General features: G+C 45.7%; 2 protein-coding genes across 2 annotated transcripts; both read left to right on the forward strand.

The window, feature by feature from the left end:
- The first annotated feature begins 308 nt into the window (after positions 1-308).
- LOC132827473 (solute carrier family 2, facilitated glucose transporter member 11-like) lies at positions 309-59,960 on the forward strand. Its single transcript, XM_060844161.1, has 15 exons — positions 309-411; positions 758-879; positions 1,327-1,439; positions 17,473-17,533; positions 19,343-19,441; positions 19,547-19,707; positions 20,579-20,703; positions 23,650-23,779; positions 27,090-27,238; positions 29,834-30,021; positions 32,439-32,549; positions 46,418-46,519; positions 47,344-47,419; positions 56,361-56,488; positions 59,787-59,960. The coding sequence occupies exons 1-15, from the start codon at positions 309-311 to the stop codon at positions 59,958-59,960; spliced, it is 1,842 nt and encodes a 613-aa protein (XP_060700144.1).
- An 8,111-nt stretch (positions 59,961-68,071) lies between these two features.
- Positions 68,072-158,316, forward strand: LOC132827386 (solute carrier family 2, facilitated glucose transporter member 11-like). The gene is made up of 12 exons (XM_060844049.1): positions 68,072-68,112; positions 80,362-80,460; positions 80,570-80,730; positions 93,825-93,949; positions 95,405-95,534; positions 126,436-126,584; positions 136,906-137,093; positions 143,328-143,438; positions 147,385-147,486; positions 152,031-152,106; positions 153,365-153,492; positions 157,242-158,316. Exons 1-12 carry the CDS (start codon positions 68,080-68,082, stop codon positions 157,410-157,412), a joined length of 1,473 nt encoding a protein of 490 aa, XP_060700032.1. The 5' UTR covers positions 68,072-68,079; the 3' UTR covers positions 157,413-158,316.
- The last annotated feature ends 51,458 nt before the right edge of the window (positions 158,317-209,774 follow it).

Genomic DNA, 209,774 nt, shown 5'->3' on the forward strand with positions numbered 1-209,774 from the left:
CCTGTGCTGCAAGGTGGGGCACATTAGAAAAAACTGCCCCATCCAGAAAGCTGCCCAACCCACACAAACGGCTGAGGGTGGCACCACCGCACCCACTCCCCCTCCCCCAAAGTCAACATCACAAACCCTGGCACCGGGGGCAAAGCCGGAGGCTCCCAATGCCTCAGCCTCTGGCAGGGAGGGGGGTGAGCGTCCAACGGGCCAGAAGGTGCTCAGGAAGATGCAACATGTCAGACCTGCCCACGGGGAGACCACTCTATCCCCATCCCCAACACCTAGCCCATGACCTGCCCTGCCCCTGCACGACAATGCCCCTGCGGCCGTGCCAGTGTCATCCTGGCGCGGGAACCCTGACCCCAAAACCCCCAAACCCATACCTGATCCTGGCCCCACTGACCCCACACCCAACAGGTCTGCTCCCACCGCTGTGACCAAGGGCCTGCCTAGGACTTGCCCGAGGCCTGCCCCCACCACTGAGGCCTGCCTCCATCACCGCTGCCTGGGACTCGCCTTGAGCCCCTCCCCACAACCTCCACCATTGCTACTGCTGGAGGCCCACCTCCACTGCTGCTGCCTGGGACTTGCCTTGGAGACCCTCCCCACAACCTCCACCACTGCTACTGCTGGAGGCCCACCTTCACTGCTGCTGCCTGGGACTTGCCTTGGACCGGTCTGCTCCCACCGCTGCGACCAAGGGACTCGCCCGAGGCCTGCCTCCACCATTGCTGCCTGGGACTCGCTTTGGGCACCTCCCCAGGTCCTCCGCTGCTGCTGCTGCCAGAGGCCCACCTCCACCGCTGCCGCCTGGGGCCTACCAACATCCAGCAGCAGAGGATGGCGAGCCCGAAGGTTGCAGGGCCCAGCCACACCTACGCCGGAGTATCTGCTGCCTTAGGCTTGGCAGTCCCAACCCCGGCCACAACCGCAACCCCCTTCAGGCACCTGACTAAACGCCTGGGATCAAGGCCTATCCCCATCCCAACATGACCAGAGGCCTGCAGTAAGGCCATGGCTGGTGTGGTTGGCCCACTGGCCATCATTGCTGCGGCCCAGATGTACGGGAAGGCCGTCTTTTTCCTGAAGACCGAGCAGGCGGTCCACCTGGCTGTGGAGAGGGGGCTCACTGTGGGCGGGACACATCTGCCCGTCGACCCTTTGGAAGTCACGGCCCAGAGGATTGTAATCTCCAACGTCACGCCCTTCATTGCCAGTGAGCTCCTTCTCCCCCACCTCAACACCTTGGGGGAGATCCGGTCAGGTGTCCAACCGCTCCTGCTCGGTCTTAAGGACCCTGCCCTCCGGCACATATACTCCTTCCGATGCCAGGTGTTCATTTACCTGGCCCGGGAGGAGGTCACGGAGTGCTCTTTCACTGTCCTACACGAGGGCGTAGCCTACCGTGTCTTCTGGATGGCATGCAGTGCCACCTGTGCTGCAAGGTGGGGTACATTCGAAAAAACTGCCCCATCCAGAAAGCTGCCCAGCCCACACAAATGGCTGAGGGTGGCGCCACCGCACCCACTCCCCCCTCCCCCAAAATCAACACCACAAACCCTGGCACCGGGTGCTAAGCCGGAAGCTCCCAATGCCTCAGCCTCTGGCAGGGAGGGGGGTGAGTGTCCAACGGGCCAGAAGGTGCTCAGGAAGATGCAACGCGTCAGGCCCGCCCACGGGGAGACCACCCTATCCCCATCTCCTTCCCCTTCCCCTTCCCCTATACCTACACTTAGCCCATGACCTGCCCCACCCCAGCATGACAATGTGCCAGTGTCACCCTGGCGCAGGAACCCTGAACCACCTGGCTCCTGGAGTGGTGAGGGGGGGGTCTACATGAGTCACCTCACCCGCAGATCTGGCAGGGTGGCTATTTTGTTGGCCCCGCATTTTCAGCCAGAGATCTTGGGGGTCAGGGAGCCAGTGCCAGGCTGTTTGCTTCATCTGACAGTTCGGCTGGGGGGCGCGGTGCTTCACTTGGTGAACGTCTACGCTCCCCTGGCCGGGCCGAGGCAAGCGAGCTTCTTCGAAGAAGTGTCCGCTCACCTTGCTTCCATCGACGAGAACCAGTGCGTCGTCCTCGGGGGAGATTTTAACTGCGTCCTCGAGGACAGTGACCACGGCGGTGCCCGCACGAGTTCGGCGTCGGGGAGGAGGCTGGGGGACTTGATCAAGTCCTTCGACCTGGTGGACGTCTGGCGGAATCTCCATCCTGACTCCATCGCCTTCACCTTCGTGAGGCCTGGGTTGGAGCGTCCAGAATCGACCGCCTGAACGTTTCACGGGCGTACGCCTCCTGTTTTCCGAAGGCCTCCACGCGGCAGGTGTCGTGCACGGACCATCACCTGGTGTGGGCGGAACTCCTTCCGTTCGGCGCCAGGTTGGGCTCCGCGTACTGGCACTTTAACAGCCTGCTGCTGGAGGACGAGCGGTTCCGGGACTCGTTTCGTCGTTTCTGGGCCGGCTGGAGAAGGAAGCGGGGAAGCTTCCCCTCCCTGAGGCTATGGTGGGACGTGGGTAAGGTTCACGTCCGCGTCTTCTGTCAGGAGTACGCGAGGGGGTCGACGAAGAGGCGGAAATCCAGGATCGGGGAGTTGGAGAGGGAGATGCTCGACCTGGAGTCACGCCTCGGTCAGCCCGACGCGGACCCGGCCCTGCGCGGGGTGGACGAAGAGAAGAAGGCCGCGCTCCGGGACCTGCAGCTCGTCGGGGCTCGGGGCGCGTACGTGAGGTCGCGGCTCCAGCTCCTCCAGGACCTGGACCACGGCTCCTCCTCCTTGTACTCACTGGAAAAAAGGTGTGACACCCGTCAGCAGCTCCTTGTGCTGCTCACCGACGACGGGTCCCTCGTCTCGGATCCGGAGGGTATCAGGGCCCACGTCCGATCCTATTACACGGCCCTGTTCTCTCCGGATCCGTCCAGCGAGGACGCTCGCAGAGTTCTGTGGGAGGACCTGCCGCAGCTCGGCCCGGAGTACGCCGGAAGGCTCGACGCTCCCGTCACTTTAGAGGAGCTGACCGACGCCCTCGACCGGCTCTCGAGGGGCAAATCCCCGGGGCTGGACGGGCTGACTGTGGAGTTCTTCAGGGCGTTCTGGGACGTCCTGGGGAGCGACTACGCACAGGTCCTGGGGGAGTGTCTAAATGCCGGAGAGCTGTCCCTTTCTTGGCGCAGGGCGGTCATCGTCCTGCTGCCAAAGAAGGGGGACCTTCGTTCCCTGAAGAACTGGCGTCCGGTCTCCCTCCTCAGCACGGACTACAAAATCTTTGCCAGGGTGTTGTCTTCTCACCTGGCTTCCGTGCTGGCCCACATGATTCACCCGGACCAGTCCTACATGGTCCCGGGCCGGAGGATACACGACAACGTCCATCTGGTCCGGGACCTGATCCATTTCTGTCAACGGGCTGGTCTGCCGAGCGCCTTCCTGTCTCTCGACCAGGAGAAGGCGTTCGACAGGGTCGATCACGAGTACCTGCTCGGGACTCTGCGGGCGTTCGGGTTCGGGACACAGTTCGTCGCCCGGATCCGACTTTTGTACGCTGCCGCAGAGTGTCTGGTTAAAGTTAACGGGTCCCTGACGGCGCCCCTTCGCTTCGGGAGAGGAGTGCGTCAAGGCTGCCCCCTGTCCGGCCAGCTGTATTCCCTGTGCGTGGAGCCTTTCCTGCGCCTCTTGCGGAGGAGGTTGTCGGGGCTGGTTCTGCGCGGAGCGGGCACAGGGGTGGTCCTCTCAGCCTACGCCGACGACGTGCTCCTCACTTTCACCAACCCGGCTGACCTGGGGAGGATGCGCGAGTGCCAGGCCGTGTACTCGGCAGCGTCTTCCGCCAGGATCAACTGGGCCAAATGTTCCGGGCTACTGGTGGGTCCGTGGTGGGTGGACTCCCTGCCGGAGGAGTTTCAGGGGTTCAGCTGGAGTACCACCCATCTCCTCTACCTGGGGGTCTACCTCAGCCCGACCGAGGAATCCTGGCCAGCCAACTGGCAGGAGCTGGATGCCAAAGTCTCGGCTCGCCTAGGCCGCTGGACAGGACTGCTCCGAGTGCTATCTTACAGGAGCCAAGTGTTGGTCATAAACCAGCTGGTGGCCGCCATGCTGTGGTACCGGCTGGTCACTTCGGTCCCTCCTCCTGGCTTTGTCGCTGACATCCAGAGAACATTGGTCGACTTCTTCTGGGACAAAAAGATGCACTGGGTCGCTGCGCAGGTTCTGAGTCTCCCTATTGAGGAGGGCGGTCAGTCACTGGTGTGCGTCCGCACCCAGGTTGCGACCTTCCGCCTTCAGACCTTGCAGCGATATCTTTACGTCGAGCCTCCTCCTAGGTGGTGCGCCCTGGCGACGTATTTTTTCCGCCAGGTGCGTAACCTCAACTACGACACACAGCTCCTGTTCATTGACCGTGACAGTTTGGAGGTCGCCCTCAAGGTGCTGCCTGTCTTTTACCAGGACCTGATCACTGTCTGGAACATGGTCGAATCGCGTCACGCCTACCCTCCGGCAGGAGTAGCGGCTGTCGTCAGGGAGCCGTTGCTCAGGAATCCGCACCTCCGTGCTCGCGGGTTCGAGTGGCTGTCGGAGGGTGGGCCGTGGCGGCGAGGGTGACCAGGGTCGGGGACGTGCTGGGTGCCGGGGCCTGGGCTGGACGCTGCCACAGGACATAGCGAGCAGGGCAGCAGTAGACGTCCGATACGTGGCCACCGCCATCTGACCCCTTAAAACGGCGGTGCTCAGACCCGACGTAGTGCACCAGTTGGAGGACGCTCGGGTGTGCGGTGGGATCCCGTCCACGCTCACCCCAATCCGGACGGAATTTCAAATCGGCCCCAAGGTCCCGTACTTCCCGCGGGAGCCTGTGCCCCACAACCTGAGCCGCCTCCGGAATTTTAATTTTGTTCCCTTTCAGGGGGTAAAAAGGCGGGCCCTGTATCGACTGCTGCTGCACACCGTCCACCTCTTCTCCCTCATCCACCGTCTGGACACGCCTTGGCGTGCTCATTTGCCACCGGGCGGTGGGGATCCCCAGTGGAGGGCTCTCTATGCGGGAGTCCTCCCCCTTTCTCTCGGGGATCTGGGGTGGAGGGTGCTGCATGCAGCAGTCCCCTGCAACCACAGATTGCGGTGGTTCACGGACTCCCAGCCCAACTGCTTGTTCTGTGGTGCTGTGGAGTCCGTGGACCATGTGTATGTTGGGTGTGGGCGTTTGCATTCCCTCTTTGATTTTTCTCAAAAGCCTCCTCCTCTGCTTTTGGTTGCACTTCAGTCCCACGCTCCTGATCTTCGGGCACCCGGTGCGGAGGAGGGAGGGCAGGTCTGAAGACCTCCTCGTGGGTCTGCTCCTGGGCCTGGCCAAACTGGCCATAAACAGGTCCAGGCAGCGGGCCGTGGAGGGGGTTGTTAGGGCCGACTGCCTGCCCCTCTTCCGCGGTTAAATTAGAGCCCAGGTATCACTGAAGAAGGAGCACGCGGTGTCCACCTACACCCTGGAGTTGTTCAGGGAGAGTTGGGCGCCGCAGGGAGTGGAGTGGAGTGCATTATTTCCCCCTCCATCTCTATTTTGATTTAATCCCTGCCCTCCCCTTCACTGTTTGATCACACAGCATTGTCCTTTGATGTGAAGGGCACTGCTTGTCACTGGCCACTCGGGTGTTTCCTATCTTCCTGGTGGTGGACACCAAATAAAGATTCGTACACCTTGTGTCTCTCACTGTGTCTCACACCTGCACACACACACAACATGGGTGCTGGGGAAAAATAAGCACTACTGCAGTTAGGCGGTAGTGTGGGGGTTAATAAAAAAAAAACAGGATGTCTGACACTCCTGTTCTTATCTGTCAGCTCCCTGTTTAAATCAGATTAACAGCCCCAATCAGAGAACTCATATTTTATGAAGTCCATGGCTGACCTCATTACAATCACTACAATCATCATCTAGTGTCACTTTGGAGGAGTCTATGAAACCCCTAATGTTGCATCAGTGTTATCCAGTGCTTCCTAATCAGCTGGTACTCCTGTTCTACTATCTTCATCATGGTTGGAAACCAGTTCTCTCCTTTAGATTTCCACTGACATGTCTTGTACCCTCCCTTGATTTGTCAGGACTGTCATCTGACATCACTGTGGTATTTATATCTACGAGATTTATATCTATTTGTCTTCTTCCTAGCTAAACACCTGCATCCATTTCACAGTGACTACACTGATCTCTCCATGCTGAACCTGCTTCCTTTAGTTTTGTTTGATTACTTCTGTAATATTTGCAACGTGATTGTAATCTTTCTGCTGGTCCTTCTGCGGATGCTTCCTACTTTTCTCCACATTGTTTCACTGGAAAGGTCTTGGTAGCTTTGCTACATAATGGATAGCTCTGAGCTGCTTATCCAAATAGTGCGCAGGTCTGGGGCTCCTTCTTCACATTCTGAACATACATGTCTGTCCTCCTGTATATGTGTTCTAGCTGTTGATTTACAGGCTCACAGTTTCTGCACTTGGTTATTACTTCTTTGAGAGTTAGTTTCTTAGCGGTTGCACTCTCAGAGTAGGATCTCATATGCTAAAGATAATTCTAACTTTGATTAGATCATTTTCAGGTGTCTGAGTGCACCTGAAGTCTCTGAGCTTTGCCTGCAACGGTAGTAGATTCGCCAAATTTAAGTGCATTTAAGTCGTCATTGGACAGGCAAATGGACGTACACAGAATAGTGTAGGTGGGATGGGCTTCAGATTAGTATGAGAGGATGGCACAACATCGAGGGCCGAAGGGCCTGTACTGCGCTGTAATGTTCTATGTTCAATGTAGTCACATATCTATCAATATGCCTTGTTTTACCTTGAGCTCTGATGTTAAATATATGCCACTTACATGTTAGCTTCACTTTACATTCAAAATGTACCTTTAAGAATTAGAATCCCTACTGTGTGGAAACAGGCCCTTCAGCCCAACAACCCCACACTGACCTTCTGAAGAGTATCCCACCCAGACCCATTCCCCTACATCTACCCTGACTCTTGCACCTAACATACACAACCCTGAACACTACGGGCAATTTAGTATGGCCAATTTACCTAACCTGCACATCTTTGGACTGTGGGAGGAAACCAGAGCACCCGGAGGAAAGCCACGCAGACACGGGGAGAATGTGCAAACTCCATACAGTCAGTCGCCCGAGACTGGAACTGAACCAGGGTGCCTAACACTGTGAGGCAGCAGTGCTAACCACTGAACCACCTTGCCGCCAAAATTTGGTTGTATTGTGGGCTTCGTGGGAAAATTTGTTCTGGGACAAATGGAAATGTTAAGAGTGGGATTTGAACCCACACCTCTAGGAAGGGACCAGGCTTTTGAAATTTCTGCAATTTGTTTTCTGTTCTTTGGGAAGAATTAGGTGGAATACATTTTGTAATTCCATCTGTGATAAAGTGTAAATACTTGTAGTTGCTCTTGTTTGTTCGTTTTATAAGATTTCTTCACTGACAAGAATATGTTTGTGGCATGGACTGGAATATTGAGGCTTCAAACAGGAAATGAGGGGAAGAATCTTAAAGAGGAGTAATATTTGGAAGTCACTGTTAAAAATGGTTGAAATTTTTTTGTATTTTCCCTTAGTTAATTGAATTTTATTCCATGACTTGGTTTTATCAAGTAATAATTTTGCATATTCTTGTTTTTTTTCCCTGCCAACATTTACCCTCCCCATTAGAGCTGGACAAAGAGACAAAAAATGCAAGTTAACATTTTGCTGCATCATTGTACTGAATCAGGTAATTTCAAGTAAGGGAGCTTGATTTGCCTCATTTTCTCTCCTACTCCTTTCAACCTTGGGACTTGATCCTAAGGTCCTCATTGAAAACATTTGTAGATGGTTGCATACTGTTACTAGTAGAGTTTTCCGTAAATAACTGACAGCAGGAATGGAAGAATGCGACAGTCCCTATCAATAAATGACATTAAAATAACAAGCTTTCACATTTATAGGAGAAGTGGGAAGTGGGAAGTATGCATAAAGGTAATTTGCAATATTTGTTGTTTAAAAACCCTTGAATCATTACAGACCGCAGATTCTTCTGCTGTGTATTTCACACGCTCTCTCTGAGCTATCCATTATTCATTCTTTAGCATTTGAAAAGAATCCGAAAAAGAGTTTTTGATCAGCTATTGAGCTACTGTCTCCATGTAGACACACGGTTAACCGTAGCTGCTTTTATGATCTGAGGATCATTTGCAGTTTGCCTTCTGCATTATAGGTTCATCTTTGTGGCTCAAATATCCCATCTTAACATGGTGCTGCACCAAATTTAGGTTAATACATCAGAGGATGTATTTCCATTGTAATCACTGACTACTCCTTTCACTAGATGGGTTGGTCACTGAGGAACAAGGTCGCAGGTATCAGGCTGACTCCTCTGGCCTGCACTTGCAGGCTAGGCCGGGGCTCTGGGTTTACAGTTGGGCCTGGGTGCCTGAAGGAGGAGAGTTGACGGTCTGAGCACGGTGTGGTGGTCTCCTGTTGTGGCTGCCTTGTTGTGGCGTGGCGGTGTTATCTTGGCATAGAGGCCTCCTCCCCATGTGAAGGCCTTCTTCATGTTTGTCTTCCAGGTACTCCAGCAGTAGTGGTGACAATCCCTCATGGCAGTCTTCTTTGGCGGAGGCTTCTAGGAGAGTGTTCCAGCAGCCCAGGGGTGGGAGTCTTGTCTCACCTGCATCTTCAGGGTATTCCATCATTTCTTAATTGGCTTTCCCCAAGCCCAGGAGCCATTAACTGAACTGTGATGAGCTTTGTCTTAATTTTTCTTTATTTTGTTATTACATATGATTTCTGTCATTGATATAGGTGCCACAGTGGGCCAACTTATCAAATTTCACTTTGTTCTTCACTTAAAAGTACACATGGCAAAAAAAATTTGCATCTATTCGATTCTATATTCAAATATTACAGATCTTTTATTTTTGGCTTTTGCTGCTTAGGACTTTTCTTGTAATGCCAGCCCAGGACAGAATCTGCAGAGAGAAGCACAGTCAATAACCCCTGGTTAACATTGCAGCACTCCTCTGACTAGATGTAAATAGGTAACTGTGTTTAGTGTCACCGCACATATGAAGTGAATGAAAAATCATTCATGAGTCAACCACTTGTGAAGTAAACAAACGATCAAACCATCCATTTAACTGGGATTTTATCATGTGATCCTGGAAAGTGCAGATGCATACCATTTAATACAATACTAACTGAATAGATTGGCCAGTATCAATGACCACTTAAGTAACTGAGGGCTGAAGACTCCAAAAGCAGTGATGCTGAGGAAGTTGGTGAGGGTTTAAATGTGCTTTTCTTCAGTTGAAACAGTAAAATTGATAAAAGGTTTTTAATTGAATCGGCAACATTTCTTCTGGAAAATGCTCTCCAAATGATTCCAGCAAATGTACCTTTTCAGTGGTGGATGATTAATTTATTGTGATATTATTAAGTCAAGAAGGGGAACTGAATACGTGCAGATTAAGTGAAAGTTGTTTCCTTTTGAATAATGTTTCCAATTTCTATCAAGGTTTCACATAACGTGTTAAATTTATTCTGGTAAGTGCACTTTCAAAATGCTTTTGTTAAGAACTCGTATAACTTGAAGTTTCATGGATAATGTCTGCGATGGATATTTAATGTGCTGTGTCACAATGTGCAAATATCCAGGGTCAGAAAGAAACAAGTGTAAACAAAGTAAAGCAACAGGACAGTTGAAAGACAAATTCCTACACAGGATTTGTCAATGACAGAGTCAGCATGTATTGCCCATTTCTAAATACTCTGAAGAAGCTGGTGGTGAGCTGTTATCTCTACAGGACTCCCAAAGTACAGTTAGGTAGGGAATTCTAGAATTTTGACTCGGCAATGATGAAGGAGCAACAATCTATTTTTGAGTCAGGATGGTGTCTAATTTTGAGTGAATTTGAAAGTATTGTTTCTGTCTTCTAACTTGTAGTTATTGCATGCTTAGAAGGTGTTGTTAGTGCACCTGTGATAAATTAATGCAGTATATCCTGTGGATGGTTTTTGGAGCAGCCAGGGTGTTGGTGGGAGTGAGTATGTGGATGGGGTGCCAATTAAATGCATTGCTTTACTCAGGATGATGCTGAGCTTCTATTGGGGTTGCACAAATCTAGAGTTCCACCCTCTTCCAAATGTGTGTCTTGTAGGTGCTGGAAATGTCTTGGGGATTTGGGAGGTGAGTTACCTGCAACAGAATACTGTTACAATGGTGATATTTGTAAGATTATATTTTAGGACTATATATTTTGATCAGTAAGAGGGTTATACTTTGGGAGTGTACTTTTAAATTCAGGGCAAATGAGAGGGTCATGCGTGTCTGAGCTGAAGTCTACCTGACCGTAAAAGCTGGCTGGTAATTTATGAGAATTAAATGGAAAATGCATATTGCACAACTGAAAAGGGACGTTAAGCATCTTTACATTTGAAGGCAATTACAGCTGTGGCTATGTCCACAACTGAAAGTCTCCTGAAAGCCATCCAGACATTACCAGGATGCTGTTCTGAAACCTAGCATTTTGTTTCTCAGATGAAAGGCTATTTGGGAAAAACTTCTGGCTGTAACAGCTGCTCCTTTTTTTTTGAGGTATTTTCGGTGTTGGAGGTGATTTTCTCGAATTCCATGAGCAGCAATTATTGTTTTATATGCTGTTGCATTGTTTTGGAACTTTAGAAAAAACGTCAAAACAACAGCAGTTTTAAAAGGGAGAAGAACAGAAAAAGGAAGCACATGGTGAGGACAGTGCAGGGGGGGGAGAGAGAGAGAGAACCTGCACAGTTACTGCCTTCGTTGTTTTGAATTCATGTATCACTGGACATCGGAGTGCCTCTGGGAAAATTAACAAACAGTAAAATTCACAACTAATCTTGGAGGAACCTGTTTGGGTGAAGTTCACAACACAGAAACAGATAAGTTAATCGTTGTTTTAAGTATGTCCAATAGAAAGGCTGCAGTAGTCAGTAGAGTGGGTTCTTTCCTGATTGTATGTTTTTGGAGATATGTCTCTTGATTAAACTTAAAATATAAGCCATAACTATTAATTTAACCTGGGACAGTGTTTTGTAAAGGAACAAAATGGTTTTATTTTCTGGGTCTGTAGATTGTGAAGGAGCAAAAATGGCCTTTAGTACAGTGATATGTACATCTTGTCAGATGTGGGAGTTTAAAGAGAGTTTAAGGGTTCCTGCGGATTATATCTGCCATAAATACTGTTGGATGCGAATCTTGTCAGATCGAGTGGATCGGTTGGAGAGGCAGTTAGAAGCATTGAGGAATTTGCAACAGCAACAATATGGGATGGATGGCAGTTATAGGAAGGGGGGAAAGTTTCAGATATAGTCACATAGATGGGTTAACTCCAGGAAAAGTAAGAGAGGCAGCTAGTGCAGGAGTCTTTTGTGGATACACCCATTTCAAACAGGTATGCTTTTTGAAAAATGTAGGGGGTGATGGATTCTCAGGGGAACGTAGCACAAACAGCCAAGTTTCTGGTATTGAGAGTGGCTGTAATGCAATGAGGGGTACGTCGGCTTCTAAGCAATCAATTGTGTTAGGGGATTCTGTAGTCCGAGGTACAGACAGATGTTTCTGCTGCCAGCAACGAGAAATCAGAATTTGTGTTGCTTCCCTGGTGCTAGGATCAAGGATGTCTCAGAGGGTGCAGAATGTTCTCATGGGGGAGAGGGGCCAGCAAGAGGTAATTGTCCACATTGGAACCAACGACATAGGAAACGAAAAGGTTGAGATTCTGAAAGGAGATTACAGAGAATTAGGCAGAAATTTAAAAAGGAGGTCCTCGAGAGTAGTAATATCTGGATTATTCCCGGTCTACGAGCTAGTGAGAGCAGGAATAGGATAGAGCAGATGAATGCATGGCTGAGGGGCTGGTATATGGGAGAGGGATTCACATTTTTGGATCATTGGAATTTTTTTGGGGTAGAAGTGACCGGTACAAGAAGGAAGCATTGCACCTAAATTGGAAGGGGATTAATATACTGGCAGGGAGATTTGCTAGAGCTGCTCGGGAGGACTTAAACTAGTAAGGTGGAGGGGTGGAACCCAGGGAGATAGTGAGGGAAGAGATCAATCTGAGACTGGTACAGTCGAGAACAGAAGCGAGTCAAACAGTCAGGGCAGGCAGGGACAAGGTAGGACTAATAAATTAAACTGCATTTATTTCAATGCAAGGGGCCTAACAGGGAAGGCAGATGAACTCAGGACATGGTTAGGAACATGGGACTGGGATATCATAGCAATATCATAGCAATGACTCAGGGATGGGCAGAATAGGCAGCTTAATGTTCCAGGATACAAATGCTACAGGAAGGATAGAAAAGGAGGCAAGAGAGGAGGGGGGAGTCGCATTTTTGATAAGGGATAGCATTACAGCTGTGCTGAGGGAGGATATTCCTGGAAATACATCCAGGGAAGTTATTTGGGTGGAACTGAGAAATAAGAAAGGGATGATCACCTTATTGGGATTGTATTATAGACCCCACAATAGTCAGAGGGAAATTGAGAAACAAACTTTTAAGGAGATCTCCGCTATCTGTAAGATAATAGGGTAGTTATGGTAGGGGATTTTAACTTTCCAAACATCGACTGGGACTGCCATAGTGGTAAAGGTTTAGGTGGAGAGGAATTTGTTAAGTGCATACATGACAATTTTCTGATTCAATATGTGGATGCACTACTAGAGAAGGTGCAAACCTTGACCTACTCTTGGGAAACTGGGCAGATGAGTGAGGTGTCAGTGGGGGAGAACTTTGGGGCCAGCGACTATAATTGGAGTCATAGAGTCATAGAGATATACAGCATGGAAACAGACCCTTTGGTCCAACCAGTCCATGCTGACCAGATATCCCAACCCAATCTAGTCCCCCCCTGCCAGCACCCGGTACCATATCCCTCCAAACCCTTCCTATTCATATACCCATCCAAATGCCTTTTAAATGTTGCAATTGTACCAGCCTTCACCACTTCCTCTGGCAGCTCATTCCATACACATAACACTCTATGTGAAAATGTTGCCCTTTAGGTTTCTTTTGTATCTTTCCCCTCTCACCCTAAACCTATGCCCTCTAGCTCTGGACTCCCCGACCCCAGGGAAAAGACTTTGTCTATTTATCCTATCCATGCCCCTCATAATTTTGTAAACCTCTATAAAGTCACTCCTCAGCTTCCGATGCTCCAGGGAGAACAGCCCCAGCCTGTTCAGCCTCTCCCTATAGCTCAAATCCTCTAACCCTGGCAACATCCTTGTAAATTTTTTCTGAACCCTTTCAAGTTTCACAACATCTTTCCAATAGGAAGGAGACCAGAATTACACGCAATATTCCAACAGTGGCCTAACCAATATCCTGTACAGCCTCAACATGACCTCCCAACTCCTGTACTCAATACTCTGACCAATAAAGGAAAGCATACCAAATGCCTTCTTCACTATCCTATCTACCTGTGACTCCACTTTCAAGGAGCTACGAACCTGCACTCCAAGGTCTCTTTGTTCAGCAACAATCCTGAGGACCTTTCCATTAAGTGTATAAGTCCTGCTAAGAGTTCCTTTCCCAAAATGCAGCACCTCGCAATAATCAGAATTAAACTCCATCTGTCACTTCTCAGCCCATTGGCCCATCTGGTCAAGATCCTGTTGTAATCTGAGGTAATCTTCTTCACTGTCCACTACACCTCCAATTTTGGTGTCATCTGCAAACTTACTAATTGTACCTCTTATGCTCGCATCCAAAGCATCTATGTAAATGACAAAAAGTCGAGGACCCAGCACTGATCCTTGTGGCACTCCACTGGTCACAGGCCTCCAGTCTGAAAAACAACCCTCCCCCACCATCCTCTGTTCTGTATCCAAATGGCTAGTTCTCCCTGTATTATGTGAGATCTAACCTTGCTAACCAGTCTCCCATGGGGAACCTTGTCGAATGCCTTACTGAAGTCCATATAGATCACATCTACTGCTCTGCCCTCATCAATCCTCTTTGTTACTTCCTCAAAAAACTCAATAAAGTTTGTGAGACATGATTTCCCATGCACAAAGCCATGGTAACTATCCCTAATCAGTCCTTGCCTTTCCAAATACATGTACATCCTGTCCCTCAGGATTCCCTCCAACAACTTGCCCACCACCGACGTCAGGCTCACTGGTCTATAGTTCCCTGGCTTTCCTTACCAGCCTTCTTAAACAGTGGCACCACGTTTGCCAACCTCCAGTCTTCCAGCACTTCACCTGTGACTATTGATGATGCAAATATCTCAGCAAGAGACCCAGCAATCACTTCTCTAGCTTCCCACAGAGTTCTAGGGTACACCTGATCAGGGTCCTGGGGATTTATCCACCTTTATGTGTTTCAAGACATCCAGCACTTCCTCCTCTGTAACATGGACATTTTGCAAGATGTCACTATCTATTTCCCTACAGTCTATATCTTCCATATCCTTTTCCACAGTAAATACTGATGCAAAATATTCATTTAGTATCTCTCCCATTTTCTGCAGCTCCACACAAAGGCTGCCTTGCTGATCTTTGAGGGGCACTATTCTCTACCTAGTTACCCTTTTGTCCTTAATATATTTGTAAAAACCCTTTGGATTCTCTTTAATTCTATTTGCCAAAGCTATCTCATGTCCCCTTTTTGCCCTCCTGATTTCCCTCTTAAGTATACTTCTACTTCCTTTACATTCTTCTAAGGGTTCACTTGATCTATCCTGTCTATACCCGACATTTGCTTCCTTCTTTTTCTTAACCAAACCCTTAATTTCTTTAGTCATCCAGCATTCCCTATATCTACCAGCCTTTCCTTTCACCCCAACAGGAATATACTTTTTTTGGACTCTCGTTATCTCATTTCTGAAGACTTCCCATTTTCCAAACGTCCCTTTTCCTGTGAACATCTGCCCCCAATCAGTTTTCGCAAGTTCTTGCCTTATACCTTCAAAATTGGCCTTTCTCCAATTTAGAACTTCAACTTTTAGATCTGGTCTATCCTTTTCCATCATTATTTTAAATCTAATAGAATTATGGTCGCTGGCCCCAAAGTGCTCCCCCACAGACACCTCAGTCACCTGCCCTGCCTTATTTCCCAAGAGTAGGTCAAGTTTTGCACCTTCTCTAGTAGGTACATAAAAATACTGAATCAGAAAATTTTCTTGTGCACGATGGCAGTCCCAATCTATAATTCTATTAGGATTAAAATAGTGAAAGAAAAGGGTAGACCAGATCTAAAAGTTGAAGTTCTAAATTGGAGAAAGGCCAATTTTGATGGTATTAGGCAAGAACTTTTGAAAGCTGATTGAGGGCAGATGTTCTCAGGTCAAGGGACGGCTGGAAAGCTGAGGGGGAGCCTGCCCAAGTAAACAAATGGCTGCCTTTCAGTCGTTTATTGATCAATTGGACTTTAATGGGGTGTAAGTGGGATTTACACCCATCTGGAGCAGGAAGTCCCACTTCAGAGAGACACTGGCCAATTGGGTGACTGGCAGCTCTGTTGTCCTATGTGTGCCAGGCTGTAATGGTGATCACTGCTGGCACTACAGTCAGACCCCAATGGAAATATCAACGGAGCTGAACCCTAATTGTGTCAATTTCACCAGGGTGAGGCTGGACCCAGTGAGAAGGGTGATGAGCCAGTTTAAATTGAGCATATGTAGATATGGGGTGGGCATTGGGAGAAAGGGAGGTGTTGGGTAAAGGGGAAGTTGTGAAATTGGGGGTTTAGTCTAATTGGTACAGGGGACTCCCATTTATCTCCACATCTTGGCTGGCACCAATGAAAGCTCCTGTGCTTCCTCCATGCTATGGATCTCCCCTGCTACAGGTATAAAACACTGGAGACTATTAATTGGCCACTTAAGGGCCTCAATAAACCCAAGGTGGCAAGCCACTTGACATTTGCACTGTCTCCAGTAAAGTTTCATCCGAGTTGAGGCTGGGTGGGTAGGCAGTGGGAAGGCCACATGCTGGATTTTACAAACACTCACCCATCAGTGGGATGTCTAAACTCCAGCCACATAGAACCTGAACAGAACAATAAAAATTGTACTGGGAAGAACTAAAGAAGGCTGACATTGAACTTGGCAGTGGGGAATGTTAATTCTCATCTATGAGACCAAGCCTGACTATTGTTCAGATCTCACTGCACTCAGTGTGGATTGCTTCATGGGGGTCAAATGCTCTCTTGATGTCAAAGGCTGTATTCTCACATCTCTGAGAAATCCGAAAACCAGGTGTTTTGTAAAACTAATGGGGAGAAAGTGAGGACTGCAGCTGCTGGAGATCAGAGTCGAGAGTGTGTTGCTGGGAAAGCGCAGCAGGACAGGCAGCTTCCGAGGAGCAGGAGAATCGATGTTTTGGGCATAAGCCATTCATCACCAAAACCAATGTGGGAACAGGTCCAGCTACTGACACAGGACTTACATTGAAAGCACTTTTTAAATGCAAACAAAGAGGATTAATAAGGCCCTCGGGAGTGAACAAAGAGACCTTAGAGTGCAGTTTTGTAGCTCCTTGAAAGTGAAGTCGCACGTAGATAGGATAGTGAAGAAGGTGTTTGATATGCTTTCCTTTACTGGTGGAGGCTAGTACAGTTACAAATTTAAATAGGTATTTGGATGGACATCTGATCAGGAAGGATATGGGCCAAATGTTGACAAATGGGACTAGATTAATTTGGGATATCTGGTTGGCATGGACAAGATGGATGAAAGGGTCTGTTTCCATCCTGTATATCTCTATGATTCTAAGTGCTTACTGTTTATTCTGCTTACGTTGTATGTTTTGTTAGGTTTCAGCTTCAGAGAGTAGTCACATCTTTGCTAGCTGAGATGTTCAATACTGTGTTTGAAGTCTGACAGGAAGGACAGGATTTTTTTTATTCACTCATAGGATCTGGGTGTCTCTGCCTAGACCAGCATTTATTTCCCCATCCCTAATTGCCCAGAGGACAGTTAAGAGACACCCACATTGCCGTGAGTCTGGAATCACATACAGACCAGGTCAGGTAAGGATGGCAGATTCCCTTCTCTGAAGGACATTTGGGAACCAGATGGGCTTTTCTGATAATTGGTCATCATTAGACCCTTAATCCAGACTCTATATCGAATTAAATTCCACCACCTGCAATAACAGGATTTGAACCTAGGTCCCCAGAACATTAGCTGAGTTTTTGGATTAATAGTCTAGCAATAATACCACAAGGCCATTGCCTCCCCTAATGGTCTCAACTGTGACTGAACAGTAACTTTAACCATAGCTTCCCATCTCTGGACTGTTAAGGCCAGTTTTGTGATCCCAGCAAAACCTGAGCCTGAATGTTAACTTACTCTCTAAGCCAGAAGGATGGGTGTGATGAGATGACTTGTCACCATGTTTATGAAGTTAGTTTAACTGAATAATTTGTGAAAGCCCTCAGCACAGTTTTTGGCTTTGCGCTAGAAACAGACCAAAAAGAGCCGGCAAACCTTGCCAGAAACTCAAAAGAAAATGTATGCTTAAGGTAAGTGGCTACATACAGAGGAAAGAACAAAATGCCAGGCAGGCTGAAGTGAAAGGAAATACAAATTGGACGCATGAAATGGATTCTCTGGAAGGAGATGTTGTGACAATAAATATTTAGCGAGATATCCATATTCCTGTACCAGTTAGGCGCAAGGAAGTTTGTATTGCTTGTCATTTCAGGGCACCACCTACAATGATCTAAATTAACTTAGTCTGTCAGAGGTGAAGCCAGGCTCAACAACCTGTTCAGTATTTAAACTTCTTAGGAACTGTGATATGTGGGAGTGTTTTGTTGAGTTGTTGACTCCTTTACACAGGATAAGTAATGTCATATTGGGGTTCTTCTCTTTTCATGTTGGAAGTTCAGTTGAAAATTGTGATTTATGCCATTTCCCTGCCAGTACTGCCAATTTGTCATCTTTTTTCTGAACCAAGGGATCTGGATTTGATTCCACCCTTGGGCAACTGTGTTGGGTTTACACATTCTCCCCGTGTCTGCATGGATTTCCTCCCGGTGCTCTCGTTTCCATCCACAGTCCAAAGATGTGCAGATTAGGTGGATTGGCCATGCTAACTTGCCCATAGTGTCCAGGGATGTGCAGACTAGCTGGATTAGCCATGGGAAATGCTGGGTTATAGAGATAGGTCTGGGCAGGATGCTGTTTGGAGGGAAGTTATGGACTCAATGGGTCAAATGGCCTGCTTTTACACTGTAGGGATTCTATGATATAGTGGGAGACTTGGAGAGAATCTCTGTGAAATATCTGCAAATGAGACTTCTTTGTCATATTTTATACATTGAAGGACTGTAGACTGATTTTGTATCAAGTCATTGGGACTACTTGTATTTTGTAAAGGCTTCATATCATTGTGACCTTCATACTGCTTCTAAGCAAGTGCATTACGAAGTGACAGAGTATAAAACAAGAGAAGGCTACTCTGATGTGAGCAGAAGGAATTATTTGGCCAAGTATATGAATCCTGGGGGTGAAGACAAGATTTTTTAAAAAAAAAACTTGACTCCCTATGGTGTGGGAACAGGCCATTCGGCCCAACAAGTTCACATTGACTCTCTGAGTCTTAACCCATCTAGACCCATTCCCCTAACTAATGCACCTAACACTATGGGCAATTTAGCATGTCCAATTCACCTGATCTGCACATCTTTGGAGTGTGGGAGGAAACCCACACAGACACAGGGAGAATGTGCAAACTCACACAGAAAGTGATCCAAGGGAGGAATCAAACCTGGGTCCCTGATGTTGTGAGGCAACAGTGCTCACCACTGAGCCACTGTGCCGCCCTGTGTTTCCATACTGTTTGAGGAACAGTAACTCTTGCCTTAAGTCCTCTCAAGAAATGTTCTTCAGCCTCTGAATCCAGGCCAGCAATTGGAATATTGGAACCTCCACCCCACTCGCTCAAAGGCTTTTCCGTCCTGCCCATTTGGGTGTCTGAAACAAAACAGCAACCATAAGGCAGACTGCTGAAATAAACTGAGTTGAAAATAAGTTGGAATGAAAGCAAACTCAGCATGATCACTGCCACGGAACAGAACCAAAAACAACATACTCCTAATAAAAACAAGTGATCTTTGTTGTAACCAAGGTCAGAGCCCAGTGTACAAACTGCTGCACCTCTTGCATCAAAAGATTGAATGACTTCCAAAGAAATGGATCTGAAATACTTTGGGACACACTGAGATTGTGATGTGCTCTGTATAAGTGCAAACTCATTTTAAAGCATTTTGAGACAGATAGACGTTGCAGAAGAGTAACCGTTTCTATTTCCTTTTGTGTTCCTGTAGCTGCAGATCAGATATCTCCTCCTGACCATCTTCGCTGCTTGTATTGGTGGCACCTTCCAATATGGGTTTAACCTGACAATCATCAACGCACCGACAACTGTGAGTCCAGAGCAATGGTCAACTCAAGAAGGTTAGCTGCCTCCATATTGGTCAAGGCACAATTAAAACTAAATTTGTATTTTCTTTCTATCATCAAAATGACAGTTTATCCAAAATTTTATCAATGAGACTTGGATTGAGCGCTATGGCACAAAACTGGAGAGCTGGGTCATCACACTGCTCTGGACCTTCATTGTGGCTGGTTATTCCATTGGAGGACTGGTCGGGGCACTTATTGCAGGACCCATGGCCGTAAGGTTTGGAAGGTATGAACTAACACCAGGAAATGTTTGGTGTAAACCAATATTGGCTATTACGTCAAGAGGTGTATCAGAACTCACATAAATCACAGTTAATAAAATCTCAACAAGTCTGCCTAAGATTAGAGACAATGAGTTGACACTTTCTCACACATTAATTCCCATTCTTCTAGGTGATGAAAACTGCTTCTGAGTCAAGCTAGCTGCATGGTTAAATGTACAACTGCCTCCATGATTTGCAGATGTCCTAAATACCCTCCTATCTCATCATCCACCCCCCCCCTCCAATGAAAAAGGTTGGGGACTGGTGTGGGGATGGGACTTCCCAAAAAAGATGACCAGAGCTGAAATATCTGCAGGGAGGATTTTTTTTTTTTAGATTACTTACAGTGTGGAAACAGGCCCTTCGGCCCAACAAGTCCACACCGACCCGCCGAAGTGAAACCCACCCATACCCCTACATTTACCCCTTACCTAACACTACGGGCAATTTAGCATGGCCAATTCACCTGACCCGCACATCTTTGGACAGTGGGAGGAAACCGGAGCACCCGGAGGAAACCCACGCAGACACGGGGAGAACGTGCAAACTCCACACAGTCAGTCGCCTGAGTCGGGAATTGAACCCGGGTCTCAAGCGCTGTGAGGCAGCAGTGCTAACCACTGTGCCACCGTGCCGCCCATTATGCTGCCACATTAATCATTTATAGGAATTATGGATAGTTAGGAAAAGTACAACTCTTTTTTTTTGCTATGACTGGGAACATTCTTGTGAAAAGTCTTGCGGGAGAAAATTAGAATGGCCGTAATTGCCATGACATGGGGGCACTCCCAGCACATTTAATTGACAAACTTTCTTCGTTGTGTTTTCTTTCAGGAGAAATTCACTTTTGCTAAGCAATATTTTCATACTCATTGGGGCTTTACTAATGGTTCTGAGCAGAACCGCAACATGCTTTGAGTTGATTATAGTCGGGAGATTCTTTTATGGAATAAACTCAGGTAACAGTTTTAATGAATTCAGAGGCAGAATTTGGTTTTGAGGAGGGCACTAAATGGAAGATATAGAATTGGCTGCCTAGTTTATTCCTGCCTGGAATACCTGCTACCAAAATGCACCCTAACAGATGCACACCCTGTCTGATATACACACTGCCCAATATAGAGCACTAATATATTTTCTTCCTGATGTACATCCCACCTGATATACTTCATGCCCACTCTCCTAGAAGTGTTATGCTGCAGAAGGAGGCCATTTGGCCCATTTTGTCTGCCCTGGCTCTGCGAATGAGCATCATGGCTTAGTGCCATTCCCTTATTTCTGGTGTTTCTCAGTTTATTACAAGCATAGCTATTTCTTTAAGAAGATACACTTCTCTAATTTACAGCAATTATAGAAGAATACCTAATACAGTTTCAACCAATGAACCTATTGAGAAAAAGTGAAAAGGGAAGCTACTTCCTCCCCACCATTCTCCAAGCTCCTGAGTTAGCACACTTTACTTGTGGCAGTAAACCTGAGTGAAATCACCTTTTCCCCCCACTGCATTGAATTCTCTAATTTAATCAAATTCTAGATGTACCCACTTGGTCTCTGATTCTCTCAGGTGAAGTTTCTTTCACACTGGCTGTGTACCCTTACTACTTACCTGACCTGTAACCCATCCCCTGTCTTATATACAGCCACCCATTACACATCATGCCTCATATACATGCTGCCCAGTATACATCCCATCTGACATACTCCATGCCCAATATATAAACTGACCAACATACACTTTTCTCAATATCCACTCTGACTGATAAGCACACTGCCCAATACACACAATGCCTAATGCATTCCCTGCCCCATATGCATCCTGCTCAATATATACCCTAGTGTAAAAAGTGAGGTCTGCAGATGCTGGAGATCAGAGCTGAAAATGTGTTGCTGGTTAAAGCACAGCAGGTCAGGCAGCATCCAAGGAACAGGAAATTCGACTTTTCGGACATAAGCCCTTCATCAGGAATGAGGAGAGTGTGCCAAGCAGGCTAAGATAAAAGGTAGGGAGGAGGGATTTGGGGGAGGGGCGATGGAGATGTGATAGGTGGAAGGAGGTCAAGGTGAGGGTGATAGGCCGGAGTGGGGTGGGGGCGGAGAGGTCCGGAAGAAGATTGCAAGTTAGGAGGGCGGTGCTGAGTTGAGGGAACCGACTGAGACAAGGTGGGGGGAGGGGAAATGAGGAAACTGGAATATATACCCTACTCAAAATTCACTTTACCTACTGAACTCCCTACCCAGTATACTTCCCATTTATTATATACCTGACCTGATATACAGGTATATAATAAATGGGAAGTGTACACGTGCCCAATATATACCCGCTTGATATACACAAAGGCCATATACATCTGCTCGATATATTCTCTGCCTGATATAGACATTGCCCAATATGCATCCAACCTAATATGTTCCCTGACCAATATAGATGCTGACTTATGTACATCCTTTCTGTATTCCCTGTTCAATATGCATCCTGGCAAATATACATCCTGTTCAATTATGCTGTGCCCAATACTGTCCCCACCTGATAGGCTCACTGTCCAAAATAATTCTGATATACTCTCCCAACCACTATACTCCCCTAGCACAGTCCCACCAACTGTACTCCCCCAACCAATGTTCCTTCCATCTAATATACTCCTAATTTGATGTTCTTTTTAACTAAACCTTTAGTATTCTGGTGTAAAACCATTTTTATAGGGCTCCTTGTCAAGTTTGGCTTAATAATGCTCTTGGAAAGCAGGTTATGTTTAATTACATTAAAGATATTGTACAAATTCCACTCGTTGCTGTTGCAGTGCATTGATTGTGCTGTGACTGCCACACTGCGAGATCCAAGTGCAACAGTCATAGCAATGTCGAGTGTGTGAGGTTGAGGTGAGTCAAGGAGTGGGGCTGCTTAGCTAGGACGGTGAGGTGGTGAGTGAAACAGGTATGGTGAATGGAGAAAGGTGTGACACAAGTGGTTCACTTATAAGGACATGTATGGTAAAAATGAGCTTGACTGGTTGTGTGAGGTAATTGAACTACTTTGCAGCACTGGATTCAATCGCTGTTTAAGCTCTTGTTTAAGATCCTTGTTTGCTATGACCTGCCTGTATGGCTTGCAAAACAAAGCGTTTCACTGTATTTAGGTTTATGTGACTATGATAAACCAAATCAAATGAAAAAAAAAGACTGTTTGGCATTAACAGTGAAGAGTATCTCTGTAAGGTCTGTCTGAAAGTTCACTGGCCACCTTACAGTCGGGAACCTCTCTCTTTCTGTCGGCCTCTTGCACCAACCTTTCCAGCGCAGCACTGGAGCGCCTAGGGTCACACTGTCTGGATTATTGCTGCAGTTCCAATTCTTCCATCTGCTTATAAACTCCTCAGGCAGTTCCAGCTGCTTCTGCAGCAACAGCATGACCACATGGAAGAAATGCAGACTAACTTTAAGGACAACACACTTGCTTTAAATGAAATAAAAACACAAGCTACTTGAGATACTTAATAGATCTGGGGAGAGACAAACGGTCAACGTCTTAGATTGATGATCTTTCATTGGAAATATTGGTGTGAGTCTAAAACAAGATTGGATGCCGTGCTGACATATCCATGCTATGTCTTTAAGTAAGAAGGCAGCACAGATTGCTATTCCAGATCATGGGCCAATCATACCCAATATAGTCACCATACCAGGCTACCCACTCAATCCAATTTCCTGGGCTGTGATTCTCCATTGTTAGATTCACATATAGCTTGGAAATTGTCATAAAGTACCTTGAAAGCAAACATACAGGTTAAATCAATGTTGCATGTATCAATGCATTGAATCACTGCGGTGTTGCATGTATTCAATGAGTACAGATTAGAAAAGAATGGTTGATCTGTAACGGTGTGATGTATTTTTCCTTTTGCTCTAAGGTGTGGGATTGAACATTAACCCCATGTATCTTGGTGAGAGTGCACCAAAGGAAATCCGGGGCATGGTGGCCTTGTCATTCGCTCCGTTCACTGCAGCTGGATTAGTGCTGGGCCAAACCATTGGACTCAGGTGAGTGCTGTGTTTCACAATAGCTCTACAGTGCCCGTGAGTCAAGGCACGGAAATAATTCTCATCGTGGGCTCATCTTAAGGTTTCTCCAGGGTACTTCTCTAATTTCTGGGGCCTACCTTTCAGTTTTCAGGAGCTCCTTTTTCATTCTCTCTCATTCCTTCATTGCATGATGCAGTCACATAATATATTGACCTTCTGTAGTTGTGTTGATGGGTGGATTATTTGGACTCACACATAAAACTGATTGGAAGAAATTATCAATATCCTAAATAATTATCATTGCTCAATTAAAAATGAAAACATAATGCTGAAAGAAAGCATTGATTTCCTAGATGCCACAGTGCTCCTTGTAGTCTCTAACTCCTCCTTTTGGTTTTCCTTTCATTCCTATCTACCGTCTTGCTGTCATTCTCTCTCCCATATTCCCTGTTAATCTCCCTTTCTCTCCTACTACCTTCCCTTGTAGCTGTCTTCTCCCACTCTCTCTCACACATATACTCCCCCTTTATAGATTCCCTGTCATACCTCACCTCTCTAATGGCCTCCCTTTTATATCCCCACTCTGTAGCAGTCTCCCTCCACCTCCCTTACAGCCTCCCTCCACCCTCCGAACACCCGCTGAAAATTAAAGTTTCTTCCTCCCACCTCTCTGCCATTGAGCCCTTACAGTGAAATTGACCATGACCCGTTCCCATATATCATTCTATGGTCAGGGAGGCAATGGCCTAGTGGCATTATTGCTAGACTATTAATCCTAAAATGTCTGGGGTCATGTGTTCAAATTCTGCCATGGCAGATGGTGGAATTTAAATTCCATAAAGAATGTGGAATTGGGTGTCCAAAGATGACTGTGAGATCATTATTGTATTGTTGGGAAAAAACCCAGCTGGATCACCAATGTCCTGTAGGGAAGGAAATCTGCCTTCCTTGTCTGGTCTGCTTTTCCATGTGACTCCAGACCCACAGTGATGCAGTTGAGTCTTATCTGCCCTCTGGGCAATAAATGCTGGCCTAGCCAGTGTTGCTCCCATCCCATGAATGTATTAATAAAAAGCAGGGGAAGGCGAAATGACTGAGTCATACGGTTTGGTTGAAAATGTGTTGCTGGTTAAAGCACAGCAGGTTAGGCAGCATCTCAGGAATAGGGAATTCGACGTTTCGAGCATAAGCCCTTCATCAGGAAGATGCTCGAAACGTCGAATTCCCTATTCCTGAGATGCTGCCTAACCTGCTGTGCTTTAACCAGCAACACATTTTCAGCTGTGATCTCCAGCATCTGCAGACCTCATTTTTTACTCATACGGTTTGGTGTAGAGCTAAGACGGTTGTAAGTATCTTCCTTTTTCTAGCTGCAGGTTAAGCCATGTTCTGGATGGTATCTAGAAGAACACTGCTTGTGCATATAAGCAATTCAAAAAAAGGAGAAACGGTTATTAACATTCTCTCATGCCGCCACAAAATTGTAATTTAGAACACGGCAGATTTTTACGTTACGTATGCATTCTTCCTATTACTAGACTATCATTTGGTGCATCTTGGGGGCAGTTGTAACTCTGTCTCGGTAGAGCGTTACGTGCTGAGGACAAGGACAATGGTGGCTCTTGGCTTCTGAACCGGTCAACCTCAGAAAAGATTTTCTGCAGATTGTGTCACCGCTGCAATTGCATGGGTGGCATTCTCCGGCAAGTAAGACTCCATGAGTCTACCAGATTGTTGTAAAAGATTCTCTGGTTCACTAATATCCTTTAGGCAAGGCCACCTGCCGTGTTTACTTGATCTGGTCTACATGTGACTGCAGGGCTACAGCAATCTGGTTGATTATAAGCCCCAGTTTAGTAGGAGACGGTTATGTTACTGAGCTAGCAATCCAGACGCCTGGACCAGCACTTTGAATATGTATCCCATCACAGAAATCTGAAATCATTTAAATTTGGACTAAATAACAAAACACCAATTTTGGTGATCATGAAATGACACAAAATCCACCTGGTTCATTAATTAAGCAAATTCACTGACCGTAACAGGCCTGGTCTATATGTGACTCTACAAATACAGCTGTGGGCTTGATTCTCGACAGTCTTTTGAAATTGCCCAACCATCCGTTCAGTTGTATTAAGTCACTGCAATAACATCTAAAGAGTATAAAATCTGATGGACAACACAACATCCAGCTAAGCATCAGATGCAACAAATCCCTCGGTCTAGCTAACTTTGACTTCATCTTCACCAACATCTTGGAGACTTATGATAATATTGAGAGATCTCTCCAATAGACTACTTAAATAATAACGTGGCAGTTATTCTTGCTAAATAATCCCTAACATCACAGGCTCCTCCTCCACAATCCCTGAGTATTCCCTGGCCCATTGGCTGGACAGACCCACCTGATGGTGGTGGCACTGCTGATAGGGTGTGGTACTATTGCTGAAAATGTGTTGCTGGAAAAGCGCAGCAGGTCAGGCAGCATCCAAGGAACAGGAGAATCGACGTTTCTTAAGGGCATAACGGCTTATGCCCGAAATGTCGATTCTCCTGTTCCTTGGATGCTGCCTGACCTGCTGCGCTTTTCCAGCAACACATTTTCAGCTCTGATCTCCAGCATCTGCAGTCCTCACTTTCTCCTGTGGTACTACTGCACCACACTGAATGAAGCACTTCAAGGTCGCAGCTTAAACCTCATCAAGGGCAAATAGGGGTAAGTAATAAATGCCAGCCGTGCCCATATTTCATGAACAAAAAGAAAATCTCTGATTATATCACAGGAGCTGGATCTGATGGACTGTCCTCTGTACTTCTTCAAAGCCTTTGCTCACCCAATACCCACTTCCTTGAAAGTGGGGGCTTGTTAGCTAGTTATTGAATTCTGCAAACCTACCTTCCCCAGTGTCAAATTCACTTCTGTCATTGTCTGAGTAATGCATGAAGGAGAGTCAGGCATTCGAGAAAAGATAAACTGTAATAGATATTTTCCCTGGCTTGCTCTCTCAAGGTTGTTTATACGGCAAATAATTTCTAGTTTGCAGATTAACAATTTTGATGCAAATAAACCTATCAATAAATCTTAGTTAATAACTGGGAAATGTTCAGTCTGTATATATTTTTGTATATATGTGACATGTATACATTCTACTCTAAAATAATTCTTTAGAATGTGAACATCACTGGCAGGAGAGATATATCAACATTTTCCCTTCACAGATCTCCATTCACTGCTAATCCTTTGCCTGCTGTACGAATGTATTGTTTGTGTTGCTAATGCAATGTGTATTGATAAGGAGATGAAACAATTTCACAACACTAATTGCAGGGAGATCTTGGGCAGTGAAGACTTGTGGCCTCTACTGCTGGCATCCAGTGCAGCTCCAGCTCTAATCCAACTCATGACTCTGCCATGGTGTCCAGAAAGCCCCAGGTACTTGCTGATTGACAGGGAGGACAAGAACATGTGCATGAAGGGTAAGTGGTTGGGAGAGGGGAAGATAAATTCATTTGTCCATTGGTTCACGGATTGTGGGGATAGCTCTAACAGAAGTTACACCAAGTTGCTCTGTTCCTCCATTAGCACACTCTTCACATCATAGTGACACAGCCTTATTTATTTTTATAATTGTGGTTTATGAAGAGATTTTTATTTTGTTTATCTGCCTGCAATAGATAATGAAGATGATGCTTGCTTTCCAGTAATTGAGAGGAAAGAAAATCAATCACTTCATTGTCTGAATACGCCGGCAGCATAGTGGCACAGTGACTAGCCCTGCTGCCTCAGAGCACCAGAGACGTGGGTTCAATTCCTGCCTGAGGCAACTCTCTGTGGAGATTGCACATTCTCCCCGTGTCTGTGTGGGTTTGCTCCAGTTTCCTCCTACAATCTGAAAATGTGCAGGTTAGGTGAATTGGCCACGCTAAATTACCTGTAATGTTATATGAAGGGGTAAATGTAGGGGGTGGGTTGTGGGCCAAAGGGCCTGTTTTTACACTGTAAGTAATCTAATTTAAAGCCTCTGTGGGAATCTTTATGAAAATAAATCACTTCATTCTCTGAATACACCTCTGTGGGAATCTTTCAGAATTTCTTCACTGAAAATATCCTGTCCATTTCTATTCCTCCTGTCACAGAACGACCTCCAAATCTTCATGATAAACCACATTGGATATCTGCTCATCCAACTAACATAGTGGGGACAATCAGCTAATGGGGACAATAAGAAATCTGAAATGTTTTATCCAAGCTTAAATTAATATTATTTTCTCAATCAATTAGTTAGGTAGAAATATATTTACAAGGATGTTGCCAGGGTTAGAGGGTTTGAGCTATAGGGAGAGGCTCCTGGGCCTGTTTTCCCTGGAGCATCGGAGGCTGAGGGGTGACCTTATAGGTTTACAAAATTATGAGGGGCATGGATAGGATAAATAGACCAAGTCTTTTCCCTGGGGTTAGGGAGTCCAGAACTAGAGGGCATAGGTTTAGGGTGAGAGGGGAAAGATATAAGAGACCTAAGGGCAACTTTTTCACTCAGAGGGTGGTACGTGTACAGAATGAGCTGCCAGAGGAAGTGGTAGAGGCTAGTACAATTGCAGCATTTAAAAGGCATTTGGATGGGTATATGAGTAGGAAGGGTTTGGAGGGATATGGCCTGGGTGCTGGCAGATGGGACTAGATTGGGTTGGAATATCTGGTCAGCATGGACAGGTTGGTCTGAAGGGTCTGTTTCTGTGCTGTACATCTCTATGATTCTATAAATCATAGATATCCCAATGCTGTTTGGAGCAGGATCAGCTCCTCACGTCTGCTCTACAATTCCAGATCTACCTCATGCCGTTTTGCAATGCCATCACCTTATCACTTAGTGTCCATAATACCTAGCAGTCTACTGGACATACTCAATAAGTGAGCTTGCGCAGTTCTTTGATATAGAAAATGCCAAAAATTCATTACCCTCTGGCTGAAGATATTCCTCCTTATCTCAGTTTGAAATGGCTTGCCCTTTGTTTTGAGACTGTATTCTAGACCCTTCAGCAGGGGGGACATCCTGTCAGGATCTGCTGTGTTTACCTCTTTAGACTTTTTTACGTTTAAATGAGATCAACTCACATTCTTCTTAACGTTAGATTAATCCAACTCTTAACCTAAAATAATACCATAACAATGATTCAGTTGCTTTTTAGATAGTTGGCGGGTTTGAACTACAGGGAGAGACTGAATAGACTGGGGCTGTTTTCCCTGAGTGTCGGAGGCTGAAGGGTGACCTTTATAGAGGTTTATAAAATCACAAGAGACATGGATGGGGTGAACAGGCAAGGGCGTTTTTCAAAACAAAAGGCAAAGGTTTAAGGTGAATGGAGAAAGATTGAAAATGGACCTAAGGGACAATGCTTTCACGCAGAGGGTGGTGTGTATATAGAATGAGCTGCTAGAGGAAGTGGTGGAGGCTGGTACAATCACAACATTTAAAAGGCATCTGGAATAAGAAGTGTTTAGAGCCCACCCCCCTCGCATTTATCTCTCCACCCCGGAGGCTCCCTGCCTTCATTCCTGATGAAGGGCTTTTGCCTGAAATGTCCATTTTCCTGCTCCTCAGATGCTGCCTGACCTGCTGTGCTTTTCCAGCACCACTCTAATCTAGACTCTGATCTCCAGAATCTGCAGTCCTCACTTTTGCCTAGTGTTTAGAGGGGTATGAGCCACATGCTGGCAATTGGGATGACATTCATTTAGGATATCTGGTTGGCATGGATGGGTTGGACCGAAGGTTCTGATTCCATGCTGTACATCTCTATGACTCTATGACTTGAAGGAGGAAGCAAGTAACCGAATTCATCTACAGGTATTTTGGATGAATGCTCCAATGCCTTTAATTGGTAGCTTTGTGACCTTCCAGATATGTAAATATGCTTGATTCCAGTCACGACCTCATCAGCCAACCTCTTTCAAATCCTTTCACGGTTGAACAGGAGCATTCTAAGAAAGGTTATCTATTCTAATTAGAGTGGAATAATAAGGTCTCATTGACCCTCTGCTAACCCCAAACATTGACCTTTCCATTTCTTTAGCATTGAGGAAATTACGTGGAGAGATCAATTTCAATACCGAAATGGATGAAATGCTAGAGGAGCAAAAAGCGCTCGAAGGTCAAAGGTCAAAGAAATTGTGGGATCTGTTCCGAGACCGCTCTGTCCAACGGCAATTGATCATCACGTTTGTGCTGGGTAGTGCCATGCAGTTATGTGGGAATGATGCTGTAAGTAAGACTGAGGTCCACTGGAGAATTACCTAAAATGGCCCCATTTTAAATTATTTCTTTAATTGTGAATCAAAACGTAAAAACAAAGGCCTGTTTTATAACCAAGGCCTGTGGAAAGAATTGCTGCACTTTTGAAATCAAGTTATTGGAACTTATTTGAGTTTTGTATGCACTGCTGCTTTGCAAGATGTCAGGAAGGTCAGGTAGATTGTAGTGGCACCAGAATGTGTGTGCTGTGAGATTTGGCCAGCAACGGGTTGCTGATTGGTTTGTCCAATTGTGACCAGCTGTGAATGCCAAAGGTCATCAGTCTGGTAACAGCTCTCTGATTGGCGTGAAGGAACAGTATAGAGGCAGAGGTTTCCAGACTGGAAGAAGCGGGAATGTTTCTATATTTCCGCAATAAAAGTACCTAAGACATTTATTTTCTCCCATCAAAACCTGCTGGCTTTAACCAGTAACTCAAAGACTTTATAATTAGTATGTCTCCTGCAAAGGAGCTGAAGATCAGAAAACAGAAGGTCATGGTAAGCAAAAACATTGATTCCTGAGGATTCACATTTTGAAGTGTGTTTCCCCAGTACTATTTTTCTCCACCCATAACACCAATGCCTGGGTGTTAGAGGGGTTTTAAAAAGGGGACAGAGTTCCAACTGGTAGAGTTTTATGTTGAAAGTTCATAGCTTTGTTTGTTTGTGGCCAGGATTTATTTATTTGGTTATAACTAATAGTTCTTGTTAGGTTCAGGAGCCTGGCCAATGTTTTCTGTTAACCTGATTCCAGTAAACAGGCAAATTGAGGACATTGCATAATACAATTAAATCATTATCTTTTCTGGCAACACCAGTACTGGGGATTAGCAAACAGAGAAATTTCCCAAATTTCCCATAATAATGAAACACTACCTCACTGTACTAGTGTACACCTCCACCTGAATATGCTCATCACTTGGGGTTTTCTGAATGCTGAAAGACTATGTTGTGTTTTTGCCTTGTCTCTGCATTCTATCATCAGATGCTCATTGTCCATCCAACAGTTGGTCATGGTGAAAAACAAATGTTGCACAAAAGCTAGTAGGAATTACTAGATTCCTGTGTTTATTTAATAATATGCATAACTATGCAGACCCTGTCTGTAACAAAATGATCATAAAAGTGCTCTTTCTTTCAAATGTTCTTGCCATTACTCCCTCACTGCTTTCATTGAACTGTAGAATCCATACAGGTCATTTGATCCATTGTGTCTGCACTGACTCTCTGATGAGCATTGTCGTATCCCTGTAATCCCCCATTTACCATTGTTAACGCACCAAGCCTACACACGAGCCAATTTAGCATGGCGAATCCACCAAACCTACATATCTTTGGATTCTAAGAGGAAACCCACACAGACAGTGGGAGGATGTGCGAACTCCACACACAGTTATCCAAGGCTGGAATTGAACCCATGTACCTGGCACTGTGAGGCAGCAGTGCTAGCCGCTGGGCCACCCTTTCTTGGAGTTCCTGCTGACCTCTTGCTAACTTCACCCATAAGTTGTTCTCCGGTGTCAAGTTCCCAGCCTAAATGTTAACTCTGTGCAGAATCGAGTTCAAGCAATGCCAGGCATGAGGGGGGTGGTGGTGGTTGGGGGTGGGGTGAGGTGTGGGAGGTGGAAGGTCTCCTCCCCCACAGATTGGAAGGCTAATGAGAGCTCCAAGCAGCTTTTCTCTGGGTGGCCTGGCTTTCTGGAGTCAGGAAAGTGGAACAGCGGGGGGGGGCCTGAAACAGAGCCGGGCCTTAAGTTTCCACAGTACCCAAAGCTGAGTCAGTTAATTAAGCACTGACTACCTGTGGATGAGCCAGCAGCCCACTGGTAGACTTTTGGGAGGCATTGTAGACTTGGGGAAATAATGAATGCAAAAGGTATTTTTAAATGTCAGTGGATTCGAGGAGAATGTGTTTTGAATGACTCATTAATATGTCTAATCAACTTCCTGCTGTCAGCTGTGTAGAGTTCCTGTGTTGAGCCCTTCCTGTGCCAACACTAAATATAAAACAATTTATTTACTTATGAAAATTAGATGGAGATATTCCCACACACTAATGGCCACCATGCCTGCTCTGGTGAGCTCCATTAAATTCCTCCCTCGGTGCATCTAAGCACATTTGCAGAATAGCTTTACCTTTTTAAGCCTTGTTAGAAGTAGGCAATTGGGTATGCACTATTTCAATATGTAGAAGCAACCACCACATTGTAGGAAAAGCTGATTCTGTACAGAATAAGATATTTAATTAATGTATGCATGTGAGTTCATCGTTAGGCTCCAAATTTTATTTACACTTTATCTACTTATTACAAATTTTCTGTATTAACAAAGCCTTGCTATATTTTGTTGGACACAAGAAATTTTGACACCTTTTCTTTCCACCAGACATATACATATGCTGTGTATATATTTAATGCTGCTGGAATTCCTAAAGAAAAGATTCAATATGCCACTATTGGAACTGGGTGCTGTGAGTTTACCACTTCACTAACAAGTGTACGTATTGTTTTAATCCTATTGCGCTCCATAGTGAAGCAATTTCTGTCTAATTTCTTCATTTTGTTTAGTTGGGTATCATTCACTTATTTTCAATGTCTGAGGTTCCCTTTTCTCCCCACCAGAATCAAACGTATTGATCTGTGTTCAGCTTCTTTGATTTTGACTCATGATCAGTTGGTGCATCTAATACTGTGAAACTTAGAATTATTCGAGTCTCCTGTCCCTTCTCAGAGTCTAAAGGGTAATACACAATTGAAAACATGTTATCTTACGGATAATGTGCAAGGTAATGTGGTGGTTCTCAAACTAGAGTCTGGTGATTTGAGAATCTGTAGAGGTTCTATGGACCTTGTAAAGAGACTGTGATCAAGTGCGGTCACCACATGAGCAACAGTGTGATTCACCTAGGAGAAACGCACAGAAGGAGAGACAGATAGTGCAGTGAGAAACAGACACACCTATCCCACTGATTTATGCATGTAAATAACCATTTTTCTAAATTCATTATTCAACATTGTTTATATGCAGCACTTTCATACTATAATATAGTGTCATAATTTAGATGGCACTACTGATCAATTTGAATTCCATTTTAACCAGATAAAGTTTGAGAGTCTCTACCTATAGCTCAAACCCTCCAACCCTGGCAGCATTCTTGTGAATCTTTTGTGAATCCTTTCAAGTTTAACAACATCTTTCCTATAGCAGGGAGACCAGAATTGAACACAGTATTCCAGAAGTGGCCTAACTAATGTCCTGTACAGTGTTATGACACGGGGTAGACTCTCCTGCTTAATTTAAACTAGCAACACAGAAAAGATCTATCTCATGCAGTAGTCTGTGAAAATTCGATAGGCCAAGAACTAGTTAAAGTAAAAGTTAACAAGGTTAATTCTTAAAGTATAACAGAGAATACTTAACTAACAACTATTAACAAGTCCTTACTCTAACCTATCTTTTACCTTCCCTTATATACTAGTCCGATAAAACTCCAAATGACAATTTACAAAATAAAACTTCTTACCTCAATACCAGGCAGCTTTCAGTTCTTCTATTTGGATCTTCCTGTGTCTTATTTTCTTCTTCTTAGGGATTCTGCTTCACAGGTTACTGATCGATAAAGGGACTTTTAAGAGAGCTGTTTTTTAGGCAGTCTTTTTACATGCTGGTAGTTTGGCAGTTCTCCTATCAACTGTTCAATTTTCCCCAGTCTAGTACCCCCAAAGCATCAGATTGTCAATTTACTAAATTCAAACTGGATTGGAGTTTGGTATTTTTAGGGGTATAATTTAAACAAAATTGATTAGCCTAATTCAAATCTGTTTTGTCGTTTCCAGGCAACCAGCTACCCTAGCTACCCCAGTAGCTGGAGTTCATGTTACATTGTATCTTATTGAGAACACTTGGTGCTGTCACTGCGAGCTTTTAAGTCTCTTAAAGGTACAGTACACCCACATCTTCATAATAACAGCCACAACATGACATCCCAACTCTTATACAGTTCTCTGTTAACTGACAAATGAAGGCAAGCATACCAAATACCTTCTTCACCAATACTTGTGACTCTACACTCAAGGAACTATCCACCAGCACTCCAAGGTCTCTTTGTTCAGCACAATCCCAGGGCCTACCATTAAGTGTATAAGTCCTGCCCTGATTTGCCCTTCCAAAATGCAGTGCCTCACATTTATCTAAATTAAACTCCATTTGCCATTCCTCAGCCCAGTGGCTCATCTGATTTAAGATCTCGTTGGACTCTGAGGTAACCTTCTTCACTGTCCACTACACCTCCAATTTTGGTGTCATCTGCAAAAACACTAACCATTTCTCCTATAGTCACATCAAATCCTTTACATAAATGACAAAAAGCAGTGGGCCCAGCACAAATCCTTGTGGCACACAGTTGGTCACAGGCAGGGCATGATTGGCAGGGGTACTGGAAGAATTCTGAGCAATTGGACTTATACATTTTATGGTAAGGTCTCGGAGAGTGTTGCTGAACAAAGAGACCTTGGAGTACAGGTTCGTAGCTCCTTGAAAGTGGAGTCACAGGTAGATCAGATAGTGAAGAAAGCATTTGGTATGCTTTCCTTTATTGGTCAGAGCACTGAGTATAGGCATTGGGAGGTCATGTTGCAGCTGTACAGGACATTGGCTAGGCCACTTTTGGAATAATGTGTGCAATTCTGGTCTCCTTGTTTTGGGAAGGATGTTGTGAAACTTGAAAATGCTCAGAAAAGATTTACAAGGATGTTGCCAGGGTTGGAAAATTTGAGCTATAGGGAGAGGCTGAATAGGCTGAGGTTGTTTTCCCTGGAGCAACGGAGGCTGAGGGGTGACCTTATAGAGATTTATAAAATCATGAGGGGCATGGATAGGATAAATAGACCAAGTCTTTTCCCTGGGGTAGGGAAGTCTAGGGTATAGGTTTAGGATGAGGGGGAAAATATTTAAAAGGAATCTAAGGGGCAACTTTTTCACACAGAGGGTGGTGGAATGAGCTGTCAGAAAATGTGGTGGAGGCTGGTACAATTACAGCATTCAAAAGGCATCTGGAGGGACATATGAATATGAAGGGTTTAGAGGGATATGGGCCAACTGCTGGCAATTGGGACTAGATTAACTTAGGATATCTGGTCGGCATGGATGAGTTGGACTGAATATAAGAAAATAAGAGTGAAGAGTAAGGTTAAAGGTGGCCATGTGGATCAGAATGGGTGTAGTGGAAAGAACAGGAATATGAAGGAAGATTGTGTAAGAGCCAATCGTCACAGGTGGGTACTGAAGAATGGAAGGGAGTTCCAGATGAAAGAGGAATGCCATCCACATTGATGGTGGAAACGGTGGAGAGAAGGAGGGTAGAGAGCAGCCAAGTTAAATGACTACTTCTCTCTGAATTCACAAAACAAGACTTCATGGAGAATGTACAGTTCATATGAGAGGGGTCCAAAATGTGTTTGCACATGTTCCTGCACAGCACAAAACATCCAACTTAGCAAAATGAAACAGTAATTGAAAAATATTGTTGCACAAGCACTCAGGTCTAAGCACTGAAGGGATCCACTCACTGAACAACAATAGTGAATAAGCTCTAAAACCTAACATCAACATCCCAGCCATTCATTGAACTGCAGAGGGTATCTAAGACTCACCAACCATCATGATGGTGGTAGGGGAGGTGGTTATCCTACATGTAGCTCTGCAGTAGCATTCCTAACCCATGTATCTGAGCATTAAAAAATGGGGGGATGAAACTATTATGCAGGCTGTTGATTCTAAGTTGGTAGGTCTGCATTGCAAGGGATAACAGTGGACACCAAGAGTCAGATTGAGCTAATTGTAGCATGCATGGAAAGTAAAGAGGTCTTGCACATGACAGAATGAGGAAAAGGAAGTCGTGCGTCATGGAGGATGCACCTCCCCCTGAAGAGATGGGTGCAAGCTTTTGCCAAACGCATGTGCAGCCTGAGAGAGACCCAAAAGGCATCACGACTGTGTCAAGATCTCAAATGGAAAGCAACTATCTCATTCCTGCTGTCTCTTTACAGATTAACACTTTCATGATAGATCTTTGACTAATTAACTGGAGCAGCTGCACTGGCATTACTGAGGTTAAGGAGGGTGGGGAGAGGTAGGAGGAATGGCCAGTGCCAATAGAACCCGAGACATGAAGCTCAGCAAGGGCCGTTGTGGGTGAGCATGCAGTGCCTGGAAACAGGAACCACTGTCTTCAGTACAGCTGATCAATGTACTGAGGCAGGATAGGTGTTGTCGCTACCTATAGATGATTAAAACTTAGTGCTGAGACCTATTTGCATGACTAAGGATGCTGTCACTTATATCTGTTGCTTTGTACAGGCAGATCTGTGGGTGACTGGCTTCGGACACAACCCGTGGCACTAAAGATCACAGCAGCTTTAAACTGCCTTGCCCTTGGTCCCTCTCAAACTTCATCGAGGGCATCTCTCAATTAGTAGCCCAAAAGAGAGTTCACCATCACACTTTACAAGAAAGCAATCCCCTTTGTCCAGTTCACCGTGGACCCAGAGAGCCAAGGTGCCCAGGTCTGCAGATGTTGCAGCTGTCTCTGGGTTCTCTCAGGTGTAAGGAGCCATCGATTGCCGTGAACTCAGAACTCCAAGGCATCATCCAGCTAGATGCTTGAACAGAAAGAGACTTTACTCCCTCAATGCCCAGTTTGTTTGTGACCCCCACAGACATCAATTCCTGGAAGTATATGCTTTCTATCCATTTTGCACAACTCCCAGGTTCCTCAACTATTGCTATCTTCACCATATTGTTATGACACAGAGGTTGAACCTCTCTGCCAATTAAAACCAAACACCCAGAAAAGTTTACCTCGCTTTGTAATCTGTTAAAATCTGAGTGAGTAACAGAGAACTCCTAAGTTCCACTATTTAAAGAAAAAAATATTTTCCTAACTCTAATAGTGAACACTAAACAAAAGCTATTCACAAATCCAAGCCCCGTTTTCTTTATTATTTACTGTCAGACCTCAATTGTATAAAAATGCTGTTCCAATTATCAACCATTACATTGACTTAATCTCAAGTCCATACTGTCTCTGTCTTCTCCGCCATCTTCAATCTTCTGTCTGCTGATCTCCCAGGTTGTCTTCTTCTTACTGCAAGTATGTTTTACAGGAAAAGGTACCTTTTTGATAGAGAGTGTCTTCTAATTTCTTTGAGAGCAAGATATTACATGTGCAGTTAGCTCTCCGGCTCTAAGGCAGCTCTCTTCTGATCGGTGGCAGTTGCTCTCTCACCAAATTTTCACAATGCTTCGGTTTTATACCCCAACATCATTATTTTCATTGGTCCGATATTGTCAAAACCATAAACTTAACCTTGATTGGGATTTAGTGTCATGAGCATAATTTAAAGTAATTGGTTAAATTTGAATTATTGTCAAAATAGCAACCTAAACTCGGGGTATTCATTTAACAGCCAACTGTTACATGTATTTATTTTGGAACAACCCGTCTCCCAGCCTTTCCATTTGGGCAGATGAGCCTGCATTTAAAGTTTACTTCAACGTTCAGAAAACGCTCTCTATTTTAAAGTGAACATACACTCATTCGACTTTGTGACTGTATCATCTCCATGGCTGTGTCATGGAGAACCAAAAGGTATAGTGCACAAAACTCGGACAGAGGCTGATTAAAATAAAATCGGGGGATGTCAGCTCATCCCTAACTGACCTGAAGAAGGTGATGGTGCTGATTATACATTCATGGGAGCCATCATTGAACAGAGAATTGACCTTCTGAAACTGTGCTTCTGTTGCCTGGACTGCACACCTGGAACACTTCAGTTCTTGGCTGGACAAGGCCTTCAAATTAGTGACTGTTCAGTGCACAACTTAGCTCTATGATGGGGTGAGAATTTAAAAGATGGGGAGATGGACCAGCCACCTGATTCTACAGATGAGAAGAAAGGGGAAATCTGACAGTGATGCTGAGAGAGAGACAACACCGATGTTGAGGATGCTGAAGAAGCCCGTACAATAGTGAGACAAGACCGATATGTCCAAGAAACCCTGATAGTGGCTAGATTTGAGGGTGATTAGCTTTGCATTAACGTGTGAGCAATCAGCACTAGAAGCCAATTAGGGCACAGAGATGTTCCTGCCATCAAGGAATTGCTCGCTTTAAATCTAAATGTGAAGATATTTTATTTGCAATTAATTGAAACTTTATGCATTCCCTTGACACCAATAACCTCCTGTTCAATTTCCCAGACAGAATTTGTTTGGAATAATTACAGTGTATGCGCTTCTAAGACTCAAACCTCAGTGAGTTACAGGCATTCTTCCATGAGACAGCATGAATGGTTAGAAGCTTTCAGAGATCGTAAGTGACCACAGGACTGTCATACAACATGTTATAATTGTGTCAAATGTCTCGCTGTGCAGAAAGTTGAAACCCAGGTGCTCAAAGTGATATCAGAGTTGTTTAATCTTTCTTTTCATACTGCCATTTCCTGGTGCCATCTCGGCAGTAAAACTTGAGGGCATTGTAGCACAGTGGTAGTGTCCCCACCTTTAAGTCGTAAGGCCTGGATTCAAGAGTTACTTACTCCAGAGTTGTGTGATAACATCACTGAAGGATTGATTGGAAAATATAAAAAAATTGTAGAATGGGTATATAATTGGCTAATGAAGTTCAGCACAGATCAAAGTAAGGGAGTACAGTTCGGTCGGAAGAATAGTGAGGTCAGTTATTACTTGGAAAAGTCCGAGATGAAGTGAGGTAGGAAATAAAAGTCATTGGAGTACAAAAAGCACTAATTATAGAAAGTTGCATCACAGGTTAGTAAAGTTACAAACCAAGTTTGATGCCAGGCTTTATTTCTAGTGGGACAAAACTAAAAAGTCAGGAAGTTGTCCCAAACCTGCAGCCAATCTTATAACAACTTAAGTGTTGCTCTAATTGTAATATCATAAAAAAAGCATGTTGAACCACTGGAGAGGGTGCAGTGGAGATCGACAGGAATGGTACTAAAAATGTGTGGGTATACACTTCAACAGAAGATTGAGATGCTGGCTGTCTTTATTCTTGATAAAAAGAAGGCTGCAGGGTGAATCAATAGAGGTACTTAAAATCATGAGAGGTTTGGATAACATGGATATAGAAATAAGTTTTCCTGTTGGGGGAAACAGCATAAGTAGAGACCATCAATATAATCAAATGCACTGAATGGTATGTGTATACTTTAGTGTATATGCATATTTATTCTGTGGTTGTACCATCCTATATAAAAAAAGGCCACCTTTTCGTTCTTTTGATTCTATCTTATGCCCATCCATGATGTTTTGATGACTGATACAGCTGCTCAATTGTTCCATTGTTTTCCAATTTCATGATTTAGTTAGTATCATATTCTGTCCATTGAAATTGAGAAACTATCATATTCGTACGCATTGAAATCTATTTGCCTCAGTTTTGCGCTTTCACTTAACCAATATTTCTTTGTAAAGTTATGCTTCAATGTATTGCTTACAAGGTTACCGATCTTTGAGTCATTGATTAATATGAAGCTTCCTATTCCATCATGGGCCAATGATGGCCCACCACAGATTGCTGCAGGAAGGCGCCAGTAATGACCAGTCAATTAGATTACCTGAACATCATCCTTACTCTTTGTCTCCAGATGATCAGCCAATTATTGAATGGAACAGGTCAACAATTTCTTGCAATACTTTCAACTTCAACAATAGCTAACAGTCGCTTTCAATACACTTTATCCAGTACCTGCTGTTTAAATGCTACCCAGGGACATTCCACTGTCCAGCTTTATGAAACCTCATTCAAAAATGTAATCTTCAGTAATCCATGCCAGTTCCTTCTAATTAATTAAGGGGATGGCTTAGTGGATTTATCGCTGGACCAATCAATCCAGTGATTCCAGTAATGACCGGAGGTCCCAGGTTCAAATTCTGCGATGGAAAAACTCAATAATTCAATTGAACTGAATTCAACAACAATCTGGAATTAAGAATGTAATGATAACTAAGAAACCATTGTCAGAGGAAAAACCCATCTGGTTCACTAATGCCCTTTACAAAAGGAAACTGCCATCCTTATCTGGTCAGGTTTACATATGACTTCATACTCACAATTTGGTCAACTCTGAACAGCCCTCTGGGCAATCAGGGCTAATCATGAATAAAAAAACTATACTGAAACTGTCAATGATTTAATATTGAGCAAGTGGCCCAAATAAATTATGAATCACATTAAGTTTCAGAATCATAACTCAACCGTATGATGATGTTTTATGAAGTTTAGAATAGATTGCACATTGAAGTCTGTGTTCTGCTATTATCTGACTGGTGTAAGAGTTTTGAAAAAATATATTTTTATTGAAAATAAAGAAAATTCTTTGGCTATTAGAACAAATACTAAGCAAAACAATTCGAAACAATACAAAGAAACCCACTAATTACATAAGTAAATAATAGCTAATAACTAACTAATAAATCATGACAGTAATAATAATAATAATGCCACTCAATAAAACAAAGTAAAAGCCCATGACCATATATATATATCCATGTGTTTGTAGTTCCGTCTGTCTGGATACCAGATTCATTAAACAGAATCATCATGGCCACGTAAAGGCCCCTATTAGTATGGCAGACACATCTGTACCCAAGTAGTCCAGAAAGGGCCATCATGTCTTACAAAAATTCTCAGTTTTATGGTGCACCATACTTGTGAGAAAGCCCAAAGAGATGTGTTCCATGACTAGCTTATGCCATCCCGACAGTCCTGGGGATTTTTCAGACACCTACCCTAACTGAATGTTCTTGTCCAAAACGTGAGGATACTGAAAAGCCTTTTTTAATGCATGATTAATGGAAGTAGATTATCCAGGCCAAGAAGAAGAGTCACCGGGTCCATCTCCACCTCTATCCCCAAGATCCCCTCTATTTCACCTACCACAGCTCTCCAGTATACCCACAGTCTGTGGCAGGACCAGAGACGATGAGTGAACACATTCACACTCCTCTTGCATTTAGGACATATTGGAGATGCTCCCGCTTTAAATTTTGAAGGCGCTCTGGAGCCAAGTGGATCCTCTGGAGAATCTTCAATTGCTAAACATGGGTCCTGTTACAAATGGAGATCCTCCTGGCATTTTCCCAGATATCCTCCCATACTTCAGAAGAGATCTCAACGTCAAACTCTCTTTCCCATATCTTACAGAGCTATTCGGTCTTGTCCGGGGGGCCCTCTCCCAATGGGTGATAGACATCGCATTCAGAAAGTGTGTTCTCAGCACTCTGCAACCACTTCTCCATGTCAGATCTATAGGAATCAGTTCGGCACGGTGGCACAGTGGTTAGCACTGCTGCCTCAGAGCGCTAGAGACCTGGGTTCAATTCCTGCCTCAGGCGACTCTCTGTGTGGAGTTTGCACATTCTCCCTGTGTCTGTGTGGGTTTCCTCCCACAGAGGTTAGGTGAATTGGCCATGTTAAATTGCCTGTAGTGTTAGGGGAATGGGTCTGGGTGGGTTGCATTTCAGCGGGTCGGTGTGGACTTGTTGGGCCGAAGGGCCTGTTTCCACACTGTAGGTAATCTAAAAAAAAAGAAATGTGGCCTCTTTTTGTATGAAATTCCTAATTTGAAAAAAACGGAAGAGGTCCCTACTGGACAATTTGTATTTCCTAGCCAACTGGTCAAAAGACAGCACTATATCCCCCTCGAATAAGTCACCCAGGCAAGACACACCCCTAGTTGTCCATAGTTTAAACCAGAGTCCATCATCCCCGGCTGAAAACCCGGCATACCAACTATGGGTGTAAGAAAAGACGTTTTGGCGATATTGCCCTCAGTCTGATACGTTGCCCTCCATGGTTTAACAGTATTAATAACTATTAGGCTCTGGCAATATTCCTTAACTCTCCTCATTTTGTCCAAGAATAGCTTGCCTAAGTTGCTTTGATGTCCAACTATAGTAAGTGAGGGTCCCCCTGGGCCCAATCATTCACGTAATATAGCGACGGGCTTAACTGTTAGCTTTTGTTATCAGGGAGGTCCACTCCTCCCAGTCTGTGGAGTAGCTGCAGTTTAGTTAGTTTAATAAGGGATCGCTTGTGATACCAGATAAAGGAACTGAACTAGCCGTTCAGTCTTCTAATTGTTTGCTTCGTAAAATGCAGAGGAAGCATTCATATAGGATACATCAGGCGGGGGAGAATGTTCATTTTAATGAGGGCTGTCCGACCTAACCAAGAGATTGGAAGCGCCTCCCATCTTTTGAAGGTCTTGTTTGACTCTGTTGAATAAATGGGCCAAATTGGTTTAATTAGCTGAACGAAGACTGGAGTAATTAGATTACTTACAGTGTGGAAACAGGCCCTTCGGCCCAACAAGTCCACACCGACCCGCCGAAGCGCAACCCACCCATACCCCTACATATACCCCTTACCTAACACTACGGGCAATTTAGCATGGCCAATTCACCTGACCCACACATCTTTGGACTGTGGGAGGAAACCGGAGCACCCGGAGGAAACCCACGCAGACACGGGGAGAACGTGCAAACTCCACACAGTCAGTCGCCTGAGGCAGGAATCGAACCCAGGTCCCTGGCGCTGTGAGGCAACAGTGCTAACCACTGTGCCACCGTGCCGCCCTAATGAATATACCTAAGTAGAGAAAGCCCTCCGGTGACCATTTAAAGGGAAATTGAGATTCGTCCTCAGGGCCAGGTATTTTCAGGAGACCACCAGGCCCCTGATTTCACAAAGTTGATCCTGTAACCTGAAAAGCTGCCAAACAAATTAATGTATTGTATCAGATGAGGCACCGAAACTGTTGGGGTTTGATAAAAAGACAAGAATGTCGTCATCTGTATACAATGCAATCTTATGTGAGTTTGTTTCCACTCCTGGAGCAGATATGTTGGGATCCATATGTATTGCCTCCACCAGCCGTTCAATCACCAATGTAAATTGCAGTGGTGATAAGGGACAGCCCTGTCAACAGCCCCTAAGGATATTGAAATTGCTTGATCACACACCATCAGTGAGAACTGCGGCAAGAGGGTCACTATACAAAACCTTTACCCACCTGATAAAGACCCCTTTAAAGTATAAAAAAGGTATGGCCACTTGACTCAGTCAAATGCCTTCTCTGAGTCTGGAGAGATCACTAATCTCTGTAGCGATGGTTATTGACATACCTGGATCATATTAAGTGACCCATTGACATTATTCAACAATCTGTGACCTTTTCTAAAACCCACCTAATCCTCCTTAATGATGGAGGGCAACACAGTTTTTGGTCTTAGTGCAAGAGACATTCATAAGTGAGATGGGCCTATAGGAAACTCAATCCTCTGTGGCCCTCCCTTTTTAAGAATAACAGAAATGTTTGCCTCTCTTAAAGATGTGAATCATTAAACATACTAAGCATTGGTCCTGACACTATATTTATAAATTCCTTATAAAACTCACTGGGAAGTCCATTAGGACGAAGCGCCTTCCTATTCTGAAGCTGCCTCACAGCCTTCTGCACCTCTTGCACTGTGACAGTGAGACCTTTTAAGGAGCAGTCACTCCTGGGAGGTCCAAATTCTTAAAAGAAAAACTCCATCTCATCCTGCCCATCCTCTCAACTTTCAAACTGGTAAAGTTCAGAATAAAATTGCTGATTTGCCACATTAACCCTTTTAGAATCCATGTGTTAAATTTCCAATGTCTTCCTTGATCGAGGTAATGGCTTGGGGAGCACTCCCTTCATCTCATCAGATATGCTAAGTACTTGCCCAGCTTATGCCCATGCTCAAACATCCTTTGATTTGTAAATGTAGGCTGTCTGTATGAGTGTGGAGCTCAGTGTGGACCGAAGCGCTGTGATTCTCTGCAGTTTAGTCAGCGAGGGCCTATCACAGTCTGCCATTTCAGCTGCCTTCAGACATGTTTCGAGCAAGTGTTGCTGCTCACCCTTCTGCTGTTTCTTACTGGCAGAATAGGGAATAACTAACTCCCAAGCAAAGGCTTTAGCAGTTTCCCAGAGAATGGATGGATTACTGGCAGAGTCTGAATTAATGTCTAAAAAAAGCCCTGAATTCAGTAGAAAAGAGTTCAGTAAACTTGCTATCCTTAAGGATGAAGGGATTCAGTTGCCAGTGCCTCAAACCTACCATAGTATCCTCGTTATTGACCATTAGACACACTGGAGCGTGATCAGAAACAGTGATATTGGTAATTGTACATGACATCACTGAGCCCAGATGCACTGTGGGCGTCCAAAAGAGATCAACCCTGGTAAGGCATTTGTGTGGATTCGAGAAAAATGTAAAATCCCTGCCAGTAAGGTGAAGGTGCTGACAAACATTTAACAGTCCTAGTTCAACACACATCCCTTAATTGCTTACATCGTGAAGAAGATATTGGGGGGGAGGGGGGGGCCTTTGGGCAATCTGTCTGCCGTAGGATCTATTAGACAATTAACCCCCCCCCCCCCCCCAACGATAATACGCTGAGATGCAAGGTTAACCAGTTTAGAAAGTGCATCCATCAAGAACTTGAGAGGGTGGGCTGGGGGACAATAAACATTTAAGATTCCATAGTCTTCCCCATTTATCAAAGTTTTAAGGATTACAAATCTCCCATGTGTGTCTTTAATACACTCTACCAACTTAAATGGGAGATTCTTCCAAACAAGTATGTCCAGCCACCACTCCTAGTATTGAAAGATGAGAAATAAAGTCGGTCATACCTGCATCATCTGGGTGCGTTTCTTGCAATAAGGCAACATCCACCCTCTCCCTTTTAAGCTTGGAGAGACTCCCCATAATGTTCCAGGTACACCACTTGAACACATCCTTAGCCATAACCCTCAATAGCACCATTTAGACTCCTGACAGGGAGAGCTTGAACTCCGAATCGCTGAGCTTCAGTACAAGAAAGTCCACAAAACACAAAAATGACATAAACTTAAAACAGATACAACCCACAAACCTACAAAACTTGCAAAAACTATGTACACCAAAAACGGAAAAACAAAAAAAAACACCAAAGGCACTGATTAGAAGAATTTACAAGATTAGTAATATACACAAGTAAGTTAAAAGTAAATATGTCACCCATCCCTTGGTATAACTTAACTTAGAAATTAAAGGTAAATACTCTATCCATCTCAAGCATAATTTAACGTAACTTATCACAAACAGAAGGAGACTCCACTATGTCCTCTCTAAAGAAGGACAAATCTGAACACCAACTCTGTTATCTGTTCCTTTTCAATCATTCGACTTAAGTCAGCGTGTCCACAAAGTTCCTCACTTTCCCTGGCGAGCCCAATAAATGTATAGTTCCATTATGATTAATCCGAAGCACTGCTAGATATCTTAGAGAGGACTGGATCCCAAGCTCTCGCAGTTTCTACTTGATGTTGTCATAGGACTTTCTTTTCTGAATCACTGTCACTGAAAGTCTTGGAAAAACGTGACCCTGGAGCCCTCGCACACCAATGCCCTCAGATCCTTCCCTTGGGTTCTGGAAGCTTCCATGACTCTCTATTTGTCTTTATAATGATGGAACCGTACCAGGACAGGGTGAGGTCACTGGTCCATTCCTGGCCTTCGTGCCGTGACCTGGTGGGCTCTCCCGATCTTTATCCTTCCCCTTTCAGCCTCCAAACTAAGGAATTCCGGGAACCACTTCTCAAAGAATTCCACTGACCGCTCACCTTCTGTCTCCTCTGGCATGCCAACAACACGAAGATTCTTTCTTCTGTCCCTGTTCTCAAGGACATCCACCGGATCTAGCAAACCATGGACCTGTAGTTTCCCGGGCATTAATCTGACTCTTGGATGAATCAGCCTCTGCCTCCACCCCTGTGGCCCAGTGTTCGAGCTCATCAGTCCTTTCCCCCAGGTCTTGCAGCATAGCAGAGACCGGGGCCAGCTTTACCTCTTTTTTTTTCTTCAATCTGCTTCCCCAGGAGCCCCTCAACCAAGGCCTGGTGAGTAAGCAAGCCCACCGCCTCAGTGGATTGAGTCGCGGCCCTGACCCTGGACGAACTCCCTCCTTTTTTGGCATTTACCCGCAGCAAAAAGGAAAGTAAGTGAAATTTGCAGGTTCTGTAGCTCTTTTACTGCTTTTTTACTCACAGTAACATGGACAGGTTCTAACTCTGACCTACCGATTTGGGCCTTGGAGCCCAGCAAACGTGATCCTCCGAGGTCACCGCCATCTTGGATCCCCTGGTGTAGGGGTTTAACAGATTTGCAGTTCACTGCGCCACTGCTCGTTGGTTCCAATGAAAGAGTATATTGAAGGAGGTGCGAACAGCTGACCTATTCTAACAGCGACTTTCCTTCATTAGAACCTGTTCATTGATCGGCTTGGGCGCAGAAAACTGCTCATGGGAGGCTACAGTTTGATGGTTGGTTCGGGAATATTGTTCACCATCTCACTGACTCTCCAGGTAAGTTACAATCCCCTCTCTCACAGTTCAAAGAAAGGAGCCAGTTGCAATGAGTGTACTTTTCAGGAACTGTGTAAGTTATGTTTGTGTTGAGGTTTTCAAATGAAGGACAGTGACATGTTTGAGACCCTGGGGAAGCAGAGTATTGTCCTAATTCCCTGCTGTACTCTGCGGTTGCACATTCAGGTGTTGTCCAGAGCATGTGACTCATCTGAAATAACATGGGATTAGTGCACCCTTTTATTGCAACAGCTGCATTTCTGACACTCCTCCCCGGGATGTCACAAGGTCTGGAATAGTTGGCTCTGGCCCAGCCTCCACTGGCTTTGTTCTTCTGACCCCACATCCTCCAGCGTGTAGCTTACTCACACACCTTCTCGTTACTCCTCCAACCAGAGGCCACTGCTCTCTGTGTCTGACCGGCAGCTTACTGAGGTTCCTGCATCGTCAATTAAAGATCTCAATTAAGAGCCACAGGCTATTGACTACCTCAATAATAGTCCAATTTGCATCTAATCTCCTCAAACTGGAGAGGACCATATTGGGATGGTTTCCATAATTCTGAATTTACTCCTGGCCATCAATTAAAATCTACTTCAACAAACACTTTGATTTTGATGAGAGTGATAGCAGCAGTCCAGCAGAACCACCACCAGCTTTCTCATCTTGCCCTGAAGTGGTGCTCAAAGCACAGTCTCCTCACTCAGATAAATGTAACTTCCTGAGCCTTGCCAACACAGCCAGTTAGTTGTAACTAATAAACGGAAAAAGGAAGGGCTAAACTCTGCATGTTTTACTGACACTCTCTGTATGTGTTGACCCAGGACAAGATTAGCTGGATGCCATTCTTGAGCATGGCTTGCATCTTTGCGTCTATTCTAAGCTTTGGAATTGGGCCAGGTAGGTTGTCAACTATGAATCGATATTATAACACCGAAAGAAATAGCTCCTCATTAGGAAGTACCTTGTGTGAAATGCCCTGGCTACAAGAGTTAGTGGGCTTGACTTACAATTACAACATTTAAAAGGCATCTGGATGGGTATATGCGTAGGAAGGTTTTGGAGGGATATGGGCCAAGTGCTGGCAAATGGGACTAGATTAAGTTGGGATATCTGGTTGACATGGATGGGTTGGACTAAAGGGTTTGTTTCCGTGCTGTACATCTCTGTACCTCTATGACTTCTCACCCACACATTGTGACTGTATGAGGGTCACATCTAGGATTAGCCAGATTGAAGTAGATTCACACTGAATTCTTTTTCCCAAGTGTTCCACTGGCAAACACTGGGTGCTTCACACACAAACATGCATTGGCATCATGAGGTGGCTAATATAGGATTTCCTTGAGTGATGGCCTCCACCTTAATTAGCACCTTCCAGCAGGATGTCAGATCCAGAGGGCAGCAGCTGGTGAGTCATGAAGTACTGGGCAGGAAATGACAGCAATTTCCAGGCACAGAGACCACAACAAAGGCAGGGTTGTATCACCACCGAATATAGCTTTGTGTAAATTGACAACAACTTCTATTGTAAAGTGCAGAGACATAGAGTCATAGAGTTATACAGCATGGAAGCAGACCCTTCGATCCAACTCATCCATGCCTATCAGATATCTTAAATTAATGTAGTCCCCCTTGCCAGCATTTGACCCATACCCCTATAAACCATTCCTATTCATGTACCCTTCTTTATCCTCTCACCTTTAATCCTATGCCCACTAGTTTTGGACTCCCTTCCCATGGGGAAAAGATATAGTGAATGAACAAAGAACAAAGAACAAAGAAAAGGTACAGTCCAGGAACAGGCCCTTCGGCCCTCCAAGCCTGAGCCGATCCAAGTCTACTCTCTAAACCTGTCGCCCAATTCCTAAGCATCTGTACCCCTCTGCTCCCCACCCACTCATGCATCTGTCCAGATGGATCTTAAATGAATCTACCATGCCTGAATAGGCTGTGGCTATTTTCCCTGGAACATCAGAGGCTTGAGGGGGTGACCTTACAGAGGTTTACAAAATCAGGAGGGGCATGGATAGGATACATAGACAAAGTCTTTAACTCAGGGTAGGGGAGTCCAAAGCAAGACAGCATTGGTTTAAGGTGAGAGGGTAAAGGTTTGAAAAGGATCTAAGGAACAACCTGTTCACACAGAGGATGATGCATGTATGGAATGAGCTGCCAGAGGAAGTGGTAGAGGCTGGTATGATTAAAAGGCATCTGGATAGGTATATGGATATGAAGGGTTTAGAGGAATATGGGCTGAATGGTGGAAAATGGGACTAGATTGATTTAGGATATCTGGTTTGCATGGACAAATTGAACTGAAGGGTCTGTTTCCACGTTGTACAACTCTGCCTCTCTGTAACTCCTAGTGTAAAGTGCAGATTCATTTACTTTTTCACCAAAATAGTATAGGAAGAAGGTATACAGAGTGGGAATCTGGTATAAACTCAGTGACAATCAAAGGAAAATGATAAACAATATCTATTTTATGCAAAAGTGTTGCCTGGGCCAACAGCATTACTTATGGGCATGTTATGCTTTAAACATTAAATATGGGAAAAGCTCTACTTACAAATTCAATGGTAGGAATCAGTTATAAAATATTTCTCGTTCAATAAAATAATGTGATGCAAAAATTTATAAATTTCTTCACATAAAATGTCAATGAAAGGGAACTGGATACACAAGCTTTTTATTTTCCCACAGGCTGTGAGATTTCTTTCTGATAACCAGTAAATAACCACAACCAAAGGGGTAGCACTGATATTCCATCAGAGATTATTCAACATAATGTGACGTGAAGCAATTGATTCCACACAGTTACTATGTTATTTGTTGATATTGGCAAAATACATACAAACACAAAGTTTGCTCAAACTAACTTGGAATTTCCGAGCATTATTCGGAGATGCCGGTGTTGGACCGCGGTGTACAAAGTTAAAAAATCACCAACACCAGGTTATAGTCCAACAGGTTTAATTGGAAGCACTATCTTTTGGAACACCACTCCTGCATAGGTGGTTGTGAATCCACCTGAAGGAGCGACGCTCCGAAAGCTAGTGTGCCTCCAATTAAACCTGTTGGACTATAACCTGGTGTTGTGTGATTTTTAACTTTCTGGACATTGTAATGGAATTGTTTTCATCCATCTACCATTTTCAGTTGTTTGAAATCTATGGAGGGTGACTGAACAACTTCCTACAGTCAATTTTAAATGATATTTGAAAGGATTGCTATCTTCTTAGATGGGAATGTGTGATTTAATTTGATATAATTTGTCACATGCACTGGGATACAGCAAAACGTGTTGTTTTGCATACTCTACAAGTTGATTGTGCACACAAAGTGCATCAGGGTAACAAAACAGAATGCAGAATACAGTGTTACAGCCACAAAGAAGGCGCAGAGAGATTAACATTAACATTTGAGAGGTCTGTTCAAAAGTCTGATAACCCTGGGGAAGAAGCTGTTTTTGAATCTATTTGTACATGTATTCAAACTTTTATGTCTTCTGCCTAATGGAAGAGGGTGGGACGAGAGTATAACGGGAGTGTAGGGGGATTTGGGGGGGGGTGGTCTTTCACTGTGTGGGTTGCTTTCCTGAGGCTGCAGGAAGTCTAGATGGAGTCAATGAATGGAAGCTGGTTTGGGTGATGGACTGTGCTGTGTTCACGACTCTCTGTAGTTTCTTGCGATCCTGAGCAGAGCAGTTCCCCCCAGATAGGATGCTTTCTACGGTACATCTATAAAAATTGTCCTTGTGAACATGCTGAATTTCCTTAGCCTCCTAGGGAAGTAGCGGCATAGTTGTGCTTTCATGATCGTCACGTGGTGTGGGTGGACCTGTACAGATTGTTGGTGATCATTGCTCCCAGGAACTTGATGCTGCCAACCATCTCCATCTCAGCTCCATTGATGCAGACTGAAGCGTGCCCTCTGCTCCACTCTCTGATGTCAACGACCAGCTCCTTCATTTAGCTGACATTGATGAAAAGCTTATTGTCTTTAGACCACGCTGCTAAGCACTCTATCTCTTTCTTGTACTCTGTCTTGTCGTTATTTGAGATCCAACCTACAATGGTAGTGGTGTCAACAAACTTGTAAATGGAGTTGGGGTGGAATTTGGCCATGCAGTCATGAGTGCATCAGAAGTACAGTAGGGGGCTGAGTACAATGCCTTGTGGGATACTGGTGTTGAGGATTATCATGGAGGAGGTGTTGTTGCCTATTCTTACTGAATTAAGTTTATTTTTAGACTGTATTGATGCTGGTAAAAACAATGACTGCAGATGCTGGAAACCAGATTCTGGATCAGTGGTGCTGGAAGAGCACAGCAGTTCAGGCAGCATCCAAAATGCGGCGAAATCGACGTTTCAGGCAAAAGCCCTTCATCAGGAATAACGCAGGGCCGGATGGATTCTATTCGAGGATTCTCTGGGAAGCTAGGGGAGGAGATAGCAGAGCCTTTGGCTTTGATATTTGAGTCGTCACTGTCCATCGGTTTAGTACCAGAGGACTGGAGGATTGCAAATGTTGTGTCCTTGTTCAAGAAGGGCAGTAGAGATGACCAAGGTAATTATAGACCAGTGAGCCTTACTTCTGTTGTAGGAAAGGTTTTAGACAGGAATGAATTTTGAGGTAAATGCCCTTCTCAATAGACATAAATGACATGAAATTAGACGGGGGGGGGGGGGGGGCATTTAATTAAAAATTACACCTGGCCCAATAATGAGAATAATTAATCACAAAGAAGAGTGGAATTGGTTTGAGGAGTACAGAGGTTGGTAAATTGGGTAGATAACTGTGAAATCCGGTTCAGAGAGAGGAGTACAAGGGCTTTTACCTCAGGTCCAGAAGGCCTGGGATTCAACTCTTGCCTTCTCCAGCCATGTGTAATAACACAGCTCATTACAAACAAAACAAGTATTGCCAGAGGAACTCACCAGATCTGTGGAGAGAAAGCAGAATTAATGTTTTGGTTCATTGACCCTTCTTCAGAACTTTAGCTGATTAATAATATCAATAGCAGAGGACACAAACATGAAATGGTGACATTTAGAAGATTAGAGCAGCGGGAAATCCATAAATCTTTGAAGTGGGAGACACAAAGGGTCTGTTTCTGTGCTGTACAAGTCTATGACTCTATGACTCTAAGTTGATAAAGTTGTGGAGTAAAATGTGTAAGAAGCTCAATTTTATGAAAAATCATTGAATACAAAAGGAACTGTGAGCAAAGGAAATGTGAAATAGGGAGGGGTCGTCTAGTGATAGACCGGTAAACCAGAGTTCTAGACTAATGTTCTAGGGAAATGAGCTTGAATCCCACATTTGAATTCAATAAAAAGGCTGGAATCACAAGATTATTCAATGATGATTATGCAGCCATTGTCGTAAACGGTCCATCTGACTCATGAGTGTCCTTTAGGGAAAGAAATCTGCCAGTTTTACCTGCTCTGATTTATCTATGCTGTTTGACCCATAGCAATATGGTTGAGACTTAAATGCCCTCTGAAATGCTGGAAAAGCGCAACTGGATAGGCAGCATCCGAGGAGCAGGAGGGTTGACATATCAAACATAAGCTCTTCGTCAGAATTGTCATTCCTGCTGAAGAACGTATGTTCGAAACATTGATTCTCCTGCTCCTCGGATACTGCCTGACCGGCTGTGCTTTTCCAGCACCACACTTTTTGACTCTGATCTCCAGCATCTGCAGTCCTCACTTTCTCCAACCCTCTGAAATGGCCTATTAAGCCATTCAGTTCAAGAACAATTAGAAATAGGCAATAATAAATACTGACTCAGATAGTAACGCCTCCATTCAATGAAGAAATAATAACAAAAAGTGTATGCAGGGTTTAGTGACGCACTATCTGAATTCCACTGTGAAATGGACGAAATGACAAGACCATTAGGAGTTCCTTCAGGTTTCAACATCATAAAAGGCAACTAAATATGAACAAAAGACGATTGTGGTTTTGCATGTTTAACAAAAGCTTGCTGTGAATAATCAGCAGTGATACACATACACTGTTGCTGACTGATAGCAAACACAGCGTTTTACTGCTGAAGACTGCCAAATACAAAGGGACAACTCTCCACAATTTAATCTTTTGGTAAGCCAGATATTGAGCCAAAGGGGAGAAAAACAATCTTACATCAGGGGTTGAGGGGCGACCTTATAGAGGTTTATAAAATCATGAGGGGCATGTATAGGGTAAATAGACAAGGTCCTTTCTCTGGGGTCGGGGAGTCCAGAAGTAGAGGGTATAGGTTTAGGGTGAGGGGGAAAAGATATAAAAGGGACCTAAGGGGCAACTTTTCCACACAGAGGGTGGTGAGTGTATGGAATGAGCTGCCAGAGAGACTGTTACAAACTGGCTCCTCAGTTTCCTGACCCACAGACCACCATCAGTGAAGACTGGGGACAATATTTCATCCTCGCTAACACCCAGCCCCCTACTGTACTTGCTGTATACCCATGACTGCATTGCCAAATACCAGACAAATGCCATTTGCAAGTTCGCTGATGACACCAAATCTCAGATGGCGATGAAACAGACTACAGACAGGAGGTGAAAATCCTGGAAAAAATGGTACACTGAGAACAACCTAGCTCTCAATGCCGGCAAAACCAAGGAACTCATTATTGACTTTCGGCGGGATGTTACTCATGCCCTTCTACACAGAGGTGGAACGAGTGGAGAGTGTCAAGGTCCTGGGAGTGGTCATCCACAACAAGCTTTCTTGGACTCTTCATGTGGACACACTGGTTACAAAGGCCAACAACGTCTCTTCGTCCTCAGGCAGCTGAGGGAATTTGGCCTGATGGCAAATACCCTTGTCAACTTTTATAGGTGTGCCATCGAGAGCATTCTGTCTGGATGTATCACTACCTGGTATGGCATCTGTACCATTCAGGATCGGAGGCGGTTACAGAGAGTGGTGAACTCAGCCCAGACAATCACAAAGGCCAACCTCCCATCTACAGAATCCATCTACCAGGCCCACTGTCAAGGAAAGGCCACCAGCATTCTCAAAGATCCATTCCACCCTGGCAATGCTTTTCTACAACCTCTACCATCGGGGAGAAGGTACAGAAGCTTGTACACATGCACCAGCCGGTTTTGTAACAGTTTCTACCCGACTGTTGTTAGAATACTGAATGGACTCACAAACTCTTAACATTGGCCTGTCCCTGTGTTTTTGTTTTTGTCCCTTTTTATCTATTATTTACTTATCTATGCTATTTAACTCTGATCTGCTTGTATTACTCACAAGACAAAGCTTATCACTGTGCCTCAGTACACGTGACAATAAATTCAATTCAATTACACCATTTAAAAGGCACCTGGATAGGTATATGAATTGGAAGGGTTTAGAAGGATATGGGCCGAGTGCTGGCAAATGGGACTAGATTAGGTTAGGATATCTGGTCGGCATGGGTGGGTTGGATTGAAGAGTCTGTTTCTGTGCTGTACACCCCTATGACTCTGCTATCCCCTATGAGCTGACTGTGGGATCCACAGTCCTGGATTAGATTGTCGAGATGGAAGTGGTGCTTTTGAAAATATGGTAATCCTCTATATATGTTCAACTTGAAACATTATGTTCCTCAACCACAGATGCTGTCAGACCTGCTGGCTACTTCTAAAACATTTTGTTTCATGATGACAGAGAATTATAAAGCATTTATTGCACTGACAGGCCGTACAAATCAACTGATCTGTGCAGCTAGTTATGTTCCACACAAGCCCTCTCCTACACTCCTTCATCTGGCCCAATCAGCAAAAAAATCCCTCAAGTGCTTATCTATCTTACCTTCAATAAATCTTTGGTATTTCTCTCAGGTATTCTAAATGATACCAGGTTTCACATACCAACCAGTCTCTCGGTTTTGTCTGAATTCCTTTTCAGAATCATTACAAACTATCTCTTATTTATGGCCTCAATTTACCAACGCTCTACAAAGGGAGGTACTTTTTCTGTGTTTACCCTATCGAAACTTTCCGTAATTTCGAAGATCTCTCTCAGGTCACCGCTGGTCTGCTCTTTTTTGGTATTTTGCCCTAGCCTATTGAGACTTATTGTTTTTCTCAGTTCTGGTGTCAATCTTTTGAATCTTGAAATGTCATTGGACTCTTCACAAGGTGAAACATCGACTCTTTCACTGAAAGAAATCCTCCATACATTTAAAGATCACTCAACTCCCATTCCGGCAGAGGGGAGTGACTGTGCTCTCATTCCATCAATGGGTTGATTTCTTTGATACCTCACCTACATTTCTCATTTGGAGACTCCCTTCCATTTACATTTCTCCCCTCTGTATATTTTTCCTTCTTCCTTTGGGCCTTCCAGCTCTTGCTCCTGAGCATTTCACCCAACTGGAGGGGGATTTTCATCTTGATTCTAGCCTCACTGTGCTCAGAAATGGTAACTCGGTTTGTGACTTCTCTCCACCTCTGAGCTGACAGCAAATAAAGACGATAAAAATCAACCCCCCTGGGGCTCGGGGCTTCATGTATAGAATGAACAGTGATCCAGAGGTAGTACATGAAGAATCACACCATTGAAGATGTGGGCCACAGAGCACCACTGTGGGCGTCCGCACACTGAGAGGATTGCAACACAGTCCATTACCAGTTTCTCAGGGGCAACAGGGAGAGGCAACAGTGAAGCCCATATCCCTGAGCTAATAAAAATGAAAGTGTTGTACAGCTGTCATTCTAACCTAAGTCGGAGGTAGGAGGATCCTGTGATTTCTATATTTATGATTAGAATCCCTGCAGTGTGGAGACAGGCCCTACAGCCCAACAACTCCACACTGACCCTCCGAAGAGTAACCCACCCAGACCCATTTCCCTCTGATGAATGCACCTAACACTTTGGGCAATTTAGCATGGCCAATTCACCTGACCTGCACGTCTTTAGCTTGTGGGAGGAACCCAGAGCACCCAGAGGAAACCCACACAGACACGGGGAGAATGTGCAAACTCCACACAGGCAGTCGCCCGAGGCTGGAATCGAACCTGGGTCCCTGGTGCTGTGAGGCAGCAGTGCTAACCACTGAGCCACCGTGCTGCTCCATGTGTCCCCATTTATCTTGAAGGGATGGGCCCTTTATGTGAAAAATGATGAGGATGAATGGTGGAGCAATTCCAACTGGGCACTCCTGGACCTGACTACTTACCTGTAAATGACATTTCTCGGGCTGTTGTGGTAAGGTCCTGAAACCAGTAGGTCACATGTAGGACTCACTAGTGAATGTGAAAAGCTCTTGATACCACTGCTGTTCCTATCTACGTGAGAATAATCTGGATTGGCCCCTTTGTAAGGATTGAGAGTGTGGTGCTGGAAAAGCACAGCAGGTCAGGCAACTTCCGAGGAGCAGGAGAGTCGACGTTTCGGGCATAAGCCCTTCATCATTTGCAAGGGCCCAATCAGAGCAGTTTCAGAATGGGTATGGTTGTGGCCTAGTGAAACCACCCCATCCCCACCAATCCCTATCCCCTTCTGCTACAGGAAGGTGTTCAGGTTTGTCAGCATTTGGGGCTACTGGTTACCAAATACGTACATGAAATGGTTTTTGCAACCAGCTGCCCCATGTCATACAGGAGACTTTCCAGTAACTGCAGATTCTGGCCGAGATCAGTGTTGGAGAAATCATTGCTCCGGATTGCAGTCTATGGAAGTTCACTGTGAGATTTCCATTTCATTCGGTATCACTCCCTACACCGATGCTCTCTGTTACAATGACTATATTGTGTGAACATTGTTTGTGTTCTTGTTGAATATTGTTTTAATGCTCCCTACCAAGTTTGTTGATTCCCTCTTTGCTCTTAGCTGGAGTGACCGGAGTCATACCAATGGAGATCTTTGACCAAACTGCAAGGCCTGCGGCCTACATGATCAATGGCTCTCTGCTCTGGATAAACCTTACTATTGTTGGCATGCTTTTCCCATTCATTGTTGTAAGTATCTCACACGCAGACTAAATTTAACTTCCCTTTGTTGTCCAGTGAACCTGTTCTGGATTCCTCCTTTTAATGCTTATAATAAATTTCCCCTGTTTAAAACAGATTCTTCTGCTTCCCTCGCTCCCTTCCTGAGATCTATGTTTAGAAGTCTCTGCTCTTCAATCAGCTGCTGGGTATTGGTAGATATTGGTGTCCAACTGATTTGCCGTTGATGCCAGCAGGGATTTGATTCAGCCCTCCTGGGCAGTTCTGTGACCTGTGGTCCAACCCCATGAAACCTGTGAGCGCACGGCAGCACTGATACAGGTCGTTCTGCTGTGTTACTGTTCAGAAAGCTACAACCCTTTAAAATGGGGTTGCATTCCAGATTAGATCAGCTTGCTGAACCAGAAAAGGGGTTCTGCGTGTCTCCAGGGATCTAAAATCAGGGGTAAACCATTTAAGACCAAGATGAGGAGGAGTTTCTTCACTTGGAGGTAGGTGAATCCTTGAAAGGGATTGTGGAATGCAGTCATTGAATTTAATCAAGACAGAGATTGACAGATTTCTAGATAGTGACGATATCATGGGAAACTGGGGTAGAGGTGCAGCCTTCATCTAGTTACACAGTGGAGCAGCCTCAAAGGGCTGCACTCCTATCCGCTATGTTCCTGTATCGCCTGGTTCTTTTACCCATTATATTTAATCTTCATCCTTTTGTTATTGACTCTCCTGCCAATTGAACCAGTTTGTTTTCCACCAGCAAACTGAAAACTCCTTCAGAACTTTGAATACCCCGATTAATTCCATCCTTTACCTTCTCTCGATGGTCCTTCTTAAATAAACACCTTCTTGGGGGAATAGCCAGTTTCTAATGCATTCCACATTGCAATGCCTTGACCAATAACGACCCTGACCAATCATGCAGTATGTTCTTCCCATGCAATATATTCCCTTTGAGATTTGGTCATTTTTGTGATTGTGTCCTGATCAATGCAAGACAGCATTCCCTATTTTCAGCAATAATCAGCTATTTCAGGAGCACCATCATTGAACTCAAAGTGCCCAGCTAATGTATTTCAATTTGAATTTGTGCCTCTATCATTAGCTGAGGTCTCCAGATTACCAGTCCATGCTGCAGTTTTCTATATTCAAGTTCATGACTGTGATAAAGGTTTATGAGGTATATTGTCATTGTAGAATCTAAATGTTCAAGTAGAGGTAAAGGAGATTCGTGGCTTTGATTCTGACAAGATGACCTATTTTTCAAAACAGAAATTAATTTGGACCAGTGACTAAATACAATATTTCCAAGAAAGTGTATGACTTAGGATAAGAGCCTAGTGAGATACCTGTGAAGTTAATTTACAAAGAGTTTACTTTGCTAAGTTACATGTCATTCCACAAAGTGATGAGGGGCCACTTATAGTTTTGTGTTCAGGAGTATCAGGTTTCAGTTCAGAAGGACAGTTCCATCCGGATGTTTTGGTTTAGAGAAAATCTAGGAATCTCTTGGTAGAAGTCTTCTGGCAGGCAGGCTAAGGAAAGGAATCTAGGTCCCCGGAACTGGAAAGAAGTCTTTAATTTAACAACTGTTAGGAGTCAGTTTACTAAAAAATTCAAGAGTTAAGTTTAGAGTGATACTTCACTAGGATTGAATATCTGTAAAGGATATTGCAGGGAAAACAGTTGAATCTTCATCTTTGTTCTGTACGTTAAGATCTTTCTAAACTGTTTTACGTATAAGGAAGTGTTTATTCCTTTAGTTAAAGAATACCTACAGCCTCTGTCAATATGATCAGTAACTCACCACCACAGAAACCAAACTGCAAAAATAAAACTTATGATCTATCAAGCTAGGTTTCTCTCTGGAAGCTAGCATCTAGTAGTACCATCAGCTGTGGTCATAATGTGACCTTTCCAAAGAATAATACAATGTTATTACATGGATCCGCAGCCTACAAAGGGCCCTATGATCTCACCTTTAGAACAAAGTTATGTGTAGTTTGAGGCTAATCACTCCACAACTGTGGAGCATGGTGAGGAGACATATCTCCATTCACTCCTGCACCCAGTGTCAGGGACTGAACCTGCACTGGTCGCTTTATTCAGTTCTACACTATGGTCAACGAGCTAACGAAACTTAACTGACCATCCCGAGAACTTTAAGGTATGTGCCCAGAAACCCAATGGGGAATTCAGAAGAAACTTCTTTACCAAAAGAGTGGTGAGAATGTGGAACTCACTAGCACAGGGAGTGAGTGGTTAAAGCAAGTACTATTGATACACTTAAGGGAATGTTTGACAAAAATATGAGGAATAAATTGGAAGATGATGGCTGATTTAAATAAGGAAAAATGGGAGGAGTTGCTTGTTCACACTGTGGATTGGTTGATCTGTAAGGCCAAATTCTTTGCTGTATATCGTATGTAAAATTGGAAGGGTCAGATATGTAGCTGGTTTAGAATGATTGTAGAGAAAGGAAAAGAAGAGAGAGGACAATATATGTGGAGGTTGAGGAATTAAACCTCAACATGGTCAGACAGTGAGGAGAGGCCTTTTATCTGATCAAATGGCCACTGACAGATCAGAAGCACCTGAACTTCAACCTAATTCTATTTACCAGCACTTAGCCCACAGCCGTGGATGTTACAACATGCCAAGTGTTCATCCAGCTAGTTTTGAAAGGATGAGAGGCAACTTGCCTCTCCCACCCTCCCTATTGAATCCCTACAGTACAGAAGCAGGTTATTTGCCCCGTCGGGTCTACACCCACCCTCCGAACAGCATTCATCCCATTCACACTCCCCCCTACCTAAGCCCTGTAACCCTACATTTCCCATGGCTAACCCACCTAACCTGCACATCTTTGGGCTGCGGGAGGAAACCGGAGCACCCCAAGGAAACCCACGCAGACACGGGGAGAATGTGCAAACTCCACACAGACGATATTCTGAGGGTGAAATCGAACCCAGGTCCCTGGTGCTGCGGGGCAGCCGTGCTAACCACTGAGCCATTGTGCCGCCCCTGGGTAACAATGATTTTGCTCACATCCCTTCAAACCTCCTGCCCCTCACCTTGAACCCATGTCCCCTCACGATTGACCCTTCAACTCAGATGCTCCTTGTCCACTCTGTCCATGCCCCCCATTACATTGTACACTTCCATCAGATAATAATATAAAGCAAAGCAGTAATGACATGAAAAAAAAGTCTGAAAATGGTTTTGGAGAAAGTGTGAAAGGCAGGAACAGAATCATTGCTACATTCCAAGCGTGTTCCATTTGTACTCACTCTGCTGTTCCCTCTTTCAGGAAGGACTGGGCAGTTTCTGTTACGTCCCATTTCTTTCCATCAGCTTCCTCGCTGCTTTGTTCATTGGATTCTTTCTGCCAGAAACGAAAGGAAAGACTCTTCTGGAAATTTCTCAGGAGTTTCACAAATGCAATTTCAAGACTCAGCTGGAACAGACCGAAACAAAGTTGTGAAAGGATTGATAAACCCGTTCTCAAAGCTTGTTTGTTTCTGTGGCATCATACGTTTGCTTTTTTCTGATGACAGGTCTTGGATTTCTCTTTATTTAGTGACTGGTTGCCGACGTTCAGAACTTAAGGGAAGTGTAGTTTATGTCGGCTGTCTGTAGAAGGTGGCACTGGATAAGGCATTGGATAAAAAAATAGGAAATGATGAATTCCTATTGATGATGCCTTCTGCCGGGTGGGATTTATGGGAAAATAGCACCTGCCAGTGTGTCGCTGCTCCATTTGGGAATTTCTCTCCATCTGCGTGCTCTTCTAATCTCTCCCTCTCTTCCTGTCTCTCCCTCTCTTCCTGTCTCTCTCTGTCTCCTTAAATAGCTATGGGGTGGCCTTTCAATCACATCTATATGCCCATTATCATCAAATCCCAGCACAGCCAGCAGGAAGCTGATAATGTGCATCTGAAATCATAGAATCTATACAGTGTGGAAACAGGCCATTCGGCCCAACGAGTCCACACCGACTCTCCATTGCCCTACCCAATTACTCTACATTTAATTATCTAATTTGCAAGGAATTAGGTGATGCGGGGAGAGTGCGGGTAAGTGGCGTTGAAATGCCTGTCAGTCATGATTGAACGGCAGAGCGGACTTGATGGGCCAGATGGCCTTACTTCCACTCCTATTTCTTATGGCCTTATCTACCCTTTACTAACGCACCTAACCTCCACATCCCTGATGGGCACTATGGACAATTTAGCATGGCCAATTCACCTGACCTGCACATCTTTGGACCATGGGAGGAAACTGGAGCATCCAGAGGAAACCCACGGGGAGAATGTGCAAACTCCACACAGGCTGAGGTTGGAATTGAACCCAGGTCTCTGTCGCTGTGAGGCAGCAGTGCTAACCGCTGAGCCACCAGGCCGTCCTCAGTAGCTACATGGGCTCTTTGGGGGAGCTGGGGGCTGGGGGGTCCCAATGGAGGGTTGAGGGGTCTCCTCTTCCTTCTTTTCACTCTGGGACATGCTGATTAGAATCATCACTGTCAGCACAGACTTATAATGGTTGGGCATTTCTCATACTGAACCTGCTTATTTCCCTTTCGTGTAACAAAGTGTTCAGGAGCAAAAGTTATTAACTCAGATTGTAGATATCTACTGAAGTTTCAACCATGAGGTTTACAACCACCTTGGAGGCTCACAACTGTGACATTTCAATAACTTTATCAGAGAAAGCAAAAGAGGTTTCTAAAATCATGAGGAGCAGAGGTGAGTGACCAGGATCTTTTCCCTAGGGTGGGGGATTTCAAAACTAGGGGGCAACTTTTTTAAGGTGAGAGGAGAAAGATTTAAAAAGGACAAGGGGAAGCTTTTTAACACAGATAATGATTTGTCTGTGGAATGAACTGCCAAAGGAAGTGGTGGCTGCAGTAAAGTTAGAACATTTAAAAGATGTCTGGATGGTTATATGAACAGGAAATGTTTGGAAGGATATGGGCCAAATGGACTGGTTTAGTTTGGGAATATGGCCACCGAGTTGGACCAAAGGGTCTGTTTCCGTGTCGTTATGAATCTACAGAACATCCCATAATTTCTTAATGACTCAAATAGTATAATGGTTCAAATTTCGAGGATTCTTAAGAAAATATATTTTTTCTTTACAGTCAAAACAGCAAATTTCAAGAATTGAATGAGAAAATAAAACCATTGGACTCGATGCACACTGTACATCACTTGGACAATTTGGTGACACGCGCACATCACATGTCATGATTCCAGCCAATGTTATTACTGCACAGGTCAGATCCCAGACAGGTTCCTGGATTGACAGATCATATTTTGATTTGTGTTGGTTTTAAGAAAGTGATCTCTTGCTGAAACACAATGCTGCAGATTTTCCTTTAACAGTAAAACTGAAGTCTATTAACAAAAGAAATGAAGATAAAAAAGAATGAACTAAGCCATATCCTTACAACAACAAAAACAAAGATTTTAAACTCACGATAAAAGCATTAAGCCCAATCTCAAAACACTCATAGATTGAAAATCAAAATAGCTTTTGTGCAGTACCCAAATGCACCCCTGGTACACAACCTGAAACCCCACAAACAATACTCACACCAGAGTCCCTGGATCTTCCTCGGAGACATCTTGTAGTGATTGCATCGAGATCAGCCAGATGGCCCTCACAGAATCTGAGTTCCCTGACTGGGGCTGTTAATCTGGTTCAATCAGAGAGCCCTGGCTGACAAATCAAAACAGGAGTGTCAGAGGTTCTGCTCACTCAGAGCTGGCCCTGAAGGAGCTGGGTCAGTGTCAAGGACTCTTCATAAAGGGGCACTTGGGGGCAGGATACTGGCCTCTGTGAAGATTGAGAGTCATACAGTCATTGAGATGTACAGCACAGAAACAGACCCTTCGGTCCAACTCATCCATGCCAACTAGACATCCCAACCTAATCTAATCCCATTTACCAGCACCGTGTCCATATCCCTCCAAACCCTTCCTATTCATATACCCATCCAGATGCCTTTTAAATGCTGTAATTGTACCAGCCTCCACTACTTCCTCTGACAGCTCTTCCATACTCATACCATCCTCTGTGTGAAAAGGTTGCCCTTAGGTCTCTTTTATAAATTTCCCCTCTCACTCTAAACCTATGCCCTCTAATTCTGGATTCCCTCACCCCAGGGAAAAGTCTGTTTATCCTATCCATGTCCCTCATGACTTTATATACCTCTATAAGGTCACCCCTCAGCCTCCAACGCTCCAGGAAAAACAGCCTCTCCCTATGGCTCAAATCCTCCAACCCTGGCAACATCCTTGTATATCTTTTCTGAACCCATTCAAGTTTCACAACATCTTTCCGATAGGAAGGAGACCAGAATTGCATGCAATCTTCCAACAGTGGCCTAACCCAACACCTGTACTCAATAGTCTGACCAATAAAGGAAAGCATACCAAATGCCTTCTTCACTATCCTATCTACCTGCAACTCTATTTTCAAGGAGCTATGAACTTTCACTCCAAGGTGTCTTTGTTCAGCAACACTCCCTACCACCTTACCATTAAGTGTATAAGCCCTGCTCTGATTTATTTTCCCGAAATGCAGCCCCTCGCATTTATCTGAATTAAACTCCATCTGACATTCCTCAGCCCATTGGCCCATCTGATCAAGACCCTGTTGTAATCTGAGGTAACCCTCTTTGCTGTCCACTACACCTCCAATGTTGGTGTCATCTGCAAATCTACTAACTGTACCTCTTATGCTCGCATCCAAATCATTTATGTAAATGATAAAAGTAGTGGACCCAGCACCGATCCTTTGGCACTCCACTGGTCACAGGCCTCCAGTCTGAAAAACAACCTCCACCACCACCCTCTGTCTTCTACCTTTGAGCCACTTCTATATCTAAATGGCTAATTCTCCCTGTATTCCATGAGATCTAACCTTGCTAACCAGTGTCCCATGGGGAACCTTGTCAAATGCCTTACTGAAGTCCATATAGATCACATCTACTGCTCTGCCCTCATCAATCCTCTTTGTTACTTTTTCAGAAACCTCAATCAAGTTTGTGAGACATGATTTCCCATGCACAAAGCCATGTGGACTATCCCTAATCAGTCCTTGCCTTTCCAAATACACGTATGTCCTATCTCTCAGGACTTCCTCCAACAACTTGCCCACCACTGACTTTAGGCTCACTGGTCTATAGTTCCCTGGCTTGTCCTTACCACCCTTCTTAAACAGTGGCACCACGTTAGCCAACCTCCAGTCTTCTGGCACTTCACCTGTGACTATTGATGAAACAAATATCTCAGCAAGAGGCCCAGCAATCACTTCTCTAGCTTCCCACAGAGTTCTAGGGTACACCTGATTAGGTCCTGGGGACTTATTCATTTTTATGCGTTTCAAGACATCCAGCACTTCCTCCTCTGTAATATGGACATTTTTTCAAGATGTCACCATCTATTTCCCTACAGTCTACATCTTCCATATCCTTTTCCACAGTAAATACTGATGCAAAATACTCGTTTAGTATCTCCCCCATCTCCTTCGGCTCCACACAAAGGCCACCTTGCTGATATTTGAGGGGCCCTATTTTCTCCCTCATTACCCTTTTGTCCTTAATGTATTTATTAAACCCTTTAGATTCTCCTTAACCCTGTTTGCCAAAACTATCTCATGTCCCCGTTTTGCCTTCCTGATTTCTCTCTTAAGTATACTCCTACTGCCTTTATACTCTTCTTAGGATTCACTCGATCTATCCTGTCTATACCTGACATAAGCTTCCTTCGTTTTCTTAACCAAACCCTCAATTTCTTTAGTCATCCAGCATTCCCTATACCTACCAGCCTTCCCTTTCACCCTGGCAGCAATATACTTTCTCTTGATTCTTGTTATCTCATTTCTGAAGGCTTCCCATTTCCCAGCCGTCCCTTTACCTGTGAACATCTGCCTCCAATCAGCTTTTGAAAGTTCTTGCCTAATACCATCAAAATTGGCCTTTCTCCAAATTAGAACTTCAACTTTTAGTTCCATCATTGCTTTAAAACTAATAGAATTATGGTCGCTGGCCCCAAAGTGCTCCCCCACTCACACCTCAGTCACCTGCCCTGCCTTATTTTCCAAGAGTAGGTCAAGTTTTGCACCTTCTCTAGTAGGTACATCCACAGACTGAATCAGAAAATTGTCTTGTACACACTTAACAAATTCCTCTCCATCTAAACCCTTAACACTATGGCAGTCCCAGTCTATATTTGGAAAGTTAAAATCCCCTACCATAACCACCCTATTATTCTTACAGTTAACTGAACTTTCCTTACAAATTTGTTTCTCACTTTCCCGTTGACTATTGGGGTGTCTGTAATACAGTCCAAATAACGTGACCATCTCTTTCTTACTTCTCAGCTCTACCCAAATAACTTCCCTGGATGTATTTCTGGGAATATCCTCCCTCAGCACAGCTGCAATGCTATCCCTTATCGAAAATGCCACTCCCCCTCCTCTCTTGCCTCCCTTTCTGTCTTTCCTGTAGCATTTGTATCCTGGAACATTAAGCTGCCAGTCCTGTCCAGCCCTGAGCCATGTTTCTGTAATTGCTATGATATCCCAGTCCCAAGTTCCTAATCATGCCCTGAGTTCATCTCCCTTTCCTGTTAAGCCTCTTGCATTGAAATAAATGCAGTTTAATTTACCTTGTTCTCTGCTTTGTCCCTGCCTGCCCTGTTTGACTCGCTTCTATTCTCAGCTGTACCAGTCTCAGATTGATCTCTTTCCTCACTATCACCCCCTACATTTTCCAAAGCAGCATACTTGTTTGAAATGGGGATAGCCACAGAAGACTCCTCTACTACCTGCCTCCCTCTCCTACCTTCCTTGGAGTTAACCCATCTTCCTGAATGTATCTGTAGTTTTTCTCCCTTCCTATAACTACCATCCGTCACATCCTCTTGCTCTTGTCAATTCCTCATCGCCTCTACCCCTCCAATCAATCCATTCGATCTGAGAGGATTCATAACCAACAACATTAATTGCAGATATAATCCTCAGTCACCCTTAAACTCTCCCCAATCTCCCACATCCGACAAGACGAGCATATCACTCTATTAAAGGCCATTTTCCTTCTTCCAATCTACAGGCCCAGAAAATAGCACCATCTTATTGCTCTACAAAACACAGCTCCAGGCTAACTACTTTGGCATATCTGTGGAATTTTCTGTCATTGAGTAGGAGATTGACAGCTTGATAGATTTCCGGATATTGGAGATATCAAGGAATATAGAGTCATAGACTCATAGAGATGTACAGCACGGAAACAGACCCTTTGGTCCAACTCGTCCATGCCGACCAGATAGCCCAACCTAATCTAGTCCCACTTGCCAGCACCCAGCCCATATCGCTCCAAACCCTTCCTATTCATAAACCAATCCAAATGCCTTTTAAATGCTGTAATCATCTCAGCCTCCATCACTTCCTCTGACACCTCATTCCATACATATAGCATCCTCTGCGTGAAACATTTGTCTCTCAGGTCTCTTTTATATCTTTCCCCTCTCACCCTAAACCTATGCCCTCTAGTTCTGGACTCTCCCACCCCAGGGAAAAGACTTTGTCTATTTACCTATCCATGCCCCTCATGATTTTATAAACCTCTATAAGGTCACCCCCTCAGTCTTCAACGCTCCAGGAAAAACAGCCCCAACCTATTCAGCTTCTCCCTAAAGCTCAAATCCTCCAACCCTGGCAACATCCTTGTAAGAATTCTCTGAACCATTTCAAGTTTCACAACATTCTTCTGATAGGATGCAATATTCCAAAAGTGGCCAAACCAACGTCCTGTACAGCTGCAACATGACCTCCTGAATGGTGTGTGAAAATTGTGGTAGGGGTAAGCAATGATCTAGTTGAATATTGGAGCTGACTCAAAGGATGAATGGCCAAATCATGCCCCTACAATATTTCCTATGTTCCTATCTGGGTTCTTTGAATTTTTGATCAACTTGAGAGTGCACCCTTCTCCGCCTGTGCCAGGATATTCAACAGCGTCACTCTCCTTATGCGTGAGAGACTTGCAGCTCCACAAGAGATATCACTCGAGTGTTATCTGAACCCTTACAATGTCGTAGACTCAAAGAACCCACCAACAGGCCCTTCAGCCCATCTCATCCATGTTGAATAAAATGTCCCCACTGAATCATCCTTGCAGCTCTAGTTATGGTTGTTCATTAGCCAAATGCAGGTTGAGTATCTCCACCATTGACAGGGTAGTTGACAAATTCCTACAAGATGTGGTAGAAAATTTGGTGCAAATTAAAAGATAATTCAAATTTGAACTTGCTCCCCCATGTTGACATTTAACTGCATTGAGTTGTGGTAAATGAAGCATCTTATTAAAGACCTTTGTGAGGCATTTTCAGTAATGTGTAAAGAACTTTCACACTTTAGAGACTGTAAGCCATTTATAAGCTTTAAAATCTCTGGTTCCTGGGATCTTCAGCCCTTTCTGTCTCCAATTGTCAATCTCCATTGGTTTATGTTTGATTAAAAGACAGAAAGTTTAATTTTTAAATCTGTACAGCTCTGCACAATTGACAACATTCTCGTTTCTTTGCCGCCACAATTTCCCAGTTTCACCGCCCCCTGCTGCCCGCAGGGGCTCAGTGCATGGGGGGGGTGTGGGAAACGGGAGTAATTATCGCCGCCTGCTGTCCGGAGGAGCTCAGTGTAGTGGGTGAAGAGGGTAATTACCGCCCCCTGCTGCCCGGAGGGGCTCAGTGCCGGGGGGAAGAGGGAGTAATTATCGCCGCCTGCTGCCCGGAGGAGCTCAGTGCAGTGGGCGATAGGGGTAGTCAGCGCCGCCTGCTGCGCGGAGGAGCTCAGTGCAGTGGGTGATAGGGGTAGTCAGCGCCCCCTGCTATCCGGAGGGGCTCAGTGCAGTGGGGGATAGGCGTAGTCACTGCCCCCTGCTGCCCGGAGGGGCTCAGTGCAGTGGGGGATAGGCGTAGTCACTGACCCCTGCTGCCCGGAGGGGCTCAGTGCTGTGGGGGATAGGCGTAGTCACTGCCTCCTGCTGCCCGCAGGGGCTCAGTGCCGGGGGGAACGGGAGGAGTTATCGCCGCCTGCTGCCCGGAGGAGTTCAGTGCAGTGGGTGAAGAGGGTTATTACCGCCCCCTGCTGCCCGGAGGGGCTCAGTGCAGTGGGTGATAGGGGTAGTCAGCGCCCCCTGCTGCCCGGAGGGGCTCAGTGCAGTGGGGGATAGGCGTAGTCACTGCCCCCTGCTGCCCGGAGGGGCTCAGTGCAGTGGGGGATAGGCGTAGTCACTGCCCCCTGCTGCCCGGAGGAGTTCAGTGCAGTGGGTGAAGAGGGTTATTACCGCCCCCTGCTGCTCGGAGGGGCTCAGTGCAGTGGGTGAAGAGGGTTATTACCGCCCCCTGCTGCCCGGAGGGGCTCAGTGCAGTGGGTGAAGAGGGTTATTACCGCCCCCTGCTGCCCGGAGGACTGAGCTAGCGCCAGGCCGGCGACAGGACTGCACCATCGCCGGCGGGGGGTGCGGAACCGGTTAATGTGGAGAGGGAGGAGGGTGGGGCTGTTAGTAATCACTGGGAGTGTTCTCTGGTTTGCTGATGATGGAGCTGGAGCTGGAGGAGCAGCAGCAGGTAGGGAGAGAGTGGGGACCGAGCCGGGGAGGGGGGAGCCATCTCTCCCCCACCCCTCCGTCAAGGTGCAGAGGGTCGTTCCGGGGTATTCCGCCGGGCGCGATGGGGAGGGGGAGGGGTGTGATTTGGGGGAAGGGTGTGAGGGGGGAGGGGTGTGATGTGGGGGGAGGGGTGTGTGAGGGGGAGGGGTATGAGGTGGGGGAGGGGTATGAGGTGGGGGAGGGGTATGAGGTGGGGGAGGGGTGTGAGGGGGAGGAGTGTGAGGGGGAGGGGTGTGAGAGGGGAGGGGTGTGAGGTGGGGGAGGGGTGTGAGGGGGAGGGGTGTGAGGGGGAGGAGTGTGAGGGGGAGGGGTGTGAGAGGGGAGGGGTATGAGGTGGGGGAGGGGTGTGAGGGGGAGGGGTGTGAGAGGGGAGGGGTGTGAGGTGGGGGAGGGGTGTGAGGGGGGAGGGAGAATGAGGGTGATGGAGGAGGAGGGGGTAGAGTTCCAGATCGCCGCCACCCTCTGGGTGAAGAGGTTTTCTTCCTCCCTCCCTCACATCCCTCTGTAAACCTCCTGCCCCTTCCCTTCCATCCTCACCCCCTGGTCATTGATCCCTCCATCAAGGGGGAAAAAACCTCCTTCCTCCCTTCCCCTCAGAATTTTATACATCTCAATCATGTTGCCTCTCAAGGGAACAATCCTAGTCTGTCCAATCTCTCAAGGAGAAAGTGAGGACTGCAGATGCTGGAGATCAGAGCTGAAAATGTGTTGCTGGAAAAGCGCAGCAGGTCAGGCAGCATCCAAGGAGCAGGAGAATCAACATTTCGGGCATAAGCCAATCTCTCTCCATGATTGAAACTCACCAGCCCAGGCACCATCCTGGTAAATCTCTCTGTACCCTCTCCAGTGCAGTCACCTCCCTGCTCTTAAACACTATGACCTGGCCAATAAAAGCAAGTATCCCTTATGACTTCTTCACCACTTTATCTCCTTGTCCTATTACCTTCGGACACTGGTGGACATATACACCAAGGTTCATCGCATTCCTAGTGCTTTCCAGGGACCTACCCATTTGTCATGTCTATCTTTAGCTTTTTAGCTCAGTTGGCTGGAAGGCTGACTTGTGAATACAGTGTGGGAATTGAACCCACATTGAACTCTGAGTAAAGTTCCCTACTCCTTAACTTCACATGAGACATGGTGACCATCAGGTTAAACCATCACAAACTATATCTAACGTCAAAGCAACCCTAGAGTCCTCTGGAACTCTGACAACTTGACTTTTACTTTTGCCCTGGACAAAGGAACTGAGAGTATTGTTGCTAAGTTTGTAGATGACACAAATACATGTGCAGGGATGGGTAGTGTTGAGGAAACAGGGAGGGTGCTGAAGGACGTTGACAGGCTGGGAGAGTGGGCAAAGAAGGGACAGATAGAAATGCAATGTTAGCGTTCGTTTCAAGAGTGCTATAATACAAGAGTAGGGATGTGTTACTGGGTCTGCATAAGTCTCTGGTTAGACAGCATTTGGAACATTGTGAGCAGTTTTGTCCCCTATATCTATGGAAGAATATGCTGGCCTTGGAGGGGGTCCAGAGAAGGTTTACAAAGACGATTCTGTGGATGAAAGGCTTGTCATGTGAGGAGCGGTTGAGGACTTTGGTTCTGTATGCGATGGAGTTTAGAAGGATGGGAGGGAATCTGGTTGAAACGTACAGAATCCTGTTAGGCCTGGATATGAAGAAGATGTTTCCACTAGTAGGAGAGACAAGGGCACAGCCTCAGAGTATTCTATTGTTACTAAGGTTGGTGGCTATTGTGTGAACAATGCATCTAGCTTTCTGACTCTGAGACGTGAACTTGATAGTACTGAGATCTCACTGAGAGTAGGAATCTCTGGATTCCACCTGGTGCCACATACCAGTGATAATAGGGATAGGAGAACAGGACAGATGGAATGCATGGCTGAGGGGTGAATGCAGGGAGCAGGAATTCAGATTTTTCGATCATGGAGATCTCTCTTCTGGCATAAATGACCTGAATGAGAAGGAAGGGTTGCATCTGAACTGGAGGGGGAGCCATATCCTGGGAGGGAAGATTTGCAAGAGCTGCTCAGGAGGGTTTAGACTTGTCTGGCGTGAAGTGGTGGGACCCTAAAAGGTAGTGAGGCAAGAGAGAAGATTGAGGCTGGTACAGAAGTTAGAGAGCAGGTTAAATAGACAAGGCAGGCAAGAGCATGGCAGAGAACGAAGGAAGACTGATAATTAAACTGCATCAATTTTAATGCTAGGGGCCTGACAGGTAAGGCAGATGAACTCAGTGGAAGGAGGGGAACATGGGACTGGGATATCATGGCTATTACAGAAACACAGCTGAGGGAGGGACAGAACCAGCAATCCAATGTTCTGGGGTACAGATACCACAGGGAGGATAGAAAGGAGGGGGAGTGGAGTTTTTGATTAGGGAAAACATTACATCAGTACTTAGATAGGATATTCCTGGGTAATTATCCAGTGAAGCTACATGGGTGGAACTGAGAAATAAGAAGGGGGGGGGGGGGGGTGGCGGTGATCACTTTGGAATTGTCCTATAATTCCTCCCCCAAATAATCAGCAGAAAAATGAACAGCAAATATGTAGGGAGATTGCAGATAGCTGTGAGAATAATAGGGTTATAATAGTAGGGGATTTTAACTTTTCAAACATTGACTGGGGCTGCTTGGAAGAGGAGGAATTTGTTAAGTGTGTTCGAGAAAATTTTCTCAGTCTGTAGATGACCCTACTAGAGAAGGGGCAAAACTCAGACTCCTCTTGGGAACTAAAGCAGGGCAAGTAACTGAGGTGTTCGTGGAGAAGCACATTGGCACCACTGACCGTAATTATATTAGATTTGAAATAGTTACGGAAAAGGACAGGCCTGGTCCACAAGTTAAAGTTCCAAATTGGGGCAAGGCCAATTTTGATGGTATTGGATAGGAACTTTCAAAAATTGAGTGGGGGTGGAGTGGGGGGGGGGGGGGGGGGGTGGTGGTGGTGGGCGTGTGCTGTTTGCAGGTAAAGGGACGTCTGGCAAATGGGAGGCTTTCAAGAGTGGGCTAACGAGAGTTCAGTCAATGCATGTTTCTGTTAGTGTGAAGGGCAAGGCTAGCAGGAGTAGGGAAATCTGAATGACTAGAGATATTGAGGCTCTGATTAAGAAAAAGACTGAGGTAAATGGCAATTATCCATGGCTGGAATCAAGTGATACCTTTGAGGAGTAAAGGTATTGTAGATGTACTCTTAAGAGGGAAATCAGGAGGGCATAAAGGGTTCATGAGATAGCTTTGGTAGATAAGGTTAAGGAGAATCTAAAGAGATTCTACAAGTGTATTCAGGGCAAAAGTGTAACTGGAAAGGGAATAGGGCCTCTTAAAGATCAACAGACACTGGTGATGTGTCAGAAGACGAGGGTGGCTAATGTTGTGCCATTATTTAAGAAAGGCTGGAAGGAAATGCCAGGAAATTACATACTGGTCAGCCAGATGTCAGGTGTGGGTAAGTTGTTGGAGGGGATTCTGAGAACTAGGATTGACGTGCATTGGAATGGCAAGGACTGATTTAGGATAGTCAACATGGCTTTGTGTGTGGGAAATCCTGTCTTAAAAACTTGATTGAGTTTTTTGAAGAGGTGACCAAGAAGGTGGATGAAGACAGAACGGTACACGCTGTCTACATGGACTTTAGTAAGACATTTGACAAGGTTCTGCACAGTGAACTGGCTAGTAAGGTTAGATCACATGGGAATAAAGGATGATCTAGCCAATTGGACACAAAATTGGCTTGGCAGTAGGAGACAGAGGGTGGTGGTAGAGGATTGTTGTTCAGACTGGGGCCTGTGACCAGTGATGTGTCGCAAGGATCACTGCTGGATCCACTGATTCTCATCCAAATCATTTATATAAATGATGAAAATGTAGGAGGCATGGTTAGTAAGTTTGCAGATGACACCAAATTGGTGATATAGTGGACAGGGCAGAAGGTTACCTCCAGAGTGCAAATTTTAATCAATTGTGCCAATGGAAGAAATTTAATTTAGATTATTGCAAAGCGTTGCATTTTGGTAAGATAAATCATAGGAGGACTTATAGAGTTAATGATAGGACCCTGGATAATATAGCTGAACAGAGAGACCGAGAGGTTCAGGTTCATAGTTCCTTGAAAGTGGAGTCACAGGTAGACAAGGTGGTGAAGAAGGCATTTGGTAAGCTTGCCTTTATTGGTCAGAGCATTGAGTACAGGAGTTGAGCTGTCATGTTAGGGTTGTATGAGACATTGGTAAGGCCACATTTGGAATATTGCACACAATGCTGTCATAGGAAGGATGTTGCTGAAAATGTGTTGCTGGTCAAAGCACAGCAGGCCAGGCAGCATCTCAGGAATAGAGAATTCGACGTTTCGAGCATAAGCCCTTCATCAGGAATGAGAGAGAGTAGCCAAGCAGGCTAAGATAAATGGTAGGGAGGAGGGACTTGGGGGAGGGGCGATGGAGGTGGGATAGGTGGAAGGAGGTCAAGGTGAGGGTGATAGGCCGGAGTGGGGTGGGGGCGGAGAGGTTAGGAAGAAGATTGCAGGTTAGGAGGGCGGTGCTGAGTTGAGGGAACCGACTGAGACAAGGTGGGGGGAGGGGAAATGAGGAAACTGGAGAAATCTGAATTCATACCTTGTGGTTGGAGGGTTCCCAGGCGGAAGGTGAGGCGCTCCTCCTCCAGCCGTCGTGTTGTTATGTTCTGCCGGTGGAGGAGTCCAAGGACCTGCATGTCCTCGGTGGAGTGGGAGGGAGAGTTAAAGTGTTGAGCCACGGGGTGGTTGGGTTGGTTGGTCCGGGCGTCCCTGAGGAAGGATGTTATTAAACAGTAAAGATTTAAAAGGATGTTGCTGAGACTGGAGAGTTTGAGTTACAAGACCCAGCTGGATAGGCTGGGACTTTTTTCCCCTGGAGTGCAGGTAGCTGAGGAGTGATCTTATAGAGGTTTATAAGATCATGAAGGACATGGATAAGGTGAACAGCTAAGGTCTTTTCCCCAGGATAGAGGGCGTAAGTTCAAGGAGAGAGAGGAAAGATTTAAAAGGGACCTGATGGGGCAACTTTTTCACACATAGGATGGTGTGTATATGGAGCGAGCTGCCATTGGAAGTAGTAGAGGCGAGTACAACATTGAAAGAAATTTGGACAGGCAAATGGATAGGAAAGGTTTAGAGGGTTATGTGCCAAATGCAGACAAATGGGACTAGTTTAATTTCAGAAACCTGGTCGACGTGGACGAGTTGGGCTGAAGGGTCTGTTTCTGTGCTGTATGACTCTATCTGGTGAGCCTCCCCTGTCAGTTTGAGAGCTCTCTTCTCGTCTATATCCATCTCTTTTTGCCATTTCCATGGAAGTGATCTCATCCTTCCGTGTTAGCTTATTGCATTTGCATAAACACTTGCCCTCCATTTTATTGTTCTTGAGACCTCGCATGAATTTTTCTCTGAAGGTGTCAGTTTTTAAGTTTGTGCCAAACCCACAGCGATGAAAAGGTTTCTTTATTTTAAGATTGTAATCTACAACTAGTTCCATTGGTGAAAGGCAGTGCAATATGTCGTGCTGACTTTCTCCCAATTACGTCCTTAGTTTTGTGATAAAACAAGTCCCAGAATCTTATTCATTTCAGGACAATCCATTGTGGTGTGATCTGGTGGCAATGATGGTTAGACTGCAGCTCGAAATCATGTGACCCATCACGGTTTGGAAAACATTTACTTTATTCTCATACTGTTCACTCTCAGCCAAGTGTTTGCAATCACACCAGCACCATACTGACTCAGCGTGCACATTATCTCAGCATAAGGTGCAGTCAATTTCAAATGCTCAAATGTCTTCAGAACCAACATTTATGAGTTCAAAAATATGACACAATGTGCTTGACTTCTCAAAATAAGTGTAAAACGATCTGTCCCAATCTTGATAATTTTCTGTTGTATGTTTCACTTGGGTCTCAAGATCAATTGCATGCAGCTATTATTGCTCCATTTTTAATATAGCCTTCTTGAACACAGAGAGTTGTACACTATGTTAATGACACCCATCTTGACCTCAACACCATTTCTCCTGACCTCTTCACTCTGGGAAAGTTAAGGCCACCCTATCAAATCAATCATGGTCTAGTGCAGTTAACTTGAGGGGCTGAATGGCTTACTTCTATTGTATTTTGGATCAATCTGTTCAGACATGATGTCAGATATTTCTGGCTTAGTTGGGTCTTGAACTCAGACTTTCTGGCCCTTCCACAATGCCGGAAGAGCCCCTTACCTATATTTGTACTCCTATGTTAAAAACATAACAGGCTGGTCCAAGGAGATGTTGTTTTACTTCTGAAAACCTTTTCCTAAGAGCAAAGCAATTAAAAAAAAACTAGGAGGAGAGAGTGAGGACTGCAGATGCTGGAGATCAGAACTCAAAATGTGTTACTGGAAAAGCACAGCAGGTCAGGCAGCATCCAAGGTTGAAGGGTTCCTAAGCGGAAGATGAGGCACTCTTCCTCCAGCCATGTTGCTATGGTCTGGTGATGGAGGAATCCAAGGACCTGCATGTCCTTGATGGAGTGGAAACGGGAGTTGAAGTGTTGAGCCACGGGGTGGTTGGGTTGGTTGGTCCGGGGTTGCTGCCTTGGATGCTGCCTGACTTGCTGCGCATTTTCAGCTATAAAAAAACTAACCTACTAATTTTCGTAATTTTCCTGTCCAGAGATGTTATGCCACACTTCTGGAGCAGATGGGTTTTGAACCCAAGTTTTCCTCAGTTCAGGGCTGGGAACACTTACCACTGTACCATGAGGGCCCCAGCAAAGTGATTGTTAATGCTGCGATAATAATGAGTAAGACTGCTGAGTACTTAAGGAGGCACATTATACATTGTTGAATAAATGGAGGGTTTATTGAATTTCAGATGCCCCCAATTGTATGCTTAAGGAAGGGGAAACATTATGGTGCTCACGTTCCATAATACATTCCAAACTAAGGAAAGGAATCAAAATTGTAAAAAGCAATTCCAATAACATATTAGTGATTACTTAGTAACATTATTAAAACCTTGTCAGTGATTGAAAACAAGCATAAGATTTGGCATTAATAGGCAGAAGTGAATGAGATATAGTCTATTTGAATTACCTCTGGTGCCATATGAATACTTGTATATTCAGCCCTCTCTGTCACTGGTTAAGTCGTCATCAGTGCTTTGCTAAGTGGGTGCACTTGATCACCCATTCTCACGAGAATGCTTCTCTTGTTCTCTCTTTGGCAAGTGAACAAAGTGGAGAAAAGTGATTCAATAGCATTTGATCTTTTGAGTTTTAAAACTACACAATAGTTTCCACAAAATGTGCCGAAATGTTTTAGAAATATCTTTTGAACAAAGGGACAGGGTTGTAATTGAGTTTCTTCTGCTATAAAGGCACGTAGATATTACAAAATGACCATTTGTTGTTTTGTCTTTATACAACAGGGAATTCTCCCCCTGTATGAGGAAGTTTGATTATCTCAACTTCTTTCCTGCTTTTTTCAAACTTGGTGCTGTCCTGTCCCTGGATCTGACCATTCACCTAACCTTCTCACTGTAAAAGTTCACAAATGGAACTGGTAAGTTATACTGGTCAAGCTTTGTGCATCTGACAATGGAGATGTTTGAAGTGAATGGCTCCCGTCTCTTTCTCTTTGTCTATTCCCCCTCTCTCTTTCTCTCTTTCACACTCTCTCACACTCTTTGATTTATAAAAAGGCATGTGAATAAAATAAAATAAGTATGTAGAAAGATAATTTAAAAATAAGGTACTGAATAAAATAAATATAAGATACGAAAAGCACTTTGCAGCATTGCTCGGGTAGTGGGATTGTGATTCCTGACTTGACTACTCCAGTTCCAGTGGAAGTGAGGAGAACACAAATCTGGGGCTGCCTCCTCACTAACTTGATTAGAGCTAAGGGCTGAGTGTCTGCTGCACTACTGCTGCCTCTGTGCTTAGCAAGGAGTTGAGCAGCTTTCACTGAAAACGCATGATGATGCCTCTTCTTAAAGACAGTCTGTCTCTCTTAATGATGAGAGGCTGGCGCTGAATACCATTCCTTTGAGTTGCAGCCATTGAGTGAACAGAACACCCATCCCACTGCTCCCCGGTGAGAATGCAGCAACACTATCTTTCAAATTCAGGCACTCCATAACCAAACCTCAGTCTTTTCAGACAGTTTACCACGGCAGGTGTCTTCAAGTTCACTTTAGCTGTAAGTTGGGTGCATAACAAGAATACAAAAGAACCATACTTCACACTTCAAATTTGCCAGGTTTGTTGAATAGGTCCGTGTAATCCAAATTTGACTAGGAGCTGAGATAACATTACACACACTAAGCACCACTTCCCTTTATTTCCTATTTTTTTTTCTTTTTCCTCTGATTTGCCAGTCAGACACAGTTAAATATGAAATCCTGTGCATTTGGAAATGCCAGACATTGAAGTTATTTCTTCAGAGCATTACTTCAGAACTCAACTTAGTTCTGAAGAAATAACTGTCATAACACCTCAATATCTGGAGTTTCCAAATGCACAGGATTTCATATTTAACTGTGTCTGACTGGCAAATCGGGGGAAAAAAACTAGGAAATACAGGGAAGTGTTGCTTAGTGTGTGTAATGTTATCTCAGGTCTGAGTCACTGTAGACACTAGAGAACACAACAATCTACCCTCTAAGTGGCATTAATTTGTCAACCTCACTTAGTGGAGAAGTGTTATTGACATTGGACAAGATGACCTATATCTATGAGACAGTAATGTAATGGTAATGTTACTGCTCAAGGGGCCCAGTCAATAAATCTGACATTGGAAAGCTAGTCTCACTAAATGAAAGTGAAACTAACATCCATTGTCATATAAATTCACCTGTTTCACTGATTTCCTTCAGGGAAGGAGATCTGCTGTCTTTACCAGTCTGACTGTAGAGCAACGGCAATGTGGTTCACTCTTTACATCCTTTTGAAATTGCCCTACTTGGCTATGGCAGCTCAGCATGAGAAACAACCTTGTCAGAAAGCCCACAACTCACTGGGGAAGTAAGGAATTTTAAAAAATGATTTGGAGATGCCGGTGTTGGATTGGGGTGTACAAAGTTTAAAATCACACAACACCAGGTTATAGTCCAACAGTTTCTTTTTGGAAGCACTAGCTTTCGACCACCTGATGAAGGAGCAGCGCTTCGAAAGCTAATGCTTCCAAATAAACCCGTTGGACTATAACCTGGTGTTGTGTGATTTTAAAAAAATGATACAACACCTTTCAGAATGGAAGGAACTGCTAAAAGCTTTTTACAGCTGATGGAAAACTTTTCAGGTATAGTCATTGTTTTATGCAGTAACATGTCGTGACCAGTCCCCCTCCTGCAGGCAAAGATGTGTCAATAACCAGATAATCTGTGTCGTTGATAGGCCAAGGTTATGGGCAAAATGACTGCTGTTTGAAACCATGTTCTAAGAAAAGAGAGGGGGGGGGGCTCAATGTCACCTCTCCAGATTGGTACCTCTGACCATGCAGCATTCCCTCAGTACCGAATCTAAAGTGTTAGTCTGAAGTGATCTGGAGTCTTTGAAGTTGGATTGCCCTCAGCCTCAGAGACAAGGGTGCTAATGCTGGCACACAGAGTAGGGTTCCACTTTTACAGTGTACTGTCAAATGCAGTTGATATCAAACTTGTAACTGTGTCTCCCTGTGCACGAGTGTGCGTGCTCGCTTGCTGTTCTTTTGCTACTGGGTGGAATTGAGGCCAGACTGAAAGGTTGAAACTCTTTCTTCTCCTTGTTATAATTTTCCGAAGATCTTAAATGAAAAGTAAGTTTTAAAATGTAAGGAATTGGAAATGTCCATATTTTCATTGTGTTGTTTAGCATATTATGGGTTATATTTAGGTTCTGCAATTATTTTCATTTGTTTGTGGAATGTGGGTGTCACTAGTTGGCAGCTTTTATTACCCATTCAGGTTGTTCTAGAAAAGATGGTGGAGAGCTGCTTGAACCATTGCAGTCTTTGGAATGTAGGAGTACCTTCGGTGCTGCTCGGAAGTGAGTTCCGGCATTTAGATCCAGGGACTATGGAAGAATGGTGATTCAGGTCAAGAAAGGGTGGAAAAGAAGGTAACTTATAGGTGCTTCTAGGTAGTAGGAGTCACAGGTTTGGAAGGTGCTGTCAGAGGAGCCTTGGAAAGTAATTCATCTTGTAAATGGTACGCTCTGTTGTGATTGTGCACCAGTTTTGAAGGGAGTGAATGTTGAAAAGTGGTGGATGGGGTGCCAATCAATTGGGTGTCAAGCCTCTTGAATTTTGTCCGACCTGCACTCCTCCAGGAATTTATTATTCCATCACAGACTTGACTGCTGTCTTGGTGGACAGACATTGTGAGTCAGGAGATTAGTTAATCTCAGAATTCCTAGTTTGATGTTATAACCACTGGATTCATAAGCCTGGCCCAATTCATTATCTGGTCTCTGGTGACTCCCAGGATGTTAATAGTATGGGATTCACTGGTAGTAATGTGGTTGAATGTCAAATAGCGATGGTCAGATTCTGTTTGGTTTGAGATGGTCTTCTGTGTTACCTCTGAAAGTATTTTTCCTGTTAGCAGTATTTATGATTGTTGTCCGGTTATGTCTGAGATTTGGGTTGATGCAGAGTGCAGGAGGAGATCTCATTATCAGTAAACATTACGTTTCATTGAACATTGTTTTCTAACTATGTGCAGGACCAGACTTTAGATGCCATTGTTGCCAGTAGGTTTGGTTGTCTGTGATCTTTCATCGCTGATGATGTAAGACTACTTAATTTGTGCATTAACATTAACCCTCACACTACAGTGTTACCTGAGCTGACATATTAGTGCAGCCCTCACTAATCAGCGTGCTGCTTTGCCTTTGGTGACGTGTCTTTGGTCTGTTTAGGTGGGTATAATGTTCAACTTCCTAGAATGCTCGCAGAGAGTAACCAGCTCATCACAAATGAAAACATCTTATACAGTCATTTCCTCGGTATGGGATTTTGCTGTACATTAGTGGGCAGCACGGTGGCACAGTGGTTAGCACTGCTGCCTCACAGCACCAGAGACCCGGGTTCAATTCCCGTCTCAGGTGACTGACTGTGTGGAGTTTACACATTGTCCCCGTGTCTGCGTGGGTTTCCTCCGGGTGCTCCGGTTTCCTCCCACAGTCCAAAAATGTGCAGGTTAGGTGAATTGGCCACGCTAAATTGCCTGTAGTGTTAGGGGCAGGGGTAAATGTAGGGGAATGGGTCTGGGTGGGTTGCGCTTTGGCAGGTCGGTGTGGACTTGTTGGGCCGAAGGGCCCGTTTTCACACTGTAAGTAATCTAACAATTGGCTGATGTCTTTGCCATAACAACAACAAGAACACTTGTAGATTATTTCCTGACCTTCTGTGGACTTGAAATGTCCTGTATCAATGAAAGATTTATCTCACATCTAACACTTTGACCCAAATACCTAATGCAACTGTTTAACTGTATCATATTCTTGAGAACTTGAATCCATTCATGGGATTGTGCACTTTGCGGGCTGTACCAGCATTGATTGCCCAGAGGGCAGTTCAGAGTCAACTCCATTGCTGTGGGTATGGAGTCACATATAGGCCAGACCAGGTTAGGACGGCAGTTTCCCTCCTTAGAGGACATCATTGATCCAGATGGGATTTTTCGACAAAGACAATTGCTTTGTGGTCATTGCTAGACTCTTAATTCTAGATTTTTATTGATTTCACATTCCACCATCAGACATGGCGGGATTCGAACTAGATCCCCACAGCATTGTCTGGGTCTCTGCATTAATATTCTCGTGGTAATGCCGCTAGGCCATTGCTTCCCTTTAATCATTTAAAAAGAACAAACGTAATTGCAATTGCCAATAACTCAAAAATAAATTGTTTTTCAAAATCAGGTTTTGATATGGCCGACAATCACTTGTAAAGGTGCACTAGCAGTTATCATCATTTCTGAAAGCAATGCTGGAACTCCGAAATAAAATGGAAAATGCTTGAAGGTCTGATTATCTCCAGTATTTTCTGTTGATTGTTTGAAAATGTAGTGTGGTTCCTCAGATTTTAAGCATGGAGAAGATATCATCCACTATGTTGTGTGGTATTTATAAGTGTTTGTGAACATTCTTGGGTAGGTGTGATTACATAAGCCTATTTGTTTTGATGCCCTGCAGTTGCAGATCAGATGCCTCCTCCTGACCATCTTTGCTGCCAGTATTGGTGGTACTTTCCAGTATGGATATAACCTGTCAATCATCAATGCACCGACAATCGTAAGTCTAGAGCATTGGTCAACTTAAAAAGGTCAGCTGTTTCCATATTTGGCAAAATTAGAGGCTAAATTAACACTAAATCTGTATTTTCTTTACTTCACATTGACAGTTCATCCAAAATTTTATCAATGAGACTTGGATTGAGCGCCACAGCACTCAGCTGGAGAATCAGGTCATCACACTGCTCTGGACCTTTATTGTGGCGAGCTATTCTGTTGGAGGATTGGTCGGGGCACTTATTGCTGGACCTATGGCTATAAGGTTTGGAAGGTATGAACTACACCAGAGAATGTTAAGGCTAAATGCCAACTATCAGATGACTCACTGCCTCTAAATATCTTCCTTTGTGTGCTATGTGTGGGATGTGAAAACTCCACTTCATAAATGAGAGTGCAGCGTAGAGTGAAAGTGTGACCAACTCGATGAGAAGGAAGTTCAGAATAAGAGGGATGGCCTGATCAATGCTTGTTTATTATTCTTTCTGATAAAATGAATAATGTGTCTTTTCTTTTGAGTTTGATACTAACTTTGACTCTTTTAGTGAACCACACATGATGGGTTTGTCCCTTAGAATGTTTCTTATTTGTTAGAATGCATCTATTCAGCACTATCTGGAATATCTCCTTATATGTTTGCCATTGCTTGCCTATTGACCAATCCTTTTGAGTTGCCAGTTCATTCTTGCTAGCTGTGCGTTAATGCTTTTAATAGTAGCCTTTGACCCACACTTCGCTCCCATAAACTGCATTTAATATTCACTTGTATTATGGTCACTGCTACTCAGGGGAGGTTTCATTATGAGATCAGTAATTAAGTCTATCTCATTGATCAAAGCCAGGTCTAGTATTGCCTGATCTCTGGTGCCATAACACTGGATAAAAACAAATTACTGCGGATGCTGGAATCTGAAACCAAAAGAGAAAATGCAGGAAAATCTCAGCAGGATTGGCAGCATCTGTAAGGAGAGAAAATAGCCAACGCTTCGAGCCTAACTGACCTTTGTCAAAACTGACTCGAAACGTCAGCTCTTTTCTCTCCTTACAGATGCTGCCAGACCTGCTGAGATTTTCCAGCATTTTCTCTTTTGGTGCCATAACATGTTGGTCTATGAAATTGTCTCAAAAACATTCTACACTACTTTTTCTCATCTGATTTTTTTGGTCTAAACATACCCCATGATAATTCCTGTGCCCCTTTTGACAAGCTCCCATTATTTGTTCCTCAATACCCTGTCATACCACGCAGTTACTGTTTAGGGGTCTGTACGCAACCCTGCCAAGTGACTTATTGCCTTTATCATTCCTCATCTCCACCCAGACTGCATCTGCATATGGTTTCCTGATTAACATCACCCATGTCCATTATGTTAATATTTAGAATGCTACGTGTATTCAAATAAACAAATGCCTTAAATTTTGCCTTTTTATTATTTGTATAACCTCCATATATTTATTAATATATTTTGTTTTGCAAATAATTTCAAGTTATGCATTGTGCTGCTAACATATGTACAATATTTTAACTGGCATATTAGTTTTCTGGGCAAGAAATGTTGGGTGGGGGTTCTTGCCCAGAACTCCACTAACTTAACATTGTTTCACATAAAGTTGCAATTTGGAACACAACCACAATTTTAAGTGAGGACTTCCTGTAATGCCAAGAGATGCCACTTGAGAGGGCAGAAGGTATTTCAGTTAATTCCTCAACCAAAAGATTAGATTACTTACAGTGTGGAAACAGGCTCTTCGGCCCAACAAGTCCACACCGACCCACCGAAGCGCAACCCACCCATACCCCTACATTTACCCCTTACCTAACACTACGGGCAATTTAGCATGGCCAATTCACCTGACCCACACATCTTTGGACTGTGGGAAGAATCCGGAGCACCCGGAGGAAACCCACTCAGACACGGGGAGAACGTGCAAACTCCACACAGTCTGTCGCCTGAGTCGGGAATTGAACCCGGGTCTCAGGCGCTGTGAGGCAGCAGTGCTAACCACTGTGCCACCGTGCTGCCCACCGATGCCTCCCCTGACAGTGCAGCACTCCCTCAATACTCTATATATAAATTCAAATCGAAGCATCAGCTGGTATTGTCAACTGGAGCCCCTGGAATGGGATTTGAATCCACAATTCTGGATGGATTGCAATAAATGCAGCCAATTTCAGCGGGAAACACGGTGGCTGGGCCCTCCTAATTACAGGAGAGGCCCTGCATCACTCTCCCAATTGGGAAAACATTCTCTTAAGCCAGAGGGCCGGAGGTCTGAGCTGGGATTTCCAAAGTGGATGTCAATTAAGTTCATCAACGACCCTGTGACAGGCATTATCCCTGATCCTCTACCATTTGATAGTGACTCAGGAATTAAATAGCAACTGCATGGTTTTTCCATGTCTCCTGAAGGCCGTCTAGTAAATTCTGTCAGGATGAGCAAACTGACCAGAGCACCGTGGTACAGAGAGCCATTCCAGAGAGGGGGAGAAAAGAGAAATGTAATTGTAATCAGGACAGTACAGTCAGGGGAACAGATACTGTCCTCTGTAGTCAGGATCCAGAGTCCCAAAGACTGTGTTGCTTGCCTAAATTTAGGATATATCATCTGGGCTGCATTGAAACTTGGAGAGGGAGGGGGAACATCCAGTTGTCATGGTCCATGTACCAATAATATAGAAGGAAAGAGGCTCGAGTGAGGGAATGGGGCAGGGAAATTAAAAAACAGAACTATAAAGGTAATAGCCTCTGGATTACCACCTGAGCCATGAGCCAATCAGCATAGGGTCAACAAGATTAAAGAGATCAACATGTGGCTCAAAGATTGGTTTGGGAGAAATAGGTTTGTATTCTTGGGACATTGGCATCAGTACTGGGGAATGAGGGAGCTGTTCCAATGGGATGGGCTCTACATGAATCATGTTGGGACCAGAGTCCTGGTGAATCACATTAATTAGGATGTGGGTAGAGATTTAAACTATTGGGGAGGGTATCAGAATTGAACATAAAGGGGAAAGTAGGATTGCTGGTTAGTGATTAGTTGTAAACAGAAATTTGAAAAAAAGTTACAGAATGTGTAACTATCATATTGTACAGAGGAACTATAAAAGTGCAGGAAAACTCAATAATAGAACCAACATAAAGGCTTTGTATGTTAATGCATGAAACATTTGGAATAAAGTAGACAAGCTGATGGTGTAAATTGAGGTTCAAAAAGATTTTAAACTGATAAAGGAGGGCAGGGCTCAGGAGAGGTTATTAAAGTTTTCAGAGCAAGACAGTATGGAAAGGGTGAGGAATCTAACTTCAGACACTGCAGACGAGGGGACAAATATGAGGAGGGGGTCAGTCAATGCAGGACTGAGGGTGTTGTACTTAAATGCACATAGTATACGAAACAAGGTAAATGGGGTTGTAGTGCAGATTGAAATTGGCAGGGACAATACTGTGGGTATCAGAGACGTGGCTGCAAGGGGATCAGGGCTGGGTATTAAATACCCAAGGATACATCTCCTGTTGAGAGGACAGGCAGAGGGTGCAGGGTTAGTAAGAAATGAGGTGAAATTGATAGACAGAAGTGATATAGGGTTGGAAGGTGTAGAATCTGAATGGCTGGACACGAGGAACCGCAATGAGAACAAAGAGAATTCTGCACAGGCCTGCTCTCAGTAGTCAGGTTGTGGGGCAGAAGATAAATCAGGAGATAGAAAGGCATGTAAGAAAGGCACTATTGTAATAATCATGGGGGACTTCAATATGTAGATGGCTGGGAAAATCAGGTTGGCAGCAAATCCCAAGAAAAGAAATTCGTGCAATGTCGACAAGATAGTTTCCTTTTGGAGCAGGTTGTAGTAGAGCCCAATAGGAAACAGTGGATTTAGTGATGTGTAATGAGTCAGACTTGATTAGGAAGCTTAAGGTAAAAGAACCCCTAGGGGGCAATAACTATGATATGATAGAATTCACCCTGCAGTTTGAGATGCGGCAATTGGAATCAAATGGAATGGTATTACAGTTGAGTAAAGATAACTACAAAGACATGAGGGAGGAGCTGGCCAGAGTTGGTTGGAAGGGGAGCTGAGCAGGGACGTGATGGAATAGCAATGGCAGGGGTTTCTAGGGATAATTCAGGAGGCACAGCAGAAATTCATCCCAAGGAAGAAGCAGCATACTAAGGGGAGGGTGTGGCAACCATGGCTGACCAAGGGAAATCGGGGACAGTATAAAAGCAAAAGAGAAAGCATAAAATGTAGTGAAGATTAGTGGGAAGTTAGGGGATTGGGCACTGTTTCAAAACCAGAAAAGAATAATTTTTTTAAAAAAGCAGTAAGGAGGGAGAAGATGAATTAGGAGGGTGAGCTGGCTAGTAATATAAAAGAAGATTGTAAGAGTTTATTTTTAGTTGTATAAAAGGTAAGCGAGAGGCAAGAGTGGAATAACTGGATAATGAGACTAAAGAAGTTGTACTGAGAGTAAAGAAATGCCAGAGGAGCTGAATATGTACTTTGCCTCAGTCTTTACCGTGGAAGACACCAGTAGTGCACCAGAACTTAGAGAGTTCGGGGACAGAGGTGAGTGTTGTGGCTGTCGCTAAGGAAGGTGTTGGGGAAGGTAAATCGCCCGGACTGACTGGATTATACCACAGTGTTCTGAAGCTGAGGAGATTTTAGAGGTGATCTTTGGTGTTCATTCAGGAGTCTGTGAATTCATCGAGGGTCCCAGAGGACTGGAAAATGGCTAATGTAATGTACTGTTGAAGAAGGGAGGGAGAACACTCAGCAAGATGGTGACAATGCAGTAGAGCTGCTGTGGACGGCTCTGCCTAACAGCCAAGGCGTATTGGTGTTTTTTACATCCCAGGCCAACTTATATGGAAGAATTGTTAATTTAAAAACTTGAAGAATACATATTCGTTGATCATTTGGGAGTGGGAAGGATGCCAAAAGGAAGAGGAGCAAGCAAACAGCAACAGGAAGGACAGTCCCCCGCAGCACCGGGCACACCTTTTCCAAACCCCCTGGGAACATGACGGATTCACAGGAATTAGCAGTGGTGAAGGCGAGACTTACCAGGAAGGTTGAGGCTGAGATCGAGGAGATCCGTGCCCAGATCCGACCCATCGTGTCCATGCTACAGAAGCATGAATGGGAGCTCCAGGGCCTTGGGGAGCGGATGGAGGAGGTGGAGGGTCGAACCATGGCCTCTGAAGCGATGATCGAGTCAGCATCTTGATAGATCCAAATCCTGGAACAGCAAGTATAGGCCTTATGAGATCGGGTTGATGACCTCGAAAATTGAGGTTGGAGGATGAATCTTTGGATTGCCAGGCACCTGGAGGGTGAAGAACGTGGGCAACCTGTCAGCTTCTCTGAAAACTGGCTATCACAGTTTCTGAACCTTCAAATCAAGTCCAGCCCGCTGCATTTTGAAAGGGCCTATCGGGTGGTGGTGCGCACGTCCAGGCCAGTACAGCACCCCCGCCTGGTCCTAGTGCAATTCCTCACATACAGCAACATGCAAAAAGTGATAGATGTCTCCAGATCACTGGGGAAAGATCCACAGGCACTGCTGCACAAGGGGTCAAAAAACATGTTTTACCAGGATTTCTCGGCTGCTGTAATTCCAAAGTGAACGTCCTTCAATGAAGTTAAAAAGAGGTTGAGGAACTTAGGCATCCAGTACTCCATGAGATACCCCACGGTGCTCCATTTCAGCCAAGAGGATTCGGTTTATACATTTGACTCAGTGGATAAAGCCAAGAATTTTGTAGACACTTTGAAATAGACCGATTGATCTGAAGAAAACGGTTAATGTTCATCCTCTCTTCCTTCTTTCCCTGTATTTTTCCTTTTCTTCTCTTTCCCTAATAATTATTTTGTTCCTGTTATATTTTTATAATTGCATTTGATCATGGGAAATTTTGTGGGTGCCCTTTGTTGTTTTCCCTTTTTTTTGTTTGTTTTCTCTTTTAGTCACAAGTAGGGGTGACATGGAGCCGGGGTTGGCTGAGTGCTTATCCTGACTTTTATTGACTTAAGGATCATCTCCTTGTTTATTTACTTTTTTTTGCCTAAGGCTGAGACACATCCGGGCCTAAAGGAGCTATGCAGGAGAGGATGGATGGGGTGAGTGCCCCCTATGGGCAGAGGGGAGAGTCTCCTATTCAAGGTTTTAAAGTTGGTTTTCTTTGTAGTTTTTTTGGGAGTAATAGTTGTTTGTAGTTATGATAGAGTAGTTTTTGTGTACACAAGTCTGTGACCCTATGAGTCTTCATTTACCTGTGCTCGGAGCATTGCAAGTAAGGTTCTCGCTCCTGGGTGTTCAAGGGTCTCTGAAAGGGGATATGGCTAAGTGTCTTGTTAATTGGTGCCCCTGGACCATCAAGGGAAGTCATTCGCCTGCTAAAAGGAAAAAGGTGCTTTCTAGCCTTAAAAGGGAAAGGGTTGATATCGCTCTGTTGCAGGAAACCCATCTTGACGATGATGAACACCTTTACTGCTGAAAGTAGGGGAGTGGCTGTACTTAGCCAGAAAAATCTTCCACTCACATTATTAGAGCAGGTGAAAAGTGAGCAGGGATGGTTTGTAATACTTAAGGCCCAGATACATGAGGAGAAATATGGCATTTTAAATGTCTACTTTGCTCCATCGCATCCTCCCAAATTTTTGATTAGTGCCTTTTCTAAGTTGAGTGCCTTTGGGACATGGCATATTATTATTGGGGGGGGGGGGGATTTTAATTGCCTTTTAGATCCGACAGTGGACAGAATGCCTTGTGGGCCCCCAACTATTTCTTTGCAGGCCAAGCAGGTGGCTGACTTATGCGAGGAGTTGGGGCTGATGGACGTTTGGAGATGTTTTCAGCCTACTGGCAGGGGCTTCACGTTTTTTTCAAACCTACATAAATGTCACACGAATATTTTTTTTTTGGGTCCCTTGACCCTTCTGGATTTGATTATGGGTTATAAAATTGGGAATATAGCTATCTCTGATTACGCAGCGCTATATTTAGAGGGTAAGGCCAAGGGTGAGGGGATAGGTTTGTGGCACTGCTGTCTGGATCCTTTTCTCCTTAAGGATTCCAAATTTGTGGAATATGTTTTGAGGGAGTTTCAAGGGTTTTTGACTATCAACCCAGGCATGGTTAGTAGTCCGTCCATGCTATGGGAAACTGCTAAGGCCTTTGCTAGGGGATTAGCTATTTCCTATTTGGCTAGCCGGCAATGACAGAAGGAGGAACAGTAGCGTCTACTTGAGACACAGCTGAAAGTTGCTGAGGCTGCACATTTTGTGAGGCCTTCGGTGACTAAGCTACAGTGGATCACGGCTCTCCGGTCTGCCCTGAATTCAGTACTTACACAAACCGCAAAGTAAGAACTTGCTTTTGCTAGACGAAGGCTGTTCGACTGTGGGGAATAGGCCAGGGAAGTATTTAGCATGTCTGACTAGGAAAAAGCGTGCTCCCCAATCCATTACTGCAGTTAGGGATATCTCCGAGGTGCTTACATACAATGCCAAAAGGACTAAAGAGGCTTTCGGAGTTTTTACTCTGAATTGTATCAGTCTGAAGGTTGCAAGGATTGGAGGGCTAAGATGGAGGCCTTTTGTGGAACAGGCCTCTCTCCTGGCCCTGATGGTCTCCCAAGTGAGTTTTATAAGGAGTTTATATAGATTTTGTCAGGGCTGATGCTGGAAATGTACAATCACTCCTATCTTTGAGAGAGCTAATATCTCCTTCATTCTTAAGAAGGGGAAGGTTCCTGAGGATTGTGCCTCATACAGGCCCATCTCTCTATTAAATTCAGATTTTAAGATTCTGTCTAAGATTTTGGTGCTGAGATTGGAGAAGGTGTTGCCCTATATTGTCAAAGAGGACCAGACAGGCTTTATAAAGGGCCGTAGGTCCTCTAATAATAATAGAAGGTTGCTGAATATGATTCGAGCACATCAGCAACAATCGATTCAGGGGTTGGTGATTTCCTTAGATGCAGAGAAAGCATTTGACCGGGTGGAATGGCCGTATCTCTTTTATGTCTTAGAACGGTTTGAGTTGGGTGGGGCCAGTGTTGTTTACGTTGGTGATAGAGCTGCTGGCAGAGGCCATTCGTCAGAATGTCCACATAACTGCTCTGGAAGAAGAATCGAGGATACACAAGATTACACTGTATGTGGATGATGTCCTTCTGTTTTTATCAGACACGATGACCTCTGTACCCCATTTGATACAATGTATTAATTCATTTGGGGCTATTTCAGGATATAATATCAACTTTGCAAAATCAGAGGCTATGCCTTTGGGAGACCTCAAGGAAGTGCCAGAGGTTGAAGTGGCCCTAAGTTCCCCTTTAGGTGGTCAGGGGCGGGTTTCCAATACCTAGGGATCTTTATTACCCCCATGTTTGATCAGTTGTTTCGGACTAACTGCTCACCTGCTTGACAATATTAGCCGCGATCTCCAGAGATGGGAGGCTCTTCCAATTTCAGGGTTGGGCCAAATAGCCCTTATTAAGATGAATGTCCTTTAAAGTCTGGTTGAAGATTTGTAGCTCGGGTGTCCGTTGTTGTGGTTCTGTTCGCCGAGCTGGAAGTTTTTGCTGCAAACGTTTCGTTCCCTGGCTAGGGAACATCATCAGTGCTATTGGAGCCTCCTGTGAAGCGCTGCTTTGATGTTTCTTCCGGTATTTATACTGTATTAATGTCCTTCTTTGTTTGCTTTATCCCATGCATATGCTCCCTATAATGTTTCCCAGGCCAACGCTGTAGAAACGTATGGGTTGGTTTAGTTCCTTCATGGGCGGCCCCTTATCAAACTTACTAAATTGCAGTTGCCTCAATGAGGGGAAGGAGATGATTTCCCAGATATCAGGAGGTATCTGTTGAGCTCCCTGCTGTCCTTTGTGTGTGATTGGACAGGTAACAATCTAAACTCAATATGGCTGAATATCGAGGCCTCTCAGGCAAAGTGCCCATTTACTAACCCGTTGTTCATGGATAAGATGAGGACAGTTAGGGACCTTATTATTAACGTGGTCAAGGCTTGGAGGCAATGCATCAGAGTGAGGGTTGCTTATCCAAGACTTCATCACTCACCCCCATAGTTGGTATGCTGGGGTTCCGACCAGAGACAATGGACTCGGGGTTCAAACTATGGGCAGCGAGAAGAGTTGTTTAGGAGACTTGTTTGAGGGGGCGGTTGTGATGTCTTTTGAGCAACTGAGCCCAGCAGAGACCTTTTCCGTTTTTTAGGGATTTCATCACTTCTCACTAAGCCCTATAAGCCTGATACAGAGAGGTTGTTGCTATGTTCCACAAGCATCCTTTCGGTTAGTGCCCTCTGTCGCCTACTGGGTGGTAGGGCCTGGCAGGATATTAACCGGTTATGTGAGGTCTGGGAGCAAGGGCTAGGAGTGGAGATCTCTTCTGAAAAGTGGGAGAACATATAGGAGAATACTCAAAAGATCTCAGTCTGTAATAGGACATGCATTATCCAGTTAAAACTTCTGCACAGGGTTCATTTGGCACCGGATCGTTTGGCGAAGTTTAAAAAGGGGGCATCTTCAATATGCCCCAAATGTAAAATAAGTGTAGGTACTCTTACCCATTGCTTCTGGACATGCCACAGGCTCCGTGTTTACTGGAGCGCTGAGGCGGGAGAGATAGGGAGGGTATTGAGAACTGAGGTCAAAGTAGACCCGATATCTCTCCTTCTATGTCTACCGAATTTATCATCTTTAGGAAGAAACTATTTAAAATTCTTACTTACTGTGCACAGAAGAATATTCTGATGAACTGGGTATCTGAGAACCTGCTGGGCTTGCTGGGATGGCAGAAATTAATTATGGAGCACATTCCCTTGGACTTTTTTACAAACATGGTGCACCACACAACAGACCATAACTATAAAACATGGCAACCCTACTTGAGTTATTTGGATACAAACCTGTCTGCTATCTTAACTAAGATGTTTGTTTAACCAGGATGGTTAGGTTTGCTGAGCCCTGGGCCCTGGCGGGAGGACTCCTGAGTTAATACGTGTATATACAATGCTCCCGTTCTTTTGTTTGGGAGCTTTGCACCGAGCATTGTTATTTTGTGTTCTTTTGTTGTTTTGTTTTTGTTTTATTAGTCACTTACTTATTTATCGGTCTTGTTTTGTTTTTGGGGGTTGGTTAGTAGTTAATAGACAGTAGTTGTATTGTAATTTATGTTTTTCTTGTTATTATACTGGTATTTGTTATATTTTCAATAAATTTATATTTTGTAAAGTCAAAAAAAGTTTTTTTTGCTAATAAATATATTTACAAAAAAGAATGGCATTTCAAGTGGATGTTTTCATTGTTAACCAGGTTGTAATGTCGGAAAGGATGCAAATTTTGGAGTCTGGGAATAACCAATTGACATCTAAGTATATACTTCAACAATGAATAAATTCCAACTTTGACACTGATGCTTTATTTCCATTACAGTTAACAAGGATTTTGCTATTATTGCCATTGTGTAAACTGCTCTCAGACCAGTCACACGATATATTTTATTGCAATTCTTCATCTTCAAACTAAGTTAACCATATTGATGATGTATAAATCTGATTGCAGACACCAGAGTTCAGGTCTCTGCGATGTATGAAATATTGACAAGATGTCTTGAAATAACAATTTCCTGAGTGATATTGGAATGTTAACCATGTTGCTGCACCTTATCTTTATATTTTCTGTCATTATATTAGTTGTTACATAACTGCAAAATCTATTGTAGTTTCTTTTCTTAGAATCGCTGTTTTATTTTTAGACTTGATAACATAAAGTTCCTCTTGTAGATGCAGCATGCAAATTAAAACATTACAAGTGATCGGGTCACCTAAGACTCATCCCCTGTAAATCTGGCTCAAAGCTTTCTCATCCCGAAGGCAATTGATTTAAAAAAATATATTTTTCATAGTGATAATATTATGTCTAGACTTGACAGTTACTGTGCTTACAATCTAAGGTTTTTCAGGTTGAGAGAATGAATTCTCCTTTATACTGTATACAAATTGTGTTGTAGTCAACAGAAAGGCGAAAATTGAAGTCCAAATTTCATAGTTTTTGTATATATCCAATAAAACTTGCTTGACCTGGATTGATTTTTTTTCATGTACTTAAAAAAATTCCTTTAAATAGTAGTTGAAATGCTTGGTTTTTATACCGTTTTTGAAGGTGCTTTGTAGTGTAAATGCAATTGGTTCTATTTTACACTGTTCCTCCAAAATAAAGTTATCTTCTTGTGCCATACAAAAAAAAAACACAAGGGAGGAAGGCAAAGGAAAGGAAACTAAATGCCAGTTAGCTTGATCTCAGTTGTTGGTAAGTTTTTAATAACCTTCTGTTATTAAAGGTGAGATTGCGGAGTATTTGGAAGTGCATGGTAAAATAGAGCTGAGTCAGCACAGCTTCATCAAGGGGTTGTCTTACCCAGCAAATCTGTTAGAATTCCTTGAGGAGGTAATGAGCGAGTTAGACAAATGAAATCCAGTTGATTTGATCTATTTGGACTTCCCCAAGGCCTTTGACAAGGTATTGCACAGGAGGATGCTAAACGAGATAAGATCCCATGGTGTTAGGTGCAGAATACTGCCATGAACAGAGGATTGGCTGACTAGCGGACGGCAAACAGTGGGGATGAAAAGATCTTTTCCAGGATTAGTGGAGGTCCGCAGGTATCGGTGTTAGGACCACAAATATTCACGATACTCATTAACAATCTGGCCAAAGGAATTGAGGAGATTGCAGCTACATTTGAAGATGACGCAAAGATAGGTGGAGCAACAGATGCAGAAGGACTTGGACAAGTTAGGAGAGTCAGCAAAGAGGTGGCAGATGTAAACCTTTGTGGAATGTGTGTAGTGATACAGTTTGGTAGTAGGAGTAGAGGTGTATGCTATTTCCTAACTGGGGAAAGGCTGAAGCATAAAGGGAGTTAGGTGTGCTAGTTTAGGGTTTTCTTAAAGTTATCAGACTGGTTGAATCGGCAATTAGGACAACACATGCAATGTTAGCATTCAACTTGAGAAGGCTAGAATACAAGAGCAGAGATGTACTGCTGCGTCTGTATAAGGCTCTGGTCAGACCACATTTGGAATAGTTTTGGGCTCTGTATCTAAAGAAGGATGTGCCAGTGTTGGTGGGGGTCCAGGGAGGTTTGCAATAACGGTCGTGGGGATGAAGGGCTTCTCGTATGGGGAACAGTTGAGAACTCTGGATCTATAACTAATAGAGTTAATAAGGCTGAAGGGGATCTCATTAAACTTAGAGAATACTGAGAGGTCTGAATAGAGCGAACGTGGAGAAGACTAGGACCTGAGGGCACAGCTTCAGAGTGAATGAACAACCCTTTAGAACTGAGATGAGGAGGAATCTCTTCAGCCAGATGGTGGTTGAATCTGTGGAATTCATTGCTGCAGATAGCTGTGGAGGCAAAGTCATTCATGTGTATTTAAGATAGAAATCGATAGGCTCTTGATTGACAAAGGAATCAAGGGTTATGGGGAGAAGGCAGGAGAATGGGTTTGCGAATTGTATTAGCCATGATCGAATGCTGAAGCAGTATTTATGGACGGATTGGCTTAATTTTGCTCCAATAACATGGTTTCACGGAGCCGCTGGGATGAGTGTGGTTGGGGGGTGGGTGGGGATAGTTGGCTGTGTGGACGGGATAGAGTTTTCCCTCATGGTGAAAGTACTCTGTGCCTGATCAAGCACCTGGCATTGGGAAGGAGGTTTGAGATGCAGATACCCAAAACCCCTCTACTTTTGTCTGACTCCCCCAATCCTCTTCCATGATTCTCAACTCTCCATCCCCATCCTGTCTTCACTCTCCTTTGGTCTAGGATATCATGATGATCTTGGGCCCTCTGGTGGCTGCCAGCTACCACTGCTCCCATTGGAGGATTGAGGAGCTGCTGGCCTCTGATTAGCTGGCAGCTCCCAGCAGGCTGGACTTTGGCCATCGAAGGTCTTGATTGTGTGAAGGGCCCCTGCGGTGGCTAATTCAGTGCCTGAAAGGCGCATGTTTCTATTGGACATAACTTCCCCCTAAACAGAGCTGATGGGGCTTGCCTGCTGAGGGTGTCACCACTGGTGCCAGCCGTACAGAATCCTGTCTAGAAAGTGCAGTCACCAAATCAACACAGACTACAGATTGGATCTCTGATCTTCCTCAGCACCACAAGGGGAATGAGTCAGGGATAGCCCCTAAGTTCCATTTAAATAATTGTGATAATTGGAGTGTGAATTTCGATTCCTACACAGAATTTATCGCTGTTGTGATTATGACAATGTGGAGGCACTTTCATCAGATTTTACCAACCGACTTCAATTGCTTTTTATTTTCAGGAGAAATTTGCTGCTGCTAAGCAATGCTTTCATCCTGGTTGGTGCTTTGTTAATGGGGTTAAGCAAAACACTCAAATCCTTTGAGATGATTTTAATTGGGAGACTCTTTACTGGAATAAATGCAGGTAACTTTTGTCTAATAATTTAAGATTGTCTTCACACTCTTTCATGCAAGGAAATCATACAGGCATCAATGAGATATCCCAGAGTGAAATGGAGATGGAAATTTCTCCAAGACATTGTTTAGATTAGATTACTTACAGTGTGGAAACAGGCCCTTATTCTACAATTAATTTAAAATTCAGCATTGAAGGTTTGACGCGTCTTAATTAAGCGTAAATTTTTTGATTTAGTCTGTTTGGAAGTATTCCTCCAACTTGATCAAACTTGTACTTCAGTTCAGTTGAGAATTATCTTTACATAATGACTATTAACAGAGTCGTCTGCAATTGTGAAGCATTGTCGTCTGTTAATCAGGTGTGGGACAATGAAACTATCACACACAGAATTTAGTCTGGTACTTGCCAGATTTTGGGTTATAGGTACTTACAACAGTTAGTGTAGTGTTAGGTGGAGAGTAGCATCATTTTGGTGTTTGCCCCAGTGCTCACCATCCTCTGACCCTCTGAACTAGCATGTCTGGATGGTGACCTGCAAACACCTTCCCCTCCCCAGAGTTAGACGGTCTGTAATTCAGGATGTTCACGCTCACACTCCAAAAACAGGTAGTATTTAAAATTGAGCTCCTTCAGTAATTTCAAGACAACTGTGGAAAAATGAAGGCAGGGGTATAAAAAGTAAGACTTCATAGAATCCCCACAATGTGGAAACAGGCCCTTTGGCCCAACAAGTCCATACTGACCCTCCGAAGAGTGTGCCACCCAAACCCATTCCCCTACCCTATTACGATACATTTAACCTTGACTAATGCATCTAACCTACATACCCCTGAACACTATGGGCAATTTAGCTTGGCCAATTCACCCTAACCTGCACATTAAATTAGATTAGATTCCCTACAGTATAGAAACAGGCCCTTTGGCCCAACAGTCCACACAGACCCTCTGAAGAGTAACCCACCCCCAGACCCATTTCCCTCTGACTAATGCACTTAACACTATGGACAGTTTAGGATGGCCAATTCACCTGGCCTGCACATCTTTGGATTGTGGGAGGAAATCGGAGCGCCCAGAGAAAACCCATGCAGACACAGGGAGAATGTGCAAACTCCACACAGACAGTTGCCTGAGAGTGGAATCGAAGTTGGGTCCCTGGTGCTAACCACTGAGCCAACGTGCCGCCCCCTTGTTATTTAACACAAGGTAATGCCCAAGCTGTAATCCAGTGCATTGTGAGTCAGGGTTATAGGCTACATTAATGCACTGTTATAGACAAAAATAGATAAAAATGTCCATTTTCTTTATTGTTTCTTGGAGTGAGATTGTCGCAGGCAAGGTCACCATTTGTCCATCTCTAATATGGTGGTGAGCTGCATTTTGCATCTGTGATGTGCATAGCTGCAGATTTGTATATCCCTTTAAACTTGACTCACACAAATTCCTTTTTCTTTTTGCTCTGAGGTGTGGGAATGAACATTAACCCCATGTATCTTGGTGAGAGTGCACCAAAGGAAATCCGGGGCATGGTGGCCTTGTCATTTGCTCCATTCACTGCAGCTGGGATAGTGCTGGGACAAACCATCGGACTTGAGTAAGTCATGTTTCCTCCTCAATTAAGATAATTGTGCATTCTAGAGATTTAAGACTTTAGTGTACATCTGTTTCATTATCATCTGTTCCCACAGGAAGCTGGTTGTGGATATAATGAAACCTGACCTTACATCTTGTGTATATTTCCAATAGATAAATGATACCTTTGCATTCTTTGAATTTACAGCGTCGCGTAAGGATTTTCTTACACCTCTTGACATTCTCCATCTAGTGCTTTGATTCATTTTTGCAATGAAGTGGTCTAATGTACTCCCTTCCTTCAATGTGCCATTTGAGAAAACTGTGATTGGGTTTTCCACACTGTCTACCATGATTCTATACTCACCTGTTAGTAAGCATTTGTACCTCCATGTGCAATAGGATTAGCCTGGTCAGTAATCTTATAAGTCAGGCCTGAGCCATTTGCTAATGTGGTAAGGTTGATAAAGAAATGGAATATACCAAAGCAATCCTGCAGGACAATGTTTGTAGGAAATTAAGGAATTTTGCAAATTGGCAAAGCCCACCACAGTCAGACCTGAAAAGTGCCTGGTCAAGTAATTCGGGAAAGGCAAAGCTCTGTAAATTAAATATTGAACATGTTAAGGTAGCCATTTTATGCTGCTGTTATGTAGTGGCTACAGGAGTGGCACTGACAGGATACTATTATCAGTCCAGAAAGACTTTCTACCTACAACACAATTAAGGAATTTTGTGTATGAATTTCATTGCTGGCGGCACACCAGGTATGTAGGCCATTTATTGTTTCGTCTGTTGTTCGTAACTGGTAAGTGAAGGTTGTACTGAAGTAGTCCGTGCTTGCAAAATGTAGCACCAAACATCCACTGTTGGGTGTGATTCTGCGATTCAACAGCCCTTGGCTAACAATTCTAAGTTAATAACTACATTATCAATTTAGAATAATCATTAAAATCCATAACGAGGCTCACTTACTTTTGCTAGGCACAGCCCATGTTCATGCACTGGGTCCTATTCTCCATAAACAAAAACAGTATGTTCAAGGATTATGTCTCTTTTGAATTATTTGGGATTTTTGCACCACAAAATCTTGGCCAGTCAGATTCACATCAGATTTTTGGGGAGGCAGTGACATAATGCTAACGTCACTGGACTTGTAATCTGGAACTCCAGCCTGCAGTTCTGAGTTTATATATTCAAAACCCACCATGGCAAATGGTGAAATCTGAATGCAATAAAAATCTATAATTAACTAGTCTGATGGCACTTGTGGAACCACTGTCTATTGTTGTTAAAAACTGATTTGATGTTCACTAGTGAAGGAAATTTGCCATCTTTACCTGACCTGGTCTACATATGACTCCAGATCCACAACAATATGATTGGCTTTTACTTGACCTCTGGGCAGATTAACAATAAATGCTGCTCCAGGCAATGACACCAGCATCCCAGGAATGAGAAAAAAATTCGACATGTCTTTCGATCAGCATCTTTTTCTCCTGCAATGTAACTTACTGTGATTGTTTGAAATTTGGCATTCTTGTGTTTGTCCTAAAGACGCAAGGCTTTGATAACTTGCCTGTATTTTAATCTGTTATTAATTGCGTCAGGCAAAATAACGTTCATTATTTGAAAATCCTATTTAAAGGTAATGGTGTCGCTGAATATGAAAGATCCTGTTGTTTTGTGCATTCACCTCTGATTGAGAAATGACACAGAGTGGTAGCTGCACCGAGCAGCCACTCAGATACAGGGGATTGCATTCATTCCCACACCTGGGAACAAATGGAAAAGAGAAATTCCACAAGTTGCAGTTAAAAAGCCAGACAGATTTGGACATTCTTTCTTTACATTGGCCTGTAATTCATTTCTGGGTAGCTGTTATACTCTTGATAATCTATTTGAACTTTGTTTAGATCCAAGTCTCTAATCCACCATCAGGTTCTTACTATTCTAACACCAAAACCACCGGAACCTTGTTTTAATGCTGCATATTAACTATAATCCATTGTAGGATATATATTGTTTCTGTTTGATTTATAATGTGCATTTTTAGTATATTCTTGTTATTGCAATGATATGCAGTTATTCCTGGTCTTATTGTCAGTGACTGTCAGCATAGGTGACAACTACATATCTATCTCTACAATGTTAAAAATGTTGCACAGAAAAATTTTCTCGATATTGTTGCATGATATTTGTAACATCTCTGTTTGGTTATTTCTAATTGATTGGTATAATTGTAAATGTGATGCAACTATCGCTGTGAGTCAGTTCTTAGAGGTGAATGCTTTCTGGGAATTGAAAGCAAGAGGATCTTTTGTTGCCTTCACATTCAATGACAAACCTGACAGTAAATAATTGCACAGAGGCTGGTATCCCGTCACCACAGCATACTTTATTTACAAGTGCATCATTACTGTGACCAGCCAGCTCAGAGTCAGTCCCTGAGGTGAGGAGATTCTGAATCCCCTGTTTGTATTTATTTTTAGTTTCTCAAACTGTACAGAATGCAAACAAGCAGTTAACAATGAACAGCAGTTTGCAAGAAACATCGTTTTACAGGGGCAAGGGGCAGCAAGGCCAGAGCCTGAATCCCACCATCCAACCAGTTCGCAGGGAATTGAGGACAGACCTCAAATCCCACCTTCTCAAAAAGGAAACAGTAAACACAAGTCCATGCAAAACAGTCTAATAAACTGAACAATAAAACTGTGCAGATATCACAGAGACTCCAGCAACCCAGCACCACCCTCCCCTCCCACCTTCCAGCCTCAAAGTAGCCCACCCCTACACATCCCCTGTTTATATATTTTTTTTCTTTTCGTTTTTTTTGCTAAACTGAGGAGGTTCTAAATCTCCTGGTTATATATATATATATATATATTTTTTTTTTTCTCTTTATCCCCACGGTAGTGCTTATATTTTCCCCAGCACCCATGTTGTGTGTGTGCAGGTGTGGGACGCAGTAAAGAACAACAGGTGTACAAACCTTTATTTGTATTCCACCACCAGGAAGAAAGGAAACACCCGAGTGGCCAGTGACAAGCAGTGCCCTTCACATCAAAGGGCAATGCTGCGTGATCAAACAGTGAAGGAAAGGGCAGGGACTAAATCAAAATAGAGTTGGAGGGCGAAATAATGCACTCCACTCCCTGTGGCACCCACCTCTCCCTGAATGGCTCAAGGGTGTTGGTGAACACCGCATGCTCCTTCTCCAGAGACACTTGGGCTCGAACGTAATCCCCTGTTTATTTTTTTTCTGTTTTTTTGTTTTCTTTATTTGCACACACTCACACTGATCCAACTCTTGACAGGGAAAACACCCGAGTGGTCCAGTGACGAGCAGTGCCTTCACATCAAAGGGCAATGCGTCTCCTGTTTATTTTTTATTTTTTCTTCTTTTTTTTGTGTGTGTGCAGGTGTGAGACACAGTGAGAGACACAAGGTGCACGAATCTCTATTCAGTTTCCACCACCAGGAAGATAGGAAAACACCCGGGTGGCCAGTGACAAGCCGTGCCCTTCACATCAAAGGGCAATGCTGTGTGATCAAAACAGTGAAGGGGAGGGCAGGGACTAAATCAAAATAGAGTTGGAGGGGGAAAAGATGCACTCCACTCCACTCCCTGCGGCGCCCACCTCTCCCTGAATGGCTCAAGGGTGTTGGTGGACACTGCATGCTCCTTATCCAGAGACACTTGGACTCGGACGTAATCCTCTGTTTATATTTTCTTTTTATTTCTTTTTCTTCTTCCTTTTTTTCCACCACCAGGAAGATAGGAAAACACCCGGGTGGCCAGTGACAAGCAGTGCCCTTCTTCGAGGGTAAATCCCCTTTTTATTTAAAAAAAAAATTTTTTTTTGTTTTCTTGCTGTGTGATCATTCCCTTTTTTTTCTTCTTTCCCCCACACTACTGCCTAACTGCGGTAGTGCTTATTTTTCCCCCAGCACCCATGTTGTGTGTGTGCAGGTGTGAGACACAGTGAGAGACCCAAGGTGTACAAATCTTTATTCAATTTCCACCACCAGGAAGAAAGGAAAACACCCGAGTGGCCAGTGACAAGCAGTGCTTTTCACGTCAAAGAGCAATGCTGTGTGATCAAACAGTGAAGGGGAGGGCAAGGACTAAATCAAAGTAGAGTTGGAGGGGGAAATAATGCACTCCACTCCCTGTGGCGCCCACCTCTCCCTGAATGGCTCAAGGGTGTTGGTGGACACTGCGTGCTCCTTCTCCAGAGACACTTGGACTCGGACGTAATCCCCAGTTTATTTTTTTTTCTTTTATTTTCTTTAAGATCTTCTGAATCTCCCGATTATTTTATTTTATTAAACAAATTACAAAACAGTTAATCTCCTGATTTTTGTTTTAGCTGTGTGATCAAAGATTGCCAGATTATATTTTTTTCTTCTTTTTTTTCGTTTTCCCTTCACACTTCTGTTTTTTTTCTCTTTTTTTTTCTTAACCCCCACACTACCACCTTACTGTGGTAGAGCTTATTTTTTCCCCCAGCACCCATGTTGTGTGTGTGCAGGTGTGAGACACAGTGAGAGACACAAAGTGCACAAATCTTTATTCAGTTTCCACCACCAGGAAGATAGGAAAACACCCGAGTGGCCAGTGACAAGCAGTGCCCTTCACATCAAAGGGCAATGCTGTGTGAACAAACAGTGAAGGGGAGGGCAGGGACTAAATCAAAATAGAGTTGGAGGGGGAAAAGATACACTCCACTCCACTCCCTGCGGCACCCACCTCTCCCTGAATGGCTCAAGGGTGTTGGTGGACACTGCATGCTCCTTATCCAGAGACACTTGGACTCGGACGTAATCCCCAGTTTATTTTTTTTTACTACCGCCTAACTGCGGTAGTGCTTATTATTTTTAACCCCAGCACCCATGGTGTGTGTGTGCAGCTGTGAGACACAGTGAGAGACATAAAGTGCACAAATCTTTATTTAATTTCCACCACCAGGAAAAGTAGGAAAACACCCGAGTGGCCTGTGACGAGCAGTGCCCTTCACATCAAAGGGCAATGCTGTGTGATCAAAACAGTGAAGGGGAGGGCAGGGACTAAATCAAAATAGAGTTGGAGGGGGAAATGATGCACTCCACTCCCTGCGGCGCCCACCTCTCCCTGAACAACTCCAGGGTGTTGGTGGACACCGCGTGCTCCTTCTCCAAGGACACCCGGGCCCTAACGTAACCGCGGAAGAGGGGCAGGCAGTCGGCCCTAACGACCCCCTCCACGGCCCGCTGCCTGGACCTGTTTATGGCCAGTTTGGCCAGGCCCAGGAGCAGACCCACGAGGAGGTCTTCAGACCTGCCCTCCCTCCTCCGCACCGGGTGCCCGAAGATCAGGAGCGTGGGACTGAAGTGCAACCAAACGCAGAGGAGAAGGTTTTTCAGAAAATCAAAAAGGGAGTGCAAACGCCCACACCCAACATACACATGGTCCACGGACTCCACAGAACAAGCAGTTGGGCTGGGAGTCCGTGAACCACCGCAATCTGCGGTTGCAGGGGACTGCTGCGTGCAACACCCTCCACCCCAGATCCCCGAGAGAAAGGGGGAGGACTCCTGCGTAGAGGGCCCTCCACTGGGGATCCCCACCGCCCGGTGGCAAATGGGCACGCCAGGGCGTGTCCGGGCGGTGGATGAGGGAGAAGAGGTGGACGGTGTGCAGCAGCAGTCGATATAGGACACACCTTTTAACGTCCTTGAACGGGACAAAGTTAAAATTTCGGAGGCGGCTCAGGTTGTGGGGCACAGGCTCCCGCGGGAAGTACGGGACCTTGGGGCCGATGTGAAATTCCGTCCGGGCAGGGGTGAGCGCGGACGGGATCCCACCGCACACCTGAGCGTCCTCCAACTGGTGCACTACGTCGGGTCCGAGCACCGCCGTTTTAAGGCGTCGGATGCCGGTGGCCACGTACCGGACGTCTACCGCTGCTCTGCTTGCTATGTCTTGCGGCAACGTCCAGCCCAGGCCCCCGGCACCCAGCACGTCCCCGACCCTGGTCACCCTCGCCGCCACGGCCCTCCCCTCCGACAGCCACTCGAACCCGCGAGCACGGAGGCGCGGATTCCTGAGCAACGGCTCCCTGACGACAGCCGCTACTCCTGCCGGAGGGTAGGCGCGACGCGATTCGACCGTGTTCCAGACAGTGATCAGGTCCTGGTAAAAGACAGGCAGCACCTTGAGGGCGACCTCCAAACCGTCACGGTCGATGAACAAGAGCTGCGTGTCGTAGTTGAGGTTACGCACCTGGCGGAAAAAATACGTCGCCAGGGCGCATCACCTAGGAGGAGGCTCGACGTAAAGGTATCGCTGCAAGGTCTGAAGGCGGAAGGTCGCGACCTGGGTGCGGACGCACACCAGCGACTGACCGCCCTTCTCAATGGGGAGACTCAGAACCTGCGCAGCGACCCAGTGCATCTTTTTGTCCCAGAAGAAGTCGACCAACGTTCTCTGGATGTCAGCGACAAAGCCAGGAGGAGGGACCAAAGTGACCAGCCGGTACCACAGCATGGCGGCCACCAGCTGGTTTATGACCAGCACTCGGCTCCTGTAAGATAGCACTCGGAGCAGTCCTGTCCAGCGGCCTAGGCGAGCCGAGACTTTGGCCTCCAGCTCCTGCCAGTTGGCCGGCCAGGATTCCTCGGTCGGGCTGAGGTAGACCCCCAGGTAGAGGAGATGGGTGGTACTCCAGCTGAACCCCCGAAACTCCTCCGGCAGGGAGTCCACCCGCCACGGACCCACCAGTAGCCCGGAACATTTGGCCCAGTTGATCCTGGCGGAAGACGCCGCCGAGTACACGGCCTGGCACTCGCGCATCCTCCCCAGGTCAGCCGGGTCGGTGAAAGTGAGGAGCACGTCGTCGGCGTAGGCCGAGAGGACCACCCCCGCGCCCGCGCCGCGCAGAACCAGCCCCGACAACCTCCTCCGCAAGAGGCGCAGGAAAGGCTCCACGCACAGGGAATACAGCTGGCCGGACAGGGGGCAGCCTTGACGCACTCCTCTCCCGAAGCGAAGGGGCGCCGTCAGGGACCCGTTAACTTTAACCAGACACTCTGCGGCGGCGTACAAAAGTCGGATCCGGGCGACGAACTGCGTCCCGAACCCGAACGCCCGCAGAGTCCCGAGCAGGTACTCGTGATCGACCCTGTCGAACGCCTTCTCCTGGTCGAGAGACAGGAAGGCGCTCGGCAGACCAGCCCGTCGACAGAAATGGATCAGGTCCCGGACCAGATGGACGTTGTCTTGTATCCTCCGGCCCGGGACCGTGTAGGACTGGTCCGGGTGAATCATGTGGGCCAGCACGGAAGCCAGGCGAGAAGACAACACCCTGGCAAAAATTTTGTAGTCCGTGCCGAAGAGGGAGACCGGACGCCAGTTCTTCAAGGAACGAAGGTCCCCCTTCGGCAGCAGGACGATGACCGCCCTGCGCCAAGAAAGGGGCAGCTCTCCGGCATTTAGACACTCCCCCAGGACCTGTGCGTAGTCGCTCCCCAGGACGTCCCAGAACGCCCTGAAGAACTCCACAGTCAGCCCGTCCAGCCCCGGGGATTTGCCCCTCGAGAGCCGGTCGAGGGCGCCGGTCAGCTCCTCTAAGTTGACGGGAGCGTCGAGCCTTCCGGCGTCCTCCGGGCTGAGCTGCGGCAGGTCCTCCCACAGAACTCTGCGAGCATCCTCGCTGGACGGATCCGGAGAGAACAGGGCCGTGTAATAGGACCGGACGTGGGCCCTGATACCCTCCGGATCCGAGACGAGGGACCCGTCGTCGGCCAGCAGCACAAGGAGCTGCTGACGGGTGCCACGCCTTTTTTCCAGCGAGTAGAAGAAGGGGGAGCCGCGGTCCAGGTCCTGGAGGAGCTGGAGCCGCGACCTCACGTACGCGCCCCGAGCCCCGACGAGCTGCAGGTCCCGGAGCGCGGCCTTCTTCTCTTCGTCCACCCCGCGCAGGGCCGGGTCCGCGTCGGGCTGACCGAGGCGTGACTCCAGGTCGAGCATCTCCCTCTCCAACTCCCCGATCCTGGATTTCCGCCTCTTCGTCGACCCCCTCGCGTACTCCTGACAGAGGATGCAGACGTGAGCCTTGCCCACGTCCCACCATAGCCTCAGGGAGGGGAAGCTTCCCCGCTTCCTTCTCCAGCCGGCCCAGAAACGACGAAACGAGTCCCGGAACCGCTCGTCCTCCAGCAGCAGGTTGTTAAAGTGCCAGTACGCGGAGCCCAACCTGGCGCCGAACGGAAGGAGTTCCGCCCACACCAGGTGATGGTCCGTGCACGACACCTGCCGCGTGGAGGCCTTCGGAAAGCAGGAGGCGTACGCCCGCGAAACGTACAGGCGGTCGATTCTGGACGCTCCGACCCCAGGCCTCACGAAGGTGAAGGCGATGGAGTCAGGATGGAGATTCCGCCAGACGTCCACCAGGTCCAAGGACTTGACCAAGTCCCCCAGCCTCCTCCCCGACGCCGAACTCGTGCGCGCACCGCCGTGGTCCCTGTCCTCGAGGACGCAGTTAAAATCTCCCCCGAGGACGACGCACTGGTTCTCGTCGATGGAAGCGAGATGAGCGGACACTTCTTCGAAGAAGCTCGCTTGCCTCGGCCCGGCCAGGGGAGCGTAGACGTTCACCAAGTGAAGCACCGCGCCCCCCAGCCGAACCGTCAGGTGAAGCAAACGGCCTGGCACTGGCTCCCTGACCCCCAAGATCTCCGGCTGAAAATGCGGGGCCAACAAGATAGCCACCCCGCCAGATCTGCGGGTGAGGTGACTCATGTAGACCCCCCCTCGCCACTCCAGGAGCCAGGTGGCTTCGTCTCCCGGGGTAGTGTGGGTTTCTTGCAGGAAGCACACCGCATACCTCCCGTCCCGAAGGACCGAGAGGGTCTGGAATCTGCGCTGTGACTCCCTGCTGCCGTTGATGTTGAGGCTGGCTATAGTTGTCTCCATGTCGAAAGTATAGTGCAACCACCACCAGTAAACAGTTAAACTATATACATATTTACTGGGAGGACGAGAGAGGGGCACAGAAGTCCCTCGCCCTCACCAGGAGTGCTCCCAGGAAGTTCCTGACTCGCTTTCGCTCATTGACGTCAAGCCCGGGCGCCTGGCGCGCAGCGTGTGCCGACCAGTAGATTCTTTCGAAGGAGCTCCAGCGGTCGAGCGCCAGTTGGGCTCTATCCCGGCGACTCCGAGTTTCCTCGACAAATTCCCGGAGTTCCTCGAGGGGGATGAGGGGGAGATCGGTGGGGGGCACCTGGGACTCGAAAATGTCGCTGGAGACGGACTCCGCGTCGTCCCCGGTGTCCGCCACCGATCCAGAACCCTCCTCCGGGAGGTCGCCTTCGGTCACCGACCCCTCCCCCACCGAGAGGATGGGGGCTGGTCCGGCACGGCCAACTGGCCTCAAACCTCCAGTGACCCCACCCCCAGGGTCACCTTCAGTCCCTTCCTCGGCGCACCCCTTCCCGGAACGCCCCGAGTTCGGGTCGCCGGGCGGCAGAGGCTCGGGGCCCCGCTCCTCTCCCGACACCGGGAAGCCCGGCTCCTCGGGGAAAAGGTCCTCCCCCAGGGCCAAGGCCCCCGGAAAAACAGTCTGGGAGGGAGGAGCGAGGATAACACCTTCCTCGCCTCCACCGCTCGACGACCCAGCAGTGAATAAAAATCTGTCGCCTGCACCATGGCCCGTGTTGTTATTAAAATCCTCCCCAGGGGCTGGAGGAGTTATGGCGGTGGAAGGCCCGGCTATCGCCCCTGGGGGTCTGGGCAGGTCAGGCCATGGTGCAGGACCGTGGGGGGGCACCGTCGGCTCATCCCCTGGAGAGGGGCAGCGCCGCCGGCGCGCTGATGGGATTTCTCCCCCCTCCAAGGGCCAGTGCCTCTTCCCCAGAGAGACAGGGGGGAGTTTATGAGCCTTCTCCTCCCCGCCCGCCTTGGTGGTCATGGGGCCCGAGGTCCCTCCCCCCAGCCTTTCCCGGAATATGATTGGCTGGGGGAATGCAGGGGGCGTGGCCAGGGTGGGGAGGGTCAGCTGTGTCACTTCCTGCCCCGCCCCTGGTATATCAGGTGATGGCGGGCGGGGCAGGGGCCCAGTTCCCTCTCCGGGGCCCAGAGACACGGTCGCTGCAGGAAGTGGAGCAGCGATGGTTCCCCCCAGGTTAGTGCCAGGGGGTGGCTGGGTGGGGCGGGGCTCAGTTTCCGGACGAGGGGTTGAAGCCCCAGGAGTTTCCGTAGCGAGGTGGGGGTGGGGGTTGGGGTTGGGGTTGGGGTCGGGGTCAGTGGGGCCGGGATCAGGTACGTGTTTGGGGGTTCGGGGGTCAGGGTTCCCGCGCCGGGGTGACGCTGGCACGGCCGCAGGGGCATTGTCGTGCCGGGGCGGGGCAGATCGTGGGTTATGTGGAGGGGAAGGGGAAGGGGATGGGGATAGGGTGGTCTCCCCGTGGGCGGGCTTGACGCGTAGCGTCTTTCTGGGCACCTTCTGTCCGGTCGGACGCTCACCCCCCTCCCTGCCAGAGGCTGGCTTTGGGGGAGGGGGAATGGGTGCGGCGGCACCACCCGCAGCCGTTGGTGTGGGCTGGGCAGCTTTCTGGGTGGGGCAGTTTTTTCTAATATGCCCCACCTCGCGGCACAGGTGGCACCGCACGCCGTCCGCCGTCCAGAAGGCGCGGTATGCCGCGCCCTCGTGGAGGATGGTGAATGAGCCCTCCGTGACCTCCTCCCGGGCCAGGCAAATGAATACCTGGCGTCGGAAGGAGTATACATGGCGGAGGGTGGGGTCCTTAAGACCGAGCAGGAGCGGTTGAACACCTGACCGGATCTCCCCCAAGGTGTTGAGGTGGGGAAGAAGGAGCTCGCTGGCAATGAAGGGCGGGACGTTGGAGATCACGACTCTCTGGGCCGTGACCTCCAAAGGGTCGACTGGCAAATATGTCCCGCCCACAGTGAGCCCCCTCTCCACGGCCAGGTGGACCGCCTGCTCGGTCTTAAGGAAGAAGACGGCCTTCCCGTACATGCGGGCCGCAGCGACGATGGCCAGTGGGCCGACCACACCAGCCATGGCCTTACTGCAGGCCTCGATGGTCATGTTGGGATGGGGATAGGCCTTGACCCCCAGGCGTTTGGTCAGGTGCCTGAAGGGGGATGCGGTTGCGGCCGGGGTTGGGCCAGCCGAGCCCAAGGCAGCGGCTACCCCGGCGTAGGTCCGGCTGGGCCCTGCGACCTTCGGGCTCGCCATACTCCGTCGGCCCCTGGCAGCAGCGGTGGGGTGGGCCTCTGGCAGTAGTAGTAATGGAGTCCTTGGGGAGGTGCCCGAGGCCAGTCACCCAAGGCGAGTCCTAGGCAGCGGTGGTGGAGGCAGGCCTCAGGCAAGTCCTCGGCAGGCCCTCAATTGCAGTGTTGGGGGCAGGCCTGTTGGGGGGGTCCCCAAGACAAGTCCCAGGCAGCCCCAAAATTAAGTCCTGGGCAGCAGCGGTGGAGGTGGGCCACAGGTCGCAGCTGTGGGGAGTGGCCTCAGGCGAGTCCCAGGCTGCAGCGGTGGAGGCAGGCCTCTGGCGAGTCCCAGGCAGGCCCTCAGTTGGGGAGGGACTCCCAGGCAAGTCCCGGGCAGTGGTGGTGGAGGCAGGCCTCTGGCAGCAGCAGCAGTTGAGGCAGGCCTCTGGCAAATCCCAGGCTGGCCCTTTGTCCCAGCAGTGGAGGCAGACCTGTTGGGGAGGGACTCCCAGGCAAGTCCCAGGCAGCACTGGTGGAGGCAGGCCCAGGCGGGGTCCCAGAGACCAGCAGTGGGAGTGGACCCCACTGCAGCTCCAAAGCTAGGCCCAGAACACAAAGCCTTCTTCCTTCTTTCTTCTCTTCCTTCTCCTTCTTTCTTCACAGGCACACACTGCCACTGGTCCAACTCCTGACAGGGGAAAACACCCGAGTGGCCAGTGACAAGCAGTGCCCTTCACATCAAAGGGCAATGCTGCGTGATCAAACAGTGAAGGGGAGGGCAGGGACTAAATCAAAATAGAGTTGGAGGGCGAAATAATGCACTCCACTCCCTGCGGCACCCACCTCTCCCTGAATGGCTCAAGGGTGTTGGTGAACACCGCATGCTCCTTCTCCAGAGACACTTGGGCTCGAACGTAATCCCCTGTTTATTTTTTTTTCTGTTTTTTTGTTTTCTTTATTTGCACACACTCACACTGATCCAACTCTTGACAGGGAAAACACCCGAGTGGTCCAGTGACGAGCAGTGCCTTCACATCAAAGGGCAATGCGTCTCCTGTTTATTTTTTATTTTTTCTTCTTTTTTTTGTGTGTGTGCAGGTGTGAGACACAGTGAGAGACACAAGGTGCACGAATCTCTATTCAGTTTCCACCACCAGGAAGATAGGAAAACACCCGGGTGGCCAGTGACAAGCCGTGCCCTTCACATCAAAGGGCAATGCTGTGTGATCAAAACAGTGAAGGGGAGGGCAGGGACTAAATCAAAATAGAGTTGGAGGGGGAAAAGATGCACTCCACTCCACTCCCTGCGGCGCCCACCTCTCCCTGAATGGCTCAAGGGTGTTGGTGGACACTGCATGCTCCTTATCCAGAGACACTTGGACTCGGACGTAATCCTCTGTTTATATTTTCTTTTTATTTCTTTTTCTTCTTTTTTTTCTTCCTTTTTTTCCACCACCAGGAAGATAGGAAAACACCCGGGTGGCCAGTGACAAGCAGTGCCCTTCTTCGAGGGTAAATCCCCTTTTTATTTTAAAAAAAATTTTTTTTTTGTTTTCTTGCTGTGTGATCATTCCCTTTTTTTTCTTCTTTCCCCCACACTACTGCCTAACTGCGGTAGTGCTTATTTTTCCCCCAGCACCCATGTTGTGTGTGTGCAGGTGTGAGACACAGTGAGAGACCCAAGGTGTACAAATCTTTATTCAATTTCCACCACCAGGAAGAAAGGAAAACACCCGAGTGGCCAGTGACAAGCAGTGCTTTTCACGTCAAAGAGCAATGCTGTGTGATCAAACAGTGAAGGGGAGGGCAAGGACTAAATCAAAGTAGAGTTGGAGGGGGAAATAATGCACTCCACTCCCTGTGGCGCCCACCTCTCCCTGAATGGCTCAAGGGTGTTGGTGGACACTGCGTGCTCCTTCTCCAGAGACACTTGGACTCGGACGTAATCCCCAGTTTATTTTTTTTTCTTTTATTTTCTTTAAGATCTTCTGAATCTCCCGATTATTTTATTTTATTAAACAAATTACAAAACAGTTAATCTCCTGATTTTTGTTTTAGCTGTGTGATCAAAGATTGCCAGATTATATTTTTTTCTTCTTTTTTTTCGTTTTCCCTTCACACTTCTGTTTTTTTTCTCTTTTTTTTTCTTAACCCCCACACTACCGCCTTACTGTGGTAGAGCTTATTTTTTCCCCCAGCACCCATGTTGTGTGTGTGCAGGTGTGAGACACAGTGAGAGACACAAAGTGCACAAATCTTTATTCAGTTTCCACCACCAGGAAGATAGGAAAACACCCGAGTGGCCAGTGACAAGCAGTGCCCTTCACATCAAAGGGCAATGCTGTGTGAACAAACAGTGAAGGGGAGGGCAGGGACTAAATCAAAATAGAGTTGGAGGGGGAAAAGATACACTCCACTCCACTCCCTGCGGCACCCACCTCTCCCTGAATGGCTCAAGGGTGTTGGTGGACACTGCATGCTCCTTATCCAGAGACACTTGGACTCGGATGTAATCCCCAGTTTATTTTTTTTTTCTCGTGTTTTTTTTTCTTTAAGCAGTGTCCTTCTGTTTATTTTTTTTTCTTTTTAAAGGCCTTTTTTTTCTTTTTTTTTATTAACCCCCGCACTACCACCTAACTGCGGTAGTGCTTATTATTTTTAACCCCAGCACCCATGGTGTGTGTGCGCAGGTGTGAGACACAGTGAGAGACAAGGTGTACAAATCTTTATTCAATTTCCACCACCAGGAAAAGTAGGAAAACACCCGAGTGGCCTGTGACGAGCAGTGCCCTTCACATCAAAGGGCAATGCTGTGTGATCAAAACAGTGAAGGGGAGGGCAGGGACTAAATCAAAATAGAGTTGGAGGGGGAATAGATACACTCCACTCCACTCCCTGCGGCACCCACCTCTCCCTGAATGGCTCAAGGGTGTTGGTGGACACTGCATGCTCCTTATCCAGAGACACTTGGACTCGGACGTAATCCCCAGTTTATTTTTTTTTCTAGGAAAAACACCCGAGTGGCCAGTGACAAAGCAGTGGCCTTCACATCAAAAGGCAATGCTATGTGATCAAAACAGTGAAGAGACACCTGTTTATTTTTTTTTCTTTTCTTTTCTTTCTTTTTTTTTTTTTTTTATTAACCCCACACTACCGCCTAACTGCGGTAGTGCTTATTTTCCCCAGCACCCATGGTGTGTGTGCGTGTGTGTAGTTGTGAGACATAGTGAGAGACGCAAAGTGCACAAATCTTTATTCAATATCCACCACCAGGAAAAGTAGGAAAACACCCAAGTGGTCTGTGACAAGCAGTGCCCTTCACGTCAAAGGGCAATGCTGTGTGATCAAAACAGTGAAGGGGAGGGCAGGGACTAAATCAAAATAGAGTTGGAGGGGGAAAAGATACACTCCACTCCACTCCCTGCGGCACCCACCTCTCCCTGAATGGCTCAAGGGTGTTGGTGGACACTGCATGCTCCTTATCCAGAGACACTTGGACTCGGACGTAATCCCCAGTTAATTTTTTTTTTTATTTTTTTTTTGACAAGCAGTGCCCTTCACATCAAAACACTCCTGTTTATTTTTTTTTTCTTTTTTTTTCTATTTTTTTAAATTAACCCCCACACTACCGCCTAACTGCGGTAGTGCTTATTTTTTTCCCAGCACCCATGGTGTGTGTGTGTGTGTGTGTGTGCAGCTGTGAGACACAGTGAGAGACAAGGTGTACAAATCTTTATTCAATTTCCACCACCAGGAAAAGTAGGAAAACACCCGAGTGGCCTGTGACGAGCAGTGCCCTTCACGTCAAAGGGCAATGCTGTGTGATCAAAACAGTGAAGGGGAGGGCAGGGACTAAATCAAAATAGAGTTGGAGGGGGAAAAGATACACTCCACTCCACTCCCTGCGGCACCCACCTCTCCCTGAATGGCTCAAGGGTGTTGGTGGACACTGCATGCTCCTTATCCAGAGACACTTGGACTCGGACGTAATCCCCAGTTTATATTTTTTTCTTTTTTTTTACCCCCACAATACCGCCTAACTGCGGTAGTGTTTATTATTTTTAACCCCAGCACCCATGGTGTGTGTGTGTGCAGCTGTGAGACACAGTGAGAGACATAAAGTGCACAAATCTTTATTTAATTTCCACCACCAGGAAAAGTAGGAAAACACCCGAGTGGCCTGTGACGAGCAGTGCCCTTCACATCAAAGGGCAATGCTGTGTGATCAAAACAGTGAAGGGGAGGGCAGGGACTAAATCAAAATAGAGTTGGAGGGGGAAATGATGCACTCCACTCCCTGCGGCGCCCACCTCTCCCTGAACAACTCCAGGGTGTTGGTGGACACCGCGTGCTCCTTCTCCAAGGACACCCGGGCCCTAACGTAACCGCGGAAGAGGGGCAGGCAGTCGGCCCTAACGACCCCCTCCACGGCCCGCTGCCTGGACCTGTTTATGGCCAGTTTGGCCAGGCCCAGGAGCAGACCCACGAGGAGGTCTTCAGACCTGCCCTCCCTCCTCCGCACCGGGTGCCCGAAGATCAGGAGCGTGGGACTGAAGTGCAACCAAAAGCAGAGGAGAAGGTTTTTCAGAAAATCAAAAAGGGAGTGCAAACGCCCACACCCAACATACACATGGTCCACGGACTCCACAGCGCCACAGAACAAGCAGTTGGGCTGGGAGTCCGTGAACCACCGCAATCTGCGGTTGCAGGGGACTGCTGCGTGCAACACCCTCCACCCCAGATCCCCGAGAGAAAGGGGGAGGACTCCTGCGTAGAGGGCCCTCCACTGGGGATCCCCACCGCCCGGTGGCAAATGGGCACGCCAGGGCGTGTCCGGGCGGTGGATGAGGGAGAAGAGGTGGACGGTGTGCAGCAGCAGTCGATATAGGACACACCTTTTAACGTCCTTGAACGGGACAAAGTTAAAATTTCGGAGGCGGCTCAGGTTGTGGGGCACAGGCTCCCGCGGGAAGTACGGGACCCTGGGGCCAATGTGAAATTCCGTCCGGGCAGGGGTGAGCGCGGACGGGATCCCACCGCACACCTGAGCGTCCTCCAACTGGTGCACTACGTCGGGTCCGAGCACCGCCGTTTTAAGGCGTCGGATGCCGGTGGCCACGTACCGGACGTCTACCGCTGCCCTGCTCGCTATGTCTTGCGGCAACGTCCAGCCCAGGCCCCCGGCACCCAGCACGTCCCCGACCCTGGTCACCCTCGCCGCCACGGCCCTCCCCTCCGACAGCCACTCGAACCCGCGAGCACGGAGGTGCGGATTCCTGAGCAACGGCTCCCTGACGACAGCCGCTACTCCTGCCGGAGGGTAGGCGCGACGCGATTCGACCATGTTCCAGACAGTGATCAGGTCCTGGTAAAAGACAGGCAGCACCTTGAGGGCGACCTCCAAACCGTCACGGTCGACGAACAGGAGCTGCGTGTCGTAGTTGAGGTTACGCACCTGGCGGAAAAAATACGTCGCCAGGGCGCACCACCTAGGAGGAGGCTCGACGTAAAGGTATCGCTGCAAGGTCTGAAGGCGGAAGGTCGCGACCTGGGTGCGGACGCACACCAGCGACTGACCGCCCTCCTCAATGGGGAGACTCAGAACCTGCGCAGCGACCCAGTGCATCTTTTTGTCCCAGAAGAAGTCGACCAACGTTCTCTGGATGTCAGCGACAAAGCCAGGAGGAGGGACCAAAGTGACCAGCCGGTACCACAGCATGGCGGCCACCAGCTGGTTTATGACCAGCACTCGGCTCCTGTAAGATAGCACTCGGAGCAGTCCTGTCCAGCGGCCTAGGCGAGCCGAGACTTTGGCCTCCAGCTCCTGCCAGTTGGCCGGCCAGGATTCCTCGGTCGGGCTGAGGTAGACCCCCAGGTAGAGGAGATGGGTGGTACTCCAGCAGAACCCCCGAAACTCCTCCGGCAGGGAGTCCACCCGCCACGGACCCACCAGTAGCCCGGAACATTTGGCCCAGTTGATCCTGGCGGAAGACGCCGCCGAGTACACGGCCTGGCACTCGCGCATCCTCCCCAGGTCAGCCGGGTCGGTGAAAGTGAGGAGCACGTCGTCGGCGTAGGCCGAGAGGACCACCCCCGCGCCGGCGCCGCGCAGAACCAGCCCCGACAACCTCCTCCGCAAGAGGCGCAGGAAAGGCTCCACGCACAGGGAATACAGTTGGCCGGACAGGGGGCAGCCTTGACGCACTCCTCTCCCGAAGCGAAGGGGCGCCGTCAGGGACCCGTTAACTTTAACCAGACACTCTGCGGCGGCGTACAAAAGTCGGATCCGGGCGACGAACTGCGTCCCGAACCCGAACGCCCGCAGAGTCCCGAGCAGGTACTCGTGATCGACCCTGTCAAACGCCTTCTCCTGGTCGAGAGACAGGAAGGCGCTCGGCAGACCAGCCCGTCGACAGAAATGGATCAGGTCCCGGACCAGATGGACGTTGTCTTGTATCCTCCGGCCCGGGACCGTGTAGGACTGGTCCGGGTGAATCATGTGGGCCAGCACGGAAGCCAGGCGAGAAGACAACACCCTGGCAAAGATTTTGTAGTCCGTGCTGAGGAGGGAGACCGGACGCCAGTTCTTCAAAGAACGAAGGTCCCCCTTCTTTGGCAGCAGGACGATGACCGCCCTGCGCCAAGAAAGGGGCAGCTCTCCGGCATTTAGACACTCCCCCAGGACCTGTGCGTAGTCGCTCCCCAGGACGTCCCAGAACGCCCTGAAGAACTCCACAGTCAGCCCATCCAGCCCCGGGGATTTGCCCCTCGAGAGCCGGTCGAGGGCGCCGGTCAGCTCCTCTAAGGTGACAGGAGCGTCGAGCCTTCCGGCGTCCTCCGGGCTGAGCTGCGGCGGGTCCTCCCACAGAACTCTGCGAGCGTCCTCGCTGGACGGATCCGGAGAGAACAGGGCCGTGTAATAGGATCGGACGTGGGCCCTGATACCCTCCGGATCCGAGACGAGGGACCCGTCGTCGGCCAGCAGCACAAGGAGCTGCTGACGGGTGCCACGCCTTTTTTCCAGCGAGTAGAAGAAGGGGGAGCCGCGGTCCAGGTCCTGGAGGAGCTGGAGCCGCGACCTCACGTACGCGCCCCGAGCCCCGACGAGCTGCAGGTCCCGGAGCGCGGCCTTCTTCTCTTCGTACACCCCGCGCAGGGCCGGGTCCGCGTCGGGCTGACCGAGGCGTGACTCCAGGTCGAGCATCTCCCTCTCCAACTCCCCGGTCCTGGATTTCCGCCTCTTCGTCGACCCCCTCGCGTACTCCTGACAGAAGACGCGGGCGTGAGCCTTGCCCACGTCCCACCATAGCCTCAGGGAGGGGAAGCTTCCCCGCTTCCTTCTCCAGCCGGCCCAGAAACGACGAAACGAGTCCCGGAACCGCTCGTCCTCCAGCAGCAGGTTGTTAAAGTGCCAGTACGCGGAGCCCAACCTGGCGCCGAACGGAAGGAGTTCCGCCCACACCAGGTGATGGTCCGTGCACGACACCTGCCGCGTGGAGGCCTTCGGAAAGCAGGAGGCGTACGCCCGCGAAACGTACAGGCGGTCGATTCTGGACGCTCCGACCCCAGGCCTCACGAAGGTGAAGGCGATGGAGTCAGGATGGAGATTCCGCCAGACGTCCACCAGGTCCAAGGACTTGACCAAGTCCCCCAACCTCCTCCCCGACGTCGAACTCGTGCGGGCACCGCCGTGGTCCCTGTCCTCGAGGACGCAGTTAAAATCTCCCCCGAGGACGACGCACTGGTTCTCGTCGATGGAAGCGAGATGAGCGGACACTTCTTCAAAGAAGCTCGCTTGCCTCGGCCCGGCCAGGGGAGCGTAGACGTTCACCAAGTGAAGCACCGCGCCCCCCAGCCGAACCGTCAGGTGAAGCAAACGGCCTGGCACTGGCTCCCTGACCCCCAAGATCTCCGGCTGAAAATGCGGGGCCAACAAGATAGCCACCCCGCCAGATCTGCGGGTGAGGTGACTCATGTAGACCCCCCCTCGCCACTCCAGGAGCCAGGTGGCTTCGTCTCCCGGGGTAGTGTGGGTTTCTTGCAGGAAGCACACCGCATACCTCCCGTCCCGAAGGACCGAGAGGGTCTGGAATCTGCGCTGTGACTCCCTGCTGCCGTTGATGTTGAGGCTGGCTATAGTTGTCTCCATGTCGGAAGTATAGTGCAACCACCACCAGTACACACAGTTAAACTACGTACATATTTACTGGGAGGACGAGAGAGGGGCACAGAAGTCCCTCGCCCTCACCAGGAGTGCTCCCAGGAAGTTCCTGACTCGCTTTCGCTCATTGACGTCAAGCCCGGGCGCCTGGCGCGCAGCGTGGGCCGACCAGTAGACTCTTTCGAAGGAGCTCCAGCGGTCGAGCGCCAGTTGGGCTCTATCCCGGCGACTCCGAGTTTCCTCGACAAATTCCCGGAGTTCCTCGAGGGGGATGAGGGGGAGATCGGTGGGGGGCACCTGGGACTCGAAAATGTCGCTGGAGACGGACTCCGCGTCGTCCCCGGTGTCCGCCACCGATCCAGAACCCCCCTCCGGGAGGTCGCCTTCGGTCACCGACCCCTCCCCCACCGAGAGGATGGGGGCTGGTCCGGCACCGCCAACTGGCCTCAAACCTCCAGTGACCCCACCCCCAGGGTCACCTTCCGTATCTTCCTCGGCGCACCCCTTCCCGGAACGCCCCGAGTTCGGGTCGCCGGGCGGCAGAGGCTCGGGGCCCCGCTCCTCTCCCGACACCGGGACGCCCGGCTCCTCGGGGAAAAGGTCCTCCCCCAGGGCCAAGGCCCCCGGAAAAACAGTCTGGGAGGGAGGAGCGAGGATAACACCTTCCTCCCCTCCACCGCTCGACGACCCAGCAGTGAATAAAAGTCTGTCGACTGCACCATGGCCCGTGTTGTTAATAAAATCCTCCCCAGGGGCTGGAGGAGTTATGGCGGTGGAAGGCCCGGCTATCGCCCCTGGGGGTTTGGGCAGGTCGGGCCATGGTGCAGGACAGTGGGGGGGCACCGTCGGCTCATCCCCTGGAGAGGGGCAGCGCCGCCGGCGCGCTGATGGGATTTCTCCCCCCTCCAAGGGCCGGCGCCTCTTCCCCAGAGAGACCGGGGGGGATTTATGGGTCTTCCCCTCCCCGCCCGCCTTGGTGGTCATGGGGCCCGAGGTCCCTCCCCCCCGCCTTTCCCGGAATACGATTGGCTGGGGGAAGGCAGGGGGCGTGGCCAGGGTGGGGAGGGTCAGCCGTGTCACTTCCTGCCCCGCCCCTGGTATATCAGGTGATGGCGGGCGGGGCAGGGGCCCAGTTCCCTCTCCGGGGCCCAGAGACACGGTCGCTGCAGGAAGTGGAGCAGCGATGGTTCCCCCCAGGTTAGTGCCAGGGGGTGGCTGGGTGGGGCGGGGCTCAGTTTCTGGAGGGGGGGTTGAAGCCCCAGGAGTTTCCTTAACGAGGTGGGGGTCGGTGTTGGGGTCGGGGTCAGTGGGACCGGGATCAGGTACGGGTTTGGGGGTTCGGGGGTCAGGGTTCCCGCGCCGGGGCGACGCTGGCACGGCCGCAGGGGCATTGTCGTGCCGGGGCGGGGCAGGTCGTGGGCTACGTGGAGGGGAAGGGGATGGGGATAGGGTGGTCTCCCCGTGGGCGGGCTTGACGCGTTGCGTCTTCCTGAGCGCCTTCCGTTCGGTCGGACGCTCACCCCCCTCCCTGCCAGAGGCTGAGGCATTGGGAGCCTCTGGCTTAGCCCCCGGTGCCGGGGCTTGTGGTGTTGACTTTGGGGGAGGGGGAGTGGGTGCAGCGGCACCACCCGCAGCCGTTGGTGTGGGCTGGGCAGCCTTCTGGGTGGGGCAGTTTTTTCTAATATGCCCCACCTCGCGGCACAGGTGGCACCGCACGCCGTCCGCCGTCCAGAAGGCGCGGTAGGCCGCGCCCTCGTGGAGGATGGTGAAGGATCCCTCCGTGACCTCCTCCCGGGCCAGGCAAATAAACACCTGGCGTCGGAAGGAGTATACATGGCGGAGGGTGGGGTCCTTAAGACCGAGCAGGAGCGGTTGAACACCTGACCGGATCTCCCCCAAGGTGTTGAGGTGGGGAAGAAGGAGCTCGCTGGCAATGAAGGGCGGGACGTTGGAGATCACGACTCTCTGGGCCGTGACCTCCAAGGGGTCGACTGGCAAATATGTCCCGCCCACAGTGAGCCCCCTCTCCACGGCCAGGTGGACCGCCTGCTCGGTCTTAAGGAAGAAGACGGCCTTCCCGTACATGCGGGCCGCAGCGACGATGGCCAGTGGGCCGACCACACCAGCCATGGCCTTACTGCAGGCCTCGATGGTCATGTTGGGATGGGGATAGGCCTTGACCCCCAGGCGTTTGGTCAGGTGCCTGAAGGGGGATGTGGTTGCGGCCGGGGTTGGGCCAGCCGAGCCCAAGGCAGCGGCTACCCCGGCGTAGGTCCGGCTGGGCCCTGCGACCTTCGGGCTCGCCATACTCCGTCGGCCCCCGGCAGCAGCGGTGGAGGTGGGCCTCTGGCAGTATTAGCGATGAAGTCCTTGGGGAGGTGCCCGAGGCCAGTCACCCGAGGCGAGTCCTAGGCAGCGGTGGTGGAGGCACCTCAGGCAAGTCCTCGGCAGGCCCTCAATTGCAGTGTTGGGGGCAGGCCTGTTGGGGGGGCCCCAAGACAAGTCCCAGGCAGCCCCAAAATTAAGTCCTGGGCAGCAGCGGTGGAGGTGGGCCTCGGGTCGCAGCAGTGGTGGAGGTTGTGGGGAGTGGCCTCAGGCGAGTCCCAGGCTGCGGTGATGGAGGCAGGCCCAGGCGGGGTCCCAGGGACCAGCAGTGGGAGTGGGCCCCAGGTCAGCTCAAACACAGGGCCCAGAACACAAAGCTCTCACCTCCTTCTTCCACCTCCTCCTTGTTCTTCTCCTTTTTCTTCCACCTTCTTCTTCTTCTTCTTCTTCTTTTTTCTTCTCCTTGTCTCTTCAGCACAACACTGCCACTGGTCCAACTCTTAACAGGCGAAACACCCGAGTGGTCCAGTGACAAGCAGTGCCCTTCACATCAAAGGGCAATGCTGTGTGATCAAAACAGTGAAGGGGAGGGCAGGAACTAAATCAAAATAGAGTTGGAGGGGGAAAAGATACACTCCACTCCACTCCCTGCGGCACCCACCTCTCCCTGAATGGCTCAAGGGTGTTGGTGGACACTGCATGCTCCTTATCCAGAGACACTTGGACTCGGACGTAATCGCCAGTTTTTTGTTTTTTTTAATTGTTTTTTTTCTTTATTTTTCTTTTTTTATTTTTTTTTTTGTTTTTCTGTATATTTTTTTTCCCCACACTACCGCCTAATTGCGGTAGTGCTTATTTTCCCCAGCACCCATGGTGTGTGTGTGCAGGTGTGAGAGACATAGTGAGAGACACAAAGTGCACAAATCTTTATTTAATTTCCACCACCAGGAAAAGTAGGAAAACACCCGAGTGGCCTGTGACGAGCAGTGCCCTTCACATCAAAGGGCAATGCTGTGTGATCAAAACAGTGAAGGGGAGGGCAGGGACTAAATCAAAATAGAGTTGGAGGGGGAAATGATGCACTCCACTCCCTGCGGCGCCCACTTCTCCCTGAACAACTCCAGGGTGTTGGTGGACACCGCGTGCTCCTTCTCCAAGGACACCCGGGCCCTAACGTAACCGCGGAAGAGGGGCAGGCAGTCGGCCCTAACGACCCCCTCCACGGCCCGCTGCCTGGACCTGTTTATGGCCAGTTTGGCCAGGCCCAGGAGCAGACCCACGAGGAGGTCTTCAGACCTGCCCTCCCTCCTCCGCACCGGGTGCCCGAAGATCAGGAGCGTGGGACTAAAGTGCAACCAAAAGCAGAGGAGAAGGTTTTTCAGAAAATCAAAAAGGGAGTGCAAACGCCCACACCCAACATACACATGGTCCACGGACTCCACAGCGCCACAGAACAAGCAGTTGGGCTGGGAGTCCGTGAACCACCGCAATCTGCGGTTGCAGGGGACTGCTGCGTGCAGCACCCTCCACCCCAGATCCCCGAGAGAAAGGGGGGAGGACTCCTGCGTAGAGAGCCCTCCACTGGGGATCCCCACCGCCCGGTGGCAAATGGGCACGCCAGGGCGTGTCCGGGCGGTGGATGAGGGAGAAGAGGTGGACGGTGTGCAGCAGCAGTCGATATAGGACACACCTTTTAACGTCCTTGAACGGGACAAAGTTAAAATTTCGGAGGCGGCTCAGGTTGTGGGGCACAGGCTCCCGCGGGAAGTACGGGACCCTGGGGCCAATGTGAAATTCCGTCCGGGCAGGGGTGAGCGCGGACGGGATCCCACCGCACACCTGAGCGTCCTCCAACTGGTGCACTACGTCGGGTCCGAGCACCGCCGTTTTAAGGCGTCGGATGCCGGTGGCCACGTACCGGACGTCTACCGCTGCCCTGCTCGCTATGTCTTGCGGCAACGTCCAGCCCAGGCCCCCGGCACCCAGCACGTCCCCGACCCTGGTCACCCTCGCCGCCACGGCCCTCCCCTCCGACAGCCACTCGAACCCGCGAGCACGGAGGTGCGGATTCCTGAGCAACGGCTCCCTGACGACAGCCGCTACTCCTGCCGGAGGGTAGGCGCGACGCGATTCGACCATGCTCCAGACAGTGATCAGGTCCTGGTACAAGACAGGCAGCACCTTGAGGGCGACCTCCAAACCGTCACGGTCGACGAACAGGAGCTGCGTGTCGTAGTTGAGGTTACGCACCTGGCGGAAAAAATACGTCGCCAGGGCGCACCACCTAGGAGGAGGCTCGACGTAAAGGTATCGCTGCAAGGTCTGAAGGCGGAAGGTCGCGACCTGGGTGCGGACGCACACCAGCGACTGACCGCCCTCCTCAATGGGGAGACTCAGAACCTGCGCAGCGACCCAGTGCATCTTTTTGTCCCAGAAGAAGTCGACCAACGTTCTCTGGATGTCAGCGACAAAGCCAGGAGGAGGGACCAAAGTGACCAGCCGGTACCACAGCATGGCGGCCACCAGCTGGTTTATGACCAGCACTCGGCTCCTGTAAGATAGCACTCGGAGCAGTCCTGTCCAGCGGCCTAGGCGAGCCGAGACTTTGGCCTCCAGCTCCTGCCAGTTGGCCGGCCAGGATTCCTCGGTCGGGCTGAGGTAGACCCCCAGGTAGAGGAGATGGGTGGTACTCCAGCTGAACCCCCGAAACTCCTCCGGCAGGGAGTCCACCCGCCACGGACCCACCAGTAGCCCGGAACATTTGGCCCAGTTGATCCTGGCGGAAGACGCCGCCGAGTACACGGCCTGGCACTCGCGCATCCTCCCCAGGTCAGCCGGGTCGGTGAAAGTGAGGAGCACGTCGTCGGCGTAGGCCGAGAGGACCACCCCCGCGCCCGCGCCGCGCAGAACCAGCCCCGACAACCTCCTCCGCAAGAGGCGCAGGAAAGGCTCCACGCACAGGGAATACAGCTGGCCGGACAGGGGGCAGCCTTGACGCACTCCTCTCCCGAAGCGAAGGGGCGCCGTCAGGGACCCGTTAACTTTAACCAGACACTCTGCGGCGGCGTACAAAAGTCGGATCCGGGCGACGAACTGCGTCCCGAACCCGAACGCCCGCAGAGTCCCGAGCAGGTACTCGTGATCGACCCTGTCGAACGCCTTCTCCTGGTCGAGAGACAGGAAGGCGCTCGGCAGACCAGCCCGTCGACAGAAATGGATCAGGTCCCGGACCAGATGGACGTTGTCTTGTATCCTCCGGCCCGGGACCGTGTAGGACTGGTCCGGGTGAATCATGTGGGCCAGCACGGAAGCCAGGCGAGAAGACAACACCCTGGCAAAGATTTTGTAGTCCGTGCTGAGGAGGGAGACCGGACGCCAGTTCTTCAAAGAACGAAGGTCCCCCTTCTTTGGCAGCAGGACGATGACCGCCCTGCGCCAAGAAAGGGGCAGCTCTCCGGCATTTAGACACTCCCCCAGGACCTGTGCGTAGTCGCTCCCCAGGACGTCCCAGAACGCCCTGAAGAACTCCACAGTCAGCCCGTCCAGCCCCGGGGATTTGCCCCGCGAGAGCCGGTCGAGGGCGCCGGTCAGCTCCTCTAAGGTGACGGGAGCGTCGAGCCTTCCGGCGTCCTCCGGGCTGAGCTGCGGCAGGTCCTCCCACAGAACTCTGCGAGCGTCCTCGCTGGACGGATCCGGAGAGAACAGGGCCGTGTAATAGGATCGGACGTGGGCCCTGATACCCTCCGGATCCGAGACGAGGGACCCGTCGTCGGCCAGCAGCACAAGGAGCTGCTGACGGGTGCCACGCCTTTTTTCCAGCGAGTAGAAGAAGGGGGAGCCGCGGTCCAGGTCCTGGAGGAGCTGGAGCCGCGACCTCACGTACGCGCCCCGAGCCCCGACGAGCTGCAGGTCCCGGAGCGCGGCCTTCTTCTCTTCGTACACCCCGCGCAGGGCCGGGTCCGCGTCGGGCTGACCGAGGCGTGACTCCAGGTCGAGCATCTCCCTCTCCAACTCCCCGATCCTGGATTTCCGCCTCTTCGTCGACCCCCTCGCGTACTCCTGACAGAAGACGCGGACGTGAGCCTTGCCCACGTCCCACCATAGCCTCAGGGAGGGGAAGCTTCCCCGCTTCCTTCTCCAGCCGGCCCAGAAACGACGAAACGAGTCCCGGAACCGCTCGTCCTCCAGCAGCAGGTTGTTAAAGTGCCAGTACGCGGAGCCCAACCTGGCGCCGAACGGAAGGAGTTCCGCCCACACCAGGTGATGGTCCGTGCACGACACCTGCCGCGTGGAGGCCTTCGGAAAACAGGAGGCGTACGCCCGCGAAACGTACAGGCGGTCGATTCTGGACGCTCCGACCCCAGGCCTCACGAAGGTGAAGGCGATGGAGTCAGGATGGAGATTCCGCCAGACGTCCACCAGGTCCAAGGACTTGACCAAGTCCCCCAACCTCCTCCCCGACGTCGAACTCGTGCGGGCACCGCCGTGGTCCCTGTCCTCGAGGACGCAGTTAAAATCTCCCCCGAGGACAACGCACTGGTTCTCGTCGATGGAAGCGAGATGAGCGGACACTTCTTCGAAGAAGCTCGCTTGCCTCGGCCCGGCCAGGGGAGCGTAGACGTTCACCAAGTGAAGCACCGCGCCCCCCAGCCGAACCGTCAGGTGAAGCAAACGGCCTGGCACTGGCTCCCTGACCCCCAAGATCTCCGGCTGAAAATGCGGGGCCAACAAGATAGCCACCCCGCCAGATCTGCGGGTGAGGTGACTCATGTAGACCCCCCCTCGCCACTCCAGGAGCCAGGTGGCTTCGTCTCCCGGGGTAGTGTGGGTTTCTTGCAGGAAGCACACCGCATACCTCCCGTCCCGAAGGACCGAGAGGGTCTGGAATCTGCGCTGTGACTCCCTGCTGCCGTTGATGTTGAGGCTAGCTATAGTTGTCTCCATGTCGGAAGTATAGTGCAACCACCACCAGTAAACAGTTAACAAAAGCTATGTACATATTTACTGGGAGGACGAGAGAGGGGTACAGAAGTCCCTCGCCCTCACCAGGAGTGCTCCCAGGAAGTTCCTGACTCGCTTTCGCTCGTTAACGTCAAGCCCGGGCGCCTGGCGCGCAGCGTGGGCCGACCAGTAGACTCTTTCGAAGGAGCTCCAGCGGTCGAGCGCCAGTTGGGCTCTATCCCGGCGACTCCGAGTTTCCTCGACAAATTCCCGGAGTTCCTCGAGGGGGATGAGGGGGAGATCGGTGGGGGGCACCTGGGACTCGAAAATCTCGCTGGAGACGGACTCCGCGTCGTCCCCGGTGTCCGCCACCGATCCAGAACCCTCCTCCGGGAGGTCGCCTTCGGTCACCGACCCTTCCCCCACCGAGAGGATGGGGGCTGGTCCGGCACCGCCAACTGGCCTCAAACCTCCAGTGACCCCACCCCCAGGGTCACCTTCCGTATCTTCCTCGGCGCACCCCTTCCCGGAACGCCCCGAGTTCGGGTCGCCGGGCGGCAGAGGCTCGGGGCCCCGCTCCTCTCCCGACACCGGGACGCCCGGCTCCTCGGGGAAAAGGTCCTCCCCCAGGGCCAAGGCCCCCGGAAAAACAGTCTGGGAGGGAGGAGCGAGGATAACACCTTCCTCGCCTCCACCGCTCGACGACCCAATGGTAAAAAGAACACGGCCGCCTGCACCATGGCCCGTGACGGTATTAAAATCCTCCCCAGGGGCTGGAGGAGTTATGGCGGTGGAAGGCCCGGCTGTCGCCCCTGGGGGTTTGGGCAGGTCAGGCCATGGTGCAGGACAGTGGGGAGACACCGTCGGCTCATCCCCTGGAGAGGGGCAGCGCCGCCGGCGCGCTGATGGGATTTCTCCCCCCTCCAAGGGCCGGCGCCTCTTCCCCAGAGAGACAGGGGGGGATTTATGGGTCTTCCCCTCCCCGCCCGCCTTGGTGGTCGTGGGGCCCGAGGTCCCTCCCCCCCGCCTTTCCCGGAATATGATTGGCTGGGGGAATGCAGGGGGCGTGGCCAGGGTGGAGAGGGTCAGCCGTGTCACTTCCTGCCCCGCCCCTGGTATATCAGGTGATGGCGGGCGGGGCAGGGGCCCAGTTCCCTCTCCAGGGCTAGGAGAATCAGTCTCTGGAGGTGGTAGGGCAGCGGTGGTTCCCCTCAGGTTAGTGTCAGGGGGCGTATGGGTGGGGCGGGGCTCGGTCTCCGGACGAGGGGTTGAAGCCCCAGGAGTTTCCGTGGCGAGGTGGGGGTTGGAGTCAGTGAGGCCAGGATCAGGTACGGGTTTGGGGGTTCGGGGGTCAGGGTTCCCGCGCCGGGGTGACGCTGGCACGGCCGCAGGGGCATTGTCGTGCCGGGGCGGGGCAGGTCGTGGGTTATGTGGAGGGGAAGGGGAAGGGGATGGGGATAGGGTGGTCTCCCCGTGGGCGGGCTTGACGCGTAGCGCCTTTCTGGGCACCTTCTGTCCGGTCGGACGCTCACCCCCCTCCCTGCCAGAGGCTGAGGTATTAGGAGCCTCCGGCTTAGCCCCCGGAGCCGGGGCTTGTGGTGTTGGCTTTGGGGGAGGGGGAATGGGTGCGGCGGCACCACCCGCAGCCGTTGGTGTGGGCTGGGCAGCTTTCTGGGTGGGGCAGTTTTTTCTAACATGCCCCACCTCGCGGCACAGGTGGCACCGCACGCCGTCCGCCGTCCAGAAGGCGCGGTATGCCGCGCCCTCGTGGAGGACAGTGAAGGAGCCCTCCGTGACCTCCTCCCGGGCCAGGCAAATAAACACCTGGCGTCGGAAGGAGTACACGTGACGGAGGGTGGGGTCCTTAAGACCGAGCAGGAGCGGTTGAACACCTGACCGGATCTCCCCCAAGGTGTTGAGGTGGGGAAGAAGGAGCTCGCTGGCAATGAAGGGCGGGACGTTGGAGATCACGACTCTCTGGGCCGTGACCTCCAAAGGGTCGACTGGCAAATATGTCCCGCCCACAGTGAGCCCCCTCTCCACGGCCAGGTGGACCGCCTGCTCGGTCTTAAGAAAGAAGACGGCCTTCCCGTACATGCGGGCCGCAGCGACGATGGCCAGTGGGCCGACCACACTAGCCATGGCCTTACTGCAGGCCTCGATGGTCATGTTGGGATGGGGATAGGCCTTGACCCCCAGGCGTTTGGTCAGGTGCCTGAAGGGGGATGCGGTTGCGGCCGGGGTTGGGCCAGCCGAGCCCAAGGCAGCGGCTACCCCGGCGTAGGTCCGGCTGGGCCCTGCGACCTTCGGGCTCGCCATACTCCGTCGGCCCCCGGCAGCAGCGGTGGAGGTGGGCCTCTGGCAGTAGTCGCGGTGGAGTCCTTGGGGAGGTGCCCGAGGCCAGTCACCCGAGGCGAGTCCTAGGCAGCGGTGGAGGAGGCAGGCCTCAGGCAAGTCCTCGGCAGGCCCTCAATTGCAGTGTTGGGGGCAGGCCTGTTGGGGGGGGTCCCCAAGACAAGTCCCAGGCAGCCCCAAAATTAAGTCCTGGGCAGCAGCGGTGGAGGTGGGCCTCAGGTCGCAGCAGTGGTGGAGGCTGTGGGGAGTGGCCTCAGGCGAGTCCCAGGCTGCAGCGGTGGAGGCAGGCCTCTGGCGAGTCCCAGGCAGGCCCTCAGTTGGGGAGGGACTCCCAGGCAAGTCCCAGGCAGCGCTGGTGGAGGCAGGCCTCTGGCTGCAGCAGAAGTTGAGGCAGGCCTCTGGCGAGTCCCAGGCAGGCCCTCAGTTGGGGAGGGACTCCCAGGCAAGTCCCAGGCAGTGGTGGTGGAGTCAGGCCTCTGGCAGCAGCAGCAGCAGTTGAGGCAGGCCTCTGGCAAATCCCAGGCTGGCCCTTTGTCCCAGCAGTGGAGGCAGACCTGTTGGGGAGGCACCCCCAGGCGAGTTCCAGTCAGCAGTGGTGGAGGCAGGCCTCTGGCTGCAGCAGAAGTTGAGGCAGGCCTCTGGTGAGTCCCAGGCTGGCCCTTGGTCCCAGCAGTGGAGGTAGGCCTCAGGTCACACCAGTGGAGGAGGTTGTGGGAAGGGGCCTCAGGCAAGTCCCAGGCTGCGGTGGTGGAGGGCAGGCCCAGGCGGGGTCCCAGAGACCAGCAGTGGGAGTGGGCCCCAGGTCAGCTCAAACACAGGGCCCAGAACACAAAGCTCTCACCTCCTTCCTCCACCTCCTTCTTGTTCTTCCACCTTCTTCTCTCTTCTCTCTTCTCTCTTCAGCTCAACACTGCCACTGGTCCAACTCTTAACAGGCAAAACACCCAAGTGGTCCAGTGACAAGCAGTGCCCTTCACATCAAAAAGAGCAATGCTGTGTGATCAAAACAGTGAAGGGGAGGGCAGGAACTAAATCAAAATAGAGTTGGAGGGGGAAAAGATACACTCCACTCCACTCCCTGCGGCACCCACCTCTCCCTGAATGGCTCAAGGGTGTTGGTGGACACTGCATGCTCCTTATCCAGAGACACTTGGACTCGGACGTAATCCCCAGTTTATATTTTTTTTTTTTTTTTTTTTTCTTTCTTTCTTTTTTTTTTCTTTTTTTTTTTCTTTTTTTTTCTTGTGTGATCAAACAGTGAAGGGGAGGGCAGGATGTCCCCTGTTTAGATTTTTTTTTTTTCTTCTTTTTTTGTGTGTGCAGCTGTGAGACACAGTGAGAGACATAAAGTGCACAAATCTTTATTTAATTTCCACCACCAGGAAAAGTAGGAAAACACCCAAGTGGTCCAGTGACAAGCAGTGCCCTTCACATCAAAAAGAGCAATGCTGTGTGATCAAAACAGTGAAGGGGAGGGCAGGAACTAAATCAAAATAGAGTTGGAGGGGGAAAAGATACACTCCACTCCACTCCCTGCGGCACCCACCTCTCCCTGAATGGCTCAAGGGTGTTGGTGGACACTGCATGCTCCTTATCCAGAGACACTTGGACTCGGACGTAATCCCCAGTTTATATTGGTCAGCCGGGGCTCCTTGATTGGCTCAGGTTTACAACCTCAATTAAGGATCTCATAGTCAAGAAGATCCTCCTGGTTCCAATCACTATAGACTTCTATCACTATAACTGGGCCTGTGATAGGATCTGTATTGTATTTGCTACTCACAGCTGATTGTTGTTATTATTAATCTATTATTTTCAACTTTCTCTGAAATTTGTCGACATATCTAACTCTTCATGACTGCTGATAGTGTGAAGTACAAGGTGTAATTTGTAGGAAATGAAGTTATTTCATCATGCTAATTACAGAGAGATTTTGGGCACTGAAGAATTGTGGCCGCTACTGCTGGCATCTTGTGCAGTGCCATCTCTGATTCAACTCCTCACTCTGCCATGGTGCCCAGAGAGCCCCAGGTATCTGCTGATTGACAGGGAGAATCAGAACAAGTGCATGAAAGGTAAGCGAATCAGAAGAAAGAATGAATATTTTTGGTGCATTGGCTCAGAGACCTTGGGAGTAGCTAAAATAGTTGTTCTCTAAGTGATGACACGAAGTAGACCTTGCGCTATTTTAAAACACAGAGCTACTTCTACTTTCTCTGCTTTGTGAATGTCTGTCCAAAAGGGCCCATAGCCCTCTGACATCCCACTCGAGTATCCAACAGAGAAGTCACTATAATCCGAGAGGACCATGGGATTGCTCTTTCATTTCAGAGAGTGAGTGATGGTGATTTAACCTGAGGGTCACCACACTTCAGGGGAGGGGAGAGGTTGAGAAGGAGGGACCTTCATGGTAACCTCATCCAATGCCGGAATGGAACCTGTGCTGTTGGTGCCAGTTATCCTCACAAACGCAGTTTGTCCTTCTGCCTATCAGTCCTGATCTCATCCTGACGTAAACTTCTCATACACAATCCTTGATAGTTAGCGTTCTCTGGACTTGTTGGTCCCATTCTTCAGTTTTACAGGGACATATTGATCTGCATACCCTCCATTTCCTTAATAAACGCCTCCCTCTGCTCGGATGGAAAAGTTCCTAGCAGCTGTTGCTCCTTGTCCACTTTGACCAGGTCTTCAGTTTTCATATTATATTTTCCCTGCAACAGATTATAGTCCAATAGGGTCTATGTCCCACAGGCCTGTGCACTTCCCTCCACATCACCTGACAAAGGAGCAGCTCTCCGAAAGCCTGTGATTTCAAATAAACCTGATGCTTTGCGACTTCTGACCTTGTCCATCCCAGTCCAACACCAGCACCTCCACCGCATGACTTCTTTTAAGAGCCTTGGATGTAGGCCACCTGTCAGTCTTTGAGTTTAATAATTCCCTGCACTTCGTGATGGCGATGATTTTAAGTTCCTCCTTCACATTTATGTGTTGATTTTCAAGTACGTTTGGGAAGTCAAGTCTTTCACTGCAAAGACAGACATAAAATACCTGCTCAATGCCTCTGCCATTTCCTTGTTTTCAGTAATCAATTCCTCAGATACCCTGTCTGGAGGATTAACAGTATTTTTAGTTGCTCTTTACCCATTTAAATATACGTAGAAACATTTACTGTATTTATAATACTTGTTAGTTTCCCTCATCCCCTACTTTCTCCCTCCTTTTAGCACTTTTTTGCTGCTGCTTCAAATCTGAATAAATTTCTGCCCTACCACTAATCTTTTGCAGATTTGTACAGTATTTCTTTCAGTTTGACAGATCCTTAATTTCCTTATTCAGACAGAGATAATGCATCATTCTCAGAGAAAGGAATCTTTCAGGGGTCTGACTGACATAGGCTCCAGTGAGATTTGTAGCAGATTCTGACAAATTCTGCAAAGTCTCCAGCATACCTTATTCCAAATTTAATGCTTTTGACAAGTGGCAAGGCAAGATTCAGACTGGGCAGTGGCGAGTTGCCAATTAAGGGGAATTATTGTTTGTCAAAAAGATCCTTGTTGAAAGTGCAACTTTCCTCGTTAATATTCTACTTACCAGACTCGCTAAATAAGCTCAATACTGAGAAACCTCTGCTGGAAGCCAGTGCAAGTACTGAGCAGATTCATCCCTCAGCTTGCTTCAAAGGACCTCAGAGGATTCCTACAGTGCAGAAAGAGACCATTCAGCCCGAGTCTGCACCAAACCCACTCAGACACACCCTTTCCCTGTAACCTTCCATTTCCCATGGCTAATCCACATAGATAGCACATCCCTGCACACTATAGTTAATCTAGCATGGCCAATCATCCTAATCTGCACATCTTTGGACTGTGGGAGGAAACGGAGCACCCAGAGGAAACCGATGCAGACACGGGGAGAATGTGCAAACTCCACACAGACAGTCACCTGAGGCTGGAATCGAACCTGGGTCCTTGGTGCTGTGCCTCAGCAGTGCTAACCACTTTGCCACCATCCATGCTGCAGCTCAAGGTACAATCCACGGGTACCAGTTGCACACATCACTTGTCCACAGAGGTTAGCAATCCCTCACGATCCTTGTGACACCTCTCCAGTACACTAGCTGGTTGCTTAGGAAGCACAGTTACACATTACAGGATGCACCAACAGGTAGCCTTGAGAGGGTGCAGCAGGGGCATTTTGTATGCCTGGGCGGGCACTCAGCTCATGGATTGGACCCAACTGGATCTCAGCAATTCTTGCTTTCTCTCTTAATGCTCACTTACTCAGCACCTTACAGCATGCTTGCAGCATCCATGCCTTGTGTCGTCTTGCTGTGACATTTCTGTTATCGCATTGGCAGTTTAGCCAGAGCCAACAACTATCAATAATGGTATATTGACACGTTCTTTAGTGCAGACATGCTGCTTCTCAGGCTTATCAGCAGTGGATGGAGGAGGATAAGAGGGGACATCCTTGCTGAATAACACCATGACGAGCATAGGAGGTTGAGAGGCGACCTTATAGAAGTTTATAAAATAATGAGGGGCGTGTGTAGAGTTAATGGGAGTTGTCTTTTCCCTAGGATGGGGGATTTCAAGATTGGGGGCACATTTTTAAGGTGAGAATAGAGATATTTAAAAAAGACATGAGACTTTTTTTATATAGAGAGTGGTTCGCTTGTGGAATGAACTTCCTGAGGAAGTGGTGCATGCGGGTACAATTATAAAGTATAAAAGACATTTGGATAAGTACATGAATAGGAAAGGTTTGGAGGGATATGGGCCAGGTGCAGTCAGGCAGGAGGAGTTTAGTTTGGGATTATGTTCAGCGTGGACTGGTTACACTGAAAATTCTGTTTCAGGGCTGGATGACTCTATGACAGTGATGCTCTGAGATGTCAATCTAACGCCTTCAGCATGTGCCAGATGCCTATGTGGCAAATGCTTTACATGTTTATTCAACCAAAAGACCAGGTCAGCGGGGAGAGCTGTCTGTCCGAGGGTGCTGGTACTGTCAGTGATTGGCACAGACTGCACACAGTCCACTGGCTTTGTCAAGATCAGTCGTCTGCTTGGGACGCCCACTGTTAGGGAATCTGCCCTGGTCCAGTCCAAGGAGTGCTCAGTGGTCAATCCTGAAAGACCAGTGCAAGCAGTCTGGGGACTTGCACATTGTCAGACAGAGGGTTGCTAACACAGGGGTCTAGTCAGTCATGTCTTGACATTGCTCATCGGAGATGGTCACAGGTCCAGTTCTAATACAGTCCGGGGATTTTGTCGGGGGGTGGGTCAGTGTCAGCGGGGCTGAGGAAATCAGTGCTGGCAGCAGGAAAGCAGGGACATTTGCAGAGGTGGGGATAAGGGCAGTGACAACGGGAAGCTGAAAGCAAAGGGGGTGTAGGCAGAACAGAATTGGAGAGCATGTTGAGCTTCAGGCTGACATTTTATTACCAATTTTCAACTTGCCATTGGAATTTGCAAATTGAATTCCACATCTCAAAAACATGGAAGTCAGCAACAGTGATGTTCTTAAAGGCCACTGCTAGTTGAAGGAAAGTCACTATTTGTCCAACTTCCAAAGACGAGAGAGGCGCACAACATCACTTCCTCATCTATCATGTAAGTGTAAAAATGGTTTGTACAGGATGCAGTGAGGAATAGAACGTTTGGAGCCGGAAAGGTGTGGGAGTGCTGCTGGGACACATCAAGTCATACAATGTGGAAACAGACCTTTCAGTCCAATTGGTCTGCACCAACCATGTTCCCAAAATAAACCAGTTCCACCTGCCTGTGCTTGGCCTGTATCCCTCCAAACATTTTTTAATTCATGTACTTATACGAAAGTCTTTTAAACATTGTATCTGTACCTGCTTCCTCTGGAAGTTCATTTCACACACGAAACACACTCTGTGTAAAAAAAAACGTTGCTCCTCATGTCCTTTTTAAATCTTTTTCCTTTCAAGGCTGGTTACTGGGGACAAGGCCACTCCCTGTGACTATGGCTCATGACTCCTCTGTGTAATCCCTGACTGATGCAGAGCATAGGTTTGATGGTGCCCATTTGGGCCTTGGTGGAGCAAAATAAAGGGCTACTGAAGATGTGGTTCCTCTGCTTGGACTGGTCAGGAGCTTGGAAGTATTGTCCAGACAGAATGTGTCACTTCACGCTGCTGTGCTGTGTCTTGCACAATTGGAGCAGGCAATGAGGCGATGTGCTGGATACTGTGGAACTGGGGAAACAGGAGCAGTCTTCCGAGGAGAGGGGGAGGAGGACGGCAAAAACATTAGTCCGAGGAAGCTGTCAATGTCCGTGACTGAGCTAAGCTGTGGCGGGTGTTACACTCCAGACAGAACCTCACTGACCCCCTTGTTCTAATAGATGAGAGCTGGCTGGAGCATGCAATTATTGACTCTAAAATAATCTTTGGTCATGATGCCAAAATCTGGTTTGCTTTGTGGGAATGAACCTCAGCCTCGTTGTTTCTTTTTACTTTTAGCCCGCTGTAAATAAAAGTTGATATTTGTGTTTGCTTGCCTGCATGTGGTGGTCAGTGTCAAGCTGTAGAACCACAGTGGGCACTGGGGGCAAGGTAATGTTGACTGAGAGGCTGTTCAGAAAAGATGTTATTACGGGAGGGTAAACTGTGTTGTGATTAAACAGTAACTGGTGTGAGAGAATGGAGTTCTGTGCACATGAGGTGGTCAGTCATGTTGACTGTGTGCCATGGGCAGCATGGTGTTGGCTGCTGTACCATGATGTTTGCAGTGGGGGGAACACCAGTTTGACTTCAATTTCCAGGTGCACACCGGTCTTTGACAGATTGACATTGATACAAGGGACACTGACCTTTTATCAGATATCTGCTGAGTGGCAAGTTGTTTGAGGAATGGTGGATGATAAGGTGGGGCTGTAATTGGATGTGCTGGATACCATAGAGTCTTGGTAGGTAGTTAGTCAGGTAAGTTTGATAAGCTATGGTGAGAAAACTCACAAGGCCTCATGGTGAAAACCCTTAAAAAAAAAACTAAACACGTTTTGGATTTAGTCAAAACAAAGGAAGATTCAACCCAAAGAGTTAAATTTTTGCTGAGAGTTACTAATGCTTCTTAAAAGTCTAGTGTCCTGCCTTTTAGCCTAGGTTACCAGTTTGTGTTAGCTAGGTCTGTGTTCTTTAGTCAGGCCTAAAATACTAATGTTAGACCTATAGTTCTTCCATTCAAACTGAATGTGAAATTCTATCATGTTAATTATACCTGTGACCTAGAGGCTGCTTTATCTTAAGATTATTGTTTGAAACAAGCTCATTACCAGTCTGGAATGGCCTACTCCCTGGTTAGCGCAAAAATGTACTATTCTACATTATTCTGAGTACAACTGCATGAGCTCATTTCCTATCTTTGCCAATCTGATTGCCTAATTTAGATTCAACTTACCAATGTTTATTGTGGTAATCTTCTTACATGCCTTAATTATTTTGTTCTGTGTACTCTATCCTACATTATAACTCCTGTTACGGGTCTACAAACTACTCGTGCCAAGTGGACTGTTACCTTTTCTATTTCTTATCTTTACCCAACCTATTCTATATCATGCTTCTTTGATCTAAGGTTATTTCAATGATTAATAACATCTTTAATCAATGGAGCATTGGAAAATGTTGAGCTTAGTGTTCAGGAGGACTTATCATCGCACGTAGGAAAGCATTGTATCATTAGAATAAATAAATATGGTTTTACACCTGGGAAATTATGTTTGTCAAATTTATTAGTATTCTTTGAGGGTGGAACCAGTCAGGTAGATAAAGGGGGCCAGTAAATGTAGTTTATTTGAATTTCCAAATGTTATTCAATAATATGCCACACAAAAGGCTATTAGGTGACATAAGGGTTCATCGGATTGGGAGTAATATTTGGCACAAATAGATAATTCTTTAATATACAGGAAGCAGACAATTGGCATTAGCAAGTCCTTTTCAAGCTGACAGACAGCAAATGTTGAAGGGTTCTGAGGTTCAGTGGTGGGATCCCAGCTATTTACAGTCTATATTAATGACTTGGACGAGGATACAGAAATAGTTGTTTCTAGGTTTACAAAGCTAGGTGGAAAGTTAAGTTGTGCGGAGGAGATAGAACTCCAAAGAGATATTGACACGTTGAGTGCACAACAAGAAGGCAGATGGAGGATAAAGTAATGAATTATGAAGTTATTCAGTTTGGCTGTAAGAATAGGAAAGCACTGTATTTTTAAGAGGTGTGACATTTGTCAGCTTTGGTGTCCAAAGAGATTTGAGTGTGCTCAAATGTAGAATGTAGAAAGTCAACATGCAGATACAGGAAGCAGATAAATACAAATGGCATGCTGGACTTTATTGTATGGATATTGGGAGTACAGACTAAGGAATTCTTCGAAAATGTACAGACTTTTGGCGAGGCTGTATCTGGAGTACTGCATATAGTTTTGATCTCCATATTTACAAAAGACAGCACTGTGATGGAGGTAGGGCAGTGATCATTACCTAATTTGGTCCCTGGACTGAGGAGGATGTGCTGTGATGAAGGGAAAAGTAAATAGGCCCTGTATTTTCTGAAGTTTATAAAACCAAGAGGGGATCTCATTGAGGCATAGAACAATCTGAAGGGTCTTGCTTTGTTAGTTGTTGGAGATTGTTTCCACTGGTCATAGAATCTAAAACACAGGGGCACAGTCTGAGGAAAAAGTGCTGATTTTTGAGGGCGAGATGAGGTGAAATGACCTGTCTTGAAGGACTGTGAATCTGTGGAATTCTCTGTCTGACAGGGTGTGAAGTCTCTGGCATTGAATATATTTAATGTTTGGAGTGGCAGAATTTTGGTTTGTTAGGAAATCGCGGGAAATGGAGAGTGGGCAGAAAGTGGATTGAAGTTCAGTATCAGCCGTGATCATAGTGAGTGGCAGAGAAGGCTCAATAGCTCATATGGGCTCATGTTCCTATTCCTGCGTTTATATATAATTTTAAAGAATTGAATGTCTTCTTCACCCCCACTTAGTTTACTTTAGTATACACTCCCCCCTTTACATATATACAAAACAGTAGACTCGCCAACTTGTTACTCCCTTCTGTTGGTGTCTTTTAATTAATTAATTATAAAGTAGCTACTCATGGTTTATTTAAAACATTAAATTTTTCTAATTTCTAGCCACTTGCACATGCTCTCTAAAAGCAGTAACAAATCATTCAGCTTACGACCTTTCCTGGGATTTCACCATTCACTTTTCTTTGAAATCTGGGGCCCTCCAGGACTCCCTCTACCTCTCGCATGAACAGTATGTAGACTTCGCACCTCAGGCTGTGTTTATCTGATCCCTGGTGTATTAGCTCCCTCTGGTCCACTCTGCTCTGCTTTTCTCCCAGAAGCCAAGGAAAATAAACCAGGAAATGGCAACCAGAGTTGAGTAGAAGAGAATATGGGAATAAAGTAGCTAGGATATATAAAACAGATTATATTTACTTTCATCAGTATGTATAAGTGAGGAGAGTAGCTAAACTAAGATAATTGTAGAGACAGAAGGAATAATCATGGGAAATAAGGAAATAGGAGACATGTTGACCAAATTTTCTTCACTGTAAAAGGCACAAGTTAAACGACAGCATTGGAGGGTACATTTGAATGTAAGGTAGTTAATATCAAATTAATGTCAAAAGAAATTGGACAACTTACAGGACTAGAAGCCATCAAATCCCCAGGTGTGTGTATGGAACGAGCTGCCTGAGGATGTGGTGGAGGTGGGTAAAATTGCAACATTTAAAAGGCATTTGGAGGGGTATATGAATAGGAGAAAGTGAGGACTGCAGATGCTGGAGACCAGAGTTGAAAAGTGTGGTGCTGGAAAAGCTCAGCAGGCCAGGCAGTATCCGAGGAACAGGAGAATCGACGTTTCAGGCATAAGCCCTTCTTCAGGAATGAGGCTGGTGTGCTAAGCAGGCTGAGATAAAAGGTGGAGGCAGGGGGGTGGTAGTTTTGGGAAGGGGCGCTGGGAATACAATAGGTGGAAGGAGGTGAGGGTGAGGGTGATAGGCCGGAGAGGGGGTGGAGGCGGAGAGGTCGGGAAGAAGATTGCAGGGTATATGAACAGGAAAGATTTAGAGGGAGATGGGCTAAAAGGCTGGCAAATGGTACTAGGTCAGATTGGAATGTCTAGTCAACAGGGACAAGTTGGACTGAAGGGTCTGTTTCCGTGCTGTATAACTCTATGATTTGATGACTTAGAATCTAGGGTTCTATAAGAGATAACTGAAGGGATAGTGAATGCTCTATCATTTCCTAGATTTTGCTAACTTCCATTGGCATTGGAAGTTAGCAAATGTAATACTGCTGTTCTGGAAGAAACGAGAGAGAAAATTGCCAGTTGTTGGGAAATACTGAAATCCGTTATTAAGTAAATCATAACGTATTTAGAAAATCACAGTATGATCAGGTCAAGCCAACATGCTTTTCCAAAAGGGAAATTATGTTTGACAGATTTATTAGAAGTATTTGGGGATAGAAGGTAGATATAAGAGAACTAATAAATGTAGATTACTTAGATTTCCAAATTCATTAAGTTATCATAAAAGATTAATGCACCAGATACGTGCTCATGGAGTTTGGGAAAATATATTAGCACAAATGGAGATTTAGTTATGGACAGTATAGGCAAAGAATGGGCATTTTCAAGTTGGCAGGCTGTAACTATGGGAGTCGGTTCCCTCAACTCAGCACCGCCCTCCTAACCTGCAATCCTCTTCCTGACCTCTCCGCCCCCACCCCACTCCGGCCTATCACCCTCACCTTGACCTCCTTCCACCTATCCCACCTCCATCGCCCCTCCCCCCAGTCCCTCCTCCCTACCTTTTATCTCAGCCTGCTTGGCTCTCTCTCTCTTATTCCTGATGAAGGGCTTATGCTCGAAACGTCGAATTCTCTATTCCTGAGATGCTGCCTGGCCTGCTGTGCTTTGACCAGCAACACATTTGCAGCTGTAACTATGGGAGTGCCACAAGGATTAGTGCTGGTGTCTCAGCTATTTACAAACTCTATTAATAAAGAGACCAAGAGTTATGTATGCAGGTTTGCTCCAATGCAGAAGTAGTGGCAATGCAAACTGAGAAGGACATCAAGAGGCTACAAAGGAATATGATGTGTTAAGTGAGTGAGCAAAAAAAGTTGCAGCTGGAGTATAAAGTAAGGAAGTGAGAGGTTATTTGCTTTGGCAGTAAAAGCAGAAAACGTTTTGTAAAATCTATAAAAATTCCAAATGTTGATGTTCAGAGAGACTTGGATATGTTTGTACAAGAAGCATTAAAAAAAAGGCATGCAGGTACAGCAAGTAATGAGGAAGGCAGACAGTATGTTGATCTTGTTTCAGAGTGTACTAGAGTGCGAGAATAAGGAAGTCTTGCTCCAAATGTGTAGGGCTTTGGTGAGACCACATCTGGAGTATTGTGCTCAGCTTTGATGTCCATATTTAAGAAAGGATATGGTTGTATTGGAGCCAGCATGTCTGCTCTGTTTCTGCTTTAAATTCCTAAGTCTCAACAGTGGTCACTGAATTGCACTGTTTTGTCTAAAGCTATGTTGGGTCCCACCTGCAGTACTGTGTTCAGTACTGGGAACCCTCAATAAGCGTATATTGGCCAGTTCTGGATGCGGTGTAGATTAACTTGAATGATACCAGATCAAAGAGCTAAATTACAAAAACATGTTGCAAAGCTTCAGCTATATTCCCTTGAATGTAGACTGTTTATGGGAGGGCAACTTGTGCTGCAGTGGTAACGTCTTTTCCTTTGGACCAGAAGGTATATGTTTAAGTTTCACCTATGCCTGAGGTATGTCATAAATAACCTTGGTTTGTTGGATTGTTAAGATGTGAAATCACAGAAAGAGAGAAACCTTGTGTGTGTGTGTGTGTGTGTGTGTGTGTGTGTGTGTGTGTGTGTGTGTGTTCACAAACTGACGGACTATGTAGAAAATCGGCACAATCTGGAACTACCAGAGGGTAGGACTAGTTCCCTCAGTGGGAAGAAGTCGTGCCCTCAAGAGCTGTCAGATAAGCTTGCAGTTCGAATGGCACCAGAACTTACTAGTGGAATCTGCTTGCTTTGCAAATAGTGCCACTATAAAGAGAACAGTGGATCTTGGACTTTGGCTAGTGAGGGCATGATAGGCCAAAGGTCCGCCTTCTGTGCTGTAAAATCTTTGTCTGTCCATGAGGTAAGTCAGAGAGGGGGCGAAGGCCAGGAAGTGGACACAAAGCCTAATACCATCTTGGGTGGGTGCCCCAAAACACATAAGGAGCTCTCCTATGGGATGTTGCCCTCCCTCTGCCATTCTTTTTATGCCTTTTTTCACTTAACATGCCTTTCTGCTTCTGCAGCCTTGAAGAGATTACGTGGCGATGTTGACTTAACGACAGAAATGGATGAACTTCTGGAGGAGCAAACTGCACTCAAAGGTCAAAGTGCAAAAAGACTGTGGGATTTGTTCCAAGACCGCTCTGTTCGTTGGCAGTTAATCATCACCTTGGTGCTGGGTAGTGCCATACAGTTAAGTGGGAACGATGCTGTAAGTAGGAATGACATCCACTGAATGTTTCTCACAACTGGAAATGTAAAAGCAAGTGCTGTTCGTGTAGTACTAGTTATGTGTGGTGAAATTTTAATTTTTCCTTGTGACTGCATTTCAAAATACATTTTGGTGGGAAGAATGAGGAAAAACTCTATGAATTAAGTGACACAATTTTTAAAGAGGGTGCGGGGACAGAGAGATCTGGAGGTTCACTTTTCCAACTTGTTGAAGGTGGCAGGACAAGCTATGAAGGATGGTGAAAAAGCAGAATGGATCCTGGAGTTTAATAATATAGGCATAGAGTGCAAAAGCAAGGAAATTGTGGTAAATTGTAACAGATCACCAGTTAGGCCTCAGATGAAGTGGTATCCTTTTCAGGACATCACACGTTAGAAAGGATGCGAAGACAGTGGAGTTAAATCGGAGGGACATCAATGATGAGGGATGTCATTGTTTAGTGCAGTTGCTGAGCAATATAGCCTGTATGCCTCACTGTGTCTAAGCACCCTATGATCTTTATGTCCTTGTTTGCAATGATCTGCCCGTAATGCTTGCAAAACAAAGCTTTTCACTCTACTTAGGTACATGTGACTACAGTAAATAAAATAAAATTATGTGGAGAGATCGGAATAAGATTATTTTACTCAGAGCAGGAATGTTTAAGGAAACATTTAATAAAATATACAGAACATAGAGTGTGGTGACAGAAAAGAATGCTTCTGCTAGCTGCAGGATCAGTAGCCAACTCTAAAGTATTTGGCAAAAAAAAATCCAAAGAGAAATGAGAACTTTTTTATATAAAGCAGGTTGATACGAACCGGAACACAATGCTAGAAAGGCGGGTCGAAGCACATTCAATAGGTACCTTCAAATTGAATGAGCACTTGATGATTAGCAGCAATTCACAGGGTTACAGGGCAACACCGCATGACAAAAGATAGCAGAGATCCTGTGTATGTTACCAAACATTCATGAGGTCAGTAACCTGGGGCTTTGCTCACAAAGATAATGGCTCCAACACAAACAGACTGACCATCTTCAAGATTGCATGACCATGTAACTTATGTAACCATGCATATCTCAATGAAGTGGCAATGCCAGTGACTGGTAAAGATTGCGCTGACCATTGTGCACCATGGAGTTTATTGCCAGAGAGGGAAAAAAAATAGTTCTACTATGGAATTTTATTTCTGAGACTTGGGAACAAACCCTCTTGCACTCTTTCCAACAATATCCTGTGTTGCTTGAGTTACTTCACCTCAGTCAGCTATCTAATGAGTCAAGTATGATGGAGTTGAGTGGCTGCCCATTATAGTGTCTTTGTACAGCTTACCAGGGAGCAGTGCCTGTTATCACATTGACATTAACTTTGCTGTGACACTGCATCTAATTGTGCCTGCCATTTGACATGCTTGTGTATGTTTAGGTTTTTACATTTTCTTTGTGGGTTCTCTCGTCATTGTGGAGGGTTTCATCTAAATCAACAGTGATGGAAATAAGTTTGCCTGGCTATAAGGATCCAGGGGGAGAATGGGAAGGACTGCACTATTCAGTGGGGAGCTGAAATGGGCATACTTTCTGTATCCTAAATGACTCTGACTATGGCAAGTGGCTGGAAATGTGAGCTGGGATTTCAAAAACTCTGGCAAGTAGATATGGTAGATAGCCAACAGCATTTCCCCATGGTAAGGGAGTCTAAAACTAGACGGCAGGAGTTTTAGGTGAGAAGGGAGAGATACAAAAGGGTCTAGAGGGGCAGTGTTTTCATACAGAGGGTGGTGAGTATCTGGAATGGGTTGCCAGAGGTAATGGTGGAGGCGGAGTACAATTTTGTCATTTAAGAAACATTGGGATGGGTACACGGATAGGATAGGTATGGAGGGATATGGATCAAACACAGGCAAATGGGACTAGATTAATTGTGAAAACTGGGCAGCATGGCAAGGTGGACCGAAGGGCCTGTTTCCCTGTTGTAGACCTGTATGACTGTATGTAATTGTGAAACCTTTTAAGATCGAAGAACTGAGAGCTACACCGAGGGAGAACAGAGAGGCATGTGCTAATGTCACAGGATGAATACAATGTCGTAGAAAGAGGAACACAAGGAACGGAAAGAAAGATTGAAATAAGAGAGAAGGGAAGCAGAAAGAAAAACATTAAAAGAAAATTGCATTTGGCATTTAGAAAATCCCTATCAACAGTTAATGCCTAAAAGAATGTGACTTCACATTATTAATAATTTATTTTCAGTGCCTTAGAGTTTGATTGATAAGAATTCGCAATTGTCAAATTTTTGAAAAGATATTTATGCAAGTAATGTTAAGACAGTGTTTTATGACAAGGATAGATTATATTTGTGTACATAGAAAGGAGAATTGTGTCACATAATTGACAGACTGCTAGAATTACTTCTGCAATTAAAAAGGAGATCAAGCAAGTCTAGGAATAATTAAGCTCTGTAAGTGAATCTATATTGGCATCTTTACTCTGATGCAGTAGAAAAACATCTAGAAACTGAGAACATGAGGAATAAGTGAACTCGATTTCAAAAGGAAAGGCCTTGCTTTCCAACCTTATTAATTTTTTTTCTGAGGTAACGAACAATAGAAGAAGATAGTGCATTTCACAAAATCATAATTTTACAGTGCAGTAAGAGGCCATTTTGACTTTGTGCCAAATTTCAGTTTTTTTCCCTATAATACTGCACATTGTTTCAATTCAAATCATAATCCAAGAGCCTTTTGAATGCCTCAAATCAAACTGCCTCCACCACACGCCCAGGCAACACATTCCGGACGCAGACAATTCGCTATGTGAAAAGGTTTTTTCCTCACCTCACGTTTGCTTCTTTTAACTTTAAAATCATGCCTGTTGGTTCTTGAGCTTTTTACACATGGGAACTGTTTCTCCATGTCTACTCTCTCCAAATCACTCATGACTTTGAAAACTTCCACCAATATACCCTTTCGAAGTAATATTGTCCTAACTTCTCCGATCTGTCCTCCTAGCTGAAATTTCTCAACCTTAGAACCATTCTTGTAAATCTTTTCTGCACTCTTTCCAATGCATTCACATCTTTCCTAAAGTGTGGTGCTCAGAACTGTACACAGTGCTCCAACTGAGGTCTAAGTAGCATCCTCTGTCGGTTCAGCATAGCCTCCCTGCTCTTGTACATTATGCCTGTACCAATGAAGCCTAAAATTCTGTGTGCTTTATTAACAGCTCTCTGCCTGGTCTGCTACTTCTAATGACTTATGAACATAGCCCCCTGAGGTGGCTGTATTCCTGCACAGATTTTAGAATATTTTATACTGCCTCTCCATGTTCTTTGTTTCAATTCTCACTTATCTAGTTTGAACTTCATCTGTCACCTATCTGCCCTCTCCACCAATTTATTAATGTTCTTTTGAAGTTCTGCACTGTTCTTTAACTAATGAACCCCTTTCCACTATTTTTCCTCCTCCTTTCTTCCTCCAAACTGGTTACATCAAAAAGGAGAGAGGAGGAGCTAAAGGTACTACTCAGACTAGCCAAATTTGGGAATTGCTGTTCCACAGGGTTCACAACTGTGCAGTATTAAATGGCTTGCACTTGGGCATTAGAAGTATTTTATCAAAAATAGCACTAATGCTAAGGTGGGATTGATTGTAGTTAACACTGAAGAAAACTATGGCAGATTACAAGTAAGTCTTGCAGAATACATGTTTAAATGGCAAATAAATGTCAATGTTAGGCCATGAGATGGTGCCAATTTCATAGGAGGAACTGGGAGGCTGCCTTCTACTTTGGGAACAAGTATCTTTACATGGTAGATGTACCGGGTGGTCTAGTATAAAGATTCACGAATGATCAAAAATGATAGTGTAACAAAACCGTTAAAATGCACACAATGTTTCCAGAAAAAAGAAAATTCAGAACCAGGGAAGTTGCATCAAACTTATATAAACCTTGATTTGACCACACAACGTACAGGTACACAATCCTTTATCCAAAATTCTGAAATCAGAAATGCTCCGAAATCCGAAGATTTTCTCCATAACAAGATTGTTTGGCGTGCGAATAGGTGACCCAACTCTACACCCACTTGACCCATGCCACTCAGATGTGACATGGCAGCGTGGCTCAGCACTGGCAGGCGTCAAATGTGTCTCAATGCTCGTTCTTGTCACGTGTGGGTCTGCTGTTCGGTAAGATTTTTAAAAAAATTCACTGTGAAATATCATTTATTCTGAAAACCAAAAAATTCCGAAATCCAAAAAACAACTGACCCCAAGGATTTTGGACAAAGGATTATGTACCTGTACTATGCAGAGTTGCAAATCTCAGTACAACAGCAAAGACACTGAAGTGTTGGAGTTGATTTATTAAAGGTTTACAAGCATTATATCACACAATAGGAACACCACCATCTGCACAGTCCCCTCCAAGCCACTTACCAGCTTGAAATGGCAATATATCGCTAATCTTTTGCTGTGGCTGGGTTAAAGTCCTGGAAGTCTCCTCTTAATGGCATAATGGATCTACCAACATGGATTGCAGCAGATCAAGTCAATTCACCACCATCTTCACAAGGGACCAGCAATAAATGCTGGTCCTGGCCAGCAATGTCCACACCCAACAAGTGTATTAATAAAAAAGAAAAATGAGGTGAGGGTACAACTGAATGGGAAAGGTAATAGCCTAGCAGTTGTATTGCTAGACTGTTGATCCAGAGACAAGATTAGAGTGGTGCTGGAAATGCACAGCAGGTCAGGCAGCATCCAAGAAGCAGGAAAATCAACATTTTGGGCAGGAGCCTTTGATTCAGAGACCCGAGTCTTGGGTTCCCAAGGCTTATGGTAAAAGTTGAATTCAATAAAAATCTGAAATTAAAGCTCTAATGATGACTGTGAAACCATTGTCAATTGTCAGCAAAACCCAAATGGTTCGCTAATTTTCTTGAAGGAAGGAAATCTGCCATCCTCACCTGGTCTGGCTTACATATGACTCCAAACTTGCTCCAATACAGTTGGCTCTTAACAGCCTCATGGGCAATTAGGGATGGGCAATAAATGCTGGCCTAGCAAGCAACACCCTCATCTTGTGAATGAATTATTAAAAATACAACTATCAGGAAATACTGAACAAGCAGAGGTCTTTTCTCTAAAGGTCTTTTAAGACTGTGAAGGGATCCTCACGACTCGACATCCCCATGGCTGACCCACCTGCCCCCTCAGTGACCTGTCACCCTAACACCTGTCCCACCTGCCCCTTAGCCTCTGCTCAGCTGCCAATTTGCTCCCCTAACTACCAGTTCCCTGTCTGGTGTCATTTGTCCAAATGTCATTCTACCCTTAACCATTTAACTCACCCTCCAACCCCTGACCTCCTTCACTCACTCAAGCTCATTCACTCAGAGGAACCTCGATTATCCGAAGATTGGATTATCCGAAGAAGATTGCAAGGTCCTGCAAAAACTTTATATCAAAGAGGTGAGTATATTCGATTTGCCTGTACTGAAGGACATGTGAAAACGCTGGCACAAACAAAGAAACACAAGCAGCTCAAGCATCACGACCGGATATTTTTAGGTAAGGGTTGTTAACAGCCCTTTGCAAAAGGAAGTGTTTTACAATATTCCCGGCACTTTACCGAGCTATTCTTTTTAAAAAAAAGGCTGAGAACATAAACGCATGTGTGAGGCGGGGTTTCTGTCGCGGGACTGAGTTCCCAGGAACTGATGCTGGCAATAGTCCTGCGATCGTAGAAGCTGTTTGCGACCTTGTTTAATGTTGGGATTTTATGGTAAGGGTTTAGTTCTTCTCATTTTAACCTGTAATTTGCAAACTGCAAAAGTTAGTTTGTTTAAATGGCAGACTGATTAAAATTATAGATTTAAACAAATTCTCTGGTAGAGCACAGCGTTAGATCAGCATGGCTTCCCCTAAAATCGATTATCCGAACAATCAGTTATCCGAACGAAATAGTGCCCGCCCATCTCGTCCAGATAATCGAGGTTCCTCTGTATATATATCACCCTGTGTATCACGAGGGATAGCAGATCCTGTATATGTGGTAAAGCAGACTGTGTGTGCATTATATTAAACAATAGATATCACAGGAAATACAGACAGTATTGTACAGCGAACAGCAAGCCCTGTGTTCACATTTTACTACATAGTCACTTTATTTGCAGAGCCTGTGTATATTTTGTTGGTCTCAGAGTTTAATACTGTTTTATTTTCTCACCAGATGTATTTCTACGCTGTGTATGTGTTTAGTGCTGCAGGAATTCCCAATGAAAAGATCCAGTATGTCACAATTGGAACTGGGTGCTGTGAATTCATCACTGCAGTAACAAGTGTAGGAACTTCTTTAATTTTGCTTTGTTTCACCCTGGAGCAAATCCTTCTTTAATTTACACATTAGTTTATTTGCTTATTGTCTTTTTTTTTGTTACAAGTCATACCACACCTTGAATTTTGTATCTGCTTCTGAACATCAGGAAAAAAGACAGATGTGTAAATAATGGTGGCAACATCTGCTTGCACTTGTATAGCTGGAGACAGACAGGAGGCTGGAAGAACACAGCAAGCCAGGCAGCATCAGGAGGTGGAGAAGTTGATGTTTTGGTTGTAACCCTTCTTTAGGACTGGGGGAGTGGGTGTAAGGGGAGCTGCAAATAAAGTGGGGTGGGGGGCAGGATGGTGAGGTGGGGATAGGTGAAGACAGAGGGTACAATCCAGTTGGTCAATGGGAGGAATGAATCGGGTTGGCGGCTAGAAGGAAGGGTTGATGAGAGGACTGGAGGGAAGCGGGTTGGGTGATGTGAAGAGAGGTTATTTGAAAATTGGAGAACTCAATGTTGAGTCCTCTGGGCTGTAGGCTGCCCAGGCGGAAGATGAGGTGTTGTTCCTCTGATTTACGATCTGATTCGTTATGGCAATGGAGGAGGATGGTCATGTTGGAAAGGGATGGGAAAGAGAATTTAAATGTGCAGTGACTGGGAGGTCTGGTTGGCCCCTGCTGGTCCAGCTGAGATGCTTGGCGAACCATTTTCTTTGTTTATATTTGGTCTCCCCGATGTAGAGAAGACCACATTGGGTGCACCGGATACAGTCAACTAGGTTAGAGGAGAGGCAGGTGAACCCCTGTCTCACTTAGAAGGACTGTTTGGGACCCTGGATGGCGATGAGAGAGGTGATGTACCAGCAGGTTTTGCATCTTTTCCGGTCGCAGGCAAAGGTACTTGGGGGTTCAGGGGGGGTTGGTGGGGAGAGTGGCGCAAACCAAGGACTGGCAGAGGGAACGGTCCTTGCGGAAGGTAGAGAGGGTGGGGAGGTGAACATATTCTTGGTGGTGGGATCCAGTTGGAGTCGGTGGAAGTGTTTAAGGATGATGCGTTAGATGCAGAGACTGGTGGCCAGTGCCAGTGGTTGTGAGTTATGAGAAAAGATAATAGACTGTGGCTTTCCATTCTGAAAATCTAAAAGGTGATCTTATAGGGATTTAAGGATTGTTGAGGATGTAGAAAACATTAACTGTGAACACTAAATTAAGCTACTGAAGTAAAGCTTCAGAGTTCAGACTGGTAGAGGGTAATTTTATGAGTTTGAAAGTGTTAGGATAATTTTACAAGTCGACCAATTAAACATTCCCCTTTTCTAATATTTTTAGTAGTGCAGTAGATGTGAGAGAATCTTGTCTTTCGATGCTGAAAGTTGTATCTGAAGCGGAATGCTGAAATGCTAGCATAGATTATAAGAACTGGAATATTATGTTAGAGCTAGATAGGGATTTAGTTAGGCCACAGCTGGAATACTGTATTTAATTCTAGCCGCAGCACTATAGTAAACATATGATTATGTTGGAGGGGGTGCAGAGGAGATTCACCATGAGATAAACACTTGTTATAAATACTTTCTGCACTATATACAAAGTTCCTACCACAGAAGCAAAGACAGATCACTCCAGGTCTTCTATTCTTCTCTATCTCTGCCCTCTGCAGCCAGTTGGAGTCTGAAAACCAAGTTGCATTATTTGACTGTCATTTAATGTAAATGGAAGATCAAACCAATTGTAATAATTTTTATCAGTTCAGCATGAATGATGAGCAGATTCATTGTGACAGACTCTGAACTCTTCATTGCAGTCATAACTGATTAGTCATGACTGAAGTCACAAAATCTTTTTCACCCAATGTTTTACATGTTAAATAAACTTCCATGTTGAGTAATGGGGCTAAATGCCCAGGGCTTTTTCAGGAAACAATAGAATTTTACAATGGAGTGTCATGCCTGGATAGCTGGATAGTGTATTCAGTTTCGTCCACTGTTTTTTAAATTGTTTAGTGACAGTGTATTCTGTTACTGTCATAAGCTGTGAATGAATCACTGTATTGTGCTAGATCAAATTGTGCATGAATTACTGCACTGGTCCAGGTATGACCAGATTACTGACAGGATTATTGAATTAGTTCAGATTAGGCTAGGCTGTGAACTGGTTATTAAACTGTCTCAGGTCAACATGCACATGTATTACTGCACCACATTATAGTACCATGCTGGTGTGTGAATGTACAGACTGTAACTTAATATTGAATGGTGTTAAAACCTGGATTTTCATTATAATCAAAGCCAATACCTGAATAATTTAATCTATTTTTCAAACTGTAGAAGTATCCAAAAGACTATACCAACTCAGAATTGGGCCATAGCTACATCATGGATCATAGGGTCACACAGCATAGAAGAAGTCCTTTGATATATTGAGTTTGTGCTGATCAAACTTTACTGATTCCACTTTCCAGCACTTGGCCGGTATAATATTTCAGGTCCCCATCCATATACTTTTTAAAGGTTGTGTGGTTTCCCTCCTCTACTGTCCTCCAGGGACTGCATTCCAGATTTCTACCACCCTCTGTCTGAAAAATCCTTGCCTCAGGTCCCCCTGAAACCTTCTGCCTTTCACCATAAAACCATGTCCCCTTATTGACCCTTTCTATCCACCTTATCCATGACCCCCATAATTTTATATTGAGGTCCTCAATTAGGTCCCCCCTAAACTCTCTCTACTCTAAAGGAAACAACCTGACCTTATCCAGCCTCTCCATAACTAAATTGATCCATCCCAGGCAACAACATGCTGATGGATCTCCCCTGCACCCCCTCTCACATCTTTGCTATAGGATGGTGTCTAGAACTGAACACTGTATTCCAGCCTGGGATTAATCAAAGTTTGTTCAGCTTCAACAAAAACCTTCCTGTTCTTATAATCTGTGCCACAGCTGATAAAGACAAGTGTCCCTTATCCTCCTTAACTACCATATTGACCTATCCTGCTGCCTTTAGGGTTCTGTGGACATTAACCTCTCTGTTCCTCTGAACTTCCTTGTCTCCTGCCATTCATTGAGTACTTCCTTGTCTTGTTACCTCTTCCAAAGCGCATCACCTCACACTTTTTCAGAGTTAAATTACACCTGCCACTGATCTGCCCATCGGACCAATCCATTTACGTCTTCTTGTAACCTAACATTTTATTCCTCACTATTAATCATGTCATCCACAAACTTATCATCCTCCCCCACTTTCTCACCTATATTATTTATGTATAACACAAACAATTAGAAATCTGTTGTAGGTCTGTTCGCCGATCTGGTAGGTTTGTTGGCAGGAGTTTCATCCCTTTTCTGGGTAATAACAACAGTGCTGTGTTGCCTCCTGTGAAGCGCTGCTGTACTGTTCTGCCTTGAATACCTGATTTCTTAAACATCTGTGAAGAAAGCGGAGTTGTTTGTAGGTCACACTCGAGCAGTTGGCATAGGTTTCCCATTTTCTTGCTTGTTTCAGCATCTCTCTGTAAACACCTACAGGCGAGATGTGCTAGAAAAGGTACGAAACATCAGCCAACAAACCTACCAGCTCAGCGACTGGACCAACAACAAATCCAACAAACATTAAGAGACCCAGAACTGATCCCTGTGCCGTTGGTCACTAACCTCCAGTCTCACAAACAGCCTTCTTCAACCAGTTTTGGATCCAACTTGCCAAGTGACTTTGGATTCCATGTGCTTTTATCTTCTTTATCAGTCTCCCACGTTGTCAAAGGCTTTGCTGAAATCCATATCAACCTCATCAGCTGTCCTATCCTCATCTGTATAGATTGGGTTTATGCTGGGTTCTACGCTTTGCTATTATCTGCATAAAATAGTCATTTTGACAGAGTTTGTAGCATACTGTACGGTTTATTATCTTCTCTGGAATAGGTTGTGGAAGAAGGGATGAGCAATTCTGTGATTTTTCTCCTTCAGAACCTGTTTATTGATCGGATTGGTCGCAGAATGCTTCTTATGGGAGGTTACAGTTTGATGGTTGGCTGTGGGATATTGTTCACCATCTCACTCACTCTCCAGGTGAGTTGCAGTCTCTTTCTCACTGTTAAAAGAAAGGTTGGATTTCGTATATTTTCAGAATGTGATTCCCAGTTTCAGGACAATGTGTGTTTGCATGTCGTTTAAGATTGTGTTTACATTAATGGGAACAGTTGCTGAAATGGAGTAGGTTCAAAATTCTCAAACATCTTAAGACTGTATAGGACATTGGTGAGGTCACTTTGGAGTACTGTGTGCAGTTCTGGTCACCCTACTATAGGAAGTATACTATTGAAATGAAGAAGTTGCAGAAAGGATTTACCAGGATGTTGCTGGGACAGGAGGATTTGAGTTATAAAGAGATGCTAGATAGACCAGGGTGCTTTTCCCTGGAGTGTAGAAGGTTAAGGGTGACCTTATAGAGATATATAAAATCAAGAGGGATATAGATAAGGTGAACAGCAACGGTCTTTTCTCTGGGTGGGAGGAGAAACGGATGGTGGGGGTCATCAAAACTAGTGGGCATATTTTTAAGGTGAAAGGAGAAAGATTTAAAAGAAACCTGGGGCACTACTTATTCACACAGAGAGTGGTTCGTATGTGGACTGAACTACCAGAGAAAGTGTTAGATGCAGGTACATGTAAAAGGCATTTGGAGAGCTACATGAATAGAGGGATATGGGCCAAACGCAGGCAAATGGGACTAGTTTAGTTTGGGAGCATGGGTCGGCATGGACTATTTGGACCGAAGGATCTGCTTCTGTGCTGTGTGACTCTGTGATTCCTGGTACGAGATGATTTTCAGTTGATGAGAGACAGGAATGTTGAAACAAGAATGTCTTGCACATTCCAATTCTGGGTTGATTTTCAGAATGGGATAGTGATGACCAGGGTCACATTTCTTTAAATGGCTTCTGTTTGCAGGCAGGGAAACTCTCTCCTTACAAGGAAATCCACTGAACGCTTTTAATCCTCCACCAGATCAGTGTGAGGAATAAATAAATGTGTGCAGAAAGTGCTTTATACTGAAAGTTCTTGTTACTTTTTTGAGGATATTGTCCAAGGAGGTATCGTCCTTTCATACTGAATAACGTCACTAATGCCAGTTCACAGCCAGCTGGTCTCAGTAACCTACACTGGCTGAAATTTTCTGCCAATTCCCATCACTGTGTGATCTGGGCAGCTGATCTTTTCAAAGTCTCTGAACATGTTAACCCTTTTTCATAATGGATGACGGAACTAAGTGCAATGCATCCAAGTTTACTTACATGACAAAGTCAGGGGGAAAGTAACTTGTGAGCACAATGTACAGAGGCTGCAAAGGAATAAAGATAGTTTAACTGAATGAGCAAGAATACAGCAGATGAAGTATAATGTCGAGAAATATTAGCTTAGCCACTTTGGTAGGAAAAATGTAAAGGCAGATTATTTTTTGAAAGATGACAAACTGTGAAAGATTGTTATTCTGAGGAACCATCTATACAAATTACAGTAGTACTGTTATTAAGCAGGTAAACTTAGCAATTAGGAAGTGGTTTGTTAACTTTTTTTTAACAAAGGGTTGAAGTGTAAGTACAAGGAAGTCTTACTGTAGTAAGAGAGCACTCGAGTGAGAAGTTGAGTATTGTTGATAGTTTAGATCTGTCTGTCTAAGGAAACTTGCCCTAGAAGGAGCACAATGAGGATTCACTATATTGATTCCAAGAGTGGAGGCATTGATTTTTGAGGAGAGGTTAAGTAGACCAGGCCTAAAGCTTAGGGCAATGAGAGGTGATCTCACTGAAAGGGGTATATGCAGGGAAATTGTTTCCTCTAGCTGGGCAGTCTAGAGCTAGGCATTGCAACTTAAGAATTAAGGGTCAATTATTTAGGACTGGCTTGAAACATGTCTTCATTCAGAGGGCTATGAGATGTGGAAGTTCACTACCACACAGAGGTATGGATGTTGAGTATTTGCAAGACTAAGATCAATAGACTTTTGGAATCCTGAGAATTAGGAAAGTGGGAATCATGTGAGAAGGGGTGTTGAGGTAGAGGTTAACTATGATCTTATTGAATGATACAGCAGCCTTACAGAATTGAGTGACCAACCCCAATTCATATTTCTTATGTTCATACGTAACTTGATGTTTGAGCCCTTCGAATTAGGCTCCATTCCTGCCATAGCACTGTGCTTCCCCGAACATCAAAGTTACAAAAGGCATTGTATATTATTAGAACAATTTTCTGTCCTATCTTTCTCTTTCTTGTCCTCTTTGCCACTTCTGATTTGTTAATAGTCCCATCCTCCTGCTGTGATGACCAATGAGTGTACCACCTTTGCTACTTTTACTTATTTGATTGCGGCCAGAATATTTTCAGTAATGTAGTGCCTTTGCCACTTTCTATCACTACTCTCTCCCAAATTATTGCTGCGGTCTCTTACATATCTAGACTTTGTCTCATCTTATGGCCTGTCTTCATGCTGTATCTTAGCCATATAATTCAAATAGAGCTATCAATAGCTGCCCACTACTTATCTCAGCCACCTCCCACTCTACTATTATGACCTAGTGGTCCTAGTTATTATTGGTTGTAAACAAAAAAAATTGTCTTAACTGTAACTCTGTCAAAATACTTAACAAAATATTGTATTTTTTACCTAATACATAATAACTAAGAGCAGGAGTAGGCCGTCTGGCCCTTCGAGCCTGCTCCACCATTCAATAAAATCATGGCTGACCTTTCATGGCCTCAGTTCCACTTACCCATGCTCTCACTGTAACCCTTAATTCCTTTATTGTTCAATAAAATATCTATCTTAGTTTTAACAATGTTTACTGAAGTAACATCAACTACTTCACTGGGCAAGGAATTCCGTAGATTCACAACCCTCTGGGTGAAGAAGTTCCTTCTCAATTCAGTCCTAAATCTGCTCCCTAAGTTTGAGGCTATGCCCTCTTGTCCTAGTTTCATCCATTAGTGAAAACATCTTCTCTCCTTCTATCTTATCTATTACCTTCATAATTTTAAAAGATTCCCCCTCATTCTTCTGAATTCCAATGAATATAATCCCAGTCTACTCAGTCTCTCCTCAAAAGCCAACCCCTCAACTCTGGAATCAACCCAGTGAAACTCTTCTGCATCCCCTCCCCTGCCAGTACATCCTTTCTCAAGTAAGGAGACGCACGCCGTTCTCCAGATGAGGCCTCACCCACACCCTGTACAGCTGGAACATAACCTCCCTGTTTTTAAACTCAATCCCTTTAGCAATGAAGGACAAAATTCCATTTGCCTTCCTAATTACCTGTTGTACTCATTAACTATAGCAGCATTCTATAAACACCTTTGACAAGGGCAAATAGAAACAAAAGCTGGAAAACACAAACCCAGTGGAAAGCAGAGAAGGCAAGCTTTTGCAACAGCACAGAGAGTGGGGTCGTCTTCCAAAATTCCAGCTTCACAAACTGAAAGCAAAACCTGGAAAGCCTGGATCAGTGTGAGCCTGACCTCACCCACTCATGCTTCTTTCATCTACTTCAAAAAACACCCACAGCTAGTTAGCTTGTTTTACATGGAGAGGACAGCTTGGCACCAGATTCATGACATTTGCTTTCAAGAGAAACAGGACAGAACAAATCCCTCTTAAAGACACATCTAAGAACATGTAGTGCAGTACCTCAAGCATGACCCAGTTCAACTTCTTTCCAAAGGAGAGAGAACTTTTTTTTCAGAATCAATGTTTTGAGTCCAGTGAACCTTTCAGTATGACCCTTGAAGCCATGCAGATTCAAATGCCCTGTCGATGTCAAAAGCAGTCATTTTCACCTCCTCTCTGGGCTCAGCTCTTTTTTGGATCGAGGCTATCATGAGCTGAGTGGCCCTGGTGATACTCAAACTCAGCATCACTGACCAGGTGATTTGCAGATACCACTTGATGGCACTGTCAATGACCTCTTCCATCACTCAGCTGATATCCCCTATTACACCCACAGAGGGCACTGTTTGTATATCAGTCTCACCTATGAATGTCGGGGCAGAATGTTGTGTGGTCAGCACTTTGAGTAGACCGTCCAGATGAGGGGCTTGGGTCAGGGATCATTGCATAGCAATCCAGGGTGGGAATTTGACCTATCAGTGATGTAGCTTAGCACAGTGGGGGTCAGTTAGCTCCACAGTTAGTTTGTGATTCAGGCTCACACCAACACTTCAATTCCTGTTCTGTCTGGAGTCTCCATGAAGACCTCACGTTCCCAACCTTGTTTCTTGGTTTGTGGTCACCCTCAGATTAAACCCATCGCCTGTCACTTCTCTCTCTCTCTCTCTCTCTCTCTCTCTGTCTCTGTGGAGAGACCCAGTGGTCCTGTGGGTTAAGGTTGATGGTGACTTTCACTTCACGAGTGCTCCTGCCACTGAACGAGGCTGAACCAGCTCAGAGCTGGAGTAGGTTTCTTTAGCTCAGCTTCTGTCACTCAAAGACAATTGGCTGACTCAAGCTCTCTGGGCCAAGTCATTGCTTTTTTGTTGCACTATTAAAACAACAATGAATTATAAATGAGAAAGATGTACCTTGCAGATTTTACATGACACTGTCTCACTTCATTTAGGACAAGGTCAGCTGGATGCCATACCTGAGCATGATTTGCATCTTTGCTTCCATCTTAAGTTTTGGGATTGGACCAGGTAGGTCACTACATTCCAATCACACAAAGGAAAAAAACTCTAAATATTGCAGTTATACAACAATATAACGACATCTGAGGGAAAGCAAAACGTAGTTTAACACTGGGGGCGGCGCGGTGGCCCAGTGGTTAGCACTGCTGCCTCACAGCGCCAGGGACCCAAGTTCGATTCCAGGTGACTGTGTGTGTGGAGTTTGCATGCTCTCCCCATGTCTGCATGGATTTCTACCGGGTGCTCCGGTTTCCTCCCACAGTCCAAAGATGTGCAGGCAAGGTGGGTTGGCCACGGGAAATGGAGGGATGAGGTTGGGTCTGGTTGGGATGCTCTTCGGAGTGTCAATGTGGATTCAATGGGCCCAATGGCCTGCCTCCACACTGTAGGGATTCTATGATTTCATGTTAAGCCCAGAATAATAAATATACATATTTAGAGCAGTCAGAGACAAAATAAAAGGAAGGAGAACAATACACAGTGTAGTTACAGAGAAGAAGTTAATGGTTTAATGCATTGCAATGTGTATGACAGAATTCTGCATTAAACCTTTGATGTGCAGATTTGGGAGCTATACTCCATAAACTCACGCTGAAATCTCTCAGTTTCTTCATACAGAAATGTCAACAAAGTGTCAGGAATCCCACACACGGTAGCTATCTTAGTAGGTGATAGGGCCCATGGTATAGTACGTTTTGGACATGATATTTGTTCTCATCAAATATCATCATTTGTGAAAGCAAACCACTTAATTTGGTGAGTGGTAATGCGCAAAAAATCACAAGCAGTTACTGGCACCCATTTGGTTTGCTGTTCCTCCTTTCTGGTCATTTTATACCCTGCCGCTCTGTTGTGTTGTTGTTATAATGACTGTAATGTGAGGGGAATGTTTTCCCTGACAACCACCTGATGAAGGAGCGGCGCTCTGAAAGCTAGTGCTTCCAAATAAACCTGTTGGGCTATAACCTGGTGTTGTGTGATTTTTAACTTTGTCCACCCCAGTCCAACGCCGGCTCCTCCACATCATGGTTTCCCTGCTGTTAATTGCTCTTAAAGAATATATGGTTACTTCCAACACTGACCCAGGGGAGAAACCACAAAACAGTAATATTTAGAAATGAACGTATTGGTCACACCGGTCCTCCATTCTGAAGTATTCAGGCCGCCTCAGTATATCTTATTCATCGGTTTTACTATTTTTTTTCCATTTGGGAAGTTTGCTTATGCAATTCAACTTCTAAATCTATTGTGAACTCTTTGCTCTTAGCTGGAGTGACCGGAGTCATACCAATGGAGATCTTTGACCAAACTGCAAGGCCTGCAGCCTACATGATCAATGGCTCCCTGCTCTGGATAAACCTTATAGTTATTGGGATGACTTTCCCATTTATCGTTGTAAGTATTTTGAGCACCAGCTAAATATAAGTTAGTATTGTCACAAGTGGTCCTATTGCTGACAAACTGCTTCCTGACAACTGAGACATTGTTGTGTTCTGCGTGCTTTTGGGCTCCTATGTTGTAGCGAATTGTTCCCAATTTAAAAGAAAGCAATCTATCCTACCCTTTCCCCTTGTCTCTATTCTCTTATCCCTTTGTAGAGTAATCTAGCATGATTGCAGAGGCAGTCTACTGCCAAGACTCTGCTGCTCTTCAGTCTACAGCTGGGAGTTGTACAGAAGCACTCTTGAGTGCCTGGTTGGTTATTTCCCTTTTCTGTTTGTTAAGACCAGTTGACTTTAGTTCGCCTCTTTCCACCTTGGCAGCACAGTGGCTCAGTGGTTAGCGCTGCTGCCTCACAGCACCAGGGACCCAGGTTTGATTCCATCTGAGGGTGATTGTCTGTGTGGAGTTTGCACATTCTCCCCGTGTCTGCATGGGTTTCCTCCGACTGCTCCAGTTTCCTCCCACAGTCCAAAGATGTGCAGGTCATGGGGGTTGCAGGGATGGATGGGACAATCTTTGGAGGGCTGGTGTGGAGTTGATGGACTGAATGGCCTACTTCCACACTGTAGAGATCCTTTGATCCTATTTAGACAGTAGCGAGGGATAAACTGAAAGCACCTCTTTCATTTTCTTTTCTCTCTGTCCAGAGGAACTTCAATTATCCGAAAAACACAGGCAGGGAGTATTTTATTTGGATAATTGAATGCCAGATAATGGTTTAGCCAGGCATCAGGACGTTGCGATCTTGCCAGATAATGGTCATATCCCATCATGTGCTTCTATTCCCTGACATGGTCGGCACAACATCGTGGGCTGAAGGGCCTGTTCTGTGCTGTACTGTTCTATGTTCTATATTCTATACATATAATCTGATATTCAGATAATTGAATGCCAGATAATCGAGGTCCCTCTGTAGTCAATGTTGGTTAATTGTGATAAGGGTGATGTGATATCAAATCTTTCCCTAATTTGTGTAGGTTACTGGGGATAGATGGGAATGTGGAGTTTGGAATCAGCCATGATCTTATTGAATGGTGGGATCACGCTTGAAGGGCCAAGTTACCTACTCCTATTCCTAATTCATACCTATTCCCAAATCTGCCTTGGTATGTAGTCACCTGAGAAGTTCCCAGCAGCAGACTTTCAAGGCATTGAGCAAGAATTAGTTATTGACACACTCTCTGCAGAAAGATCCACGTTCTATCAATCTCACAACCCACACCCAAGAAAGATACAATTCAGAATTAAAGGTGAGTCATACTGAACTCAAATCATTAACTCTGCTCCTTCTGCTCCACAGATGCTGCCAGACCTGCTGAGTTTCTCCAGTATTCTCTGTGGGTTTCAATTTACTTCTTCTTTTTCTCCCCCACCAGCGGTGGTGTATTTCCTCATGCCCTGATAGTGACGTTTCCTTTAAAAATGACCCACAGGAAGTTGTGTTAGGGTTAAAATAAATTGGGGTTTATTAAGTTATTCAAACCCTGGGTAGAATAGTTCACAACGTACACGCGGGAAAGGAAAGAAAGGAAGTTACAGTTATGAATTATTTAAGAATCAAAGGTATTGACATTCGTTCATGTGAATTGCAGTGCAGTTAAGTCAATATCCAGTGAAGTTTTGCAGTGAGCAGGATCCGGTAGAATTCCCTTTTATTGAAGCTTGGATACAGGTGGATTGCAGTTGAAAGCACAGCAATCTAATACTCGTGGGCTAGGAAATCTGTTCCAACCTGTGGAAAAATACAGAATATTTTCTGAAAATCAAGGATTTGATGGAGGTCGAGACTAGAGGCCGCGTGATCAAGCCTGGAATTCTGTCCTGGTGTAGAAAGCGGATTAAGGAAAGAAGTCCGAGCAGTTTTAGTCCTGTCTCTCGGGCTCTGGGTTGGGTCACTGTAGTGAACTGGTTAGATTGATACATTTGGCTAAAAACCATTGTATGCTTTCCTTTTCTTATCTTAAACTGACTGCGATGGATACGCTGTCTGCATTGGGTGCATGGAAAGTCTATATCATGCAAGGTATGTGGCATTCCAGAAGGAGACTGTCAACATTTGTCCCCTCTCTTCGTGGCACTGGCTGAGAGGTAAATGTAGACTCGGGTACAGAATTTCTGTGCTCTATGACAAACACTGATCTGGGCTTGTTATTTTTGATGAGACCTCTGTTGAACACTCCATTTGGAAGGTGCAGCATTGCACTGGAGTGGTGGCCTGGATGATGAGCTTAATTGTCTGGAGGCGATGGATTTGAGGCAGGGTCTCTCTATTCACGAAGCGTATGTGGAGAACCTTTGGAAAGTGCTGAAAAAACTCAGCGGGTCTGGTAGCATCTGTCGAGAGAGATCAGAGTTAACATTTCGGGCCAAGTGACCCTTTTTCAGAACTGAAAATTTGGTCTATATGCAGAAGGTAGGCTGGGGGAGCGGGTAAGGAGTAAACAATAGGTGGGGATAGAACTCAAAGAGCGAGAAGAACAGTTGGACAGACAACGAGTCGATCATGGTCTGGCTAGGAGGATGAGTAGCTGTTAATGGAGACTGTTAATGGCTAACATTGGGTAGTGTGTAATAGCAGACTGTGATAACAAAACCTGCTTTATGTTTGTTAGGGTAAGGACATAGAAGAGCTCAAACCCTAAAGTCATTGAACTCGGTATTGAGTCTGGAAGGCTGCAAGGTCCCCAAGTGGAAAAGGAGATGCTGTTCTTCCAGCTTCCCTGAGCACTATAGCAAGCCTGAGACAGAGCTTACCAGGGAACAGGATATTGTGTTAAAGTGGCAGGCTACTGGAACCTCAGGGTCATTTTAGCAAGTAGAACACAAGTGTTCTGTGAAGTGGTTACCCAGTCTACCCTTCCGTTTTCCCCAATGTAGAGGAGACCACATTGTGAGCAGCAGACTAGGTTGTGAGGAGTGTAGGTATAGTGCTACTTCTCCTGGAAGGAAGGTATATTTGGGCCCTTGGATACTGAGGAGGGAGGAGGTAAGTGGGTAGGTATTACACCTTCAGCGGTTGTGGGAGAAGGTGCCGTGGGGCTGTAGGGAGACATTGGGAGTGAAGGAAGCGTGGACCAACATGTCCTGGAGGAATGGCTCCTGTGGAAGGCAGGCAAGGCAGCGGAGGAGAATATATGTCTGGTAATGCCAGCCCTGTGGAAGTGGTGATGATCCTCCTGATGTGGATGCTGGTTGGATGGTAGGTAAGAACAAAGGGTCGCTATTGCTGTTGTGGGAGGGAAGAGAGAGGGTGAGGATGGAAGTACAGGAGATGGGTCAGACCCAGTTGAGGGCCCTGTCAACAATGGTGCTAGGCAATCCTCGGTTGAGGAAGAAGGTGGACGTTCTATCTCCCTTGTTGAAGTTGGCATCGTCTGAATAAATGTGTTCACTCCTTACCCCCTCCCCCCACCGTATCTTTTGCATACAAACCAACATTTTCCCAGCTACCATCAGTTCTGAGGAAGGGTCACTTAACCAGAAACGTTAACTCTGATTTCTCTCCACAGATGCTGCCAGACCTGCTTAGCTTTTCCAACAATTTCTGTTTTTGTCTCTGATTTATAGCAGCCACATTTCTTTCAGTTTTGATGAGATAGAGAAATTTGAGGAAAGGAAAGATTGGGAAATGACAAACTGACTTCACCCTTTCGAACAGAGTCATCTGCCTGAGTGTATTCACTGTTTTGTCTGCCTTTCAGGAGGGACTGGGCAGTTTCTGCTACGTGCCATTCATTTGCATGAGCTTCCTCACTGCCTTGTTCATCGGAATCTTCCTGCCAGAAACTAAAGGAAAGACCTTTCTGGAAATTTCTGAGGAGTTCTACAGGCGTAACTTCAAGGAGCCTGTGAGGGGAAGTTGTGACTTCTGAAAATATTGTAATTGTATACAATGCATGTGTTTGCACGATTTCACTTGTGATATCGAGCTATCCTATTTATCGTCCATTTCACTGGGTTCAGAATTTAGGGAAGGTGTGGGTTTATAATTGCATCTTCATGCTAATACTCAACCTTTGTTTCCTATCCTCTCCCTCAGACCCTTGGGAGAGAAGCTTAGCATCCTCATGCCCAAAACAAAAATGAAATCAGCCTGTTGGGTTGAACGGGTTGATTAAATATGTCAAAATCAGATTACCGACCCATTCTGCCCATTTCTAGCTTTAACTGAGGCATGATGTGAGTAGGAGATTAGTTTGTTTCTCAAAGAGGGTTTAATATTATAAATATAACAATTCAGCCATGAGCTGTATTCTCTCAGCTTCTTGAATGTGACTGTTCTCAACCAAACAAGGTGTGTGACTTTTTACCTACTTCCTGGATGCCAGCATACCTTCTGAGAAACCTTTGTGATCAGCCTCAGATCAGCACTAGCCTGACCTGGATCTACTAAACCTTCCCTTATTGCTTTCGTATCAGACTGGGAGCCAAAACAGGCAATCTGTTGGCTTTTGGACAAGAATTAACCAACCTTTGCACTCAGTAACACTCCAAGCTCATAGGGAGATCTGCCATCCGGGTTACTCATGGCATTCTGAGTGAATGCATCCTGCAAGTCAGGTTAGGAAATAGCCATGTTTTGTTTATGTTCTGTGTTCTGGCCTCCTTATCTCCAGTCAATCCCAACCTATTCGAAACGTAACCACCGCATTCAATACCTGTTACTATTCATACATTGACTTTTCGTTCCACAAGGTAATGCTTTTTTTAAAAAAAATCCCTTGTCTGCTTCTTCAATTCCTCTCTGACCTTGACCATCTATCTGAGTAACCCTTACCTGCTATCTTTAAGCCTTTTGTACATTTCCCTAGTCTTCATGCCAACATTGAAGCCAGTATTCTCCAGCAAATAATGTTTTTGTTCCAGATTTACAAAATCTGCAGGTCTTTGTTTTTTACTGAAGTCAACGTATTCCTCTCCATTTCTCTTCCTGCTCCCAAAAGATGTTTCCACCAAACTTTTAGCGATCTCTAATTACCTATAGATGTCTCGACGACATCGTGATTTTATTTTCTCACAATCTGTTTGAACATTTTGTACATGAAAGACACAATACATATACAAGTTAAGGTGCAACTTATCCACTTTTTTGACCCCTCTAGAGTTATTCTGTGTTGATCTGTATGCCACACTGTAGGAAGAAATTACTCATGTGCTGAAGGTATCATAGAGTCATAGATATGTACAGCATGGAAACAGACCCTTCAGTTCAACTCATCCATGCCAACCAGGTAAACTGACCTAATCTAGTCCCATTTGCCAGTACTATTCATATACCCATCCAAATACCTTTTAAATGTTGTAATTGTACCAGCTTCAACACTTCCTCTGGCAGCTTATTCGATACACGCTCCAACCTCTGTGTGAAAATGTTGCCCCTTAGGTCCCTTTTATATCTTTCCCCTCTCACCCTAAACCCATGCCTTCTAGTTCTGGTCTCTCCCACTCCACATAAAATACCTTGTCTGTTTACCCTATCCAAGCCCCTCATGATTTTATAAACCTCTATAAGGTCACTCCTTAGCCTCCAACGCTCCAGGGAAAACAGCTCCAGTCTACTCAGCCTCTCCCTATAGCTCAAATCCTCCAACCCTGGCAACATCCTGGTAAATTTTTCTGAACCCTTTCAAGTTTCACAACACCCTTCCGATAGGAGGGAGACCAGAACTGCACGCAATATTCCAACAGTGGCCTAACCAATGTCCTGTACAACCGCAACATAACCTCTCAACTCCTGTACTCAATACACTGACCAGTAAAGGAAGGAATACCAAACGCCTTCTTCACTATCCTATACACCAGCGACTCCACTTTCAAGGAGTTATGAACCTGCACTCTTTGTTCAGCAACACTCCCCAGGACCTTACCATTAAGTGTATAAGTCCTGCTCTGATTTGCCTTTCCAAAATGCAGCACCTCACATTTATCTAAATTAAACTCCATCTGCCATTCCTCAGCCCATTGACCCATCAGATCAAGTTCCAATTGTACCCTGAAATAACCTTCTTCACCTCCAATTTTGGTGTCACTTGCAAACTTGCCACCTACACCTCCTATGTTCACATCCACATCATTTATATAAATGATGAAAAGTAGTGGACCCAGCACCGATCCTTGTGGCACTCCACTGGTCACAGACCTCCAGTCTGAAAAACAACCCTCCACCACCACCCTCTGTCTTCTACCATCGAGCCAGTTCTGTATCAAAATGGCGAGTTCTCCCTGTATTCCATGAGTTCTAACCTTGCTAATCAGTCTCCCATGGGGACCCTTGTCGAATGTTTTACTGAAGTCCATATAAATCATGTCCACCACTCTGCCCTCATCAATTCTCTTTGTAACTGCTTCAAAAAACTCAATTACTTTTGTGAGACATGACTTCCCACACACAAAGCCATGTTAACTGTCCCGAATCAGTCCTTGCCTTTCCAAATACATGTACATCCTGTCCCTCAGGATTCCCTCCAACAACTTGCCCATTGCTGACATCAGGCTCACTGGTCTATAGTTCCCTGGCTTGTCCTTACCACCCTTCTTAAACAGTGGCACCACGTTAGCCAACCTCCAGTCTTCCGGCACCTCACCTGTGACTATTGATGATACAAATATCTCAGCAAGAGGCCCAGCAATCACTTCTCTAGCTTCCCACAGAGAAGTAGGGTACACCTGATCAAGTCCTGGGGATTTACCCATTTTTATGCATTTCAAGACATCCAGCACTTCCTCCTCTGTAATATGGAAATTTTTCAAGATGTCACCATCTGTTTCCCCACATTCTATATCTTTCATATCCTCTTCCACAGTAAACACAGATACAATATACTCATTTAGTATCTCCCCCATTTCCTGCAGCTCCACATGTAGACTATCTTGCTGATCTTTGAGGGGTCCTATTTTCTCCCTGGATACCCTTTTGTCCTTATGTATTTATAAAAACCTTCTCCTTAACCCTATTTGCCAAAGCTATCTCATGTCCTATTTTTGCCCTCCTAATTTCCCTCTTAAATTACTCCTATGACCTTTATACTTTTCTAAGGATTCACTCAATCTCTCCTGTCTATTGCTGACATATTCTTCCTTCTTTTTCTTAGCCAAAACCTAAATTTCTTCTGTCATCCAGCATTCCCTACACCTACTAGCATTTCATTTCACCCCAACAGGAATATACAGTCTCTGGACTCATTATCTCATTTCTGAAGGCATCCCATTTTCCAGCTGACCCTTTATCAGTGAACATCTGCCCCCAATCAACTTTTGAATGTTCTTGCCTCACACCGTCAAAATTACTTTCCTCCAATTTAGAATTTCAACTTTTAGATCCATTCTATCATTTTCCAACGCTATTTTAAAACTGGTAGTACTATGGTCACTGGTCCCAAAGTGCTCTCCCACTGACAACTCGGTCACCTGCCCTGCCTTATTTCCCAAGAGTAGGTCAAGTTTTGCACCTTCTCTAGTAGGTACATCCATACGTTGAATCAGAAAATTTTCTTGTCACCCTTAACAAATTCCTCTCTATCTGAACCCTTAACACTATGGCAGTCCCAGGCTATGTTTGGAAAGTTTAATTCTTTCTCATAACCACCTTATTATTCTTACAGATAACTGGACTCTCCTTACAAATTTCCCTCTGACTATTAAGGGGTCTATAAAGAGCAAAAAGACAGTTCCCATGAACAAATGGAAAGAACTATGAGGAAAGGTCAAGTATGCTTTAAATATTAAAGTCCAGAACAAAGGGGAAAAAAGAGTTATTTAGTGATGTTTAGAATTTAAAGTGCAATACACAAAAGTGAGATTAAGCCAAAACATTTTAGGAAAATCATGTAAAACAATGACAATCATAAAGGAATGAGACAGTATGCGGGATAAAATTAATCTGAGATTGAGAGAAGTGGTCAATGAAGTTGTGAGAAATTTGAGATGAATTGAGGAAATTAAATGCCAAAAATATCAGTGTCATGGAAGGCAGATTGCAACATGACAATCCGAATCAGCATGTCCAGTTAATGAGAGTTGATCCTCTCCAAAGGAATCAATAAGAGGAGAATATGAATTAGCTCAACAATATTGTGACATTATAAAACATAATCTGGACTAAGTGAAAATAATAATATTTATTTCGCAATACACTTAAGTTAAACAAACACTGTTCACATGCCTACCTCAGACTGAGTGCAATATCACTGAACCAGAAAAGCAAGAACTCTTTATGATTCAGCATCCTTGGCAACTTAGTGAATAAACTGATATTATAGATTACTGTAATGCACCCTTTTAAAAAAAATTACCCTATTTTTCTAATCAACCCGTACGGAGATGTGGGACTTGAACCCATGGTGCAGGGGTAGGGCCATGCACCTTTTAATGTTGAAGATGTAATATTATCCAAAGGTTTCAACAGTACCATCGACTCAGGTAATACCAGGCAGATTCTTGAATAGAGTTTGAAGGGCCACGTACAACTATCAGTATTCTGAATGTATACGTATATATTATTAAGTATCGAAGTGGTGATTGCTCAAACAGGCAGTGTTCAGTTCCTAAATACAAAGTAAATTATTGAACAAATTAGTAACTATCTATTTGCACTGTTACTATTGTATTTATCTGTTATAATCATTTTGGTGTTTTATGTACTGAGATACTTATTTGAAGAAATAAACCAAAATCAATCTGCAAAGTATTTTGAAATTTCTGCTTGTTTAAAAATTCCCAGTGTCCCATATGACTTTCCGGTCTTTTTCTGATGAACCCACTTTCCTGAGACTCCTAAAGCCATGCAGTTGTGTCCAGCTGAGCAGGACTGTCTCTGCACTCTCCTCCAGGGGGCACTGTTCACACAAGTCTCTGCCTCTCACATTGACTCCAGCTTTCCAATGTCTTTCTCCTCTACCTAATTATGTGTAAGCACCCACAAAGGAAGTGTATCTGCATTGGTGGAGGGTGTGCTATTAAGTTATGATGGTTCTCCTTCAGAGCTTTGCTGGTCCTTTTGATCTGCTTATTCAAAAAGGCCAGTATCTGAATATGTGGGAGATACAAAAGTACAGGGTGAAGTTGCTGCATGTGTTTGTGGCTTACTGCAAATAAATGCTCATCATTCTATTGAAAGGGATGGACTGGAATGCAACCGCTGTAACTCCACCTCTACCATCTTGCCAATGCTGACTTCCTTGTGGTCAGCAATCCTCATTATTTCCATCTCCTACTCTGAAACGATGCAAAACAAGTCAGCCTGTTGGAGTCCCCACTTTGTTATTATTTGTCTGTTTCTCCTGTGAGGGTGAAGCAGAGTGTGATAAGGCCTCCACAAGCAATGGTAGCTACGCCTATACCTTCGGAGCTGTTTGTTTACATGATGGCAGGCCCTGAGCTTGTATTATGGTTTTGACTAGCCTGAGCACACTTTTCCCCAAGTACAGGAGTACAACGCACCCTGAGCCTACTCAGATGGTCTTTCTGCTGGGAGATGAATACCCAGAAACCCTTCCAGAGTGTATCAGGTCTTAGTAACATTTCCTGCACTGGATCTAAGGTCTTCTGATGACATAGCAGTAGTAGTGGTGGGCATCCATAACTGTCTGGGTGACCTATTACCACTCCCTAGAAGAGGAACTTCCTCTTAAATAGCGTTACACCAGCAACCAATTCTGGAGTGTACTCTGGGCTTGCAATGAGGGGCACTTGTCTGTTTTGGAAGCTGCATATATTAATATGTAGGGCCCCTTTTTTTAAGCTTAAGCCACTTTTCTAATCAACTTATTCAAGGATGTTATTACACATCTGGGCTTCCTGATCCCGGGGCCAGGACACTACCACTACCACAAGAGGGGTCCCTGTTCTTTGCAGAGAGAGAAAAGGTACACACACTGTGCTTGTTTGAATTCGATAAAATGTGACCACTTTTTGCTGGTTCATTTCTCAGGGCAGTGCCTTGATCAATTGGAATCAACATGTTGAAAATTAAAGCTTAGGAATTTACTGTCAGCCGTCATTAATTGGTGCATTCACCATGGCGCGATTTCCACCAAACAGGGTCCACAAGCCAACCAAGCAGCTTTCTCATGTCGAACAGTATAATTGATGTTTTCTCTTTACTCTGTCAATTGCTTGCAAATTGCTCTGATGAGGACAAGACTAAAAGCTTTGGCAAGGCCTGTCTTTTTTCAGTAATGCTCAGTTGTTCATTAAAGAGCTTGAAAGATACAGAAACCAAAGAACAATTCTTTCTGTATACAGTCAGGCTATTCACTGTTGTTTATCAATAAAGACTGTTTGTTTTATATACTACAGTGTTAAGTGTCTTGAGTATATTTGAAACATCTGCAAAACACACCAGGAAGGAGGTTAAATGCTAACAGAATCAAGTTTCTTTTTAGATTTATGTAACTATCTCATAGGCTCATGTGCAGGTTTACGAATATCGTCCAGCAGCCAAGTTGGTTCAATGATGGAGAACTGGTCTTGAGGTAATGTTGTTCCATTCCCTCAAATGAAACATTTTGAGGTAGATCCTGACTTTATGCAATATATTGAAGTGATCATGATTCAGCTTGACATCTTCCCACTATTATTTTTGTTCTAGGAAGAGATCTAGGAGGCTGCCAATTTGTCATTGGCCACTTTACAGTGTTGCACATCATCGAGGTCTATGTTTCGGTACAAATACCCGGCAGCAGATATTTTCTTACAACAAATGCCTGCAGTGTGAGGTGTGGTGGATACCAAGATCCACATGCTCAAAATCTTGTGGACAAAGTGGACAGGTGTTTTCACTGACTGAAGGATTTGTTTGGCCTTCCTAGTATATAGGGCATTGATATCCAGGACTTCTGTAATGTTATACTGTACAGGGAAGTTTTCCTTGCATTAATATGACATTCCTCATTTTGTGACTCCCCACCCTTTACTGGTCCTTGTTAGCACTCTATAACATATAATTATGAATTTGGCTGTAGAATTCCTACAGTGTGGAAGCAGGCCTTTTGGCCCTTCAAGTCTACACTGACCCTCCAAAGAGCATCCCACCCAGGCTCACACCATCCCCACAAACCTGCATTCCCCATGGCTAATCCACTGAGCCTGCACATCCCTGGACACTATGGGTGATTTAACATGGCCAATCCACCTAACCTGCACATCTTTGGTCTGTGAGAGGAAACGTACACAGGTACAAGGAGAATATGCAAACTCCACACTGGCAGTTGAGGTTTGAATTAAACCAGGTTCCTGGCAATGTGAGGCAACCGATTCTGGTGAATCTATTTTTTCTAGGCGTCAGGCCGGGGCTGAGTTTAATGGTAAAATATAGTTAGAAACTTGAATTCCTTTGTTTATCTTCATTCTGACATCTGTCTCAGCATGTTGCAGTCAGTTGTGAAATGTTGCAGAAGGTAAAACTGAGCTCATCTTTAGTTTGTAAGTTTGTGTCGTTTTCCCAGTTTTCTGTAGTAATACTCAGTACTACCATTATTTCTATTCTTATCTTTCTATTAGCTGATGGGGACCATGTTAATCATTGTTAGGATGTGATATTCTCTGCTAAAACTATTCTTCACGTTCATTTTAGAAACTTTTGATAGCTCCTGCTTATACTGCTACCAAATCCATCTTAAATCCTATCTTTTGCTGAAATCTTCATCCATGCAGTTGCCACAATAGTCTAATGCTCGCCTGGATAGCCTTTAGGGCTATATCAGTATCAGCTTGTGTCTTGTACATGGCACCAAAGTTGCTCCATTAGAGGTAGACATTGAAGAATTTTGGACCCCAGCTATTCACAAGCTATATCCATGAATTGATATAGGAACAAATATAACATTTCCAAGGTTGTGCATGGCATACAGTGGAAATAGGAGTTAAAAGGAGGATTCACAGAGGCTGCAAGGGGATTGTGACAGTGACTGGACTGATCATGTTAGATGGTATATAATGTGGATAAGAGTAAAGCTATCCATTTTGGCAGGAATAATGGTGATATTGAATATTTCTTAAATGGTGAGACATTGGGAGATGTTGATGTCATAGAGTCATAGAGATGTACAGTATGGCAACAGACCCTTCAGTTGAAATCATCCATGCTGACCAGATATCCTAAAGTGATCTTGTCCCATTTGCCAGCATTTGGCCTGTATTCCTCCAAATCCTTCCTATTCATATATCCATCTAGATGCCTTTTAAATGTTGTAATTGTACCAGCCTCCACCACCTCCTCTGGCAGCTCATTCTATACATGCACCACCCTCTGCCTCTGAGGTCTCTTTTACATCTTTCTCTCTCACCTTAAATCTATGCCTTCTACTTTTGGATTCCCCTACTCTAAAGAAAACACCTTGACTATTCACTCTATCCATGTCCCTCATGACCTTATAAACCTCTATCAGCCTCTGCTGCTCCAGGGAGAATAGACCCAGCTTATTCAGCCTCTTCCTAGAGCTCCAATACTAGCAACATGCTTGTAAATCTTTTCTGAACCCTTTCAAGTTCCACAACATTTTTCCTATAGCAGGGAGACCAGAATTGAATGCAGTTTTCCAAATGTGGATCTTAAATCACAGAAAGCCATCATGTAGGTGCAGCAAACAATTGGGAAGGCAAATGGTATATTGACCTTTCTAGTAAAAAGATTTGAGTACAGGAGTAAAGACCACACTGAAGGATTTGTGCACCTTTAGTCCCCTTGACGTTATATACCTGCTCCAGAAGGCTGCAGCAGAGATTCCTGGGATAGAGGGACTTAAACTGGCCTGGTCTTCAGTAGAGTTAACAAGAATGAGGGATTGTTTCATGTAAACCTCCAAAAACTCTTAAAACACAATATGGGATAAATACAGAAAGGAGTTTTCCCGAGTTGTGAAACTTGAAAGGGTTCAGAAAAGATTCACAAGGACGTTGCTAGGGTTGGAGGGTTTGAGCTCTTGGGAGAGACAGAATAGGCTGGGGTTGTTTTCCCTGGAGTGTCAGTGGTAGGGGTGGCTTTATAAAGGTTTACAAAACCATGAGGGGCATGGATAGGATAAATAGACCATAAGACATAGGAGTGGAAGTAAGGCCATTCGGCCCATCGAGTCCACTCCGCCAAAGTCTTTTGCCTGGGGTGGGGGAGTCCATACTCGAGGGCATAGGTTTACAATGAGAGGGGAAAGAATTAAAAGGGACCAAAGAGGCAACTTTTTCCACAGAGAGTGGTGTGTGTTTATGGAATGTGCTGCCAGATGAAGTGATGGAGGCTTATACAATTACAGCATTTAAAAGGCATCTGGATGGGTACATTAATAGGAAGGGTTTAAAGGGATGTGGGCCAAGTGCTGGTGAATGAGACTAGATGAAGTTAGGATATCTGATCGGCATGGACGAGTTGGACCAAAGGGTCTGTTTCTGTGCTGCACATCTCTATGACTCTAGTTGGGACACCAGGGGACACAGTCCCACAAGAAGGAGCAAGCCCATTTAGGACTGAGATGGGGAGGAATTCCTTTTGGATCTTGGGAATTCTATCCCTGGAGGGCTGTGGAAGCTCAATCAATGAATATTTTCAAGTTGGAGGTTGATAAATATCTATAGATTGATAGATATACATCCAGGAATATGGGAGATCAGAGAAAAATTACATTCAGTTACAATATCAAACATCATTTAGAATCTTTAGTCTCCCAGCGGCTCCAATTTGGAATTTTCATCGTCATGATTATGGTCTCTATCAATTGTACTTTTCTTGGTTTTTATACACACAATTCACTCACTAATTGATAGTTTATTTTGGAGCATGTGTACCATGAATGAAGTCTCATATTTCTGATGAGCTTAGAAATTATATGGGAAGCCAAGGAGTAAAGGTTCCTGCATCTTTCTCCACATTCCTGATAGTAATGTTGGACCAACCAGTTCATTACAATAATACCTTCATTTAATGATGTGCTGATATTCCAGTGAGCTGCCTGCAGCAAAGAACCATCCCAAATAATAAACAATGATACGTTATTTTAACAAGTGCAGCACTAATAATATGTGTTCTTTTCAAACAATTCTCCAACATACAGAATCTTAAATTTGTTGTGTGATCTCACTCTTGAGAGTCTAACCTGTGGTTAAATATTGCAATAATGTTTTCATCGCTGGTGGGAATGGGTGTTGCTGGCTAAGCTAGCATTTGTTGCTGTTCCCTATTTGTCCTCAAGAAGGCGGTGGTGAGCTGCCTTTCTGAAATTAAATGCTGCAGTCCATGTGTTGTAAGTTGAACCAATATGCCGTTAGGGAGGGAATTCCAGGATTTTAACCCAGCAGCAGTGAAGGTAAGGGTGATGTATTTCCAAGCTAGGATAGTGAGTGGCTAGGAGGAGACCTGGCAGGTGATGGTGTTCTCACATATCTGCTTACCTTGTCCTTCCAGATGGAAGTGGTTATGGATTTGGAAGGTGTGGTCTGAGGATCTATGGTGTAATTCTGTACTGCATTTTGCAGTTACTGAGAGTCAGGGGTTGAGGGAGTGGAGTCTTATGGATGTGGTGCCAATCAAGCGGGCTGCTTTGGCCTGGATGTCCTGTGTTTTTAAATTTTTTTTTCTGACACTCCTGTTTTATTCCCCATTCCCCCCACACTACCACCTAACTGCGGTAGTGCTTATTTATTCCCCAGCACCCGTGTGTGTGCAGGTGTAAGACACAGTGAAGGAAACGAGGTGCACAAATCTTTATTCAGTTTCCACCACCAGGAAGAAAAGAAACACCCAAGTGGTCAATGACAAGCAGTGCCCTTCTTATCGGGTGGCATGGTGGCTCAGTGGTTAGTACTGCGGCCTCACAGCGCTAGGGACCCGGGTTCAATTCCCGCCTCGGGCAACTGTCTGTGTGGAGTTTGCACATTCTCCCCATGTGGTTTCCTCCGGGTGCTCTGGTTTCCTCCCACAGTCCAAAGATGTGTAGGTTAGGTGAATTGGCCATGTTAAACTGCCCATAGTGTTAGGTGCAGGGGTAAATGTAGGGGAATGGGTCTGGGTGGGTTGCCCTTTGAAGGGTTGGTGTGGACTTGTTGGGATGAAGGGCCTATTTCCACACTGTAAGTAATCTAATCAAAGGGCAATGCTGTGTGATCAAACAGTGAAGGGGAGGGCAGGGATTAAATCAAAATAGAGTTGGAGGGGAAATGATGCACTCCACTCCCCGTGATGCCCACCTCTCCCTGAACAACTCCAGGGTGTTGGTGGACACCGCGTGCTCCTTCTCCAGTGCTAGCTGCGCTCTAACGTATCCGCGGAAGAGGGGCAGGCAGTCGGCCCTAATGACCCCCTCCAAGGCCCGCTGCCTGGACCTGTTTATTGCTATGTCCTGTGTTTATCTGGTGAGTCTAATTGAGTTTTTGATCAATGGTAATCCCCAGGATGTTGATTGTAGGGTACTTAGTGATAGTAACACTATTGAATGTCAAAAGGCGGTGGTTATATTATCTCTTATTGAAGATGGTCATTGTCTGGCATTTGTGTGATGTGAATGTTACTTGCCACTTGTCAGCCCAAGCTAAGATATTGTCTAGATCCTGTGCATTTGAACATAGACTGCTTCAGTGTCTGAGGAGTTGCAAGTGGTGCTGAACATTGTGCAATCAATAGCGAACATCCCCTTATGATGGAGGAAAGATCATTCATGAAGCAGCTGAAGAAAGTGGGGCCTAGGACACTACCCTGAGGAACCCCTGCAGAGATGTCCTGGAGCTGAGATGACTGATCTCCAATAACCACAGCCATCTTCCTATGTGCCAGGTATGACTCCAACCACCAGAGAGTTTGTGCCTTGATATCTATTAATGCCAAATTATTAGGGCACCTTGATGTCCCAGTCAGTCAAATGCAGCCTTGATGTCAGCGGCTGTCACTCTCACCTCCCCTCTGCAATTCAGCTCTTTTGTCCATGATTGAACTGAGGCTGTAATCAGGTCAGGAGCTCAGTGGCCCTGGTGGAACCCAAACTGGGCATCACTGAGCAGGTTATTGCTGAGCAGCACCATTGATAACACCTTCAATCACTTCACTGATGATTGGGAGTAGTCTGAATGGACGGTGATTGGCCGGGTTGGATTTGTCCTGCTTTTGGTGTAAAGAGATACCTGGGCTATTTTCCACATTATTGGATAGATGCCAGTGTTGTAACTGTACTGGAACAGCTTGGTTAGGGGAGCAGCATGTTCTGCAGTAAAAATCTTCAGGACTACTGTCGGAATGTTGTCAGGGCCCATAGCCTTTGTGGTATCCAGTGTGTCCAACTGATTCTTGATATCTCATGGAGTGAATCGAATTGTTAGAAGACTGGCATTTGTAATGCTGGGGACCACTAGAGGAAGCCAAGATGGATCACCCACTTACCTTTTGCACTGATGTGCTGGGCTCTTCCATCACTGAGGATGGAGAACCGCTTCCTCCAGTGAGTTATTTAATCATCCACCACCTTTCATGGTAGGATGGGTCAGGACTGCAGAGCTTAGATCTGATCCATTGGTTGTAAGATCACTTAGCTCTGTCTATCACTTGCTGTTTATGGTGTTTGGTGTGCAGGCAGTCCTGTTTGGTGGCTTCACCAGGTTGACACCTCATCTTCAGGTATGTCTGGTGCTGCTCCTGGCACACCCTCCTGCACTCTTCATTGAACCAGGGTTGATCCCCTGGTTTGATGGTAATGGTTGAGTGGGGGAATATGCTGGGTCACGAGGTTACAGATTGTGCTGGAGTACAATTCTGCTACTGTTGATGGCCCACAGTGCCTTATGGATGCCCAATCTTGAGTTGCTAGATCAGTTTGAAGTCTCTCCCATTTAGCACGGTGATAGTGCTCCACAACACAATGGAGGGCTTTCTCAATGTGAAGGCAGGACTTCACCTCCACAAGGGCTGTGCAGTGGTCACGCTTACTGATTATGCCATGGACAGATGTGTCTGCAGCCGGCAGATTGGCATATTACACAAAGTATTCATCCCAAAATGCCAGTTACACATCTTGGGTTTGCGACTTTGGTTTGCTGACTACCTCCAACTCCCAACCCCTCACTCCCTCCATTCCATGACCACTTTCTTGCTGCCTACTGTTTCCCATGGTAGACGGAGGAGGCCAAGGAGGCAGTGAGGGGTCATAGAACCATAGATAATTGGAGCCATTCAATATGGCTGATCATCCAACTCAGTACACTGTTCCTGCTTTCTCCCCATATCTCTTTGATCCATTGAGACCTAAGAACTATCCCTAACTCTTCTTTTTGAAAATTTTCAATGTTCTGGCCTTAACTGCTTTTAATGCCAGAGAATTCCACAAGCTCACAACTCTCTGGGTGAAGGTATCTATCCTCATCTTAGTCCTAAATATCCTACCCCATGTCCTTATATTGCCACCCTGATCCTGGATTCCCTGATCATCAGGAATATTCTTCCTGTGTTTACCCTGTCTAGACCTGGCAGAATTTAATCGTTTTGTAAGAGATTCCCCTTTCATTTTTCTAAACTCCAGTGAACTAATCAAGTCTGCCGTTTCCCTACGTTTTGGGTGGGAAGTGGGATGTTGAGCGAACATTCAATGGGTGCACAATGATAGGTTCTGCTGCTCCATTGCCCTGCGGGGAACAGGAAGTCGGGCACCCGGTCCATTGTAGGCACTTGCTTGCTGCCCCCTCACTCTTCCACTTGCCACTTCACTTTCCCCCTGAGGTTAAATCGCAGGTAAGTAAAGAGCAGAGCACAGGTAGTGGAGAAACCTCTCTGAATATTTACAGCCGGTCTGCCCTTCAGATTCACCCCATCTTATCTGCCTCATTGATCTTTTTAACATGTTAAACACGTCAATCAGATAGTCCCTCAATCTTCTATCCTCAAAGAAGTCTAGGTCACATTGATACCATTTATCCTCACAATTTAACTCTCTGCATTTTCTTCCACTCTCAGCCAATCTGATAAGGCATAGGATATTGGCAGTGCACTAAATGCTCATTGTCCCAGTACAAGGTCAGACAGTGACTGATAGCAGATGAATTAATTTTGATACAATTCCAAGTTGAAGTGGCAGTGCTGTTCCTTCACTTTCCAGCAGAGGCGTGAGTGAGCAATAATTCAGGACGGAGTAGCTTCAAACCCTGGACCTCTCTGCAATGTGGTGCAGTGACCATGTGACTGGCTGATTGCCTGAAGTGGAAGGTTGTAGCTTAGAAACAAATGGTGGCTCAGTGGTTAGCACTACTGCCTCACAGCGCCAGGGACCCAGGTTTGATTCCAGCCTTGGGTGACTGCCTGTGTGGAGTTTGCACATCCTCCCCCCGTGTCTACGTGCGATTTCTCCAGGTGCACCGGTTTCTGCCCACAATCCAAAGATGGTATGCTTTCCTTTATTGGTCAGAGTATTGAGTCCAGGAGTTGGGAAGGTCATGTTGCGGCTGTACAGGACATTGGTTAGGCCACTTTTGGAATATTGGGTGCAATTCTGGTCTCCTTCCTATCAGAAGGATGTTGTGAAACTTGAAAGGGTTCAGAAAAGATTTACAAGAATGTTGCCACGGTTTGAGGATTTGAGCTATAGGAAGAGGCTGAACAGGCTGGGGCTGTTTTCCCTGGAGTGTCGGTGGTTGAGGGAGTACCTTAATAAGGTTTACAAAATCATGAGGGCCATGGGTAGGGCAAATAGACAAAGTCTTTTCCCCAGGGTAGGGGAGTCCAAACTAGAAGGCATAGGTTTAGGATGAGAGGGGAAAGATATAAAAGAGACCTAAGGGGCAACTTTTTCACACAGAACGTGGTACATGTATGGAATGAGCTGCCAGATGAAGTAATGGAGGCTGGTGTAATTACAACATTTAAAAAGCTTCTGGATGGGTATATGAATAGGAAGGGTTTAGATATGGGCCAAGTGCTGGCAAATGGGACTAGATAAGGTTAGGGTATCTGGTCGGCATAAACTAGTTGGACTGAAAGGTCGGTTCCATGCTGCGCCTCTCTATGACTCTATGTGGAGGTTAGATGGATTTGGCCATGCAAAATTGCCCAGAATGTTTGATAATGTGCAGACTAGGTGAACTGGCCATGGTAAATGCAGAGTTACAGGGATAAGGTAGGGGGAGTGGGTCTGGGTGGGATGTTGTACAGAGGCTCGGTGAAGACTTGACAGGCCAAATTGCCTGCTGTAGAGATTCTTCAAAATAGGGAGAATTTGCTGTTGGGTTCCTAGTGGAGGTAGTGGGAGGTATTGTTAGAATGGGCAGTTGATAGTGATGGGATACAGCATGGTTTAGGCCACAGATGGTGGTTGGAAGGGGCACATGCAGGTGAGGGTTACCCAGTCGTGGGAGTGGGGAAAATTGTAGTCAGAGGGACCTGCTTACTAGCCACTAAGAGGGAGGGTGCAGTTTGTCGGCAGTGAGGAGTTTATGGAAATGTGTTTGTTTTTGGCTCCAGTGGGTGGATCTCAACCTGTCTTGGCTGGTAAACTGTGTTGTAAAGGCTTTCTCTTCATGGATTCAACCTTTCCTGTCTCCCTGTGTGTGACTGTTTTCCGCTGGCTATAGTTAGATTTAGAAATGCTTTTTAAATGGAGGTACATAGCCTCCTTTAAAGGTTTCTGCAGTTGAGTTGTCACCAGATTGATTGCCATTCCTCTGTTCGAACCATATTGAGCATTTTTTATGGTGGTTTGAGTTCCTACAAGATCATAAGGTGTAGCAGCAAAGTAGGCCATTCAGCCCTTTGAATTTGTTCTGACTTTCAATGAGATAATTGCTGATCTAATAATCCTCAGCTTCACTTGATGGCCTTATCCCCATAACCCTTGACTCCCTTCCTGATTTAAGATCCATTTCTCTCAGCCTTGAATATAATTAATGACCCGGTCTCATGAGTCCTCTGGTATAAAGGATCCCACTGATTAACTAGCCTCTGAGATTATACTCTCTGATCCTAGATTGTCCCATAGCAGGAAACAAGCTCTCTGCATCCACCCTGTCAAGTCCCTCTAAGAATTGTATGCATTTCTACTTTGGGTGGAGCTCTAGTAGAATCACGGAATTATTGTGGGGAGCCAGAGAGGCTATTTGGCCCATCATGGGTGCACTGGCACTTCATCCAAGCTACATTACCAAGCGCCAATCTCTTGCTTTGCTCCTATGCCCTTACACACCATTTCCACCCAGGTCACCCAATGCTGTCTTGAATGCTACAGTTGAACAATGGATCTTCAGCCCATTTCCTGATGGAGCCAGAACTAATTTGCACCAGTGATGGGGATGGCTTGATTCAAAAAGAGAGACTTGTACTGTTAAACCAACAGGAGCGCATTTGTTCCATGGAATAATTCCCATTGGAATCAGTCACTCATTCCGTTTATTGGCATCAGGTTTGGTTACAACTCTTGTTGCTGGTGGGTGATTATGATGCCCAAATGATATCAGTCACACCTACCAAGAGTTCTGGCTTATTTGAGTGTGGCAGAGCAGTGAGTCCAAGCTGTTTGGGTTCTGCAATGCCTTCCTCTGTTCCATCCAATCTCAGCTTGTGGACTACAACCTCTGTAGGTATGTAAGCATACGGATGCATTCTGTGATATGGTAAAGGTCGGTTCTTCTTTGTTGGTGTTCTCTGCAATGTAACAACTTTGCCAAGGCGCCATCTTGCTGTTAGAACAACTTGTCCTTTGCACCACTGGAACATGACCCCAGATCTGACTGAGCCATCTTGACTGGCGAAAGTCTCCTGTCTTACAAGGTACCCATTGAATAGAACTGGGGAGAGAGTTCCAAACCATTTCAGGTCAGAGATGCATTGATCACAGATTTTGTTATGTGCAGTTTCTGAAAGCAGTGTTTCAGCTTTTCATGTTAGATAGAGCATATGGATGCTTGTACTGTACCACTAAAGAAGCGGGTATATACATAAAACAACAGAGCTGACACGCAGCTCTATGCCCATGTTATGTTCCATATGACCTTCATCTCACTCTATCAATAAGTCCTTGTATTCAGCTCCATGGTCTTTTTTCAAAAATTAAAAATCACACAGCACCAGGTTATAGTCAAACAGGTTAATTTGGAAGCACTAGCTTTCGGAGCGCTGCTCCTTCATCAACATTTCAAAATGCACTGAAACCAAGAGGTGCAATAATCAGGAAAGACTATCAAAAGGCCTTAGACCCGGAACGTTAATTCTGTTTTTGCTCTTCATCAATGCTGTCAGCCTTGTTGAGTATTCCCAGCAGTTTCTGTTTTCAGCATCTGTACATCTCACGTATGTTCCATTCTCGTTCCATTCTCCCTCATGCATTTATCTAGCTTCCTTTTGTATTCAGGTTGACCACCACATATTGTAGTGAGTTCTATAACATCAACACACTGTGAGTAAGGAAATTTCTCCTTAATTATTGAGCGGATATATTAGTGATTTATATTCATGGACCCTAGCTTTGGAATTTCCCGCAAGTGAAAACATCTCTTCTCCAATCTAACCTTCTGGAAAATATGCAACATTTTAATAACCTTTGTTTGATCACTTCTGTCTTTTCTAGAAAAAAGAGCCTTGGCTAATTTAGTCTTTCTTGAATGTTGTATCTTCTCAGTTTGAATATCATCTGAGGAAATATTTTTGCACTTTTTCCAGTGCTTATCTATGGTTCAAATTGTTTTCCTCAGCTGTGTGAAAGGTGAAAACTTCTGAAACATTTTTATTGATAGAGGTCTTGTTGATTTAATCAACTGAATTGTTTTGTTCAGTTGTGTTCAGTATTTCTTCTAAACTTGGGAAAGAAATGGTCGTGATTGTTAGGATGAGTCCTGCAGATAGTAAAGTCTAATCTTATGATGGCCTCCTGTTTCAATCTCAGTGGTGAAACAAGTTTAATATGCATTACTAGGTTAAATCAGTAACTTGTAATCACATATTACTCCACTATAAACTCTTTTCTCCAGTCTGCAATTCTTTTGTTTTTTTTCTCCATACCACTTTGTATAGGTCCCATTATTTTGCTGACCAGCCCTTCACAGTCCCTTGGCTTTGTATAGAGCCAGCTGTTTATTGGGTTATTTTACAAATGATAATTGTATTTAAAACAGAATTCAAGTCCATACTTCAATGTAAGAACTTTATTTCAATTGGACATACTCCCTAGAACTCATACCCCATTGATTACTAGCTCCCTTTGTTTATGCAATCATTTTTCACCTGAATTTTATTTTTTAATCTAACCTATTTTTCCTAATCAACTCTTTCTGAGACATTGCACACCTCTGGAATAAGTGAGACTTGAACCTGGGCTTCCGATCTGGGGAGAGGGACACTATCACTGTGCCACTATCAGAGTGCCCAATTTTCACCAGATTTTCTTTTCCTCATCAATCTGTTTAGAGATGTTATTACATTATCTCTGGAACAGATGGCACTTGACCCCAGGCCTCACAGTCCAGGGAGACACTGCCACAAGACGGCCAAATTTTCACCTGAAAAGACCTTTGTTAATATATCCATCACCTGCTCCCTCATTCCATTAGGTCTCAGGAACACCTCCAGATCAGATTAGATGATAACTCATTAAAGAGTCCTTGCCTTCTGGTGCTATGATCAGAAACACACACACAAAAATCTGATTGCCCAACATGAAGCTGTGCCATATATATATGTGACCAGAACACATTCATGGTATGGATTGAGGTAGAAATGACAGTAAGTTTGGGCAGAATTTATTTCAGGTGCCAGCACAGAATATATGCAGGTGAATTGACGGCCTGTTTTACTGTCTGCCCATTGTCTTTCCCATTGGCTTGGGTGCTGGGATGATATTAGGTCTCTGGAGATGACGTGTTTATGGTAAAATTAATGTGGGTAGTGAACTCCTGGCGGGAGAAAAACCATCTTTAATTTTGTCTTAATCCCTACAGTGTGGAAACAGGCCATTTAGCCCAACAAGTCCACACTGACCCTCCGAAGAGTAACCCACCCAGACCCATTCCCCTACCTTATTAGTCCACATTCACCCCTGACTAACCTACACATTACTGAACACTATGGGGCAATCCAGCACGGTCAATTCAACCAACCTGCATATCTTTGGACTGTGGAGGAAACCAGAGCACCAGGAGGAAACCCATGCAGACACGGGGAGAATGTGCAAACTCCACACAGGCAGTCACCCGAGACTGGAATCAAACCTGGGTCCCTGGTGCTGTGAGGCAGCACTGCTAACCACTGAGCCACCATCTGAATGTCTACATCATTTTCAGGACAACAGATTAATATTCAGCAAATGGAAATTCATGTGTATGACCTGCTAGCCATTTTAGAGACGTAGAAACAAGGAATCCAAAGATAGGATTGGAGCCTAGGACATATGATATTCAGGAAGGACAGGAAGTTGGGAAAAGGTGATGAAGTAGCGCAGTTAATTGGGAAGACATTAGTACTGTGAGGAAAAAATGGAGTCAAAAAGTGTGGCACTGGAAAAGCACAGTGGGTCAGGCAGCATCTGCGGAGCAGGAGAGTTGATGTTTCGGGCATAAGCTTGTCCTTACCACCTTTCTTAAACAGTGGCATGATTGATTTTTTTTACGCTGACTCTCCAGCATTTGAAGTCCTCCCTTTCTCCCTGAGATGAAAGTTTACTGAGTTGTAAAGTTCAAGACATTGAATTAGTTTGGGTGGAACTAAAACACAGCAAGGAATACAAACCATAGTTGGAAGTTATTCATAGGCCACGAAAAAGCAGTGGTAATGTAAATCATTGTATAAACAGGAAATTAAAGATTTGTGTAACACAAGTAAGAAATGAGGGAATTCAGTCTGGGTAAATTAACTATTGTAGAGGGCAAATTCTTGCAAGGTATGAAAGATGCCTTTCTAGAGCAGACTGAAGAGAAACTAACATTCCTGATAAAGGACTTATGCCCCAAATGTTGATTCTCCTGCTCGTCAGATGCTGCCTGACCTGCTGTGCTTTTCCAGCACCACACTCTCAACTTTAAGAAAATACGATTATAATAGGATAGAAGTTTGCATCACGTTTGATAGTGATATAGTTCAATCAGAAGCTTGGGCCTTAAATCTAAATAAACTATGAAAGGCAGGTTAGATATGGTGGATTGGGTGGTTAAAAGGAATGGTGGCTAACATAAAGAACACAAATGCAGTTGCTTAGTACACAAAGACCCAACAAGGTAAAAATGTCCAATCATGGCCGACAAAAACAAAGTCAAAGACTGTATTAGATTAAAGGATTACACCTTGGAAATTGGTATGGTGGCTCAGTGGTTGGCACTGCTGTCTCACAGCACCAGGCCCCCAGGCTCAACTCTACCCGAAAGTGACTCCCTGTGTCTGTGTGGGTTTTCTCTGCATGCTCCTGCTTCCTCCCACAGTCCGGGTGGATTGGCCATGCTTAATTGCCCGTAGTGTCCTGGGATGTGCAGGCTGGATGGGTTAGCCATGGGAAATGCAGGCATGGGGTGAGTCTGAGTGGGATGCTCTTTGGATGTATAGTTGACGGGCCAAATGGCCTCCTTCCACACTGTAGGGATTGCAAGAAAGTTGCACAAAAATTGAAAAGCCTCAGAATCGGGGGCATTTGAGAATTCTACAAAGCAAGACATTTTTTTAAACATCAGAAACAGGAGAGTAAATCAGCAAGAAAAGTAAATTCAGACTATAAAAACTTCCGTGGGTCTATAGAAAGGAAAAGATTAGCAGAAGTAAATGCAGGTCCATTCCAAGCAGAGTCAGAAGGATATAAATGGGGATTAAGGAAATTGAAGACAAAGTAAACAAATTTCTTGTGTCTGTCTTCATACAGAAAAATACTTTTGCTGAGATATTTGTATCATCGACAGTCACAGGTGAGGTGAGAAGATTGGAGGTTGACAAACGTGGGGCCACTGTTTAAGAAAGGTGGTAAGGACAAGCCAGGGAACTATAGACCAGTGAGCCTGACATTGGTGGTGGGAAAATTGTTGGAGTGAATCTTGGGGGAGAGGATGTACATGTATTTGGAAAGGCAGGGACTGATTAGGAATAGTCAACATGGCTTTGTGCATGGGAAATCATGTCTCACAAACTTGATAGAGTCTTTTGAAGAAGTTACAAAGAGGATAGATGAGGGGCAGAGCAGTAGACGCAATCTATATAGACTTAAGTAAGGCGTTTGGCAAGATTCCCCATGGGAGACTGGTTGGCAAGGTTAGATCTCATGGAATACAGGGAGAACTAGCAATTTAGATACAGAACTGGCTCAAAGGTAGGAGACAGAGGATGGTGGTGGAGGGTTATTTTTCAGACTGGAGGCCTGTGACCAGTGGAGTGCCACAAGGATCGGTGCTGGGTCCACTAATTTTTGTCACTTACATAAATGATATGGATTTGGGTGTGAGGATAAAATACATAGTTAATAAGTTTGCAGATGACACCAATATTGGAGGCGTAGTGGACAGCAAAGAAGGTTACCTTGGATTACAACGAGATCTTGATCAGATGGACCAATGGGCTGAGAAGTGGCAGATGGTGTTTAATTTAGACAAATGTGAGGTACTACATTTTGGGAAAGGTATTCTTAGCATGACTTAATACATTTAATGGTAATGTCCTGGGGAGTGTTGCTGAACAAAGAGACCTTGGAGTGCAAGTTCATAGTTCCTTGAAAGTAGAGTCATAAGTAGATAGGATAGTGAAGGAGGTGTTTGTTATGCTTTCCTTTATTGGTCAGAATATTGAATACAAGTGTTGGGAGGTCATGTTGCAGCTGTACAGGACATTGGTTAGACCACTTTTGGAATAGTGCGTGCAATTCTGGTCTCCTTCCTATTAGAATGATGTTATGAAACTTGAAAGGGTTCAGAAAAGCTTTACAAAGATGTTGGCAGGGTTGGAGGATTTGAGCTATAGGGAGAGGTTAAATAGGCTGGGGCTGTTTACCCTGGAGCATCGGAGGCTGAAGGGTGACATTATGGAGGTTTATAAAATCATAGGGGCATGATAGGATAAATAGACAAGGTTGTTTCCCTGAGGTGGGGGAGTCCAGAACTAGAGGGCATAACACCATAAAAAAGGAACAGCAGTAGGTATTCGGCCCCTTAAGGCTGCCCCATAATTCAATAGGATCATGGCTGATCTGACCCTCCTCATGCCAATTCTCCTGCCTTTTCCTGTAATCCTTGATTTCCCGACTTATCAAGAATCTACCTACCTCTGCCTTGAATATACACAAGGACTCTGTCCGCACAGCTCTCAGTGGCAAGGATTCCAAAGACTTATGGGTATTATAAGCCTGTATACCCTATTAAAAGTGTATTCTACATTACAAGTGTTGTAAGTCTGTATGGGTCTGGGTGGGTTGCTCTTCAGAGGGTCGGTGTGGACTTGTTGGGCCGAAGGGCCTGTTTCCACATTGTAAGTAATCTAATCTAATCTAATTTACATTTAGGGCAGCTCAGTGGTTCGCGCTGCTGCCTCACAATGCCATTGTCCCACATTCAATTCCACCCTCGGAATGCGTTTCCACATTCTTACTATGACTGTGTGGGTTTACTCTGGGTGTTCTGGCTAACTCCTACAGGCCAAAGATGTGGTGGATGGCCATGCTACATTACCTGTGGTGTCCAGGGATGTACAGGCTAGATGGATTAGCCATGGGAAATGCAGGGTTACAGGATAGGATAGGAGGGTGGATTTGGGTGGGATGCTCTTCGGAGGATTGGTGTGGACTCAGTGGGCAAAATGGCCTACTTCCACACTGTAGGGATTCTGTATACTATATTAGATTAGTTTCCATACAGTGTGGAAACAGGACCTTTGGCCCAACCAGTCCACACCAACCCTCCGAAAAATAACCCACCCAGACCCATTTCCCTCTGACTAATGCAATTTAGCATGGCCAATTCACCTGGCCTACACGAGAAAACCCACACAAACACAGGGAGAATATGCAAACTCCACACAGTCACCCGAGGCTAGAATCGAGCCTGGGACCCTGGTGCTCTCAGGCAGCAGTGCTAACCACTGAGCCACCGTGCTGCAGAATGGTACTACAGATGTTAGAAACTTGCATTTTGTACTCAGGTGTGTTTGGTCCCCTCACAAATCACATTCAGAAATAAATGGGGAAGTCTCTGTAACTAACTTACCTCAATATTAGAGTCACCTCCACATAGAACAGCAGGCTACTCCATAAAGTCAATGCCTCGAACCACAGTGACTTTCACATGTAATATATAATTCGTATCTGCAAATCAACATTTAGGTTCACATCATATGTAAGAAAACACTAACCTAGAAAGTGAACAACTTGTTTCCTTCCTGATTTTGTTTCTGTAGTTTATGAGGAAGATCCGTTAGATCAGATATTGCAGATATTCAGCTTGTATTATGTATTATACATGTTTTTAGATGGGGCTGCACCATAGTTTGTCCTTTTATGTTTGATATGTTTACGCATTAAAGAAAAGGAAAATTAATGAGTTCTGTGTTCACAATCTAACTCACATTTTTTTGTGTGTTATGATATATTAGAATTGCAATGTTAGCTTCTGGAGTAAAAGAGCTACACTCTTGTTCCTGTTTATCCCAACACTCCAGCTCCAATCGTCCCCTGCAAATACCGGCTGACCTTCTCCGGTCTAACACAGCATTCACACAATCATAGACCAAGTGCAGCTCTGAGGTACCTGGAGCCTTGTGAACAATCCCATTTCGTTTTAGAGCTAACCTCACACCCTTTGCCAGGTGCAAGTTGGAATATCTGCAACCTGGTATTTGTGAAATGTGAACACCGTGTACCCACCGTAAACACATCCTGCACTCATCGTCTCCAGCAGCTCCCAGCCCTCATGCTCAATGAGCAAAACAACTTTGTACAGCTCGTCTTGCTAACTGTCAGCCACTCAACCGTTTCTGAAATAATTTAGACTTAAGGCCGCAACAGGTCGGCCTGGTTAGAAACCATGGCATGAATCACTCAAACCACAGGCAGGGGATATACTTTCATATACATATAGTATACATTACATATATAGAGGAACCTCAATTATCCAGCATTTGATTATCCAGACAAAGGTCTGAACTGTGTTATTTGATTATCCGAACATTCGATTATCTAAACAAAATACTCTCTGCCCATGTCGTTCAGATAATTGAGCTTCTTCTGTACTTTTGGCTGTGCCCCCTTTACTGACTCTGTCCATGCTTCAACATGGAATATTCAATATCCCATCTTGTTGGGCCCAGTGATTTCAGTGCGCCGCCTTAAACATTACACACTCAATGTCAGCAGACAACTGTGTTTCCCACTCGACACAGCTGCTGCAGAGACGGAAATGGCACAGAGACAGGACACCCAGACTTGTCCTGGATTAAAGTGTCCTGGCTAGAGAAATTCACAATATTTCAAGATGTATTTTCTGGCTGAGGAAAGACACCAGCTGGTTGACCCCCCTCGTGCCCTCAAGGTCTGTTGGAATTAGGGAACACTGCACGGCCAAGAATTACCACCGTTAAACAAACGCAAAAGAGAACAGAAACAGGAGAACTGTGGACGCTGGAAATCAGCAACAAAAGCAGAAATTGCTGGAAAAACTCAGCACCTGTGCAGAGAAAGCAGAGTTAACAGCAATGTTTCCTCAGAACAGTTTGCTGCGGTTTTAACTCTGATAACTTAACATTATTTATTTTCATTTTAACAAACCATTGTATCAAACTTGAAACTGTAACTGCAGCTATCCTTCTTTCACACTTATATAAAATTCTTTATAATAATATGCAAGGAGGCAATGGGGGTGGGGTGATGACCTCGTGGTATTATCGACAGACTGTTAATCCAGAGACCCAGGTTCGAATCCTATTATGGCAGATGGTGGAATCAGTAAATGTATGGAATTAAAGAGTCTAATAATGACCATGACTCAATATCAGTTTAGAAACCCATCTGGTTCATGAATGCCCTTTAGGGAAGGAAACTGCCATCCTTACCAGGTATGGCCTACATTTGAGTCCAGATCCATAACAATGTGGTTAACTCTTAACTGCCCTCTGGGCAATTAGGAATGGGCATGAAATGCTGGCCTAGCCAGTGATGCCCACTTCCCATGAATGACTAAAGAAAATACTTTGGAAGACTCAGAGGGTTGCAGTCCATAAATCATTGTTTCTTCATAAATTCATATCAGTATTGGTGGGGGAGATTTTCAAAATACTGCCTGTGTTTATATATTTATAGATATTGCTTTGATAACTCAGTGACCTCAGTATTAACCACAAAATGTGGAGCAAATGGAGGAATACGGTAGTTTGCTTTTTCTGAAGGATACCAGTGAACTAGCAGGGTTTGGTGAACATTCCAGCCCCATTCTCTGTTACATTTACTGTCCACAAATCCTCAAAGTTAATTCATTTAGTTTCACAAATTTTCATGCAGTGATTGAACACGCACCTCTCACCACTGGGATTTGCAGTGATAAAAATCAGTTTGGGGTAATCTAGAGGCACAGTAGCAACCTGATAACTTAATTGGATTGATAATCCAGAGGCCCAGGCTAATGCTCTGAGGCAAGACAGCTGGTGGAATTTAAATTCAATTAATAGGTGACACGGTAGCTCAGTGGTTAGCACTGCTGCCTCACAGTGCAATTTCAGCTGTCTGTGTGGAGGTTTCACATTCTCCCTGTGTCTGCGTGGATTTCCTCCAGGTGCTCTGGTTTCCTTGCACAATCCAAAGATGTGCAGGTTAGGTGAATTGGCCATGTTAAATATCCTGTTGTGTTCAGGAATGTGAAGGTTATGGGCATTAGTCAGGGATAAATGTAGAGCAATAGGGTAGGGAATAGGGCTGGGTGGGTTACTCTGCGGAGGGTCGGTGTGGACTTGTTGGGCCAAATGGCCTGTTTCCACACTGTAGGGATTCTATAGGAAGGGCTTTTGCCCGAAACGTCGATTTTGCTGCTCGTTGGATGCTGCCTGAACTGCTGTGCTCTTCCAGCACCACTGATCCAGAATCTGGTATCCAGCATCTGCGGTCATTGTTTTTACCTTGCCTTTAATTTAGTTTAATTTTCACTGTTTTTTGTAAACAGACCTCAAGGAGTATGCCAACAGTTCATGATAAGAAAGGGTTGTGACTTCTCTGCTGTTCCATCTTGGCCCCCTCTGCTGCTGGGGCTATTTGTTGCTCGACCTGAGCTGGAGCTGGGATCAGAAATTCCAAACACTTCGCAGTAAATAATAAGAGAGCAGAATAAATCCATTCATGTTCCTGCTCCACTTCTGACCTAAAGGTCTGAGCCAATGTTTTGGGGTTGTCTGTCCTCAGAACAGGATAACATTAGAGCAATAATAAATGGTGAGCAAGGGACAAGGACTAAAGGCAAGTTGTGATAGAGTGGAGGAGAGATTCAAAGACAAATTGGTTCATGGTACAAAAGGCTAAAGGGAATGGTAATGAGACAAGATAGCCAACCAATTGGTTCAATGAGGAGTGGAGGAGGGCATGTTAGGGGTAGCAACAAATCTCCATAAAAATAAGGCCAATACTATTGGGTTTATGATAGGAAGGGGTAAACTTTTTAAAGGCATTAGGTTATTTTCAGTTCAGAAGAAGCTAGCTTAGAGCAAATTTAATTTTAATTCAGTTCAAAACACACCAAAATTTCGTTCACAAATAAGATTAGTTCCTGTTACCTCATCAGTTTAGTTTGTTAAACCTCCAAATCCAGGAGAACTTTAGTTAGAGTCTACAAGTTGTTAGAATTGAGAAAGTTTAGGTTCTTAGATATGTGATAAATTCATTTTGGCAGACTTGGAAAACAGTCATTGAATTGTCTCTATAATCCATAACAAAGAAACTGCAAGCTGCTAAATCACTTTAATGAACAAATCGCATTTTGTATGGGCAACATGGTGGCTCAATGATTAGCACTGGTGCCTCACAGTGCAGGGACCCAGGTTTGACCCCCATCTCGGACGACTGTCTGTGTAGAGTTTGCGTGTTCTCCCCGTGTCTGTGTGGACCTCCTCTGGCTGCTCCAGTTTCCTCCCACAGTCCAAAGATATACAGGTTAGATGGATTGACAATGCTAAATTGCCCACAGTGTGCAGGCTGGGTGCATTAGCCATGGGAAAGGTAAGGGGGATGGGTCTGGGCGGGATGCTTTTTGGAGAGTTGGTTTAAAGTTGTTGGGCCGAACGGCCTGCTTCCACACTGTGGTGATTCTGTGAAAATAAATGTAGGAACCCTAAAGAGCTGAAATAGGAGTGTAATTCCTTTGCAGTTGAGACCCTGTGGATTTACCATTGATAAGAATTACAGATTTTTACAAATAAGAATTTGTTTAGCTGTTTGTTTTTGAAGATGATTCTAACTGCCTTCTATACTTTGATGTTTTGTGTTTTTTAATATATTCTTCTAGTGTGTAACAATCTTCTGTTCTGTTGTTAAAAAAAAACTGCAGCCTTGTGTGAATGTGTGTCAGTAACTGACCACCATATTAACTCACTGAAAAATAAGTTCTATTAATCCAAATTCCTTGCCTATTTATCCAGTAGCTGGGATCACAATGATTGGTACAAATCAGCCCTGTTGAATTGGTTGCTGAAGATTCAGTGGCAATTTTTTAAAGGAAGCAACTTAGAGAAAGTGTTGGTTGATGATGGTGCATTGTCATTGGCTGCTCTAGAGATGGCTTCTGGAAAAGAGGGGGGTTTGCTCATTTCTAAATGCTGATGCCCGTCCTGTAAACACTTGTCATGAGTAGTTTGCCAAATGCCACTGCAACATTCCTGCTGCCAACCTAATGGGCATCTTCAGTGTTCTGCTCCTGACATGGGCATCCACAGAATTTCATGAACAGGCCTACGCTTTCCAGCTGGGTCCGATCTGGAATTGTGCAGTGCAGCAGTCACACCCCACTGTTGTTTAAGCAGTTGAGCCGGATTGCAAATGTTCAGGACCACTAGGTTATAATTGCTGGCTCTTCCCATTGCATTTATGTTGCTTCTACATTAAATGTCAGTACCACAATCAAATTAAAGCACAGATAAGTTTATGTGTTTGCCTTTTAATTGTCCTGTCAAGGGCAAGAATATGCTATTGGCATTTTAATGCTAAAGTGCCAGTTTACAATTTATGGGTGAACTCTGAAACATGCAATAATTTGACTACGGCACTATATGACTGGCTAATGTTACTCAATGTATATTATAGCACACCCAGCATGAACTATTTTTTTAATACCTATGTGAAGGAGTCTGAAATGTTTTTATTTGATTTATTTTGGTTTATTGTTAAAAATCACACAACACCAGGTTATAGTCCAACAGGCGTATTTGGAAGCATTACTCTTGGCAGCTAGCTGATAAAGGAGCAGCACACTGAAAGCTAATGCTTCCTAATAAACCTCATAGAATCCCTATAGTGTGGAAACAGGCCCTTTACCCCAAAAAGTCTATACCAACCTTCCAAAGAGGAGCACCCCATCCAAACCCATTCCCCAACATTTCCCCTGAATGATGCACCTAACTTACATGTCTCTGAGCACTATGGGTAATTTAGCATAGCCAATTCACCTAACCTGCACATCTTTGGACTGTGGGAGGAAACCAGAGCACCCAGAGGAATTTTACGCAGACACGGGGAGAATATGCATACTTCCTGCAGCCTGAGACTGGAATTGAACCCAGGTCCCTGGTGCTGTGAGGCAACAATGCTGACCACTGAGCCATCATACCTGATAGGTTATAACCTGGTGTTGTGTGATTTTTAATTTTGTCCACTCCAGTCTAACACCGGCTCCTCCACAACTTGATTTGTTATTATCACGTGTACCTAAGTACAGTGAAAAGCTTTGTTTGTGAGCAGCACAGACAGATTATAGCAAGCAAGGACATAAAGATCATACAGTGCTTAGACAGAGTAGGCGTACAGGTTACACTGCACAGGAGGTGCGTGAAGCAAGACCAATATTAACAAGATCAGCATCATTTGAAGTTAGAGAGTCCATTCATCAGTCTAATAACGGCAGGGAAGAAGCTGTTCCTGAACCTGTTGGTGCATGTGTTCAAGCTTCTGTATCTTCTGTCTGATGGAGGAGGTTGTAGGAGAGCATTATCGGGGTGGGAGGGGTCTTTGATGATGTTGGCAGCCTTTCTGTGACAACGAGAAATGGAAATGGAAACTTGTTGTAACGTGGCGTGTCTTCAAGTTGTAGCCTCTGTACCTTCCCACCATATTGAGGTTCATAGGGTCTATAACTGTTGATCCATTCAGGAGACACAGTATCACTCACTCCTTGATAGCATTGCAAGGTCATGTGCAATCCATTGAAATATTGAGGCTGTAATATAAAACCAGTCTTCACTGAGTCAGCCCAAATAGTGAAGAAGAGGAGGAAGTGAGGACTGCAGATGCTGGAGATCAGAGCTGAAAATGTGTTACTGGGAAACCTGCTGCGCTTTCCCAGCAACACACTTTCAGCTCTAGATAGTGAAGAAGAGGAGTCAAAATCACCTTTGGCTTAATTGCTCTGACCATAGAAGTACAATATTAGATAAGGTTTTACAGTGTGTACACCAGAGGCATAGATAAGGGGAGTAGCAAAGGTCTTTTCCCTAGGGCTGGGGAGTTCAACACTAGCGAGCTTAGGCAAACACTGGCAAATGGGACTGGCATAGTTTGGGAAACTGGGTCGACATGGATGAGTTGGACCAACAGATCTGTTTCCGTGCTGTATGATTTTATGATTCAATGAGTCTACCAGCAGTCAGAATGAGGTGACGATATGTCAATTTCCAATCATATTTGTGACTCCACTGTTCACAGAATATAAAAAAATAGAATGATACGAGAATGAGTCAGTTTGCCCAATCTCCTGGGTTGTACACTGTAGTCAACATGCTCTTGTTATGGTCAAGACAGTGGTGCTGGGAAAGCACAACAGCTCAGGCAGCATTCGACAAGCAGGAGAACCGAGGTTTCAGGCAAAAGCCCTCTATCAGGCGATCCGCAAGAATTTAATTATAAGAGACGTTCAAGGTCGCAGCGTGTGTCTACATTGGAGAGACAGGACGCCTTCTTGCAGATCGTTTCAAAGAACATCTCTGGGACACCCCCACCCACCAACCCCACCGCCCCGTGGCTGAACACTTCAACTCCTCCTTCCATTCTGTCAAGGACATGCAGGGCCTGGGCCTCCTCCACCGCCAAACCATACCACCTGACTCCTGGGGGAAGAACGCTTCATATTCTGCCTTGGGACCCTGCAACCATACAGGATAAATGTGGATTTCAACAGCTTCCTCATTTCCACTCCCCCCACATTATCCCAGGCCCAAGCCCCAACTCGGTATTGCCCACCAGACCTGTCCATTACTCTCCCCTCTGACATCTCACCGTATCCCTCACCTTCATCCACCTATCGCTTTCTCAGCTACCTTTCCCCAAACCCCATCCCCCTCCCATGTATCACTCAGCCTCGGCCCACAAATCTCATTCCTGATGAAGAGCTTATGCCCGAAATGTTGTCTCTCCTGCTCCTCACATGCTGCCTAACTGGCTGTGCTTTTCTAGCAACATACTCTCACCTCTGGCTGATCTGTCCCAGACCTCAATTCCTCTTCATGTCAGCTCAGCATAGCAAGCAACTTCTTCATATTTCAAAAATACTTTCAGTGATCTAACCTCACAATTCTTTGGATTCCATTCACTACCCTCTGAAAGAAGAAATTCTTTTGGTGTCTCAGTTTTAGTGAGTGTGCCCTTATTCCATTCCCTAGTTTTAGTGAGTGTGCCCTTATTCCATCTCCTGGTTTGAGAATCCCCCACTGTTGAAAATATCCTTTCAACATTTACCCTTTCAAGCCCCCTCAAAGTTTTGCATATTTCAATATGATCATCCCTCAGTTTTTTAAATTGTAATGTATAAAGACAACCTGTTTAGCAATGCTTGGTAAGACAGCCCTTTCATCCCAGGAATCAGCTGAGTGAATCTCTTATGAACTGCCTCAAAAGCTGGTATATCCTTCCTTTAAGAAGGGGAACAAAATGATGCACACTGCACCAGGCAGGGCCTCACCAGAATCCTGTTCAATTGTACCAAGACTACCCTATTTTTGAACTCCAACATCCTAGCAATGATGGTTAAAATTCCATTTGCCTCCTGAATTACCTGCTGCACCTGCATGCTAATGTTTTGTGTTCATGCATAATATCCTCATTGCTCTCTGATGCAGTTATTTTGAAATCTCTTTGTATTTAAATTCTGTAATTGTTTTTTAATTTTCTTACAGAAGTTTATGACCTTACACTTTTCGCCATCTGATGAGCAATTACCCATTCACCTTTATTGGTCAGTGCATTGAGTATAGGAGTTGGGACCTATCGTTGCGGCTATACAGGATATTGGTTAGGCCACATTTGGAATACTGCATTCAGTCCTGGTCTCCCTGCTATAGGAAGGATGTTGTTAAACTTAAAAGGGCTCAGAAAAGAATTACAAGGATATTGCCAGGGTTGACGAGTTTAAGTTGTAGGGAGAGTCTGAATAGGCTGGGGCTGTTTTCCTTGGAGCGTCAGAGGCTGAGGGGAGATGTTATAGAGATTTATAAAACCATGAAGGGGCATGGATACGGTGAATAGCTAAGGTCTTTTTCTCAGGGTGGGGGAGTCCAACACTAGAGGGCATAGGTTTAGGATGAGAGGGGAAAGATTTAAAAGGGACCTAAAGGGCAACTTATTCACACAGAAAGTGGTTTGTGTATGGAATGAGCTGCCAGAGGAAGTGTTGGAGGCTGGTATATGAATAGGAAGGGTTTAGGAGGGATATGAGCCAGATGCTGGTAAATAGGACTAGATTAAATTAGGTCAGCATGGATGAGATGGACTGAAGGGTCTGTTTCCATACTGTACATCTCTGTGACTCCATGACACTCAACCTAACTAAATCCTTTGTAGATTCCTATATACTCATCCCAACATGCCCTCCTAACTATATTCTAGCCATGACTCAAAATCCTTTAATGGTATGAAGCAACTGAAGAACAAGTTGAATAATGATAAGAAATGGTGCGCTGTTGTAATAGAGTGAAACACAGTTTCCAATTTCCCTTGCCCAATGCAAGCTCCACAGATAGCAACGAGATGAATGACCAGATTAATTTGTTTCAACAATACTGTTAGAAAGTGAAATAATTATCAAGGCACCAGATAGAACTCTCCTCTTTTTCTTTGAAGATGCCATGTAATTGTTTGCATGGATCTGATGCAGTAGATAGGTTTATGTAGCAGTAAAAAGTGAAGTCTGCAGATGCTGGAGATCAGAGCTGAAAATGTGTTGCTGGTTAAAGCGCAGCAGGTCAGGCAGCATCCAAGGAACAGGAAATTCGACGTTTCGGGCACAAGCCCTTCATCAGGAAAGCCTTGATCGTGATGAAGGGCTTTTGCCCGAAACGTCGAATTTCCTGTTCCTTAGATGCTGCCTGACCTGCTGCGCTTTAACCAGCAACACATTTTCAGGTTTATGTAGCAACTTGTCGGAAGCACAGCACCTCCAATACAACAGCACTCCCTCAGTCCTTCACTGAGGCACCGAATTAGATTCTGTGATAAAATCCCTGGACTGGAACCCGAGGCCCCGTACAACCTTCTGACTCAGTAGAAGGGGTGGCTTTCAACTGGGCTATAGCTGACCAGGTCTGAAGGTGGATACATCACCCAGACTGGATGGACCACACCCCACATGTCTGAAGGAGATCGCTGAGGAGATTGTATCTAATATTCAGATGATACAAAGATAGGTATAGGAGCAGGTAGTACAGAGGAAGTGGGGAGGCTGCAGAAGGACTTGGACAGGCTAGGAGAGTGGGTAAAGAAGCAACAGATGGAAGACATTGTGGGAAAATGTGAGGTTATAGACTTTGCTGGGAAGAATAGATGCATGGATTATTTTCTAAATGGGGAAAGGCTTCGGAAATCTGAAGCACTAAAGGACTTGGGAGTCCTAGTTCAGATTTCTCTTAAAGTTAACAGGCAGGTTCAGTTGGCTGTTAGGAAGGCAAATGCAATGTTAACATTCATTTCAAGATGGCTAGACTCATTTAAATGGGCATTGTTCATACATAAGGATAATAAAGGAAAGGTGTAGATTAGATGGACATCAGAGTATTTCCGCAGATTGGTGCAACATTGAGGGCCGAAGGGCCTGTACTGCGCTGTATGTCTTGTTCTATGTACAAGATCAGAGGTGGAATGTTGAGGCTGTGTTACGTCTGGTCAGACCACATTTGGAATTTTGTGAGCAGTTGTGGGCCTCGTATCCAAGGAAGGATGTGCTGGCCTTGGAGGGGGTCTAGGGGAGGTTTACAAGAATGATCCCAGGGATGAAGAAGGGCTTGTCATAGGAGGAGTGTTTGAGGACTCTGGGGATGTACTTTACAGAGTTTAGATGGATGATGGTGTGGGGGGTCTGATTGAAACTTACAGAATGCTGAGTGGCTCGGATTGAGTCTATGTGAAGAAACATTTTCACTAGTAGGAGAGTCCAAGACCCGAGGGCACAGCCGCAGAGTGAAGGGACAAGCCTTGAGAAATGAGATGAGGAGAATCTTCTTCAGCTAGAAGGTGGTGAATCTGTGGAACTCATTGAGGCAAAAGACTGTGGAGGCCAGGTCATTGAGTGTTTTTAAGACAGAGATGGATAGGTTCTTGATTAGTAAGGTGACCAAGGATTATGGGGAGAAAATAGGTGAATGGGATTGAGAAACATATCAGCTGTGATTGAAAAGCGTAAGCAGACTCGATGGGCCAAATGGCCTAATTCTGCTCCTATACCTTATTGTCTTATTACACCTGACAACCTCATGGCGATTATTTCTTTTTCGTTTTACTTGCAATTTCTCTCCCCTTCATATGCTATGGCCAATGTTTGGGTAAGTGAATAGGAAGGGTTTAGAGGGATATGGGCCAAATGCTGGCAAATGGGACTAGGTTAATTTACAATATCTGATTGGCATGGATGAGTTGGATCGAAGGGTCTGTTTCCATGCTACACACCTCTGTGCTTCTACGTTATAAACTCATAAACTGATGGAGATGAGGCCAGAAGGAAGGGGCTATGGGGAAGATTCGCCATAGTAGTATGAGTTAGTAGGGCCACAGAAAATACCTTTGGGACTTTGGAGGAATTTGCTGTAACTTGGTGCCCTGTCCAATGCAGAACGTTTCCCACAGATTGCAGTGCAGTTGCTGTGTCACAGTCACTTGGACAGCACCAGTCATTAGGAAAGTTCAGTTCTTCTAAAGGTCAATTGGGCTTCTCATCATGAATGTGTAGAAAATGCAATTCAGGTTTTCTTTTAAGCATAATTAACAGACCGTGAAGAGCTATTCTGGAATAGGCCTGTTCTTGTACCAAGTATATATGAGAGCCATGCATCACACCCAGCACTCCCTCCGTCCCCCTCTTCCATTTCATTTGAAATTGCCTGGGCCGTGCTCCCTTTGTAAGTTTTCAAACCTTTGCAGAAATTAGGAGTAGGAACTGATTTGGGATCAAGCATCTAATGGAAAATATCTTGAAGGAGCTGGTACGAACATGTTACATCTACTTGAGTATTTTTGTTGCATTTAATATTGTGTATGTGCATTTTCCTAGGATTTAATGGTTTGTAGACTAGCAGTTTTAGTCTGTAGATCTTGAATTAATTTTACATGTAAATGATGCAAGCTCATGATAAAATCATAGGGTAATATTTGCCGGGCTGTATTGTGCAGAGCTCATATGGGAGATCCTGTCTGGGATTTCTTAACAATGCAGACTCTCACAACGGCCAGCTAAAGTTTCACACAGAAACAAACAAGGCAGGGAGAAGCAAACTGTTTCACAACAGAAACCTAACACACTCTGAAATGCATTGTGTTTAATTTGCTCAGCACAGTGCAGCACGCTGATATTGATGGTCTCCTTATGGGGATGGATTGGAACAATGACATCTGTTTACCTCAGAAGTAAGGGCTGTGTGATTGCGGTAACTGTTGGGACACCCGCTCTGTACAATGTTTACAGAGAACTCCAATTAACATCCTTCAGAATTACTTTACCCATTTGCTTCCCTATTTTTCCTTTACTCACAAGAGCTGATGAATTTACTGGGCAATTTGGTTCGTAACATTACCGCCTATGTGGTGCTGAGCAGCATAACTAAACCAACTGCTGAACAGGACAGTTCATTGAGGCAGCTGACGACTTAATCTCGAAACAATTCCAAGTTGAAGTGGCAGTGCTGTTCCTTCACTTTCCAGCAGAGGCGTGAGTGAGCAATAATTCAGGACGGAGTAGCTTCAAACCTTGGACCTCTCTGCAATGTGGTGCAGTGACCATGTGACTGGCTGATTGCCTGAAGTGGAAGGCTGTAGCTTAGAAACAAATGGTGGCTCAGTGGTTAGCACCGCTGCCTCACAGTGCCAGGAACCCAGGTTTGATTCCAGCCTTGGGTGACTCTCTGTGTGGAGTTTGCACATTCTCTCCATGCCTGAGGGGGTTTCCGCTCACAGGGATTGGCCATGGGAATTATAGGGATAGGGGTGGGATGTTCTTCAGAGGGTCAATGTGGACTTGATAGGCCAAATGACCTGCTACTGAGCTACAGGGAATCTATAATCACAAATAGAGAGTAACAGAATCATTAATAGTAAGTAGAACTTCTAGTAATTGCTTCATTCTCAGGTCTGGAAAACCATTTCTGTCATGATTTTTAATTAATATTGTGGGAATTACGTTCTCCCACCCATCAGCAGGATTGATGTCAGTGGCGGAATAGAGCAGTATTGCAGTAGATTATTCCCACGTGAGGTTTAACTGTGCGTTCCATGAACCTCTCTCTAAAAGTTACCACCCTATTTGGTAATGTTAGGGCAGATACAACAAAGGTGAATGAGCTAGAAAATCTCCCTTCATTCTCCTGCTAACCATCATCTGTTGTTAAACAGATTTATGGTCAGTGGACCAAAAGAATCTCACAGAATTGTAGCACCTTATTTACTTTGCTGATGTAAGCAGTAATACCAGGGAAGGCACACATTATCTCCAAATTGCAATGGAGTGAGTAATTGAGCAACAGATATCGAGAGGCACGGGAACAGTCGTGAGCCTGAACACTCAGACAGTGTGTGTAGAATAGAAATGAGATCAGGGTTAGGAGAACAGGGAGAGCACAGAGTATGCAGTTTAGACAGAAGCATGTAAAATCTCACCTTAACAATCCTTCACAAACCACCTCTCTATCAAGGTACTGTATCCTTTTCTTTTAGCCCTTTGTGAAATGCCTTTTTCTGGTCAGGGAGCGATATAGATGTATATTGTTATTATAATGGGGACTGATTATCAGACTTGGTGGAGTTGATAGGAATGGTTGATGTTGAAGTGTAGAGGGAGAAGATTACAAGGTGGTGTTGAAACTCACTGTATTGGAGTGCTGGATCCTGAAGGGGTTCAAGTCTGTGTACACTTTTGATAATTCACTCAAAAGTGGACCATGGATACACAAAGACAGATCAAGAATTATCAAGTTATTTGAAAGATGAAGGACATTTTATAGTTGAATAGCTAATACAGAGAAGTTTGAGCATACTAGAGCTAATATTGGTGACTATGCCCTGGGTGCCTTAAAACTCATTATGTTCATTCATTGTAGGTCAGGGCTGACCAATGGCCATATCTCGCATGATCATCCTCATAGACATTATCCTTCAAAGCTGTTGGAAAACAAAGACTGCTGTTTACTCAACTGGATAATTCTTGTCTTTTACTCAAACAGTCGTTTTTATTATTTGCAAAAATAAATGAAAAATGTTTTTAATTTTAATGCCCACAATATTTTTCCTCTGGGAGGACTAGAAACAGTCTCTTATATGTTGTTCTTTAATATCTGCAGCTTCCAGGACAATTCTGAATTGACTCTCCCACAGTAAACATTTTCTAAAATAATCAGTTTGAATTAAAAACAAGTGCTGTGTGCAATTTCATGTATCCATAACTTTGTTACCATTAGAGCTTACTATTCTAATCCACTCCTGGCTGGCCTTCCAAATCTTATCGCCCATTATCCGAAATGTTGCTGTTTGTGCAATAACTGGTGGCAGTTTCAGCGATCAGCCCTGTCCTCACTGACAATGACTCTGGGTTAAGACATGCTGTATGATGGACCTTTTGATCGATTTGCTGCTACAGTTCAGTGTCTGATTGTTCTAGTGTGATAGGGGAAAACTACTTGGCAGCTTGTTGAGTAGAGGCTCTTATTTTAAACAAGATGTAGTTTATTGCATGCTAGCAACTAGATACAAGACATTGTTATATAATTACAAGGGAGACCTTGCTATTAGATCATACCCCTTTGTAATCCAAAGCTGTTCTCCCTGTCTGGGTCCGTGTGACATTATCCGACTGGGTGGGGCTTAATGTACTCCTCAGCATTAACCCTTTCAGACCCTTCCACCCTTTTATGTTTCCCCTCTGGGCATTTTCCCCATTATTTACATTATATATTTATGTGTAGAATTACATTTACCATGTCTGCCAAGTCCCTTACTTCACTAATTTAGGTGGGATGAAGATTTAACTATTTTTCCACAACACATTCTTTTTGGATGGAGAACATTGATGACTGTCTGACTTTAGTTCTGTTCTTGACATTCTTGAAGTCTGAAAGTCCCTTTAAACTGAAGGACTCCTACCTTTTGGATTTCCTTCACTGAGGATGTCTTTCTGCCGGTGCAGGGGTGTCCTCCATTGTAATATGTGGAGAACATTGAATCTCATGAACATCCCTCAGAGATAATGACTGCTCTGTTGAAACAGTCACTTCAGTTTGCAGTAACTGGGATCTCTGAACCATGCAATTTTCTCCTTTTGTCAGTATCCTGGATCTCTGAGCCAAGCAATTTCCTTATGTCTGAAATCTGTGGACATTGGTTGCCCTCTCTTGGTGGTGGAGTTGGATGAACCACATCCTCAGCCTGTGCTTTTATTTTTAACCTCTTGGAAAATCTGTGCTGAAGTGTGGCCTGTGGCTCGTTGGTCTAGGGGTATGATCCTTGCTTTGGTTCTTCTAGTATATGCAGCATGTGTGAGAGTTCAAATCCCAGACCTGAAAATGTGTTGCTGGAAAAGTGCAGCAGGTCAGTTCAGGAAGAAGGGCTCATGCCTGAAACATTGATTCTCCTGCTCCTTGGATGCTGCCTGACCTGCTGCACTTTTCCAGCAACACATTTTCAGCTCTGATCTCCAGCATCTGCAGTCCTCATTTTTTCCTTCAAATCCCAGCCAACATGGTGGCTCAGTGGTTAGCACTGCTGCCTCGCAGCACTAGGGGCCTGGGTTTGATTCCTGCCTCAGGCGACTGTGTGTGTAGTTTGCACATTCTCCCAGTGTCTACATGGGTTTCCTCCCACAATCCAAACATGTGCAGGTTAGGTGAATTGGTCATGCTAAATTGCCAAGAGTGGTCAGGGAGGTGTAGGTTAGGTGCATTAGTCAGGGGTAAATATGGGGTGGGGAAATGGGTCTGGGTGGGTTACTCTTTAGAGGGATGATGCAGACATGTTGGGTCAAAGGGCCTGCTTCCACACTATGGGAATCCTAATGTCAAGTGTGTAGCCACTTTACCTCAACTACTCTTCTGGAGAGATAAGGAAATGAAATGATCTTGTTGAACTTGCAGCTGATGTTATTCTTCAGTCTGTCACCACTGTTAGCTCACCAGGACCTGTTGCACTGAGTACCCTCAGTTGAAAATTTATCAATGGGCTAACATTGCTATTGGCTGCTTAATTACTCATGGTCTCTCACAAAACTTGCTGATTCTCACAATCAGAATTCTCATCAGTGTTAATAACATTTCTGCCAAACCAATAAATTCCCATCTTGCTGACTGTATGAAAAAAAAATCTTATGCCAATTTAACTAATGTCAAATGATTCTGTCTTCTGTCTGGATTCCACTATGGGACTAGGGAGCCTAATGGAAACTTCTCCAGTTATGGAGAACAACCTGACAGGTTGTTCCTTAATCAAACTGTCTTTAATTTGTTCTTCCATGACCAGCCATTCCTGGAACATGGCTGGCTGTTACTCAACTTGTTGTTTCTTGATTGTAACTCCTTTAGCTCCTTCTACCCTTTGAAGAAGATTAAAGCCAAAGCACGCATTAATGTTCAGTGGTGAGAATTCTTGGTTGTGAAGTGTGTATATATAGTCTCTACTGTCTGACACTCCTTGTAGCCTACGTCTTAAGTTAAATAGTTTCTAGATCATGTAGTTCCACTGAAAACAGTGTTTCCTCACTGATGGTTAGTGAGGTGTCTGTCAAATTTTTTAAAACATTCATTTACAGGGTGAGGATGTCACTGGCTGAGGCAGCATTTATTGTCAATTCCTAATTGCCCAGAGGACAGTTAAGAGTCAACCACGTTGCTGTAGATCCAGAGTCACATGTAGGCCAGACCAGGCAGTTTCCTTCCCTTAAGTTCATTAGTGAACCAGATGGGTTTTCCCCAACAATCAACAACAAATTCATCATTGTCAGTAGATCCTTAATTCCAGATTTTTAAAAGTTGAATTCAAGTTCTATCATGGCAGGATTTGAACCCAGTTCCCCAGAGTCTTTAGATCCACGAGCCTAACTACCCCGGCCAACCCATCCCCTCAGCCTGCTCCTGCCCCACTGAATTCATCTCCACCTACCTCGATACTGTCCTATCCCCCCGGTCCAGGAACTCCCCACATACATTCGGGACACCATCCACGCCCTCAACTTCTTCCAAGATTTCAGTTTCTCTGGCCCCCACACACCTGGCGCCTGGAAGAAGACTGCCTCGGGACCCTTCAACCCCATGGCATCAATGTACACCTCACCAGTTTCCTCATTTCCCCTCCCCCCACTTTATCCCAGTTCCAACCTTCCAGCTCAGCACCACCCTCATGACCTGTTCCACCTGTCAATCTTCCCTCCCACGTATCCGCTCCATCCTCTTCTCCAACCTATCACCTTTACTCCTTCCTCCATCCACCTATTGCACTCTCAGCTAACCTCTCCCCAGCTCCACTCCCCTCCCATTTATTTCCCCACCCCCCCAGGCTCCCAGCCTCATTCCTGATGAAGGGCTTTTGCCCGAAATGCAGATTTTCCTGCCCCTTGGATGCTGCCTGACCTTCTGTGCTTTTCCAACACCACTCTAATCTTGACTCTCATCTCCAGCATTGCAGTACCCACTTCTGCCTCCTTAGATTAATAAGTCTAGTGATAATACCACTAGGCCATAGCTTCAATGATGATCCAACCGTGAGCTTAGGTAATGTGCTGCCACTAATCCTCCTTTCAAATGTTATATCTACGGTTCTTTTGAATTAGCAGTGGCAGAGGGTAAGTCACAGTTGGGTCTTAATGAGAAGAGGCACTTGTTATTCTAAAAAGATGTAGTTTATTTGGGATAGCAATAGGCGCAAGTTACATTAACCAGTTAGACATTATTACAAAGATTATCAAGAGTCAGAGATAACAGGGTTGAGTCCACTGGCTTCTTCTCCAGAGAGGAAGTGAGCATTCCTGATGATGCAACTTCAACATTAAAGATTTCAGGACCTATACCTTATAAACATACCCCACTCCCTGGCTATGTTCCCCATAGTTAACGCTTATACATTCAGATATATAAAAACATTCACTATTACCCCATTGCCCTCCAAATCCCTGGCTTCACAAATTCATGTGATCTGGAGGCTCTTCAAACATAGAACATAGAACATAGAAAAATACAGCGCAGTACAGGCCCTTCGGCCCTCGATGTTGCACCGACCGAAGCCTACCTAACCTACACTAGCCCAATAACCTCCATATGCTTATCCAATGCCCGCTTAAATGACCATAAAGAGCGAGAGTCCACCACTGCTACTGACAGGGCATTCCATGAACTCACAACCCGCTGAGTAAAGAATCTACCCCTAACATCTGTCCTATACTTACCACCCTTTAATTTAAAGCTGTGTCCCCTAGTAACAGCTGACTCCATTAGCGGAAAAAGGTTCTCACTGTCAACCCTATCTAAACCCCTAATCATCTTGTAGACTGATGCACCTAACACTACGGGCAATATAACATGGCCAATTCACCTGACCTGCACATCTTTGGACTGTGGGAGCACCCGGAGGAAACTTCTTCCAGAATATTCTTCTGGGTTAGTCTCTTCTGACTGGGGAGATTGGTAGGTCATTAACTTGAGGACTGTTGATCCTGATTTTGATTCTCTGTAACTCATTTCTCTCCTGAAGGATCTTTTATCTCTTTGCTGCCCCAGTATTAAACCTGGTAGTTGTTCCATTTCCTTATCTGGAGGACTTTAATCTCCTGAATTCCCCTTTTGCACAGGAGCTCTTCTGTGTTGACCTAGGCTGGTATGTTCCATAACCTCATCTGGAGAACCTTTAATCTCTGAAAGCCCATAATTCAGGGCCTAGTGGTATTAGTGCTAGACTATGAGAGACCCTGGTAATGTTTTGGGGACCTGGGTTCAAATCCTGCCATGGCAGATATTGGAATTTGAATTCAATAAATGTCTGGAAATTGTCAGAAAACCCATCTGGTTCACTAATGTCCTTCAGGAAAAGGAACTGCCATCCTTACCTGGTCTGGCTTAAATGTGACTCCAGACACACAGCAATGTTAACTTTTAACCATCCTCAGGACAGTTAGGGATGGGCAATGAATGCTGGCACTGGTCAGTGAGCCGGCATCCTGTGAATGTACCGAAGGAAAAAGAAAAATGGCTTCTCTGTTGAAACAAGTTTTTTTATCCTGATAATATCTTGGATTTTCAGACCAGACAATTGCTTCTTTTTGATTGTGTTCTTCATCTGTGGATGTAGGACTGATTTCCATGAGGTTGTGTTTCATCTCCATTTTGTGAAAGCCAAGTGTGTTGAAATGTGTAAGTTCTTTACTTCAACTTGTTTTCATTCACCTTCTGCGGAAGTCTTCCTAGTGAACGAGGTATTTTAACATCCCCAGTTGTGTTACGATGTAACCGTTACTTGCTTACCATCTCCATCACTGGTACTGATCATTCTTTTTTTGAAAATGCAGAATTGAAAGTTGGTTTTGAACCTGTATCAGCTCATTCTCCAACTTAGAATCATAGATTCCGTACAGTGTGGAAACAGGCCCTTTGGCCCAACCGTTCCATATTGACCCTCTAACCCACCCAGACCCATTGCACTCCCCTGTTACTTTACGTTTCCCCTGACTAATGCACCCAACCCACACATCCCTGAACACTATGGGCAATTTAGCATGGCCGGTTCACCTAACCTGAATATCTTTGGACTGTGGGAAGAAACCAGAGCACCCAGAGGAAACGTGCGCAGACACTGGGAGAATGTACAAACATCACACAGATAGTCACTCGAGGCTGGAATCGAACCAGGTCCCTGGCGCTGTGAGGCAGCGGTGCTAACCACTGAATCACCATGTCACCCAACATCAAAGTCAAATCTGTTGTACTAATTTGTTCAAGGGCTGTTTTGCCGCATGAACAACCTTAGTTAAATATTACTATATAAAGTTGTACTATTCAATCTGTTCTCAGTGTTTACTTCTTCGATTAAACTTTGCTGATTTTTGTCTTCTAAATCTTCTTCAACGATGATACAAGTAAACACCTTTTCCTCTGCTAAAATCTGCAATTTCCTTTCAGGCTAACGTGGGTAACAGATCCTTTCTTCTTTGAAGGTTCTACTCTGATCCTAGGAAATTGAGGACAGTATTCTATTTGTTGTGCCTTGACTGTTGATCGACAATGGTTTGTTTCTGAGCCAGTTAATTAGTTGACCTCCTTCTGCTATTTTAATGGTGTGGAAGCCAGAATAAATGAAAAGGAATTGACTGTGAAATATGTACACAAATTTAACTCCCTGATGCTTTGTGTTGCAGTGTTTCTTGTAGTATATCTTTCCACTTGAGTGTTACCTTACCTGGACCATGTAGGTTCATTGCTGTAGGCTGTAACCTTAGTTCCTTCAGCCATGTTAGTTGATCTGAGAGGGCAATGACTATTGTACAAAGCTTAAATCTAATGGGCCGTCCATTGACGTACACAGGTTCTATCAAATTCAAACTGATTTATTACTATATTCCATCAGGAATATCTTGGAATCCTTTTAAAATAGAAATACATTAATCTAAAGAGGAAAGTTTTATGCATTATGTATGAGTAAGGATTTGTTTTTTTTCACTGGTCTGAAATGTATCTGTCTTCTGCACATCTTCTGATCTATAATTTTTCAGCTATGCAGTTTGTCACTGTTGGGCACTGTTTGTGTTCGAAAGAGATATTTTCGTTCTACAGTGATAGCACTAACTTTTCCTATGTGCTGTCTGGCCTGATCTTTGTATTGGCTTGTCATGTTAACAGATTGTTAACAGACTGGTCCCTGGGATAGTGGGACTGACATACAGGGAGAGCCAGGAACGATTAGGACTACATTCTCTTGTGTTTAGGAGAATGAGAGGTGATCTCATAGAAACCTATAAAATTCCAACAGAATTAGACAAGGGGTGATGGAGTCAGGATGTTCTCAATGACTACAAGTCCAGAACTAGGATAAGGATAATGGAAAAGTCTTTTAGAACAAAGATGAGGCAGAATTTCTTCACCCAGAGCTTGTATAATTCTCTGCCACAGGAAACTGTTGAAGCCAAAATGTCAAATATGATATCGATACAGTTCTAGGGATAAAGAGGTCAAAGCATACAGGGAGAAAGCAGGAACAGGGGACTGAGTTGGATGATCAGCCAAATCATATTGAATGGCAGGAAGGCTTGAAGGGCTGAATGGCCTTCTCCTGCTCCTAATTTCTATGTTTCTCTGCAGATTATAAAGTGCATTGGTCTGTTGCTCTCTTGTTGTAAGGTTGTCCTTTTCTTCATAGGATCTGCCTGTCTGTTATCTAATTTCTGCTATCACACTTGGAAAAGCCTTCTTCAAAGTTACATTTTCCTTAACCTGTGATAAATCTGCCAAGACTCATCGGTAATTCCATCGGCAATAAGTTTGCACATTCTCCCCGTGTCTGCGTGGGTTTCCTCCGGGTGCTCCGGTTTCCTCCCACAAGCCAAAGATGTGCAGGTTAGGTCAACTGGCCATTCTAAATTGCCCGTAGTGTTAGGTAAATGTAGGAGAATGGCTCTGGGTGGGTTCCGCTTCAGCGGGTCGGTGTGGACTTGTTGGGCCGAAGGGCCAGTTTCCATACTGAAAGGAACCTAATCTAAAATTCTGTCTCTGATGGATCTTGATTTCAAAATGCCATTGTTACAGTTTTCCACTATTCTATAGAGACCAGCAATGAAATTATCATGGATTTCTCTGGATGTTGAACTATTGTGTTAAACTGTGCTGTTCCAAAAATTTTTTTTCTGACTAAAGTAATTATTTAAAGCTGTTATAGTTTATTCAAAAGTATTGGCACCTTTTTAGGCAATTTATAAGCCACCAGCTGTAGCCCCTTGCCCACGCTGTACATCTTACCAGCTCTAAGGTGTAAGTTTTCTTTACTTGTGTAGCTTTTTGCTCTGCAGTTGCTTCCATAGTGCTGCTGATTGCTTGTCTTTATGGGGCCTTTCAGTTGCTGACTGACTGTATGAATCCTTTTAAAGTAGTGATTTTCATAAAGTGGCAAACTCACTCCTTCACAAATGAATTGTTTTCATTGCAATCACCTTGAGCAACAATCACCCCTACTAATCACCGTGTTGTTTGATATGGCACCAACAATTGGTGGCTGGGATTGGATGGAATGTGACCACCATCCCTCCTTTATCCTGGATCCAGGGACCTATCAAATTAACAGAGGCAGAGAGTTAACCACTGAAGATTCTTAATGACAAGATGCACTTGTCATGACAAGGTATGGTTGCAATTGGTACAGGTTGCATTAACTCATGAGGTATAATTACGAAGACTGTCAGGAGGAAGAGATGATACATATGTTACTATTGGGACCACCAGCATCTCTGATACCAAGGAACTAAGGACCTGTTTAATCAAGTGCAGTAGAACAGAACAATCAGTAGTCTAATGAGAAGACTATCTTGAGATGTAGTTTATTGCAATGATAGTGATGAGGTACAAAGTTATACTGGGATGATCGGCATTGTTACAAGATTATAGGAACACCTGGATTATAGGGAAAAAGTTTAAACCTGTTTTCCCCACCCAAGTCCATGTGGTATCACCCTCTTTGGGGATGCTTCATGTACTTCTCCACATTAACCCTTTCAGAGCTTTACGCCCCTACCAGTGTTGCATAAAGCTCCTACTTAGGTGGCCAACTGTCCAGGACTGTTCTGCACACACACTGCAGTGAGGGGATGGTGAACAATTCATAGGGACATTAAAACAAAGTGAGCACTGGCATTGTTGAATGACCACAACCTTTAAGATGGGGAAAAGGCAGGGTGACTGCACCATTCAATGGAACATGAGTTGGGAGGTCTCAGAGTTGAGGATGTGAAGGGATTATTTTAAAGATCAAGGCGTTGTCAAGCCAGAATTCAATGAACATTGTGCACAGGGATGACAGTTTAACAGACTTGGTGTGCATTTGGATATGGTTGGAGTTTTGGTTGAGCTCAAATTAACAAAGGGGTGGTAGCTCGTTCTTCCCCAGAACCTCCTGTGCTTCCATATCATTGGTATTACAATCACTGTTTAAAGTTGGTAAAGAAATTAGGCTGAGTACCACCAGAACAAGCTGTGCTGCAGAAATCCACTCTCAACAAAATGGCGGCCAGAACTCATTCCACTGTGTTTGGCACAGTGACATCCTGGTGGATGGGGGGCTGGAATGGGCGTGCCATGCAAACAAGCAGCATCCTGATATGTTATTGCCATCTGGTGGCTGGGAGTAGGGCTCACTCTGATTTTCTTACTGGCTGCATGGACCTCTGAGGTCAATGGCACAAACAGTGCGCCAACTCTGATTGGCATGCGCCAAACACTGGAGTGGCTGTGCGCATGTCTTGGAAGGCACATTTTGTAGACGCAGTTATTTTGGGTTGTTCATTGTTCTGTTTGATTTTGTGGTTGCGTTAAAGCTCAATGCTTTCATCTAAACCTTGTTGGTTTGGCGATCCAAAATTAAACACCACCTTCAGGCACGGTGGCAGCATCAGAACATTTTCACAGCTCACATCAAAGGAAATTGGGAGTTTATGACACACACCTATTAACAGACCTTGAATACTGCAGCTCTGAGAAATGATTGGACAGGCTAAGGTTGTTTTCCTTAGAGCAGAGAAGGCTGAAGGTTGACTTAATCAAGGTGTACTAAATCTTGAGGGGCTTAGGGAGACTGGACAGGGTAGACCTGTGAGCGGGGAGCACAGGCTTATAATGGCGGAAAGATTCGTGGGACATCAAATCCCCACAGTGCGGAAACAGGCCAATCAGCCCAACAAGTCCACACCAACCCACTGAAAAGCATCCAACCCACACCCATTCCCCTACCCTATCCCTGCATTGCCCATGACTAATCCATCAAACCTGCACACCTTTGGTCTATGGGAGGAAACCAGAGCACCCGGAGGAAACCTTCGCAGACATGGGGAAAATGTGCAAACTCCACACAGTCGCTTGAGGGTGGAATCGAACCCAGGTCCCTGGCGCTGTGAGGCAGCAGTGCTAAAAACTGAGCTGTCTATCTTAGATTAGATTACTTACAGTGTGGAAACATGCCCTTCGGCCCAACAAGTCCACACCAACTCTCCGAAGAGCAACCCACCCAGACCCATTTCCCTACATTTACCCCTCCACCTAACATATTGGGCAATTTAGCATGGCCAATTCACCTAACCTGCACATCTTTGGACTGTGGGAGGAAACCGGAGCACCTGGAGGAAACCCACGCAGACACGGGGAGAATGTGTAAACTCCACACTGACAGTTACCCGAGGCGGAAATTGAATCTGGGTCTCTGGCGCTGTGAGGCAGCAGTGCTCACCACTGTGCCGCCCATCTTATTAGTTGACTTCAATGACATGGTTGTCTTTGTAAGGGGCCGCAGCAGGTTGTCTGTTTCAGGAATATTGTCGTGCTTCTGTTTGCAGGTGGTCTTGTGTTTCTGATAGATTCATTCACGACTGTTCATTTTTAATGCTCGCTGTGTCTAACAGTGGTGCTACTCAGTGGCCAGGTTAATGTGTACTGTCAAGTATCTTATGGGTGAAAGTTTTACAAAAAAATCAAAATGGAATTTCTCCAAAGTAGTCGTGCATATCATTGGGTGGGGAGCTGGGAGCATTTGCAATTTTGATGAGAATGTAAGTACTAGCAGGAATAAGCCATAGGTAGCTTTTGGCCTTCTCACCATTTAGTTGTAGCAAGATTGAATTCCATGTTCCTGCGCTATCAACAAATCAGCTTTATATCCAGAAATCTGTTTGCCTTGATGAATATTCTCATTTACTGATGGTCTGCGGCTCTCTGGTATAGAGAATTCTAAAAGTTCACAAACTTCAGGAGATGTTTCTCTTTATATTGATCCTAAATAACCTTTCACTTACCTGAGGCTTTCCGAGTTCAAGACAGAGGAAGGAGTCTCTCAAAAAAGCCATAATTAAGTCGAAGAATGCTCTTCATGTCAGTGAAATCAGGCCCTCGTTCTTTCTTCTGAATTCCAGGCTTTTGAACTGTGTTCAGAAAGTAACTACCTTGGGTTGATATCTTTTGGTGATAGCGCAGTACAAATACTGCTTAAGCTTGTGTCACACAAGACAGATGTCCAAACATTTTCCCTCATTGTTCAGAAGATATTTATGTTAATTGAAAGAGTTTTTTGAGTCTTTCTGTGAAATCCCAGACTAAAGTGTATGGTGCATATACCCCAAATGATGAAGGGACGCCAGCCCAGGGCAGACAGGAAGACATTTAGAGTGTACTGAGCTGCTGCTTGCTCCTTGTGTCATATTCTGCTTGTAATTTGAAGACTCCAGGAACACTGTAGCTTGAATAGCAAGGTTAGGTCACATGGGATACAGGGAGAACCAGCCATTTGGATACAGAACTGGCTCAAAGCTGGAGTGGTGGTGGAGGGTTGTTTTTCAGACTGGCGGCCTGTGACTGGTGGTGTGCCACAAGGATTGAGGCTGGGTCCACTGCTTTTCGTCATTTAGTTAAATTATTTGGATGTGAACATAGGAGGCATGGGTAGTAAGTTTGCAGATTACACCAAAATTGGAAATGTGGTGGACATTGAACAAGGTTTCCTCAGAGTATAATGGGAGTTTGAGCGGATGGGCCAATGGGCTGAGGTGTAGCAGATGGGGTTTAATTTAGATAAATGTGAGGTGCCGCATTTTGGCGAGGCAAATCAGGCAGGACTTATACACCTAATGGTAAGGTCCTGGGGAGTGTTGCTGAATATAGAGACCTTGGAGTCTCAGGTGTATGGGACAATGAAGAAGGTGTTTAGTATGCTTTTCTTTATTTGTTACAGCATGAAGTACATGTTGCAGCTGTACAGGACATTGGTTAGGCCACTTTTCGAATAATGTGCACAATTCTGGTCTCCCTTCTATTGGAAGTATGTTGTGAAACTTGTAAAGGTCCAGAAAAGATATACAAGGTTGTTGCCAGGGTTGGAGGGTTTCAAACACAGGAGAGGCTGAATAGGCTGGGGCTGTTTTCCCTGGAGCATCGGAGACTGAGAAGTGACCAAGTAGAGGTTTATAAAATCATGAGGGGCATGGATAGTGTAAATAGAAAAAGTCTTTTTCCAAGGTTGTGGGAGTCCAGAACTAGAGGGTATAGGTTCAGAGTTAGAGGGGAAAGATATAAAAAGGACCTAAGAGGCAACTTTTACACGCAGAGGATGGTACATGTATAGAATGAGCTGCCAGAGGAAGTGATGGCGGCTGGCACAATTGCAACATTTAAAAGGCATCTGGATGGGTAAATGAATAGGAAAGGTTTAGAGGGATATGGGCCAAGTACCGGAAAATGGGATTAGATTAATGTAGAGTATCTGGTCAGCATGGACGAGTTGGACCAAAGGATCTGTTTCCGTGCTGACAGGTCTATGACTCCATGAGACAGACAGACAGACAGACACACACACACACACATATACACACACACACACACACACACACACACACACACTCAATATGACACCTATACAACCTCCACAACATTCCCATCAGTCTGCCAGAGAGAAACACACTGAATTGCAACAAGTGTTGAAGACCCTTTGAATCTTTGCCAGACCTGAAGTTGTGGGGCTCACTGTGGAGTAACACACGCCATCATCTCTCATAAAGAGGTCAAATGGGAATTTTCAAGTTGTCACAGCATTTGTCTGTAATGGGCATTGAAGTAAGCAACAACCTTAACTTGTCAGACATTGACTCAACATTATAATATTGGCCTGTAGAAACATATCATTGTAACAGCTATGACCAACACTTTTTACTAGAGTCTATTTGCTTGATCTTCAATGACTTACTATAGAGTGGTCACACCCTATAAAGGTGTTTGATATCTACTAGAGCTGCCATGGACATACCTATGTCTTAAAATGTCCTTGAGGAATTGACATTTCATGTCCTGGGTGATGTTCGCGAGAGGGGGATAGCCGTTAAGATTGCAGTCAGAATGTACTGTGGTGATTGCAATCCTGACAAATGTCTATGACTGGTAACATGCACGACACACTTTGTTGAGGTGATCTGGACATTAATGCACCAGATAGGTTTTTTTTTCCTGATAATCAGCAGTGGTTTCATGGTCATCATTAAATTCTTAATTTTTGTTGAATTCAAATCCTTCCATCTACCATTGCAGGATTCGAATGCAGGTCCGCAGAACGTTATATGCCTCTCTGGATTAATAGATGATCAATGCTCGTTTGTTACAGATGGTGCTGTGTTGAAGTATGGCATAGGATCAATCCCGAAAATCCCCAGAGATATACATGTCTCTCTTTCTTTAATATTGTTCGTATTCCATTATGTGAACACAAAAATTATATTCAGCTTAAAATATGTTAACGTTAAATCCTGAGACCATGGGAATGAGAAGTAAATGAGGAATGTTTGCTATGAGTAAACAAAGCATTATTAAAATCACTGGCATCTAACAATTCTCAATTTTTAAGATGTTAAGGTAAGGATATAACAATGCGACATGTTAAGGTAATTGATTGCATGGTGACCTAGTTAAACCTTGTCTGTTCCCTTACTACTCTGTTCTGTTGCCTGATCTCGGAGATGTATTAAATTGCCTGGTGCATCAATTTAATCTTTAATCCATCTGCCCTTGTTACTTGAAGCAAGTTGGCAGTACAAGTGGTTGCATTTTCATCATATATCAGCCTTGAGGATTCGTCCATTGTCAACCACCCCCCATTTGATAGTTACTTATGAAAGATGAGTAAGCCTTTGGATCTGCCAATTGCCTGCAGTCACATTTCTGTTGGACCCTGTTTTGAAGGACTTATTAATTGTAAATGACCACTCAATCCCTGAGGTCAGTAAGGTGAATAAATGGGCAGTAGCTATTGGTGACATTTGCTTACCCTCCTGCTCATGTCTTGATCATTAACCAGCACAAGCCCAGTCATCCTGCCTGCCAGTGTGTGCAAGGGAGAACAGCGAGTGTTTATTTTCAAAGGGAGCTTAATGTTTGGCAACACATTCACTTCGCAAAGACAGGAATAAGAGATGACCTCTGCAAGCAGGAAGTGCTGGAGAAACTCAACAGGTCTGACAGTATCTGTAGAGAGAGAGACAGGAGCAAAATTAATGGTTCGAGGTCAATGAGCCTTCTTTGGAACTGAAAATAGCTGGGAAGAATGGTATTTATGGTAATGATGGGGGGTGGAGTTAGGGTGAGGGAGACTAGGTTACATGGAGATAGTGCTCGAGAGAGAGAGTTAAAAGGAATAGGCAAACATAGAGATTGCTGATGAAAAGCTGAGAGACAATTGATAGGAAGGTGCCAATGAGAAGTGCAAATGGTTGAAAATGGGCAGGCGATGCTCAGAGGAACCCATATGCCACAAGACCTAGGGGTTTGGGGGAAAATACCAAACATGCAGGAGAATTTGTGTTCTGAAATCATTAACCTCAATATTGATTCCTGAAGGGTTTAGGGTATCTTGGCAGAAAATGAAATGCTGTTCCTCTGGCTAGTGTTGAGCCTCACTAAAGCGATGTAGCAGGCCTGAGATGGAAACATGGTCAGGGGAACATGGCAGGCAACTGGAAGCTCAGGGCCTTTTTGTTCACAGACAGAGCAGACATGCTCCGCAAAGTGGTCACCCACCCTGCAGTTTGTTTTTCCAATGTAGAGGAGACAGCATTGTGAGCAGTCAATGCAGTAGACTAGATTGAGTGAAGTGAAGGTAAAACACTGCTTCACCTGGAAGGTGTGCCTGGGCCTGGGATGGTGAGGAGGAAGGAAGTAAACAGGCAGGTGTTATGTCTTCTGCAGTTGCTTGGGAAGGTGCCATGGGGCTGTGGGGAGTTGGTGGGAGTGAAGGAAGAGTAGACCAGGGTAAACTGGAGGGAACGGTCCCTGTGGAAAGCTGACGAGGGATGGTAGAGGACTGTGGTGATATCCTGTTGGAAGTGGCTAATGATCCTTTGGATGGTAGGTGACAATGAGGGAGACCCTATTACTGTTGTGGGAGGGAAGCGATGGGATGAGGGCCAAAGTGCGGGAGACGGGTCAGACACGGTTGAGAGCCCTGTCAACCAAGATGGTGGAAGTCTTTGGTTGAGGAAAAAGGTGGATATTTCTGAGGTTGCTTTATGGAAGTTGGCATCTTCAGATGTGATGGAGACGAAGAAACTGGAAGATTGGAATAGGGTCTTTAGAGGAAGCAGGTGGGAGGTTGTATAGTTAAGATAACAGTGGGAGTCAGTGGCTTTGTAGTGGATATTGGTGACCAGAAATGGAAACAGAGATGGCTAGGAAGGGGAGGGATGAGTTGGAGATGGACTAGGTGAAGGTGACAGTGGGGTGGAAATTGGAAGTGAAATTGTTAAGCTTTTCCAGTTCCAGATGAGAGAGGAAAGCAGGACATTGATGTGATAAATCTATTAAAAAAAAGAGTTGTAAGGGGTCCAGGTAGGAGCAGAACAAGGAATATTCAACGTACCTCACAAAGAGACAGGCATAACTGGGGCCCATGGCCATCTGTCTGACCTGACAGAAGTGGGAA

The sequence above is a fragment of the Hemiscyllium ocellatum genome, chromosome 24 (assembly GCF_020745735.1).
Source record: "Hemiscyllium ocellatum isolate sHemOce1 chromosome 24, sHemOce1.pat.X.cur, whole genome shotgun sequence".
Taxonomy (NCBI): Eukaryota; Metazoa; Chordata; class Chondrichthyes; order Orectolobiformes; family Hemiscylliidae; genus Hemiscyllium; species Hemiscyllium ocellatum.

What these genes read in the sequence shown, in the direction of transcription:
- LOC132827386 (XM_060844049.1), top strand. Translation starts at nt 68,080, where the DNA reads ATGATGGAGCTGGAGCTGGAGGAGCAGCAGCAG. An exon ending in AGCTGGAGGAGCAGCAGCAG is followed by an intron (nt 68,113 to 80,361) that starts GTAGGGAGAGAG and finishes GATGCCCTGCAG; the next exon opens with TTGCAGATCAGATGCCTCCT. An exon ending in CTTTACTGGAATAAATGCAG is followed by an intron (nt 93,950 to 95,404) that starts GTAACTTTTGTC and finishes TTTTGCTCTGAG; the next exon opens with GTGTGGGAATGAACATTAAC.
- LOC132827473 (XM_060844161.1), top strand. Translation starts at nt 309, where the DNA reads ATGCCCCTGCGGCCGTGCCAGTGTCATCCTGGCGCGGGAACCCTGACC. An exon ending in AGTTATGTGGGAATGATGCT is followed by an intron (nt 30,022 to 32,438) that starts GTAAGTAAGACT and finishes TCTTTCCACCAG; the next exon opens with ACATATACATATGCTGTGTA. An exon ending in TTACCACTTCACTAACAAGT is followed by an intron (nt 32,550 to 46,417) that starts GTACGTATTGTT and finishes TTCCTTCATTAG; the next exon opens with AACCTGTTCATTGATCGGCT.